The 288,358-nt window shown below is 39.4% G+C and overlaps 7 protein-coding genes and 1 long non-coding RNA gene across 16 annotated transcripts; 4 read left to right on the plus strand and 4 right to left on the minus strand.

Moving 5' to 3' along the window:
* Positions 1–16,104: 16,104 nt before the first annotated feature.
* On the plus strand, positions 16,105–89,711 carry st3gal3b (ST3 beta-galactoside alpha-2,3-sialyltransferase 3b). 7 transcript variants are annotated; one of them, XM_041804338.1, is made up of 14 exons: positions 33,259–33,444; positions 33,717–33,738; positions 35,635–35,782; positions 46,005–46,067; positions 46,541–46,582; positions 47,731–47,773; positions 50,822–50,914; positions 55,991–56,085; positions 62,382–62,445; positions 62,536–62,631; positions 63,572–63,758; positions 78,051–78,197; positions 80,746–80,892; positions 85,330–89,711. In XM_041804338.1, exons 3-14 carry the CDS (start codon positions 35,674–35,676, stop codon positions 85,417–85,419), a joined length of 1,176 nt encoding a protein of 391 aa, XP_041660272.1. In that variant the 5' UTR covers positions 33,259–33,444; positions 33,717–33,738; positions 35,635–35,673; the 3' UTR covers positions 85,420–89,711. The 7 variants fall into 7 exon arrangements, with proteins under 7 accessions (XP_041660271.1, XP_041660273.1, XP_041660274.1 ...); XM_041804337.1 differs by lacking the exons at positions 33,259–33,444; positions 33,717–33,738 and adding an exon at positions 16,105–16,222; XM_041804334.1 differs by lacking the exons at positions 33,259–33,444; positions 33,717–33,738 and adding an exon at positions 32,547–32,953.
* A 15,789-nt stretch (positions 89,712–105,500) lies between these two features.
* Positions 105,501–137,837, plus strand: LOC121520174 (artemin). Its single transcript, XM_041803523.1, has 4 exons — positions 105,501–105,778; positions 134,509–134,579; positions 135,937–136,153; positions 136,727–137,837. Exons 1-4 carry the CDS (start codon positions 105,664–105,666, stop codon positions 137,236–137,238), a joined length of 915 nt encoding a protein of 304 aa, XP_041659457.1. The 5' UTR covers positions 105,501–105,663; the 3' UTR covers positions 137,239–137,837.
* A 6,274-nt stretch (positions 137,838–144,111) lies between these two features.
* On the minus strand, positions 144,112–145,676 carry ptger4c (prostaglandin E receptor 4 (subtype EP4) c). The gene is made up of 2 exons (XM_041803587.1): positions 144,819–145,676; positions 144,112–144,708 (listed from the first exon to the last, which is right to left on the minus strand). Exons 1-2 carry the CDS (start codon positions 145,674–145,676, stop codon positions 144,112–144,114), a joined length of 1,455 nt encoding a protein of 484 aa, XP_041659521.1.
* A 14,324-nt stretch (positions 145,677–160,000) lies between these two features.
* On the minus strand, positions 160,001–178,664 carry LOC121520175. Its single transcript, XR_005992768.1, has 3 exons — positions 178,430–178,664; positions 176,132–176,229; positions 160,001–160,369 (listed from the first exon to the last, which is right to left on the minus strand). It is a non-coding gene; the product is annotated as an uncharacterized LOC121520175 (long non-coding RNA).
* Positions 178,665–178,819: 155 nt separating this feature from the next.
* Positions 178,820–192,953, plus strand: pif1 (PIF1 5'-to-3' DNA helicase homolog (S. cerevisiae)). 2 transcript variants are annotated; one of them, XM_041802580.1, is made up of 13 exons: positions 178,820–178,928; positions 179,197–179,751; positions 180,090–180,213; positions 182,679–182,804; positions 183,812–183,965; positions 185,450–185,564; positions 187,204–187,310; positions 187,554–187,693; positions 188,946–189,052; positions 189,205–189,292; positions 189,560–189,705; positions 192,314–192,505; positions 192,634–192,953. In XM_041802580.1, the coding sequence occupies exons 2-13, from the start codon at positions 179,209–179,211 to the stop codon at positions 192,676–192,678; spliced, it is 1,887 nt and encodes a 628-aa protein (XP_041658514.1). In that variant the 5' UTR covers positions 178,820–178,928; positions 179,197–179,208; the 3' UTR covers positions 192,679–192,953. The 2 variants fall into 2 exon arrangements, with proteins under 2 accessions (XP_041658514.1, XP_041658515.1); XM_041802581.1 differs by having other exon boundaries at positions 178,824–178,928; positions 179,201–179,751.
* Positions 192,954–196,638: 3,685 nt separating this feature from the next.
* On the minus strand, positions 196,639–199,483 carry LOC121520309 (cytochrome b-c1 complex subunit 6, mitochondrial-like). Its single transcript, XM_041803685.1, has 4 exons — positions 199,343–199,483; positions 198,746–198,826; positions 197,173–197,334; positions 196,639–197,064 (listed from the first exon to the last, which is right to left on the minus strand). The coding sequence occupies exons 1-4, from the start codon at positions 199,388–199,390 to the stop codon at positions 197,032–197,034; spliced, it is 324 nt and encodes a 107-aa protein (XP_041659619.1). The 5' UTR covers positions 199,391–199,483; the 3' UTR covers positions 196,639–197,031.
* A 168-nt stretch (positions 199,484–199,651) lies between these two features.
* On the plus strand, positions 199,652–206,587 carry nsun4 (NOP2/Sun RNA methyltransferase 4). Its single transcript, XM_041802623.1, has 8 exons — positions 199,652–199,769; positions 200,360–200,579; positions 201,173–201,344; positions 201,553–201,707; positions 201,818–201,978; positions 202,070–202,194; positions 202,311–202,443; positions 202,617–206,587. The coding sequence occupies exons 1-8, from the start codon at positions 199,677–199,679 to the stop codon at positions 202,758–202,760; spliced, it is 1,203 nt and encodes a 400-aa protein (XP_041658557.1). The 5' UTR covers positions 199,652–199,676; the 3' UTR covers positions 202,761–206,587.
* Positions 206,588–216,384: 9,797 nt separating this feature from the next.
* dmbx1a (diencephalon/mesencephalon homeobox 1a) lies at positions 216,385–225,978 on the minus strand. 2 transcript variants are annotated; one of them, XM_041803841.1, is made up of 5 exons: positions 225,780–225,978; positions 221,723–221,892; positions 221,407–221,585; positions 220,369–220,771; positions 216,385–218,802 (listed from the first exon to the last, which is right to left on the minus strand). In XM_041803841.1, exons 2-5 carry the CDS (start codon positions 221,874–221,876, stop codon positions 218,357–218,359), a joined length of 1,182 nt encoding a protein of 393 aa, XP_041659775.1. In that variant the 5' UTR covers positions 221,877–221,892; positions 225,780–225,978; the 3' UTR covers positions 216,385–218,356. The 2 variants fall into 2 exon arrangements, with proteins under 2 accessions (XP_041659775.1, XP_041659774.1); XM_041803840.1 differs by having other exon boundaries at positions 221,723–221,895.
* Between the last annotated feature and the right edge of the window lie 62,380 nt (positions 225,979–288,358).

Below are 288,358 nucleotides of genomic sequence, written 5' to 3' on the forward strand. Positions count from 1 at the left end.
TGGCGACATTTGTAATATATGCAGAGCAGACTGAAAAGCTGGTTTGCTTTTTTTGGCAGCCAGCAATGTTCCTGTTTCAGAGAAACAAGTTTTCATATTTTCAAAGAAGATCTTTGTTAACATATTCAAACAGTGCCTCATCAGTTACCTGAACAAATGCCGTACAACCAATGTGTAAAATGTGCCTTTACACAGAGCATTCAGAAAGTATTCAGACCCCCTTCAATTTTTCATTTTCCTTATGATGCAGCCTGGTGCTACAGTAAACAAAACAAAACAAAACAAAATCGCTTCTATTCTTAATCTTCACACAGTACCCCGTCATGACGAAGTGTGAACAGAGTTTTAGAAATTTTTGCGAATTAATAGAAAATAAAAAAACCTGAAACATCACATTGACATAAGTATACAGAGCCTTTTCAAGACACTTCAAATTTTGCTTTGGTGTCTCCCATTTCTCTCAGTCTTTGCTGAAATGTTTCCACATCTTGACTGGAGTCCACCTATGGTAAAATAAACTGAGTGGACATGATAATTCCTCAAGACAATTGGCCCAACCAGGACTCTTCCAAAAGCTGGTCACCTGGCCAAAGTGAGCAATTAGGGAGAAGTATGAGAGGTGACCAAGAACCTGATGGTCACTCTGACTGAGCTCCAGAGATCCTGTGTGGAGATGGGACAAAGTTCCTGAAGGACAACCATCCCTGCAGCCCTCCAACCTGATCTGGGCTTATAGCAGAACGTAAGTCATTGGGGGTTTGCCAAAAAAAAAAAACCTCCTCGTGAAAGCCGAGCTGGCTTTCGTGGTTTTTTCACTTAGCCACTCTGCATAAAGAGTAAAATGACTTAAGCTACATAATTAACTTTACTACATAAGCCAATGTAGCTAAGTTAGCTTTGGCAAACATAGCTAAAGCTAACACAGCTACACTATATTGACAAAAGTATTCGCTCATCTGCCTTGACTCGCATATGAACTCAAGTGACGTCCCATTTTTAATCCATAGGGTTTAAAATGACGTCGGTCCCCCCTTTGCAGCCATAACAGCTTCAACTCTTCTGGAAGAGCTTTCCACAAGGTTTAGGAGTGTGTTTATTGGAATTTTTGACCATTCCTCCAGAAGCGCATTTGTGAGGTCACACACTGATGTTGGACGAGAAGGCCAGGCTCTCAGTCTCCGCTCTAATTCGTGCCAAAGGTGCTCTATCAGGCTGAGGTCAGGAAATCCACACCAAACTCTCTCATCCATGTCTTTGGACCTTGCTTTGTGCACTGGTGCACAGTCGTGTTGGAACAGGAGGGGGCCATCCCCAAACTGTTCCCACCAATTTGGAAGCATGGAATTGTCCAAAATCTCTTGGTATGCTGAAGCATTCAGAGTTCCTTTCACTTGAACTAAGGGGCCAAGCCCAGCTCCTGATAAACAACCCCGCACCATAACCCCTCCTCCACCAAACTTTACACTTGGCACAATGCAGTCAGACAAGTACTGTTCTCCTGGCAACCGCCAAACCCAGACTTGTCCATCAGATTGCCAGATGGAGAAGTGTGATTGGTCAATCCAGAGAACGTGTTTCCACTGCTCTAGAGTCCAGTGGTGGCATACACTGTCAAGTTTTGATGATAATCATTAAACATCTGTCTGCAATTTACCATTAAAAAGAAGTAGAAGAAAAAAAAGAAGAAAAGTGTGCTCCAGTAAATTTCACCCTGTATTTTATCTAAATGTAAGTAGATTTTGGTAAAAAAAAAAAAAAAAAAGCCTCAATATTTAAGCTGTTCTGTGTTTTTGTGATCTATCCTCTGACTCATATAAGAGCAGTCAGACATCACATGCTGCTTGTTTAAACTTTAAACAACACATGAACATAAATATTGCTGATATAGTGACCACTGGTTGAATAAGTGCACCAAATAGGGAATAACAATAGTCACTCAGAATTGGGACATTACTACAAAATGGTGTACTCACTGAATAGGACGTTATGTAATAAGTAGAGTGTGATTACAGACACAGCCCTGGTTACTGGCTATTCACACACATGCTACCTCTGATAATAGTGCATTCCAGTTAAGTTTCAGAAACTGAAAATCTCTGACATGCAAGTTGGGCATGTCATCCAAAATAACCCCTGAAGTTGAAATTCTGACTCAGGAACTCAGAGGAACTTCTGTACTTGAGTAACCGACTTGTAGTGGGCTAGCTTGAATGAGATCAAATCGAGAGTGTTGTCATTCCAAGCTCTCACTGCAATTTTGAGTTCAGTGGAACGCTGCATTATTCATTTGATTCAGACTTTTACATTTTCATAACCATCTGAGACCAACGTTGTCATAATCGACAAGTGACACAAGTTATCAAGAGTTGGAAAACTTTCTTTTATCCCTCATGAAGCAGGCCATTGTGTTGTTCTAATCACGCTATCAAGGTCTCAAGCTTTTCTAGGGGGCAAATCGTGCACTCCCGGTGGAGACACCCTTAGGAGCTCATAATGGAGAGAGGTGGTGAGCCTGTGACGTGCCCCTCTGTGTCTCTGCAGACAGGAACACCTTTGAATAATGGCACAAATAGAACCAATACAAAGACGCTAAAGGAGTCTTTTTTGTAAATATTTGTAGATTTGTTTTTTTTGTCACAGAATGATCATTTTTAGAGTGTAAAAACAAGTCATTGTCATAATTGTTTACTTTGTGGCACACATTAATGTTCCTTTTAGTTTTTTTCTTTTGTCTTTATAGTCCCATAACTTTTTTTTTTTTAATTCAAGTGACATTACTGCAGCACACATAGTGTTAGAGCCCATGTTGTCCTGAAAAAGATGTTTAGAGCTTGACTGTACAACACAGGGTTGATGTTTTACAAGCTTTTTAAGGCAATAAGTCCAGGCAAGATGAAGGGTTAAAAACAAACTACAGTGGAGGCTGCTGGTGGACACAGATCAAACAAGTTTATCTAATGGACAATTTCAGTAAAATGTCAGTGGCACATTGAGATCAAAATGTGTTATTTAAACCAAAATATGAATGAAATAAACAGCAGACATACAGTAGCTTTCATCAGCTTAAAGCAGCTGCTCTGTGGTAGATTTGGATCAGCCTTGTTGACATGGTAGCATGTTTCTCTTTCATACCTGGAGAGGAGATATGAATGCAACATTCAGGTTTGATTATAGGCATCCTCTCTTGACTCCACCTGGCATACTATTCTAACATATCTAGGCTTGATATCTGTGCTTCCTGCATCACAGAGAAATTGTTTTCTCTTTTGAGCCCTACAACCAGGTAAAACCATCCGTCTCAGGTTATCTGAGGTAAACCAGATGCATTGTTGGACAATTTAGCGCTTTGCGTGCCATGAGGAAGTGAAAAGCTCTTTAGAAATGCATTGACTTATCAAGTTTCCTTCCCATTTGAAAATCAAACCTTTTGAGCTTTCATTGTACAGTAAATACACCTCTGGGGAATTTCTAGTCTTGCCTTCAATTCAGCAGAATGCCCCCTTAGTGCCATTTCAAGGCTCGTGACGTAAACTCAGTCAGCGCGATCTGAAAATATCAATGAAAGCGTGGACAGCCTGCCATCTTCTCTGTTGTACAGCACTTTACCCTCAGTCCCACTTCCTCCTGTGTGATGAGAAAATGAGGCTGTGATGTTTTACTGATGTTATTCCCCTGTTTCACTTTAAGGTCCCTGCTGGCTGGCATTTCCTGCTTTTGTGGTGCAGCATGGATTTTGCTGGTAATATAGATTTTATCTTAGTTCACAGCACCACACTCACTACCACGCTATCAAGAATAACTTTAAAAAACCCAGAGCAGTGTGTGTTTCCCAGCCAATGTAAGGCACAATCATGGTTCACCTCTATGGAGGTTTATTGTTGCAGCTTGATGCAAGTCATTTCAATTCCTGGTTGAATGGGTACCATCGATGGACAGCATTTTCAGGTCTCTCCAGTGATGTTCATAAGGTTCAAGTCAGAGCTCTGGCTGGGCCACTCTAGGACGTTCACAGAATAATCCTTGAGCCAACCCTGTGTTGTCTTGGCTGTTCGCTTAGGGTCATTGTCATACTCGTAGATGTAGCTTCGGCCCAGTCTGAGGTCCTGAGTGCTGTGGAACAGGTTTTCATTGAAGATATCTCTGTGCTTTGCTCCATTCAGCTTTCCCTCAATCCTGATCAGTCCCCCAGTCCCTGCTGCTGAGAAACACCCCCACAGCATGATGCTGCCACCACCATGCTTCACTGTCAAGATGGTATTGGGCAGGCGATGAGCAGGGCCTGGTTACCTTGAGACATAAGGTCCTTCTGTCCTTCTGAAACTTTGTCCCGTCTCCACACAACATCTCTGGAGCTATGTCAGAGTGACCATTGGGTTCTTTGTCACCCTTGTCCCCTGATTGCTCACTTTGGCCGGGTGACCAGCTCTTGGAAAAAGTCCTGGTTGTGTAAAACTTCTTCAATATGAGAATTATGGAGGGCACTTTAATCTTGAGAACTTCCAGAGCAGCAGTTTTTTTTGCTTTCCTCAGCCTTACAACAATCCTGTCGCAGTTTGACCTCATGGCTTGGCTTTTGCTTTGATATGCATTGCCAGCTGTGAGACCTTCGATAGAAAGGTGTGTACCATCCCATATCATGCCCAATCAGTTTAATTTACCACAGGTGGACTCCAATCAATGTGTAGAAACATCTCAGCAATGATCAAGAGAAATGTAAGGACAAATTACAATGCTGCTGGTCCCTGACTTTTCCTTAAAGTGTTTGTATTTAAGTTTAAAATGTTATTTTCCTTTTTTAAAATTGCACCAAATGCAAACGCTGCCATTTTAACTATACAGAAATACCAGAGTTTCTGTAATGATCCAAAAACATCAAAAAAAAAAAAAAAGCTTGTCAAAATTTTGGTGTTCTTTCCATGAAACCAAATCCTAACACAAAATAAAATTTCTGTTTGTATGTGGTATCACTGACAATAGCAGAGTTTGTAATCTAATCGTTTAAAAGCATTTCACAGTTTTTATAATGAGGCTTAGCAAAAGTTCAAGCAGGAAGAGTGCTTCTCACTCACTCACTCACTAACTAGGGTCTCCCTTTTTCCGCTCTGTTTCCTGCTCTGGTAATCTGGGCGCTTAATCACTAAAATTCTGAGCCAACCCCTTTCTTCCATGACCTCTCTTGATCCACTGATCTGGCTGCTGTCATATTTTAAAATGTCCTCTACTCCACTGTCAGTCTATTGTTTCAGTGCAACCGCCGAACCTTCCTCCACCCCAGCCACCTCCATTAGATCTCATCAGTGTCCAGGTCCATGTGTGCATCCTGCATTCCATCATTGTTGTCTCATCAGTACCTAGATCAAGCTCCTCAGAAGTCCATTCCTCATCTTTACCTACTCCTTCCATCACCAACACCGGTGTCTGGATTAGGGGGTATCCTATCCTGCTGTTGGCCTTTTACCCCTTAAAGTTCATAAGGACATCACACTGGAGTCTATTCACCAAAGACATTTCACAATATTCTTGAAAAAAAAGATATCATTGTTAAACACAAAAAAGTCTCTCCTGACTGAAGTAGGGTTAGAGGTCTGGCACCTCTAGTGTTCAACTAATACTGTAAATAAACAGTTATCCATGAAAATAGGCAGTAGCTGCATTTAAATTATTAAAATGTGCATACAGACATTTATAAAGGCCAGTTTTTTTTTTTGCTGTTGTTTATTGGCATAAAAAAGACAAACTGGTTCCAAATGAAGAGTCATTTGGGAGCCAAACGGCTGGCCCTTATCACAGGGCTGAGCCTGATCTCTTAAAAGAGCTGAAATTCCACTCCCTATGAGTAAGGGTTGAATGAATGTGAATAAACCATTTGCTTTTTCCTTCTATTTCTTTAGAGGCAAATTTTCCAGTAATGTCAAAGTTTCGTATGGCTGCAAGTGTCACTGAAAGCTTTAACATTTTTGTAAAAATAATTTTTAAGTGATTCAAAGAGAGTGCAGTGGTTTCTCATCTGAAAACAAATAGATGATTCAAAGCTTCTCTCAACAAAATACTTTGCTGTGTAATTATTATCCGTCCCCAATGGCTGTTTTCTAGCTCATGTGAGCAAACCTTAGAGGAAGTTCATGAAGAAAGAGCCAGTGTGTGGTTGTGAACTGCTCTACACATCTGATGCAATGAAGTGAACCATCACAATGAACAAAGGGATTTTTTTTGACCTGTAATAGACATGGGCATGTCATGATGGCATACACCAGGGAAATGTGAACTTATATGAGGGATGTACCCGTTTCTTCATCCAGCCAGTTCAATTTCACTCCTCAGCTCAGATGGCAGTGCCCTCATTCGCTGAACAAACAGGAAACAAACTCCAGCAAGACCAGAAAACATCTTAACTGTAAGTGTTCACAAAGATTTATTTCTATCTTTTCTAGCACTTTTAAAAATCAATCATGAACAATATTATTTGTCATTTAAAAAAATGTTAATGTGAAAACAGAGTAAATTAAATGAAAGCATTGTAAAATAAGTGACTGTATAAATATTTATCCCCTTCAAGTCAGTTTTTAGTAGATGCACCTTTGGCTGCAATCACAGCACTGAGTCTGTGTGGACAGGCCTCAGTCAGGCTTACAGATCTGGACACTGCAATTTTACTCCATTCTTCTTTGCAAAACTGCTCAAGCTCCGTCAGGCTGCACAGGCATCATGCACGAACAGCCTTTTTCAAGTTCAGACACAAATTCTCAATTGGATTGAGGTCTGGGCTTTGACTCAGCCACTCAAGAACATTCACCTTGTTGCCTTTAAATAATTTCTGTGTATTTTTGGCTGTATGCTTCGGGTCATTGTCTTGCGCCCTTGCAGACAGAATAAGATTGTACTACAGGACTTTCCTATATTTTGCCACATTCATTTTACCCTCTACCTTTACCAGCCTTCCAGGGCCGGCTGCCAAAAAGCATCCCCACAGCATGATGCTGCCACCACTGTGCTTCACAATGGGGATGGTGTGTTTATGGTGATGTGCAGTGTCTTGTGTTTGTCAAACAAATCATGTTGTGTGTTAAAGTCAAAGAACACCGTATTGGTCTCATCAGATCAAAGAACTTTCTTTAACTTGACCATGGAGTCTCCCACATGCCTTTTCTCCTTCAACAAGCCATTGTCCTGTAGAGCCATATTCCCTCTATTTCTTGATGATGGATATAACTGAACACCAGGGGATTTCAGTGCCTTGGATTTTTTTTTTTTTTGTATTCGTCCTCTAATTTAGACTTTGCCTTAACCTTTTCTCTGAATTGCTTAGAGTGTTTTATCTTCATGATGTAATTGTAGCCAGGAATACTGATTGACCAGTGGCTGGACCTTCCTGACACAGGTATTTGTTACAGCCTAAACAGTATTTCCTACTGCACACCTGTATGTGATGTAGACAGGCAAACAGCAGCATAGAGAGAGGAGATGAAGTGGAGGTTTCATCCATAGGTGAACAGTAGGCTACCACAATATTCTGTATTAACACTGACAGCAGGTGTAAGGAGTGTGTTTTGATGAATAAAGAAGTCATGATAATGATTATATCAGTTTCATTAAGGATAGAAATAAATAATCACTTGCTGAAAATAGCACTCATAGATAAAAATATGTACACAGTTGTTTCTATTGTAGTTCTAAATCCATAAATGTATCAAAATGAAAATTCTGAAAATGCAAAGTAAGAATAAAATCACTACTAAGTGAAAAGTTATCAGTGTGATAACAAATCTCAGTGGATGGCCACATACCTTTGCCCAACAGTTATGTCAATATATAAAGACTTAGGCTAACTGACTATATCACTGTCACTGGAAGGTTCAAATGTGTTTTGTGGCTCTTTAAAGATTTTCTAGGGGGGTTCTTGCAAAAATGGCTCTTTCAACCAAAAAGGTTGACCCCTGGCCTAGTAGGTTCTGAGACAATCAGAGGCAAGCAGCAACACTGTGAGAAAAAGGATGAACCAGATACTAACAGAACTGGTTATACCAAACTCCACACCAAAACATGAGGAAGCAGGTCAAAGAACTTGACCTTGAATATGTGTTGGCGTACAACGTACATGTCGCTTTTATACAAACATACAACTCTGTAATCAGCATCTAGTGATAAAGAACACGTCTTAACTGTTCTGGTCATTATTTACAGTCAGATAGCAACTTCAAAGCTATAATGGAGTTGGAGTTAAGAAATCTAAGAGCTGTCTTTTAGCAGATTTTTTAAAAATTAATTTAAAGATCATTGTACTCAGATTACAGCCAGTGGGAGGCAGAGATGCACGACAGATTTCCAGCATACAGAAAAAGTCATATGTAACACTATTCACATCATAAAATTGTAAATAATGTCTCAGTGTTTGTTCAGCAGACTTGAAAACAGCAGAATCTCACCAGAAAATACATAACTTATTTTCTATGCCCAGGCTTTGTGCCTCAGTATAATTCCACACCCTCTTGCCATCTTTCACCTTGTGACCCGGCAGCTGCAGCTCTCCTGGGTCCCTCCGTTTGTCCGGTTTTATTGTCTGCAGCCACCTCAGACTGGTCACATGGTAGTCAAGTGACAGAGCTCAGGTTACTTGTTGCTCTTGATGTCTGATGTCTGCAGACACTGGTGTTTAACTGAGAGTTCACTGAGCTCACTTCCCCAGAGCAGCAGGACTGAAATTAGTGGTTGCAAAAAAAAAAAAAAAAAAGACATTGTTGTCTACCACAGAGAGTGTTGAAGGTGTTTCTGCTTTAGCTGTCGGTGTGCAGCATTCCCTTAAAGAACACAAAGCTAGTGTATAAGCTGAAGGAGGACGGGTGTTTCGGATGTGTAAATGTACATAAAACAACTACAATCTTTAGACACACTAAACACAGTTTCAAATCTCATGATTACCTTTATCAGCTATGACTACATAAAAACAGAGTAGGTAAGGAGCTGAAGAGAGATTATTGGTGACTTTCCCAAAAGAAAGAGCTTCAGAAAATAAAAACCCACATAACCCATTACACTTGGGACTGTAATCAGGAGTTCATCCAGATATGTAAACACTGGCAATAAATAGGACCCCTGTTTTATTTGAAGGAAGGAAGTATTCATTTGTTCAACTCTTGATGGTCGTTAGACAGTTGTGCAAATTAGTAAATATATTAATGTAATGAGGCTTGAATGAGTTGAATATTATCAGCATAGAATGTAAACAATGAAATGAAATGCAAAAAATAAAATTGTGAACATATGAAACAAATAACATAATTCAGTCAACTACTTTACATGTACATGTACATCTCAAAAGGTCATAAAAAAGTTCAATATTTTTTGTCAGTTGTTTCAGAAAGTGAAACCCATATATTATATAGACTCATTACACATAGAGTGAAATATTTCAAGCCTTTATTTCTTGAAATGTTGATGATTATGGCTTACAGATAATGAAAACCCAAAATTCAGGGTCTCAGAAAATTAGATTACATAAGATCAATAAAAAAGAATAGTTTAAAAACAGAAATGTCAGGTTTCTGAAAAGTATGTTCATTTCTATGCCTTCAATACTTGGTTGGACCTCCTTTTACATGAATTACTGCATCAATGCGGCGTGGCATGGAGGCGATCAGCCTGTGGCACTGCTCAGGTGTAATGGTGTAATGAAACCCAGGTTGCTTTGATAGCAGCCTTCAGGTCATATGCATTGTTGGGTCTGGTGTCTCTCATCTTCCTCTTGACAATACCCCATAGATTCTCTATGGGGTTCAGGTCAGGTGAGTTTGCTTGCCAATGAAGCACAGTAACACCATGGTCATTGAAACAGCTGGAGGGTGTCAGTGACTGTCTTCTGCACATCTGTCAAGTCTGCAGTCCTCCCCATGATTGTGTAGCCTACTGACCCAGACTGAGAGACCATTTAAAGGCTCAGGAAACCTTTGCAGGTGTTTTGAGTTAATTAGCTGATTAGGGTGTGACACCATGACTTTCCAAAATTGAACTTTATCACAATATTCTAATTTTTTGAGAACCTGAATTTTGGTTTTTCATTATCTGTAACTTTTTCAGGATACTCTATTTTTGAGATGTACCAGTATAGGGCAGTTTTCAAGTGCACAGCCTTTGCAGATTCAGTATTACATTTGCAGCACATAGTACATGTCTTACAGTCCTTCTTTGGTGGAAGGAGAGTTTCATTGAGAGTTTTGGGGCAGTTTGAATTTTTGATTTATTTATTTTCATGGAAATTGGAAAATTTGTCTGGTTGTTTTGGATAATTTTTTGGAAAAAAATAAAGGCATTTTCATATATTAATTTGAAACTGTAGGTGTTTTTTTCACAGAAACCTCAGTAATTTCTTCGTTAATTTTTGAGAATTTACTTGAATATTTGAGGTGGGGGTGAGCGTTGAAATTTTCATGGAAATGATACAAGTTGTTCAGATGTTTGGGAGAATTTATGCTGTTTTCTTGGAACTTTGGGATTTTTTTTTTAATTTGACAAGATATTTAAGGGGGTATCTGCTTGAAATGTTGGAGAATATGCTTGATTTTTTTTTCTGGAATTCACATGGAATTTTTGGAGGAGAATTTTATTGGGCTGTTTATGCTTTATTCTCAAGTCTCAATTAAAAATTTTGGGAATATTTGAACTCTGGGGGGAAAAAAATTAAAGATGTTTCACAGAAATTTTAGAAAATTTCTTTGAAATTGAAGGGAAATTATATGGATTTTGGAGAGGACCTACTAATCCTAAATAAATGGAATAAACTTAGAATGCATTTCAGACAAATGCTCACATCTCAGGAGGCTAACAGAGGGGCCCGGGTAGCGCCTTAAACCACTCGACCATCTGCACTCCCATGTTAGATCAAATATTCACCCTTTTCATGCCAACATACTAACAGTTTGTGAGATTATTTTATCTTCACCCCAGTCCATTTCTATGATGGAAAAATATGGGCTTCCCTGGCAAAAAAAAAAAATTTTTAAACCATTATTTCCATGTTTTGTTTTGTAAAATCAAAACGCATAATAAATTTTAATAATTGTTTAATCAAAAAAATTTTACTCTTTACATGCAGTCGTATATGACTTTGTTTTTTGTGGTATGGCTAAAATAATGACCCCTGTTTTCTCCTATGACCAAAAAAGGGTCATCTAAATTCACTTGTTAAATTTTGTTATCAGTCCTCTTTTTTTTTGTTAAATTCTTTACATCAAAATGTGTTTAATAGATTTTAAAATCCAAACTTTGATCTAAACTACAGATCCTGAACTTGGTTTGAAGGCTGATGAATAAACAGAGCCAGAGTAAGAGCAGAAACTAAAACTCAAGTGACCAAAAAAAAAGGGGGGTGAAGGAGCTTCACTGTTGATTTAAAAAATTTCAAGGATTCAAAATCTGTTTTCAAAGGTGTTAAAATTGATTTTCACTTTAATGCCTCTATATTCTCATGCTAGAGAGGTGCAAACCTCTAAAGAGCAGAAGAGCTAAATGGGGCTCCTGCCTTTTAAAAATGTGTTCCTGTTTTCTATATGACACCAGTGTCATCTAGATCAGAACCACCCACATGGTGTGATATCTCATCTACACCACACTTAAAATTAGCACAATTATAGGAGTGCCTCCACAAAAGCTCCAATTATACATGATCCACTCCTGCTGGTTTGTACATATTTCATATCACAGATTTATAAACAGAAAGCACTACCTATAAAAACATGACACATCCTATAGTAGATTGGTGCAGTAAATAAAGACCTGAAAATATGAAGAGGATGTGAAGCATCCAGTTAAAAAATAAAAAGGGATGGCTCAGCAAGAATGGGGAAGTGAGCAGCTTCATGCTTTAGTTTGTAGCAGTCAGGAGTGACTCAGTGAGTTGCGTATTTGTGGTAGGGTTTGTGTATAGAGGTGTGTCAACACTGCAGAATAATTCTTAGGTAAAAATCTCACTTTGACCCTCCTACATTACTCAGCCTTGTTTTTATGTCACTTATCTGACTTTCTCTTTAAATGAGACTATTGCAATAATTATGCTGATTACACTGTTTGTCTCTGTGATTGTGGTGTATCGCAAGGTTCTATTTTAGGTCCACTTTTATTCTCTGTTTATATGCTTCCTTTAGGTTTTATCATAAAACGTCTTAACCTGTCTTTCCATTTTTATGCTGATGACACACAGATCTATCTCCCACTGAGACCTGGTGATTTTACTAGCCTAGCTGCTGTTTTTAACTGTCTTAAAGATATCAGATGTTGGATGGCGCAAAGTTTTTTTACAATTAAATGACTGAAAATCAGAAGTAATTTTATTCAACTAACCAAACTCCCAAACTCCTCAAATCCAAAGTTCCCTTGGTCTACTTATCATTCACTAGTAATGGCCGACAGGTGGATTTCTGTAAAATGGAACAAACACTAAACCAATCCAGACAATTTCTTTTAATAATTTTTCATATTTTTCTAGTTGTATGTCTTCTCACTCTATTCTTATTTACACATTTCAATTCTGATCAGAGGTGTCAAAAGTATTCACATTCATTACTCAGGTAGAAGTATAGATACTAGGGTTTAACAAGACTTCTGTAGAAGCTGAAGTATCAACTCAAGCTTTTTACTCAAGTAAAAGTGTAAAAGTACTGGTTTCAAAACTACTTAAAGTATGAAAGTTAAAGTAATGTAAGAGGGAAAAAAATGCCATTAAGGACAAAAGCTTAGGCTGCGCCACAGGGGTCTATAGTGCACTACCCCACCTCCCCAAAAAAACATTTTTCTAAAGGCCATAATGACTATAATGTTATATTAAAATGTTAACGCTGAAAAATTTGGGATGCACCTGCTTCAGCTGCATTCATGCCCATTGAAAATGAACGCATTTTAGTACAATGCAAATACATTCAAGAACCATATATGTGTACTACCAACCTCCTCGCTGGTGCTTGGTTGGGACATTTCACTCGAGTTCTCTGGAGTCTCTGCCACGGACATCTTCATACTAGGCTACATACGTTTGATATTTTCTTGCTGGAGTGTGACGTGATTTGTGTTGTGCGCAGGTGTGATGGATCGCGTACAAACCAATAGGGTGTCGCAATGGTATTAAATTTATACTTCTCATCCAACCACAATCAAATTCACTCCATCCAGCAATTTATCTGGATAGTTTTTTTTCGTTTTTTTATTTGTGTTTTTTTGAACTATGACAAGCCGAAATGAAAACAAGCTGAAATGAAATAGGAGTGACGAGGCTATCTTTAAAATGTAAGGAGTAGAAGTAAAAAGTAGGCTGAAAAATAATTACTCCAGTAAAGTATAGATACCAAAAATCTCTCCTTAAGTAAGGTAACGAAGTATTTGTACTTCGTTACTTGACACCTCTGATTCTGATACAACATTAAAAGTGCAGAGCAAGTCTGATCTGAACACAGAGATAGACAGAAAGGATCTACCCTCCAGACTACGTTTTTAGACTCCATTATTGAGCATTAAAGGAGGCAGAAAGGCATTTTTTCACTTTGGCTACCAGAGTGATATTCCCATGTTGCGTTAGGGACCATTTGTTTATCATCTATTTCTTGTTGTGTTTACCAATCATGAAACTCACTTGAGATGTACTTTTACCTAACAGGGCTTTTGAGCTAATATTCAGGGCTTTAGCCCCTTGATCCCCTAAGCTTTTACAGCAGAAATTATTTCCAGTCTGGTTCAAAGTCAGTTTTGATGTGAATATTTCATTACTTTGTTAGTATATGCTGTGAGGGTAAATGTTTTAGAGGTCACCTGCTATGATTATCTTAAAGCTAAGAGCTACTTCTGTGTTAGCATAATTAGGAGGAGGTTGTGTTTATTGACAGGTGGCTATGTTGTCACTGTTTGTTGAGATGCTTAAAGCGTCCTCAGCTCCACCTCTTTGCTGCTTTTAGGCTAACTGAAAGTAAATCTGAGATGACGTCTCTCATACGGTGATCACCATCGCTGGGCTTCAAAACAGCCCTTCAGAAACAAATGGGTGAGATGACTGAGACAACTTGGTTCACAGTTTACAGTCTATGAAGCTTCTTTGGTACCTTTGATGCCAGTTCACCTGAATTAACAAAGTAAAATCATATCATATACAATTTTAATCAGAATGGTTAAGGGATGGAAGATAGGGTTTTCATTACAGTTCAAGCAACTGCACGATGTTTCATATAAAGGTGCCAGGCTGTCAGTGTGAATGCTTTATAACTGTTACAGCTCCTCCTATACACTCAGTAGAAAGACAAACATTTCATATTGATATCTTTTTATATATTACATGTTTACCTGAAGCTCATAGCAGTCTGGATAGAAAGTATTCCCATGTGGTCGATTTGGGTTTGGGGTTTCCTGTAATGAATGTGCAGAAAGCTGCATTAGGAAGACTGACCAATATGGAAAGCACAGATCTGCTCTTAACTTACCTTACAGAAATATCTCAGTATTTTTGAAGTTAGGTTGTTTAAGGTATTTGGCAATAGTAGTGCCATTAGCCTCCAGAGATTTCAGTTTGCATTGCTCCTTTAAGGAGAGCACATGTGGGAAAGCTAGGCTATATAGTGATGCAGACGGGTTAGGTTTCTCTGCATAATTTAGCGCGTTTAAGTTACGTAATAGGCAAAAAAAAACCCACCAACAACAACAACAAAAAACCCAATGTTGGCTCAAGTGTACAGAATATCCAAACATTTTAAAGCATTTCATTTTTCACCCAGAATGCCTCTGTTTGGTACTATTTTGCGATTCAGCCTTTAGCTATGTAGTCTTCTGCCACAGCATACTGCCATCTCCTGATCAGCTGTTTGTGTCTGTGGGCTTCAACAGAGACAACAACTTCAGCTCTATTTTCAATTTCAACAGCTGAGACATAGTTTTCATAAAATTAACATACGCCGACTGTAGCTAGTCTAGTTATCAGCCATTAGAAGAAAAAAAGAGACAGCGATAAACTTGCTTGAATGACAAAAATGTTACAAATATGTATATCTGTTTCAATGTTTATTTCTACTATGATTTCCCTATATTAATGAGCAAGATTTTTGTTTCCGTCCTTGCTGTTCAGTGCACTTTTCGATGCTTTGACACCTCATTAGTGGACAGAAAGCATGGGATGCAGAACAGCACCTCTGCACTCTCACTAGAAATAAGCCAATCTCTTCTTGTTTTCTCAAGCCAATTGGCTGGCTTTGAGTATGGAATCTGAAAATGGCTTGCCTTCAATATTTTTGGGTGCCATTTTTGGTATGGCTGCATCTTTATAGGCCAGTCTGCAAACAACTGTCTATCTCTATCAGCGAGCTTCTTTGGCCATAACCCTGGGTCAACCGGCAAATATTCATCTGCATTGCCCTCACTTTCTTCACCTCTATCTTCTGTCCTCTCCTCCTCTTCACAGCCCACAGAAAAACCTTCATTCCCCCTGCTTTCCTCTCCTCCGTCATCCTCATCTTGCTCTCTATTCCTGCTTTCTTCTCCTCCCTCCACAATCCTCATCTTGCTCCTTTTTCCTGCTTTCTTCTCCTCCCTCATTATTCTCATCTTGCTCTCTATTCCTACTTTCTCGTCCATGAGCTAGTACTGTAGATGAACTGCTGGGTGTTATCTTTGCCAGAGTTCTGTAACATGATGCATACTCAGATAAAATAAAGAGTGTGAAAACTCTCTCATTGGGTATTTTCAAACAGGAAACACAGTTTTTCATCGCTGAAACTAGTTTGATTTATGGTTTCTAAACAGTTTTTAAAAATCCAAAAGGTTTAATCAATGATTTTGAAAGTTTCTATAGCAACTCCCAATGACTGTGGAGGAGTATATCACCTGCAAACTCATCAAAAAAAGGGTTGGCAACCTCCTGTCTAATGCAAACTTGTTTCCTGTTAGATTTATTTCCATTAGGACCGTTTTCTCTCTCTCTTCCTCCTCTGTCTGTTATCATTCCTTTTTCCTAAATTTAGTTTTATCTCTTGGATTTGGCGCTGCTCTAAAAACCTATTTGCTCTCCAATCAATCATTACCATAGACGGTGGACTTCTACCCAAAGCACCTCATGAGGCAAAAGCTAGACATGAGCCATTTGTCCTTTAACAGGACCACACTGTGTTCACGTCTCCATTAAAGGACAGAGGAGCTTGATTCAGGGCTGTGAGACAAAAGACTGGACTACAAGGCCCACACTCTGCACAAAAGTGAACTTCAGGTCAGTGAAAGTAGGGATGAGTCAATGCTTTACCTTGTGTGCTCCTGCTCCTCCTCTTTGACTTGTTTATAAAAGAGTATGATCAAAAGTCAACAACCTACGACTCATACGAAGGTCAGTAAACAGAGGTTGAAATTTAAACTTATGTCACATTTTCCAGTCTTACTCAATTCCAAACACCCTACACCTTCTATGAAAGAAGCTTTGGCAGTCTCCAGTTTTCACTGGAAGCTACTGACCACATTGTTCACAAGACTGGCTGTCATATTTTGAAATCTTTATCAAGTTGGAATCCTTGACTCCAGAAATAATGTCTGCTGTTTTCATTGTCCAAAAGTCATAACATGGGATCAACTTTGATCATTTCTAAGCTTCAGGACAGAAAATAGAGGGATTTGGGTAATACTTGAAGCTGAAACATCAGATTTTTACAGCCCATTAGCAACAGTTAGCCAACAACTACATCAGCATCAAGATACTACCATACTAATGTTAGTTAGAGAAATGTTTAATGCTAGTATTTTAGTTTCGTATTGTTATATCAAAGGACATGTGACAGGTGTTATTTCATAACATAATGGCAGCTTGGGGTTGGTGTAATGCTAATGTTAACTGTCACCTTTGGTAACTGGTAGGTTATCAAATTAGTTATTTTGACTTAAAGACACACTATATTGCCAAAAGTATTCTCTCACCCACCCAAACAACTGAAATCAGGTGTTCCAATCACTTCCATGGCCACAGGTGTATAAAATCAAGCACCTAGGCACCTAGACTGTTTCTACAAACATTTGTGAAAGAATGGGTCGCTCTCAGGAGCTCAGTGAATTCCAGCGTGGGACTGTGATAGGATGCCACCTGTGCAGTCATGAAATTTCCTCACCCTTAATTATTCGACAGTCAACAGTCAGTGGAATTATAACAAAGTGGAAGCGATTGGGAAGAACAGCAACTCAGCCATGAAGTGGTAGGTCACGAAAAATGACGGAGCGGGGTCAGCGGATGCTGAGGCGCATAGTGCACAGAGGTCGCCAACTTTCTGCAGAGTCAATCGCTACAGACCTCCAAACTTCACGTGGCCTTCAGGTTAGCTCAAGAACAGTGTGTAGAGAGCTTCATGAAATGGGTTTCAATGGCCGAGCAGCTGCATCCAAGCCATACATCATCAAGTGCAATGCAAGGCACTGGATGCAGTGGTGTAAAGCACACCGCCACTGGACTCTAGAGCAGTCAAGACGGGTTCTCTGGAGTGACAAATCACGCTCTATCTGGCAATCTGATGGACGAGTCTGGGTTTGGCGGTTGCCAGGAGAACAGTACTTGTCTGACTGCATTGTGCCAAGTGTAAAGTTTGTTGGAGGGGGGATTATGGTGTGGGGTTGTTTTTCAGGAGCTGGGCTTGGCCCCTTAGTTCAAGTGAAAGGAACTCTGAATGCTTCAGCACCAAGAGATTTTGGACAATTCCATGCTCCCAACTTTGTGAGAACAGTTTGGGGATGGCCCCTTCCTGTTCCAACATGACTGTGCACCAGTGCACAAAGCAAAGTCCATAAAGACATGGATGAGAGAGTTTGGTGTGGATTTCCTGACCTCAACCCGATAGAACACCCTTGGGATGAATTAGAACGGAGACTGAGAGCCAGGCCTTCTCATCCAACATCAGTGTGTGACCATAGCAAACTCCTCAAATATCCATAGGAATTCGAGTCAGTTACAAATCAAATTCTCCCAACACTACAAGCAAACATTAAAGTCCCTGTAAAATGAACTCCAAAATGTGTGTCTCAGCACTAGAGCTATGTTGGAATATGATTGCTGCAAACATGTGAAAACACTGAGAGCTATGTGTGACTGAATTTTGGATGTAGACCGTTAGAAAGTTGTTTACCTCTGTCCTGGCTTGGTTTAATTTAGGCAGGACACATATAGGGACCCACCACGTTACCGGCCCCTATTGGGAATTACCTCGCCCCTGAGAAGTTCATCTCAGTACAGTCTCTTGTTAGCTGACGTTACTTCCTTCATTGAAAGTTAACAGCCAGCTACATGCTGTGTTTTTGTTCAAACTGAGGTAATTTCCCCAAATCTATCAGCCACAGTAGCCCACAGGTCATCAAAAGTATCATAACAGAGAGATTTGTGCCAGAAAACAGTAAAGTTTATAACCAACTTCTATCTCTCTGCTCTGGCACAGAGCCAGGCAGCTGCTCTGACCAGAGTTCACTGTAAGGTCAGGGGGAAGGCTAATTGCTGGAGTGCTTGTCTATTTTTCACTTGAACCAGATGCAGCAGGAACAAATGTCTTACCTGCTGAAGAGGTTTTTTTTTTTTAATTTAAGATTTATTTTTGGCATTTTTGTGGCATTATCAGAGGAAGACAGTGGATAGATTCGGAAACAGGGGTGAGAGTGGGGAGAGACATGTGGCAAAGAACCACAGGCCGGATTCAAGCGCGGGCCACCCGCATACATGGTGCATGCCTTAAATCACTCAACCATCTGCACGCCCCTGAAGGTGTGTTTTAATTCACATTTGACCTGCCCTTAATCCTGGATGATTACAAGAAGCAGGTTGTGGCTGTCTCTTTCCAAGCAGCCATAGTTCAAACCCTGTTGTCAGTTAGTGTTGCAATGCTTAAGTTTAGTAAGGTATCAGATGATAGACACGGTCTATTCCTGCCAAGTCTGACACTACAATAAAAGCCTCCAACATTTAACATCACTGAAGACTTTTATTTTAAACAGTACCATCAGGAGTGTTTCTAGTAGTTCAACAACAAACAGGTGTCATAAACAGGAGATAGAAACTAAACACCACATTACTCAGAAAAAGAGATATAAGTAATACCTTAAGTTTTAAATGCAGGATGAGAAAATTAAACTGAGACTTTTAAAAAAATCTCTTAACTGTCTGTCATGACATAATGTGATTGTTTCTCTGGTGGCTTGAAAAAGAAAGTTTTAACATAGCATAGTAGACAGGTGAGTCGTCTATTCAGCTTGTAGCATTTTTTTTTAAATTTGAGAGGATTTTATTTCTCGTGAGTGGGTGTGGCTTCAGCTTATTCAACCGACACAGCCACACCATTCTAGAGCAGATTTTACTGCCTCATTTTCCTGATTTCAAAGCTTAATTTGTTAAATTTAGAGATGTTTTTCATGACTGAAGTTTGCCCTGGTGCTTTATAACACAGTGACTTGTCATACAACAAATCTAAATTAATTTAAAAATTCCAGCAGCATAAATTAAATGTTATGTCCTCAGACGTACATGTAGGGTCTTAGGAGGTTAAAGGCAGTAGTGGACACAATGCTCTATAGAAAATTGGGGCTGAGAAATAGAACTAACTAATGTAACATGGTGAATGGGATGATGTGGGTGCTAAATGTCGTCAGGCAGACACTTTAACCCAAGGCTAATCACCTGTCTTTTCCTGACAATGTCTGCACGTCACAGCCTGCCTGCTGCTTTTACAATTCCTCCGACTTGCAAGCCCCCTCTAACCCATAAAAGCTCTGCAGATGCTCCAGCGGCCCTATACAGCAGCCCAGCATGTGTTTAAGCATCAAGTACGAGCATGAAGACACACGCAAAGATGTAAAAGAGGATGTGTGTGTTTGCATTTCCTGGCCAGAGACAGAGACAGAGAGTCTATATCAGTGTGTCAAAGTTTATGTATGGCTTTATACAACCACAGGAGACTTGTTGGCGACCGATTTTTCTTTGATTCTAAATATGACGTTTTAACTCCCTTTTTGCATACTACACACTTTAAAATCTGCTACACTGTTACAGCATTTTGTGATTACTTATCATTATATTCTCCTTGCTCTGCCAATGACCTAAAAAGAAAAGACCACATGAATCCTATCATTCTCATTATTTCCAATTCTTCCTCTTTAATCCACATGTACTTTGCTGCCACTGAATTCATGTACAGCACTATTTCTGTTTCATTGTAATGGGACATCCTGTTGTTGCTACCTCATTAAGCAGCAGACGGCAGCAATCTAAGCTCATAGGTTTCCCTGAGGCTCTACTTTATCACATGATGAATCGAGCTCATAATCATCTGAGTGATCCTGTGTCTGCATGCACGCAATCTCCTGCTTGTCCCAAGGCCACTAGCTCTTTATGGAAATAAAACGTGTTACAGCGGTCCTGCAGAAGCACAAATGAAGCAAGAAATAGCCAAATTTTCAATATCACGGTGGCTTGAGAAAAAGAGGCTGTTAAAGGAGGTTTTAGTCAGCTTCATGGCTAACAATGTGGTCAGCATGACCCACATCTTTGATGTGATGCTTGATGTAGAGTTAAGGCTGCGAGGGAGGATTTACACCTTACTGTGCAAATGTCATGATAATTATTGGCTTTATTTTCTGCAACAAACTTGATGCCCTTCTGCCTAAAGCTAAGTTTAATGAGGGAATGAGTGGTGAGCATCATGAGAGATTTGACTTCCCAACAGAATTTTAAGATGACTTCACTTTCAGTAGCTCCAAAAAGGCCCATTGAAGGCCTATCAGTCGACCCAAAGTTCAACACATGCAAAATACATTGACACATATGAAGTATGTAAATTCCTCAAACTGCAGCGTCAACACGGGAATAAAAGAACTGTTTGATCCAAGATGTGATGCAATGGCAATTTGAGCATCAGGCAAGGTAGGCAGTCATTTTTGTACTTTCACTGTAGTAGTGTTATATGTTGACCTTACAACGTGAGCTTTTGAGAGAAGCCTAAAGTGAGTTTCTACCTCACCTGCACAGATTATTTACTTTTATTCACATTTTTCTGTCTGTGCCTTTAGACTAAAAGTTGGCTTTATATAGTCAATATATAGGTGTGCCTCCAATATGAGCTGCTACACATCTAAATGTAAGGGAGATGTAAATGATTTTACACAATTAAGAGGGGTATTTTGAATGTAGATAAGCCGCCAAAGCAAACAAAATAGGGCCAAGATAGTTCGAGAAGAAGACCTCCAACAGCAAAGTCCAAAAGCCGCAAATATCTTCCTATCAATTAGAGTTAGGTTGAGCACTACTGATAGACTAAAACGATGAATAAGTGGAGTACTGTAAGGTAAAATGGTGTGCAATAAAGAAAAATCTATGATTTGTGCCAAAATAACAAATATTGCCTGATGATATGCCTATACTTTTATTTTTAGAAGTTGCGTGTGGCCCAGATACACATTAAACTACTTGGATAAAGTGAGATCTAGTTCTGATGCTCTTCTAAGAGTTGATGAGGTACTGCTGGGTATTTAGGTAAATTCATAGTTAAGATTAGATATATCCTGTGGTTGTGGCTTTGTTAACTGAAAAGAAATGCTTCAAAACATTTTGTTCACTTCCTGTGATTGCTTGTAGCAAAATGGGGAAAGGCGTCTGAGGCCTCCAAATTACTAAAACCATTACTGATGTAATGTATATTAACTTACATAGAGCAGCCTTTTATATTTAGTTCCTCAGAATCACATGCTGTTGTTTGGACAGGTAGACCAAGTATTTGCAAAGGACCAAAATGGAATGATATAGTGTCTATAAAAACTATTCACCCCTCTTTTATTGATCAGTCAAAGTCTATATAATTTGACTTTTTTAGCAAAAAAAAGTAAACTCATGAAAATAATTGCATAAATACCCCCAAAGTGACTGACCTCTCTCAACAGAAATCCAGCCAATTGGTGCTAGTAGTCTCACAGTTAGTGAAATAGGGATCACCTAAGTGCTGTGAATGTGTCTCAAGTGACTGTAGTATAAAGACACTTGTGTCTGGAAGGTCCCGTCACTGATATCAGTATTTATGGTTATTATTATTGAAAAGTTTAAGTCACGGGATTGATACAAAGGAATTCCAAGGCACTGAACATCCCCGTACTTCATTTAAATCCATCATCAAAAATGGAGAGAATATGGCACATGTGTAAATCTGCCTAGATCAGGTCGTTCTTGTAAACTGAGAGATCGTGCAAGAAGGAGATTAGTGGGAGAATCCACCAATACACCTATGACAACTTTGAAGGTGTTACAAGCTTCAGCATCTGAGATGGGAGAGAATCTGTCAAAACTTTATAGGAGAGTGGCAAAGAGAAAGCCACTGTTGAAGAAAACTTATATTAAGTCTCAACTAGAGTTCACCAAAGGCATGTGGGAGAGTCCATGGTCAAGTGGAAGAAAGCTGAGCCCAAAATGGTGCTTTTTGGCCACCAGACAGAATGCTATGTTTGGTGGAGACCAAAAACTCACGTCACCACAAACACACCATCCCCGCTATGAAGCACGTTGGTGACAGCATCATGCTGTGGGGATGCTTCTTGGCAGCCAGCCCTGGAAGGCTTGTAGAGGGTAAAACAGATGTGGCAAAATATAGGAAACTCCTGGAGGGTAATCTTATTCAGTCTTGATCTCAGCAAAGATCAAAAAACATTGGAGGCACCAGAGATGAATTTTAATTAGTGTTGCAAAAAGGGCTGACAACTTAATATGGTACAATATGACATTTCAGTTTTTTCTTTATAATAAATTTCCAAAAAAAAAAAAAAAAAAAATCAAAAATTTTGTTTTCACTTTGTCAATATGGGGGACTGGGTGTAGATTCCTGAGAGAAAAATGAATTGCACTGTAATGCACTGTAAAATCCGTTAACCCCTCCTCCCCACCTTGTAGTTTTGGGGTTTTTATTTTTCCTGCTGTTTTTGCATGAACCTAATGAAATTTCAGGCAACTATTGTACGTTTCCACCTAGCAGTCCAGTTTGGTTCAGTAGAATTCAGTAGACTTTGAAGGCTTGGGTGTAACAGCCTTAAAATGACTCTTGAGAATTTCACAGATTTTTAAACATTGCTCAATTTATCTTTGTCTATTTTTACAGTTGCCTCATGACATGACAGTTCTTTAGACTGATTAACACACTGCAGTGAGTCAAGCTCTTCTTGCTAGAGTCTTATAAATAACGCTTAGTGCTCCAACAAAAGGATGCCAAAAAAAGTAGGAAAAATTGACAGGAAAAAAAATCAGTTCTATTAGTCTGGTGGAAAAGTCATGGTATGCATTCATACAAACTCGAAAGCATCAAACTTCCCCTCTCTCTGGTGATGGGTTAACGTGACAACAGAAAAAAATTCAGTCAGTTTTCTCTGTCACTGAAATTGGAAACAAGAGAATTACATTAGTCTGAATAATTTTGCAGTGACATAAAAGTAAAGGGATATTTTGTTGGGGGGGTGGTCACATTTTCCTCCCAGAGCAACACATCTTAAGCTGAAATTGAATTTTATTAAGTTATTAACGATCAAAATGAAAAAGCAGGGAAAATCTTCGCAGCAGAAATGATGCACATTTTATCGTAGAATGTATTAAGGCATTGTGTTTGTTTCTCTTTTGGTGTGGGAATGTTTTGTCATATAATCTTGTTCCCTAAGATAAAGTATCTGCAAGATAGAGAAACAAAAACAGGAATTATATGTGGGCCAAGGATGACTTTTTGACCTTGGCCAATAGAGCTAAAATTAAAATCTCTAGTGCACTGTGGAGAGGTTGAAAGTGACTTTATAAGCAGAACAGTCTATACAAATGCCATTTATACTTTTAATTCCTGGCAATTTACCATTCAACAATCTTTTTTTAACCTTATGCACAAACAGCCTTGCTCCTTTCCCTTTTTCTGTTTTATTAAGCTAAGTTAACCATCTCCTTAATGCAGTTTCATGTCTTCTCATTTAGCTCTTGACAGGATAACTAGAAATTAGATTACTCCAAATGTCACCTTTTTGCAGTTTCTTATAAAGGATGCAGTGACTGCCAACACTGCAGAGAGTGTATTAAAGCTCGACATTGCTTCTCTGAACAGACTTGATTAGATAATCCTGTTCTGAACAACCACTGCTATGGGCGTCCTATTCCTGACTAAAACACATACATTACTTGTTTAATGAATGCACACATGGGAGATGGATATAGCTTGTATGACTAAATGGGAGGAGGACTTTTAAATATAAGTAAGACATAGTAAGCAAGGACACATTTTCAAAGAGAACTCTGGCCTTTCCTAAGCCTTACAATGCCGATAAAAAGTATTCCCCTACTTGGATGTTTATCCTTTAATTGAGTTTATAAATCAATCAGGGTCAATATAATTTGGCTTGTAATGTAAAATAAATGACTGCATACATTTTCACCCCCTTTAAAGTGACTGACCTAATTCAACAGAGGTCCAGCCAACTGGTGCTTGTAGTCTCATAATTAGTGAAATGAACTGATTGAAGTAAATGTGTCTCAAGTGATTGTAGTTTAAAGACACTTGTTAATCAGTTAATTAGTATCCCTGGCTACCATTACACCATGAAGACAAAAGAACACCAAGCAACTCAGAGAAAAGGTTATTGAAAAGTATAAGTCAGGGGATGAATACAGTAAGATTTCTGTTTATGTTAGTCGGCAGTCGAGTACGTCTGTCATGTGTTAAGTCAAGTCGTGTTAATAAAGTTGACAAAAGATAGTTTACATGACAATATGACAAATGTTATCAACAGGAACAAGCTACAACACTACTAAAAAGTAAGTGCTCGTATGAGGACACTAGGACTTGGTTATTGTTTTATGGTTAAATATAGCTTGGGAAGATTTCAGAATAGAAACCAACAGTTTTCAAGTAAAGAAAGTGAGCATAAATGTCTTTGCACCTATTAGGTAGAATGGCACATATTTTTTACACAATGGAGTCTTAACTATGTTTGACAGTAAAATACAATGTTGCTTTGCACAGTGGTTAGTGCCGTTACTTCACAACAAGAAGGTCCCCCGTAATGGCTTTTCTGTACGTACTTTGCATGTTCTCCCTGTGCTTGTGCGGGTTCTCTCCTGGTACTCCGACTTCCCCCCACCACCACAGACATGCTCGTTAGGTTAATTGGTGACTCTAAATTTGCTGTAGGTGTGAGAGCGAGTGTGCCTAGTTGCATGTGTCTGTATTTCACCCCTGCAAGTGACTGGCGACCAGTCCAGGGTGTACCTTGCCTCTCAACCAATAACAGCTAAGATAGGCTCCAGACCCCTGTGACTCCAAATGGGATAAGTGGTGTAGAAAATGGATAGATAGATGGAAAATACAATGTTTAGTTTTTACAAATCAGCTCCTTCTGATCCCAAATAAGTTTGAGAAAACAAAAATGGACACCAAATGCTAACTTTGTACCTAATTACATTCAACACTGTTTATAAGAAATACTTTTTTGTCAAACCAGGGTTTTGTCTTGACAGTTTTTATTCACACGTTAATTTATGTCGAGTTTGTATTTTTTATAATGGTTTTGTTCTAGGAATTTTCTGATGCATAACACTAACGTTATGATTGACAGCTCTTCTGACAAATGCATCTCTTTGTAGCTTGCTTGACCAGGGTAGCAGAGAAGAGGAGAAAAGGTAGGAGAAAGATGAAAACTAGCAATGCATTCATTAAACTTGACATACACATGAGTGTCTGCTAGGCCTGGGCGATATGGCCTAAAAATCATATCACGGTACTTTTCTTGCCTTTAATGATAACGGTATTATATCAGGGTATTACAAAATTAAAAGAGATAATGCTTTTTAATCCAAATTCAAGTATTATTAACTCCCTTCTCCCCTTAAAACAAGCCTTTGATGGCATACTCAATTTATCTCTAAGTACAAGAACACAGAAAACATGTTTTATTTTTTTAAGTCTCTCTAGGTTTACTGCTGTCTATCTGCAATCCAAGTTTCGCATTTCATCTCTAACCTGATGAGTTGTGTTAAGCTGCTAATGACTTGAATACAATTCCTAGTGAAGGCGTTCACAATAAAAGTGTTTCAGAAAAATAATAGCCGCGAACTTTTAATTTGAAGGGCTTGGCGGAAGTATTGTGTTTAGCATTGAGTTAGCTTAGCTTTTGCAGCCATACTGGAGAATACGCTATGGCTAGTTTACAGCAGCTTTTCTGACCTCAATTAACATCGCAGCCTGGATCTTTGACTCACTGTGGACTTAGAAAAGAAAGCCATAAGTTAAAATAGACTTTTAAACGGTTGTTTACAAGAGGAAGAGCTGCAGCGCTGGCCTCTGCGACCAGCCAAAGCAGCACTTAGCTTGTGTTACAGCCCCAGGCAGGCTGATAGAGACAGCACACTAACTTAGTTGCGGTACAGTTGTCAGACTTTGAGAGAAAAAAACACGTTTTGCCTGCTAACTCACACTGAGGCAGATACGATGACATCATTAACAAGTGTTATCGCGATTGGTCGGTAGAGTCCAAATTTCTATCGCAGGCCAAATTTATATCATTTATACCGTCTACCACATATACTGCGCACCCCTAGTGTCTGCCTCAAATGGATACAAGAATCTGGGATAGGAATCAAGTTAAATGCATACTTGCTGTTGTTAGGGAAAGAGGCATGGCATTAACTGTGTGGCTACAACAGCCAGCTCACTTCTGCACGCCCCCTGGCTCCAAATAATGTAACTTTGTGTGGGTGCTTTGGCTTCACTTATGTACAATGCTAGGAGACAGACTCGCCTTCCATATTAATATGCATACAGTTAGTTGCAGGAGTCTCTTGACAAGAAGTTCAGTGAGTTCAGAGTAGGTGACTGTGGTGATAGAAATGTTGGACACTCATTCATTTTCTATCTAGGCCTTCATTATTGCACCACTAAAAGGGTATTTGTTTCATCTCATGTTCATTTCAGAAAAACAACAGAAAAATAGGATAATTTTTTCTCCTGTTAGAATTGCTGAATAAGGGATTGTGGTCAAGATGAAGCCGAGCATGTTGAATACATCACCTAATGGGGAGTACAAATGATTTTTCATGCTGATATAGTCACTGCTCTCTGCCACTGTTTTTGTGGGACTATTAGTATCCCATTAGCAATAGCCTATTTCCTGCCGCCTGCAAGCTACAGAGCAAAAGCCACACCACTGAGCAGATACTTCATCCATGATTTAGATGATACGACAATCAATTATTCATTTAGCCACAGAAAAGTCTGGCTGTATCCTTGTAATGGAGATTATGAGATCAAACACAGGACAGATGTTAATAGTTTGTACAGGATAAAGTAGGTGTTTATGTACCAAACTTTGGATTAAAATATGCTCATAAACACTTTGGTTAAGTAGATTTTCTTGCATCTAAAGTGATGTGATATGCTGTAATGTATCCTTTAGCTTACAACAGTGGTGAAAGACAAGAATCCAGCTTAGATTCCTTTAAGGTGGGATTTATTACAGCCTGTTGGGAGAACTGAAGTTTCAGGCACAGGTTTTATTCAGTGCTTTACAATCTCTGGTTGGCCTCTTCTCTGGAATAGAGCTTGTTTCACTGCTGTTATCCTCCAGCGTTATATAAACTCTGTGGTATTATTTCACGCTGAGGGTTAAAAAATGTGTAAACTATGTCAGTAAATCAGTCATGAAAAAGTATTTTCCTCTTCCTGATTTTTCGTTTTTTTACACATTTGTCACAGGTAAATTTTGCAGTTCATAAACTAATTCTAATATTAGACAAGGACAACCTGAGTGAATACAAAATACAGTTCAGTCAGGGCCACTTTGTCAAGAAACACATGATTTGTGGCTATAAATATTTCTTCATTAGCAATTATTAATCAGCACTTAAGGTCTTTACACACTTGGTCCATTATATTTGGATGTGTTTTTTTGGGTCCATGATCCAAAAAATCGTCACACACTCGAACCTTGCAAACTGAGTCCGTGGCGCTTTTCTATGCCTTTACTGCGAAAATTTGTGGACCTGTGGCTCTGCCAGTCCTTTAAAATCAATCTGGATCCATTCATCCTGACAGAGATCTTCATACAGCACCCTCTCATGTGTCATAGTGCTGTGCCAAAGCGTATTTTTTATTCAGTCTCTATTGTGACCTGTGAGTAGGCTACAAACGTATGCCTTTATCTATTATATTTCCATGGTTGATATCCACATAAAACACGGACAAATCACGGTGCTTTAAGTGAATGTTCAGTGCGAGAGAGGGAAAGAGGGAGGGGGGCGAGCAAGCAAGAAGGAAGTGGCAGTGCTGATCTTCATTAATTACCCACCTAAATGACTTAGACTGATGTGAAAATAGTTCTTGTTTATTTCTATGACTACATAAATTCAATGCTAACAAGCACCTCAAACATTTGCTTTTTGAGTCCAGGAAGCAGTTTTTTTCCTCAGTTTTAAAAATATATTTTAATGCATTGCTTTTATTTAGGATTAAAAAGCTTATTACTGGCTTTCATGGGCCCCCTTCCCCAATTATGGGCAACCCTGATTGTGCAAAAAAGCATTAAGCCAAAACTGGAACAGTTTGAGAAACAAGCCATTCTACTTATAAATACAGACATTTTTTTCTTTTGAAGACCATCTTTATCTATCTTTTGAAGGCAATATTGACTCTCAGGTCAATACTGCATTTCTTTTCATTAAATAAACTGGAGTGGTTAAATAATTCACAAAATTGGGTAATGATTTTGCTCTTCAGCTCAGAATTATTTAGAGCATCAGAGGGAATGGGGTGTGACGAAGAAAAGCAGTAAACTAACAATACCCAGAAGATTCAGCCACATTTCCAGCCCCAAAGGATCAAATTAATTTTCATGTGGCTTCATTTTGGCAGCTGTACAGTGACGAGATCACATGTTTCACACAAATACTGCTGTCAACCTTCATGAGCAGCTCCTCACTGGAAATAAAACAAAAAAACAGTTCTTCTTCCCAGACATGGTTAGAGAATGGAAATATTTCAGCTCCTTGCATTGTTTCTGCAGTCATTGATCATTCCTTCTTGTAAGTGTGATGTAAACAAACTTTCCGTGTAACAAAGGCCGTGAATTACTGCCAACTCACCAGGAGTCTCTTATAGCTTTGAAAGAAGGTGCCTATAATCCTGGGACACTTCAGTAGGTCTGTGTTTGCGTGTGTTTACTTGTGTATGTATTTCATTCTCCTGGCTCCTGCTAATCTCCTGACCCCAGATGGAGAACAGTGGGTGAGCAGATTGTATTTCCTGCTTGATTCAATATTAATAGATCGGTATGCTGCTCTGTCACACTTTTCACAGGGCAAAAATGGACAACTGCTCCCCCACCATTTCCAAACTCTCCTTCTTCTCTGCCTATGTAGGATACAAGGTCTTGTTAAAGTCAGGGCACAAATAGGACACAAGATCAGAGAGGAAAACTGTAACCTGAGCAGGTGTTAAGGCTGGTACAACAGATCTGTTTCTGTGTAACAATTTACAGCTACATGATATGGCAAAGAAGATGACTCAAGGTCTGCAAAGCATCTTAGCTTTGTATTTAATTATTCATCTCACCCCAACTATTCTTAGAGGATTAATAAACATAGTATCTGGGAACAGCAGTGGGCAAATCTCATACCTCCTCTTTCCACAGCTCTTATTCTAGTGCTTCTGTTTCCAATGAGATTGACAGCTAGTAGTGAGAACTCCTTTGGTGTAAACGTCCAGATTTGTTTAGTGAGCAATTGTTATATACATATTTATATGTATGCATATATGTATGCTGTTTAAATCTTGATGGTTACGGCTTACATCTCATAAAAAAGAATAAAAAAATCCACGATCTTAAAATATTAGAATATTGTGGACAAGTCCAATTTGCAAAGGTTTCCTGATCTATTATTCTCTAACTCTGGTTCAACTGCAATCATGGGGAAGACTGCTGACTTGATAAGTGTCTGGAAGACGATCACTGACACCCACCACAAGGAGGGTAAGCCACAGAAGGAGGTCACTGCTGAAAAGCCTGGCTATTCTCAGAGGCAGAATCAAAACATAGTCATGGGAAGTTGATTGGAAGGGAAAAATGTGGTAAGTTATTTCCTATTCTGTGGCTGGAGGAGCTCTGAACCAAAAGGTCTGTACATCCATTTTCTATACCCCTTATTCTGTTCCGGGTCCGGGGGGGGGCTGGAGCCTATCCCATTGGGCAAGAGGCGGGGTACACCCTGGACTGGTCGCCAGTCAATCACAGGAGAGACAGACAACCAGGCACGCTCACACGGCCAATTTAGAGTGATAAATTAACCTAATGAGCATGTTTTTGGTGGTGGGAGGAAGCCGGGGTACCCAGAGAGAACCCACACGTGCATAGGGAGAACATGCAAACTCTGTACAGAAAAGCCCTGACCGAACCAGCAACCTTCTTGCTGTGAGACAACAGCACTAACCACTGCGCCGCCAAATCAGCAGTCTTCCCCATGGTTATGGTTGTGTGTACTGAACAGGAGTGAGAGAATAAAGGATCAGGAAACCTTTGCAAATTGGACTTTTCCACAGTATTATGATATTTTGAGATAGTGTATTTTTGATTTTCATAAGCTATAACCATCAAGATAAAAACAAATAAAGACTTGAAATGTCTCGCTTTGTTTGAGTGCAATTTAGTACAAAAGGAGACTATATTTTCTGAAGTAAATCGCAGGAAACAAATTAGCTTTTACATGATATGCAATTTTTTCAATGCTTTCATTGAGTATTTTAATGTCTTTTTCTATTGCTGCTGGGCTGTTTGCTGCCTTCAAAACTTTGTTGTATTGTACACAATCACAAGTATTTTATCTTATTGTATTTTAAATCTTATGATTTAGGATGATGAGGATGATTTAAAAAGAACTGGATTGTAAAGAATGCTCTAAATGATTTTATTAGTAATATTATCATTATTATTATTATTATTATTATTATTATTACCTCCGCCAAGGAGGTTATGTGATCATGTGGGTTTGTTTGTTTGTTAGCAACATAACTCAAAAAGTCATGGACGGATTTTCAGGAAATTTTCAGGAAATGTCAGAAATGGCATAAGGAAGAACTGATTAGATTTTGGGACTGATCCGGATCACCGTCTGGATCCAGGAATTTTTTTAAGGTTTCTTTGCTATTGGGAGATAGGGCCAATGGCGGAGGTCTGCGCTGTTACCACTTTACACCAGGAGATGGCGGACATGAGTAACTTCAATCTCAGCAGCATTTGGGTGTGCTTCTATTCAAAGTTTTGGAGTTTTTAGAGTTTGAAAGACGCATGCCTGGTCGGAGATGAGTCGGAGCGTAACAGAGAGAAAGACAGTGAATTGTAGCGAGAATACTTACAATGCTGGGAGGAATAGAGGAATATTCACCCTCTGCCATGACTTCCAGTCGTGACAGAGGGTGAGACTGTCAGTGCATCTGTTGGCACCGGCAGGCAGTGCTTCCACCACAAGAGTCCCCACGTAGCAAAACCGATGCTTTGCCTCACCATGTCTCCACCCCATCGGGGAGGGAGTGATCTGGATCACTGTTTGGATCCAGGAATGTTTTTAAAGGATTCTTCACTGTTGGAAGATAGGTCTACTGGTGGAGGTCTGCCCTTTCTGAGTGTTTTTCTAGTTATTACATATGAAACAGCATCATTTTTTCCCAAATGAAGTACAGAAATGCTACTTTAAAAATCTGATTTATCGTCAACATCACTTGAAAATGTCCCTGATTTTATGGAACATTTTCATCCCGTACAGTCAGAATAGTTGACAGGATTGTATTTAAAGTTATATGTTTCAGCTATTACTGACTAACAATCCATAGGATACCATAGTCATTAGAGTAAAGGAGGATTGTCAGGAGAAAGGGCATAGATATACAAATGCTACTGCTGTCTAGGAAACAAGTCTGGATTTGTTTGACAATCAACTACTTTTGTATCGCTACAATCATTATCAGGCATTTATATCTTTAATAGTGTATAACAATAACTACAGATATTCAGCATATTTATACTGTTGTGACAGGTATTGACTTGTAGGTCTGTATTTTCTATTGTTATTTTGTCCCAGCATACATGCCTTCCCACCTGTCTCCTTCTTTCTGTCTTTCACTATCTTACTTTGTTCATTTAAGTCTGGGCTGTCCACCAACAGGTCTATTTCTGTTTAAGGTTTCTGCCTGTTGAAAGGAAGATTTTTCCTACCTCCTGTTGTCTTGTTTTGGTGGATTTGTTGGGTCTCTGTGATAAAGAGAATGGTATGGACTTGCTTTTAATGTGAAATGCCATTTGGGATTTCAGCAACTTCAGCCATGACTGTGTGATATAAACGTACCAGTCAACCTATACAGCTCATGAGAAAATATTGCTGAGCAAGCACATAGCATTTCAATGCAGGGCAGCCAGCTCAACAAGCTCTGGGCTGTACATTATTGCATTGCTGCTGAGCACGGACTGTTATTACAAAGGGTGGGGGTTGATGTATATGCCTTAAGTGCTATGCAACCCTAGATATGATGCCATGTTAACAGATGACGTGAAGAGGAGAGCTCTATGTGAGGAAGCAGATAAAAGGGAGCTTTCATTTTATCTCGGAAGAAACAGGAGGGGGCATCATAATTCGGAGATACCTCATGTGACTGTCTTGGGCAAACTGTGCGGCTGTAGACCCGTAAGCTGCTGCTGTTGCCTCTGCTGCTGCTGTTGATGGAGGGGGTGCTTTTTTTTCTCATTGTGCCAGTTTTGACGTGAAGTCGAGCTGCTGAGACAGTAAAGGGAAACACAGTCAGAGTGGTCGCAGGCTACTTTCACGGATTTCATCAATATGGCTTGGAGAGGGGGGAGAACACGGTCGTTTTATCGACCTATCCGTTATTTAAACTGAGACTGCTCTTGTTTGTAACCCGCGGACTCAGAGGAAAAAGATAAGGTAATGTCTACAGTTATTTTTGATTAACTGCAAATGTCAATATAACGTTGCTACGCCGTGTTTTCCACGACATCGATGGTGGTGGTTAATTTTGGCAAACCGTTAGTCCAGTGTTCTCAAGCATAAGCGCTGTCTTTGATACACTCGTTTTCTAATGCTACTATGTATCCTCCATGTGTGGGCTTTTTCTAGCACTGACTGCGCCCGCTGCTTTAACATATGAGCCCATGTCTGACCACAGAATTTCTCAACCAGTGCTGCTGTGTTGTTACGCTGCAGGCCTGCCGACTGGATCAAGGCGAATTTCCCACTATGCCAACGTAGCGTTGTTAGCATAGCGGTGGGCTAGCGTGAGCTAACTGTAACGGTTAGCTGCTTGATATTTTCTTTCTCTTCTGCTCCGCTAACTTTTTTCTTCTGTAAACGTCCGGTAATTGTTACCTGTGTCCGTTCTTTCTTCTAGTAAATTGAGCGTGGACGGAGTATTTACGGTAGGGTGACTCCTCAGGTAGTCTTAAGGTACACACTGTATCTGTAGGGACTTAAACAGTAAAGTTATAGCGTTAAAGTACGCCAGTAAAAAAAGTTTCGTCAACGTTATTTTGCCTCGTTAGCCCTTGAACAGAGTTACCAGCAACTTCTAACGTGATAATAAGGCAAACTACATGTAAAATAACGGACATGCCTTATTTATAAGCTGAAATACAATGATTTAACCAAAATAAATGACTGTGTTTTGAAGTGAAAGCCTCTTCTACTCCAGGAACTTGTTACACAGTGATGTGGTGAGTTAAAACAGTATTGTGGGGCTAGAGGGGCTTGTGGTTTAACTTTTTTTTAATCTGTGTCAAACGACCATGTTATTTTTTCCTCTAAACCTGACTGATCTGACCTGATAGCCTGACTGTTTCCATGTATTTGGATAGCGCTGGACAAGGTTCAGCAAAAAGTTTAAACATTGATGTCCTTTAGTGGGAAATTAACTCAGTATTTTGGATGTTGTAGCTGCATGCTGTTTCATACATTGACCTGTAAGTCACAGTAAATTCTTTTGAATGTCTTCTACAGGTGACTTTTTTTTTGTTAATTTGAGACACTGTTTTCAAATTTAAGGTTATAAAATACCAACCTTAACTAGTGGGAGAGTATCTGAAATGTAAAATGTGCTATGTAGTACACATGGGTTGCATTGTATAGTGTATTAGGGAAAGAATCGAGTGTTTACAGGTTGCATATTAAACTGGTGAATAGCATTGGTTGCTTCATGTGGATTAAGACCTGCTCTTTTGAAATGCATGGTTTTGCAAAGGTATTACGGTCTTATCTGAGCTCAACTCTGCTCAGACACCATCCTGTGCCAAAGCTTTCTAGTCCTTCATTTGCACTTGCCTCCAGCAGTTCTCAAGATGAAACGTCTAAATCCTGGGTGGAATTTGTTATTTTTTTAACATGTCATGCCTTATAAATTCAGAACAGAGAGTTCTGTTGAAGAAGACTGTTTTTAAAGGAATTGTTAAGGGTTAAAAGGAATTGTTTTCAGAGGTTGGTTGCATTATCACATAGAACTGTGGACTTAAGGTGGTCAGAAAGGTTTGACCCGATGCAAAGATGACTAATGGGTTGTCTTGTCTGCTGTCAGGCGTCGTGTTGACTGGACACGATTTACTGCTAATACTGTGGCATGTTTGCTTCTTAATGTATGTACAAAGTAGGCTGTCCAAGTTCAGATACTGTGTGTCTAAGGCAGGTTAAAAAAAGTAAACTGACAGGAGATGCATTAAAAACAGTAGTATTTTTCACCACTGTTGACTGGGTTGCCTTTAAACTATTATAGTCAGCACACAAACCTCTTGTAGTCATATAGCTGTCATTTTCTGCAGCAGCGAGGGTGTGGTTTCCTGTTAACATCTAAGTAGCAGAGATGAGTGTTTAGCGGATGCTTTCACAGTGTGTGATAAGCAGTCTCTTGTCATCGTCATCAACACTCCCAAGTTGACTGTTTATACCTAAACAGAAACAGCAAAAAAGTGACTTTCTGCTTCTGCTTTGTGCTCTTCTTTCTGTAAGTTCCACCAGGGGAAGTTTTCAAGGTTTTCCACATTTATAGAAAAAACAGCTTTGGCATCAAGTATTTTCTTAATTTGTGTGTATTTTTTGCCTTTGGAGACTATGTTTCAGACCAGTGAGGGGATTTGTTTGTAGTCAACATTGGTGGAGTTGGACCAAAAGTCATCATGCTATGTTTTTCTTCTTCACCAAACCCATCTCAAATGCCCTTTAAAGATCTTTTGACCTGTGTTTCTGTGGTATGCTGATAAACATCTGGTCTGACGCCTACTCTGTGGTATCCGTTTCTGAAATAAAAAAAAAATCTATTTTGAAATAATCTTCTTGCTGATGTGTCTTTTGCCTTTTTCAGATCCTAACTAGGCATGTGTATTGAATTCATTCTGTTTGGTGGCCAGTTGAAAATTCTATAGGAGCTTTAATCCCCTCCTTACCTACACACTGTTGTTGGTTTTGACTCCATCTTTGTCCCTCCCTTCCTCTGTCTGTGTGTTCCCACTATAGGTTTAACTTCGTTGGTTTAGTCAGGGTATTTTCCTTGCTTCTGCTGAAACATGGATAATGTTTCTTGGATTATTTAATGCTATGTACCCTATGCCTTGTTGTCCTTCCAGGTGATGCCGTGGATGGTGCCATGTGAATGACCGAAGACCATGAAGCCCACACACAAGCTGCTGTTCGTCCTGTGCCCCATGCTGGTCCTGGGCTTTATTTACTACTCCTCCGGGAAGCTCCATCTACACGTGTGGGGCCAGAAGTCTCGTAAGTGACCTCTCCAGTCTGTCTGTAACATTTCTCCATCACCTCATCATCCATCTGCCATTCCTTTTTGAAACCTACACATATTTGTATCTGTGTCACTGAGAAAATCTGTTGGACACCTGTGTCTGTTATGCTGTGTGCCTCTCTGTGCTCACTGCCTGTCAACAGTTTGTCTGTTTCATCTATGTTTTTGTTTTTTTTAGATTGTATCTGTTAAACTGTAAATGAGTCAAGCTGTGTATCTGGCTTTATAAATTCTTTCTTTGATATTTTTATCCACTTTTTTAGAGCACTGGATGTCATAGCGTGAATTGAATTACATTTTGTTTTATATTTGGTGTTAGTTGCCCATTCTGTACCCCTAAAACTTAAATGTGCATTGTTTTGGCTTTCTTAACTATTTTGCTGTAAAACATACCCTTGTGTTGACCTACAAGATGAAAGTCTTTTCTGCATTAAAAATGGGAACCCATTTGCTTATTTGATCTTGATGATAGAAGATTTTTTCAAAAGATTTCAACACTTTGATGATGAAACATTTCCTCTCCAAACTGAAAACTCCCTTTACAACACACTGAGACACACATCTTCCACTTTCCTCTTAAATAACCCTTGTATGGGTGTTGGTCCTGACTCAGTGTGACTTCCTTGTACCGCTGAGTAGCCTCAAGTTTGTGTCTATAGTTAGAAAATAATGATGCCAGTCATTGGTGTTTTTCTGCTGTTGGTGTTGCTTGGAAAATAAGTGTTCAGTCTCTTTATGTGATCACACTGATGATGTAGGAGGGCAGGGAATTATGTCACCCTTCTGTGGGTGCCCTGAAAGAGCTAGTCAAATCCAGCAGAGGGGGCTGAAAGATTTCTCTAACAGTCCTGCAAATTTCTTGCCTGTGCCCCCTGCAGAGTAGAAAAACATTCCCATGAAGCAGCTTTGGGCAGAGAAAATACAGATATCTGCATTTGAAACTAACTGAGGGCCAAGCTGGAATGAAAACACGCTCCCTAAAGTGTAAAACTTGGAGATGTTCCCAAGTTTTGTGTCCTCGATGACCTCCCCGGGCTGTATTGTAAAGTTTCAGGATGAATCTGGAGTGTTTGTTATGTAATCATGGAGTTTAAAACAAGTTTGGATTAGCCAGAGTTGGACAGATTAGTCTGTCTTTTCCTGTCAGGTCCATAACACTGGCACTGATGTGATTAAAAGAAGGATTATGTTTCTGGTCCTCTGTGTGGTTTTTCAGCTTAACTGATACTCTGTTGTGGATTGATCAGAACTTATGACTCTTTCCTCAGGTAAGATTGTTAACCACTAATGGGTGTGAAAAGAGCAATGTTTTGCAGTGCAGTCCTGAAAAATTAGCTGGCATTCTTAAAAGTCTCCCTGGTCCGTCAGAAATTTAAGTATTGTTCATTTGTTTTTGTAGTTGTTGGAGATTATGTGGTGTCATATCATCTTCAGTACCAATGAGTAATGTGCAGTATGCTGTGTTGTTTATTAGGGGCTCGGGGCAACGACACGAGCCACGAGCCACTATTGTTCTTCCGTTTTCATCTTACGGACAAAAATTTGCCGCGCTACTCCTCCTAGGGCTTTGAGAAAACCCCTGCAAATTATACATCAAAACGTGTGGTTTGTTCCCGATCGGTGTGCTATGACTTTTCTAAGAGATTCGCCAGTTTTTCGCAAAGTTATTTGCAAAAAACTGCGAAAAATGTCCCATCTGAAATGAATGGGGAGAGAGACAATGAAACCCCAAAAATAGGGTTTTTTACCACCCCTACTGCTTCGCCATACTTTCACCTACAGAGATCATTCAAACTTTAAAACGCAGGTATTTTTGTCCTGTCTTCAGGAATGTCTTTGTTATGATGATGGGGTTTACGGTTTTCGATAGGCAAGTCTTCAAATCTCCTGTGCGTTGAGTGAAAATCATGAAAAATCACCTTGCTAGAGTGGGTGATGTCATCACCCCAGAGTGTGAGAGAGCCAACACATCGACTGAGACTTTTGCGAACAACTTGTGACTACGGCCACAAATCTAACACCACACACATATATACATATATACATATATACATACACAAAAATATATCAAAATGGAGGAAATCTTGTCCCGCTACTGTGGAACCAAGAACCAAAGCCATATCATGTGCAGTTTTGGCGTGAGAGGACCAACTGTCCCAAGAAAATGGACATCTCGGCCATCTGCTGCAATGTTACGGAATCGAATCCATTTCATTTCAAAGTCAAAAAGATGCCCGTTTTTAGATCGCCCTCCTGGCCTCATTTCTTGCACAATCAACACCAAAATTACATCACAGCTAGTTCCAAGCCTGCAGATGCTCACGCCAAAATCTGTTTGAAGATACCATTTACGGTTTTCACACACGGAGAGGAGAAAGAGACTGTGTTCACAAGCAAAAATCACCCAAAACTACTCTCTGCTGCCTCAGGTGTAACTGATCTGTAATCAGTGATGCGTAACCGTGCAGGCATTAATTACCATGGCAACAGCAGCTCTGGTGCTTTGATGATGTCATCCTTGATTGACACACAGATACAGCCCTCAATGGGCTCTGATCACGCACACACATGGAGCTGTTCCAATAAAGCAGCCCATTTAAACAATGCTTTAACAGGATGGTGGGTGGCTTCTCATCCACATACAGTCCCCCATAAAGTCTTTGGCGACGTCAGTCGCCAAAGACAGCCACACATATATCCCATATGAAGTGAATGGGAGAGATTGTTCATTTGTATGTGTGTTAGCGCGTGAAGCACGCATTGGTGTGTATTTTTGTGTTCTCTTGACTTTGGTGACGTCAGTCAAAATAGCAACACACAGTCCTTTCTCAATAAAAGTTTTTAATGTGTTCAAATGGAGCTGGAAATAACAAAGTTCATCTCTTCTGCACCTGCTCTCATCAAGACCTTGACAGGAACTGCATGTCTGTATAAAATTCAAATAAGGGACTCTATTTCATAGGGAGGGTCAACACCACCAGGTATGTCAAGAAAACAGCTGAGGCTCAGTTGCCAGGTGATCAGCATCAGCTAATCAGGCCACATGACTAAAACACATGAATGAAGTCTCCTGTCATGTACAGTGTTTCTCAACCATTTCACCGTGTCATTGTCCAGCTACATGCTGCTTCAGCTTGGACATGACCTTGTGATGACAAGTTGGCTATTGTCATAAATGGCCTTGCGATGAAACCGGCACCGCCCCCCGAGCCCCTCTCGCGATTTCCGCTTGAGGAAATTGTCTAGTGCTTCTTGTTGCTGTGCTGTTCTCTGTTTACATGTTGATTGTTGTGTGCATTTATTTATTTTTGTTTATTAAAACACAAATTAAGCCAAGGGGTCAAGATATAGTGTTGTATCGTATCATTTGTTTTTTTATTGCATTCCATTGCAATGTATGGTATGATATCATATCATTTGTATTGTATCACATTGTATTGTGCTATATTGTATTGTATTGTATCATTGGGGTTCTAGTTTACCAAACATCATAGGAGATAGTAAAACAGTGAAGCTGCTCAAGATAAATATTACGCTGCTAAACTATGGGATTAAAATCCTATCTTTATTTGAGAGCATGCTTTAATCTTTGAGAGCAAAGCCTTTTAGTTTTGAGAGCATTTTTCATATTTGAGAGCAGATTTACGTTTTCAGAGCAAAACTTTGTCATTTTATGCTCAGATTTTTCCTTCAAAACCTTGTTTGTGCGCTCGCATCTCTTTTCTCCTCGGATTTCTTCTGCTTGCATACAAAACAAAACTGCTCTCAGCCAATAGGAAGTGAGTATCGGTTCGACCAATCACGTTAATGCTGCATAGTTGCTAGGGGGTTCGCTAGATTGAGTCAAGCGTCCAGTACTGGTGGCTCCTCTCTCGTGTATCTCCCATCATTCCACGTGCTAACAACAACAACAATACCAACAAGTACATTAATATTAAAATAAAAGTGGTGATAATTCTCATCAGCTTACTTCATGTTTTTGATTCTGGTCACCGTCCATTTGGCCAATGAGTCGTCTTGAAGTATGCTTTGATGTGGAAGAAGCTAGCTCCAGAGCAGGAACAGATGGGAGATACATGGGAGAGGAGCCATCCGTACGGGATGCTGGGCTTAATCTAGCCACCACAATGACATCACATCTGCAATATGGGCAAAAATAGTTACCTTATTCTATCTAAAACTGATGAAGCCTAGCGTTACTTCACAAAAGTCATACCCCAGCTGTGATCAGCTGGTAGCCAACCTCACCTCCCCCACCCCAGCTGCCTCCTGTATAGCTTAAAGCTTGTTGCACCCCCATATTCAGATTCATGCTACTATGATTAATTGCTTCGGAAACAATTTAATTGTTTTCAATACACATGGTCGTAGTTATGGAATTATTCATTGCTTGAATTTGCCGAAAAATGCATAAGATTAACCCGAGAATAATCAGGAAAATATTTGGGGAAAAAATTGCAGTTAGATTATTTTTGCAAATCTTTCAACCCTAATTGGAGCTGGATTTTAATGTTTAAAAGTAATTAAGGAGAAGTGTACATTCATGAGTTGCTGCTGATTATGTTTTATTGATTTCATAACTTCCCCCCTATAGCTGAGTTTGCAAATGTATGCCTCTTTAACTTCCTCTTTTTTGCATCCCTGAAAGTGTACCTAATAAACTGTTGGCCCTGTCTTTCAGTGAAAGCCTTGTGTCTTGTGTCGATGGACTAAGCTAAATGTTGGAGGAGCTTTGATTGCAGAAAAAAATACTGCTGTTTTACATTACTGCTTTGCCAGATGTTTGGCTTTGCACAGGTCAGAGGGGAAAGATGAGCATGTGGATGGTCTCTCTTGCCCTCCGCTCTGGTCAGTTAAGCTATGCTGTTTCACTGAGAGGATCAAATGTGGATAATCTCCCCTCTTCATTCTTGATTTATAGTGTTAAACGCTCAGTCACTGCTCCAGGGACAGAAGCTGAACTAGAGGCTTATGCCCCACTCATCGCATGTATCATTAAGAGCATCTCGCCAGTTATCCTGTGTCCTGTTCATTCATTTTTTTGTAGCGTTGTTTTGGAACAATTTATAGAGATTTTTTTGTCTTTGCTTCTGCAAAAGAAGTCACGCGATTAAGAGTGCGATATGAGAAGCCCTTGTTTTCTGATTTAGGAAATGAGGCTTTGGAGACTGAGTCTGTTTTTTTGTCTGAAATTCTGCACGTTTAAAAAAAAAAAAGTACAATCTCATATGTCAATCATGTTTGCAGTGGTCTTGAAACTTTTGTCCTCCTTTATTTTTCAGAACATGTCCAAGTTTTTTAGAGGGTTGTTTGTTATTTTAGACAGCATGTTGCCCATTCCATGCTGTTCAATTAAAATGATATTTATTTGCCTGTTTATATGCAAAGTTTTTTTAAGCCACTTAACAAAAGGGAAAGTCTATACCGTTCTCTCTGTTATATTGATATAAAGACCCAACATTAATCAGGCATGAGCTCAGAACTAAAGCAGCAGTTGGCATAGTTTCAGTGGCAAGAGAAAACTTCCCTTTAATAGGCAGAAACCTCGAGAAGTAACAGACTTATTTTGAAGAACCATCTGCTGAAGCTGTGTTAGGGCTGAAAAGGTATAGAAGAAAATGCAGAGAAAGAAAGAAGAGGAAAACGGAGAAAAAGAGATAGCAAGATAAGGGAAGAGAGAAGAGGGAGATGGAGAAATAGAAAAGGGTAGAGTACAGAAAAAGAAGAGAAAGATGCAAAAAGACGGGGGACAGATACAGAAAGAGAGAGATGCAGAAGGGTAGAGGAAGGAAATGCATAACGAGAAGAGGAAGAGGAAGGTGCAGAAAAAAAGCTGTAGAAAAGCAGAAAAAAAGCAGAACAACAACAGTGAATAAGATGAATTAATGGCTGTTCTGGCCATAAATCCATCCTTCGGTTCAAACATGTAACATTATTGACTGAGGCCACAATTTGTCAAAATGTCACAACCAGATAAAAATGGAAACTGAGCTAAAAGGATTCATTCTGTTCTCTCCCATGGGATTGGCACAGTGCCATGACGCACAAGTGGGCCTTGTGCAAATAAGTATATGAAGGTTTCTGTCACAAGTGGGTGGTCCCAATGTTTTCTTTGTCTTCATTCTCTTTACAACAAGGACTGAAAGAGTCACAAAATCACCCTCACTGTTCGATGACTCCGTTTCATCTCAAACTGTGAATTGTAATAAATAGTAAAACACATCAGTGTCTGTGTGCAAGGCTTCAATACATATTGTATTTTATCTGATTAAAGATCAGAATAATGCACCCAGACAGGCAAATATAGTAAAGAGCTTTTGTCATGTTGTAATGCCATCAGTATTTTTTTCCAAATATGGGCTGTGTTCTGATTCTGTTTTGATATTTTTCTGTCTTTCTTGTCCAGTTTTCTGTTGACATTTTACTCTATTTTGTGGTCTTGTTTGCTGGTTTGAATTAATTTAACAGTAAATTAATGTGTCTGTTGTCAGTCCTCTGTCTGTTGGAGTGGGTTTGGGCTCTAGGAGGGCTTAATTTATGACCTATGCCCACCATGTTTTAACACTGGAGACTTCCTGTTTTGCACTTACACAACTTAGCTGAATTCTACTCACTGTCCCTGTTTCTGTGGTGCTTTCTGTTAACTGGTCAGGACTTTCTATTATCACTGGAAATACTTTTTTGAATTGGTGTCCCACTGTGTTGTGTTTGATTCTGAAACCTCTATAAAATTATATGAAGCCTTTTCAAGTGCTGTCAGAAACAAATGAAAAAAAACATTAAGTGTGTCCTGATGCAGACATAACTGGGTGCTCATGGTGGAGGCAAACTTTCCATCACCTCCAGCTTGTTTTGACTGTCAATATAGCCATTTACTTTACAACTGTTGTCATTGATCTGTGTTGATGTTGTGAGCCAACTTTGGGAGATGACACTCATCATCTGATAGAGTCCCTGTGTGAGTGCAGTAGGGTGCATGTTGAAAAAAGTTAATAGAAATATAATAGCTTGTATTGATAGGGTGAAATGAAGTCACTGATTCAGCACAGAATGGTTTTTTTTTTAAGTTTTTAAAATGTTGTTTATATTTATTCTATTCAGTAAAGTAATAGAGAGTTACACAGGAAAAGGATTGAAAACTGCAGAATAGAAGAAATGTGCTTATCAAATGCAGGCAGTATTGATCAAAGCCAAGGGCACATGGAGTTTGCACCTTTGTACTAAACATGGTTCAACACCGGAATGCAGAACTTAAACGTCAGAGTGCCTTGATTTGAACTCTTTGTGTTTTTGACAAATATTGACATACAGGAGACTGGTAGTACAGTGATAGATACCGTAGACAGAAGTTTGGTAGGTAAAGCATTCTACTGACAGCAAGATTTATAGTAAGATTAGCAAGTTTAATAACAGACAACTTCTTGAGAACAAGAAAAACTTTTAGTGAGGTTAAAGACAGGGTCTAAAATTAACATCTGCAAAGTGCCAAATGCAGGGAGGTTTTCTGTTTTGTCACTAAATCTCAGAGGGCTGTCCTACACATGCGGGCATTAAATGTTTGTCTGAAATAGACATAATTCGTCTGCTATCTGCAGATTGGAGCTTTGTTGAAGAGCTGCAGACACAGGAATGCCAGCCGCTGCACACCACTGTTAACAAAGTCAGTGTGTGTCCCAAGTCACATACTTCAGTACTAATACTACTTATTCAGTGTGCAAAGTGCATTAACACTGAGAAGTATAGTCAAAAGCAGTATTCTACTGAAACACTCAAAATGGTCCAAGAATAAGTGTGCAACCTTGACCACGTCAAAAATCACTTCAATGAATGCCATATTGCTGATGTAGCAGATATGGTACTGTTGGCATGCTAGCTGACATTAGCATCTGCTTGCTAGCTAACATGTTAATAGCAACAGCTGCAGATTTCAATGAAGAAAAGGGCATTTAAGGCTAAAAAAGTTCATTTTCTTTAAGAGAGTAATTTTACGATAAAGTATGAGTTACTTGAATCTAACTGAGGGAAAATAGCCATCAAATTTCAATCAAAATCACCTACCACCTGTTTAAAATTGCTTTTAAAAAAAGAAGTAGCAGAAGAAAACGGGAGGTTTAACCATCATACCTTCCTGTTAGTGCAAACAGCAGTGCGGGATTCAGGATGATACAAGCCTGCTGTGATTAAGTGCTCTGCACTGAATTTAAGTATACTGTAAAACAATACACTAGCAGTATGTGATTTGAGACACAGTGAGTATCAGACTATAGCTAGTATGTGCTTAGCTGGTGGCTTTTTTTGTCCTCTTGCCTAGATGGCTTGTAAAGAAAAAGGTTAAAGGTACAGTGTGTAAAGTTGGGGATATTAGCAATATCTAACAGTCAGATTTTAGATGGCAGCGTCCCCTTGTGGTGGTAACTGTGTCAACAAGGGGAATTTTAAAAACACGTATCTGTTATTTCGTCCCTTTTGTGGTACTGCAGAAACATACAAGGTGCAAAAATCCAAAATGGCGGAGCCCATGAGGGGAAGCCTCCTTGTGTAAGAATAAAAGGCTTACTCTAAGTTAATGAAAATAAAACAATTTTATATGTCAGGTGATTAGTTACTAATTTATACATAGGCCTGCTTATACATATTCTGTTTTATTTTAACCAAATTTGATCATCTGAATGCTGATTTGCATTGTTCACCAATGCAAATCAAATGAAAAAGAAACAGTTTTTGGTTGTTTTCTTCTTTCAATAGATCTTTAAGGGGATTTCATATGTGAATGGTGATTTTGTTTTTTTTTTTAATTTGTTTTGGGAAGTAGGTACGTGGCCCAGCATTTTTACACATGAAACACACAACATCACCTTACTGATACAACACAGCCTTTTAAAAATGGATCAGCCAATGCCTGTGTAAGGCTTATCATGTTCATCTTGTGTCTAAAGCTGTGGTGTATGTTGCAGTTCAGGCCAACCATCTTACAAATTCAGAGCTCAGACTACGTTATCTCTTGCGAGGGTCTGCTCTGCTGCTAGTAACAAGAACACCACCTCAGGGTGTTAGATCACACTTCAGATTAACACCTGTGGGGTGAGAAATGAATTAGTTCCACCAGCCAGGCTGCCAACAGCCGCAGCAAATCACACAATTTGAACCCAGTTGATTTCAGGCTTTTCTAAAAATAGACTACCGAAATGGATGAAGGAATGTTTATGTGAGATGAATTAGGTTATCAGCTGATGTTTCAGAATTTGGGAGAATGTCTGTGTACTGTATTTACCGATCTTCAAAGTTAACCTTTTTGTGTTGAGATCTGCCTCCCTCTTGTGTTTATAATGGTTTAATTAGCAGTAAGGTGAGCATTTACTGAGGGATCTTGCTCTGAGTATTCCTGACCCTGGGTTGGTTTCAGCATCAGGATTGTCTTCTCATTTCTTAGAGCCGAGGTATTAAATCACCATCACACTGATAGAATTTCAGCTGCTGCAGAGTTTTGCATGAACTAACTGGAGCATTTGATACATAATGAAGGCTGTATTTTGCTTGCAGCCTTTTATCAATGAACACAATATTTTACAATCATTTACATTTGCTCAAATTTATGCTGTGCTCTTGTCACAAAAGCACTTGTTATGGTGTGAAGAGGGCTTTTTTGTTTTTGCTAAATGGACAGTTGTCCTCTTACTATTATGATGGAAACAGGAGAGAGTGTTTTCACTTTTTTGTTTTCTAAAACCTGCGTTGGCTTCTCTTGAAGCAATTTTTGTGCTTAATTGAAGGTTCAGGCTTTATTTATCTGCTAAAAAATAAAATTTTGAGTTTAAGAGATGTGCTGCAGATGTCAGAATCATACCCATAAAAACAGCATTTAACTCATTTAGTTAAAGTAAGTCAGTTACTTTGAGTCCATCACAGCTGTTTGTAATTCCTTTATAAATCCTTTATAATAGCTACAATTCTGTATGGTACTACTGTGATGGTAGAACTTGCCTATAGGATCAGCATTAAACCTTTTGATGTGTTGTTTCTCTCTGTCTGTGCCATCCTTTTGTGTGCATCTGTTTTTGTGCAAAGCCACGGTCTGTGTTTCGCTGATGCTGAAATGATCCTTTTTAATATTCTGTGGACTTTGGTCTGTAGTTTTGTGGTTACTGGTTGTTTCCACAGCTGTCAGTGATGAGTGTCTTAACCCCCTTTTGTTTTCAGAGAGGGATGCAGAAGTGACAGCTGTAGCCCTGACTAAAGGGGCTGAAGTGAAAAGAACTCCAGGTAGAGGCACTGAGACTCTGCCCATTGGGTGACTGTCAAATTACTGTGTTGCGGATTTTTTCAAGCTGATTTTTTTTTCCCCTGCAATATAAACCTCTGCTAATGCAGTAATAAAAGCTTCACATTTTTACCGCTTTCATTGACCTATCATCTGTTTCGTTTTACCGGTGTGTGTGCTCATTCACTCATTCAGTCTTCATGGGTAACTTTGGATCTACCACAGCCATAATATTCACACAGTGGGGCTTTCTGCACTTAATTTTCCACCTCATTGGACTTTCTGTCTGTGTATAAAGATGGGGATTCAGAATTATAATTCAGCCTTCTGGGAATAAAGCTATTAACCTTTCCTTCTTCTCCTTTCTGCCCTTTTGCTCTTTCATATTTGATTATTTGCAGTTGGCTTTGTTTTCAAGTCCAATGCAATAACAGACTGACCTCCAACTTTGCTAACTGACCATTTTGTGTTTCAGAGTTGGAAACGGAAATCCCCGCGGGACGAATAGTAGGCTCAGGTACATCTGCAGCCCCACCTGCTGTTCCCTTACGCATACTTGTTGTCCTCCACTGTTAAAGACAAACTTAACAGCACCTTTTTTAAAAAAATCCTGCAGTAGCTTCAGCCAGCACATTTGGGTCTGTAAACATTTTAATTTTTAGTTTTTTCAAAGTCACTTCCAGTTTTTTGTAGTTGTGAAATATAAAATGTGATACCCCTGACAACAAGTGAGGACAGAGCAGCCTCTCTGTGAAGCTGCAGTATGATACAACACTGCCCTCTGTTGTTGTGGCTGGGAAAAAAATTGGCTGGCTTGTGAAGCAGACTGCAGGAGTTTTGGTGCATAACACTGTAAGGTTTTCACAGCCCAACATTTGTGTTTCTGGTGCGGCCCTGCCTCTTTATTTTCTCCAAAGCTGCTGGCTAAACTCGGCCCCTCTGGCCGCTTTATGCTTCTCTACAGAAACATAATGCGCTCACACACACACACTCACCCATCTTGGCTGCTTTGGCAAAGTCTACCATCCTCCGGGGCAGTGCTTGGATCCTTCCCTAACCAGCCATCACGCATGCCCATTGTCCTTTTGTTCTTTATCTTTCTCCCCCAGCTGCTCTGTGAAGACAAGATCTGCAACCACAGGAGTAATACCACACTCTTCCTACTTTAACTAATGCTAAATATTGCAGATAGATATTAACAGTATATGTTTAATAGAGCCTTTAAGCTTCATTATGAAAATAAGACTGCAGAATAACATTCTTAAACCACACCTTTCTGAATAAACTGCTCATTTTTCCATATCCTGGTTTATGTGCTTCTTCTGTCTTCTGCCTCAATGCTTCACCAGGCACCTATTGGTTGTCCATAGGTGATCTCGAACGTCTTTTCTAACTTTATTTGAAACTCAACAGATTGTTTTGGCTTTCATCTCTAACAATGCTTGTTTTATCGCAGTCTTTAATTCTAATGCTTATTTATCTTTTACATTGGCTGAATTGTCTTCCCATAAAAGATGCACAGGTTGCTCACAACTACAGCTAATAAGCTGAAGGTTGAAAATGTGTATATTGACTAACCATAGTTTGTAAAGAACCTACAAAGATGCCATGCTTTCCATATGTGCACTAGTGGTAACACATTTTTTGTTTTGTCTTTTTTTCCAGTGTATGATAAGCAGGGCTTCCTGCTGCAGTTGGACACTAAACTGTGAGTGAATTTCTGTCTATTAAACATTGCTTTACTGTTCATCATGATCTGCATGGGGCTCTTACAACTTGATATATTCATAACAACTAGTGTAACTAATCACTAGTTACACTTTGACTCCTTTTGTTAAGAAACATTTCATAGCTCTTTCTACTAAATACTTTACACAGAGATTCTAGTGGATCAATTCAGCACCATTAAAATGCAAATCTAAATCTATGGCCAACTAATTGGACTTTGGGGGACCTAACCAAAACTCTGTGTCAGATTACTTTAATGGCCAGATTGTAAGATGTTTTTCTTCCAGGAATACACCTCAAAATATAGGGTTGTCCTGTATTTAAGGTCTTGGCTTTTAAGTGCCAGTATACATTAACAATCGACAGGGCTGTTTATCTGCATAGCAGGGGAATCTCTTGTGACTAAGGTCAGCTGTCAGTGCCAGAGGGGGACACTAGGGGGAGACACGGTAAAGGAACAGAGAGGCTCAAATGAAGGGGATAGTTAACCCTCAAGTGAGGCAGTTATGACCAAGTAGCGACCATGGTTGAAAAATAAAGCCAATGCAGAAGTGAAAAGAAAACCTGCAGTTCTTAGAGTGTCAACTTGAGGCTGGCTGTAAAGTACAGGGAATAATGTAGACATCCCATGTTAAAATGCATATTTTTTCAGTGGAAATAAACAAAAAGTATGGGCTTAAATCAGTGCTTCTCAACAGGTCTAGATTCAGGGCCACCACCACGTTCTTAATGACAAATCTAGTCTCTTATTTCTTAAAATCCTCCAACATAACCAGTTGTTTTTAATGCAAAACAGGATTTGCCATGGAACAAAAAATGTGATTGAACAAAGACATGGAGACATAACCTTCAAAATGAAAGCACATAATAGACTTTTCCCCAATTATTATTTCAAGATACACATCCATGACCTGCTGAACATAGCTTAGTGAACCACCAGTTGAGAGTAGAGCTGGGCGATATGGCCTAAAATTGATATCCGGAGTTAGCTATCTCTAGCTATCGATCTATCGATCTACCTATCGATCTTTATTTATGTATGTATGAATGACAGGGTTGGAATTGAACTTCATTGCCTTCCTGCCACATCAGGAGTAACTTTAGGACTGTATCAGACCAATATTAAGTGTGTAAAGTTTACCTGTGCTGTCAAAAAGGCCTCACCACATGCAAATGGGCCTGAGATCTGAAAAATGTAACAAATAAATAACCAAAAAGCTATTTAGGAAACCGTTTATTTAACATATAACATATTTATAATAGGTAAGATTATGTATTTTGGTAAATGTTCTTTAACATGATTGAGTAGCCCAGCCAGTGGGGGACAATCACTTTCACTCTCTTCACTATTATTATCCACACACATGCATGTCTCAGTGTCCTTCTGTTGTCTCTATGCCTGTGTGAATTAAGTGCATTAAGAAATTAAGTACATTCATCTAAACAAGATAAATAACATAAGGCTATTTATTTTGTTTAATAAAGGGACCAGGTATAGACCTGCTCTGTAGGAAAGATATCCTTAAATATCTTCTGTTGTGGTTTGGCGCTGTATAGAAAATACAATTAAAAAAAATTGACTCGACATTCAAGAGGGGCGGGGGGTGCTGTTGGGGGGGCGGGGAGCCCCAATAGAATGGTAGGGGAAACACTGTGATCAATAGATGGTTATCTGCAACCACTGCCTGTCCTGCAAACACATCCACTATTTATTTTCTACTTAATTGCATTGAATTAGACATAAAGAATTGCAAGTAAAACTTTTAAAGTTTCATTCTGTGGGAAATACCATAATTTGACAATTTGATGAAAAAGACACTGAAAACATGAGTTTTATTGGACTAGTGTTTAAAACATTGACAATACGCTGTTTTATTAAATGTGTACGCATTATCAATATCCCTCAATAAAATTTTCTTCATGGAAAAAGATGTACGCTATTAAAGTCATTTTTTCTAAAAAAAAAAAGTTGTCCTTAAAAAGTAGGAATCATTGTATTGGTCACTGCAGTAAATCCATGGTCTGAGTAATACATAATGAAATGTGTGAGAATTGAGGTGTAGTAGGTTTCTCTTGTTTGTTCCAGGACTGCTGTGTTTTGTCACAGTGAGAACATGATACTGGAGTCATCACATAGCTGTCTTTGTGTCAGCCTGTCTGATGATCTGTATACAGTTCCCTCAGTGGTTTGACACTTCTGCTCTAAACTGCCATGATAGCGCCCTTTTTCTGGCCTTCCCATTACCAAGCAGGCAATAATGATATGCTGCCATCACCACCCTCCCACCCACCTCGCAGAGCATGTCTGTCTACACTCTGCTCACGCACTGTAAGCACTGTGTCATCATGCATTTTAAGTTTTCTCCTGGGTTTAGTTTATCTAATACAGCTCCTTACATTATATCTACAGTATCATTAATTATTCCTTTAGAGCACATGAATACAGTAGTGGAATTTATCCATGAGGGAGTAATTACCTTTGTGATTTGGGTAATTTATTTCTAGCAGGTGGTCTATTTGATGAGAAAGTGGTTCCTAGTTTTTACTTCAACTCAGTAACTTGTCATCTTGAGGCCAGATAAGGTCAAGCTGAAAGTAAACAGCTTTCAAGCCTTCTTAACTTTGTAATATTTGCATAAAATATGTTTGAATTATTCTTAAATGCGTGGTTTTAGGCCACAAATAGCACTGAGGTGTAGGCCTCTCTCCTTTCTTACTGTTTATTTAAACTAGATCCACAGAATTCATCAGGTTATAAATGATCATTCTAGTAATTGGTAGGTTTGAGTTTGAGCTCTGCTTAGTGATTATTTGAACAAGGCCCCTCTGCTTTGTCATGCCACACACAGGTGTTTTGCTGTGCAGCAGCTGAGTTCTCCAACTTTCAAGGCAACCTGATTTTTCTTATCTCTCAGACGGTTTGTTTGACAAGCTCTGCGTTTGAGGCTCGGAATTGTGTCAGTATAATTGATAATCAGTTATCACGATGTGTCTGATAAATCACTCCCTCTGTTCTTTTCATGTGCAGGCCACCGGAGTTAGCATACAAGTACGGCAACCTCAGTGAAGGAGTGTGCAAGCCAGGATACACAACAGCCAAGATGACCAGCATCTATCCCAAGTGAGAAGGATTGCTCTTTCTTCTACACTCTTGAGTTAGTAGATGCATATGGATTAGTAGAGGAAAAGCTGAAACTGTTATCAAGCATACCAACTTGCATGATGTCACTCCTCAAGCCAGCTTGGCCTTAAGGGTTTTGAGTATGAAACAGAGAAGACCCCACATTCCTGCCCAACGTTCCCCTGTTTCCATCAGCTTCTCCCCAACCACAAAACGCCGCCTCTGTCCTTGTGATCCCCCTGTTACACAAAAGAACCTTTGTCAGTTGAGTACAAGGTCTCCCATCTTTTTCTCCTATCGTATCCCAGAGGCTTAGAGGCTTTCTCTATGTCTGACACCAACCAACTTCCTGTCCTCACTCATCATGGGCTTCCTGCTACCCAGCCCACACAGTCCACACAATCCTCCAAGGACCTCTCTCTAATGCCATTGGCTTTTTTGATTTTCCTCTTTGCCTCTGTTTGCCACCCATCTCGGCTTGATCTATAGGGCATTGTCCCATCTGCATTCTTGGAGCTAAGCTAATCGAGGGGTAATTTACTGCACTACTGAACAATAGCCATAGGCACTTAATTACAGTATCTGACCTAGTTATGGGACAAACTTGCCCCCCGTTTTCAAGCGTTCATACTGAATCAGATTCATCTATTGCCTGAAGATGCATTCTGTATAAAGTTTCAAATTCTAAAGTTCCAATTTATATTCACACATCTTATCCAAGTAGGAACCTTTGATGTTGGAATAAAATGCAAATGTCAGAATAAAAAAAAAAAGTTCACTTGAGGCTGAGTCCATAAACCAAGGAATTCACACTTCATTTGCATGCTTGTTGGGAGGGTCTGCTGCATCTTGTGCCATCCAAAGCCTTTGAGTGAGAGTGAGTTGTTGAACCCACAAACAGCAGGTCTGTAACAATGCTGGCTTATATCAGGGTCAGACTACACAGTTTCAGCACAATTATAGCCTGACCTGACAGTCATAGGGATTCGGGACCCGCCAGACTCAAAAATCTGTTGTTTCATCTCATGTAGTGTGTCATAGTGAGCAACAATCAGGAGCACCTAAGTTTTGTTTTTTTCTCATGTCCAATACATCAATGGCTGTACCAACCATCAATGATAGTTCTAAATAACACTTTTTGTTCAACACATATTTAGAAAGTGTTTTCTCATATGTTGGAGTGATTTTACTGAGTCTCTGCCTAATGATATAACAAATCAAATGGAGTTCACTTTGTGGTGCAGTGTAAGTGTGGAGGGACCAGTTTGAGAAAGGCATGTTGAGTCAGCAACTGCTTTTGTCAGCCTTCTTAATTTGTGACATCACATTTTTATACAGTGTAAAATGATTTTACCACAATCCTTATTCCAGTCATTCTTTCAAAGAACAGTATGAAAATAACAGATTCTAGTGAGGCCTTCCATATTGCCCTCAGTAGGTGATAGCATGTAAATTTCAGCACCACTTAATATGATGGATGAAGCTATTTGTAGAACGTCCCTGTATGTATCTGAGAGGCATTGTGTTAACAATTGTCCTCGCTAGTAATGACTTCCTCTAATCAACTGCACGTGTCGGACCAAAGTTCTGTAAAACACAAAACCCCCACCGGGAGCCCACTGATTACTGCCACCCTCACCCCAGTCACACGCAGGTCAATGAGCCCAATTAATGCTGCACTTTGTGTAATGTTCATTGCTGGAGTGTGTTTGTGACAGCCTATACAGTCTTGCTGTATCTGTGTTTGTAGGTGATTTATTGTGTTGTGTGTAGAAGGAAGTCAACCAATTAACATCTTGTTTGTTCACTTGTGTTTTCTTTCTTAATCCCAGTCTGCTTTGTGAGTTTACCAGACAAAACACATCAATTAGGTCCCTGTTTATTTAAGCCCTTGTTAGCATTTTGTTTAAATAGGAGTGGCCTACAGTTCAGCTGTTAGAGAAAACCTACTTAACCTTGTACTGTGGGGTCCTGTGGATGTCCTTCTAATCATCTCCTTCTTCCCTGTTTGTCTTCTCTGAAGCCTCTGCCCTGCAGAATCCAATTTATTTTCCACACCTCCCCTCCCTGCAGCTTTACCCAAATCTGTTTGTACTGGAGCACTAAATCAAGTGGTGGCAGTGAACTTGAAGCAGCACGGTTATGAAAATATTTCCTGTGAGAGATGGTCCTAGTGAAGGAAATGAGTACAATGCGTCCCTGCTCATTGTCTGTTTTGGGAGCCCTCACTTTTTATTTAACAACAAGCAGCTCCACTGTCTCTCTGCTTTGTCAGGATGTCAGTGACTGACTGTCGGTCAGGGCTCAGTGACTTGCAATGGTCCTCTGTTATTTATAGCGCCCTCTGGCCTCAGAAGTCTTTGGTTTAATGAATCTCCATTTGTTTTGGCAGGACAGAAGGCTCTGAGTGTGTGAGTCCTCATCAGGTGATTCAAGAGAGAGTCAGGCATAAAAAAAACCTCTCCTTTATATTTTCATGCTTTAAGACTGAGGGATAATGAGGGTATCAAAGAGCGATTACAGTGCTTGGAGGAGGTTTAAGCTAACCGGAAGGCGTTCCAAAAATGTCAGCCATGTTTGGTCATTGTGCCTCTGCTCTGCATACTTCTTGCTCATGGCAGTGTTATGGTAACAACTGAACTGAAATTCCTGCAGAGAAACAAAAGTACTTTGATGGTTCTCATGTGTCCTTTTGATTCCAGTTTAAAATGCCTTTGCTAGTGAATGTGGTCTGTCTTCTGTGGCAGTCGTTATTTATGTTTAGCAAGAAAGAACAATCATTTATGTGTGTTTGTGTGTGAGAGCAATCATCAGCCTCTCAGCAAGATGCAATAGTTTGTCGCTGGTGGTCTGGTTTCTGCTAATGAGACTGAGCAACAATTTCTGTAACTGTCCTCTGTCATAAACAAAACAGCCACACCAACTTAAAAGATCTCTTTAAGGCGCCTAGCGTTGTTGTAGGGGGGCTGTGTGCATTTTGATGGATCATTTAGGTCTAAAATGGACACGCATGAAGCTCCCAGCATGCTTTTGTGAAAAAACTGTCCCCCTCTCTAGTGTCTCTCCCTGCCGAGCTTGACAGCAGGTCATAAAAACACACATCCATCTTTAAGCCACACGGGTCACAGGCGTGACTAAGAGGAAATTACTCTCTTTTGATTTCAGAGCAGCAGTTAATCAAAGCTCGTCTCACATACACACACTCACACTAATACAGACATACAGGATAAGGAAGGGGTGATGATGGAAGTAGCAGTTCACAGAGCATTGAAAACATTGGTCACAGACACGTCTATGAATATGAGACTCTGTTGCTGCATGCTCAAGGACTATTTGCTTCTCTCAGTAGATATTTATTTCATATTTGTTCATTTCTTTGGCAAAATTCCCTGGTGTTTTTTTTAATTTGATGGAATTGTGAAAGATTTTCACCAGTTATAATAAGTTTGTAGTATTGACTAAATACAAAGATGGATGATGCATCTCCACCTCCTTTCACTGTACAGAACTGGAGACAGAATACCTCAAGCAGTGGGTGCTGAAATATTGCACAGGTGATGCATTGTGATGGAGCCAGTGTTTGCTGTAGTTTAATTGTCCCTCCCTAAGTGCAAACCAAAACTACCAACAGGGATGCACTATATTGGACTTTTGCTGACATTTACAAATTTATTTTAGCTGCTACCGATAGCAATACCACTTAAGAAATGTAATTCAGGCCCATACTTCACTTCATAGGAAGCTTATAAAACATTAGAGACTACTTCAGTGCCTAAAATAACCAATTAGCACCGATTTACTTAATCTATTTAACATAAAAAGCAGTAAAAATAAGTGTGAACATTTTTAAAACCCTTCAATGGTTTAAATTGTGCCTGGCATGGCTGCTGCTGCAGGATGCAGCGCGTCGTTATTAAAAGACTTCATAATTTTTACTATTGATCTACATTCAGAAAGAAGAATTAAAGTACTTTTAAACCCATGTTGTCATGGCTCACAGTACAGCCAGTGGTGCACGTTTAATAGTTTGCCTTTAAAGGAGACCATACCACAGTGCCATGCTGCGCTGAGCCAACACTTGTGCCAGGCTATGGCGCACGTGTTTCTATGTGGCAGTATGTATGCGCCTTTTCTTCTTTTGCTAAATTGCTATGAAACAATCATGGAACATTACGAGACGGAGATGTTTTAAAGTTAAATGCAAAGCCGGAACTACACTCCAGACATGGCTGCTGCACTGTCACTCCACCCAGTGGTTTACTCAAGAAATAGTCCTGAGTATTTGCTTCATGTGTTGTAATGTTACATAGTTATACGTTATTATTTCATAGCGTGGTAAATGTGCAGGTCACAACTTGTCCACGAGAGCGTTTTGGGGTTGTTGGATTGTGTATTTGATGAGTTTGATGAGGGAAAGCAAAAAATAACGTCTGCTAACATAGCGTTAGCTGTGCAGCTGGTATATCGTCCCCCCCAGAGCTAGAAACAGCTTGCACTGACAACTAAAGGAAACAAACCTATTACTAAGACTATTGGAATTATGGCAATGGGCGAATTTGCCAAAATGTTGAAGTATCCCTTTAATCCATGTCTCATCTGTTAACATGAAGGAGGCAAAGTTTGTAATCTAAACTGTAGCCTGGAGTACCAAATGTTTTGGCTCTACTTTTTGGGTACAATCATCTTGTCCATCCTTTTATAAAGTCTGTGGTTTTACAAGAGCATAAATGCCACAGATCATTTAAAGACAAGCTTTCTGGCATGAGCATGTGGTCTCAGCAGATTTAGTACACTGCCATGTTGGCTGTGATTTAGGCCTAGGTGGAGAGGTTATGTTGATGGGTTATGCACTGCAGCTGCCTCCACTGTCCTCTCTGCCTCTTAAGTTTTATTACCCCCTTGGTCTTGTGCTACCTCGCTAATGTGTGTGCAGGCTTTGCTTGTTTAGGCTTTAGCAGGGTCATCATTGAAGGTTGGTTTAAATATGACCGTACAAGCGTTCTGCATAGCATGTTTTCTGTTAAACCTCATGCACACTGAATTGTTTTTCATGTTCTTTCCTGCATCTCGTTTCAGGTTTATACAGCCAGCACCCTTGTTTCTTGATCGGAACTTCAAACGTTTAGCAAAAGTCAGCAATTATTTACCTCCATTTGGATTCAAAACACAAGGTAAGTTTCTTCGTATCAATAATCTTCCACTGGTGACATCCTCTGTTTATTTTTTTAATAATATGTTTATGATCATCAAGATAATAGAAACATTTTTATTCTGAAGCTAAGCAAGCACTGTGATATGTTCTTGGTGCCACTGGTAACGTATTAACTTTAGAAAAAAATCAATCGGATTGGACGTGTTTTTAATATCATAAAGGTAATTTCAATTTTTGTATCTAATTTTCCAATAAGTGATTGTATATGAGTGCTTCATACTATTACTTTCCTCTTTTCCTCTGTTTTTTTTTTCTGTTTTTGTCCATTGATGAAACTTGCTGAACTGAACAACTGAGCCAAAATCTCGTCTGTCAGTAAAACTAAATATGTTCCAAACCAGCTTTATTTAAGCTCTCTTCATCATCAAGGTTTAACTCTGAATCACTTAGGTTCAGCTATAAAGAATGTCAATGTTCTGCCTCGTTGCACTTTTCCTCATCTATCATTTTTGTAAGGCTGCTGTTTTTGGCACGGTGTATTCTTCCTCGGGATTATTACTCTGCTTTGTCCTGAGTTGAGACAAAGTGAGAATGATAATTCAGCACAGTGCTCACTTAGTCACCTTCATCGTCTCTTCGTCAAAGTTATTCCATCATAATTAGTCATGTAACAATGGACCATTTAGGTAAAAACTCCTGTTTCTTTGATCAAGTATAGTTTAAATTTTGAGATTTCAAAAGTACTTACATGACAGGAAAGGGCTTACTGAGTCTCCTGGCTGTCATTAGCTTACTTCAGGTGAAGAAACTTGCAGTGAAAATGAGATTTAATATCATATCAGCAGTTAAATTGCATCAGTTATATGACTTTATCAGGAACTTCAGTGTTTGGAATAAGGAGCACACAGCTGACTGCATCTGTTATCTAGTGCTTCAGAGGCATTAAATTAATTTCAAACTATATCTTCTGCTACTTGTCTTTTCTTTAAGTTACAGATGACTTTTAGAATATCAGCCAATAAAAGGGGTTCAGACATCCTACAGTTTTACAGTTTTATTCTACCAGTTGTTATTGTGGATTTGAAAGGATTTGGTTCTGTTAGATGGATTTGGATTAATTTGATATCCAATACCTTTCTCTTAGTTTGATTTTCATACTGTCAAGTCTTGCGTGAGATCATATTTGATGGGTGACTTTCAAGCATCAATTTTGGAGTGTCCATTGGCACACACTTCCACAGCAGACTTTGGAGATGGAGGATGTTTCAGCAAAGCAGGATTAGAGATTTTCCAACCCAAAATTGTCCTTTAATTTTAACTGCAAACATGAAACATTAAAAACTGATTCTCCTCTGTGTGCATAAATGTGGCAAAACGCTCTAAAACCTACCTGCCATAATGCACATTCATGGACATAAGTAATTAATACTGTACAACATTGTTTGCTAGACTTTATTAATTTTTAAGCCTTATTTACAATCCAAACTCCAATAATGCCTAATTCAAGATGTGCATTTATTTATTTGAATAATTCTATCTTGTGAGCAGGGGATCTATGTCTCCCAACACTCTACAATAATGCCATACACAATCACAGTGCTTACTCGTTTCCTGATGTGAACACACTCCAACACTTCAGATAACAGAGCAGTACACAGTGCTATGGGAACTGAAATGATAACATTAACCTCCCTCTGTGATATGCACAGTAAAATATTTTCCAGTGCTTAACATCAGGAGGTAAAGTCAGTGTTACCTTTGTGCTCTGGAAGGTTATCCACTGTTTCGTAAACACACACATACACTCACACTGAGGAAGTCTGTATCAAAAGAGTGTTCCCTGTGCAAGTGTCACACCTGGTTTGTGTTTTCTCCATGGACTGCCCATCAGTGGGGTTTCCCTTTTAGTGGTACTCATGTGGAGAGATGATACGTGTGGATCTTGAATAGAACGCCACAAAGGATTCCAAATTGGGAACATGAAGTGGTAATGTGTGGGGGCGAGAGTTTTATTTTTACTTTTCAGTCTGTGGAGAGCTATCTTTGACACACATCAACTCTGACCTGAGAACAGTAAAGCTGTGTTTATCAAGTCTCCAAACCTGTGAGCTCTGTGTGATCAATTAGACTAATAGGCTTTATTATGCCATGATTGTTTTTCTTAAAGTAAATCTTTTACTTTTTGAATGATATTTCTGCAGTCCAAGGATTTCATAAAGCTGAAGAGATTTAGCTGAGTAAAAGAGGCCTTCGTACAGTAATTCCTACTAGCGTAGTTGACGGCAGACATTCACAGGAATCAACTTCTCTAACTGAATGAAAAGCAATTTACACTAATGTTTTATTTATTTAGATTATGAAGCTTACTGCATTGGAATAACTACATTGTAATATTTACAAAGGCTCTCCTTGAGTCACATGATAAGCTCTTGGATGTTGGCGTCAATTCACTGCTTGTTTCGTAACATCAGACCAAGGAAGGCCTTGCTAATATATGCAAAGACATTGTCTGGAGCATACGTTGCCCTAAAACATCTATATACTTTTCAGCATTAATAGTGCCTCTCCATATGTGTAAGCTGCCCACACCATAGGCACTTATGCAACCCTGTACCATCAGAGATGCAGGCTTTTGAACTGTACAACTTTATAACAAGCTGGGTGGTCCCTCTCCTCTTTAGTCTGCAGAACACTTGAAGAATTTCAAACTTTGATTCAACTGACCACAGAACAGTTTTTCATTTTGCCTCAGTTCATTTTAAATGAGCTTTGGCCCAGAGAAGACAGTGGTGTTTCTGAATCATGTTAACATATGGCTTCTTCTCTACATGATACAGCTTTAGTTTTTATTTGTGGATGTCAAAGCTGACTGTGTTGACAGATGATGATTTTAAAAAGTGCCCATGTTTACAACAAATCCCTCAAAACTGTGTGGCTGTTTCCAGCAGCATCACTGCCTGTGTTTTTTAAGATGTTATAAAAGTGATGATACAACTCATGTTAAACATGTTGTACACCTAGTTTGTCAAGCACAGAACCTGTCATAAAAGGGCACACTCTTTAGATGAGCTCATCCTTTTGCGTCACGTGATGACATCACACTATTAGGGCCCTGTGATTTCTGCGTTAACGGAATTGGCAAATAAAAACGGAATCTACAATTTAACGTGGATTGAATGAATTTGACTGAAATTCTTTTTTTTTTTTTTTTTTTTTTTTAGAAAGAGGAATTTTTATTCAGGGAATATGTTTTCCCAAGCAAGAAAAGCATGCCAGAGCAGCTGCACAAAACATCGGCAAACATCACGTAGCTCAACACGGGGCAGTACAGTGTGACGTAATGTTGCACCTACAAGAAAACTCATTCGTGCTAGGAGTTATTTCACCTCACCACACCAGAGTCATGGATAGAGGGACGTGTGTCTGTGCGTGAGGCACACAGCTGTGACTTGATGCTTAACTGAACTACTCACCCCTCAAGGGCTTCAAACTCGAGTCGGACGGACTCAAACTTTTATGAAGTCCCATAGTCTACACGATGTTACAATCGAGTAGCAGTTAGCTTAATAATTCCTCCCGTAGATACTGTAGTTCTCTTTGGTTGCTTAACGAGCCAAGACGTATCTGCATTTACCAGTTCAATATGAGGCAGACGGACAGAGAGCGATGTATGGAGAGAGATGAGGAGAGAACCGTTATAGTCAGAAATAAACACAATGCAGCATCAAACTACATGCACTGTTACATATTATGAGTGTAAAGAAAAGTTAAGGTAAAAGGTTGACTTTTAACCGTTAAACTTTAATGTTACCTTCTTATTAAGTCATTATCACTCTGTATTAGAGGGAACAGAAGGATTTCTTCATTTACATTATCAGCATTAGTTTGGAGCTAGTGTGGTTATACACTAGGATGTGTCTTAAAATGTTGGAAATATTTGACTGTTACACTGGTTGTAGTTATTTTATATCAGGGTTATCCAAACTGCAGCTCCTGGGCAAACTGTGGCCCTTTTTCAATTAATTTAGGGTTATTTCTGTTTAATTAGTGAACATTTTATTCACTTACTTAAACAGGACACTCTTTGTTATGTTAAAATTAGTGTAAAGATAAAAAAAAAAAACAGAATTCCAAAAAATTAAAACGGAAAAAAACGGAATTTGGAAAAAATAAAGCGAAATTTAGCAAAAACCAAAACGTATTTCATAGGGCCCTATACTATACTTTAACCTGAAGTCACACTGTATGAGGCCCTTTCCGTTGTGAAGTAATCTGTGATAATGCGTGGTATAAAACACCTAGATTCTTCTTTCTGTAGGTAAAACAACAATCCACACCAGTTTTGCAATATGAGTCAAAATCATCTAAATTCAATCATTTCCAGAACCATTCAGCCCAAATTAAAAAAATGTTACATTTTATTTAAAGCCTTTTCTTGTGATACATAATTTGTTGAGAGATTCTTGTCAACACACAGCTGTGGGCAAAGGGAAACATTCAGTCAGAGAGATGAGGCAAACTGGTGAAACCGCTTTAAACACATTTCTAATTTGTTCTCATCCATCTATAAAGCTATTTCTTTTCAGATGTTTGACTATCATTATGCTTGATAAATTAACTTCACACTACAATCAAATTATCATTTGTCTTTCTTCCATTTCGGTCAAAAGCATCCAAAGTACAAACCCCTCTCTCATGATTCTTTCTACTGTTTAGGCTACACTCATCCCAACAAGGTGTCTGTGTTTATGCTGCATGCGATGTGTCCGACCTTCCTCTATGTTCTCAGATTTTTGTCATTTTTAAAGTTCCACATCTGAACTTACAGCCATTTGTCTCAGGTTTGTCCAACAGACATACTTAGCTGAAATGTTTACCCGGGTACTTATAACAATTAGCTTCCATGTCGTCCTCTGGACGAGAGTCGTGCCCATTGGGGATTTTTCACTTTGCACCCTCTTGGATCCAGGTGTGGTCCTCGGTCTTGTGTTTATGCCACTCAGGGTGATGCTTGACGCCAGACATCGACACCATATCCAAACAATGGGCTGTTGCTGTGCTCGCCTCTCCTCAGTAGGTTAATCATTAGGATCGTTAGGCTGGGTGAGCAGGGTGGTGATGCATCTTCTCCGAGGCCCCAGTCTAAACCCTCTTGTTCTTACTCTTTACTCACACTTCTGCTGTTTCTCTTGGCTTGCCTTTGAAATATGTGGTAAAAGGATTAAGTAAGTAAGAGAGTGCAATGAAAAGACCTTTCATTTTTAACAATCTAACACCCAGATGCTAGACTTTCTCTACATGGGATGCAAATGAATGAGCAATGATTAACAGCCATTGTAGTTGATCCAGTAGGTTCTCCAGTTTGCTCTCTCTTTGCTAGAAATGTAATGTGAAGCAATGGAAGAAACAGCTGTAATGGAATCTGCACGATGTCATGAAAGGTGCATTTTAGAGTGGAAGCCTAAAAATGGTCAAGCGCACTCAGAAATATATGACACATCTAAAGCTAGAAGCATGACTGCAGCAGAATACCATGTAGAACATGGCAGGAATGTGTGCTATGGCTAAACATCCCTGTTTTTCACCCAGACCATTTCAGGGGTGCCAGCCACACAGGGAGACGAGCCCAGCATCGCCCACTTTACTTTGCTATAGGAGAATGCGCTTGTTTGAAAACAGCATTCCTCTCTGAGTGCTTTTATGGGAGAGTTTCTACATAGACACGCATACCATCTTACACCCTTGTATGTCTGTCTGTTACACCAATTCACTCCCCTCTGGATCACAACGGTTTATTTCTTCCATAATCCAGTCACTGTACTATATGAGGGCTCATTGGTTACTCCTTATCTATGGCTGAATAAACGTAGAGAGGTGTTCTGCCCTCCAACAATCTCAAGACCACCTAGATTGCCACATCTACGTTTAGCTGTATGCTGAAGCCTATGGCAAGTTTGTTAATCTTTCAAGGGTGTATTTGCCACATTTCTGTCTTTTTGAATATCTCATTTTCATTTTCAGAAAGCTTTACCCTCTCAGTGAAACTGAAGCATTGCTTCATAAAGAGTGAAATCCAAGTTTTTTCTTGTCTTAATTACAAGATTAATACTCTGTGGTGAAGAGCATTGATACTAGTGATACTATTTGTCTCTCTTTCAATGCCAAAAAAGCAATTCTCAGCCAGTTAGTTTACATAAACTAATCTGGGCCATAAAATTGCCTGCAGTCATTTACAATATATGCGCTCATTTAAAAAGACATATAGTATTAAAAGTGCACTTGACCTTTTCTCTCTTTCTTTCTTTTACTCTCCAGAGAGAATCATTGACAGCATTTTAACTGCCACCAAAAATTATGGATTGGGTGAGGAGCTGGACAGGTAATTATTACTGCTCAGCCTCATCAAAATGTCCTTTTGTGGGTGTCTGTCAGTTATTAAGTGTACTTTCTGTGACCTCCTGTTGTGCAGTCTAAGCTGTAAAAGATGCGTCATTGTGGGAAATGGAGGCATCCTGTTCAACAAGTCACTTGGCTCCCGAATAGATGAATACGATGTTGTTGTAAGGTAAGCAGGGCTCCAGACATTTCCAGGGACATATATTGTCAAACAGATGACAAAAGACTATAAAATTGACAATGGGTTTCGAGATTGCTTGTTTCACAAATTGAAATCAAGAATTAACCAATAAGGGGTGCCCAGGATTTCTATTTTTTGCCATCATACTGAAACTGATAACACTATAGCTTGTTTTTTGCTCAGAGGATCAAAATCCACTATTGTGAAGAGTATAATTTCATACAATTCAAATTTTTATGATTCTATTTTTTTTATTATTTTTTTTTAGGGCTGTTAAAAGAGTAAAATTGTTAATCGCGATTAATCCCAGGTTTCTGTAGTTAATCGCAATTATTTGCACCTTTTCTATCCCATTCTAAAATTCCTCTATTTCTTTTAAGTCAGTTTTTCTTTCATTTTAAATTTTTATACCTTCTTAAACTAAGGGTTACTGATTCCTGTTTGGATACAGACCTGCTTTTATAGGTAATTTGAAGATTTTAACATAGACTCAACCATGGAAAAAGTTTGGCTAAAGGGAGACTCTATAGTGACTTCACCAAAGTTTTTTGAAGGAAAAAATTAAACATGCAATTGATCGTGATTAAAAAGTATTAGTCCAAATACTTGTGGATTCTAGTTACTTAAGATTAATGTTATTAATCTCGACAGCCCTAGATTTATATGGTAAGTTCTTGGCTTCTTATAATGTGTCTCCTGGGTTCTTATGATGCTTGGAACAATGCTGGCTGAATTTTGAGCATTATTATCAAAGCACTTTGTAAACGCCTGATTTTAAAAGTGCTCTACAAAAAAAGTTTTTATTCTGTTTTGTTTTAAAAATATAATTGCATCCTCACCAAAGACCAGACACAGTAGACACAACAAAAGATGCCAAATCCAAATTCCACAAACTAAGCCTTTTGTTTTATTTTGCTTTGTTGTGCAGGTTGAATGAAGCTCCAGTAAATGGTTACAGCAAAGATGTAGGGACCAAAACCACGTTAAGGATCACGTATCCAGAGGGAGCCATCCAGAAGCCTGAAAACTATGAAAAAGACTCACTTTTTGTTTTTTCTGCTTTTAAACCACTGGACTTCAAGTGGCTCAAACACATGGTCTTCAAGGAGAAACTGGTAAGGCTGTATATTTTTTAAATCTTTTTAAAATGTCAGTGATAATCTTGCAGGGTATAAACACATAGTTATGATTTATGTTTTGTATCTGCAGATAAAGTGAAAAAGGTTACAGTGGGTGTTTCACCTCCATTTTCTGCAGCTGCTGAATTGTCCATAAGAGAAATTCTACTTGTCAGGGTATCTGTATTTGTCAAGATGTGTTTATTATGTGTTTTTTTTAGCAGTCTGATCACATTCTGTACATTCCTTCCTGTGGAAATGCAAACTGTTTTGTTTAAGAGGACAGCATGAATCTCTGTTTTAAAATAGAGATGTTTTACATGCTTTGAATGCTTAATGTGGAAAGGATGCCAAGAGAAAGCAATACCAAGCACACTACTTATTTTTTCTTCTTTCAGTGGCACCAGAGTTGTCCTGTTGCTTTATTAACATTTTACTTGAATTATGTTGAGTTAATTTCATGGCAAAACTCATGGATGTGTTTTAGTAGTTTTTTAATGGCTGCTGTTTTAGGACGAACTGTGAATTGGCTTCTTAATCAAAAAGACCAACTGAAAAAGTGAACTGGATGTCTCTTATCATTTTTAAGTCACAAAAGACATTTACTTTTAATAAACCCTGTCCTTTATATTCATTGTGACTGAAATAGCTCTCATAAGCCCTTACATTTTGTTCTCCACTATCTCTGTGGATTTATTATAAGCCTATTCATCTCCTGGAACGTGGGAGTGCTTTAGTAAAGCTCCTTATGGAGTCATTAAAGCAAAGGATAACATATTTTATAGGACCGCTCAAGTGTTTTTACATGTTAATGCTCATGTATCACAAATACTTTTTACTCTTTCATGCTGACATTATTTTTGTTTTTATTTATTTACCCTTATTTAGCCAGATTAGTCCCATTGAGATCTCTTTTTCAAGTGAGACCTGACAAAGAGTGGCAGCATCACACAATTTCAACAACCAGTACACTTGAACCCTTATAGTACACAATAGGTGGCAATAGATGTTGCCAGTGTTTTTAGAGCAGTGGAGTTTTGTGGATATGGCAGTAGTGTTTCAGTATGTTTTCAAGACATTATACACTGCTACAGTTTATTGTAAAATAACACAAAGGTTAGAAATTGCAAATTCAGTTAATAATATAAAAGAAACTCTGTTAGGTCTCCACAATAATGCCAATTTCTATTGTTATCGCCACGCTGTGGCACTTTATGCTTCTACTCTATTCCTGACGCCGCCGGTTGATTTACACACAGAAACACAATTATTTTACTAAAACCAAAAACTACTAGGGTCAAAATTATAAGCCCCCTTTAGAACTGACCTTTTAGTTGAGCCATAGCAAAAACAACTGTTGGTCAATGATGTGCCTTAACTTTGCAATGCTCAAAGCATGTTAAATCAAGTTAAAACCAAGGCTTATTTCCCAGTTTACACACTGTATAAAACCTCAGAAAGGGTTTGACCTGCCACTTGAGAAGGCATCATGCCAAAACAACTGCAGGCTGTTATCCAGCAAAAAGGAGACACTTGACTATTAGCACCAGGGGGGCTAATAGTCAGGAGTGTGGTAGTTAATGGTTTTTGTGGAATATTTTCATTTCTGTATGCAAAGTAAAATAATTTCAGAGTGACTGACAATTGTGTTGAGTAGACTAATTATATTGTCTTACTTTTGTGGCTCCCACATATACCTTGATACTAGTTGTCCACTAAAATATCTAATAACTTAGTAACAGCACGGCACTTCACTGTAGAAAGTGACATTACATAGTCACACATCAGCAAAAGGTCTAAATATTTCACCCATTGGTGGAGGCTGGGATATTACAGCAGTGCTTTTACATTATTCTTATGCTGTCAGATAAAGCTCATGCCAGCTTTCAGCTATCCTCAGATTAACTGGTGAAAATTGAGTGGTGGTGAAAAAAACAACAGATACAATGAGAAGGACCAAGTTTTTGCTAATATGTATTCTTTACAATTTGTTTACTGCACTAATATCACAACGACAATATCAAACGGTAATATTGCACTATGCATAATGTTCACATCTTGTGCAGGCCCCCTGTGAGAATGTTTTAGCGTACTGTCTACCCCATGCATTAGTGTTCTTTCAGTGGCTATGTTGTGTACTCGGCCCCCTTTCAGCCCCTTCTTATGAGGGATACCTTGTCCTAAAAAGAAGGAAACCTGCATTTTACAGAGGACAGCTGTGTGACTTTGAGAAAGCAGCTGCCAGCTGGATTTTACAAGGTGACATTTGTCAAAATAATTCAGTATTATGGGGGGAAAGGGAAAGATAAAGTAAGACTAGAGCACAATAGTTTTATAATAAGGGATGAAAAGGGCATTTAGTGGTAAGCTGAAACTTAACTGCAGTGTGAATGTGGATTAAAGCAAAGAGGAAAGAGAGCATTGGAAAAGGTAAAGGGATAATAGCTGGGGAAAAGAAAATGAGCAGTGGAAGCATCAGTAAAGTCAAATGGGGGAAAATAGCTTGGTTGGCTGGCTGATGGCCTCCTTAACCTTTGATAGGGCCCAGATTTTTCTGGTGTGTCAGAGATAGAGGACAGTGGAAATGGCTGCCTGGGATAATTGATCTGGCCTCCAGCGTCCGGCTCGGCTTTGATCTACTGAAGAAGGAAGAATGTTTCTCATTGGTTTCAATCAGGGAACAATAGAAAATGGAGTCTTTTGGGGGGAAACCTTGATGATTATGTGGAAGGGAAGAACAGGCAGATGTGCGTTGCCTGGGTTCATTGGAATTCTATTTCAGTACAGCATTATTAAGATAAGATCAGTGTGTTATCAAAATTAGAGGTGCACCAATTGTGAAAATTAGGGCTCATGCCCATACCAGTGATTTTTCATCACTTCTCTTGATATAAAATTCAAAGTATGCAAACATTTCCACTCACTTTTGACCATGAAAACAGATCAGACTTTGTCTTAAGGACAGCTCAGACTACTCGCATTCAGCCAGATTTTGGTCTGACTGTATTGCTACAGATCATAGTCAAACATCAAGCTTGATTTTGAGTATCTGGAATGACAAACGGTCTTGTAGTGTAACATAATTAACATTGCATCCAAGACGCCTCACAACCACGATTCACCTAGGCTAGCATGTCAGAATTTTTCTTGTATCAACTAGTCAACTGCGTGAGTCCTGACACCTACTTATAGGAGAGCATAGGAGAGAGAGAGATAGGATGACACTTGTGCAACAAGTCCAGTCATGAAATTTCCTCATCCCTAAATATTCCAAAGTCAACAGTCAGTGGAATTATAACAAAGTGGAAGTGACTGGGAACGACAGCAACTCAGCCACGAAGTGGTAGGCCATGTAAAATGACGGAGCAGGGTCAGCGGATGCTGAGGTGCATAGTGCGCAGAGGTCGCCAACTTTCTGCAGAGTCAATTGCTACAGACCTCCAAACTTTATGTGGCCTTCAGATTAGCTCAAGAACAGTGCGTAGAGAGCTTCATGGAATGGGTTTCCATGGCCGAGCAGCTGCATCCAAGCCATACATCACCAAGTGCAATGCAAAGCGACGGATGCAGTGGTGTAAAGCATGCCGCCACTGGACTCTGGAGCAGTGGAGACACGTTCTCTGGAGTGACGACTCGCGCCTCTCAATCTGGCAATCTGACGGATGAGTCTGGGTTTGGCGGTTGCCAGGAGAACGGTACTTGTCTGACTGCATTGTGCCAAGTGTAAAGTTTGGTGGAGGAGGGGCTATGGTGTGGGGTTGTTTTTAAGAAGCTGAGCTTGGCCCCTTAGCTCAAGTGAAAGGAACTCTGAATGCTTCAGCATACCAAGAGATTTTGGACAATTCCATGCTACCAACTTTGTGGGAACAGTTTGGGGATGAAATGTTTTGTAAGAGCTACAAATGCATGGAGAACATGATTAGAAAGGCACAACGGAGAGCTTTCAGATAAAAGAAAAACAACTGTCTGTGATCTACGGTTCAAACATTACCAAGTGATTAATAAAGGGCTGTGCCTGCTGCATGGATCCATGCCTCGTGAGCTTTAAGGGTTAAGGGAGAACTGGTCCATATTGTTCTCCTTTAATAGTACATTGGGAACAGTCCATAATTGTTATCCATAATCCAATCCTTAATTGTTTTTTTTCTTTCTTCTTGTCAGAGCAAAAGAATGCTAGCATCACATAGAGCACTTCTGTCGTAGCTATGAGTCACTGTCTTTGACCTCGCCCCCCGATGACCTGTAAACTTGCCCACAGTTGCAGGGACCGTGGTGACATCAGTTTATGAGCAGATGGGATCACACTTGTAGTGTGGCCAGCCTGTCAACAAAGACAGGGCAAGAGTTTTTTTTTGTTTGTTTGTTTACATTTGCCAGGGTGGCTGTTCTGGGATCCCCTGCCCTCCAACAAGCCTTAAGCATCAAGCAGGAAAAGCACACATTCCTGCTCTTCCTGTGCCGACAAAGGAGGTCTGAGGCAGGGAGAGAAACAGCAACACACCCAGAGTAAAGCAGGCATCAGTGACAACAGAATGACACTCAGTAAGTCAGATAAAGCATAGTGGAAAAGCTGGGGTGGAGGAGGGTTACAAAAAGCTGCTTGCAGAGGGAGAAGCAAAGCACAACCAGGCTAGAGCAGTTTAAATATCGCAGCATGAGTAAATTTAGCCAGTAGCGTGTGTAGAGCATATAGCTGGCCTTCAGATGAGGGCTTGCGTGAGATCAGCTGATCTCAAATATATGGCATTGCTCAACTCTGTGGCCTGCCTGAACTAACGCCATACACTCAATTCCTACAACTAACAGTTTTATTTTATATTTCAGTGAATTTACCCATTCTCTCAGATTTCTCAAAAATTAGTTTGATCGAACAAATGCCAGGAAATATTGGGAACATGTCCACCAAGCTTTCTCAGTCAGAAACCCGTGGGTAATTTTATGCAAAACAGGAAGTTGGAAATCTTTATAACTGGAAATCTTGATATTTGCAAAGACTAAAACAACAGTCAGGATTTCTCCATAAAAAATTGCTAAATGTTCATTCACTAATCATAATTTGCATTTTTTTGTTAGTGAACATCAGCAATTAAAGTAAACTGATCCAAAATGGCTGTTTGTTGCTCAGCCAGCCAATTAAAGTAGCATTCTTGAAATGCAGGGAATATAGATGTGACGTTGTTTAACTGTCCTGACTTGGGTAGGTATAACATACAAAGGTTAGAAACCAATATAAAACACATGTAAAAGCTCATTGAATTAACAGACTGACAATGCATACACAAACACAAAGGGTTTCATTATTATCATAACTAAGAATAAATAAATCAGGACATGTGAATACATACAATTAAAAGATGTGGAAAAATTGGATACATAACAATTAAAAAAATGAATGAAAAAATTCTCATCAAGACATTTCATCCAAAATACCTGAACATTAGTCATTAGATTGGAACCAGTTGATGGGTTATCACACGTCTAAGCTTGTTAGAGGTAACATTTTCATGTCATCAGTATATGGTTTCCAGACCTTGCGAATACATCAGGTTTGTTGTTAGCACCATTTTTATTTTTTTTTCTAATGGTATACAGCTAGCTGTGTCAAAGCTTCACACATATTATACCAAAAAGTTGAGTTTTGTACATTGGCATGTGGTGTAAAACATAGTTCCTGCGGTAAAACCACATTCAGAGCACAGGTTTGAGATTTTAGAATGTTTTTAGTGTAATTCCTGATAGGTAAGGTAAAGCTGATGAATTTTTACACGCAAGTATTATAAACGTATTGACAGATGTGGCTGTTAACGGGGCAACAGTATCTGTTTTCTGTGGAAAGTGGATTTTAAGTGTTAACAACTTGAAAGGCACTGAGGCTCCATTAAAAGACTGTTATGCTAGGCTCATTGTATCTGACTCACGCTCAGTGTACACTAATGCAGTGGAAATATAAACATATAAAGCCGTTCCTGTGTTTGTATATGTACATGTGTCTTCTGTGAACTCAAGGACACATTTCCTAAAATAGTGACTCATAAAAGTCACATTTTTGTTTTTATTTGTTTTCACTGATGAATCGACAGTATTAATTTATATCTGTTAGAAAGTAAACCCTGGTTCAGAGAGCTTAGGTACCCAGCACATGTAGCAGAAAATCTTTAAATAGTTTGCTTAAATTCTGCTTTATGAATTTATTCCTGCCCATTGGCAGCCGTAATGTTATTTAAGACAGTCGCCCTACGGGAGCTAAGGCTTTCTTTGTGTGACCTGCACGCTCACAGCTTCAAGGGATGCAAAGCCTTTTCACTTTCCCTCTGTGGTTATGAAAGCAAGTGTATGTCTCCTTCTGCTTATTCTTTGAAAGGTTAGTGGGTGGTACACGCACAGTTGTTATGCAGCCGCAAGTGACTCATCCAGCCAGTTGTCCGTGTGCTCTACTATCCTCTCGCTATTGTGGCTTTTCAGATGCCTACAGCGGTCTTGGATGGCTGAACAGAATACCAATTAGCGAGGCAATTTCCCAATCTGTTATTTAGTGTTTTGTACCCTCATAAAACACACAAAAAAGCACTCCCACTCACTCAAACAAGCATAGACTCATAAACTTTAGAACCATACTGTTAAAGGGCCAGTGCTGGGTTACACCAGTTATACTTAGTCAAAGTTATGCCTAAATGTAGCCTAGTAGAATGTAAGTTCTTAATTAAGAATTTATGCTCTACCAACATGGGAGGTTTTGAATCAGCTGAAATGCTATCAACATAGGCTAAAGTTACAACTTAATCGAGCCGACAGAGAGAGAGTAAGGTGGTTCCTACAGTACCTATCCTGGGGGGAAAAAAAAACACAGTGCACTACTGAATTATGTCCATCAAAGGGGATTTGTAGGTTTGAATATGAGACTGAAAACACCATATACCTGTGTCTACCTTATACTACACCTCTGATTACAGCAATGCTGCATCACAAGGCCTCCAGCTTGCCTAATCCCTCGTTACAACAGCTCTCCATGATTACCACTGTCACTACACTTTAAGTCCGACCCCACATGTTCAGCCGCTTGGTTGATTGCCCAGTTACTTTGTGTTTACAAGTGTGCTCAAACATGATTTTCACGAACGCTTATATTCTCTATTTTTCTTTTTTTTTTTTTCTTGTATCTATCTAGTTTCAATTCTGCCTGGTACATGCACACAGCCACGGTTGTTTGTATATTGAGGGATATTTTCAAACCAAGCCAGTGAAGGATATACAGCTGGTGGTAAACATGGGGTCTGAAGGTGGAGTGTCAGTGTTCTATCTCCAGTGTTTGTTTACAGGAGCTATCTGTGCTCTCTGCAGGCTGGAGAGAGAAATGATGGATGGAGAAATTTTAAGGAAGTCAGCACTTCTCCTTTAATAGAAATACATCCACTGGTTCTCAATGGGAAGCTAAATTTGACATCTCTAAGGCCAGAAATTGCGAGAAGTAACCAAATAGCAGACATATTTCCGAAATAGCTCCTTCCCGTTAGAATATTATTACAAGACATTTCCAATTGTTTATCTCCCTGTAGCACCCAGGTTTTCCAGTTTATAGACATGCCATTCTAGCCAAAAAAGGTTTATTGTAACTCTATGACTGAAGATGCAATCAGGGACAAAAATAACAGCTATACAGCTCTTTTTAAAAGCCCAAACATCTGCGCAGAAGCCCAAAGTAGCATGGATAGATGCATTCATAAACATTTACATACCTGTAAACATGGATTTTGAGCATGATCCAAGTGACTAAGATACGGTCCGGATGTCACTGATTACCAGGAGTGTTATGTTTCAAATGTGAGTCACCTACCTCGCCTGCTGCGATTAACACTACGGCCTGTACTTTGGGTATTTTGGTTTATAGAAGGGGTGTTGCGTAATTAACTATTTATGGAAGTTCAAAAGTGACTGATATGTTTTGTAGTTAAATTCCGGCGTGTTCTGGTGGCAGCCCCTGCTGCTACGTAGAGTCCTTGTCGCACAGTTTTCTCGATCACAGAGTCGTTTATTGTTGGCACTGTTTTCCCATTCACCGTCATGGGAGTGTGCATACAAAGGTTTCACACACCGGATAACCTTAAAGAGGCCAGGAAAAGAGAAACCACCGTGACCTAAATGAGGGCAGAGGTCTTGGTATGTGTCAAGGAAAGAGAGGTCAAATTGGTGAATGCCTTAAATTCCAAGCTAATAAAGGAAATACAATAACCAGAATTTTACCTTGGTGGATTCTAGAAACAAGTCATGCCCTTCTGTGAATGTCAGCGTCAACCATGCTCCTCTCCTTCCAAACATTCCTTCTGAGAACGTTCCTCTTCAGTGGAGCACTTATGTGGTGAGACACTGCAACTTGTAAACTTAAAGGTCCTCCATGTACACAGTGCTAATGACCTCCAGACAACCTTAATTGTGATTGTTAGCAGTTCGGGGCTGCTGCCGTTTTGTTTTTAAATTGCTCAGTCTACCTTCCGGAATCCACTCACCCCACCTCATTTGAGTCGTCCTCGACATAAACATCAAACACAACCACATCCTCAGACATTTACAACACAGGAGAGCTCAGATAGAGCTAAATTGTATGAAAGGATGCCTATCAAGGAAGTTAGGACATCTGTGCAATTCTAGCCATATTATGAGATCAGACTTAAAAATCATATGCATAGCGTTTGTGGTTACTGGTGGTTGAGAGAAAACTGAAGTTTGTTTGCGTTTGTTTACACTGAAATGCTTTAAACCACTCTTAGTAATCCAGCAGATGTGAAACTTTCCCCTCATATTACAGCTCGGTTCAGTGCTCGACATTTCTACTCCGCCTCAGGAACTATAAACTGAGCTATCTGCCTCAGTCAATACAGAGAAACATTTGAGTTTAAAGGTGAGTTAGAGTTTCATTGGCCACACTGAAACCAAACCATGTTGAAAACCGTAAACACAACGTCCAGGCTCAAAACCAAGCTGTTTCTTATTTGGGGGTTTTACATTTGCAGTGCATTTCTTCAACAGGAAGAAGATGCATGTCATGTTAAAGCCCTCTCTAATTCAAGGCTTCACTAAAAACAGCCTATAGTTACTTTATGGTGGTAGTTTTGTATATGATGTAACATTTTGAGTAACACTACTGAAATCTGAAGTGGTTCTCTTCAATTATTTTTTTTTTTTAAGTATTATTTCTGGGTTTTTTTCTGCCTTTATTCGGATAGTATAGCTGAAGAGAAAGAGGAAACATGGGGAGAGAAGGTGGGGGGAAGACATGCACCAAACAGTGCAGAGAAAGGGAATCGATCCCACAACCAGTGTGTGGCCTCTGTATGTGGGCACCTGCTTTTAACTGGTGCCCCTATTTGTATTTCTTGGAATGTACATTTTCCACTTACACTCTAATCTTTGTTCTCATCCTTCTATATCTGTCAGTCTGCATCACTTTTTCCATTAGTCTGATGCCTCGCTTGTCACATTTGCTAGAATTGTCTTGCTTAAATCCTGTGATTTAAGCATCTTTGGTGGTGATGGTTTAGACAACAGTGGTTTTTCTACATCTTTGAAATAACAGAATGAATACACAGCTTTTGTGAAATTCTGTAGTTGACAGCAAAGACAAAGAGAGGCTATACCTAGCAAAGAAATAAAGGAATTAACTAGAAGTATATTCCCTGCTCAGTTTAATATAATTCAATGATATTACGGGTATATTATTTTTTTCAAAATCATCAATGGAATCAAACAGTGGTTTACTTTTTAGTAAATGAACCTAATAGACTGCAGTTTATATTGAGTAGAGAAAAAGAAGTAAGCATGGTAGGTGAGCAGAAATGAGTAGTAAGTTTTACTTAACATCTTTGGTTGTTTTGATTAACAGTCTCCTGGTGGCAGAATTTGCACAGCCTACCAGTGTTTCCACAACCATTTACTTTGGGTGGCAGACTGAACCGCTTACAATGCAAGACCATTGCACACATTTTTTATTTTTTTTTTTAACTTGGCTGCCCAACTAGGGCTGTGACTTAAGCAGGGGTGGCATTCACACAAATGATTATCAATTATTTATCCCCACTGATCAATTCCGTTTTTGATAATTAGTGTACAAAATAAAGTATGCCATCACTAAGTTTATAAGGTAATGTATTTAAGAAACATATGAATAAAAATCTGTGTTTGTTGTGGTCATATAAATACCAAACACCCTACCCCAGACAAACCTAGGAGAAACACTGCCTACGATGTGTTTTATGTGTATTAAATGTGTCTCTTATCATAACAAGTGCAATTAACTACAATTTTACCTCCCTCTGTGTGAGTCAGCCTCCTTCCAGCCTTATCTCTGCTTATCTCTCTGCAGTTCAAATAATTGACTCTTTCAGTTCATGGTTGTTTTAGCAGGTGCTTTATTGGTGTACTTGGTCTTGTGTACATACTTGTATCTACTGATCCATACTGATTTAACCATAAAGCTGTCACAAGAGAAGAGAAACAGTCATTTCTCCTGTGACCACAGCCCAGTGACAGCCCAAGCACCACAGGTACACACTTCTGTTCACCTTTGAGCGTGTATGTGTCAGGTTTAGTGATACGTGATGTAGGACAGCTCAGCAGCTTTATGTTCTGGGCTGTTTCTCTGATAAACTAAAACACAGTTACATTGCAGTTCACACTGGTAAAATCTAGATTGATTTTATACTAATACAAATATTAACATATGTAACCTTTAAAGTTGTATTGGTTAATACAAATTAGCAAAGAAAATAAAACCCCAATTCCAAAAAAGTTTGGGCACTGTGTAAAATGTGAATAAAAACAAAATGCAGTGATTTGAAAATATCATAAATGCATAATCATTTGCAATAACACCTAAATAGTGTTCAGTTATGTTGAATTTGATGGCAGCAACACATCCCAAAAAGCAGGAACTGCACCACATTTACCATTGTGTAGCATCCCTTCTTCTTTTAGCAACAGTCGGTAAATCTCTCAGAAGTGAGAAGACCAGTTGCTGAAGGTTTTGGAGAGGAATGTTGTCCCATTCTTGTCTGATGTAGGGTTCTTAATGCTCAACAGTCCTGGGTTGTCTTTACCAGATTTATCATTTTATGATGCGCTTAATGTTTTCTATTGGTGAAAGGTCTGGCTGCATTTAGGCCAGTTCAGCACACATACTCTTGTACTGTGAAGCCATGCTGTTGGGATGCAGTATTGTCTTGCTGAAATATGCAAGACCTTCTCTGAAAGAAACATTATCTGGATAGAGGCATTTGTTGCTCTTAAACCTCCATATGCTTTTCAAAATTGATAGTGCCATCCAGATGTGTAAGGTGCCCACACCATAGGTACTAATGCAACCTTATTCCATCAGAAATAGAGGCTATCGATCTGTGTGCTGATAACAAGCTGGCTGGCCCTTCTCCTCTTTAGTCTGAAGGGCATGGTGTCTGTGGTTTTCAAAATGAATTTCAGATTTTGATTCAGCTGACCACAGAACAGTTTTCCATTTTGGCTCAGTCAAATTTAAATGAGCTTACGCCCAGAGAAGGCGGCAGCATTTCTTGATAGTGTTCCCACCTCAGCCTCATTTGTTGCCTCCATCCAACAGTGAATACTTAATGCTGTGAGGAACATGGGTGGCTAAAAACTTTTGTAAACTTCAAGGGCAAACTGTTCTGAAATTTTCTAGAAATTTTAGGAGTTCATGTATGAAAACAGCAAACGTCTTCATTCATCCTCACATCCTCTGAAGTAGTTTTAGAGCACTCAAAGATGGATTGCTATCATTAACTTTTACTGTGATCCTTACTAGTGGAGGTGTTTGTTTGAGAACTTTTTAATGTGAGCAGCTTCCCTCATTCCTACACTCATAACATTACCCACACTCCCTCCTTCCTGACAGACTTGAACCCTTCACACTAATTGCTCTAACTTTGCTCAAAGCCACCTGTACTTTGCCTGCAGTCTGAATATCTTCAAAGAGATCCCCACCCTGTGACGTTTGTCTCTATGTACATGTCAGGTCACTACAGTTTAAAGTGAAGGGTGTGTGTGTGTGTGTGTGTGTGTTGTGTGTCATTAACTTCTCTCTTTCCTAGAATAAAGAGTAAAAAATGCATCACTCTCTTTATTCAGCGTACACAGACGCGCACACATCCAAACATCGCCGTTAAATAGATTCCTGGCAAACACAAGCTGTGTTGACAGGAGAGATGAGTGGCTGTTCCTGTCGCAGCTTGCCGAAGGCACTGAGCTGGGCCTGCGTTCAAAAAGCACCGCCACTGTTAAAGCCACAAAGCCAGCAGACTTGTTGCTACTGCTTGTGCCAATACACACAAACACTACCAACCACACATACAGTCATGCACTGTGGTATCAAAGGCGGCCGGGCGGGTGCTTGATTATTTGAACAGGTGATTCCCATTTACATCTGCTGCTGACCCTGTTGGCTTCATGCCTTTTAGGAAGTCGCTCTGTCCCGCAAGTCAATCATGCACTGCTGGTTTGATGTTATAAAGACAGCTGACTTGAGTTAATCTTGTCACTAACTTTTTGGTTAGAAGTCAAAATCAGGCAGATTAATGTGTTAGTTTATGTCTTGTCTTCCTTCAAAATTGGTGCCTTTTCTTTTATGAACAAGTGCAGTCAATCAGTTGCACTATATTATTAAGGTGGTTCTGCAGGTCTGTCAGACAGGTTGCCCCAGTGACTATTGATAATTGCTGTGTAAAACAGAGCTGAAGTTGCACAGAACAAGTTGTAATTAGAGCCATTTCCTCTCAATGTGCCATTCTTAAAACTCCTGTGAGGAGTTTTTAGGTGGTAGACAGAAATTGACATAGATTCCTCCATACAAACTATGAAGCAAACCAGACAATAAATGAAAATATTGTATATTGAAAATATTTTTGTATAGTTATTTGTTAAGCTTGCAACTAGTGCTGCACACAATATTGCAATTTGAAATACCATTTTAGTACATTAGTGGTAAGGTGCAACAGTGGTACTATTGTAAACTATTTAATACAAACTGTAATTGTACAGCCTGACGTTGCAATTGTTATTGCGATTAGATTAATTGTGCAGCACCAGGCCTGACCACAGAAGCTGCAGGGTACCTGAAAACTCAGTAAAGAGACCCGCCCTAGTAGTGGTTTATTTATAATGTAATATGTTTTAGATCAGTAAAAGAGATGCAGGCATCTTTTCTAATAGCCATTTTCAAGCTGAAAAGGGTGGAAAGCTTTTTTTGGATTCCAATGTTGAAAATATTTATTCATGCCAACTTTTGGTCATTCTGTTTTCAGAAATGAGGTTTTTATTTGAAAAAAGCTTATATTGTACTACAGCATAAATTAATTTAAAAAACATAATTTTAGTAGTTATTCTGGTTAAAAATAAAATATGGTTATCACAGCTTAACTTTGCAATGGACCCTTATTTTTCTGACTTTCATGGGCCCCATTGACTGGGCCCCAGATACCTCTCCCCTTAATCCCCCTTATGCAACCCTATTTGCATCTGTTGCTGTAGGAAAGTGGCAGACAAGACAATTAGCAGCATACTGCCAACCTCCCCCCTTTTTTTTTTTTTTTTTACATTTTCCAGGTTTGATACATTTGAATCTTTTAGAAAGCAGAATGAGCCCTTTCATTAGAAATCACTGCATTCATGTACAGGACAAAATCAATGAAGAGATAAAAGGTAAGGTAAGGTATGTCTACAGGGGTCTCCCAAATCAAATTGAGAAGTTCCCTGCAGGAGCTTTAACCTAGGATGTTTTGTAAATTACTGGGTTAGTGATCCCAAAGTTGGACTTTTACCAATATATAAAAAGATTATATCTATTTTTATAGTTACTTTTTAAAATAAAGAAAACTCATGCAGACATTCATTAAGCCTTGCTTGGGATGCTAACTCAGTACTGCTTCAGGGCAGCTGCACCCCTCACCCACTCCCCTATTCTGTTCCTCCAGAGCTCATAATTACTGATGTCCTGTGAGCCCTTCACCCTGACTTCATCCATTAAAAGCCCAAAAGCCATTTCCCTAATCAGAGCTGGTATGAGGTCTGGCTTCTTGTTGGCTTCTGTGTTTAATGTCAGGGTTACGGAGGATAATCTGACTTTGGTGTTATATTGGTAAACTGCTGTTGGCTGTACCCTGTTTGAGTCTCATAATATGAATGTCAGTTCTGTGTTGGTATACACGTGCTTTTGTGGAAACAACAACCCAGTGTTAATGATGACAAACACATGAAATCTTTTCTCCTTTTGTCTTTTTCTATCCTCCTCAGAGGGGCGTTGAGGGTTTCTGGAAGTCGGTGGCTCACTATGTGCCTCGGGAGCCGACAGAGATCAGAATCCTCAACCCTTACTTCATCCAGGAGGCCGCCTTCCAGTTCATAGGCCTGCCCTTCAACAACGGCCTCATGGGCAAAGGGGTAAGAGACACACAGGCACACATTACACTCATAGCGTCATGATTTCCCTTTTGACATTTCCTTTAATTAGAACTTTACACTTTCTCATGGAAACATGAAATCAGTAATAGGGACAGAAATGATGCTGATTGAGAGTGGAAAGACAATGTAATTAAATAATGGAAATACAGCTCATTCAATGGCTGGATTCAGTTGTTTTTCAGAGGAACAAACCAACTAAGAAACGTGGATATCAAATGACTCTGTCTGAACAACTCACTTAACATGCTTTTTTTTGTTCATTACACAGCTACTACATCAAAATCCAGTATATAAGATGCACTTTCTATATCATGTTTTATTGAATCATGTTTTATTGAACTAAAAAAAAAAAAACATATGACAGCAAGTACTGGAATGAACAAGATACAAACCAAATGTGATCTTTAAAAGATATGGGGTCTTTAAAGAATAAATCCATGCCAGTTGATATTGATCAACTGATATTAAATGTCTTTCTTATCCATTTTTAATCAATTCAGACCAATGGCAGGCTGCCCTGTGATCCCGTCATGCTTTGCCAAGCTCTGCATGTCATGCAAGAGACGACCTGAATAACTCACAATGGTCACTGCAGATAAGAACTGCTTTTATCAATTCTGAAGACCTTTTGTCACAGAATTATTTTTTCACATTTCGTCTCAGAGACATGGGAGAACAAGTGCAAAAAGTCACAGCAATTATTTTTTACCGTGTGGCACACATAAAGTCTTTGTGTTTTAATTTCCATTGAGTTTTTTTTTTTCTTTTGACTTTATATTCCCATAACTTTTTAAAAATTTAATTAACATTACTGCAGCACACATATTCTTAAAGCCCAGGTTGTCCTGAAAAAAAGGATGTTTCATCTTGACAGTGCACCCAATTACAAGCCTCTTAAGACAGCAAGTCCAAGCAAGACAAAATGGTTAAAAGAATAGCTCAGGGCTAATAATCATTATTTCAACAGTAGCCAAGTCCTTAGCAACAATCTGCTCTTCATGGTGGTTATTTGCTGTTTTTTAAAGTGGTTAATTGTAAAAACCCACTCTTGCTAAGCTTAATTAGCCAGTCAGAATTAAGCCGCTAACACAGTCATGTAAGAGATGGTCCATGATCTGCTGCTTCTTGAAGGCTGCTTGCTGAACATTAAAGATCTTTGTTTTTTACTGACCTAACAGGATCTCTTATAACAAACCAGAAACACAAAGATCATATTATGTGGACATTTTTGGGTTGTTTTTTTCATCTCCGGCATATTTCAAAATGGAAAGAAAAATAAAGGATTTGTATTTGGAAGAAATACCAGAACGATTTGTCATTGTTTGCATTTTCATAATGTTGAATACATGTTGCAGCCTCTGCTCTGAAGTCTACGGTTTTTTGATTTGATGTGTTGAGCTGATTTATGGATGTTTCTCATGACTCATGTTTGTCTTGACTTGAGGTATCAGGTCTTAATCAGAGCTCAAAAAACATTTTTGGAGATGGAAATTTCTTGGTCATTTGTAGGTAACTAAACACAAAAGTTTGATGCTGAAAAGAAACCCATGCTCTGCAGTGAATGCTCACATGGTTGCTTATAAACAGCACTATTGATTAATCTGTCACTGAGCCGTGTACGTGTGTGTTCCTGCTAAGTAGAGCAGAATATTGTTGGAGAATCAGAGGACATGAAGTGTGTATCAGTGTACCTCTGCCCTCTGGGGCCACCAGAGCACCCCAGCATGAACTCCGCTCTGCAACATGTGTTCAACATGTGGGCATCTGGCCTGTGTGTGTCTGCGTGGTGGTCATTTGTGCAGGGCTGTCTCATTGCATACAGGCTGCAGAGTTGTATGATTTGGCACATTCTTTACTCTGAACACTTTCCTGTCTCCTCTGAGCATCATAGTTTATGTTTATGTATGTGGGAATTAATGAAGAGGTCTATTTGTTAGGCTCATGTTTATGTTGAGTGTAGATGTGTGTAAATTAATCTGTATTAGAACACGCAGTAGGGGGCTGGACAGCTGCTGGTTCAGGTCCACCTACCCTGAGGGCTGCAAATCAGGGTAATGATTTAAATGGGGCCTCCCTCCACTCTTTCTTCTGCACCCACTTTTTTCCCCCTCTCCCTTGTTCTCCTGTGTCCACACGAACACATGTACAGACCCTGTACCCCCCAGATCTATGGCAGCCCAGGGCGGTTAGGAAGCACAGTTCAACCCTGTAGATCAATGTGTCGTAGCAGGGGTCTGCAGGGGTCGCGTCTTAAAGGTAATAGTTAATCACTGAGTGCTCAAAGTCGGTTAGCAGCAGTGGAGCAGAACAAAGACAGAGGCGCACAGGGGGGAGGAGGAGGAGGAGGAGGGGGAGAGACATGAGAGGAAGTGGACATGTGTCTGTTTAGCCACCATCAGTTTTACATTTGGTCAAAATGAAAATACCACACGTTCTGTTCCTCCTTATTTATCCAAGTGTTAGAATGTGATAAAGGGTGTGTACGCTGCAATGTTCTGACATTTTGTGTGTTTGTTTCTCACTACAGAACATTCCAACTTTGGGAACAGTTGCCATAACAATGGCACTGCACAACTGTGACGAGGTGGCAGTGGCTGGTTTTGGCTATGACATGAACATGCCACACGCTCCTCTGCACTACTATGAGGCTGTAAAAATGTCCGCCATCAAAGAGGTCAGTTTTTAAACTGTGTTGTGCAAAGTTCTACATTTGTAAATCATCTGAGCATTATACATGAGCAGGTTTCTTTTTTTTCCAGCAATTTTTTGTTGATTTAAATTCGAAAGTACATATCTAGACAAGAAATTGTTAGTAATTCGAACAGTATTTAAAAGACTTCATTTTAATTGTAAACATGGAAAATTGGGGGTGGGTGGGGGGTGTTTCTGTATGCTCTGAGGTTGTCAAAATTCGATTTTAGAATTACAGTTGACACTCCCTTGTTGAACATGCTACACACACATAGGCTGAATTACATGCAAATAATTTATGCAAATGTCTTTAGGTATGATAAAATATATACACCTATATTCGTAGGGTTTTGTCCATGTAACAATTAAAATTGATGTTCATTTTTGACAGCAATTTATCACTTTTACTTTATATTGGTCTCGGTTGTTCTTAGATGCAAGTACAAGGTAGGTGAAGGCTGACACATGGTACATTTTACACATTAAATACTTCCACATTAAATACTTACAATGAGTGAAACATTTGAAAGAGAGCCAGGATATCACTTTTTTTTGTTCTTTTGTAAAGAATGATTTTTATTATAAAAAAATACTGAACATTACCCTGTTAGTAACGATATCCTGGATTTCCATGTTGTAGGCTAGCCCTAACCTCACAGATAATGACAACCCAAAAGCAATAAATACTACTCTGTGCAGTTAGTGTCCTACAAAAAAGAAAAATGAAACTTAAATATAGCTAATAATCATTAAAAACACTTGTTGTAATTTCTCTTACTAAGTTGCTTTGTCATTGTATCAACATGCTAAGTGTTACAGCTTTTTTAGAACAACCATTTTCTGAATGCCCCCTCCATCGGTCAAGTTTTCCTCTCCATGTTTACACTGAAGCCCAGTGGAATTAAAGATGTCACCCACATGATGACATCTGTAAAACATGAGCTCAGTGTGGTGATAACCTTTGTCTAAACTCCAAGTGAACCTTTGGTATTTATAATCAGCATCATCATCATCATCAACACTGTCGGACAGACACGGCTAATGAGGGTTACGTATTTGGCTTTTTTTTTGTTTAGATCCCCAACCCCACGCTGCTCTGCAGGAACACAAAGATACTGAGCTGTGACATTATCCCATCTGAATTTCCTCTCTGGAAGAATAATTAAAATCACATCGGAAATCACCTAACTAGACAAAAACTAACCATGAAATGTCACACAGTGAGGTAGCTTAGTGCGTCTGAGGTCACTGGCATTTGATGTTAGACTGTTATCCTAAACTTCGTTTTCTGAGAGAGAAAATTATGCATTAACAAATTAAGTAAAAATATTCAAATGGCTGTACATTTTTTCCTTGTATGAATGTACCACATGAACGATTACAGAGGCACAGTCATAATTATTATTTGCAGAGTGGTGCAAAATGGGACAAAATATTACTTAAAGGTTTATCCGAATGATTGGTAAGCAATGTTTGGTTCCTTAAAAAACCTTTGATAACTGACACCTGATGATGTCAGTTATTAAAAGGCAACTATATTAGAAATGAATGGCTTTAACAGGAAAACAGATACATATTTGAATAAACTTGACATTTAGGCTCTCTGTTTGTCTATTTTCTACTTTTTTATAGCTAGCTAGCAAGGATGCTAAGAAAACCCTGTTTGCTTATTGTTCCTTGCGGTCCCACTGTGAGCCATCTCATAGTAATAGGAGGTCCTTTAGGCAGAGTCTGTCAGACTGATGGGCCTGAAGGACAAACTACAGCAGCTGCAGGGCTGAACCTCCTGAAGCTCCCCAAATCTCTTCATCCTTTCTATTCCCTCCTGCATGTTTCCTCCTCCACCCTAAACCTCCATCATCTGCTCTCTTAGTTTCTGCATCCCAGAGCACCGCACAGGAACTGATGGATTAAATTACATGTCAGGCTGATGGACAAGACCCTCACTGCACAGCAGGGAGTAGAGCTGACCTGAGGTGGCTATGCACACATTTTTATGCTAATGTGAACACCCACATATCATCGCCGTTGGGCGCGAACATCTTGTCTCCAAATTCACCACTTTTCAGAAATGAAAAAAAAAAAAGAACCTGTCTCTTTTTAAAAATCAAACGGTGCCTAATCAATGTCGGCTTATGCATATCTATTTAGTCAGTTACCAGTATGTGTCATTAAATTATCAATATGTGACCAAAATCAAGCTAAAACATAGTTACAATATAGTTTTGTTCCATTTTAATAGACATACTGAGGGATTTCTTAAATTACATCTGATCTCAAAGGGTTTACGGGGTTTAGCTGAGCTCTTTTTAATACTTTTCATGGCTTCAAAAGATGTAGAGGATGACTAATAAAAGAAAAAAAGGAAAGTTTCTTCCCAATAGTGAGAAAATATTGATGTAAAGAATATAAAAGTAAAATCTTTTTTTTTTTTGATAAATGTGTTTGAATCCTAATGTTAATACAGTCTGATAATGTTCTGGGTTGTTTGTGAGCAGTGCAGGCCAACAATGGCAGTCAGATGTCCTGTCAGGACACTGGTAACCCAGTAGATAAGTTGGGCCCCGTATGCTGCCGGCCCGGGTTCAGGTCTGGCCTGTGGCTCTTTCATGTCGATCCCAACTCTCTCGTCCTGGTTTTCAGCTCTATCCACTGTCCTCTCTTGCTAATAAAGGCAAAAGAGCCCAAAAATTAGTCAAAAAAAGTTGTGTCATGCAGCTTACTGCCTCTAGCTGAATATGTAGCTACAGCTAATGTTAACTGCCTTTCTCCGTTAATGCTCTTCTACCCCAGTGTAAATAAGCACAGTGTCATCTCAAAATAAGATTTAAGTTTTTTAAGTTATAAATTGGCTGGGTCACATTAAAATAACGTAGAACCAGTGCAAAACCACATTCAGTATAAGCATGTGGATATTAAAGCCCCTGTAAAGTGAAATCCAAAACTGGCCCCTTTTCACACTAGATATTTTAGGTTAAGGTAGGGTGACTGAGTTTTGGACCATTAGGAAGTTGTTGACCTCTTTCCTGGCTTGGTTTAATTTGGGAAGGGCAAATATAGGAGCCCACAACGTCTGGGTACTGAGCGCTTTGGGAATGATCTCTTCCCCCTAATGCTACAACGATATAAAATCACCAAGAAGTTCATCTCAATACAGTCTGTTGTCAGCTGATGTCACCGCCTTCACTGAAAGTTAACAGTCAGTTAAATTGATGGGTCATCAAAAGTGTCATAACAGAGAGATTTGTGCCAGAAAACAGTAAATTTAATCCCCATCTTCTGTCTCTCTGCTCTGGCACAGAGCCATTTAGCTGCACTTTGGCCAGAGTCCACTGTAAGGCCAGAGGGGAGGCTAATTGCTAGAGTGCTTGTCTATTTTTCACTTGAACCAGATGCAGCAATAACAAACACCTTACCTGCTGAAGGTGTGTTTTAACCCATATTTCACTCAACGTTAGTCCTGGATTATTTTAAAAAAGCCGCCTGTGACTGTCTCTCTACAAGCAACCACAGTTCAATCCCTCCAGGCTGTTAGTGTTGCGATGCTAAAGTTTACTAAAGTATCCGATGATAGACATGTTCTTTTCCTGCCATGTCTGTCACAATTAAAGCCTCCAATATTAATCATCAATGATATGGATGATTGGATAGTAACATCAGTAAATTGAGGGTTTCCAGCAGCAACTTAACAGCAAAGAAGTCTCATATACGGGAGAGAAACATTTCCTCACATAACTCAGAAAATTAAGTATAGGGAATACCTGAAGGGTTAAATACAGGATGAGAAAATGAAACTTCAACTTTATAGTTCTAAACTGTATTTCATGGCATCAATCTGATTGTTCCTCTGGTGGCGTAAAAAAAGAAAGTTATAACATGGCGGCATAACAGACTCCATTCAGGTTGTAGCATTTTTTTTATTTTTTTATTTTTTTATTTTTTTAATTTGAGAGGATCTTATTTTTCATGAGTGGGTTTGGCTTCAGTGCATTCAAATGACAAACCCCCACCATTCTTGAGCAGATATTACTGCCACATTTTTAATGATTTTGAAGCTTAATTTTATAAACTTAGAGATATTTAATTTTACTTAAATTTGGCTTGGTGGTTCATGACACAGTGCCATCTCATACAACAAACCTAAAAATCAGATTTATTTTTTTCAGATTTTTCATTTACAAGGACTTTGACCTGCAAGAAGAACCAAAGACTAGTGTTGCTAGTGTTGCTAATGTTAGCCACACATGACATATTTTCCCTGCAGTCACTGTAATCCAGTGTTTAGCTTTATTGAATAAATCATACTTCTTTCCTTTACACTTGTCTAAATTCAAAGCCATTTTTAAGGGACTTAACTTGGAGCTTAGAGCATCCCTACTTTTTATGTATTTGAATTTGTTTGTTTTTGTTTTCTTCACAGTCATGGACACACAACATATCCAAGGAGAAAGAGTTCCTCCGCAAGCTGGTAAAGGCCAACGTCATCACAGACCTGACACACGGTATCTGAGTTTACACCCACACCACAGCCTCCTTCAGCCTCCCCCCAAAGGACTACAGAGCAGGAAGTGGGAGGAAACAGATCAACTCTGGTAGAGAGAACTCTCAGACTCTGGGTGGCCTGCTCACTGTTGGGGTTCTCTCATATTGAAGAAGATTATTTTAAAATGAGACACACAAGAGTGTTTTTGCAGAGAGATGCACACATGTGCCTTCTGAACCAAAGACTCCTGCTAACTGAAGCAGGTGAGGGAGAGGATGGGAGGGGGCTGGATCTGCCTGGTTCCTGTCTTTATCAAGGGACAGACACAGGAGAGCTCTGCCAGCCCTGTACTTCAACGTTTACCACTTCCACCCCCCTCAAATATCACATGAATGAATGGTGAGAGCAGAGGTGACGTGTCAGGATTTAGCTGGACTCACTGGCTACAGTGATAAAGGGACAGAAAAGCAGAGTGGGATGGAGAGAGCGCATGGGGATGGGTGGAGTATCAGCAGTGCCAAACGTACCTCGTACAGAGGAGAGGGGCTCATCCTCTCCTTTTGCTGCCTGAATGTATTCACTTTCCTCAGTGTAAATATCAAAGATTTTTACTGTGCTTTTAAACAAGATGCAGCGAAACTCCCTACGCCCAGTCCAACATCCCTTACCTGTCTTTGTCAATTCAGTCATTCATCCATCCATTTATTCATTCTATCTTTCCAGGGTCCAAATGAACTCTTATGCCGGATGACACATCACAGAGATGAGTCTAGACATCCAAGTGTTTAAGCAATTAGGTGTTTTTGCAGATTTCTCTTTGAAGGGATTTTAACATTGACTCTATGGAGTGGAGCAGCTTCTGTCTGCTGGTTATGCTGGATCTACACACACTGATAGCATGTGTGTGTGGAGAGGTCACCAAAAAGAGAAAAAATTAAGCTAATAATGAATACGGATAATTATCTAAAAGTGTTGTCAATAAAACCTTGAATCTGCTTTTTAAAGATTATTTTAGCTCAGCTAATCTACACTAAAAGGACAGATGTGTATTGATTATTTAGGTGATTGTAAATTATCCAGGGATTTTTGGGGATGATGTTTGTATTCTTCAGCAACTCTGACTGATAAACTCCACCTCTCTGTGTCTTTTCTGCCTCCTTGTCTCTTTGTAAATCCTTTTCCTCTCATTCGTCCTGTCATGGTACCTCCATCATCACTTCATCTGCATAACAGATTCTGTACGCCACATCTCTTGTTCAAACTCCTCCTGTCGCTGCAGATTTTCTTGTTCTCCAGTAGAGTGAAATCTGGGATTGTAGAAAATGAATATATATATATTTTTGTTTTGAAGGTAACTTTAATTATTTATTTTGTTACAAATTTCCCGACGTGTGGTCACAGGCAGGCCTGCTTCCATTGGTTTCTGTTTAGATAAAGACAAGACAGAACTTGTTTTGCTGGAATTCACCGTCACGTGCTTCCTCAGAGACTGCATCATGTTAAAGTTCGTGGCAGAAGAAATGTTGAATTCATGGATGATTTTGTGTTTCATTTGCTCAGTGTTGAATGTTGGTCAGCAGAACTTTTATTTCTGTGCTTTATGGAGATTATGTTAACACAACACGTGTGCTTTTCTCTTTACATATTTTTAAACTGAGAGCATCCCAGGGGTGATCATTTCTGTGCTTAAATGATACATTTAAGCTCCTGTGAGGAATTTTCCAGTTATGTCACTTTGACAAAGTGAATATTTTATGTCTGCCAATCTCTCCCTCAGTTTGTCCAGATAGTGTTTCAAATAAATCCCACCCTTCCTTATTTTAAACAGCAAAGCCTGCCTCTGCAGCTTGTTATCAATCCCATATGACACCTACCCCACGGTTGGGGTGACAGGCATACAAGATAACCAAACAGAAATGAGTCAGTCTTCCAATTGACAGTCTGATTTACTTATAAAGGTCATACAGAGCCATTAATATTAATCTCAGTGTGTCTCATAACCAATTAAAAAAATCCTCTCAGGAGCTTTAACATAACTTGTGCTGATCCTACCCCAGCACTTTAAAGATGAAGGTATTGCCCCATACTTTTTCTAGTCTCAACACATTAACATGCTCTCAGTATTACACAAATTAACCCTTTACTGCCACCTTCTTAGAAACAGAGAATGTCACATCAGTGTTGATTTTTCATTTTTCTTGAAATGAATGAGATAATCAGCTTTATAGTCATGGTGCATTTAAAGACTGCTTACCAAAGCAGGGTCGGGTTGTAATGGTTTATTTAATTCTTTGTCAGATGACTTTTTTTTTTGGGGGGGGGGTTACCTCTTATCTGCCTCTGTCTTCAATGGAAGTGATGATTACTGTATGCACGCACACATGAAGAGGTCCGCTCTCATTGCTTTTGCCCAGTAAGCTGCTCTTGGTGCGTGTTACATCACTCCATCGTGTCTTCTTTTTTCACTACAGCGTATCACCTGGTTTAGTTTTTAGTCTTTCCTCTGGGTTTGAAAGACATGAATGGATCACTGTTTTGGAAACTCTTTGTTTCTTTGTTTATTTTTCTTTTTTTGTGTCTTTCTTTAATTTTTCTGAGAACAAAGGTTCAGGGAACAGCTGACCACTGCACTCGCATGAGGCGCTTTCAGTGCCTTACATCTCATCACCTGGAAACTGTAGTGAGGAGTGACTAGTTAACATGATGGCAGATGAGCCTGTATTAAGATCAGCTGTTGGTCAAGACTGTCACTCCTCGTGTGATTTAAAACCAGCCAATTCTATCCCATGTTATTTAAATTGAATGACCATTTCAAACTCCTTACTGGTGGTTTTGTATGTTTAATCACATAAACTACAAATTAGCATTACCATGTTGTCAGATTTTAAACCTTGGATAAATCATTAGTAAATATTAAACAATGCTGATGTCTGTTACAATACAGCAGTTACATAAACAGAGGCCCAAGGCAGCTAGGAATGAGAAATTTCTTGTTTTTAATGTCCAAAGATGCAAATAAACTCCTGCATACTTTCTTAATTTCTTAAATATGCTGGACTTTCCCTTGATGGTCCCAGTGCATTGTGGAGCTGTAAGAAATGTGATTGGCTCATAGCATTGTGGAGGGTGGAGCTTAGGGATAGGTGAATTGTCTGCTTTTGGCACTGTATCTAAAACAACATCAGTTTCTGCAGAGGACACTTATGAACTAGGCATAAGTTATTTTTGTGATTTTATAAAAGTTAGAAATGTTTTTTTTTTTTTAAATCCTGAGAATTATCCTGAACCTGCCATGATTCTTATTGTATCATCAGTGTGTTGTTACATCTGTATTATTGACTATTATAATAGCAAAGATTGTATCATGTTCTTGAAAGTATCAAAGTATCATACATTTTCACAACCTTGCTCTCAAGTGTTTTTAAAGTAAGCTGCTGAACACTGGCTGTTACAATGACTTTTTTCTGCTGTCTGTAACTGCTTTTCAACTCCCTGATTTTGGCAGCTTTCTCTCACAGAAGCGTTTTTTTTTTTTACGTTCAAAAAGTTTGGTTTGCCCGCCATAAAGAGTGCTACACGCTGTGTAGCACTCTTTATGGCGAGCAAGAAAAAGTAGAATCTGATGATATTGGAGTCTGAATCATACCTGTGGACTGAAAGTCAGGATATATTGCTCTCTGCTGCTACAGATCTTTTCCCTTTACATGCCTGTCTTTTTGGAGGTTCAGTGCCAAATCACTGGAGTACCTCATGAATGCTTCAATATTGGAATATCCTTGAATGCAAAACGGGAGTTTAAAGTCATCCTATGTTCCTGCAGCAAAGCCAAACGTGATAGAAGGTTGGAATAACATATCCTTAACAAGCAGCTGCCTAAGGGGAAAAAAAATCCGTCTTATTGTCTGTTTCGGATATTGATCATTAAATGTTGAACAAGTTCAATTTGTAGTTGAAAAGGTTTGAGATAAAACATGCCAAACCACCAGTCCGGTCTTTAAAGCTTTGATCCTGAACAGTCCCTGAGCTGGAGGGAACCTTTTGTCCTTTGTCTTTTATTTTTTATTCTTGGTTTTGAATTTTTACGAATGCTGGAGGACTTAAAATGAGTGGAACCCAAATCGCCTCTAAAGGTTTCCTGTTCATGAAAAACAGAATGTATTTGCTTTAATCATTTCATCGTGTTTCTACACTTTTCTTATTTTCATTTCTGCATCTTCATCATCAGCGGGAAGTCAAAGTGATCAAGTGTTACTGTTTATTTTTTTATATACAGTTCTAAATGGCTTTCTGGGACACAATAAAAGAGTTTGTAATGGATATTAGCCTGTGCATGTTTGCATCTTTTGACTGCTTCTGTGGAGCAAATTGATGTTTTTTCACAGCTCCACTGTGTGTTCTTTTTTGTTTGTATTTGTCTTTTTGTACATACATATCTGTACACTGTGAATTTTCAGTATATATAGTAAATATTTTTGATGTATTTTTTAGTCTACTTTCTGTTTCATCTCAGTTAACCGTCTTTGTCGGTTGCTTTCAAAGTAGGGATGCACGATATTGGATTTTTTTGATATGCCGATTTTACTAATTTCTTTTAGCAGATACTGATACTGATATAGATACCGATATTTAAATGTAGATCAGATCTGAAACTTCAGTTTAAAGTTTAAAGAATGATGATGAATAAAGAAAAACACTTAGGCTGACGTTGGTCTGTTGGTCCAGCATAAAACTCCACTAACTTATTTGTTCTTATTGCCAATATTTACAGCTGATATAGACAGATTTTTATAGCAAACATATCTGTTAAGATCGACAGAAACTTTCTTATCTGTTGATATGATGTTTCACTTTTTAAGCTAATATCTGCAGATACTAATATGCTGATAATATTGTGCATCCCTATTTAAAAGCTTATATGTTCATAATTAAGAAACCTGCAGTCTATACTTGGTATTTTACAGTCTCATGTTTTAACTCATACAAAAAACAACTAAAACTTTACAAAAAATTGGGGCAAGTTGTTTGTGTGAACACAGACATTTTTTAGCCCTAACTTTAGCCCTATCTGCACAGGATTCATATTACCTGGCAACCTAAATCTTTGTAATAATCACAGATGATACCAGTGTTTTTAAATCCTGCGTGGATCAACCATGTCCGTAATTTGTAAAGTAAAAATACTCCAGGACAAAATACCTACCATATTTCAGCACACATGTAAGTCTAGACATGGGGGAATGTTTTTTTGATAGTCCATGTCTCTTTTTCTTCCTCAGCTCAAACCAAGCCATCTACTGAAGCTGCCTGTCATTTAGTAAAAAAGAAAAAAAAACTTAAGTATCCCCTGAGGAAAATTTGCTTTGCAGGCAGGTAAAAACATAAATCATAGGAAACACAATCACACAAGTTTAGATACAACACTGAAATGGATAAGTACACAAAAACCCAGAAGGACAACTGAAGGCAGAACCATCATTACATTGTTGAGAAAATAGAATGCATCATAACTGTTCATTTTAAAAATGAACAGCGCCTGATTTCAAGCAGACATAATGGAAGTCTTGTTTTTAAAGGCTATAAACACCAACAAATATTCTTTTGAAGTAAAATATTTTGTCATGTAAATCATGCTGTAATATTAAATGATTACAATCAGAGTATATAACAGAATTTGCTTATCCTTTGTGAATGTGAAGCACCAAACACTGACGTCAGGGGGAAGTCACAAATAACAAAGGTCGTGATGTAATACTAATCCTGTGCAAGTAGTACTTATCCCGGGAACTTTTCCTATCAGTGCTCTGAAGCCCTATGCATAGCCCTGGACCTACACAGAAGCCTACGCACTTCCTCAAAAACATAAATATGAGTTGAAATAACTCTGACTGTAAGCCCAACAATGATTGACTACCATTCTGAGTATGATCTGCAAGCATGTGATGTGCACTCTAGTGTGAGATAAATGGTTATATTAGCCAAATCTTGCCAAAATCCAAAAATATCAGTAGTGCATTTCCTCATCTGGGTCTCTCTATGGCTGGGCAAGTGAGAAAAGTTCCCCTGTCCCATTTAACTGATTCAGACGCCGTATGGTTCATCACCTCTGATTTTTCTTCTGTTCTTTCCAAAATCTGTTGCTGCCTAGTATTTATCAGCTTTTTATCAGATTTATTAAATCAGTAGTAGGATAAAACATCCAAGGGGGGAATACTTTTTATAAAACAAGCATAGAAATGAAGGTGCAGACTAGCATTTTGGTGCATTGCAGGGTGCACAAGATTGAGTAGCTACAGCATAAATTAGAAGTATAAACCAGGCTCCAAGTTTTCGCATGAAGTTGTGAACAGATGTGTGAATGCAGCAAGAAATACTATGCAGAATTCATCTTGAGCCAGATAGTGGAGCTGCTTTATACTCTCTTGCTGGCCTGCATGTTCTAATAACTTTCTCGGTGATACTGCAAATATAACCAATGACATGCAGCACTGATATAAAGCTAGAAATTATTATATTGCTGCTCTCTATGGTTTTTCTCCCTATTATATTGCTATGCTTTTTATTTGGTTTCCTGTCTCCTGAACCCCTCCCTCTCCAGGCTGGCTGTTGGGGTGCATGTAATAACAGGATAGTCAGGAAGATTTCAGAGGAGTGCTGGTCACTTGTGGTAAAGATGGAGGTAGCATGGAACCAGAAGAAATCATTATTCCTGATCCTGGATCCTCAAACATCCTGGTTTTCCAGTGTCATCTACTCCAGACTCTCCCTTTCTCCCTCATCCTCTTATTTCCACTTCCCCTATTCCTATGTTTATGTCTATTCTCATCTCTTCTCCGTGTATTTCTCTCTTCACCTGCCCAGCCCATAGAGATCTGGTTTCATTGCTGCTGCCTTGAGGGAAACATTGCCGACCTGTTGCACATGCACAATAAACACACAGTATTCAGCTTCAGCTGTGAAACTCTCACTAGCTTTCACACGCCTCAACATCCTCATAAACTAGAGGAGATACACTGGAGCAGCAGTGAGAGCAGGCTGCCCAGCTGTGCTCATGTTGGTGTGAGGTTAGAGAGCATGAGACGCTGAGGGCCCTTAAAGCGCCGCTGGAGCGTCCCATCCTGCTGTTAATGGGGTGCCAGAAACTTTCAGTCACGCCTTGCTGCTCACCAAAACCCCTCCTCTCTGTCCACTCTGACTCGACAGATTTCCTGACCTCCTCAGGGCGTGGATCGAGGATATGCGCCACCTGGGATCTCCCTGAGGCAGCTGGCTGGCCGGCCGGCTGGAGGCGGTCCTTCCTGTCCGTCTTGCAGACAGGAGTAGGAGCAGGCCTGCACCTCCTCAGCCGGCGGGCCTTTTATTCTCTGCGACAGGTCCCCCCTGCCCCTCCTCCTCTCCGAAGGGTTGGAACGGAGGGGCCATGACCCCCGGGCCTGAAATTTAAACTCCTCATAAAAAAGATTTGGAACGAGGAGAGAAAACACCCATTGAGACTCTTTTTTTTTTTTTTCCCCTCTGTTTACTCAACGTCGGGTCAGCTGAGCCTAGGGAAAACAACATTCCCTCTCCACACTGTGGCCCACATTCTGTCAGCTCACCTTTGTCTCTGGATGGGACACACCTACAGGCCGTCATGCACCTGTGTCATTGAAGGGAGTGTTTCTTCTACTGACAGCAAGCTAGTGATTATTTCCTGTGGATATCATTGATAGTTCCAGGATACATCAAAATATATTAGAGATGATACTGAATTGATACCGGCTGTCAAGTTTAAATGTTTCTGATGGTCTCTCTGCTCTGCTGCCATGGAAACAGGATACACAAAAAAGTGAAAGACACGTCAATAACATCTGCATGTTAAGATGAGTTCAGGCTGATTCAGACGGCATGAATTTGGCCAGATTTTGACCCAATTGCTTCATGGCCGCGTCATCAAGCATGAATGACAAACAATACGACCACATGGTTCAATAAGACTGACGTGACACTTTTTTGCATTTTTTGTATGTTTTGACACCCTGACGTGATGTAAACATGTACCCTTACCCTGATATAGGATTGCAAAACACACGTAACAGTATTAAGGTTTTCCTCAAGTTTCCCCATGCGCACTTAAAAGTTCTATTCAAGGATAGCCAGTTTGTACTGTTCTCTTACTGATACATAAGGACTAGTCCTCAGTTTTTTCTTCCTTGTTGTTTTCTTCTTTTCAGAGGCTAACATCATGTTGTAGCTTTGATTGGCTCTCTTTGACCTGCTACCCCAACAACCTATAGACTCACGCACAGTCACAGAGATGGTCATCTGATTTCTTGGTTAGGATCACACTTGTAGTTTTGCCAGTCTTTCAGCTAAGGTTTTTTTTTTTTCCAAAGTCTGACATGGTGCCATCGAAAACAACAAAAAGAGAAGAAAAAAACATGTTCTGCCCCCATTAAAGAGTCCCCTTCCTTAACTAGACAGACGGATAACTCCCTCAACACACTGTGGTCAATAAACGATGCTTCCTGAAGTTTCAGATACTGAGCAAAGGTATGCGTAAAACAACGAGGTAACATACATGGCGTACAACATGGTACACCTTATGTTGCTGAATTTAACTAAAAGCTGTTAACTTGAGACAAGTCACAAAAAAGGCAATACACATGTCTATTAATACAAATACAGGCATAGATATGAACATAATGTATAGGTTATCTCACTTACAGACAATGCTCCCTCAGTGATTATTTATGAAGGATGGTTATAGATTCTGCAAAGCACTTCACCATGTAGTGCTGCCAGTGACTAAAAGCTAAACAAAATGGCCGCTTACGGAAAGTCGTAAGTCTTCAAGGTGTAAAGAAAGAACAGGTGCCACCTAGTGGCTGCAAAAGGGAAATGTACCTTTTTCTCAGGTCAGCACAGTGGTCCTACCTGGCCTTGAGATACAGTGCTGTGGTAAGCATTTGCCCCCTTTGGTTTTTCTATTCCATTTTTTTTTTTTTTTTTTTTTTTTTGCATATTTAGCCCACTAAATGTTTCATATTATCTTACAAATTTAATTCTTGACAAAGATAACTCAACCTAAATAAATAAACAATGTAATGTTTTTAGGGAAAAAGGCAACCCAAACCTACCTGGACCTGTGCGAAGAAAGTACTTCCTTCCTCCCCCCTTTGTTAATCATGAATTATTAACTTTTCAAACTACACCCAGGCCTGATTACTGCCAAACCTGTTGAATCAAGAAATCACTTAAATAGAACCTGTCTAAGTGAAGTAGGCTTTACGATCTCAAAAAGCAATACATCATGCTGTAATTTAAAGTAATTCAAGAGATAAGAAACAAAGTCACTGATATCCATCAGTCTGAAAAGGTCACAAAGCCATTTCTAAGGCTTTGGGACTCAAGCAAACTACACTGAGAACCATTATCCACAAATGGAGAAAACTCTGAATAGTGGTGAAACTTCCCAGGAGTGTCTGGTCTACCAGAATTACTGAGAAACCCTCCAATGTGGCTGGAGTAAAACAATTATGCAAAAAAGTGGGCAAAAGTTTCTCAACAGTGATGTGAAAGCATTATTGCAAGTTATCACTAACTCTTGCTTGCAGTTGTTGCTGCCAAAGGCGGCACGACTAGTTATTAGGTCTGGGGGCAATCACTTTTTCACATAGGGCCAGTAGGGGTGGATGGCTTTTTTCCTCCTAAATATATGAAATCATCATTTAAAAACTGGTTATTTTCGTCTGAGGTAAAATTTGTTTGATGATGTGAAATATTTAAGTGTGACAAATATGAGAAAAAAGAAAGCAGAAAGAGGCAAATGCTTTTTCACAGCACTATATACTTCATTCAGGTAGCCATTGCATTTTGGGATGACAGATAAGGAAAATACAAAATGAAAATTCCTTTTGTGCAGCTTCTAAATACACTGTACGTTTTCAGACCCTTTGCAACAACAAATTTAGTTCAAATGCCTCCCATTTCTTCCAATCTTTGTTGAGATGTTTCTACATCTTGTTTTACCCGTGGTAAATGAAACTGATTGGACATGATTTGGAAAGGCAAACACATCTGTATAGAAGGCCTCACAGTTGACGATGCATATCAGAGTAAAAACCAAACCCTGAGGTCAAAGGAACTGCAGAGCTCAGAGACAGGATTGTTGCAAGCCACAGATCTGAGAAAAGCTACGAAAAACTGAAGGTTCCCAAGATCACAATGGCCTCCATAACTCTCAAGTGGAAGAGGTTTGGCACAACCAGGACTCTTCCAAGATCTGGTCGCATGGCCCAACTGAGCAATCAGGGGAGAAGGGCCCTAGTAAGAGGGGTGACCATGAACCCAGTGGTCACTCTGACTGAGCTCCAGAGATCCTGTGTTTTAAGGTAAGAAACTGATGTTTGTGTTCATGGTTTTGTGGACATTAACCAATCGCCCTGTAGTCCACGCAGCTCTAACTTCTATGACGAAAGGAGTGATGTTTTTATCCTTGTAAATTTTCTTAAAAGCTCCCCGTGAAAGCTGAGAAGTTTCAGTCATTTCAGTCAGGAATTAAGCGCAAGTGCAAACTTTTTCAAGACTGAGGTAGCTAAAATGAGATAATGATAAAAAGTGACTATTTAGATACGAGATTACCACTTCTATGTTCACTTCACAAACATTTTAATCGCTTAATATTTTAATTTGCATGCATATTTTTTGCATAATATGTCAAATCACATACATTTTTAATCACCTTAATTTTTTTCATCAATTTTTGTGTCTTTCACTCTTGAGGTCTCTTTCCTTAAACAATCAATGAAAATGTTTGCACAGTTAATGACAAATTAAAAACCATCAAATTGATAAAAAACTTGCCACTATTTTCATCCAATTGCAACAATTTTCATCAACTCAACCTCAAATTAATTAAATCATTTCAAAATGGATCACTCCTGTTTTAAATTAAAATGCATTTTAATCACTTCATTATTCAATTCCCAGGTTTTAATCACTTAACTTTCACTTTTATCTTTTTTTTTTTGTTACTTTAACCCTTTACACACTATTATCTTCATTCGTCAATGTAAGCATGCTAACACTTAAATATTACGGTTATGCATCAAATCCTAAGTATTATCAATCAGTGGACCTGATGGGAGAGAGTACTGCTGATTTAAGTGTGAAATGCTAGTGCGCTAACTAAAGTTAGCATCCACTTGCTAGCATTATATTTTAATCAAGAAAAAGGGATTTTAAAGCCAAATGAGTTTGTTTTATTGAAGTCAATAATATTAACATAAAATAGAAATGTAATGCACTTTTGTGCATCAAATATTTTGTACTGACTTTTGTATTCAGTGATAGCATGCTAATTCGTTAATGCTAACAAGGTCAAATTGTGCTATTACACATTAATAGAGAAATACATGCTGATATTAGCATTTAGCTCAACTCACCGTAGCTGTGCTTTGTAAATGAGGCTATTTAAATTTAGTTGATTTTTAGGCGTTATTACTGTTCATTTTAGATTGTATGGTTCAGCGTCTCAGCATCATTCTCATCGGTCATAATCCAAGGCCAAAGTGACCAACTGAAGTTTGAGCAGTCTCTCTGTTTCAGCTTCACACTCTGCAGTCTGCACATTATAAAGCCTCTAATCAGCCACATGCTGATGCTTTACTTTATGATTTGTTTATACGAGCGGGGATACAACAATCTGCAGGACGCCCGCAGTAATGCAGCTTTGAAATGCTCTGCTGAAATGTAAATGACTGTAGATTTATTGATGTTGTAGTCACTCATTTGGCCTAATGTGGAAACACGTTGTTATGGACTTCACTGTTCTCTCTCCAGATGAAGTCTGACTTTGTCCCACAGATTTGTTTTACAGATTTTGGCCTGGGGGCTTTGGACAGTGTGTTGGATGAGAGGGGGGAGCTCACTCCTGAAAAGTGAAAACAAACGTTGAAAGCTGGAAACCATCCAAGAAAAGACAGGCACCTTTGGATAGAGACAAGGTCATTTTTTGAGATCAGCCTTAAGAAGAAGAAGCCAGAGAGATCATGGAGGAAATTTAATCTTACTCCAAAATGGTTCCCCCCATCTGGAAAATTCAGTCTCATATCTGTCTGTCTCTGCCTTCTCCCTTTTGTATCACCACCCAAATCTAAATCACCCATACTCTCCCCCATCAGGTCCTGAACTCCGATGAGGTCAGCTGCTGTGACAGCATCGTATTCCAATGAAAATGAGCCGTGCACATCCTCATGAGCAACTGTGCTCTCAGGAGAAAAGAAAGTTGACTTTCAGCAGCAACAAAGACGTGATAAAAATCAAAGACGCTCGTAAAATGTGATTGGAAAAAAATCTCATAAATTCAGTTTCATTTTCTGACAAAGAAATTAAAAAATTCCATAACAGCTGTCATGTTTTTGCAGCTTCCCAAGGATTTAAACCCTCATTTGAGAGTGTGTGTGTGGAGGGAGATATATACGTGTTGTGCTTGCTTGGGAATTAACTGTGGGTGTATAAACAGTGTCATGCTGCAAATCCCTCACACAATGCAGAACAAGTTCATCACCATAGCTTACAGTGATGGATGATGTAGACACACTTTAAATGTGCAGTCCTGTTTGCACTGTGGTGCTCTCTGATGAAACTCTAACACCTGCTTGATGGTTATGTTTACACACTTGTTCATTTTCTAGAGTACCGAAGCCTTAAGAGGACATGCATCCAAACACATATCCATGCGTACATTTTAATTTACTTAGCAGTTTATTTTAATGTAGTAAACCAACCAACTTCACACTGCTGCTATGTGACGCTGATGTTGTATGCAGTCGTGACTTTTTGGTCATATTTTGACTCCTTTCTGCCCAGCTGGGTTTCCATTACAGTTTTTCGCAAAATAAAAGCAATATTTCTAAAATTTCGACAAGTACAATGTGGCTTTGAATGTGTTTCCATTGACGAGCGTTTCAGGCATGAGCCTTGTAATTCTCATAAAATCTCATCTTGCGAGTATCCACTGCAACGATAACCTGGCACGCCAGATGGATTTGTTTTGAGAAACCACACGGAAGCGGGTGTATCCATCTGCTTTGCAAGGTTACTACAAGGACGCTGGATGCTCAAACCCTGTTGCGTGTTGATACAGTTATGATTACATCTACAGCAGTTGTCTTGATAATTTTTTAACAAAAGATGAAGGCAACGGATGATAGTTTCGAGGCAAAGTCCGTATGTATGGCAAAAGCCACAAATAAGGGTATAAGTATGATGTTAAGTCCACACAGGTACACACGTGCTGTGCCATGTTGTTTCGGAGTGAACTGGTCATGTGACATCGTACATAACGTCCTGAGACCTGTAATTATGGAAAAAGTGTTTCCATTGCACTTTTGCAATAAACTTTTTAGCGATATTCTAGAGGTTTTTTGAAATTCAGGGGTTTCCATTACCAGTTTTTCATTGCGCTATTTCGGTTTTGCGCATTTTTCTAAAGGTAACGGAAACGCAGCTATTGCCATGGTTCCCTGCTACTCAAAATCTCGTGGTCATGGACCTGTCGCCTAATTTAAGTAAAAAAATCAGTGATCATGGAAACAACTCAAAATTTGGCCACAAGTTATGACTGTGGGCCAGTTGCCAACTTTGTGTGAAAAATTGACAGTTGTGAAAATCATTAAAAACGTAGCTTTAAACTTGTTCAAATTAGATTGTTATTGAAAGTTAAAAAGACAAATTAAGATCCAGAGATAACCATCTAAATGTATCTGTCACCATGGAAAATCCCAGTAATATATAAAACGATACTTTCAACGATAACACTGGCTGTGTTTCCACTGCCCTTAGAAATGCACAAAATCTAAATAGCGCAATAAATGACTGGCCATGAAAACACCTGAGTTTCAAAAAACCTTCAAATACCGCTAAAAAGTTTTTACACTCTCATGAGGAGGTTTTCAGACATTTTGGTACAGAAATATATGGCAAAAGTGCAATAGAAACTTCTACCGCATTTATAAGTGACAGAACGTAATGTACGGTGTCACATGATGAGTTCACGCCGAGACACATGGTGCAGTATGTGTGGACAGTAGAGGAGACGAGACTTTCTTAACATCGTACTTACATGTGGCTTTTGCCATAAATATGGACTTCGCCTCTGAATATCATCCGTTGCCCTCATCTATTGTTCAAAATTATAAAGGCAACTGCTGTAGATGAAATCATAACTGTACCAACACACAACAGGCTTTGAATGTTCAGCTTCCTTGCAACGGAGTCTCATTAGATGAGATTTTACAAGAATTGTGAGGCACATGCCCAAAACTCCCTTCAATGGAAACATATTCAAGGAGCAATTGTAGTTACAGATTTAAGAAATATAGCTTTTATTTAGCGAAAAAACTGTAATGGAAACCCAGCTTATGACAACTTTAGCAGAAAAATAACTAAATAACTTCAAAATGACACGACAAGTAGCTAAAATAGGTTATAAGTGCTTTAAAAAGTGGCAAAACTTGGTTTAAAGTGGCAAAAGACTTGAGAAAATTGGTTGCAACAAAAGAGTCAAACAAGGAAAAGTGTCAAAAATGGGCTAAAAAATGGCAGAAAGTGGCAAAAATTGGTTAAAAGGGGGAATAAGTGGCAGGATCGGTTAAAATGGCAAAAAATGAGTTAAAAAAAGAGGTTAAATGTGGCAAAAGAAAGTGGTAAAAATTGGTTGAAAGCAGCCAAAAAAAGTGGTGTAGATGGGTTAAAAGTGGTGAAATGGTGTTAAAAAGTAGCAGGCTTAAACAATTTCAACATCAAATCACAAGTAGGGAGAGCCCATTCACTGGGTTTTAAGGGGCCCAGCTATATCTGTGGGCAGGCCCGAAAGCAAGCATAAGTAAACATTCTAACGTGATCTCAACAGGCTGGCACAGTTTAGCCAGTTGGTAAATAAAACTCTTGCCAAAGCTAGTTGGAGGAAAAAACCTCCTTTCTGCAAGAACCACTATCAGTGAGGTTCTTTGCTCTTCTTTCAATAAAGAAATGTTGACCACTTCTGATAAAAACTGCCGCTGTGGCTACATTTGAACTATTCCCTTCACTGTCGGCAGCTATTATTGGAGCTTTGCAAGATGGATTTGCCTGGTGACAGACATGGAATCTGGCCAATCGATCATCTTTGCAAGGTTACCCTGATGAATGAAGACAAAGGGATTATTGCAGTGAAAAGCAGCAGGCTGGAGCTCCTCTGCTCCGTTGTCTGCTTTGTCTCAAGGTCCAATTTCAAAAATATATTGCACTTATCATCTGTAAGCACCAACACTCCCATAAAGTTTGACAGATTCCTGCAGTATGCTCTTGTTTTGTGTCTGAATATGGAGATGAACTAGCATCTTGCCTATCTGTGTCGTTCAATGGAAGTTTTAACACACTGAAGGTGGTGTATATCAAAGCAGCCCCTTCATCCTTGTGCTGTCTTTTGTAATTATTTAATATTATCTGTGAAAAGTATATCACCCTGTCCCAGCAGACTGTTTTATTTCTCCTGCTTTAATCGTTGTCATCCTCATTATCTGACGGTACATTCCTTCATGTCATACACCTCAGCTGTGTGCATTGTTGCCCTGTTGGTCGCTTCTATAAATAGAGCCATGGCAGAGACCGGGGATCCTCCCTGCATTCGTCTCTGCCTCTGTACAGAGAGCGTGGGCCCTGAGAGCAGAGCTGAGGAGCTGTTTACCTAGCCTTTGTGCTTGGCGGGCCTCACTGTTTGCCCTGCAGGGAGTGCCTCAGCTGGAGGGCCTTTCCGTGTGTCCCAGGGTGGGTTGGGTGGATTGAAGTGGCAGGACAGAATGGGACAAATTTAAGGGGCTCCATCAGTGATTTTTTTGAAGAGAGCAGAGGTCTGTGGTTTATCAGAAAAGCCCAGGGACTCACTTTGCTCTTTCTTCAGGTTTGACAGGTGACATGGGGAGGGCTGACAAGGCAAATGTAAAAGACAGGGTGGTAAACAAGCATGTGTGAGTCTGTGTACAGAATGAAGCCTTTAGGTGTGCAGTTCAATAATGAAAGTGCGTTCCTAACAGGCCTACCAGGCACAGGTTGGCGCCTAAACATTGCTGGGATTCCCCGGGCCACACAGTGTTTAGAGTAACTGTTAGTGTATACTGCAAGGTCAATCAAACTACAAAGTGACTTAAAACGATCCAAAAGAGAGAAAGTCTTTACAGTTTTTGTTTTCTACAACACAACTTTATTCATAAAATAAAGTCTTGGACTAACATTCATGAAATAAACAAATTGCAAAGACTAAGTGACATTTCATTTAAAAAACAGAGACAAAGGTCAGAGGTCAGTTTGGAATTTGATTATATATACCCATTTTAGAAGTAGTTAAATGAAGCGTGGCTCACTTTAACTTTGTTGCATCCTTGACAACCCAAAGTGCTGGCTCCTTGTTTCCTATTGGTCTGTACAGTTGACTTGTTGGGGCCAATATTAAGAGCTTTACTGGGGTTAGGGAGCTCTAAAATGAGTGATTGTTCTTCCAGAAAGGCACAAGTATCTTATATTTACAACCCCAATTCCCCCAAAAATTGGGACACTGTGTAAAATATAAATAAAACAGAATCCAATGATTTGGAAATCACATAAACTCACATTTTATTCACAATAATAAACGCATATTAGATGTTGAAAGTGAGACATTTCACATTTCATTAAAAATATGAGCTGATTTTGAATTTGATGGCAACAACACATCTCAAAAAAGTAGAGACAGGGCAACAAATGGTAAGAAAAGTAAGTGGTGCTAATGAGAAACATCTGGAGCAGCATTTTGCAAAAAAATTAGTTTACTGGCAACAGGTCAGTAACATGACCGGGGACAAAAGGAGCATTTTAGGCCCTGTCTACATGGAGACGAATTCAGGAGTATAGGCAAAAGTTTTTTGTCATATCGGCGTTTCATCCGCAAGGAAATGTCGTTTCAGGAGGCCGTAAATACTACTTTTTGAAACCAGGTCCCAGAGTGAACAAATCTGTTAATGCTTACTGTTTCGTCTCTGTGTGGACAGCCAACCTCATCTTTCTTGAAACGATTACGTCACACATAGCGTTGCCCAATTACTCCACATGCGCGTGTCAAACCAAAACAACAATGGCGGATTACAGAGATGTGTTTGTGCTGCAAAAGCTGCTGAGCTTATCATGGCTTTTACAGCAAAATCTGATGCTCCTTTACCACCACTGAGAACAGTACACACCAGATGTTCTTAAATCCACCACGAAGAACAACCAGAAGGGCAACTAGGAGAAAGTCTGTGGCCGTTTTCTGTAATCTTCTTCTCTCTTTTAGTGCATTTCCGTGGCAGCGTTACAGTGCCACGTACAGGCTTAGCATATATACTACCGCGTTTTCAGTGGTTCCATGCTTATGCAGACATTTCTTGAAACAATCCCGTATTTACAGCAAACTTATTCGAAACAAAACAGAAATATATCATTTTCGTCTCTGTGTGGACAAGGCCTTAGAGGCAGAGTTTCACAGAAGTAAAGATAGGTAGAGGTTTACCAATCTGTCAAAAACTGCATCTAAAAATTGTGGAGCAATTTCAGAAAAGTGCTCCTCAATGTAAAATTGTGAAGTCTTTGAATATTTCATTATCTATAGTACATTATATCATAAAAAGGTTCAGAGAATCTGGAGAAATCTCTGTGTGCAAGGGACAAGGCTGGATGTCAAAAGTGGACGCTCATGATATTTGGGCCCTTAGGTGTCACTCATTAAAAACAGACATGATTCTGTACTGGAAATCACTGCATGGGCTCAGGAACACTTCTGTCAACACTGTTGGCTGTGCCATCTGTAAATGCAAGTTAAAGCTGTATGATGCAAAGAAGAAGCCACATGTGAACATGATCCAGAAATGTAGCTGTCTTCTCTGGGCCAAAGCTCATTCAAAATGGACTGAGGCAAAATGGAAAACTGTTCTGTGGTCAAATTAATCAAAATTTTAAATTCTTTTTTGAAACCACAGACGCTGTGTCCTGCAGACTCCACCTCCAGCTAGTTGCCAGCACACAGGTCAAAAGCCTGCATCTTCTGTTTGATATGGAGTTGCGTTTGGGCCTATGGTGTGGGCAGCTTAAACATTTGAAAAGGCACTTTCAATGCTGAAAAGTAGGTTTTATAGCAACAAATACTCCCATCCAGATATCTCTTTCAGGTAAAGGCCTAAACCTCGTACTGCATCTGTCACAACAACATGGCTTCACGGTAGAACAGACCAGCTGCTTTAAGTTAACATTTAATTCAGATGGATTTTAATTTGCAATTCTTACATGAATTACATTTTTCTAGCACCTCTGATGAATGGACTTCTGTAACAAAGACATTTAAACTGACCACAGCAACATTTAATTAACCATAAATGAAGACAAAATACAACAAGGACGAAAATCACTAAAGGGAAGTGCAAAAAAGACAAAGGTCTTCTGTGGCTCTATGAATACAAATAGCCACAAAAGACCAGAAAAGACACAGAACAGCTTTAAAGACTCACATATCAACTGCCAAGAGGCACACATTCAGTGAAAAGAGAAACAAATTTACTGTAAAGACACCCAAAGTAGCACAAATAGGTTACAAATAGACATAGCTGCATCTATTGTTGTCTTGCTGTAATACTCCTGTATAGGTGGGGTGGGGGAGCTTTGCATGTCTGTGCCCAGGGGCTGACTGTCTCATACTCCCGTCCATGGTTGTGCGCCTGTACATACTCTCAGTGCCAATGTGGAAAGCTACAAGTGGAATATAACGAAGTCCTCAACATTTCTAAGCATGTGAGGAAGGATGTGTCACTGGATGGACTATTCCAGAGGAACCCTTCAGAAACTGTCACTGACAGCCCTCTGTGAAAATCTCTCCCCTCCTTCTCTCCCTCCCTTCTCTCAGCGCACGAACAAAAAGACATCTGAGCTATGTGGATGGGGAGGAAAAATCACAGCACTTTGTACGGCGGCGCTCCAGTTTCACGAAGTCTGTGACAGGCGGAGCGGCGCGCTGTTTTACGCATAGCCTCCAGTCCTGCGGGGCATTGTAGACATTGTTCAGTAGCTGTGTAGTAGACTCCTGAGAAGACACCAGAGCGGCACAGTCTCTGATAACTGGATACCTGAGTTCAAAGATTTAAAAATAAAAGGCGCTTGTTGGAGACGCGGATTATCGCTGCGTAAAGGCGTGACGCACCGACTTTTCACTTTTAACGCATGAATCTTAAGCGTCATTTTTTGACTGAACTTGATGTTCAGATCCGCTCCAAACACGCTGGCACATTAAAGAAGAAGAAAACCAGGTCTCCCCTTGATTTTGAACTTCTTAAGCTCCCCTCCTGGACGTTGTGGTTCTGTTCCAGCCCAGAGAGACGCGGAACATGTGAGAAATTTCCCGCGGAGTTATTTACTCATTAACGATACAAGCTGTTTGGAGGCAAGACCGAACAGGTTACAGGAGGTAAGAAGAGGGGAGTCGTGCCTGAAAAACTGGCTTCATTTCATTAAACGCTGATTGGACGTGAGTCAGCAGGGAGACGGCACGAGTAGCAGATTGAGGACAAACATTTTTTACACTTCAGAGTGTTTGAGTGCGTGTCCGTGTGTGCAGTCCACCCTGTTGGAGCGTTTATGTCACCGCAAACAAACTTCTACCTAATTAGGTTTTATATAGGCTGCAGGCTGCATGCGCCAGTCAGCTGTAAAGTTTATTTTCCCTGACCTGAAAAGCTTTCTGTCTGCAGAAAGTCTCAATTTAAAGGCTCATTTGGTCTCGTATTCCTTCTTAAAATACGCACCTTCAAAAACTTAACTTAGGTTTGAGATAACGTCATTTTTTTTCTGCATATGTGGACATATTTTCTTAGGACAGATGTCCTTAAACGTTACAGATGATGAGCATGAGCCGTGATTTATTTTAACACAGAATGAAAATGATAGAAATACAACAAGATTTCTTCAGTTTTACCCAAACTACAAACTGTATGTTTCACATGAGTCGACCCCTTACTTTGACATCCATTCATGTTCCCATCTCCTTTCTCATCCAGTGTGCTGAGGCTCTGACAGGACGCCAGCCCGAGTGCAAAAAAAGGATTTTGGCCGCGTAAAAACGGACAGGAGGAGGAGGAGGCGCCTCCTCTCGCATCGAGTCAGAGCCGCTTTAGATGGATTCTTCATGTTTGCTTCAGCCTCAGTGGAGACAGCTTTCTCTGAACACTTACACGCCGTTACAGTGAGCTGTAAAACATGCCACATCGCTGCGTATGGATAACCGAAAACATGAGCTGCACCCGGCGAGAAAGAAGCACCTCTTTTATCCTCTCCGGTGCGCACTTGGAGCAGAGTGCGCACAGGACAGCTGGTAAGAAAATTTAAAGTTTAGCCAACGTGGATTTGAAGTAATATCAAAGTGATTTAAAGGAATATTTGCCTTTCATGCGTGATGTTGCAGTGAAAGCAGCCCTGGCCTCTTGTGTTTGTGTTTGCTGTGACAACACAGAGAAAGCTGTTTGATGTTTGATTTCTTTTCACATCAGCGGCTCTTTTCTGATCTTCAAACCTCCTCTCACGCACCTGCCAGCTGTTTGAGACTCCTCTGACTGCTGAGGGTCACTGAGACCTGGATCCACTTTGAGGTTTAATTTAGTGTTTATTGGGGGTGTTGGTGAAACCCTGTCTGAGAGGAGGTGTTTGTTCTTGTGTTTTTATGAAGTGAAGTTTTCTGATTTATCGGCTGAAGTCTTTACAAGGTGCTGGAAGGTGACTGTGAATGTTGGGGAAATGTAAATCAAAGTGACAGGGGTATGTGTGTTCTTATGGATGAGGAGGAAGCTGTGGCGGTCAGGAAGTCTTCCAGAGTGACCCTCTGCTGTGGTGGTGGGCTGCAAATCTCAATATCAAAGTCAGGGACACACACAGCTGCATCAATTCTCCCTCCTCTCCAGTGGGGATCAGAGGTAAATGATATCTGTCTGTCCCTCTATTTGGCCCATTCAGCTGAGCAGATGAGTTTCCTTCAATGAGGATGGTCCTTATCAAAGTTTGAACCTTTTTAGAGGAAGTTTTCCCTGAGCAAAGCTTACAAGGTCTTGGTCACTGGCAGAATAATGTTGGTTCTCTGAACAGCAGTGCTGGGATTATTCAAGCTTCAATTTGATTATGATTTTGGCTTTAAGTGATCATGAAAACAAGATTACCTTTGCCTGAGCCGTCCACCTTGTTTATACAAGCAGTAATTTCATATGTGGACGTTGTATTTGTTTCTATTTTGTTTAGATAATGTACTTCAAGCAACAATGTGTAGATTTTTTTTGCATTGAAATATTCATTTTAATCACCAAAATACTACTTCTCTTTTATATTTTGGCTGAGTCTTACATTATGTGAAGTTTTTCAAAGCCAGTTATCTTAATTTTCATAGATGTACTATCTGTTATGGTGGATTTCATCAATTTAGCAGACACAACTAGTTTATCTCTGCCATAGAAATGCTGTATTTTATATCAAAGACTGCTACATAATGCACTGTAAGACCACACAATTGACCATTGTTAAAAATAAGAGTGGTGTTAACTTAAAAAAATCCAAAATAGCTATTTCAGCTCTACTTTCTAAGTTGATAGAACACACTTGTTGTTTAAAGCAAACAGTACTCAATTATTCTTGGTATTTTTTTGTCATTATACTCAATTTACTTGACAATCATCCATTAATCTGCAGTTTTCCACACTCGCACCTTGAATGAAGTTATTGACTCAGTTAGACAAGTCCCGTCTGTGTAGAATAACCACAATATACAAAAGATGACCATGCTGGAAGAGGATTTCCTGGATCAGAGTGTGATTTCAGTTGTCACTTGCACATCTTGAGTAGTATAAATGTTCAAGTATGAGATAGAAATGAGGGACAAATGCAAGGAACACATAGCTTTACAAAAAAAAAAAAAAAAAACTTTAAAATATTGTTTTGCACTGGATTTAAACAGAATTGCTAAGTGTAGGAAAGTCTGAGTAAAGATTACCCAAAAATTGTATAATGACTTAATCAGCTTCAACAAAAATTTTGAGTGTTTTCAACTAGTTCAATTTTACAGTGCAGAGAGGTAACTGCCACTGGAAGCTCTTTCTGTTGCAGTTTCTCATTCAAGTTTTGTGCTGCTTACTTATGATGATCACATCTATTCTCTGCCATCAGTTTTCCATTCTCATCATGTTGTGGCCTGACTAGGCTTTTCTGCTGTTCAGCGCCCTGACCTCTGCGGCACATTTCTTGCTTTGAATTGAGAACTTTTCTTATTAAAACCAGGAGGAGGAGTGTTTACTAAACAGTAAACAAATGTTTTGGTTTCATTGATGAATTTCACATAATCCGTGTGAAAAGCTGTTAAAACGTGGGCTTCCTGGTTCACACACAAATGATTCAAGAATACTCTGCAAGTAGCGCACAGCTTGAACAGCTCTGAACCTGGTCAGTGACTCGCAAAAGCTTTCAGCTTGAATATAATTATATCATTCACGGGTACAGGCATGAGTAAAAAAAAGCAGGCGGGTGGCAGGTGACAACAATGAAATAGGAAAAAATCATTATTCTTACTTCTAAATAAACTAATACTGTCAAGTATGATCAGAGTTAGTTCCTTGAAGCTTTGGGCACATTGTTACCTCTTTATTAGCTCATATGCAAACTTGTTCTTTGGTAAATGTGTTGGAGGAGCCTGAGGAAGTCACTCTTAAAGTATAAAATTGGGTTTTACTGTTCACAGGTCTGGATGGATCTGGGTTTATCAGGGATTATTGCAGGTAATGGTTCAGATTCTGGTTTTGAGCTCTACGTGTGCAGGTGGATGCAGGTTTGCAAAACATGACCTGTACCGGACTCTGGTGCAAACCAGAGAGGCCACTATAAAAGTTTTCACCCTGAATATGTGAAATTCATCAGTGAAACCAAAACATTGATTTACAGCAGTAAATACACCTCATGTATATGGATGCACAATACTACTGTTGTGATATTGGTATCAGGAGATATCTTTAAAAAAATCAAACATTAGTATCTGCAGATATGAACATTTCTGCTGGCATTTACAACAGATATGTCTACCATGTCGGCCTTAGATATTGGTGAAATATACAAGTGTAAAATCAAGTATACTTTCCTTTCCTGCTCCTCTCTCAGCTTTGCTTGACTCAGCCTCTCTTTGCACAGGAGTCACATGGTGATCTTTACAATAAAAAGGTGCTTTTGTGTCTGTATCAGTACTGGCTTAAATTAGTTTGGAAATATAAGCTTATGGGATAATGGAAAATTCAGAATTATGCATCCCTACTTGGTGAACAGAGTCCTCCATCCAAAACAAGAAGTCGACCGCAGAGATGTGCAGATCATGGCATATTTGGTCTCTACTCATCACATGCTGCCATTGCTCTGATTGAGAGCCTCCCGGCAGCCCCTATAATGGGTTGTGATTGGTGCTTAGAAAAAGAACATTACGGCAAATATCTAAGACAGTGGTTCGCAACTGGTGGGTCGGGACCCAAATGTGGGTCATGGAGCAGTTTTTTAGCGTGTCTGTATAAAAAGAGGGTTGCAAAAGTCCTGTAGTCCTTATTGGACATGCATCAATAACTTTTATTTTACCCTGTTTTACTGTGAAATTTGGTAAATTTACATGTTTGATCGATATTTAAACTGATTTATCTCATTTTCTTGCAGTGAAAAAGCTACTTTCCCCATGATAATAATGTAATTTCTCAAAATCTCTGGAAAATGATGCTTTAAACAGCAACATACTCAATTAACTAAACATGCGCTAATGAACCTTTTTTTTTTTTTTTAACTTGGTGGGTCCTGATGCTGGACCAGTTGAGAACCACTGATCTAGGAAACTTATGTAAGCCTTTGGCAGATATGGATCTTTCAATTTTATTTTTCTCTATTTTGTAGCAAAGAGTAAAAAATGGCTATTTTCTTGAGATGCTGACGTATTGATCCTGTTATCTTGGAAAGAAGTATTTTAAAAAAGGTTGTTTCTATGGCTGGACCAGTTGAAAACCACTGATAGAGTGTTATTATTAAGAATATCTGAGTATTTATCAGTGCTCTTATTTGGCTCCAGGGGAGCTCTATATTGCATTATGGGTAGGTAAGATGTGATGGGCAGGCATCATGGAGGCTGAATGTTTTTTTAATAGGAAGGCCTAAGCCAGGAACACACCACTAGAACATTAAATCTGTTATAAAGAATCATGAAATAAACAGAAAGAAATGGCTTTTTTTTTTTTGCTGAAACATTGGTATTTTTTGTTCCTGCACATCTCTGTGCCACAGTGGTTGATTTGATTTTGAGTTCATCACAGCCACAGTCAAGATTAAAGGATTTCTGTGTTGCCTGCCTTGTTACGCTTGCCTCTCTCACCAAAACAGCTCTCACTTTAATTTGAGTGAGAGCAGAGGGAGCCATGATGAACTTAGTTTGAAAAGAAAGAGAGCTGAGGAAGGTTAGAGAAAGGCCGTTGGTTAGTAAAAAATAACCCCAGTCATAGGGAACTCCTCTGATTTGAAGATGAGACCTGAAACGATGCAAAATAACTCCCAGAATTGTTTACATGGTTAGGGCTGCTCAGGCCAAAAAGTGGCCTAAAACAACTCTTTGAATTACATTATGTTATATAGATGAAAACAGTAACCTGACATGCCAGATGGATGTGTTTCACACAACCATCTGGGAAAGCTTCAATAGGAAAAGTTTGAGAAAAGGCAGAGGCTTTGAAAAATCCTCGAGTATGATTGGGTGAACGTTCTGTTTGTCTCTACGGGCCAATCAGAGCAACGAAGCACATGACTATAGACATGTAAGTACTCGACTTTTGTCCTTTTTGAAAAGAAAACAACTCACTGTTGTTCTTTGTTCTTCTTTAAACGAGGAAATGTCATCAAGTTCTGATAAAACTGGTGCTTCAGCAGCATCCACGCTGATCTCTTCCTCCATAACTGCACCAGCTCTTGCTGCTGCTTGTTTACGTCACGACTCTGCTGCACCTGAAAGTACTGCCCCTCGTTGCTGATTGCTCCTGTCACTTTCTAACCGGGCCCAAATGATTCAGATGGGAGCTTTGCAAGATGGATTCGCCAGTGGAAAAACAAGGAAACGGACGTATCCATCTGTTTTACAAGGTTATAAAAAACAGACCAAATGGCTATAAGTTGAGTGTTGTACTGACATCCTAAAAGTTAAACACTTCTGTTTTTGGTTTAACATCTATTGGTAATCCTATCTAATGGTTCAAGTTTGTGGTATTTTCCATCCCCGTACCCCACACTTCGTCAGGATTCATCCACTCAGAGATGTACAACAAATAACATGGTGTGTCATCCTGATGAGTGGATGAACTTTGATTCTTGCTCTCTGACTCAGCGGCCCACTGACTCACTGGGTCATGTGCATACAGCGACAAAAGCAGGCCTTTGATGTGAAGAGTCAGGATCTATTTTCTCATCTTTTTTTAATATACAAAGCTGTTGTACTCCAGATGAAGCCGTGTCTCATAGAAAGCTTTAGATTCACCTGAGACATGTCACACATCCCCAGCAGCCTTCCCCTCCTAAATGCCTGTAAAAAGTGTGAAAACATGTCGTGAAACAGCCCTTGTTTTTCTTAAGCTGTGTCGTTCAAAATCGCCAGTTTGTTCTCAGGTTCAAACATGAGAGCTTCACCTCTGCTTCAGGCATCTCACACTCCCCCGTCACGCCGCCACAGCTTTCACTTCCTCTGGTCAAAGGTCCCGGGGTCAGCGGCCCTGCTGAGGGTCAGGTACAGCAGGCGGGTGGGTTCTCTTTAGCAGTGGCCTGCTGATGTGTGGTCTGGTTTGTTTTAACTGGCATGTGGCTTTACAAGGGCTAGCATGCTGTTTGTTGGTGTTATGGCTTTAACTCTTTCTTCTTCTCATGCTGCTCTGTGTCCTCAGACTTGTTGAAGGCCAGTTTAAACCTGTCTTAAAAAATAACAGATTGATCCTCAGTAGTACCTTAATATTTATAGAAGAAGTCTCATAAATATTTATGGAGACATGGATGCTACAAACAGGCACAGTCACTGTTTGCCTTTCTTGACAAGTTTCCTTTGTGAGCAGTCGATTTAAAAACTTATACTTGGGTTATTTCTCTTGGGTGTTATAGTTCTGTATTATACTTAATGATGAAAACCCCAATATTAGGAAAATATTACTCAGCAGGACTGCATCTTATTCATCAAATTAGACAAGAAATGTAACATCCAAGGGGGCTCAGATTTTAAGTGTAGATACCCGAAAAACAGTAATGGGCCCAAGGGAACAACATACAACAAAAGTGATAAACAAGGGCCAGTCTTAGCTCAGGGAGCGGGTACTCAAACACAGAGAGATTACAGTCATCTCTTCCTCCCCATATTTCCTCTCTCTTCAGTGGCCCTGTCCAATGGGCCAATAAAGGTAGAAGCAAAAAAAGAAAAAAAAAAGAAGAACAGAAAGTACCGGCTTAGTAACCTGTAGACAAATTCCTTAAAACCCTTCAATTCGATTGTGTTGAAATGAATCATTTGAATCGGTGTGTTCACTTATATTAAACCAGAGGATGAAAGAGGTCTTGCTGTAGACCATAGCTCTCAGACGCCCCCTCCTGCACACTGCAACTGTGAGGCACCACATCTGTCAGAATGGAAATAAACACCAAAACTTTCAAAATATATAAAGACTAAACTTTTAGTTTGGGTAAAAAGGAACATATTTTACCTTTTAAAGACAAGTTTATATTGGTCTCAAAGGCACTCAAAACATGCCTGTGAAGTTTGTTGCTGAAAAACCCTCCAGTAAAGGATTTTTGCATGGCTAGAAACCCCTCTGTTTCAGCCCTGCTCAGAACGAGCTGTTTCTGTGGCTTTAAATGTTACTGATCTGTCTGACTCCGCCCCTGACCACACCCCTCTAAGGAGATGGATACTACCATGTCATTTAGCAGACGCTTTTATCCAAAGTAAAGGACCTTGCCCAAGGGCCCAAACTGGACCAAAGTCAGCAGGGTAACCCACTGAGCTACCCAGCATCTAGGCTGCTAGCTGAGAGGAAGATCAAGAGAGGAGGGTGAGACTTTCCTCCAAGCGGGGAGGCCAACTGAAGCTGGTTGCGGTGCTAATTCCCCACATGAGGTAATGGGGGGAAAATCTGAGAACGGTTTGTTTTAGCACACATTTTCTGAAAGGTTGAGAAAGAGAGGGGGGAGGGGGATTTTACTGAGTCTTGGTGGGATTAAGAACAGGCCAGGGCCACATATTTTTGTCAGAAAAACCTGAAAAAATGATTTTTGCATAACATGTCCTCTTTAAGGTAAGGGTTAGGGTACCAGAAGTTAAAATTTTAAAACCTGACCAGCAAAACCTGATTAAAAAGTTTAATTAAGTGGATTAAACAGGCTGCTCAGAGGAAAAAAGCTCATCCTCTATGAGCTGCATAAGCTCAGGGATAATGGAGTGACATCGCTAACGTAGCTTAAGCTCATGGATATTTGTACCAACGAAGTAAAAAGCTAACATTTGTTGTGTATGCTACATAGCTTATGCAGCTTTGTTAGCTTTACCACGTTTGCTAAAGCTCAAGTTTCTAAAGCTCATGTTGCTAAAGCTGACTTTGCTACATTGGATTACATTGTAACATTAACTATGTAATAAGCATAGCTATGTTAGCAAAGCTAAAGCGAGCTGCTATCTGCATACTTCTAAACTGGGTCTATAGCATCATTTACCCCTCTGACCTTTTCCCCTGTTTTATTTATGAAAATGATGCTTAGTCTATAATGTTTGCTCTTTCATGAATGTAACCGCCAGACTTTGTTGATGAATAAAGTTGAATTTAAAAAAAATCTAGAACTGGAAATACATTTTACTGGTGAATTACAGCGCTTATGTCCTGACAAAGGCTCCGTCTCACATTCACAGTCTGCAACACGGGGCATTTGAGGAGTATGGTCTGCAGTCAGGCTGTCTTGCAGAGGTTCCCAAACCTTTCCTGCTTTGATCTGTCATTTGACCTGACTGAGACAACAAAAACAAACATAACAACAACAACAACATCTCAGTCTGACAGGACATGGCAACAGGGAGAATCAGGCACTTTTCATTACCCAGCTTTGTGCAGGTTAGGGTGAGAAAGGACTCTTCATATTTTCTTTTCTTTGTTTTCGTCATTGAAATGTTTGGTATGGATTTATTGTTAGCCATACTTTCATTGGAAGACCCCTCAAAAATGTGCCATGCTTTAGTAGCATTGCTAAACGCAATGTATTGACTTTATTTAGCCTTGGCCCCGCTGGTTATAGCTTAAGCTAAGATTGCAGTAATTTAACTTTAAAATATATGTAGAGACATAAAAAACATGTAGAGTTTCAGAGATGCGTCTCCTAAAAATCATTGATAATATCTGTCCCCTTTTTGCCTTTTTAAATCTTAAGTCAGTGAATAATACTGAACCAGTACTGACAAAAAATATAATACCTCCCTTTTTGAGAAGCCTAAACTACTTTATTTATATGGATATTAATTCATGTTGTAAATTACCTGTTGGTTTTAAAATACACCTACCTCGTATTTAGTGTGCTAGCTAATGCTAGCTATCTTGCTAGCCTGAGAAAACTGGCAACCTCATTTTCATTTTGGTAGTACTGCTATGCTGAATTTTTACAGAATAACCATGTATAAAGGAATTTATTTCCAATCTGTAGTAACTGTTGTAAATATTTACCATTTTTATTGTTGTTCCTATTTGAGAGATAAACCAGCTTAATTTGAATTTGGATGAGTTAATTCAAAATGCATATTTTAAGTTTAGTAAGCACCAAGGCCACCCGTTAGGGAGGATTAAGGGGAGAGCTTTTTAGGGCCCAGCCAAGCTGGGGCCCATGGAGGTCAGTAAAATCATGGTCCATTGTGAAGTTAAGCTGTGATAACCATATTTTATTTAATGTGAATAATAGCCACTCCTATCAAAGCAACACAAAATGAATTTTATCTATCTGTGCTGTAGTACAATAAAGCCTTTATTAAAAATGTAAAACCCCTTCCTAGAAACAGAATTACCTGTTTTTAGTGATGTTAACACTGTAGATAGATGGGCACACTGAACTAAACCATTTATCAAGGAAAGTCAGATTTAATAGCTAAGCTATAATGTGCACAAACGTCAGAATTCCAGGAATCAAAGTAAAAGAAACTAAGCTTTAGTGGAAAAATGATTAAATAATTGAAAAATAATGGCAAATGTGGGCAAAGTGGGTTTAAAGTGGCAAAAATTGTCAGAATTTAGTGGTGAAAAGTGTTTTAAAGGTGGCAAAATTGGGTAACACGTGGCAAAGATGGGATAAAAGAAGCAAATATGGGTTAAGAAATGGAAAAGGGGAAAATGGGCAGAAACTTGTGAATAGCAGTTAAAAAGTGGAAAAAAGGGGCTAAAATGGTTAAAGGTGTGGCTTTAATAGTGAAAAGGGGTATAGCAAAAAGAGGGAGGAAAACATTGTGAAAATGGGTTTAAAAATGGCTGAAATGGGCAGAAAAACTGGAGAAAAGAGGCTAAAAGCAGATAAATTGGTTGAACGTGGCAAAAAACATTAGGTTAAAAGAGGCAAAAATGAATGAAAATTGGTTAGAAGTGGCTAAAGGAGGTTAAAAGAGGCAATAATGGAATAAAAGAAGAATAAATGGGTGGGAAGAAATAGTTAGAATGGGTTATAAGAGGTGAATATGGGCAGAAGGGTCAGAAAGTGACAAAAATGCATAAGAAGAGGGAAAAATGGTTAATTGTGACATAAATAAGTTCAAAGTGGCACAAAAAGGGTGAAAAGTGGCCAAAAAGTGTCAACAGAGGCTGGAAACTGTGATGAACTAGGGCTAGAAAGTGGCGATAAGAGGTTTTAAGTCAGCACAAATAAATATTTTCATCGTAAGAACTTTATAATAGCTGGACTCACTTTTCAGTTCCAAAATGAGGGAACTGTCAGAAAGGATGGCAACACCAGCCGTCAAACACCAGTAACATTAGCAGCGAAGTGACCAGTAAAGTGGGTCACAGTGTTTTCAGGTTGGTGGGAATCTGTCAGGTAAAGATGGATGTGAGGCTGCTCAGGGAGCCTTGTCTTCAGCTGTGACTCTAGCTGGCTGTGTAACGTTACTCTGGTTGTTTTGTCCGCTCACTAATGGAGAGACTGCAGGGAGAGGGAGAGAGATTGATTATGCAACCTGAAAGTGCCACAGGGCAACTCCAGTCTGGAAGTGCTTAGAGTACGCAGAGAACCACAGTGATCCCTTTAGGGCAAATTGAAGCAGGCATGATCTGACAACAAGGAATTTCAATTTGTTAGATGTATTCTTTCAGACAAATGCTTCCCATGCTACTTCTGTTTTTTAGCCACTCTCTGGTGTAGCGTGGCACAAATCTCGTGTAAGCACACTGGGGGAATAATTTCTGCCTCTGATGTTGAATAGTTTTTCTGTTGTGTAGTGCTTTGACTTCTTGGAGTTCAAACAGCTTAAATCATTTAGAACAAAGGCACAGTTAATACTTCAGAGCCGCTGATGAAACATAAAGCAAACTCCTGTCCTTATCGCAAAATCTCCCTTCTTAAAACAACTTTTTCTCAAAATGCAGAAGAATGTTAACTAGCCAAGCGCATGTTTGTGTCTGTGAGTGAAGTTTTTGATACAATAAGCTGTATTCTTTTGAAATTAGCGGGTCAGATTCATTAATCACAGCGTCTGAGGGGCTGCTTTGAACTATCAGGCCAGGTCATTAAACCCAGCCAGTCTGGGGCACGAGCGGGCGACACGGAAACACTTTAGAGAGAGCTGGTTCACCCACAAGACACACTCATAATGACCAATGTGTGTGTGTCACAGATGGCCACTTCTCTGAGTGCTGCTCTTGGGCTCAGTGTGGGCTTAATTTGAAGAAATAACAACATGAGATGGGAGCAAGAAAAGGTCACAGGGTGGGTGACTGGTGGGAGAGGGGGTTTCTGCAGGTGAGTGTAGATGTGTTAAAAAGTGAGGAGTTCATGAGCCAGTGTTCAAATCTTCTTTATGGTTACAATACAACAACAAAAACTAGAGGCCAATATTACCCAATACCCAATACTGGGTAATTTCTCTTTTTTAATCATAAAAAAATGCAAGCCAGCTTCTGTACAGTGTCTAAAGTGTTAGTGGTGATACGAAGAAATGTTTGTTTGATCAGCAGAAATGGTGCAAGCATCCTGGCTAACACTTACAGATATTCATTTTGGAGTTGATAATAGGGGTCGCGCTATAATTGGATCAGGTGCTGAAAATGACTGATCATGCCAGTTTTTACCTCTTTAACCATTTTTTTCCACACATTTTTGCCACACGTTACCCAATTACAAAACCTCTCTGTCACTCAAACCTATTTTTGCCAATTTTTGCCTATTTTTTTTAACCACTGTTCTGCATCTTTTAACACATTTTTGCCACTTTCCACTCATATAAACTACTACTTGTTTGCCTTTTTAAAACTTTTAACTTATTCTTTGCCACTTTTAACCCATTTTTTGCCATTATTTACAACTTTTTGCCACTTCTAGACTAATTTTGGGGTTTTTCCCATTTTGCCACTTCTTTCTGTCACTTTTAACCAATTTTTTAAATTTTTGCCAATATCAACCACTTTTTGCCCATGCAGCTTAATGCACATATTTGCAACCTTTTTTCCACTTTTTCCACTTGTAATCCATTTTTCCTTTTTTCCCATTTTTTCCACCTCCTACTTATATTTATCACTTCTTTTGTCACTTTTTTGCCCATTTTTGCCACTTCTTTCTGTCACTTTTAACCCATTTTTGCCACTTTTTGCCCATGCAATTTCATGTGCATATTTGCAACTTTTTTCCACTTTTTTCCGCTTGTAGCCCATTTTTTCCTTTTTCCCCTATTTTTGCCACTTCCCACTCATATTTGTCACTTCTTTTGCCAGTTTTGACCATTTTTGCCATTTTTTACCTCCTTTTTGTTACTTTTAACCCTTTCTGCCTCTTTGTGACACTTTTAACCAATTTCTGCCATTTTTGACTCTGTTTTAGTTACTTATAACCCATTCTAGCCTCTTTTTGCCACTTCTTGTGTTGACATTACTCACGTACCCTTTCACCTTTTACTGCATAAAAGTGCTATTACATTATAAAACATCAATGAGTATCTATGTAAGGTTTAACATTGTATGTTTTACTGGCATTTAAGTTCAAGAACTTTGTTGACATGGACTTATGCAAAAACAATACTAGCATAACTAGTTACACTTAGCTGTGAGGTTTTTGTTAAGCTGCTACTCTTCGGATTATTGACCGTTAAAAATCAGAGCTTGAATTGAAAAAATATTGAACATTTTAGTCACCTTACCTTCCTACAATCTTTTGTCACAGAAACATTAAAGGTGTATTTGTGCATCTAGAGAGTGTGCTGCTGGCTGTCACCAGGCCTGCCCACAGAAATGTCTGGGTCCTTAACAAACCCAGAGAATGGGCCAGCTGTGATTTATTGATGACATCAATACATGTATGTTGGATTAGCAGAAATTGTGCTAGCTTCTTTGCTGACAATTACTTCATTTTGAAGCTGAAAAATATTTGGAAATATTATTGGGTTTTAATGTTAAAATTGTTATTTTTTTGTGCACTTTTAAACTGCTTTTCACCACTTTAACCATCCATTTTTTGCCACCTCTTTTGCCATTTTCAACTTCTCGACCCTTCTAATCATATTTGCCGCTTTTTGCCTTTTTATATTTTTAACGCACTTTAGCCTCTTCTTTTTGCCCATTTGTAACCGTTTTTGCAACTTTTCACCAGTTTTTGTATCTTTTCACAATTACTTGATTACCTTTCATTAAAGATCTCTCATTTTTTTCTAATATACTTTCTGTCATCCTGACATTTGTGCACATCATTGCTTAGCTATGCAGTCTGACATGACTTTCTAAATGGTTAAGTTCAGTGGGCCCATCCCCACTGTTAACAATACCACAAAGGATGATCCTGTTTTATGAAAAGGGGTTTACATTTTTAAAAAGGCTATATTTCTTCTACAGCAAAAAACAATAAAATATAATAAATGTGATCTAAATAAATGTGTTTAACAGACAGAAACAAGAAGAAGGAGATAGAAACTGGAGATTGTTGTGTGTCTTTTACATCATCCTCTTCACCCATCACCATTTTTTCCGTCCATCCTCTTTTCGGCCTCTTAAGCGCAGCCGTCCTCACAAACACCGGAAAGTGAAACCCTACTCTCTGATCATCGCTCCAATGCAGCTAAAATGTGTTCCCATTTAAGGTGAGGCTCACCCAAGCGCTCTCTGTGTGGCTTCCTTTTAAAACCAACTTAATCAGGCAGGAATTTGGGTTATTAGGGTCAGGGACACGAGGAAACCGCCTCTGTGAGAGACGGAGTGAAGAAGAGCGAGACGGTGAGGACACACAGATGTGTCGCGTCAGGAGGCCGTCTTTATCTCATGGGAAAACGCACGCTGTGAAGGAGGATGTTGTCCTGTTTAATTTAGCCGATTGGGTCACAAGACACATATACGTCTGTTACATTGTGGATTTCCGTATGGCTAATTGGTGCTAACTGCACATTAGCTAAACTTTCCAGTGACCCTGCACTCTTAATCTTGCAGAGTCTGTGGTACATCGCTGTACAGCTGATGTGGAAAATCTTACAGCAGGTTCATTACATTCCCCTGTTTTCCCTAAAAATACTTTTAAGTCACAGCTGATGCAGGTCTGTGCATAGAGAATAAAAGATAATTGTGGTTTAACTGTGTTTTTTTAAGAGCTGCAGTTATTGTTTTCTTTTTTTTGGCTAACAAAGAACAAGCTGTAAATACATCTGTAACTGAGCTGGAGTAGCAAATATGTTATGAATCAACCTTTACACTTTTTTAGCGCAAGTACCAGATCTGTTTGGGGTCCAGCTAGTAATGTTACACAGTTTGATTGGCTGTATATTGGTATGTACTGGTGTGATTGACTTAAGTTTTTTGGCCAGCTATGCCTTAATATACAAGGCGTTTGATTGGGTGTGATGAGATCTCATGCCACAAGATTGAGAAAAATGTCTTGCAAGATTAACAGGCTGCATAGATGCAGAGCAGCATCTGCCATGTAAAGGTCCAGTCGAAGTGGAAAGTGCCCTGTTACTGCTCCTGACACTTTTAAATCTTTGTATGGCAGTTTACAAAGGAACAGCACAGCTGATCCTGGATTCACCACTGACAAGTGCATGAATATTTTGATAAATGCATGCTGAGTCACAGCTACCCAAGGCTTTCTCAACCAGGGGCACCTTCAAAATGCTTTAAAATCGACCAAAAATCCCTGTGAATATGCAGATCATTCAGCTATTCCTGGCATAAAGAACCAAAACTGTCTTGTCTACCTTTTCCCATCAGGGTCAGCAAATAATTACCTCAGCAGGTGGGCCAAAATGCATCAGTGTGTTTTTATTATCTACACAACCATTCTGTGAAAATTACGACATTTAAATTGTTTTAAGAGATTGCTTTAGAGATTTATCTCAGTCCTATTATAACATGAGTCTCTCAGCAGTCATAGGAATGTAGAATGTTAATATTTTTATCAGTACATTTGGACTGGGATGACTTGAGGTTTTTTACATTTTTAAAGGGTGCCTTGACAGAAAAAATGTTAAGAAACCCTGGGTTAGACAAGACAAACTATATGTAAGCAGAGATTTTTAGTGCAAGAGGATTGATAGTTAAAAATTTTCAGAATTGGCCCGCAATCTTTTTACTTTTGAATTTTTAAAAGACAGATTTGCCGGATGTTGAGTGTTTTTTGTCGTATCGTCACGCGTCTTTTTATGCATAACGCATATCCTTCTTCAAACCAAAAAGGACAAGTTAAAAAATAAATCAACCCATGTAAGTGTGTGCCCCTAAAGGTTTTAACTATTCTGACCAAAATCATTTTTTGAAACAGGCTGTGAATTTGTTTATTTCCGGTGTAAAAATTGACATTTTAACCATTCGTGTGTATGTGACTTCTGGTGCTCCTGCAGCTAGCCTCTAGTGGACACTAGAGGAACTGCAGGTTTTTTTTGCACTTCCACATTGTCATTGGTTTTGTGTACAAAATGAGTCCTGTAAATAAACACCAACAAAAACACCATCAATAGACACAGATACTAACTAATTCTTTGCTTGCATGTTATTAAAAGCTGATCTCGATTTTAGCTTTATTTTGAAAAGAAAGAGCAGTTTAAAATGTAGTTTTTATCTCTAAATGATCTTATTGGAACAGTATATGTAATAAGATTTTTGTTTGCTTAAATTCATTTTCTCATCTGAAATGTTATTTTAGCATTTTTAGCTAGGTGTTAGTCCTACAACAAGACAACTACAGATATTATGTATTCCTTTCATTGCAGGGATGACACTCTGGTATTTTTGTTTCCCTCCCACTGTGGAGATGGGGACTAACTGAACCAATAACTGTCTAATGAACTTTTACTGACAGATTGATTTACAATCATACGCTGAGAAGAAGCTTTAACTGAGGGCCTGACAGTAATGACGTAAATGCTCAATTTAACGAACAAGTAGTGATTAGCCAGGCATGCAGCAGAGCAGCGATGTGTCTACATGACAGGAGATTGTTCTGCATATCTGAAACCAGTTTAAGGGACTGTTAAAGATACGTGAGCTGTTAAATCAACATACTTGTTAAAGACTGCTGTTATATGTTGTGCTTGTGACTCCATTTCTGGGGTAATACATCAATACAGCAGAGAAAATGCTTCAGAGGGAGAATGTGTTTGGTTTAACAGAGCCTGGCGTCTTTAGTAGCTGAGATAATGACATCAGTTCTTTCTCACTCCATCTGTGTTGAAATAGAGACTTCAGAGTTGCAGTTTGGGGTTTAACTGCTGGTCACAGATGACACTTTTATGCCCCATGAAAATGCATGAGTTTATTGTGAACCACTGATCTTGCTTCTTTAATAGCCTGCTGTAACCCTTTGCAGCACCTTTGGCATCCTGAACCTGCATGTGCACGGGTGTTAATCCAGAACTGGTACACTTTAAACACTTACTAAAGTGGCTAATTTATCCCACTGAAGAACCATTAGACACGTTTCTCAGGAGCGTCTCTCTTTGGTGTGTAAAAAACACTGCAGGGTCAGTAAAGTAAATCACTAATCACTTAGATTTATCACAAGGCAATCAATGAGTTTTCCCCTAATAGGTTGTTTAATGAGGTCCAGGCTGTGCTGTTTAACCCTACAGCCAAGTTTAAAATAGGTGCTTGTCTGTTCAGTGTGCCGGCCCTTAAAAACAGGAAAAGCACCAAGGGATGCTACTTCTGGCTACATCCTTTTCATCTTTTATTTCACTTTCTCAGTTTTTGCCAATTGAGGGGCCTTGATTTATAAGCACATCACGGAAATGCTATAATGTTAAAACTATAACAATCTAAAGATGCCTGCTAGTAGAGATTTTACACCATCAGTACCAAAGTGGAGCCTTGTTTTTCGTGAGTGTGAAGCTGGAGATCTACTTGATGTCAGGCCTTCTTGCAGAGTTGGCTGGGCCCCTGAAAAACCCAGAGAATGGGCCACTTTTTCCTTTTTTTAGCCCATTTTCCCTCCACTTTTAACTCTTTATGCCACTTTATAACCTGTTCTTACTACTCTATCTGGCCATTTGTGCAACTTTTTTTGTCACTTTTAACCAATTTTTCAAAAGTTTTTTCAGTTTTTTCCTCTTTCACCTATTTTTTTCCAATATTTGCCCATTTTTGCCACTGTTAAACAAATTTTCACCAATTTGTAACCACTTTTCATCATATAACACCCATTTTTGTCACACATTTTTGCTCCTTTTAACCCCTTTTCACTACTTAATCACTTTTAACCCCTTTTTACTAATCTATCTGGCTATTTTTGCAACTTTTTTTAGATGTACTTTTGGGGGCTTTTGTGCCTTTATTGATAGAGGAGGATCGTGGCTAGAGTCAGAAACAGGAACAAGAGAGCGCAGAGAGACATGCAGGAAAGGGCCACAGGCCGGATTTGAACCCAGGCCGCCCATGTACATGGGGCGTGTCTTGAACCACTAGCCATCTACACACCAATTTTTTGGTCATTCTTAACCAATTTCTTCAAAATTTCCCCCTATTTTTGCCAGACTTTGCCCATTTTTGCCTATGTTAAACTAAATTTTAGGCATTTTTAAACGCCTTTAAGCATTTTAGACCCATTTTTGTAACCCATTTTTGCCCGTTTTTAAGCTCTTTTACTACTTTATCAGTTTTAACCCCTTTTTACTGTTCTTGTTTTGCATATTTGTCTGTTTAACCCATTTTTGCCACTCTACCCATTTTTGCAGCTGTTCAAAAAATTGTTTTTGCCATGTTTTAAACACTTTTCACTTTTTTTTAATCCATTTTTTTTCCACCTTTAACCCCACTTTTCTACTTTATCACTTTTTAACCCTTTCTACTAACTTATCTAGCCTTTTTTGCCACTTTTAACCTGGAGACGGACACATTTAAACATGTTTATGCAGCACTGGCAACCACATCCAACAAATAACAGCAAACAAACCATGAACTCCAACACCAACGTGTGACACATCTCCTGTGTTATCTTGATAAATATGAGCATGGAGAAATACTTTAAAGAGAGCTTACTTGAATCAGAGATTGTGGAGCAGGTGTATCATCACATCCAGGCATGTCTAATATGTTTCCTTGTGAGTGTGTTTCAACACTTTTTCACTTTTTCTTGCACTTACAAAGAAAAAACAGTCATGAGCCTGAGTCTTTTAGCGTGTGTGTTTGAGAGCAAACACCGTCTCCTCTTCAGCGTTGTGGCAGAGTGAGGGTATGTGTTACACAGAAGAAGTGATGTAATGGGGGATGTGGATGACGGGGGCAGCCTGAAGCAAAAGGCGCAACAATTTGAATTTGATTCGAAATCTGAACATAATTATGATTTTTTTCATGGTTCAGTTTGAAAACCATTACACCCAGAAAGTCTTCTGAGAGGCATCAGGATAATTGGAGCAACAGTGTAGCATGTAAATCAACACAGACATGCAGACACACCGCTAGTTATAGTAATAAGATACACCAGGAGAGTTACATCTGTGCACAGAGGAAAATGTTGGACAAATCAGTGCAGATGGTACTGATCTGACCACCAGTCATCAGTCTGAGCTACTCTGTTGTTTATAATTGTTTATAATTGTTTTTATAAAGACTTTGGAGCTCAGAATTTTTACAATATTTACCATTTCCATGTTTATAGTTTACATCCCACACATCAGGTTGCTGGGTTCATCTTTAGTTCTCCCTTGTGCCCTCTTGTGGATTTCTCCAGTAACATACATTGCATAAAGGCAAGTATATCTCTGGTCTGGGTCCAGTGTTGGCTATGAATTCAGTTTTATTTTGGTGGTGAATAAAGAAAAGCAAAGTGTTAACCAAAGAGACCAAAGAGTTCATAAAGTCTGTGCAAGATTATAAAGTGATGTGTCTGTTTTCTGCATCGGTCTGCTTGTTTTGGATAGTTGAATCAAACCCAGCTCACCCTGTCGATGTTCTCTGTCAGCCAGAGTTTCCCTCCCTGCACGTTGCTCTCTCTTGAGATTTTCTGTCTCTTTTGGGCCTGGAAGAATCTCAGACACCTCCAGGCTTAGATGTTGTCAGCCGTTTAATAAAACCTCCTGGTGGGAGAAACACACAGAGAGGTGAGGTCATACAGATTCACTCCTCTCTTCACCATCCTCCTCCAAGCTGTGTAGTGTCCACACCTCTGATTACTCCAGCTCCCCGTGTGTGTCCTGAAACTGTGTGGGAAATTAATGAACATCGGCTTCATCACGGCTGTTTTTGTGGCAGTGAGGGGATTATCAGAAAAGTAGCGACAGTCAGAACAGCCTGTGTCAGCGTGAGCACATGTGTGTGTGTTTTGTGTTGGGGGGCCTCTCCACCTATCTGAACCCAAGCATGGGACCTGCTATCTGTTTCTCATTTCGCCGGCGCTTTGCGGTTTTCCAGCAGTGACAGGCCTCAGAGTGGAAACTGGCACTAACGAGCAATTACATCCTGCCTGCCTGCCAGGGATTATGGGATTACAGAGTGATCGGGCTTCAGTCTGCGCTCTTTCTTCACTTTTTTTGCATTCCCTCGCTTCCCCGAGTTCACCTTATCTTTTCTTTTCTCCCATTCAGAAGTTCAATTAGGTTTATCTCATTTTCTTTCACCTGGGCCGTTACCCATTCTCTGTTTTTAAATCACCTTACTTTCATCATAGGCATTTCTTTTGTCTCTTTGGCACGCACACTTAAGACATAACTGCTGAAGAGTGAAATTGTTTCAGTTGGAGAGGGGAAGAGAGCACTTTTAAGACAAGAAGAAGATATTTAACATGTAAGAACTTTTGGATGAATCATGAAGGAACAGGAGGAAAGGGTAATAAGCAGAAACACAACTCCTGGCCATCATGCTAATGTTCATAAATGTTGCATTAAAGCTCCTATGAGGATTTATCTTTATACTTAAAAAACAGTCTAAAGTTAGCACTGATGTCTATGTATGACCCAGAAAAGAAAACCAGACCACAAACAACAAAAATGATTGTTTCTACACTATAATATCTTTTAGGTCTTAAACTGCTGCCAGGGGTAGGTGTCAAAAATTTAATTAATGTCATGCTGCAAACTGCGTGATGTTCTCTTTTTTAAATTTTCAATGACACTGATTTAGATTAGGCATACATTTGACTGATTTTTGCCTAAAACACAACATATACAGTACTATGCAGAAGTTTTAGGCATGTTTGGGCCAAACACTGAGACTGAATTAAGGTGCAGAAGTGGCAAATAAGCTGGCACCATCATGCTCAGGATGTCCTTGCATATTACCAGGGGCATTGGAAAATAATCTGTTAAAAAAAAAAATTCAATGTCTGCACCTTTAGGGCAGAGTAAGGGGTGGATGTGGCGAGTAAGCATGGCCTATAGGTACCATCTAACAGGCAGCCTGTCTATTTTATTTTTAGAATAAATCAATAGCCAAAAGAAAAGCTTGTTCATCAAAGATAAGAAAGAACAAGGAAATCAGCTGAAAGCTTGCTGTGCTAAACATCAATTAAAAAACAATGTTGCTCATGTGGATTGTCAAGGCTTTGATTTAATGTTAAATACAAGGTCAGATCTGATTGGACACATCCAGATTTAAGCTGCAAAGCGATTCCACACTGAGTTGAAACTTGCATACACAAGCTCAGACCTGGCGTGGGATTCGACTCTTTCATACATCTTACTCTAAAATTTTTGGTGTACGTACATTTGATAAATGAGGGCCAGTGACTCTGGGTGGGTAGTTGGGCTGCCACAAGCCCCTGGTCGTACAGTGCATGTCTCAAGGGCCTGAAAATCACAGGCAGTCTCTGGGTGTATTACCAAGGTTGAAAAGGCCAGGACAAAGAGATGCTGTCGAGCTTGACCTTGGCTGCCCATACTGCCCCTCCCCAGATCGGGGTTTAGGCACATAGGGCCCCGTGAATAATCTTTAGCTCCTTAAAACGCATGCCTCATCTGGGGCTTACGTGCCTTTTTAAGGTATTCAGTTTTCAGACAGCACAGTTATTGGTTATGAAGAAGGGCTGGGGTAGTTTCTGTGGTAGTGTGACAGGTAGAAATCTTAAAAGCAAGAAAAGGTCCAGTGACTTTCACCTTTGACATCCATAATTTAATCTTTTTTTTTTTTTCTTAAGGTTTATTTTGGGCATTTTTGGGCCTTTAAATGATAGAGGAGCATAGTGGATAGAGTTGGAAACAGGGACGAGAGTGGGGGAGAGACATGCAGCAAGGGGCCTCAGGCTGGACTCGAACCTGGGCCATCCGCGAACATGGGGCGCGCCTTAACCACTCGGCCACCTGCACCCCTCAATAATTTAATCTTGAGTGGAAGAAAACATTTATGTCAGTGTAAAGAAGTATCCTCTAAGCATTCTTGTAATATTGTATCAAAAACAAGGGATAAACATAAGGCTTAATGGTTTTGACTTTGAATGTCTCATCTGTTCATCCTTGAATCAGCAAAGATATCCTCATATCCTTCAAATCCTCCTTCAGATATCATGTTCCTAAGCCAGGGATGAACATGAAGCTCAGTGATCTTAAACTTTAACTTATGACCCCCAAACTCAGTTCATCCTCAAGTTTGACAAAAGTCCCTCAAAGTGTTCTTGGCAGAAGGTGTCTTCAAGCAAGGGATGAACATGAGGCCGAATGACTTTGACCTCCAAAATCTTTTCAGTTCATCCTTGAATAGGTGAAGATAATTTTGCTAAGTTTGAAGAAAATCCCTCAAAAAATTCTTGAGATACTGTGTTCACAAACAAGAGATGAACATGAAGCCCAATGACCTTGACCTTTGACCTAAATCTACCAACATCTTAAATGTTCATGCTTCAGAGTGGACATTTGTGCAAAGTTTGAAGGAAATTCTTCAAAGTGTTCTCGATACTGTGTTTATAAGAATGGCCTGGATGGACTGACTTGATGATCTGAAAACATTATGACTCCAGCCTTGGCTGTCGCCTGCACTGAAGAATAAAAAGTCAGAGTTTTGACTTTACATCACCACCAGAAGCCTCTTGTTTGAGATATTTCTGAACAGATCTTAACTCCATCCACAGAGCCTGTGATTCAGGATTAAAGCACTGATACAAAACAAGGTTTCACACTGCATATATGCAGAGCTCTTTGGGGCACATGTGAACAGAGCAGATATCATCATGCTACGTTTTGCAGGACCTCCGCAGATTTCTCAGTGTCTGGTAGTGATCAGACGGCTCTCCTGGTGTTCTGCCTCTCCCTCCTGCATCTCCTCTTACACTGCAGGTGTCTTTTATTGAGCCAGCAGTGATTTACTGTACTCTTGTTTTCCTCCTCGCTCCTGCAATCAGGCACAGCGGTAGTGACAGGTTAAAGCTGGAGGTCAGAACATTTCTCGTACAAGCGCATGAGCGTGCACAGCAGAGAGCAGTGTGTCTCTAATAGGAGGTCATTATCAGAGAGGGTTGGCTTTTTAGAGCGAGGTAACACAGGAGAGCTTTGAGATTTCTTTTTTTACAGGGTGAGAGGTTTATGGAGGCTCTGTGGGCAGAGCTCGCGTCTGAGGGTGTAATAGAATACAGTAGGAACCAAGACCACTAATCAGAAACACATTAATGCTGCAGCTTTTCTGAAGAAAAATAGGACCAAATCAGAAATTAGGGAAGAAGGACTGAAATCTTTAGAAGTAATAGATGTGGAATTAAAGCATTACTCCATACAGCCTCACAGAGAAGCTGAGAAACAAGTGTTTGAACTATGAATGCACCCAGAATAAATGTAACAGGAGTGTTGTAAAACTCAGATTTAAAGCTCTTTGGCTGAGCCCTGATTCAAGTTTGGAGAAAGAAAACATCTCATTTCTTCTTCTGCATTATTGTAGTCTACGTTAAAAATAAGTGAATTTAACAGATAAAACACATTTAGATATGATTTTGGTCATCAAATCTATGGACATTCCACTCATTTCCAGCATTTATTTCCCCTTTGCTGTCAGCTAGGTTAGTTAGCCTCCAGCAGGTAAAAACTACTGCATCTAGGATTTTTTTCTCCATGAATATATGATAAGATGTAATTTCATAACTTAACTGATACCTCAAACATGTTTTTATTTACCCTAAAGAATATAATGTAGGTGTGTTTGCTGAAGCTAACGATAACCAACAAACTAGCTTATATATCTAAAAAGTCAGCAGTTTTCTGCCCCCCAGGCCATGTTTTAAGAAATGTGACTGACATTAGACCAAGATGTAGCCAACAGGTTTGGATAAGTGGTTCTCAATCCGCCATTTTCAGTGGGCCACTTTACTTTTCCATGCCTGGGAAAACCAATGCTAACATTACAAAGCAGATGGATGTGCTAGACCCCATGTCTGTAGGGTGGCTGTTTCCACAGCAACAAAAAGGAGGACATTTTGCAGCCCTTAGTGAAGCAAGAATAATCGCACCAAATAGGACTCTTGTATATTCCCCACTACACTCACTTAACAATACTTTAAAGTATCTTAAAATAACTAAAGGATATATTACTACAATAATAAGAAATACAAAGTCTTTGCAATTTAGCCTGAGTTAGTCGCATATAAAAGGCACAGTTCTTGGTTAGTAAAATTATCATTGATTTTAATGATCAGATTGCTTGTTGCAATAATAAGGTTTTTATTTTAATTTCCATTTGTTTAAAAAAGTGATCACTATGGGTTAATTATTTTCATCATAACATTAATCCTACTTTATTAGCTATCTGTTTTATTGGGGTCTTCTCCTCAAATAAAACTAATATAAACCAGTTGATCTTGCCCCCTTACACCCCCTCACACACACCCCTGCACCCCTCCCCTTCCCTCACACACAGCAGCTCATCCGTTTTGCTTCTTTCTCTTCCTCTCTCTGTTTCTGCTTCAGGGAAATCGTCTCTAGTTGAATCATTTTAAAATATACATTGTCTTTATTTGTTTTCACCTGCGATCTGGTTTTTAAAACAGCTGATCTGCGGGAGGAAGTGTGACAATGTCAATTAATTCCTGATCAGAACCAGCGCGGGAACTTCACGGAATCCTATCATAAATTCACAAAGTAAACGATGGAAGAAGTTGACGTTTGACAAGAGAGGTTGCAGAATAATGGGTGAATTTATGGGACAGACGTGATGAAAGTTTCTGTGCAGCTATCAGGAGAGGAAGAGAGAGAGCCAATCAGACCAATCAGTGTCATTTGAAGAAGACGAGGTGGTAGCTACAGGGTTAAGCTGTACAAGAAACTGACAGCAATGGCTGCCACTGGTGTAGCAACTAGCTTGGGTGTAGCTCTAGTACAGTGGCAGTTTATCTTCTCCTGACCTACTTTGGCATGAATTTTCGGTCATTACAGGTGGCGTTAAGCTGTACAGTTTACAATGGCTCCTACCACTGTAGCTATTAGCTCGGATGTAGCCGTTAAAAACGGCAGTTTAATCTGACCTTGACCACATTTTTTTTATTAGAACAAGATCACAAAGCCACTCTGAAAGCTTCTCATGGCAGGGAAGATGTCTTTGTACGTCTCTGATAGGCCTTTACATGAGTTTTAGCCACCAACAAGCTCCACTTTTTAGAAACTACAGCAGCGCTTGCCTTTATAGCTCATTGGAGTTGCACATGTCTAGTACCTGATTTTTTCTTGTTGCTCTGATTGGCCCATCATGAATGTGACAGAACATTTGTCTAATCACCTTTCAAAGAATTTTTGAAAAGTCCTGCCCTTCTCAAACACTTATTATTTCTCAATAATAATAAGAACCCAATAACAGCACTTTTTTCACACACTTTAGCTCCAAATTGAGGTAACTGTTAGCCAGGATGCTAGCACCATTTCTATGGGTCCAACCCACAAATATCAACATCATCAATAAATCAGAGCTGAGGAGGGCCCACTCTCTGGGTTTGTCATGGGCCCGGCTAATTCAGTCAGCAGGCTGGGACCTTCTTGGTAAGCTGATGTTTCTTGCCCTGGTCTCTGTTCAAAAACTGATTCTCTCTTCCTCATAAAAACCCCCCTAACAAAAATCCACATCCAGCCCCTGAAAGCACTCGCCTGGTATTTGTATTAGCAGTTCACAACAGCAGAAGAAGCCCCATAGATAGTGGCTGACTCTGGTTTCATGGGCTGTACTTGCTTGAGGAAAGCTACTCCACTAAAATAACTGTGAACAACAAAATGAGCACAAAGGCACAACAGTGCAAATGAAAGGTGACAGAAGTGGGCTCTCACTGCTGCAAACATGCAGCCTGATGGACAAACCAAATGCTTTAATCAGCCAAACAAGGAAGGAACACATGCCCCGCCTTTCTGAACACACACAGAGATCAGGGGATGGTGGATCTGAAAGCGAACGCACACACAACATCAGTGGGCTTGTGTCAGTCTGGAGTACTTCAAGGACCTGTGTCCTGCTCCTTCTCCTCCTCCTGGACTCCCCCACCCACCTCATCCCTGAAAAAGGCTGCAGGCGCTGCGCTGTAAACAGCTCCGGAGCACTGGGATGAAATGAACCAGCAGACAGGCCTGTGTGGACTCCCTGATCTTAAAGAGGCTAAACACTCCCAGCTGTGGCATTAAGGACTCAGAGTGGCACCTCTCCTGCTGATAGGTTTTTAAATCAGCTCAGAGGGCCGAGGAGTCCGCGCTTTGGTTTTATGTTGCAGCTTGAGTGTGTTCTCTAGAAGAGTGAATTATGCTCTCAGTCTCTCCCACACCTCTGTACTGGTACCTTTGCTTCCCCTTCTACAGTTGAATCACGCAGGATTACATGAATGCAGCAACAGGTCTTATCCTGGCCTGCAATCTGTAACCTTTTGTCAGTCTTCCATCTCACTGCACAGACAGAAGTGCTGAGATTTTTTTTTTTGATGGCTAAATAAACATTGTGTGCTGTAAACGATGAGATCACACGCTCAGATACATTACTATGGGTGTTCAGTGTTGGTTTAGTTCAGAGCCGAGGTTAAACAAAGCATCCTAGAGATCACAGATGTGGTCTCAGAGATGGACGAGATATGGGGGCCGACTCAGAAGATTAAAGTTAAAGATTGGTGCTGAAGAGAGGAGCACGTAAGATGGATAAGTTTGTTTGTAAAAGCTGTTTAATGTACTATAGAAAAATCAAAGTATGGTATTGTGAGTTTTTAAAAGAAGACAAAGAAGAGTTGAGTTTATGAAAGATAGTTTTGGTTTCTGAACCACAGAAATACCAGCTATGGGTTGCACCAGCTATGCTAGCCAAGTTTGAACATAAATTCTAACTTATCATGGAGTTTACAATAAACTGACATCTGAGGTGTTTCACAAGCTGAGACAGTTTCAATGCTAGGCTAAAGTTACAACTTCAATGTTAAACCTGAACCTGTATTATTTTTACAGGTGGCATAACTCAGAGGATGAGGGGGGATTTGGCATTGTACATTTGTTTCCCTTAATAAAATAGTTGTGACGTTTTGAGCTCTACTGCTCTTCACCAGACTGTCTGATGAGATCATTTCTGTCCATCAATAAAGTAGCCTACTGTTGCTTTACCTCATGTTATTGAGGATTTCATCACTTGATGTCTCTGTTGTATTTTATTCTGGCTGTAGAGTACAGGCCAGGGGTCATCAACCACATTTGTACAGTGCCTATAAAAAGTATTCACCCCTTGGATATTTTACCCTTATATTGATGTCATAAATCAAAAATGGTCAGTATTTTGCTTTATTAACAAAAAAAACCCTCTGTAATGTCAAAGTGAAAACAGATTTCTACAAAGTTATGTAAATTAAATAAAAAACATTAAAATAAAAGTGACTGCATAAGTATTCACCGTCTTCAAGTCAGGATGTAGTAGATGTGTCTTTGGCTGAAATCACAGCACTGAGTTGGTGTGGATAGGTCTCAATCATCTTGCACACCAGGATGCTGCAATTTTACTCCATTCTTCTTGCAAAAGTGCTCGAGCTCTGTCAGGTTGTGAAGGGGTAAGGTGTGAAAAGCCCTTTTCAAGTCCAGCCATAAAATCTCTATTGGATTGAGGCTTGGGCTTTGACTGGGCCACTCCAGAACACCACCTTTAAACCACTTTTGTATATTCTTTGGGTCATTGTCTTGCTGGAAAATAAATCTTCTCTCAAACCATAGTCTCCCCTAGTGTTGCTACCTTGCCAAAGTGGGGTTGCTTGCATGCCTCCGTGACTCTGAAGGCTATACCAGAGGGGGTTTATACCCTCAGTGGGTCTAACCAAGCTGGGCAGGTTTCTAGGGTAGAGGCCAGACGAAAAGCAGCACCTGGTCCTCCAGGTTGGTTGTTGGGAGTGGGGCTAACAACTCCACCCCCGTAAAACATCTTACAGTTATAGAAACGCCGACACAGAAACCAAAAGAGAACTTTGTCCTGGTAGAGAAAGGTTCTACAGTCCGAAGAGGAATGACGTCATGTGGTGAAAGCCAGGAGCTGTATTTTTCCGCATTCACGTTACCTTCTACCTTTACAAGCCATCCTGGGTCAGCTGCTGAGAAGCATCCACACCAGTGCTGCCACCAGTGTACTTCACAGTAGGGATGGTGTGTTTGTGCTGATGTGCAGCGTTTGGTGTCTGCTAAACATAGCATCTTGTCCGATGACCAAAAAAAGCACCATTTTGGTCTCATCAGACCAAAGAACTTTCTTCCACTTGACTATAAAGCCTCCCACGTCTTTTGGCAAACTCCAGTCAAGATTTAATGAGTTTTCTTCGGCAGTGGTTTTCTCTTTGCCACTCTCCCATAAAGCTTTGACTGCTGATGAACCCGGACAAACGTTGTATGCAGAGTCTCTCCCATCTCAGCTGTTGAAACTTGAAACTCCTTCAGAGTATCAGAAGTGTCTTGGTGGCCTCACTCACTAGTCCCTTTCTTGCACAGTCATTCAGTTTGTGAGATTTATACATGTGCCATATTTTTTCCATTTCTTGAGGATTTAACTGAACTTCAGGGGATGTGCAGTGCCTTGGAATCTTTTTTCCTCCATCCCCTGACATATACTTTTCAGTGAATTGCTTGGAGTGTTATTTTGTCTTCATGGTGTAATGGTAGCCAGGAATACTCATTTACTAGTGACTGGACCTTCCAGACACAAGTGTCTTTATACTACAATCACTTGAGACACATTCACTGCACTCAGGTGATCCCCATGTCCCTAATTATGAGACTACTAGCACCAGTTGGCCGATCCTCTGTTGAGTTAGGTCAGTAATGTTGAAAGGGGTGAAAATTTATGCAATCACTTATTTTACCTTACATATCTTTATTTAGTTGACATTACTTTGTAGAAATCTGTTTTCACTTTCACATTAAAGAGATTTTTGTTCATCAAAAAAAGCCAAATTACATTGACCATGATTGATTCATGAAATCAATAAAGGGTAAAACATCTAAGGGGGTGAATACTTTTTATAGGCACTGTAAATGGTGTTGCAGCTCCTAGAGTATTAATTCCACAACAATATCAAGGACATAAGCTGAAAAATATGTATCATCATCTTTAAAAACAGCTACCAACTATTTTTTTTCAGCTATGTTTTAAAAATTTAATAACAATTTAACTTTGAATGTCTTGGAACAATCAGAAAAGTAAAATTATATTCAAGTGTTTTTTTTCTTGATAAATTAATATAATGTATGATTGATAGAAATGACAGACTATTATGACCCCACAACTTTTCTTTCAACAATACATTTTTTAATTGATGAAATAGCTGCTGAACATCTAATCTCCTCTCCCACCACTGATGTACGTGATGCTTTGACCTCCTCTGACATTCACATTTGGGTCCCAACAAAAGAGCCTGATGACCTCATGTTCAGAGCTGTGTGACGCTCCATGTCGCAGCTAGCAGTATCCTCCACCCTGCACGTACTATATATAAACATCTGCATCCGTAACACCTCTTATCACCTGTCCTGCATCTCTGTGGTTTTTGTCTGGGACCTCCGCGAAGTGCTCCCACCCTTGCCTGGTCCCCCCGCTTGTACCTCTGCCACAGTTATAACCCCGAAGAATGCCTTTGACAAGTGTATCGCAGATGCTGCCTTTTGTTTCCATGCTGGAGCGGTTTGCATGGATGTATGAACCGACAAGCCAACACTGGCCGCAAGAGCTGGCAGCAAACACTGAAGCAACAACAAACACGGCGTCCTGGTGCATTGAGGACGTGATTTATGTGACATGCCAGCTCACTCAGGGGCCCACGGTGCTGTGTTTTTTCTTACAGTATCTGTACAATTGTGAATGTATAGACATCATATCGCCCGCATGTTGTGCCTTTAGTTTATGTTACCCTTTTCAAAGGGGGTTCTGGGAGGAAGAAAGTTGACAGAGTGAAGCCTTGATCTCATCCTTACATTCCTGTCTTTCTCTTTCTCTCCAGGTGGGACCAGATGGAGAGTTTGGAGGAAGGATAGACACGAGATTGCTTCTGTAATGTCAGCGAAGGCCAAGGTTTGTCAGAAAGAAGGCAGGTTGCCAAAAGAGCACCCTGAAAATGACTCTCCTTCTTCTCTTTCCTTCCCTCCTGTTCCATCTTCTCTTCATTTCCCTATTTTAACTTCTGTGAAATCACCGTCTCTCCAAATAACCCTGCCTTATCATTTTTCATTTGTACTCTAAAGACGGCCATAAACTAGAGGATGAGTTATGTGTGTGTATAAATTGTTAATGTAATCCATCCCACAAGGCTCAGAAATGAGCTTTCCATAAACCGTGTCAGCAGCAAGGCTTTCTTTGCTGAATCATGAGCCGATAGAGGAAGCTTGATCCTGAGCAGCAAAAGGAAAGCAGAGCTATTTGATTGAAGAATTACTGAAGAGTAAGTGAGATCACTTTTGATGAAACAGGCTCAAGACAAAGTGCTGCTGTAGATCGTTTAAAGAGCTCCTAAAGAGCTGCTTTATCTGCTCTCATTTCAACTTTCTCATATTTTCAATCGGTTTTACTTCAGCATGGCAGTTTGTTAAATGAGTTTTGTGAAAAGGGACAAGGCAACCATGAGAGCAAAAGAATATTTTGTTTTACCTTACAGAAAAATTGGAATGTCTAACCAAAAGTGTTTGTGCTGCTAGGGGGACTGACGTATCGATCTCACGTCTGTATGCTTATCAAGAGGCCAGATCAGTGACTGTATACCAGGCGGACAGTGCATCGCCATCTCCTTCAGTTGTACAAAACTGAAGCCAAAAACACCCCTGTGATGGGTTCTAACATATTGTGCCAACATATTGTTTTATGACTGTTTTGTTTGTTTTCTTTCCATTTTCTCTATAATCTGCCCAGCCAGATAGGCTGTTTAATATCTATCTATATATTCCACATTCATCAGGGGAACCTCCAATGCTAACGGTTAGGTAAAAGAAGGACTTTAAAAAAAATCTCAGAAGGTGATTGGACGAACGTATTCAGAACAAGCCAATCAGAGCAACAAGACTAAATGAAGTAGATATCTGCAGCTTCATTACTAACCTGGCCCCTACAGACTACCTTCATTTATGAACAGTAGGGCTAATGGGTTGCTAAAATTCATGCTAGAGCCTAATGGGAGACATGCAAAAACATCTTCAATGCCAAGAGGAGCTTTTTATGTGGCTCTTTGCTCTTGTTTTAAAAAAGAAATGTGGCCGAGGTCAGCAGTTATATAAGCCAAAATACAAAGTTACACAAATCTTGTTATACTTTTAATATATAGTAGCTGTCTTTTTGGATCCCAGTTTACATTTAGTTGACAAGTTTTAGCACACAGCAAAATCAGTCAAATACATTCTTTGTATTTTATCTGGCTAACTTCTCCATCTGCACCCTATAGGTGCTGCTTTGGGTGTTGCTCTCTTTGCTGCCTCTTGTGGAAGGAGCTCACATGAAAGCTGGTGCTGCTGCTGGTGTGGGATCAGTCTCAGGCCGGGCTGTGGGCCTGCTGGGAGGCCAGGAGGAGCGTGAGCTTCCAGTGACGCTGCCTGAAGTGGTGGAGGACGAGGAGCAGGAAGACGACAGTGACCCCTACTCCACTTGGCACGCTCTTTACGGTACTGAAGCTCTTATGAAAGTGTAATTTACAGCACATCTGCTTCAGCACACAGTATTAAAGGGAGAGAGGGTGTGGGCCTGGGGATCTGCTTTGTGTCTCGGTCACAATATGGCTTACAACAAGTTATTTTAGGTTAAAGGTAGAGGGGGGTCATATTTTTTTTTTAGAAAGGAATCAACTCTACTGGAATTAACCAGAGATGGTTCCAGATTATTTTTCTGGTGGATTCAAATAAACCACCATAAGATAAACAAAAGGTGTTCCACAAGGGTCATTTCTGGGCCCAGTCTAATTAACAATTGTATTAATGATAGTGTCTCTCTTACTATAAAGATATCAATATCTATTTCTATGATCTCTATGCGGATGATATTATTATGTTTTTTCTGCTGACTCTGTAATGTTAATTTCTCAGGGACAATAACCTCTGACCTCTTAATGTTATTGGGAAATTGTTTTTGTTGTTTTTACTGACTATTGTACTTTTTAAAAAATGCAGTTTAAAGTTATAGGGCTATTCTGAACAACTTTCATTTTGACTCTGTGCCCTCCTCTGTCCTCTCTATTTTAGACCCCTTTGTGATAGACGAGGTGGATGACCATCCAAGCAGTCGCTGGGCGGGACGCTCTCCCCGCTCCTCTGACCCCTCAGAACCTCAACCCAAGGGGTCACCGAAGAAAAAGAAGAAGAGGAAGAAGAAAGAAAAAGAGGAAGAGGAAGACACAGGAAGAGGGGACAGAAAGGGTAAAGGTAAAAACAGACAGCCGAAGCAGAGCAGCAGAGACTGCCGTGTGGAGAAGAGAGAGATGAGGGTTCGAGACCTGGGTTTGGGCTTTGACTCGGACGAGATTGTTCTCTTTAAGTTCTGTGTCGGCTCATGTCAGTCCTCTAGAACAAACTATGACCTCGCTCTGAGGGCGTTGCTGGAGAATGGGTCACTACCGAGGCGCACCGCCCGCAAAGTCAGCAACCACCCCTGCTGCCGGCCAGACCGGTACGAGCCAGTTTCCTTCATGGATGCTCAGACCACGTGGAGGACTATCCAGTCATTATCAGCTGCCAGCTGCATGTGTATGGGCTGAGGAAGGTGAAGAGGAGGAGGGATGCCCTCTGTCCCCAATGGAGAAGAGAAGAAAGCCTCAAAACGAGGACGGCCAGGAGGGGGTGCTGTTACAAACAGCAGAGGAAGTGATGGAGAACACTTGTTCACCTCTTTTGGGTTGTTTTTGGGCCTGTTGGAAGCCGATGAAGGAGGAGCCTGCTGGGGAAGCATCAGGATTAAAGTCTGGAGTTACTGTTGCATCTTTTATTATTTGACTTTATAACTGGTTATTATCTGAGAACCAGTTTTCCTGCATAAAAGAGACCGTTTCTGTGGACCTGTTTGAGTTGAAAAGGGCACAACCTGAAGACTGAAGGTCAAAGATTTAAAAGGACTGACACTGTGTTCATAAGACTTAAAAAAAAGACCAAAAAGACGTTCACTTTTACTCACAGCGAAGCCAAAACCTCCTGAAGCAATACCATTTATATTCCATGAAAACAGGCATGACACTGTTTCTCTGTTCAGGTGAACTCAGCCAAATAGATGCCATGCATCTTCATGTATTACTGTGTCAAAGTAAAAATATATTTATTTCTGATAAATTATTTATTTATTCTAGCTTGATATGAGAGCTCTTTTTTATTAACTCTATATTGTGGATAAATATCTATTTATTGCCAAGATTAAGACTCCATGTTGAAAGTTACTTCTGCTTACATGCAGTATGTACATTTCTTTTATTCTATTGATGCTGTTTTCATTTATGCAGTGCCTCGTAGACTCCACAAATTCAGGTCAGAATGAGATTTGAAGCAATAAACATCGAAGTAATGGGAGTGGTTTTATAAGGCAAAATAGAAGAAATAAGGTTCTCTTGAACGTGTCATTTAAGAAAGAACTCATCATTGAAGCTCCTGTGAGGAACAAAGCAGAACCTCTGACCTCTATGCTGTTTTCTATGTGAGTTTTACATCAAAAATCCTCCGTAACAGTGAACCATATCTCTTAATGAGTACATTTTTTGTGGAAAATGTAAAAATAAATGTTTTTGGAGAATGCAATAAATCCCGTCGTCTGACACATACACTGTAAATTACTATTTAAAGAAACAGTTGGCCTTTATGCTGATAATCTAGCTTGACTTGGTAGGCATTAATATCATCATCAGGATATTTCATAACCGGATAAAAACTCCTCACAGGAGCTTTAAATACAAACTAGCCTTTATTAAAACAATGTAGGGATTTAGTCAATGCTTTTGGTTCTTAATGTAATTACACATAGAGTTTGACAGTTGAGCTCTAGTTTTGTTTTGCATTGTGGGTAATTATATCAGCTTTTCCAGAGCAAAACTCATAAATCAAAGTATCCCAAATGTGTGGACATTAAAAACTTTTTTTTTTTTTTTTTTTAACTACAGGACCTCATTTGTTCTCAGCTTAATGTGGTTGAAAACCTCCACTCATTTACACCCCCAGTATGTCACAGTAATGTTGATATTATTTTATAAAGTGTACTTTATTTTTGTATGGCATTATCCTTTAAGGGAATAAAGTTTTTTAATATACATCCTGTCCTGTCTGATTCCTAATTCTACCACCTTTTCTTAAATGTGGCCTATGTAATAATTTTGACCTCTAACAGGGTCAACACATCAGTCTTCTCCCAGTACAGTTCAAACAGGACTTTTTATGTTGTAGCGCCACCTGCTGGTACAAATGAAACACTACTATGTGAATCTGTTGGCCCATGTTTGAAGTGGACTGGTGATGCTCTGCTGCCATCTGTCTGTTCAAGTCAGAACATCATTTATTCTTCTTACACTTGTTCAGAATTGCTAAAACACAATTTGCAACACTCAACTTAAACTTGACCTCTTTTCCAAACTCTAGACACAATGTCACCCTCTAAAACACTTTTGCATGGCAATGAATGTGTGATGCAGAATGGTAAACACTAATGGCAAAAGTTGGACACAGCAGCAGTCACTGCTTAAACACAGCCAGTCAAAAGTGAAAACACCTCTCTCAGTGATGTGGAACCAGTTTAAACCAGTTCAAAGAGCAAAAGTTAAAGTTGTAAAAAATGGAAGGGGATTATCTGAGAGTCTGAGGAGGAGGGGTAGTTTGGCAAACTTTGAACAGGAGGAAGTTGGGAAGATACAGAGGAAGACCAACACAAACACACCAGCTATCAACACAAAAAACATCATTTACAAATATATTTAAGTCATTTAATACAGTTAAATACATGTCGATACCTAGCTCGGTGTCAGTGTGACCATGGCAACACATCATAGTCTCTCGTTCTCGTTCTCGGCTCACATCTTCAGTTCTCTTTCATTCTTCCCATGTAAAGAACAAACAGCTGGACAGCTCACTGCCTCACTTGCTGCTCATAATCACTGAAGCAAAAGCAGAAATCCAAAGACCGAATACATTTGGTGTATTGTTTCATTGTTTCAACATTACAAATTTAAACTCTATGACGTTACCCAGTAACCTTGCAAAGCAGCTGGATTCGCTCATTTTCGGGTTTCTCACTGGCGAATCCATCTTGTGAAGCTCCCATCTGAACCGTTTGGGCCTGATTAAAAAGTGTCAGGTCCAATCAGCGTCGAGGGACAGTACTTTCGGGCGGCGGAGTCGTGACATAAGCAAGCAGCAACAAGAGGCCGGTGCAATAATGGCAGAAGACATTAGCGTGGATGCTGCTAAAGCTCCACTTCTATCAGCACTTGACAACATTTCTTCATTAAAAGAAGAAAAAAGAACAGCATTGAGTTATTTTCTTTTCAAAAAATGGCAAAATTCTTGTACTGACATGTCTACAGTCGCCATGGTTTGGGGCGTTCTGCAGTTCTCTATGGGGTTCACTCCTTCGGTAGGGACGCAGCTTGGTAGCGCCTATGTCACATGTTTTGTTGCTCTGATTGGCCCGTAAAGATGTGACCAACAGAATGTTCGCCCAATCATTATCGTTAGTTACCCAGATAATTTGATCCATTTGATCAAGTGCAGTGTGAATGCAAACATAACCACTGGAAAGAGCAACAATGTTGCAATTTGAGCCCCAAACTGAAGTGAATCCCCCAGACTGATCATCAGGTGTGAAAATCACCCAAGTCAGTGAAGTTTTCATCTGGACCAGCAGACCTACGTATGTCAGCTGAAGTCTTTTTCTTTGTTCATCCTTCTTTACACTTTATAAAGTGTGTTTTAAGGACTAAAATGTGTTAATTTGTTCATCCTCAAACTATAAATTGTGTGTTTGAACGTCTGAGTTTATAGGTTTGATCTAAGTATGGGTAGAGATATTGGTATTGGCTAAAACTACTTTGTAAATATTGTCAAAATTCCAACATCCTTAAATTTCACGTAACTGTGATAAATGAAGTTTTTTTTTTTCATCGAAAGCCAGTGAAGTACACTGGATGAAAAATCACCCACTGCTATGAAATGTTAACTTTGACTGGAGAATGTTGGCCCATTCCAACCTTATCCCAACATTTCTGTACTCAGACCTTCATCTGGTTATTTGCTTTAATGAATTAATCTCATGAAGATCTGTGTAAGCAGGGTTTTGAAACAACGCTGTAAATCTTGGAAATGTGCAGAAGTGTACTGAAGTGTTTTGATCACTGATTTCTCTCCAGGTGTACAATAGGTTTGATTCTGAGTGCAGTTAAGACTGTTTTAATCTGTCTGATTTTGACCGTAGTATCAAAGGTTTTGTGGAAAAAAAGCTTAAAAACTGTTTAAAAACTTTGAGAAATGTGTCTTAGCAGTTATGAAAAACTGTGAACCGTTAGACCAGATGAGACTAAGCAGTGTGATATTTTCTTTGCTGCATTTTATTTCTCTGCACGTCCAATAAATGCAACAAGTCACAAAGCTCATAAAGCAACAACGATATTTTATTTTCTGTTTTTTAAAGGCAACATGTTCATATTGGCTTTTAAATGTGGAAGCCGTAAGAGGGCATGCACCTGAACGTCTGATTTCATCCATTTTATGGGATAAGAAGAAAGTTTGGGTTGTTTCCTCAAAATCTTAAGTTATTTACGCTGTTATGTTTTGATAACAATGCAAATTTTCCACACATAACAAGTAAGTTTCAGTGGTTTTCTAAATATATCAAGATATTAACTTATCTAAAAACAACATAAATAAGAACAATTTAAAAAACAAGAGATTACTCTTCTCACAGGAAAAAAGATTAATCTTAGGCCGTATTCACACTTGCACTGAACACCTGAAACTTTCCTTAATTGACCTCAGTAAGCTGCATGTGTGAATGCAAACATCAGAGTTTTTCTTCTGACTCAAAACATTTTCTGGGTAGTTCAGGAAAATTTCAGGGTTGCATGTGTGAATATGGTGTCATGGATGCATGTCCACTTAGGACTGCTGTTGTTTACAACAACTATTATAAAAATAATTTATACAAATTTGAACTGTACAACAAAAATCAACAAGCGTTATAAGGTCTACATTCAGTTTTCTAAGCGTCATGCAACACAGAGTAAAGCAGCAGCATGTAAAAGTATGAAATAGTGTCACAAAGCAAGCTAACATGTTTTGTAAATGGCACATTTGATCTTCACTGTGTATCAAACTCTGATTATATCAGAAATGCATTTGTACCCATGGGGTATAGATATATTAAGGAAAGATTTCAGTATTTGAAAAGTGTGCTCACAGACTGTATCAGAACTTTTAGTACAGAGAAAATGATGTCTGACGTTCCCCCAAACACCAAATTTAGACAGTTAAGGCAGCCAACAATCATTTAATCACCTGATGATTTAAGGTAAACACAAAGTACTTGTGCCCTACAGTGAGGATAAGTGCTCAGTGAAGAAATCCCTATACCCATTTGAGCCCTAACTATTGGCCTACAAAAGTTAACTGATGGTTAGCAAAAAGCTAGCACTTCATCCTCCTTCCTCTGCGTTTCATTCAGTTAATCCCATGACATCTCCAGAGGGCTGAACAGTGATCTCCAGCATCTCAGAGCCATCCCCTCCATGCTAGCTCTCACAACCCTCCATACCAACACAGACATTCTTTATATTACCTACACTACCACAACCATCACAGCATCGCCACCTTTAACAGACCTAGGCCAGGTAGGTACGAGCTCCAGGTAGGGGCAATGCTGACACTAATATGACTTGTGACTTCCTGGTGCTGGCATCACTCATGAAACTGCACAAAGAAGACAAGAAGATAGGAAGACAGAGGGAAGTGTGAAGAGAGTGCCTAACTGGGCTTGATACTCTACCTCCCTCTACTCTCTCATTATCATGAGAGAAAAGGACAGAGCATGAGAACAGAGAAGAGTAGAGGAGTTGAAGGGTTTCTGCCAAACTTCATTTTGGCCCTCAGCTTTATTCCTCCTCACTCCTCATTCTCAAAGACTGGTTGGAAATGCTTCATCTGACATCTCCTTAACTGTTTTTGCAATCTCTATCCCTGCACAGTCAGTGTATTTTATGGGAAATGTACTTTTAATTTCAAATGGGAAGTTTAAAATTGGAAACAAGCCATTTCCCAGACACTGTTTTGAAATAGCAACATGGAAAAACCTGCCCTTTGACCTTTCAGGCACTTTATATTAAATTGGGAATCAAAAAATGCAAAATGAAAAACAAAATGTTACTCATTTTCACATAAATAAAGGTTTTTCTTTTTTTTATCTTACTGTTTTTTATGTTCAGCTTAAAAAGGAAGATCAAAAAACAGAACACTGGCGATACAACATTTCCTTTTTCCTTCATTTTTGATGTGTTGCAGGTAAAAAAAAAAAAAAAAAAAAGATTGTCGCATCACCAGCCTTCTGCTCTTTGATTTTCAAATTGACATACATTAATTTTAGGGCTGTCAAAATTAACACGTTAATGCGGATTGATCCATCATCATGATTAATCTGATTAAAAATTTTAACGCAATTAACTCATCTACAGCGCAGCTTGACTCAAATTTTTAATAGTTTGACAGCACTAATTTATCTATTTAAAAAAATTTGAGAAACAGAAAATGAAGAACCATTTTTTTTGGTTTTCTGTTTTTTGATTCCCAGTTCAATATGAATTACCTAAAATAACAGGTTTAAAAATAGGAAAAAACATGGAAAAATCTGCCCTTGTTGCTTTCAGTTCTTATTAAATTGGGAATCTAAAAAAGGAACAACAAAAATGGAATGGTTCTTCATTCCTCATTTTTGTTTTCCAAAAAGAAAAGGAGCAATAAAAACATTTTTTTACACAACATTTATTGTTTCCTATATTTTTGGCCTGTTCCAGGTGTTGTGAAAAAACTATGTTGCATCAATGTTGTTTAATTTTTTAAAATCAGAACACAAAACAGTAAGATAAAAATCTGTTAATAATTTTTGGAAATGAAAAACTAGAAACAGGACATAAAGAACCATTAGTGTTTTGTTTTTTTATTTCTAGATTCCCATTTTAATTTGAACTGCCTAAAGGGGTCAAAAGTATTATTTTCCTTGATTTGTTTTTCTCTTTTTAAACAGTTTCTTGATTTTCACTTGAACTTAAAAATTAATTTGCCATAAACTACACTGACCCTGCTACCACTCCTTTTTAGTCTCCTACACTTTTTTTAATCACTTTTTGTCATCAAAGATCTATTTTCTAGCTCGTCTTAGTCTTGTCCTTCTCATGTGGGGGAAAAAGCACATTTCAGTCTTTAGTCGACAAAAACTGCATTATTATAAAGGAGGTGAAATCCCAGGAGAGTGTTGTGATGTAGTGCTAATGCTGAGAGATTTTTGTTGCGTGTTTTTCTGAAGTGCTGTGTCAGAGTTCATTCATTTAAGCCACCTGAAGTGAAATAACAAATGAGGAGGTAGTCACCGGCAGCTTTGCGTCAATAACTGAACACTATCAGAGGCATTTCACTGACTGGCACGAGCTCGGTGTGCTGAACGTGCACGTAACAATGTCCACTTTCCTCACGTGCGCAGAGATAGCTGGTGTAGCGCTGCGTCCTGGAGTAGGCTTGGCTTCCCCCACCTGTTTGGACCCCGCTGTCCCCTCCTCCTCACAGGCCAGGATGGCGGTCGACTCCACGCTGAACGGGTGAAAGTTGTCCCGCGCTGTGTCGTACTCCCACGCCTGTCTCAAAGCAAAGTCAGTAAAAGTCTGTTGCTGGATGGTAACGCGGTGCTCCACGTCGTTCCTGTAGCTGGCTGTGCGTAATGACGCGTAACTGGTGTCATTGCTGTTTGAAGACGGAGGGGAGTGTTGCTCTCCCACCCAGCCAATGTCGTCTCTGCCGCCGCTCTTAACTCGGGCCACCGTCCTCTTTATCTTCTCGCAGCCCTTCACCACCAGGTTCTTCCTGCACAAAATGTACACCCAAGGGTCCAGTATGGGGTTAAATGAGGCGAAGCGGATCGCCAACATGTCGCCTCGGTAGTCTGGCTTTCCTCCAGCGGAGATCACAGCAGGGTCATACAGCTGGTTGACGAAGATCCGCACCTAAAACAAACAAATGCAACCAGTGCCACCTTTAAACAACAGTTTTCAGTGTTAGCGCGCAGCACGTGCGCACACCGGAATAGATTGAATGAAAAGTGTATGGCTCTTACCACTAAAGGGATGGAGCAGACCAAGAAAACGATGGTCATGAAGATCAGCAGCCAGAACATCTGGATCTCCGCCGCTGAGGTGACAGAGGGTAGCCGGGGGAAGCGGCGCCGTGACCCCCCTTGCTCACACACGTCTGCTCTGACAATCCCCGTCCTCTGGTTCATGCCTACCAGCGACCTACACACCGCCACATTACACAGAACCGTCACAGCAATCAGCAGCAGCATTACGCCTCCATACAGGAAAGAGTAGCAGGCACCGAGCGGGTCCATCGCCCTCCAGTTCAAAAAGCACCAAGTCCCCGGGTAGTGTCTCACGTGCTGCCCAAAGCCAAAACTTGGCATGATGCACAACACGATGTTGGCCAAGTAGGTGACCAGGAGCGCAAAGCGCGCCATCGTCCTGTCTATATGCTGAGAGTAGAAATACGCATGGTTTATGGCTAAGTATCGCTCCACAGCCATGGCGCACAGGATGGACATCCCTGCTGAGCCGAAGAAGAGCATGGAGAAGGAGAAGAAGTGGCAGAGCAGCGCTCCACCCGGCCAGCGGTTGGCTACGTAAGTGGCGATCACCACCGGACTGGTGAAGCATGTTCCCAGCAGATCCGTGATGGCCATCCCGCACACCAAAGTGTAGAAAGTGGTTTCCTTTTGTTCCCTCTTGGAGATGCACAATACAACTATGGCGATGAGGTTTCCCAGGACTCCCACTGCGAACATAGTGGCTGAGGTGACCAAAGACTTGGACTCGAGTTGGAGCGCAGGGAACACGCTGTGGTTCCTGCTAAGAGAGAGAGGCAGCTGCTCAGAAACATTCACGTCCAGCTCCCCGAACGAAAGTGTGTCGTTGATCATTATTAAAGGCGGCAGTGCACGAGGGTGCAAGTGGGGGAACTTTCTGTGAGGTTTAGAAATGTTGCTCTGGACAACAGTGCGCTCAGTTACAAGGTGCCATTCTGAGATAACCTGTTCTCAACCTGTTCAGTGTTTGTCTCCTGATGCTCCCACATGAAGGTGTGCCTGCTCGTGTTGACACTGCTCGCTGCTGCGGGTATTTAAGCTGAGTGCTGATGTCAACGGGGTGACGTGCGGGCTGTAGGCGCACTGATGCGGGTTTCCCAGGATCTCATTTCAGCTAGAATCAATAATCAACTGTTTATTGCTCCTGTCAGTCCAGAGGGGAGATAACGTCACAGCACTCAACCCAGAAGTCAAATGCCAGCATCTCACGTCTGGGATAATTCATGAATAAATAAACAGTGGATGGTCAGACACAAAGTTTCTATTTCAGAATAACTATTTTAGATAAATATATTTATACTCAAATCAGTAGCTATGGTTTTATGGGATCAGATGTTATTTTGAAAAAGTATCAATATTAAAGATCCCATGAGGTGTTTTAACTGGTGGACTAAGCAGACAAAAATGACATCTTATGCATATTAACAACCAATATATGCAAAATATGTCCATCAGTAGAAACACTGATTATTTCATTGACGTTTTCATGGCAGGAACTTCTGCCATGGGGTAGGTGTCAGACAATGCTTGATAGTCTTTGTTTATCTTTTCCACAGCAACAATTTTTTTAATTTTCAAAAGAACTGTTCTCCATTCGTCCAGACACAAACCAAAATTACCTTACAGGATCTTTAAATGTCTTGTTCATCATGCATTAATCCACTGAATCTTTCTGTAATCTATTACCATATAGCAGGGGTGTCCAAACTATGGCCCGGGGGCCAAATGTGGCCCGCGGTTCAATTTTGATTGGCCCACAGCAAATTCTAAAAATAGAATTAAATATGACCAACATTTGCTTGACTGTACTGTACTTCATAGTTTCAGCCCAATATAGTGCTACCATGCTAATTCTGTAAACAAACATCTTGACAAAAACAATTAATTGATGTTTTTTGTGACTAAATTAAGACAAAGCTCTACAAGGTAAACATATTGGCAACCAAATTAATAATAATATCTTGTTTTCTAACTTCCTTATAGGTCACGGCAGGAAATAGAAGTACCAATGATATCACAGGGGGCGGAGCCAGTGTTAGCTAGGGCTAAAAAGGGCCCCCTGAAATTTTATTGGCATCCCCAAAAACCTGGAAATTATTGACTATTTGCATTGTTAGAATTAAATTCTTCACCCCAGCTCCTCCTTTATTCTGCTTCTGACTTAAACGATATCATATACCTCGCCTTGCGGATAAAAAAGCTGCCCCAACATCATTATGTATTTCTGTGTGTGGCCCGCGGTGGAAAAAGTTTGGACACCCCTGCTGTAGACATTTGAAACACGACATCAACCACAGGAAAAAACTTCCAAATTGTAAACCTCCTTATGTAGGAGGATCTCTGTATATAATAATAAAAAATAATAATAATAATCAATAATTAATAATAATAATAATGATATTGTCTGGGTACGTTGCAAATGCAGTGTGAAGCTACTGTGGGGAGCTAGCAACCCCTGTAGTGTGTTGCAATGGTTGTTAAATCAAAAATAATGAGCTTATCATACTTTGTATATAAGGTGGTACCAGCTGTCAACAGTAGGTGGCAGTATGACAAGGCAGGATGCAAATACTAGAAGTAATCAGGGCAGGAGTGATATAAATGGCGAGATATCAAAATGCTTACCATCAGCACCAAAACCTCCATCGATGAGACATGTCAGTGTGAGGAAAAGATATTCTAGCTGTTGCAGAGAAATGGGTTTTGTATACATTTTTTAACTCTATTTCTGCGACAATGTTTTGTTTTGAGATGTATGCAGCTATCCACAGTAGCAGTCAGATGCAAAGAAGATGTTCGTTTCTGGAGGATTTTGGACGACAGAAGGATTGTAACAACTCCTAAATTTCTGGTACGAAGGTGCATACTGTGTTTTTTGTTTACATGGACATTCTGTTATGGTTTATTTTGTATACCTGTTTCTTATGTGTGTATTGTTTACTTTAGTTTTTCACAGTGCTTGATGGTGTATGGAAGAGTTTGCTGTGGCAAGAAAAAACTAAACACCTGTCAAACATCAGTTGGAGCGTGGCTTATCTGTACTGGAAGAAAATCTTTGGGAGCATTTATAGATATAATGATGCTAGTGAGGCCTTTGTTTCATTATATAACATGATCGCTTTAACAGAGGGGGAGAAGTACAGAAATGCCATAATTGTGGGGGCATTTTAATGTGATGTTTGCATGTAGGTATGTTCAGTGTCATACTGACATACATACCAAAAATATTAAGGAAAAGCTACAGCAGGTTTACACCATTAAGCACCATAAAAAAGCCTTATTTTGATTTAAAAATGACACTGATTGACTCCCTGGTAGGTTTGTGGCAATGCTCCAAGAGGCTTTTTTGTAGGTCTGGTCATGAAGCATTTGCAGACCTGGGATCATCTGCCTAACACAAATGGAGACTGAATGTTTAAAAATATTTATGAGGAAAAAGTCACAAAGAAAACGTCTTTTGAAAAAAGGAGGTGCTGTGACAAAATGGTTTAATTTTTTTTTTTTAAACAAGTTGCTCAACATTTGCCCCTGGTAACAGCCCTGCCATATGTTGAAACCTCAAGATTTTGATAACTTTTGATTTTCAAAATGTCTAGAATGATAGAAAAAATTTGAAGTCCAGTCATAACAAATATGTGTACCCAGTCCCCTGAGTGATCTGTGGGATGGAATTGCACAAAACCAGTAGAATAAAATAAATTTCAACAGGGAAAATAATCTGAAGATTTTGTTGAGTTTTAAGGCATGCCAAGGTCCTCAAATTAGCAATTCATTTGCCACAAAAATAGTAATTCCTTCAGTTTGAATAGGGTTCTGGCGCCAAGGTTGGTGCTCGGGCCCTAGTAACAATAAAACAGACAGAAAACCACATCCACTTCAATAGGCAATACACAGCTTAAATGTAAGTGATTGGTGTGATAATGAAGGCATTGGAGATAAAAGAATAGAGACAGAAAAGCAGCAAATGGCATCATAAATCCAAACTTCAGCACCACGGTCAGCGCCTTCAACTCAATCAGCAGCACAAGCAGAGACATCCTCAGCTGTTCAAACCCACAAACCAAGCCTTTAATAGGTTATTGATATCTGTGGGCCAGGTTAGGCTGCAGTCAACAGCTCAAAACAGACCGCAATTTGGAGATGCATGAAAAAATTCATCTACATTAACAAATAACCCATAAAAGCAGACCTCTACATGCTTTCAGAATTGTCATTAAAGCCTTCAAATGTTCCCAAAGCACTTAAAATAAATAAGAGCCCATATACCGCAGTAGACAGGTGATCCCCAGCAGCTCATCCCATCGACCATTCAGCTCCACATGCTTCCTGAAAGAGTACACTCATGGGGACAGACTGTCTATGGTACTGATCTTATGTATTTATGGCTCTGCAGCCTCCCCTGTTTATCTGCTGTGGACTTTTGGATATGTGTCACAGGAAACTGTCTTTAGAACGCAGAAAAAATAGTCTGACAGCACCCACAGTTTGACAGACAAGAAATATGACTGTATGGAGGAGGAACTAATACCAAAACTATCAACAATGAATGCTGTCAGCTGCTGTTCCGTTTAATTGTCATTGTAATACAAATGAATCAAACTATGGATCAGTTTAAAAGCTGCATTGAGAGTCTCATTCAGGGACCCTCTGGAGGCTTCTACACTTCTTTATAAAACTACATCCATTCAACAAACTATGCCCATCTTGCACAGGTCAGTCAAACAGAAAAAACACAACAACTTTACAGTGTCAGGCAACACTGACTCTCACAAACAGCAGCTGTATTTCCTGCAGCCATGCGTAATTATCAAACAGCTGCAACAGTCCCCTGGAACTAGAAGTGTGATTTACTGGTCTGCTTCTAATGGCTGCTTTTATGTGGAAAAGTCTGCAAGAGAGATTCAAAAAAAGAGGTTGTGCTTGAGAAGAGAGGCTTCAAGTTATTTAAATATATTCCACAAATATCTCATATCAAATAGGAGAATAAACGCAGGAAAAAAACACAGGTAGCTGCAGTGAATTATTCAACATGCGAAAGGAACATTCTCTGTGAGTTTCTTATTATATCTTCTCTCTTCTCAATTCCACTGGAGTTCGTTTAATATAAACTGCATGATAAATATCCCTAAGGCTCATGATCTATACTATAATTCCACAAGTAATCACTGTTAATAATTCAGCAGCCTATTTCTGTGATGAAATTGAATTGCGCAGATTTGCCCGCTGGTGGATTTGACTTCCATATCTGAAAAGTCAGACAGAGTGTCTCCTGGTCAGAGCTTATGCCTCATACTAGCCTGCAGGGTTTGTCCCGGTTACCTGGCTAAAACTGTGTGCTGATTGAAAATGCTAATTAAATGTAAAACAAGTGATGTGTTAGTTCTGTGATAATCACGCCCTGGGTGTATTGAGAGCTGTGCATTATCCTCCGTCATACTCAGAAGAAGTGAGTCACTGAACCAGTTGAAATACTTGACTGTTGAATTTACAGTCAATCTGAAGGTTGATCTGCACAATTCCACTCAGCAAGATTTAAAAGAAATAAAACCTTGTTTACAGGATTCTGTCAGTGGTTGGATTTTTTCCATGAGTGCATGATGAAAGACTCAAACTACCTGTTGTTTTTTCAAAACTAACGGTGGCATTAGTGCAACAAGCCATTGTTTACATGCCACCATAAAACACCACAAACAAATATTTTTTTCAGAAGAAGTTGTTTGAAATCTTCCTGTCTTATTCTGAACGACTGTGTTGAGGTTGGCCAGGACAGTGCTTCTGTAACATGCACAACACATGCCTGATTATGCTCTCTTTCTTTGTGTAGTCTCAATCAAGAAAAAGGTAACAAGCTTTACATCAGCTATAAATCAGCTTTGTTACACCAGCACGGACATGCAGTTTTTAGCATGGAGTTGGTCCCCCCTCTGCAGCTTCAACTGCCTCCACTCTTCTTGGCTTTCCACGAGATTTTGGAGTGTTTCTATGGGACTTTGTGTCCATTCATTCGATAGAGCAACTATAAGGTCAGACACTCATGTTGGCTCAGAATCTCCGATCCAGTTCATCCCAAAGGTGCTTGATGGGGTTGAAGCAAGGGCTCCTTGTAGACAGTCATGTTCTTCCACACCAAACTCATCAAACTATTTCTTTATAGTCCTTGCTTTGGAATAGAAAAGGCCCTTTCCCAAACTGTTGCCACAAAGTTAGAAGCATCTCATTGTCCAAGATGTCTTGGTATGCTGAAGCATAAAGATTACCCTTCAATGAAGATAAGGGGCCTAGCCCAAACCATAAAAAACAGCCCCATACCATTTTTCCTCCTCTACCAAACCTCACAGTTGGCACAATGTAGTCAGGCTGGTAACGTTCTCCCCGTATCCAACAAACCCAGCCTCGTCCATCTGACCAGCACACAGAGAAGTGTGATTACTCACTGAACAGATCATGTTTCCATTATTCGACAGGTCAGTTTCGGTGTGTTTTACTCCACTCCATCCAACACTTGCCATTGAACTCGGTGATGCGAGGCTTGCATGCAGCTCCTCGGCAGCGCTGCCCACAGAGTTGGCTGGACACCTGAAAAATCTAGAAAATGGGATTTACTGATTATAATAACGCATATGTGTTGGATCAGTAGCAATGCTGCAAGAGTGTTGGCTAACAGTTACTACTTTTCACCACTGTTTTTGCACATTTTGCACACAGTTCCATTTTGAAAAAGTCTATCTTGTTCTACAGAGTAAATAAATAAGATTCATTTTTTGTTTCTTTGATAATATGGTTATTATTCGGGTTGATAAAAAAAATCTGATTATCACAGCTTAACAACGGATGACGATTTTGCTGATCTCCATGGGCCCCCCAATTTGACTGGGCCCCAGAAAGCTCTCCCTTTTATCCCCGTTAGCAGCACTGCTCCTAGACCATAGAAACCCATTCCATGAAGCTCCCACTGCACAGTTTTTGCATACCAAGGTTTGGTAGTGCAGGGATAATGGTATAGGGTTGTTTTTTCAGGGTTTGGGCTGTGCCCTTTATCTCTAGTGGGCAATCTTAATGCTTCAGCATACCAAGACATTTTGGATAATGCCGTGCTTACAACTTTGTGGCAACAGTTTAAGGAAGGCCTTTCCTGTTCCAACATGAATTGCACAAAGCAAGGACTATAAAGGCATGGTTAGATGAGTTTGATGTGGAAGAACTTGAACAACTCCATATTAAAGTACAAGTATTTGAATACATCATTAAGCAGCCAAATACTTTTGTCAATATAGAATATATTAATATGGGTGATCTTGATAAATAATTGTAATCTGAATTTATTAGTTTGCAGTTTATAACATATTATGATTATGTATCATGTTTGAGTTTTTGCAAAACTTTGATAACTGTGCTGCAGCCTAAAGGTTGTATCAAATCTTGAAGGTGGTTGGAAATAGTGCTAGTCTCACATTGTCTGAAAATCTTTCCAGTGTGAGCAGCAACATGCATCAGCATGCTTTACACACACTCTTATTACAGTAGAGCTATCGTGCCCTCATGCATTGGCCTTATGCATGTCTTATAGGCGACCTCAACCTTATGTAGCTCCTTTAGGTTAGCAGCCTTAAACACAGACACACACACACACACACAAACACACACAGCAGAGGCAGCAGGGTAATCTAATCAGTGCAAATGAAAGAATTCATCATACACAGCAGAGGACAGGTGTGTAAGGTTAGACTGTAGTGGAGGATGGAGCGCTCCGTCTCTGTCTGTGTAAGTGGATTCCTCTCCTCCACTCATGACACCTCCTGGGTATGTGTGTGTGTGCCCCCTCTGTTTTAATATCCAGAAGCTTTCAACGTCAGAGTCTCTGATGCCCACACATGAAAAAAACACAAACTCTCAATAAACACGTACACACAACCTGAGGGTCTCCCAGCCACCCCCGCACCGATCACTGAGCCGGTTTAATGAGGATGTCTCAGTTGTGTGTGGTTATAAATACAGTGGGAGTGCGTGCGTTGTCATTCACATGTGCTCCGGAGGGATTCTCCATTCACATTACAGGACTTTAATGTCTTTCAAAGCCACTAATAAAGAGTCCGCGGAGGCTTTGTGCAGTCTGACACGTCTGTACGCACACATTCATTAGCCTGGCAGTGACAGGTGGAGGCTGGTAGAAGTGGAAACCACACAGGCTGTTTGATAGGGTTAATGGTTTGGAGTGCTCCCTTCTCACTGGATAATAAAACCAAGAAGCCTTGGAAGAAGGTCCGTCTTATACTGAACAAAGTCTACAACCGAGTCTCTGTCAGAAAAACAATCAACATGCAAATTAGGTATTGATCAGTCCATGAGGCCCTTACCACCGAGGATTTAAACCCCCATGAGAGGAAAATCACAGCAATTATCACGGCTGTGACCTCATTTCAAATTAAAAACACAAATCAAACTGTTGTGGCTTTATGATTTCACGCGTACCTCAAGGCTAATTTTAGGTGTAGCACGTGCAGTCAGTATAATGGCATTGTGCCGTTTGGATTAAGTTTGTTTATTATGTACAAAATAACTGTGCAACCCCTAATTCCAAAAACCTTGGGACAAATTACACTGATTTGCAATTCCCTTTGAACATATATTGAATTGAATATAGACCAGAGACAAGTTATTCAATGTTTAAATAGCAAAAATTAATATACACACTTTCTGAAGTTGATGACTACAGATGTTTAAAAAAAAGTTGGGACATAAGCAAGAAAAGACTGGAAAAGTTTTGGAATGCTCAAAAAACACATTCCACAGGTAGGTAGGATAAACAGTAACGTGATCGTACCATGATTGGGTAATAAAGGAGCACCCCTGAAAGGCTCAGTCATTGACAGTTAACAATGGTGGGATGCCCCTCAGCAAGGCTGCATTAAAACCAGCATCATCAACAAATCGCTTGCGATGAGCCTAAACTTCCTATCTCTAAAATCACCACTTTGGGGGAATGAAAAAAACACACTGTACTTTTTAAATATTTTAACACTGAATGGTCATAGTCAGCAACTTTGTCACATTTTTATTAATTTATTTCTAAAATTTATTAAAACCCACTGACAGATGTAAAGGGTAGTTACACGGTTTTAGCCCAATGCCGCCAAAAGTTAAGACTCTTCCATGTAAAGCAAAAGCCGTTTATTAAAAACATCCAGAAGAGCTGTCTAGTTCTCTGGGCCCATGGTCATCTAAGACAGACTGACAGAGTGGAAAAGTGTGTTGTGGACTGAAAAGTCTACAGCACACAAGTGTTAAGAAGACACTATTTTTAACTCCAATTATGACAATTAGTGTTAATGTAGCAACTCTCCAAACAGGGTCAAATCAGCACTCTGTGGTGTGGACCCATATAGATGCTGTAAAAGTGTCCGTATTAATGCTGACAGTGTTGATTTGAGTATGCACATTTTTCTGTGTACATACAAGTTTTGGAGCAATGCATGCTTCCATCCAGAAAATGTCTTTTTGGGACATCCCTGCTTGTTTTAGCAAGACTATGCCAAGACACATGCTGCACAAGCATGACTTAGCATTAAAAGACTGTGAGTAAATCTAAGAGGAGCTATTATAAGACCAAACCATGATTACAAATGTCAAAAACTGTTAAAAAAAAAAAAAAAGATACGGTAAGCTTAGCTAAGCTACAGATTTCACAATGGCATATAGAGGGTGCTTTTGTTCAGAGCAACATACATCTGGGACAGGTGTTCCTGGCCCAAGGGCCCACACTGTATGCTCAATGTGCCCTGACTGGGATTTAAACCTCTAACCACCTGTGACAGAGCCAGGGATGCAGCTATCTGTCATCTTCTTCCATGTGATGGTGACATCACTGTCTAATCTTTACTGCCTGCAAAGGCTTTGCTGCTGCTGAATGTACAAACAAGCATGAATCCACCTGCAGCCTGCAGGCTAACATGATAAATACCAAAAAATTAACCATCAGAAAACACCCTGACTGTTTTCTTGTTGTTCTTTAGTCAAGTTCTTCTGCACCTATTTTTAATGAATATTCAATAGAATTTTTTCTTCACTTATCCACAGGGAGAAACCCAAGACAATCTTCTTTCTTGTTGATTGTAATGGGACAGAAAATAAAAGCTGAATTCATTCCAAACAGACAGATAACAGAAAAGTTGGTTCTCCAAATGTCAAACTATTTTGTCAAATAAAAACATTAGAACACCTGTTCTCTTTCTCGTCATATCCCATTATATGAGCAAAACAAAGTATCTGCAAAATTGTCCTTCAACAATGTAATTCCAAGGTCCTCTGGTCTAAAGCCAGCAATCCTTCCCATCAGCACAGGTGAGGAGATAAAGAATGATTCACAATGAAGTACTCAGCAGACATTTAGATTTGAATGAATATGTCAAAATCTGGCAATGAAAAATCTGTGGATACAAACAAAAAAGCCTACATTTTTTGTTTTATCTAGTGAAAATGTGTTGCTTTTCCTTTGTGCATGACGGCCTTTGGAGAAATAATGATTTCTAAGGATGCCTGTTTAATTCTGTTCAAATTGAATATTTGCAATGCCCAAAACTAATTAGGAGGGATCCAAAAGTGTCTTCACTTTTTCAGCAGCCAGGAAAACAGATTAAATGATGTTAAGTGTCTTTGTTTTAGTCTATCACTGCCTGATAGCTTCTGGAGTCTTCATGCTGACGGTGTTTTCTGTCTGAGAAAGAGTAAACTGTCAGTGACATCTTCTCTCTGCTCTAACTCAATAGTGATGCTTCACTGTCTCTACATGGCGTCACACTGCCAACAGTAGACTCACACCGCTGTGATGTCATCTGCAAGTCTGATCTGATTTTCCCTCTTCCTCCACACTGACGTCCAATCACACCGCTGCCTCTGCTGCAGCCTGCCAGGCTCATTACACCCGGGAGCCAAGGCCCATTTACTCTCTCTGCACATCTCTATTTTATTTCTTTTTCTGCTCTCTGGATGTCTCTTCTCTGTCCCTGTGCTCTAATTATGTTTTATTATTCCATTTGCAACCTCTTTTTTTATGGTAAAACATGCACGAGAAACAAGGGGGTATGTTTTTAATCTAGTGTCGTGTTATAGCTTTGTGTATCTCTTTGAAATAATCTGTTCATGCATATTGAAGAGTAAATTCTATGGTACTGTACACTTAGAGATCCACTTGTAAAGTCAGGGCTTTTACAGTTTTTTTAACAACAGCTTAGTTGATTGTCATTGTTATATTCATTACTCCATAAATTCTTAATGTCTGTTCTCACATGAGCTATGAGAGTTGATGTATTTACTGTAATCTGTTAGTCTTGATGATGCTGACCTTTGCTCACAGACGAGGCAAAGCTTTTACACCACTGACATTTTCTTTCAATTTATACCATGAAAACAAATCGAAGTTTAGTTCAACAGATGACTTCTTCTGCCTAATAAAAGCCTCTTCTCTGAATCAGCAGCTGGGTATGCTGGCTTTCCAGCATCAAATTGATGTGAAATAACAGATAAACATGGGCTTCTATTGGTACATGCCATGCTTTTGTCTAACGCGCTGACATCTGTCAAGAGGACCGATAGCTTACAGTGCTAGGGTTTCACAAATACATTTCTACACGATTAAATAATCATTCAGAAACTGCATTCTGTATTTACTTGAGTTGTCTTTGTGAGATATAAAAATTGATAATCCGAAACATTCAAGTGTGATAAATATGCAAAAAAATCAGGAATCGAACAGGGGGCAAATACTTTTTTACTCAATCTGCTTGTGTTTCTTAGCCTTTGATTAACAGGCAAAGAGTTGAACCTGAGGTGGGCTGTAAGCTTCCTGGCGAACTGCAACAACCCCAGTTTATGAAAATGTATGTGTAACTCTTAGACTTTTATTTTTTATTTATTTATTATTTTGTGCAGTTAGAAAAATACATAATATTACAGAAATAGGTAGATATACAGTGCAGGAAGAGGCAGAAAGCTCACAGAGCTTATTTGAAGCTTCCACCTAAATACTATTAAAAAATGAACACAATATTACAAAAAACAAAGAAACTCAATGTTGACCTACAAAAAGTAATAAAAACAATGATTAAATAATTCTGAACACAGTCACATTAAAAACATATCAAAAACATAAAAAAGTGATTGTAAGGGGTTTATGAATACCTGTATGTCTGATAATGGCTGAGTACAAGATCTGACCTGACCTCACCTGTATTTTCACCAGAATATTAATCCAACAACAAAAAACTTGAATTGCACAGAAATAAGCTTCACAGGTAAAACAACACAACAGAAGTTAGTTAACTGCAGCCAAAAGTTCCTTAAGACATATTTTGTAACATTTCAGAGTCTGACAATATTTTTTGCGAGGTGGGAATAATCGTTTCATAATTTGGTGCCCCTATATTTTAATGCAAGTTGGCCCCTGCTTGTTAAACATTTAGGAGGATGAAGATCTAGAGCTTGACGTGTTGACGAATGAAAATGAACCTGTGAGTTTGTTTTAAAAATATTTTTAAAGTGCTCTGGGATTTTATTTTCACATAATATGGTAAAGATAAAAACGCATACTTGAGAAATATTTATGTCATCAATGTTCAGAATTTGCAGTTTTGAAACAAAGGAGCAAAGGAGGTATACGGGTCTGAGTGTGTTACTATCCTGAACAGCCGTTTCTGGAAATGCAGAATTTTTTGAAGTGCTGTAGGATAAGTGTAACCTGATGGATGTGTGAAACACATCCATCTGGGAAAGCTTCAATAGGAAATGTATGAGAAAAGGCAGAGGATTTGAAAAAAAACTCGGAGAGTGATTGGATGAATGTTCTGTCCATCACATCTCTACGGGCCAATAAGAGCAACAAAACACGTGACGTATCCGCTATTGAGGTGCGCAGCTGCTGAGGAATAACGCGAATCATGGCAACTATAGACATGTGAGTACTGGACTTTTGTCGTTTTTGAAAAGAAAACAACTCACTGCTGTTCTTTGCTCTTCTCTTAATGAAGAAATTTCATCAAGTTCTGATAAAACTGGCGCTTTAGCAGCATCCACGCTAATCTCTTCCTTCATAACTGCACCAGCTCTTGCTGCTGCTTGTTTACGTCACAACTCTGCTGCACCCGAAAGTACTGCCCCTCGTTGCTGATTGGCCCTGTCACTTTCTAACCAGGCCCAAACGGTTCAGATGGGAACTTTGCAAGATGGATTCACCAATGAGAAACATGGAAACAGGCGTATCCATCTGCTTTGCAAGGTTAGGAAAAGTTCTGGCCCAAAGTAAATTGCAGTAAGAAAGACAGATAAATTAGGCTGTAATAAAGAGTAAGGAGACGACTAGTGTTGACAAGATGGGCAATGTTTTTTATGATACCAAAAGATTTGTTAATCTTTGAGCTAACCCAGTCAATATGCTCTCTCCAACTCAAATTATCATCCACAAAAACTCCCAGGAATCTTGGATGATACTTGGGGCATTTCAGCAGAATCATTTATGATTTTTGACATATCCACAGGGTAGGATTTTTTGCCACTAAAAATTATAAAGTTTGATTTCTTTATAGTCAAGGGCAGTTTGATTAATTTAAACCATTTCACATAGTCACTTAAACCAGTATGAGCATTGTGCATCAATGAACAGAAATTTGAATGGGAGAGAACAAAAGTTGTGTCATCTGCAAACATAATAGGTGAAAGAACATTTGAGACATTTGACACGTCATTAATATAAATCAGAAATAACAGTGGTCCTAGAATGGACCCCTGTGGAACCCCACACAGCAGCCTAGCTTGGCTTGAATAGTGATCATTAACACAAACAAACTGGCTTCTAATGGAAAAGTAATTTTTTAACCATTTGTATGAAATATTGTGAAAACCATATCTATGCAGCTTATTAAGTAAAATAGAATGATTAACTGTATCAAAATCTTTGGAAAAATCTAAGAAAATACTACAACTAAACCAGTGTTTATCAAGTGCAGAGCTAATCTGGTCAGTAAGGTGAAGTAAAGCCATATAAGTGGAATGTTTTTTTCTGAATCCATACTGATGTTTAAAGATAACTGAATTTGAGTCTAGATGAAAGATCATTCTTATGTGTCTGAGTTTTCGACTATTTTTGAAAATCAGGGCAAGATAGATATTGGCCTATAATTATTAAATGGGCCTGGGTCATCAGCTTTAAATATTGAAATGATTTTAATGACTTTATGAAATCAAAAGAGTTGAGTTATTAAAAAATCGTCTCTGCACATTGAATACAAATAAAATGAAATAAAATGGAACCAAATAGGTTTCCCTTGGTTTCTCAGCCAGCCTCTAGTGGATACTCAATGAGCTGCAGTCTTCATGGCTGGCTTAGTTTTAAAGAATGTTTTAGAGTCAGCCTCCGGTGGCTGGTCATGGAACTACAGTATTTTGACTTCAGGGTTGCTTTGGAAAAAACCTCAGGCAGCTGCTCTTCCTACAAACCTTCAGACACATGTGCACCAGAAAATACTGTTTATCCATTCTCGTATCTTGAACACTAACATCCCACACATTTTCTGTCCATTCAGGTCGCCTTTGTGTAATAGTGTGTTTGTGTGAGTCCTACGCAGCTCCATCGCCCAGCCTGTCTGATATTAAAGAGCCTGGAGTTGGCAACAAACGTGATGAATTGTATGTCTCTCTGTTTACAGAGCTGTTTAAATCATTGATACGGCTCAACATTTAGTCAGAGATTATACTTCATTGTCAAACACATTCAGAGGCTGGTAGTTGAGGCAGTTCACAGTATTTTGTACAATGAATTTCAAAGATTGACAAATATGTAAAATATAATGTGCTTTGAGTCTGGGAGCTTCTCCTTTGGTATTTGTGACAAGAGAAATATCATCATTAGCACGTTAGAAGAAATCAAATCACCCTCTCTGTGTGTCTCACTGCAACAGCACTAATGCTCCACCATACTATGTTTTCACATCATGTGTCAGGTGGCTGCAGGATATTAAACAATTTTATCAAGGGAGCAACTGCTTCTAACACAGAGAGGAATACACAGACATCACAGAATTATAAACCAGCTCGCTACTTCCAATCCTGCCAAAGCTTTAAATAAAATATGATGTTTAATATGTTGAAGGAGTTTGAGAGGCTAACGTGTGTCTAAATTTCTGCTATGGGAGTACAACTCAATAACAGGGCAATAAAAACATTAACATGAGGTACAGATGAAAATGAGGGACTTGCTAAATCTGGTGCAACCATGTTTTTACTATGTATGAATGATCAATGCCATTGCACACTGTGCCTTGATGAACAAAGTAAACTAATTGTGAGCTTGAGGTATGACATTAGAAGAGTTTAAAAAGTGAAATCTTTTAGTTTTGCAGTCATTTCTTTGTTTGCTGTAAAGGATTAGTCATACAGTCTCTAGGCTATTTCAAAGGTGTGGGTGGTTGGACATGTACGTACATCTATGGTGGGCGGTACTTCTTTCAAAGACTGCATTTGACAGGTTCACTGACGATCACCTTGAAACACAGACAAGAAACAAAGCATGAAATAAGCTGCTGCAATGTTTGTTCGAGACTGCACATCTGCTGACAGGAAATAATAAACTTTATGTCATATAAAAATCACATTTTACATTAGGAAAGGGGCATTAAATAGGCCCCTACTCATTTTGTGCACATTGAGGTTTGTGGCACCTGTGGGGGGGGGGGGGTTTGCTGCAGGGTGTGGTGGGAAAAACTGGAACATTGATCAGACCAAATCAGACTGAAGTATTGAGGAAGTCTCAATTTTGTGTGGTTTTTGCTAGCTTGGATGTTTGACTAGCCTAATCTGCAAGACAAGTAGTTCAGCCCACAGATACTCTGAAGCTGTTTCCCATCTTGTATCTGCTAGCTTGTTAAAGGTAGCCACATTAGAGCATAGGTGCGTTAAAGGCAGCACTCAGGACATCAGTTTCAGAGTGTCTGACTTATATCCACTGATGTTGATTACAAAAGTTGGCTCATGGCTTCCACTTTTCTCAGTGGTGACCATTACGTCTGTTTCGACATGCTCCATATGCTTTATATTTACTTTTGTCACCAAGACAACACAAAAACAACATAAAGGAATCCCGTCTCGGCATTTGCAGCAGCTCCAGACATGGAGATTTTTAAAAAATGGAAATATCATAAACAAGCTGAAAAAGAAATTCTTGTGATACCACAAATCAACCAAATATAAAACTAATCTTAAGCCTTGTTTGCAAAGTTTCAGTCAGTCAGTTAATCACACTACAGAATGACAACATTGTTTTATTTTTTTGTACTTTAGTCATTTCCCAGAAACTTTTTTGATTTAATTTTTATGTGTATACTTTTTGTCTACAAAGAACAATACTCAATTATTTTCCTGAAAAATTGTTTTACCCCTGAAAATGTCTTAACAATACATGTCTGACATCGTCAATGTGAAACAAGGTTTACATCCGTCTCTGTCTTAGTTTAGATAATGAGTTCCTCTTTTAAACAAAAGTTTGGTAGACATTGCCTACTGCTCTCTTAGTAATAATATTCAGACAATAACAAGTGTTATTAGCTGTCATCTGACCTTCTCTCTCCAAACTGTTTTAACTAACAGTCTGCTGTGCAGCGCTCAGGCTTTAATCCCATTACTGTGTCTTACAGTATCACTTACACACCATAGAGACTGGTTTAATACAGAATGAGAGAAAAATCACATTATCTGCTGGATTATTGACATTCCAGGAAAAAGGGACTTAATAAGACTTTTTATTCAAACCTGTGACATGAAGAACGGGTGTCTGATTTCAAAGCTCTGTACCATAGCAGAGAAAAACACATCATTTTCCATTGTGTGAAATGAAAACAATACTCTAACAATATGCAGGCACTTTAGAAGTAATAACAGGAAGTATGTATGTAGAAATCAAAGACACAGTTACAAAAACACTGGGGGGGGGGGGGGGGGGGGGTTAAATACACAACAAATCACAGAGCAATGGGCAACAAACCATTAGAAAAAATCCATTGTAGGTGTGTGTGGTTTATATTTTCAAACCAGGGGATGTTTTAATTTGTGTATTGATTGACCTTGACCTCTCTGAACCATTAAACCCCTACAACTGTATTAAGGGTAGGGGTGTAATGGTTATGCTGTGTAAAGATGGAGTATAATTGCAATAGTGCAACTGAAGGAGAACTCGCAGAATCAGAGGAAAAGACAGATTACTGAAAAAATCTAATATTGTCATACATATTGTCATATTGTCATACATACAAATTAAGCAAAAATCACTTTTTCAGGCTTTTCTAACAAAAATATGGACCCCTGGCCTGTCTACAATCGCCTCAAGTACCCCCTCTCCACCTTTCAGAAAACGTGTGCTGAAACAAGCCATTCTCAGATTTTCCTCTCATGATGTCATGTGGGGAGTTAGCCTCACCCCCAGGTACGATTGGCCCTCCCTGCTTGGAAGAAAGTTCCACCCTCCTCTCCTGATCCTCAGGAGAGGGGAAACCACATCCATTTCCTGAGAGGGGCGTGGTCAGGGGTGGAGTCAGACAGCTCAGAAACATTTAAAGCCACAGACACAGAAACAGCTCGTTCTGAGCAGGGTTAAAACAGAGGGGTTTTTTTAGACATACAAAAATCCCACACTGGAGTGTTTAGGTTTATTTTAAATTGAAGTCATTCTAAGGATATTTTTACAATAACAAGTAAAAAATATTCTACTTAATGGCTACGCTTCTCGCCACCGCTTGTTGTTGCTACATTCCAAAAAAAAAATCCCGCTTTCCTCAGTAGAATCTGTAACATTTTGAAAGCAGTGCCCTTTTGGCTGTGATAATGAATGAAAAGAGATAATGCCTTTGCTCCTTGGTACACCGTTTATTTTGTCTGACATCTGTTTCTTTTTTAAATAAATGGCTAAATAGTTCATACTCCCTATTTGTTCTTTTTACAAAGGTGTAGCTAGAGTCATATAATAAAAAAGTTTAATCTTAAACAGGGTTTCTAACTGTTGCATTATAAACCTCTGATAACTTTTTTGTGTGCTGGTGCTGCTATGCATACAGCAGGTCAGGTGTGGGAGCATATACCTATTTGGTACTTTGACACATCAACCTAGGCCCTGTACTGTTCCAGCTTTCTGATGGTGATAGCTCATGCCCCATCCCTCCAGGCATCTTCCCAGCTAAGTATGCCACAGTTCTCCTGAAGAGAAGTCATGTGCCAGACATGGACTCTGACCAACTGCGTCAGGTTGAGCCAAAATTGCAGAGAAACAGTTGTTGACACTTCAGCACCATCAGCAGCGTTCAGCCTACGTTTACTGTGCAGAGATTTCTTCCTAGTTCCTGTCCAAGAGTCCCAGAGCATTTCTAAAAGCTGCAGCATCAGGAGAACTCCCTAAGGTAGGTCCTGAGCTTGCAAGGGACACTGCATACAGCAAGTACACCCACCCCCACCGCTGTATATATTTTTATGGAACCACCTAACAGCTTACAAGGTGTTAATAAATGACATTACAGAAGGCTGTGGATAGAACGTCTCTGTAGGACAAAGCTGGGCTAGTAGTATCCACATAAGCTACTAACAGGCAGCTGGCTCTGAATACATAATTATTATTTGGACAAGAAGTTAACTTAAAAAAAAATACATGGATGCCTTTATGACCTTATTTCTTTAAATCTCACAGTATCTAAAAAGTAGGTTATTCTAAAATACACAGGGCTTAATGTGAGTAAAATGAATGAGAATTTGTTTGATTTATTTTCATTTATTTCAGCCCTTCTAAACCTCCTTGACCCAGCAGCAGCAGCTGCAGGTTATTAACTAGAAATAATTATTTTAGCCTACTTTAACAATCACAGAGCAGTTTAAGACATAGATGCCTGAACATCATTAAAAAGATTTCCTAATTAAAAATGACTGAATCACTTCAAAGGCAATTAAAACTGCTGGGGAATGCTCTTCTAGACAGAGGGAGTTAATAACATCACAGAGACAGAGACGTGCTGTTAGTTGGTAGAAAATGATGTGTCAGCATTCCCATGTGTCATCAAAAACTACACCAACCAAGCCGCTGAAGAGCTACATAACTACATTCAGTGAAATATTTAGCTGTGGAAACATTAAAAGTACAAAGCAAAGAAAACACTAATGATGTACTCTCACTGGCCATTTTATTAGGTATACCGATTCAACTGCTTATTAACAAAAATATCTCAACAGCCAATCACAGCGTAGCAACCATGGCATTAAGACACGGAGACAAGGTCCAGATGATGTGCTAAAGTTTGCATTGAGCATTAAAATAAGGCAGGTGATATAAGTCACTTTAGATGTGCTATAATTGAATGCTGCAATAGAAACTGAGACTCATCAAGCCAGCCAACATTTTCTCAACCAAAATTTTAGAGTATCATTGACTATGTGCTTGTCAGAGGTAAAACTTATTGATTCTGGGAGCTGTCTTGCAGAGACTGCATGTAGCTGTCTTTGTCATGCCATTGTCATGCTGTTGTAAGTTGAAACTGTGTATCCTGACATCTTTAAAATTCATCAAAAATGAAGCTTTACAGTTTATGGTGTCTTTCTGTTGTGTTACTCTCAAAAGTTAAGAAAAATATATACAGTATACTCACATGAATAAAACACCCTCTAAGTGAAATCACACAGTGTAAACATGATTGCTTCTTGTATGTAAATGCTCAAACTTCAGGCTACCCCAGTCTAGCTATACCACTACTATTAGAGCCAGACAAACAAAATATCATGCTCCCATAAGAGGTATTAAAGGGGAAAATGTGCTGTCTTACAATTGTTCCTCAATAGTTTCTGGACTACAAAAGTCTTGACAGTGTATTTGTTTTCTGACTGCAGACAGTCAGCCGTGTGGCAGAACCTCTGAAAAGCTGTTCAACATGTTGCACCACCACAGTCTGTCCTTGCTAAGTGGAAAAAAAGGATCTGTCACAACACTCCATCATTTATCTTGTTTGGTACTTAAAAGGTCTACGATTCTAAATTGCTAAATGAAAAGAGCAGACCTTTATGACAGACAGCAGATGGTGTGTTTCCATGGCGATTGTATAATGGTTTAATCTATTGTTTTGGTTTTTTTTACAAATGTCCTGGTAGAGAAAGAAGCCAGATTTCATGTTGAAATAAATGACTGCATGGAAACCCCTAAGAAAACCTAAACAAACAATTAACTATGACTGTGACGTTTAGCATTTATGCAAATGCTAAAGTATTTACTGTACTATACTATACTACAGTAGACTATACTATACTATACTCTACTATACTATAGTGTGATATAGTATAGTAGAGTATACTATACTATACTCTACTATACTATATCACACTACACTACACTGTGCTATTCTAAACTATACTGAACTATACTAAACAATGCGATTCTATACTACAGTAGACTATACTATACTATACTATTCTACACTATACTATTCCACAGTATACCATACTGTACTATTCTATACTACACTATCCTATTCTATACTATACTATTCCAAACTATACTATACTATACTATACTATACTATACTATACTATACTATACTATTTTAAACTATACTATTATACTATACTATACTATACTATACTATACTATATAGTATAGTATAGTAGAGTATTGTATAGCATGGTATTGTATAGTATGGCATAGTATAATATAGTAAAGTATAGTATAGTATAGTATAGTATAGTATAGTATAGTGTAGTATAGTATAGTATAGAATAGTATAGTATAGTATAGTATAGTATAGTATGGTATGGCATGGAAAAGTATAGTGTAGTATAGTACAGTATTCTATTCTATACTATACTATACTATACTATACTGTACTATAGTTTACCATGCCATACTATACTATACTATACTATACTATTCTATAATATACTATTCTATACTATACTATACTATACTATACTATACTTTACTGTACTATACTACACTATACTTTTCCATGCCATACTAAACAACACTATACTATATTATACTATACTATAATATACTATACTATACTATACTATACTATACTATACTATACTATGCCATACTATACAATACCATACTATACTATACTATACTATACTTTACTACACTATACTATACTATACTATACTGTACTGTACTTTACCATACTATACTTTACTATACTACACTATACTTTACCACGCCATACTATACTATACTATACTATTATATACTATTATTGACAATATTATACTATACTATGCCATACTATACTATACTATACTATACTATACTACACTATACTTTACCATGCCACACTATACTATACTGTACTATACTATACTATACTATACTATGCCATACAATACAATACTATACTATACTTCACTGTACTACACTACACTATACTTTACCACGCCATACTATACTATACTATTATATACTATACTTGACAATATTATACTATACTATGCCATACTATACTATACTATACTATACTATACTACACTATACTTTACCATGCCACACTATACTATACAATACTATACTATACTATACTATACTATACTATACTATACCATGCCATACTATACAATACTATACTATACTTCACTGTACTACACTACACTATACTTTACCATGCCATACTATACTATACTATACTATACTATACTATACTATACCATACCATACTATACTATACTATACTATACTATACTATACTATACTATTTTAAACTATACTATTATACTTTACTATACTATACTACTCTATTCTAAACTATACTATACTATACTATTCTATACTATACCATGCCATACTATACAATACTTTGAGCTCTCTGCAGGGGAGTATATGTTGTCAGTGTGGCGGTATGAGAGGGAAGAAAATATGAGTCTCAGGAGGAGTTTTCACTTCTGACAATCAGTACAGAGTGATCAGTCAGTGATATGACAGGGGTGTTGATCTTATGTGAGAATTGACATGAATAAAAATCAGGGGAAAGCTCTGTGATCCACAAAAAATGTTAATGATGATCACAATGTTCTGCAGTAAATGGATGCAGGTTCACTCAGGAGAGAAAAATTAAAGAGCAAGCTGAGCTGGAGGTGAATGCCAAATGTGTGGGTGGAGTGTTTTTAATTTAAAATAAGAGTAGAGACATTTGCCAGAGTTAAATGAGGAAATCATTCTTTTCTCTTATCTGGATGATATCTTTATGTGTTAAATCACATCACCACTTGTTGATTCATGTTCCCCAGAAGATGAACCGTCACAGATTGAACAACTCATGTCCCATCCATTTACAGTCATTTAGTCACCAATTTTATACAGTGATATGCCTTTTCTCCTTGGTTTGGGGTAACGTGCTACAAATCTGTTAGAGAACTCAGATTACTTTTTTGTTATAACAAGTAACATTACACGTTAGTTTTGCAGATCAAGTTATCTGTTATTAGTTAACTTTTTCACAAAAGTAATCTGTTACTGAAAAAAACTCCCATTATATTTGTCTTTCGAGGCCACAAAAAAAAAACAAAAACAAAAACAAAAGAACAAAAAAAACTCCTTGAAGCATCTGCACTGTTTCTGTGTCTCTTCTTCCTGTTGGCATGCTGCTGCGTGCCAGCAGAGGGTGAACATACTGTATCAGTGCAAGTACATCACTAGCTTATTGAGCTAGTGAGATGGTAGAGAGGACAGCATTACACTGTGGAATTATCTCTTTGATATTGACATTTTGAGACATGAACAACAACATAGTGAAATGTAGTTTAGAACTCCTATTGTATTGTTTTTGTTTTGCACACAATTATTAAGCACAGCCTTTATGTAATACTGTTTGCCTATGGCCAGTTTGATGTCAGATTGTGAGTATATTTTAGAGCTGTAAAGGTTTTTAGCTTTGTCAGTGATATTTTCAGGCTACAGAGTTACAGATTATGGGCCATAAACTAGGCTGTAAAATTACAATGCAGTCCACACATTTCTGATATTTGAAACTGTATTGCTGCCATTCTTGGCCAGGTCTTCCTTGAAAAAAGAGATCTTTCATCCCAATGGGACTAACCTGGTTAAATAAAGATTAAATAAAATAAAAACTAGAAAAGCACACAGAGAGCGCAGACCTCCGTCATTAGCCCTATCTCCCAATTGCGAAGAATCCTTTAAAAAATTCCTGGATCTGTCCCCATGTGCCCCCCACCACGGCATTCGCCGATTACTCCCTCCCCAGTGGAGTGGAAACACAGTGAGGCAACGCATTGGCTTCGCTACGGGTGAACTGTTATGGCAAAAAGCACTGCCTGCTGATGCCAACAGATGCACTGACAGTCTCACCCATGGTCTCACTGGATGACTGGAAGTCATGGCAGAGGGTGAATATTCCTCTGTTCCATCCAGCATTGTGAGTATTCTCGCTACAATTTGCTGTCTTTCTCTCTCTTACGCTCCGACTCGTCTCCTTGACCGGGCGTGCATCTTTCAAACTCTATGAACTCCAAAACTCTGAATAGAAACACAACCAAAATGCTACCGGGATTGAAGTTACTCATGTCCGCCATCTCCTGGTGTAAAGTGGTAACAGCGCACACCTCGGCCATTAGCCCTATCTCCCAATAGTAAAGAATCTTTAAAAAAATTCCTGAATCCAGACGGTGATCCGAATCACTCCCAAAATCTGACCAGTTCTTCCTTATGCCATTTCTGACACTTCCTGAAAATTTCATAAAAATCCGTCTTCTTTTTGAGTTATGTTGCTAACAAACTAACAAACTAACGGACCCACCCGATAACATAACCTCCTTGGTGGAGGTAATTAAAAGGCAGACTCACTGCCGCACTGCCTCACTGCAGATACCAATATTTAAATGTAGTTAAGACTTAAAACTTCAGTCCTTAAAACACACAATATAAAGTTTGAGGATGAATAAAATTAACAAATTTCAGTCCCGAATAATGATGAATACAGAAAAAGATTTCAACTGACAAACTTAGCTGAATAGCTTTTACAATAATATTTTTTCTAAAAAAAAAGCGTATCCTTTTCTTCGTTAGTAGTCAGATCTAACACTGACTGTTGGGGAAAATGTAAAACAATGTTCATTTCATGTTGTAAATCCTTTGGACTGTCATGTTCTTCCAAGCTACAGTTAAAGCCGAGCTTATTTTGTCACTGGCGATCGGTGGTTTGCCGTTTTAAGGTCACATAGAGACTTCAGTGTTTATTTCAGTTTTCTTAATGACCAGCTAACAGCTCCTTACATGAGCTTTAAATGTGCCACTTGTGGCAGTTTTACAATTAACTCTTCTTTTCTCCATCCACCTCAAGTATCTGTCCATTTAAAAAAATATAAATCTGATTCAGAATGTCTGAATTCTTGGTCATTCAGGGTTTCACTGGATGTTTCTTAATGATCTCTGAATGAATTGAGTACACACACATCTGGAAGTAGACATATTCGATGTTAATGTACACTATATTGCCAAAAGTATGCGCTCACCTGCCTTGACTCGCATATGAACTTTAGTGACATCCCATTATTAATCCATAGGGTTTAATATGACATCAGTCCACCCTTTGCAGCTATAACAGCTTTGACTCTTCTGGGAAGGCTTTCCAAAAGGTTTAGGAGTGTGTTTATGGGAATTTTTGACCATTCTTCCAGAAGTGTATTTGTGAGGTCACACACTGATATTGGACGAGAAGACCCGGCTCTCAGTCTCCGCTATAATTCATCCCAAAAGTATTCTATTGGGTTGAGGTCAGGACTCTGTGCAGGCCAGTCAAGTTTATTCACACCAAACTCTCTCATCCATATCTTTATGGTAGTCATGTTGGAACAGGAAGGGGCCATCACCAAACTGGTCCCACAAAGTTGGGAGCATGGAATTGTCCAAAATCTCTTGGTGCTGAAGCATTCAGAGTTCCTACCACTGGAACTAAGGGGCCAAGCCCAGTTCCTGAAAAACAACCCCACACCATAATCCCCCCTCCACCAGACTTTACACTTGGCACAATGTAGTCAGACAAGTACCGTTCTCCAGGCAACTGCCAAACCCAGACTCATCCATCACATTGCCAGATGGAGAAGCGTGATTCATCACTCCAGAGAACGCGTCTCCACTGCTCTAGAGTCCAGTGGCGGTGTGCTTTACACCACTGCATCTGGCGCCTTGCATTGCACTTGATGATGTATGGCTTGGATGCAGCTGCCTGGCCATGGAAACTCATTCCATGAAGCTCTCTATGTATGGTTCTTGAGCTAATCTGAAGGCCACATGAAGGTTGGAGGTCTGTAGTGATTGACCCTGCAGAAAGTTGGCAACCTCTGTGCACTATACGCCTCAGAATCCGCTCCATCATTTTACATGGCCTACCACTTCGTGGCTGAGTTGCTGTCGTTCCCAATCGCTTCCACTTCGTTATAATACCACTGACAGTTGACTGTGGAATATTAAGGAGTGAGGAAGTTTCACGACTGGACTTGTTGCACAGGTGTCATCCTATCACAGTATTACACTGGAATTCTCTGAGCTCCTGAGAGCGATCCATTCTTTCACAAATGTTTGTAGAAACAGTCTAGGTGCCTAGGTGCCTGATTTTATACACCTGTGGCCATGAAGTGATCGGAACACCTGATTTCAATTATTTGGATGGGTAAGTGAATACTTCTGGCAATATAGTGTATGTTGTATTATCATAATTATTGTATAAACTAATTTTTTTCATTCTACAGAGCTACATGTTGTGTTTTTATGGCTAAATCTCTGTTCAGTGTGTCAGAGTGAAGACTTTCTTTAAAAAACTGTTTTAATTTCACTCCTGGATCGATAAAATAAAAACTACAGACTATTTGTTTTATCAGGTGAGAGAGCCATCTTTAGAACAGTGTGTGCTTGTGTCTATCTTTCTTCAGTCCTGGATGTGAAAAGTCCTGGTAATCTTCACACCGTATGAGCAGCAGGAAATATAACTACCTGTCTGGGCTCAAAGGATTCAACTACTCACCTCCAATTTCTTTATATCTGCCAGAGAGGAAAATTGAGTTTGAGTGTATTTCTACCGTCTATCTGTGGCTTTGTGGATTTTATCAGCATTTGCCATCATTACTGATTTTTACCTTTGGGAAAATATGAAGGCTTTAATCCCCAAAACAGTCTTATCTAAAACCGTACAGCTGTTTCACACTTAATGTTCACAGTACTGATGTTGATTTGAGTCTGTCATTTCTCCACTGATACATCACTTGTACTCTGCTCATTGGCTTGTTATTTTGTTCTTCTGATCCCTATTACCTCTGTCCATCTCTGGCCTATATAACAATGTACACACCTTTCATCCCATCCTTAGTCTTTTCTTCTTTCCTCAAAGGATCAAAGAGCCAGACAAAGATGTAGGTAAAGGACTGTGTTATCACGGTGCACGGCTCAGTGTCACGGCATGAGTCATAAGCCTTGTTGTTCCTCTGCTGAAGTAATGAGCCACTATTCCTTTAAAAAAGAATATCCTTTCTTCCTCTTTCAGCTGTGTGCAGTTTACCTGCTGATAGAAAAGCGTGCAGGCTTATGTGCAGAAATAACAACGTACAGAACCTCCTACATTAAATATGTAAAACCCAGAACGAATGTTCATCGTGAGGCACGTTGTTTGCCAATTTACAATGCTAATGCAAAATTCATCTCATGTTAAGTCATTTATCACTATAGAAATATCAAACAGTGCGCATGCAGTCAAATAATAAAGCACTTGTGTTTAGTTTTTATGAAAATAGTGCACTCAGAAAAGCAATGCTTAATATTTCATCTAATTCTAACTCATTAGGACAAGAGAGATATGAGGGAAAAGGCTTTTCTATGTAACTGAATATTTTCATGACTTGTTTCAGACTTTGTGCATTTTCAAGATTAACAGGAAGTGGTAGACGAGAGTTACTCAGATCATTGTACATTAAAGTAAAAAACTCCAAGTAGAAGAGGAGACTTGTTTATAAAATGTCCTTGGGAAACTAGAATTACTCCTCTAACATTTATTGTTTATGAGTCACATCATCTTGATACAGGATAACCTACATCGATAACAAATATCAGGAACATTTGCATATATTTTGCTCGTTGTTTCTTTCAAATAGTGTATTCTGTGCTGAACTTAAAACTGAATCAGTTGCAACCTCGGATTGATTAAGCCTTAATGGATTCTTTCTATCCCCTTTAGCCTCCCTGGCAGCTCTCATCATCAGATGAGACAAGGTTGGCTTCATTATTGTATGAATAAGAGTGTTTCTTAGGTAAGCTTTCAAATTATCTAGATTATTTGTAACAAGATTTCTAACCTTAACTTAAGTCTCTTCCCAGTGAACAAAGGCTTGATCACACTTTAAGTAAATTACAATTTATGATTAGGGCTATCAAGATTAATATTATCAATTACAATTAATTAAGGTTCACAATTAGTGCACCAATTCTTTTTAACTGTGATTAATCACATGCTCAATTATCCCTTTCAACACACTTTGGTAAAGACAGGCCAGTGTCTCCCTGCAGCCACAATGATATAAAATAAATCCACCACTGCTCCTAAATGTCTCACTTCACTTTAAAAACTCACAGACAGCTCAGTGGACAAGTCAGAAGTCATCTGAACCTTTTTAACACTATATTATTTCATCTTCAGTCCATATAGAGTTCCTTTTTCCGTGGTTAATTTCATGTTAAAATCTTTGATCTACCTCTCAAAGCAGGTCTGTATCAAAACAGGAAGGCAATTACCCTTAGTTTAAGACTGAAGAAAAATCCAAAAAGGCTATGAAATGCAAACTTTTCATATGTTTTTTATATTCTTTATATATATAGATATATATATATATATATATATATACATCTATAGATATATAGATCTATATATATAGATATATTTAAATATTTAACACTGGACTTTCACTGAGATAGTGGACACTGGGGAGAGAAAGAGATTGGGGGATGACATGCAGAAAGAAGCCATAGGCACAATAAAGTATAAAAAAAGAAAGAAGCCATAGGCTTTGGAAAAAATTCCAAATTTAAAAAAATCAGTGAAAATAACCTGAAAGACTTATTGGGATAAGTGCATAACTTTTTATCATTAAATCTATACCAGTGTGCACTGCCCATGAAAAATATTCACCCCTTTGGATGTTTTAACCTTTATTGATTTTGTAAATCAGTCATGGTCAGTTTGGGAAGGGAAAAGGAAGGAATATGGCACATGGGTAAATCTGTGTAGATCAGGCCGTCCTCACAAACTGAGTGGCTGTCCAAAAAAGAGACAGGTGAGAGAGGCCACCAAGACACCTATGATAACTATGATAGTGAAAAAGTTACAAGATTCAGCAGCTAAGATGGGAGAGACTCTGCATACAACTGTTGCCCAGGTTCTTCACCAGTCAAAGCTTTATGGGAGAGTGGCAAATAGAAAGCCACTGCTGAAGAAAACTCAGATTAAATCTCAAGAGTTTTCCAAAAGGCATGTGAGAGACTCCATGGACAAGTGGAAGAAAGTTCTTTGGCCTGATGAGACCAAAGTGGTGCGTTTTGGCCATCAGATAATACACTGTGTTTTGTGTACACCAAACACTGCACATCACTACAAACACACCATCCCCTTGTGAAGCACAGTGGTGGCAGCATCATGCTGCGTGGATTCTTCCCAACAGCCAGCCCTGGAAGCTTTCTAAAAGTAGAGGGTAAAATTAATGTGGCAAAATATAGGAAAATCCTGGACAACAATCTTATTCTGTCTGCAAGCGAACTACGGCTTGGGTGAAGATTTATTTTCCAGCAAGACAATGACCCAAAGCATACAGCGAATGCTACAAAGAAATGGTTTAAAGACAACAAGGGGAATGTTCTGGAGTGGCCGAGTCAGAGCCCAGACCTCAATCCAATAGAGAACTTGTGGCTGGACTTGAAAAGGGCTATTCATGCCAGATCCCTGTGTAACCTGACAGAACTTGAGCAGTTTTACAAAACAGAATAGAGTAAAATTGCAGTGTCCAGATGTGCAAGCCTTGAGAGCGATCCCCACAGACTCAGTGCTGTGGTTGTAGCCAGAGGTGCATCTACTAAATACTGACTTGAAGGGGGTGAATATTTAAGCAGTCACTTATTTTAAATTATATATTTCTATTTAATTGGCATTACTTCATAGAAATCTGTTTTCACTTTGACATTAAAGAGGTAAATGATATTGACCATGATTGATTCATTAAAAACAATAAAAGGGTAAATCATCCAACTGGGTGAATACTTTTTATAGGCACTGTATGAGTAACTCACAAAATTAATAAATGAATCAGAATTACACAAACCACAGGGAGAAAAGCTTTGGACTCAAACGGCCTGCTTTGTTGCTGCTCATCTCACCCCAGAGTGTTTGTTAAGAGCAAGACTCCATTATCTGCTGGACTACAATGAGGGTCTGCGTCTGCACTCTAAAGAGCTCTGCAGGCATTAATCAGAGTGTTAGGTGTTTGGGTGGGTGGATGGATAGGTTAATGGTTTGGTGGATGTGCCCTTTACTCTGACAGGATACAAGTAAGGTTTCTGTTACGGTCTGTAGCTTAATTACCCTACAGACGCACAAAAATGGGAAAGGCAATGTGAGAAGAGAAAAGCATAGTTAATAGAGAGATAAAGAGAAAGAAATGAATGAAATGATGAAAATTCATGTGTTAAGTTATAAAAATGATTGAATGAAATGATAAACTCTGGATCAATTAAGTCCTTTTCTTATGTTTCACCTCCAAATACAATGTTTGGTTAGACCCAGACACCCTCAGCATTGTATAAAGCTTTATCAAGATACTTCCTGCAGGTCAGCAGCAGGATCACAGGCACAAAAATGTCCAATTCATCCATTGAGTAATGAGTGTGTTAAAGGTCGAGGAAAACAGTGTCATCCTGTGTTGGCATTCCAACACAGAAAAGCAATCACAGCCTCAGAAATGTAATGAAATGCATATTACAATGTGAGCTCAAATTGGACCTAATGGACCACCATGTACTCTCTGCATTAAGCTTTTACATATCCCCTCCTGTAATTCACATTAGATGTATCTTTCCATTTTCTCATTATGCTGGGAAGTAGTGTTGCTGGAGGTTTTTTCTGTTTCTCTGGAACACAGAGTATTAAAAGTTGTTGTGGTTTTGGCAGAGCTTTATGTTGGCTTTGTGCTCATATCAGCTGTGGTATCTGCAGCAACATCAGAGGACAATGTTTACTATAAATGCACGTTCAGTTCAGATCATATGAGCACAGTAGACTTAAAACCCCCATGGTGGAGTCCGCCGCCCGCAGGGGAACAAACCACTTCAGGTTACAACTCAAATGTTAAACAACTGAACTGATGGGAAATGTGTTGGGTTTCATTACAGGAATATTTTAATATCAGGATGGAAATTTTTCAGTGCTTTGAAATATCATCTTCTACTGCTGAGGATATTAGCCGCAACTGGATATTTTATGGCCAAGGCTGAAGTTCTGCCACAGAGAGACGCTGATTAACATTCAGCCTGCAGGAAGGTCATGACAGCTGCATTTCAGTGGATTCCAACTGAGAAAAGACCCATCCTCACACTATCTTTAGCACTAAAAAACCCTTTTAGATACATGGACAGTGTTTACACTCTACTCACTTCTACCCAAGGCTATACAATGGTATTCCACACAGACCTGCATGCTGCAAGTCAAAAGAATGAAATTGAGCATCAATTATTGCATGAAGACAAATCTCCTCATTGAATATCAGTATATATGTGGTTATCATTATGTCACTAAATCACAGCTGTGTTAATATTCAGTGTAACAGCACTCTCTGGTGAGATACTGAGTATGTTTCTAAACCAAACTCTTAAAAAAACACAGTTTTCATGGTGTGTTTGAGTGTTTCAAGCACAAAGAGGATCAAAACTAGCAAATATCACAGACAGGGAAGGCTTTACTATCTTAATGACCATTGCAACATTGTAACATTTTTCTCTTCTCCACATGCTGCAGCAGCACTTACTAATTACAATGTGTGACCGACTCTAGATGTGGTGTCTAATGAAAAAATGACTCAAAAGGCCAAAACTGTTAAATCTAAAACAGCAGCAGGACTTTTGAAATTAAATTTAGCACCAAGATTTAAACTAAAGGATTTTTTTCTGTTACCTTTAAAATTATACGGAGGCAGTGACATTACCGTAAACCACGCAACGGCTGAAGTAGGTAATGATTTATAATTAGGCTCACCTCATTACATTCTTACTCATCGGCTTGTGGTTTCCAGAGATATCCACGGAAGATGATGAGTGTCCCCACCCTGCCCGGCACAGTTCATCGCCTCTCATCTGAAAGATCAGCATGTTAGTCACATAAAGATAAACTGTATTCAAATAACCTTGTCTAATGATAACTTCCCTGCTTTGAATCTACAGTAAGTCAAATCCTCTCATGTTCTGAGAAGCTTCAAAGGATTAGTAGAAAGTGCAGCAATGTGAAAAGTACTCAATTCAGACAATGCGTAGAATATATATTATTTAGGCTGTTCAGTAATCGTGAATGTTTTGTGTTGTTTGTGGTCTGCTGTATAAAACTAGTAAACTTAAACGTGGTTTTATTTATGTCCATCTAGTCTCACTCTGAGAGATAGAATAGCAACCCTTTTCATTTTGCTCAGCTCAGCAATCATATCTGGTCCTATCAGGATACCAGGGAATAAGGTAGATTAAAGTAGAGTCATGGAAAAATAATGGAATAATTATGGAATAAAGGCAAAACGTGGCAAAAAGGGTTAAAGGTGGCAAAACTGGTGGAAATAATTGGTAAAAAATGGTTAAGTGGTTAGTCACTAAAATTGGCAATAATAGCTTAAAAGATAAAAAAAAATTGATATAAACAGCATATAAGGGAAATAATGCAAAAATTAGCTAAAAATGGGTGGAAAATGGTGAAAAGCAGTTAAAAAGTGGCAAAATGGGTGGCAAAACTATGTTATAAATTGAAAATATGGGTGGCTAAAGTAGTAAAAGGGGTTAAAGGGCTATGAGCCATATGTCCCACAGTTTTTATAGAGGCTACCAGTCCAAAGTAGTTCAACAGGCTGTTGACAGAGCAATGTTTTTAGCACAAGAAAAATACAAGACGCAAGTCAGTCCCTCAGTCTCTGCCTTACCGTACACATGCCAAACAGACGGAACATATTGTCAAGAGTATCTGGGCCATCATACAGAATGAATCTCTGTTTTTTTTCTTTCAGATGTGCACCCTTTGGGACAGATTAATTCACTATGCATTGCCCTCACTGTGCCAATGTTGCACAAACTAAACGTTTACTGGACCTTCTTCCAAAAAAAAGAGAAAAAAAAGGGATTTCATCAGTTCACCAGTTTTGTCATGTTTGTTTTGTCCATGTAGTGAAGGTTTTTTCTACATAGGATGTACAAAAAGATGCCTGAGGGACTGCCTGGCTAGACATTTAAGAAACCCACAGTGCCACTGATATATAAAAATCAAATATCAAATCAAATATATAAATATCAAACCTTTGATCAAAAGAGGTGACAGAATCCAGAGGCTTAATCATGGGGAAGCTTTCTGGATGCATCGTCTAGATGTGTTAAAATATCCTGGTTTGAATGAGGATTTAGACCTATCATATTTTTTTGTAAATTTTCCATGTCTTTGTTGTGTTTTTGCTGTTTTTCCACAGACCTTTGAACTAGATGTTTTTGTGTATGTTTTATGTATTCAGGATATTCTTTTTTATTTCTATTTTTTGCTTTTTCTGAATTATTTTGGTGTATTTTGTGCCTTCATTTGTTGCCAGTTACTTTGCAACTGATTTCAGCTGCGTTTTCTTTCTCTGAGCCTCTTACTGGTTGTCACTGGTTTTGGGAGAAGCCACAACATGTAATGACTGATTAGTGAGCCCTGATTGAAGACTCTCTCCTGGCTTCTTGAGACTGCCTGCCATTGGCTGTAGTTTACGTAGAGGTGTGACCACTCTACAGATGTTTGTCTTTAAGCCCCAATGAAGACCTACTTGGTTGAAAGATGTTGGCTTTTTAAATGATTCGGCTACCATTATAAAGGCTTTTAAGTATTTCCATCCTCATTTTTACAGTTTTCATGTTTGGAGTGCCTGTTTTCCTTCTACTATAATGGTCATTTGCCCCTGTTCTCCAAGAGCATCCAACTTTGATTTACAATACTTACACTAAAGTCATAATAAGCGGTCAGTCATCCTCCTGTATTCCCCATAATATAGGGTAATTCTTTTTTTCAAGCATGTGCACTCCTGCACTGTAAAATTAAATTGTTTCTTCTCCTTCTCCTTGCCTATCTTATACAAACGTTTTTTAGCTTTGGTACTGTTTGATACCATCAATTGTAACCGGTAGCAATATCAAAAATTTTTTTTACAAATTTTATCTAAAAAATATTTCTAAGTGTACCTTTATCAACCTTCAACTTTTTCTCTCTATATGGACAAGCAGGATCTTATTCTGACTTGTATAAATAGTATAAAACAGCTGAACAATGACTTACATTCGCCATTTTTGAACGCTTCATTTCCACAGGTTGTACACGGGATTTGATGTTTGAACGACTCTGATAGAACCAAAAATATAATTTCACCATTATGGCTAGTATACAAATCAATATGACCCTATCAAGTCTTGGAAAAAGCGACATGTGAAAGAAAACGAAGCAGATCAACATTGACCTCAAAACTACTTTCACAGCATAGCAGAGCGAGAACGTTGCACTCTTCTTCCGTACAGCCATGCGTATTTCCCACAAAGATGACGTAGTCCATGTTGATTCAACCGATTGGTCAGATTTTCCACAGGGGGGCGTTCTTTGCTGTTTTATTGGATGCGCAGTTAAATATCCACCCTTTGATTGGCCAGGACTGTCGCTCAGCTATTGGCTGATTTCAAGAACTGACAATTTGAAATTTGTGGTCGCAGAGGCTGGACTGAGGAGCAGCTAGACGGAGAAGGAGAACAGACAAAGATCTGGACTATTTGGCTTGACAACAAAGGTAATGGTCTGATAAAGAAAAAATCTTTTGTCATGTTGAGTCATTTTGGTCACGCTGTTTGATTCAATTGTTGCAATATAATTTAGCGAGATCAGAAAGTTTGAGGTTGATTATATGAAGCTCAGCTGCGGTAAATTGTGTCATTCCGGTTGTTAGAAACAGTTGTGTTTGCTTTATTTGCATTGTCTCATAAAGCTCTCTTACTTTACATGAAGCTGATTGAAGAAGCTACTGATTTATAACAAATGTAAACACTTTCATGTCGTAGAAAGTTGTTGCAATGGAGGACGGAGCCCAGCTGCAGTGCTGTGTGACGGTGGAACAGCTTAACACCTCCGGACAGGCCACCCGGAGACAGGTCATCCGGAAAGCCTCTGTTATTCTGGGCCGAAATGAGTTCCAGGAGATCATCCTCCGACTCCACGATGGAAAAATCCCTCAAAGTTACCGTCTGAGAGAATTCAAGCTGTTCACAAAGTTTGCCAGAGAAGGGAAGTGCACTGTCAAACTTCTGCCGGAAAACATCCAGGTGCTCATGTCCAATTGTCCTCCAGACAAGCTGAACCTCTTCCTGAAAACCCTGAGCATCAAACACCAGGCCTGGCAGGCCAGCAAGCCTTTGAGTGACAGGGAGAAGCTCAAAGCTGGCCTGCCCCGCAGCTTCGAGACCATCAGTCCCCTGCAGCAGAAAGATATCCAGAAAGTGAATGAGCTGAGGAGTAAAGCTGCTCCTAAAGGCCTGAGTGACTGCACCAATAAGACAGCAGTGGCAGGGACAGGACAGCAGGTCAAGAGGCCGAGGAGTGACACAAACTTCAGCCCAGTGAGTGGAACACACATATACACAATGTAACATACACAACACACTTAAGCAAGTCATTTCTCATCCCATGTTGAGAAACATGCCAGAACACTTTTACCTTTTGCATTGCAAATATCATCAAAGAGAGAGATAGCTAAACTGGGAGAATTAAACAAGGGAAGGCCTTGTTAATTCAAAAATGCTGCCTACAACATGCAGGACACAATAGCAAAGAGAAAAGAGGTTCTACATTGTCCACAGGGTCCCAGAAATCAACACAAAGCTAAAGTTCCTCAAGGGAGCTTTAAAATGTTGCTTTACAGACTGATCCTCTTTTTTTTTTTTTTTTTTTTTTTTAGGTGAAGTCCAACCCAAGTAAAAAGCCCATCCTTTCTCTGCCAACACGAAAGCTGAATAAAGATCAGGCTGCTGTCTTGAGCGCAGTGCTGAGTGGGAAAAACGTTTTCTTCACTGGAAGCGCCGGTGAGTCTGTGACAATAGAATTCATTTACTATCCAAGGTTGATTACTAGATGGCATTAAAATAGTTAATATTGCATATGGCTATTGTCCTTTCTCAAAATAGAGTTATTTTTGAGGGCAGTTTCTGGTTCCCTAACCAAGGACGCTCGTCTAGTATTAACCTCTGGCAGGGACGCCCCTTTCCTTTTTTTCTAGAATTCCTTGTACATTATGATGGCAAGTATCAAATAACTCTTCTTTTTTTTCTGTTACCAAAAATAAGGCTGTAAGATCTGATAATTACCATCTTAATCCATAGATTATTAGGACTGCAGTGATCCATTCTTTTTGTAGTCGAGTACTCTATCAATTCTTCTTGCAATTAATTGAGTACTCTAATAAGAAATATTGCGTTTTTTTAATCAGTCACTTTTGCTTTTTTTCAAGAGAGGAAGTACTAGACAAATGAGAAAAGGAGATTGGTCCCTGAAATGAACTACTTCTATATTAAAAATTGGTATTAACAGGTTCTCAAAAGGAAAAAAAAAAAAAAAAAAAAAAAAAAGTGTATATATTTATATTTATATATATATATATATATATATATATATATATATATATATATATATATATATATATATATATATATATATATATATATATATATATATATATAATTTTTATTTTTATTATAGTACAGTGACGTTTTGATGACAATTTACATTTCTTAAAGTTACAGGGAAAGGAAGATAAATAATTGCATTAGATTATGCTTTATGCCATATTTGGGGTTTTAGGGATCCTCTCCCTGAAAATTTTTGGTGCCAACACTTATTACTATCATTGCAGTTTATATTTATTTTCCAGTTTGCCATTAAAGTAAAGGGACACTTAATCATTTTAAAATCCTCTACTTTATGCATGAATGTAATATTTCACATTCACATGCAATAGTGTTTCTATTTGATTGGTGTCAATTTATCATCAATATAAGTCTTAACTGTTCTTCATTCAAACATTCAATTATTATTTTTCTAATCAAATCACTCGGATGATTTGAGGAATCGTTTCAGCCCTATCGATTATTGACTCACCCTTCAGTGTCTCACAACCCCACTTTGGAAACCACTGGTTAAGTATTCAATAAGTGTTATATCATGATTTTAGTATATATGCGTAACGTTAGCCTCATAGCATAATTGCCTAATTTTTTGGCCAAATTTTGATATCTGCCCAACTCTACTCTCCTAACGCTGCTGATTTATTGTGCCTTATTTTTCTGAAAATCTTACAATGACTCAAGCAATTACACTATGAGACAACCAATAGTCTAATTTGGACAGCCTCAGAGCAGACAACGCCCCCCATGTGTCATTTGTGCCTCCCCAGGGGGTCCTGGATGCCAGGTTGGAAACTAAGGCTTTAGAATTCCTCTTTTTGAAAACATCAGCCATAGTAATGGTGAACATAGATTTTGGAACGTCCCTCTTATAAAATCATGCGTGACTTTCAATACATCTTTGAAGATTGTCATCAAAGAAGATCACACAGATTTTTAAATGTAATTGGTAATATATAAGAAGATGTATACAAAATGTCAGTGTCCCAAATAGTGTTTTAAATCAAGTTTAATTTTGTTCCACTTACCTTTATCTTCCTGTCTTTTTTTCATGCCTTCTGTGGGTGACTTCCTCATCCTACTGTATCTTGGTGGTATAATGCATTTATTTTATTGATGACATACTTTATTGTGCAGAACTTTTAGGCATTTTGCAGGAAAAAATGGAGCTGAAGTAAGGTGGTAATGGGGAGTAAGCCAGCCAGAGGGCAACATCAGGCAGAAAGGAGGATCACACAACCCAGGTCAAGCTCTGGGTGTCCTTCCATGTTACCAAGGGCATGGAAAAATAATCTGTTGAAAAATTTAAGTCCACACCCTGAGGGGGGAGTAACAGGTGAATGCACAGAGTGAGCAAGGCCTAGAGTACTGTCCAGTCTGGAGGTAGGGTTGCCACAAGCCCCTGGTTGTACTGTGGATGTCCCAAGGACCCACCAGCAGTTTTTTGTTACCAGGGAGGAAAAGGCCCAGACAAAAGAGATGCTGTCAAGCCTCACGTGTGTTGAGCTTGATTCTGCACCCGCCCCCTCCAGCCCTGGGTTGTGGCGCATAGGGCCCTGTGATATATTTTAAACACCCAACATGCCTAAAACGTATGCACATGACTGTATGTATACATTTCACCATTTGGTTTATTTTCTGTGTTCATTTGGTGCAGATTACTGTCCAAATATATTATCTATACATTTATAGAACTATTAGCCTCAATATTTTGCAAAACCATCTCTGTGTTTTTTGTGATATCTCTGTGGTTCTGTCATGTAATCACAAGACCTTTCAAAAATCTTCACTTATTGGATGGTGGTTTGTGTTTTCTCTTTTATTTAAGTTATTATCATAATCAATTGTATGTTGAATCTGTCCTCCAGGTACTGGAAAGTCCTTCTTACTTAAGAGGATCATGGGATCTCTCCCTCCAAAGAGCACCTTTGCCACAGCCAGCACAGGAGTGGCTGCTTGTCACATCGGGGGAACAACATTACACAACTTTGCTGGTTAGTTTTTGTATAATTCTGAGGAGATATAATGGATTTTACATAAGCCTGACTGAAATAGACCACAGGAAATGGCACATAATCAGAGGTGGGAAATAAAAAAATTATCCAAATAATTGGTCTATTTGCTGGTTGGAGCAAATGCATATCCTGAAATGAGGCTGTGCTGTGAAAAGTGTGGCCTCCTGCTGAAAAGCAGCTTGAGGCCAAGCCTTTATGATTTACAGTGTTTATATTTTAATGAACTCCTGCAGAATGTTTTTTTTAATCAAATCCTGATTTGGCCATGTGTTGTAAATAACTTGAAGATTAAAAATTCTTATAGAATTTAGCTGACATCAGAAGGTGTAGCTGTGGCAGAGGAATATGTTTTTGTTATATCACTTATTATAAAAGAGAAATGTTCTGTCTTCTTTAAATTGTAAATGTGTGGTTACAGTCTCAGAATAGTACCCTTTTATAGCAACAGGAAATTACTGCTGAGTTTTCCCTTACTGTTCCAATCAGGTTTACCATTTCCCTCCCTAAAAATTGGTTCACAACATCTAAAGACATTTTCCATACTACCATGCAAAGCTCAAAAGTCTGCATCTAACCATGGAGTCATGGCTTTGCAATGTTTGCAAGGGGCAATATAATAAAGAAGCTGTTTATCATTGATAAATATATGACTATTCACTTGATTCATCATCTTTGATGACAGTACTTGTTTTCATCAAAACACCAAATGTTGAGGCAATGCTGGTTAAAATGAGCGAGTGAACAGGTGGTATCTTCAAATCCTAAAGCTGTGAGTGAGATCATATAATGGTTAAAAATCTATAGAAAAAGGTTATGTATTTAGATGCTTCTTGAGACTTTAACTCTCCATAAGTGTCCGTGTGATGGTATATTTTAGACCGAAATTATAATCCGGATAGAGGCAGTGTTGAGTATTCCTTTTCATATTAGCCTTTTGTGTCCCCTCTGACTGACTGTCTTCCTCTTTTTCTGTTTGTCATCTTCAGGTATTGGTTCAGGTTCGGCCCCTCTGGAGCAGTGCATCGAGCTAGCTCAGAGACCCGGCGTGCTGCAGCACTGGACCAGCTGCAGACATCTGATCATTGATGAGGTCTCCATGGTGGAGGCTGAGTTCTTCGACAAACTTGAGTCTGTGGCCAGGTGAGATGAGAACAAAGCTGAGCAAAAAGTTAAAGGGAAATTTCAGTATTTTTGACGTTGGGTTGTATAAGGCAGGGGTTCTCAAACTTTTCAGCCTGCAACCCCCAAAATACAGATACCAGAGACCGGGGATCCCCACTGTACTTTAAGATGGTTAAGGTAAAGTCGGACACAGCCATGCACATACAAGAATAGTCATGTGTAGACTTTCATTTTAAGGATTTTGTAAACGTTACTTTGATTTAGGCATAAACCTCACCAAATGACCATGTTTTGGTTTTTACATTTAACTAATTTTCATTCTAGAAATATCCGTCCTTCTTTTGCAGAACTGTAGTATAAAGCGCACACATCAAAACAATATAGTATAATCCAGGCTATAATTGTTTTGTTTTCTTGCAGGACATGAGTCGCACTTATTATTGTTTCGACATGCTCTTCTGCAAACACATTCTCAAAAGTATCTGGCACACTTAGAGATCTGATTGTATTACTGTAAATAGTTTTTTTTTTTTTTTTAAAGATGCTGTCTTTTTGCAAATTGAGGAAAATTTCATTTTATTTTCATTTTGCCTCAGTGTTTCAACACTCTTGACTGGTGCTGTTCTCCATGTAACATTGCTTCCTGATTATAAAAGAAATTACTAAATAGACAGAATTGATTTTAATTTAACCATACTTTCTCTCCATGCCGATGGGTTCTTGAAAATTGAATGAGCATCATCATCATGCCCTAAATTCCATAGTTTACAGCTCTCAACAGTTTTCATCTTGTCCAAAAATAGATTCACTGTCATTCATTCCAGACGAGCTTTTTTAAAACATTTTAAAATAAGTACAGTGTTGGGTCAGGATGAAATATGGTACAAGGTCACTGCAACCTCTTAAAGTCACAGTGACCTTAGACCTTCAAAACTGTAATCACTTTAACCTCAGGTCCAAGGCTAGGTTGGTGCCAAATGAAGAGAAAAATCTCTAAACACAGTCCTGTATTAGTGTGTGACTTATAATCTCTAAAATGTAATCAGTTCATCATTGAGTCAGAGTGGACATTTGTGCAAAGTTTGAGGAAACCTAAGAGTCCGACACAGGGATAGCAAAGTGGGGAAGTGCGGCAAAGAGCTAACCACTAGGCCATCTGTGCCCCCTCGAAGTATTCTTGAGACATCACGTTCAAAAGAGCAGCTCAGACATACTTAAAGATAACTCAGGCCATCACTGCCAAGATGTGAGATAGTAACTAAAGAAATGGATCAAATCAACAAACATGACATACTCTGGCTTCAGGCACAAAGTTGAGACACCTCCCTTTAGAACATGACAGACAATCCTCTGTTAATCTTTTGGTCTCTAAATATATAAATGCGAAAATAACTAAAGATAGTTAATAATGACAAGGATTCTTAGTTGGATCTGTATTGACATCATAAACGCCCTGATCACCCTTCCTGACATAGAAAATAACATCACTTGTTCTCTTGCAGGTCTGTGAGGAGGTCTACAGAGCCATTTGGAGGCATCCAGCTGATCGTGTGTGGGGATTTCCTCCAGCTGCCTCCTGTGTCCAAAGGGAAAGAGAAGGCACGTTTCTGCTTCCAGGTCAGACTAAATGTGAATCCTTGGACTAACAGTTTACTAGGACTATTGCATAAGTGTAAAAATATAAGGTGATCACACCAAACAGCAGTCTCCTGCAGAGAAAAAATGAAGCCAGTGCAGAAGTGAAAAAACTAATTCCTCGGCTGTCCACCAGAGGTTTGCTTAAGAGCAGTAGAAGTCGCCTGCACACCTCATGTTAAAATGCCTTTTTGGCTGACTGCTGAGGTCAGCCCTGCAGATGGATCTGTCCGTATCTGACTAAGTGACTGACTGAGTGAGCGATGCTACTTTAAGAGTTATACCATACAGAGTTCAGGTTTAGTTGTACCGAAAGCCCTTGGTAATGGCTGCCTCCACTGCTGTAAATAGCACAGATATGGCTTTAGCATAACATCCGTTTTACTAGAACTGGGCCACATTTCTGTATGAAATAGGGAATAAAAACAACCCTTACATTTTTTCATGTTGGGAAAGATGTTTTTCACTCTTCTGCAGACCTGCTTCGGCATGAGTATGTAATGGGGAAAGGGTTTCTTGTTGTGTGAGTGCTTGTATACAATGGCTGTTAGTGGAGTGATTTGCATGGAATTAGCCACAGCTGCACTTTTTTCAGAATTGGACAACATTTCTTTAACAAGCGCAGAGAGCAACACAAAGCTTTCTGCTACAGAAAAGGTGTTTTCTCTCTTTTGCCAACCTGCTTCGGCATGAGTACAGTATGTGATAGGGAGGAAAGGGTTAGTTGTTGCGAGTGGTTGTGTACCAGGCCTGATAGTGGAGTGATAAGCTCAGAATTAGCCACGGTGGTGGGTTTTTTTCTGTCTGTTGCTAGCTGTTAGCTCGGATGTTGCTGTAACGAACGCAGCAGTTTAATCGAAACTGGACCACATTTCTTTTTTAAAACCAGAGCAAAGAGCCACATCAACAGCTTGTCTTGGCAGAGATGTTTTTGCACATCTCCTATAGTGATGTGTCCCCTCCCTGCATGGGATAAAGATGTATATTCTCCTCATCGTTCTGCATAGGGGCTGTTTGTGTCTCTGTGTGTTTCCTTTGTGTTTGTGTGTTTGTGTAACTTTTAACCAATCAGATGCAAGAAAATAAAAGCTGGAGGTGGGGGGGTTACGTTGCACAGTGCGCCATCTCAGAGCTCTGCTCTGATTGGCCTGTCATGAATGTGACAGAACGTTCCTCCAATCACCTTCTAAAGATTTTCTGAGAAGTCCTGCCCCTCCCAAACATTTTCTATGAGAGCTTTCCTGGATGAATGTCAGATATATACATCCAATGTATATGAGTTGATCCGGCATGTCAGGTTTGCTGTTTCCTGCCGACATGGCCTTATGATTTCAACTTTTGAGATCCTTCAGTTCTCAACCCACAGACATTAGGGACAGCACAATAACCCTAACCCAGAACACACATTTCAGTCAGGCTTTCCAACAGGTATCCCAGATAGTTGTGGTCAGCGAAGTCTTGTTTAGCCTTTTCCAGTCTCGTACCTGACCAATAACTAGCAAATTTTGTGTTTTATTTGTAGCCAGGTACTCTAATGTTGTGTGAACTCTTACGTAAACAGTTGTGTGAGTGGGGGCTGTTGTGAATCATTAACTCATACTCATGGTGGTCTTTGCTTCAGGCCAGGAGTTGGCGGAAGGTCATCCAGCTCAACATGGAGCTTACAGAGGTGCGAAGGCAGACAGACCAGACTTTTATCTCCCTCCTGCAGGCAGTGAGGGTGGGCAGGTAAGATGACGGGCTTTGTCCAACGTTTTTATAGTTTTATAACAAAAAGAAAAATGTACTGGTAATACATTTCTCAGTTATTAAGCATTTCACTAATTGAACCGTTTATCATGTTGTTGGTTTATTTTTTCATAGATTGTTTTAGAGCAGTAGAAACCTTTCACTTTGACGTTCTAATAGAACATTGAGCTCTGCTGCAGAAATAGTTTTCACTTCTTTTCTGCCCTAATAAACACTGTTCAGGGTGACAGAGGAAGTCACTGCTAAGCTGTTGAAGAGTGCCTATCATCAAATCGAGAGGGACGGCATCCTCGCCACGAGGCTGTGCACACACAAGGATGATGTCGAGCTCACAAACGAGAACAAACTTCAGCAGCTTCCAGGTCTGAACTCTCCTCTATGAGCTTTTCACTTCACTTCTCAGGGGTTGGTGATGTGGTTTCAGGTGAAAATTGGAAGAGCTGTTATTTGTTGGTTGAGTCATGTCAGGTTGTCTGTCTCAGACAAGTTTCCTCAAAGGAGATTGTCAGGGTGAGGCAGACTTCACTTGTTTAACTCCAGTCTGTGTATTCCAAATGTTTGAGTTACCTCTGAATAAATTTGATTCATAATCTGCAACTTTCAGTAGGTGGTTTTTTTTCCCCTGGAGGACCAAGTAGATCATGTGAAGATCCCATTAAGAGTACGTGTTGTCTTTTAAAGTCTGTTTTGTGGAAAGTTGATCCACTCCAGATTTTTTTTGCCCAGTTGTTCAAAAGTAATTCAGCAGGGTGAAAGCTGTCTGATAGGATCAAGTCTTGAAATTGTGTTGATAAGTAAATGGTTTGCAGGATTAGATAAAATCAGGTAACTCAGCGATTTTTTTTTTGTTTGTTTGTTTTTAATCAAAATAAGACACACATTTTTAAGAATATTTGTTGTTTATTAACAGGATTGTTTTGATCTAAAAGAACTAGGTCCAACCTGATTCCATAATGTGGATTATGGAGGTTTAAAGTACAGTAACGATTCAATTGGTCAAACAAAACACTTCCAGGTTGTTGAAATTTTGAGACATTTTTTCTGACTACATTTTGCAATAGAATGCAGTCTTACTGTATTGTCCATGTAGATAAAGTAGATATTGAGACTGTAAAACAATGATGGTTTGTTCTGATGAAATATATCACTAAATAGCATTGTTATCAAATCATAAATACCATAAAGGAGCAATGAGGGTCTTTTAGTGTGGAGACTTTGGCGTCCCCTGTGGATAAAGAGTGTTGTGTCAGTTCTTCTTTAAAACAATGGTAATCCCAGTTTGGTAATGCTTAAAAGCCGTTACTTGGATCAGGTTAATCCAGTACAGTTTTTCTTTAAACGGTTATTAAAGTGATCTGGATTATGTGATCTTTGGAAGAAAAGAGGATCACTGTGGAGCATTCTGATCACTTTAAAAGCTTTTAAAGAACCAACCCCTGGTCATAAGTATGTTGGGCCGCCTGATCCAGGGTGGCAAAAAGGTTTACTTCCAGGTCCAAGGTTTTTGCTAAGCTAAGCCTTCTTTCTTTGTTTGGCCGTTTTCCTTTTCCCATTATATTCTGTGCAAGAAACTGCCAGTCTTACTCTGTTTAACAACGCTCCTCTGTCCGACAGGCTCAGTGCGTGTGTTTGAGGCTCTGGACAGTGACCCGGCTCTGGTGAGGATGACTGACGCTCACACTCCTGTTAACAGGTTAATCCAACTCAAAGTGGGAGCACAGGTAGGCTTGCATGTACATACACTGTGAGTATTTATTTTGAAAACTTATTTAGCTGCTTCAAATATGCATGTAAAAAATCGCTTTTTACATGAACTAATCTTGGTTTGAGTAATAACAGCCTTTAAATCTTTGGTGATTCTGTTATTTTGAAGGTCATGCTGACCAAAAACCTGGATGTTGCTCGTGGTCTGGTGAATGGAGCACGAGGAGTCGTGGTTGGGTTTGAGCCTGGAAAACATGGTCAGTAAAGTTTATGACTATGTTTATGACCCTGCCAGCCAATCACAGCTGTCAGTTTAAATGTTAACCTCTTTAGCACCTTAAATTTAGAGTAACTCTGGCACCTCATTTACTCAATTCAATTCCAGTGTTATTAAAAACATCCGTGTTGGATATTTAATTTCAGAGGAACTGAAGGTCATTCATGTTTAATCAGAAGAAGTTCAGCTTCAGTGAAAATGTTGCCACTTTTCTTATTGTGTGCTGACTCATTCCCTGTTTTGTCAGGACTCCCACGGGTGCGTTTCCTGTGCGGCATCACAGAGGTGCTGAAGCCTGAGCGCTGGGTGTTTAAGTCCGGTGGGGGGATCAACCTCACTCGACAACAGCTGCCGCTCAAATTAGCCTGGGCCATCTCTATCCACAAGAGCCAGGTGAGCACAAGTCCACCACACAGAGTACAGCCCTTACAATTAACCCATAATAACTAGATAAAGCCTCTGTATGACTTTAGTGTCTCTGTCTGGAAGCCATGGTTCAGTTCAGAGCTGCCATGGGATTTTTCTTAGTTGTGTGGAACCCTCTCTAATATGTGACTCATTGCATTAATCGACATTTTAATTGAATTGAGACAAATAATAGTTTGTCTTTTATAAGGTTTGCTGAGCCCTCCAGGCAGACAGACACTGCAGCCGTGTTGATTGTTGTGTCTGAGTTGGCCCTGAAGCGCCGTCATTGTTCATATTATTGCCTCTAATCCAAGGTTAAGAGCCCTGAGAGAGAAGAGAGTGTCAGTTAAACAAACTGTGCTCATCTTAGAATCTATTTTTGAGCTTTGGTATGAGAAAATGTTCAAGGAATACGTTTTAAGTATAGTTAATTGCCTGAATTTACCTGTACACAAGTGAGGAAATTATATTGGTAAGCATCTGGTCCATCTGTCTGCTAGCCATTAAAATAAAATCATCAATATCTGAATATGACATGACATATTTATGAGTCAAGCAGAGGATAGAAATGTATGATTTTTGTATGTACCTTAACTTCTCTTCCAGCAGGCTAAACTTTTTCATAAAGTTTTAGCAACTACGGGAAAGATGAGAAATATGTAGTTCATACATTTATGGTCCCCAGATAATGAGTCTTAAAAGCTTTAATTGGAGGTGGTAATTAAGGGTTTTCAGTGGAATGAAGGGATAACTATTAGGCAGATTAGCCAAAAAATTGGGTGTTTAAAGTCCCCATAGAGTGAAAAAAAAACTTTGTTCTAGGTTTGTTGTTTGACAGGCCAAACCACCTGTTGTATGAACCACCTGGCCAAATTTCAGTCATGAGAGACATCTTTAAGTTTATGAAATTAAGCCTCAAAATAGCGTAGGTGTGGGGGGCATGTAAATTCGAATCTATAAAAGTTGGATAAGACCAGATGGAAAAAAAATCAAAATCGCTCAGAAGGAAAGCCAGATTGAAGAGATTTGTCTTATTTTTTTTATTATTTATTTATTTTCAAACTTAGAGCTCACAATTTTAATACCCAGAGGTAGTGAGTTTCAAAGTCTGGGGCCACAGAAATAGAAAACTCTCTTCCCAGTGCTTGTCGGTCCCATGAGGGATGTTTAAAGAGAAGGAAAGAGAAACGCTCAAGGACCCAAGGGACCTGGCTAGGTTAGTCTTTTAGCTTTACATATTGCTGTCGACGGTCCTTTGTCTTGGTGCAGCACTGACCTCTGGGTCATGTGCTGGCTCACAAGTTCTCAAACACCTGTTTTTTTTTTTGTGAGTGGTGTCAAACATTTGACAAATACGCTCTTTGGGAAATCTGAACAGGATCCGATATGAACTTTGTTTCAGCACTTGGCCTTTGTTAGTATTGTTGGTGATGAAGGTCTTTTGCAATGCATTGTGGTCTTTAGAATTAAATACCCTAAAAAGATTTTTTTTCATGTATCTGAATTTTTTTTTTTTGGGGAGTATGCTGCTTTACTCAATATTTTGAAAATCCTCATCTACTCAAATGGTGCTAAAGAACAGCAACTTTTCTCTTAGTTGCTTGGAGTGTTCTTTTGTCTTCATGGTGTAATAGTAGCCATGAATACTGGTTAACCAGTGACTGAAAATGTCTTCATACTATAATCCCTTGAGAAACATTCAGTGCACTCAGTTGATCTCCATTTCACTAATTTTGAGACTTGGCTAGACCTCTGTTGAATTAGGTCAATCAATATAAAGGGGGTGAATATTTATGCACTCTTTTTACATATTTTCATTTAAGCAACATTACTTCTAAGATCTAAGAGAAAGGTGCAACAATATACTGTTTCGAAATATGAATCTGAACAAGGCAAACAAGCCACAATAATACCCCTCAGAGAAATAAAGAGGAGAGGCAGTCTTCGTTTTGAGAGCACTGTGATTGGGTTAGTCAAACTGTTAGCGTCCATGTTAGACGAGGGTGTCAACTGATGTGAAATATGTTCTGGAGGCGTGCCTATGGCCTACAGAGGTTTAAGACGTGACCATGCAATCAAAACTTCCCTGAATCCAGCTTACCGGGGACTCCCTCTCTCCTCTCCACCTCCACTTCCTGTCATCCGTCTGTGTGCCAGTAACTGTCTTCACCAATCATTCAGCTGTCTCACCAGCAGCTCCCACTCTCCTCCCACAGCAGATTGTATATCTGCAAACTCTGAAACTGTTGGTGATAAAAAGGCGCCTCTAGGTAATTGAGTTCATCGGTCACAATCGGTGCGTCATCTGTTTGACCCACAGCAAAAGACTTACAGCACAGGAATAAAAACCAATACCTGCAACTGCTCTAGGAGACCGAGGGGACATGAGTGAGAGAAAAATGATATTTTAGATTAACTGGTTAGAAATATTGCCTATGTGGCCTTGGATAATGAAATAACTTCGATGTCAGTTAACTCGCAGCAAGTAACAATGATCCATATTTTTTGTCTTTTTTTTTTTTTTATTAATTAAAACAATTTTTAAAATTAGTGTATCATTCTGACAGATGTGAAATAATGTATTTCCTGTTAGGGGATGACCCTGGACTGTGTGGAGATCTCTCTGGCTCGCGTGTTTGAGAGCGGACAGGCATATGTCGCTTTGTCTCGGGCTCGGAGCCTCGAGGGTCTGAGGGTCATGGACTTTGATCCCCATGTGGTCAGAGCAGATCCAGATGTGCTCGTCTTTTACAAAAGACTGAGGAAGGAGAGGTTGCTCACACAGGTGAGAACAAAGCTCTTGTTCATCTCTTCCTTCAGATATTATTTAATACCCTGGTGATAAAGATCCTTCTTTTAAAAACATATTTTTGCACCATGCTGTGTTGTTGAGTATTTCCTCTCTTCTAACAGGCCTCCATGGACGATTTTGTTGACAAAGAGAACTACTGGCGATGAAGTGAATTCATCATCTTTTGGGATATTATGCACTGTGTGCATGACTTATCTGTATTTTATCAACCTTTTTTATTCCTGAATGACCTCAAACGCACATCAACAATCAGTGTCTACCTCAGTCTGCTTTAACTGGTGGGATAAAGAGTCACACTGCCACCCTGTGGTTCATACTGTATTTTTAAACTGTTTTTAAGAGCTTGTTTTTAAAGAACCATGATTTCTTATTTATTGTGATTTTAAACATGTTTGCAAATAAAGTTTTTAGTCAACCTTTACCTATGGTTGAGGCTTTGTTTTCTTAGTAACCACCAAACATTTTCACACCTCTAGTGTGAGGTGACACTTAAAGTGGTTTTGTGGATCTACATGTTTGTGGTTGGGTTTGTTTTGGTAAAATGAGTTCATAAACGTAGGATTCCCCTGACATTATTGATCACCTCCCAAAATCCCTTTGTCAGTTTTCATCCAAGTGTGCTGCAGTCACTATCTAGTATATTGTTTTGTTTTTTTTTAATCTGTGAGGGGTTTTAATCTGGGTATAGAGCAGTCGGAAATTATTCCTATGCCTTCTGTCAAATCTGTACTTTCCAATGTAATGAGACCCGAATCCTGATTATTAGAGCAATTCAGAGATAAAAATGTATTAACCCCATTATGTAATTATTCTTCTGCCGTCTACTACTGAAAATGAATCTAAAATACATAGAAATTACTTTAAACAACGTTGACAAGTACCGGTATATCTAAAAAAAAAAAATAGAATATAGTGTAAAAGTGTTTTTTCCCGTGATCTACTTCAGAAAGTTGAATTTCCATTTATTCTAGATTAATCTCATTCAAAGTGAAACATTTCCTGACTTTTTTGTTTTGACCACTATCTCAAAATTTGAGAATATTGTGGAAGTCCAATTTGCAAAGGTTTCCTGATCCTTCATTCTTTCACTCTGGTTCAGCACACACAACCACAAAAATGGGGAAGACTGCTGCTTTGACTATTTTCCAGAAGATAATCATCACCCCCACAAAGAGGGGAAGCTGCAGAAGGTCATTATCGACAGGTCATGCTGTCCTCAGAGGCTGTATCAAAACATATTCATGGACAATTGATTAGAGAAAGAGTGGTCAGAAAAACGCACCAGCAACAGGGATGTGCTCAGCCATCTGAGGATCGGACTGAGACTGGAATCTGTGGATCAAGAACTACCACACGGACAGGTCCAGGAAAGTGTACAAGTGTCGTGTACTTGGAGAGGAGCCACTCCTGAACCACAGACAACAAAACTAGAAAAGCACTCGGAGAGCGCAGATCTCCGCCATTAGCCCTATTTCCCAATTGACCTATGGCCAAGTCCCGCCCTCAAACGTGATGAGCGACGTCCATTGAAATAAATGGGAGAAAGTCCGTTTTCGTCTGGTTTTATGAGGTTTTTTGAGATTTTAAGTTTAAAAATGGTAAAACTGTGTTCATGGGGTACATGCAACCCCAACACAAGGTATCCTGAGAGGCTGGGCAACGGAGTGTATTTTTACCCTTTCCTAAGCCACATTTTAACCAAGAAAAGTGTCTTCTTTGGATATAATTGTGCAGTAGACCACAACATCAACTCAGTGTGAATACAGTTAACATGGATGTCTACATCTGTTCTAAGGTAAGCCAACATCATCTTTGAGGCTACATATTGTCACTTTGCTGGAAAGAAATATAAAGTTATCTTTAACATCTCTGGCGTTAGCTCCTAGCTGCGTTGTTCGTTGTGTCACATTGTTTGTTGGGAGTTCATTGGCATTTTTGTTCTAGTTTTTGTACTTTGGTGAGCGTACATCATTGTTAGCTGTTGTCCAAAGGGCTCTAGTTAAACTAATGTCAACTTCTGGAGCTTAGCTTCATGAACTTATTTGTAATAGCAGAGATGACAAAGGTTGGCAAACGTTATGCTGAATGATTCAATGTAAGTACTGTTGCACCAGACTAACAAAGAGACACTCTTGGTAAAGATGGTAAAAAGGTGTTATATTTTTCTCATACTCTGAGCCAAAAAACTTCACTTCAGTGGCACTTTGATGCTGATCCTCTGTCTTGTGGTCTGACAATGTGATGGCAACTAGATGCGGTTGATCACGTTTGCACTGGGACCTGTAAATTTTGGCTTGTAACTGAAGCTTTTTATCGACCTTCTTGACAATGAAATGATTAATACATTCCTCAAATGTGTAGTTTGGACCCTTTTGGTAACCTATAGATGATATGTGATCTTTCTGTCTCCAAAAATCATCAATGGCATGTGAAATGTGAAATGTCTCCTACTGTGACAACTGCCATAGCGCCTGTCACTCAATGTTCATTGTTTGTCCGAGTGAGTGGAGGGGGCATGGCTTAGCCATAAGTCAATTGTGAAGTACCCTTAAAAAAAATTCCTGGATTTGTCCCCACACACCCCACAACATGGCATTGATCAACTTCTCCCATCCCAGTGGGGTGGAAACATGGTGAGGCATAGCATTGGCTTTGCAGATGCACTGACAGTCTCACCCATGGTCTCACTGGACGACTGGAAGTCTTGGCAGAGGGTGAACATTCCTCTATTCCTCCCAGCATTGTGAGTATTCTTGCTACAATTCGCTGTCTTTCTCTCTGTTATCCTCCAACTCATCTCCTCAACCGGGCGTGCGTCTTTCAAACTGTATAAACTCTAAAACTTTGAATAGGAACACACCCACAAATGCTGCTGGGATTGAAGTTACTCATGTCTGCCATCTCCTGGTGTAAAGTGGTAACAGCGCAGACCTCCTCCATAAGCCCTAGCTCCCAATAGTAAAGAATCCATAAAAAATTCCTGGATCCAGAGGGTATGCCGGATCACTCCCAAAATCTAATCAGTTCTTCCTTATGCCATTTCTGACATTTCCTGATAATGTCATCAAAATCCGTCCATCACTCTTTGAGTTATGTTGCTAAAAAAAAAAACTAACGAACGCACCCAATCACATAACCTCCTTGGAGGAAGTAATAAGCGTTTAAGCGTCTAAGTCCTGTTTTCAGATAAAAGTGCATTTTGCTTTTCATTTGGAAATCAAGGTCCCAGAGTCTGGAGGAAGATCAGAGAGGTACAGAATCCATGATGGTTGAAGTTCATTGTTTTCAGTTTCCACAGTCAGTTTGGGGTACCATGTCATCTGCTGCTGTTGATCCACTGCTTATCAAGTCCAGAGTCAACGCTGTCAGCCGTCTACCAGGAGATTTGAGAGCACTTCATGCTTTCTTTTGCTGAGATGTTTTGAGACTGACTTTCTTCTCCAGCAGGACTTGGCACATGCCAGCAGTGCCAAAGCTGGTTAAATGACTGTGAAATGCCTGTGCTTGATTGGCCAGCAAACTCACTGAACCTGATCCCAATGTAGAATCTATGGGGTACTGTCAAGAGGAAGAGAAGTGACACCAGACCCAAAAACATGGAAGTGCTGAAGGCCGTCATCAAAGCAACATGGACTTCATAACACTCCAGCAGTGCCACAGGCTGATTGCCTCCATGCCATGGCACTGATGCAGTAATTCATGCAAAAGGAGGCCCAACAAGTGTTGAGTGCATAAAAATGAACACTTTTCAGAAAAGTATCCTTATTTATTGAGTTGCACCTGTAGATACTAACAGTGAGGCATAACTATGACTTTCAATGTATAGCATGGTTAGATTTGTCACAAAACATGTAAAGGACAATATGAAAAGACACCATTTTGTCCACAGGAGAATCAAAATAGACAGACTGCTTTACAGAAATGCTGACAGGTTTTTTACTTTACAGGAACTTTTGGTTTTGACACGGTTTAATCACGTGTCAGTAAAAAATAAGCACACATCACTGAATCAGTCATTTCCCCTTATGAGACCCACCAACAGGGACAGCTATGAAAGATCTACTGCTTATTACTCAGATTATTATAATGATGCAACTCAGACAAAGTGAGAACCGAAGAAAGATTTTATTTTTCTGGTGAGTACTGTGAATCCATGACTGAACCTGAGAAACTGTTACAGTTACCAGAGCAGCATAACTGTTTTTGCATATGAACAGACCACAGTGAGGGGTTATTTGTTTAGGCCCTTTGTTAGCCAACAACTTGGATGCTTCCATCACCTATGAGCAATTCTTATTTTACAAACTGCCTCTGACCCTGACTGCACAGGCATGCACTGCATACATAAAGGTTGAAATTAAACAGCATTCAGTTGAGGAAAGCAGGGAAATAATTTACATCAGAACACTGGAAAACAACAATAGAACTGCCCTGATTATTTTACAATTATAGAAGTTAAAGATTCTACAGCTGCAAGAGGTGGAGACGGGAGGAGCTGGTCATTTCACGTTGTGGAAAAGCTTGTGTGCTACCTGTAATGACAAAGGGGAACACAGTTAGCAACTCCAAAGATATAGTCACATACAGTCTGGCTTCTTTTGAAAAGAAGAGCTTTTTATATTTCTGTGCATCTAACTTACGCAGTGGTCCCTTGCATGCAAAAAGTCAAAGAGTTCTTCTGTGCAGTCCTCCTCAGTGTTGGACCTGGAGCCAACTCGGGCCTCACAGATCTCCAGACGCTCCTTAGTGTGAACACAGTGCTCAGTCTGCTCACACTTGGCTCGTATCGTTTCTATAGGGTCCTGAGAGGGACAAATAAAGAAATGTACAATGTCACAGGAAATATTGCCCCATAAACAATCAAACTGTTTGCAGTCTTTGAATAATATAGCGTTCAACTAGTTCTATAACTTGTGGTAAGATTAAATATGCTCTTTACCAACATCAAATGTCTCTACTATATATTTAAAAGCAGTAATACAGCCTAAAGGAAATTTTGGGAATAAAAATTAGTTTTTAGTTAAATATCAAATCCTTCACTAAGTACAGGGGGCTCTATACATTTCAAAATTTTTAACAAAATTTGATGCTTCAACACTTCTGTCTCCAAAGTACAACATTCCCACTTTGCAATTCCCTTACTGGCCTGCACTCATAGTGCTCCAGGCCCAGGTGGGTCTCCTCTGCATATGTCATGACATTGTAATACAACACAGCTGAGAACATAATTTGGGATTTTAAGGTAAGATAAAATCGTATGAGACTTTATTGATCCCCTGATGGGAAATTCTGGCATTCTGGCAACACAACAAAGGAGAAAAGTGGTAAAATACAATAGAATTGGAATAAGAATAAGCAACACAAACTGGATAAAATGATATAAAAAAGACAGGCAGTATAAAAAAATACATTCTGTCATTTCCCAGAGTCATTTTCCAAAAGACCTCAGAGTTCTTGTGGGTTTTATCAAGCTGGCTCTTAATATTTGCATCTGCCAAAATCCAAAAGTAAACATGCACCCTTTGCTATCATTCTTTAAGACTGAAGAAGGGAGAAAAAGTCAAATTTATTATGATATGTACCAAGCTGTGTACCTGTGCATGAGGCATCTCACCAGTCAAACAAACAGGATTTTTGGGGTCAAACATTCTTGGGCATGGTCTTGTGAGTGTGCCCTTTAAAGTTGTGACTGGTGAGAAACGGCTTAGTTGTTAGTCAAGTTCCCTAAGGTAACCAACAAAGTGTAGCACATCTATGTTTCCAAAGATGATACACTGTCTACTTTATATTAAATTTAAGTTTAAAATCTGCAGCATAACTTGTTAGAAAGATTATCATACAAGTAGAATTAGTAAAAACATAATTGAAAATGTATCTAATGTGCTGATAGACTTTTCATTTTTAATTGAAGACAACCACAGTGACAATATAATCAGAACAAAAAAGACTGAATACAGATTTTAAGGAGGTAATATAAAATCATCCCTTCATTTGAAATTATACCAATGCTACTATGTTGTTAATTTCTTATTTATTAAATCTGCATCATTATTATAGTACCTCTCTTTATGCAGGATGTCATTTATGTGTATGTTTCCCCAATCTTTCCCTAAGCTTTTTGTTTCTTTACTCTGAGAAAATTGTGTTCCTGTTGCTGATGAATTATTGCGCTATGTTTCAAAACATTATCAAATGTATGTAGAGGTCACTTACAACCATGTCTTCCTCCTCTTCTTCTTCCTCCTCCTCTTCCTCTGCTGCTTCTTCTTCTTCCTCCTCGGGAGCATCTTCCTCCTGTTAAGTGACAAAAATATAATGGTAATTTATTTAATTTTGTCTGAAATACAGCATTTGATTATAAAAGGAACACTAGCAGCACTGCACTAAATCAACAGAAATAAAGCTTTAATAAGATTCAAGTAATAATCACACAATTTATTTAGATCATTAAATACACCGTTTTATCACCTGAGTGATGACTATCAGTGTTCATTCATGGAATCCATGTGAATGCCCAGATAACTTGTGTTGCAACATATATGTACCGTGCAGGAACAGGCATCTTACAGATTTAACTACAGAATTTCTGGGTCACATACTGTCTTGTTTATTGTAAAAATTCCGCCGATGTTAAATTCAAGACTAAAGATAATGTTAAAACGTATACAAGACAGCTAAGACTTCAGTTGCCACTTGTGTTATATCACTGACGTTAGACTGACCAGTAGAGTCGCGCTATCTCGTATGGTTATATTATTTAACACACACTAAAATAGCCTTTAAAAGATACACATCAGTATTTATTCCTACCTCGTCGTCTGGGTCGCCGAATGTGATCATTTTCCTCTCGAAAACCATGATTGCGGCTTTTATTTCACCCCAAAATCCCGGGAGAGGACAGGCGTCCTAGCTTCTCACCAGCACCACTTTACGTTGAGGACGTGAGGTCGGTCACTCAAAGGAAACGAGTAGAAGAATAACCGGATAAAGCTTTCTATTGGTTAATTGGATTACTGAAGGGGCTTTGGTCCAATCATCAGTAACGCTTCCGCGTAAGGCCCGCCCATTGATTTCACCACAGCACATGGAACTGTTGTTTCGGCTGCTGGAGTAGAGACGGACAGTCGGTGAGACGCACAGAAACATGGCGCTGCTCTTTGATAGCAGGCTGATACTAAGAAAAATTAAAGATTTAAGAAGTTTGACGTCAAAGCGACACAGAGTGAAAGAAAAATGGGTATGTTATCAATTAACTAACTAATAATTAAGTGTATATTAATCTTTTTCTCTAAAATAGAGTGTAATTCAAGAGATTTAAAGGTCTTCTTATCTGTTAATATCAAAATATTCAGTTTACATCAATTTAGAGAAGAGAGATTATTTAATTTGAACCTTTCCTAGATATCATCGTATCACATGCCGTCTTCTAGAGCTTTAGATTTCTGATACAGATTGTGCTCTCTATATGTTTAACTGATATTTTCGTGTGAGCATCTGGGCTAAATGTTGTTCTTTACGTGTTTACGTGTTGATCAGCCTCACTGTATTGTTTTTATTTGTCTTTTTAAAATTTATTTTCTTGCTTTAACTGTTTTTCTTTGTTTTAATTGTAAAGCATTTTGTTAATTTTTTTTGAAAGGCCTGAAAAATTACTATTACTATCATATCTCTCATAAATCTGGTCCATTTTGTTCGTGTTTAACTGAACTTATTTAACACAAAAATAAAAAGAAATATAAACTAAGAAATGTTTAAGTTATGTGTTTTGTATTTTTTCTAATTTTTGTTGTTGTTGTTGTTGTTGTTGTTGTTGTTGTTTTTGGACAGGCTGCCACACGTCCCAAGTACCCTCCCACCATCTTGGCCCTGCGGTACTTTGATTCTACCTACAGTGTCCAGCTGGGGAAGCTGTGGCCATCAGTCCGAGTCGCTCTGCTGTCAGAGAGGAAATACGGAGCCCTGCTGAATAATTTCTCTAATGAAACAGTTCAGGCAGACCTTGAAGCTCAAGGATGTACAGATTTCATTAATGAAGCATATACAGAGGGTGGGTGTTCAGCTCCAGTGCCTCCCAAAGCCAACTTTCTATCAGCTTATCATTATGTACTATTGTGGCAAGTAGTGTATTTTGAAGCTTTCGATGGAGGAGCTCCCTTTAATTTGAATATTGTTTAATGATAGAATATGTTTGAATTGTGTTTTATGCAACTCAGAGGGAAAGGTATTATTAGGCATATAAGTACTCATACCATACATGACCCATACATGGCCACCAGGCAACCAGTGCCCCAAATGTAGAGCTTAGATAATTTGTATATATATGTAATGATTTTTACCCTAATTGATCAACATTACTACTAAATTAGATTTTGAATAGCTCCATTGTTAATACTTGAATTAACTTGCCTATGATTTAAGTCTTTTAATTACGATTGTTGTTTGTTAAGTTTTATGAATATTTTTCATCAAAAAACCCTCTTCTGTGACGTTTGAGTTTTTAAATTTTAGACAAATGACAAAGATGCATGAAACTACTGTTACTTCTCTTTAATAATCCATATATCTAACTTTATATTTAATATATGGGAAGGCATAATCTTTCTCCTAACATAACCAGTTCTTCACTCGTTATTTCTGCAGCTCAGCCATGCCATGATCGGGAATCGTGGGTTGTAGCGAAGGACGAATCCAACCATGTTTCTTCACAAATATCTAACTCGTACAGTCAGCAGCTGCCTTCTCTGCAGCTCAGTCCTAACATCAAGTGCCTTGTGTTTCCAAGAGGAGACATCACAAGATTCAATCCTGCTAAGTAAGCTCTTAAATTTGTTAATAAAAACATGTTCTGTTTGATCCTGTACATCTTAAATGTTTACCTCAGCTGTTAAATGTGTTTTTGACATTAGCCCGGTCATTCAAAGGCTTTGGTTTGTAACGTGACATGGTTATATTTTTGTGGTTATTTATCCAGGTCTAAACAGCCTTTTTACTCTGACTCTGTGTTCCCTTTGTTCCTAAAGACCTGACACAAACAGGTTGTTGGGTCACTACCTAATGGATGCAGCCTCTGTGCTGCCATGTCTAGCTCTGAATGTTCAACAAGGACACACTGTGCTTGACCTCTGTGCTGCTCCTGGAGGCAAAACTCTGGCTTTACTACAGACCCATTCAACAGGTAAGAAGGCTCCAGAATTATTCAATGCTAAATGTATCTTACTTTCCTGTCTGTGAAAGTTATCGCTGTCTGAAAAAGTTAACCCTCTGTTCTTTGCTTTTTCATCAAAGCTTTTTTGTGTGTGAATGATAACTCTGTGTCTCGGACGACGAGACTAAGAAGGGTCCTCCAAAGCTACATTCCCAAGGAGCTTTCGACTGATGATAAGCTACGAATCACCACTTTTGATGGTACCATGTGGGGTGAAATAGAGAGGAATACTTTTGATAGAGTAAGCTAGCATGAAGAATAACAGATTCCTGAAATTAAGGAGGAGTTAATCAAGAAACCAACACTTTTCGCCTCCTTTCTTGTATTTTCAGGTCCTTGTTGACGTCCCGTGCACCACAGATAGACACTCACTTATGGAAGATGACAACAACATATTCCATAAAAACAGGACGGGTGAAAGGAAAAGGCTGCCACAGCTACAGACAGAGCTACTGCTGTGAGTTGATGAAAGTTTAATGATAGCTTAAATGCTTGTGCAATCATATTCCATTTACGCGGTTAAATAGTCCTCTTATAAGTTATAACCACACAAACCTTCATTTCATCTTTCAGGGCAGGAATCCTGGCAGCCTGTCCAGGTGGAGAGATCCTTTACTCGACCTGCACGCTCTCCCAGATCCAGAACCAGAATGTGGTAGAGCAGGCCATCTATTTGGCAAAAGAGAACAACGGCATCCAACTGGAGGTGAGTCAGACAAGTGAAAACTTGATATCAGAGATTCAGTAATAACCACAAGAATAGAACATTTATCACTAAAAGCCTCCTAAAATGACCTCCTAAAAACCAGGACCTCCTTACAATAAATAATGGCATCAAAATGGCAACAAATAAGCTCCCCTTTGTTGTTCCACATTCAGGTTGTTGATCTTCGCCCCCTCACACAAATGTTTAAGAAAACCTTTCACTTCGCTCCCAACCTTCCCCTGGGTGAGATGGTCATCCCACACTTAGCCGCTAACTTTGGCCCCATCTACATGTGCAAACTACGGAGGCTCACATAGACCTGGACTGATGGACTCTGTTTCTTTGGAGTAACGACTCACTTGTACGTAAAAACTTTATCTGTCAGAGCACAGCTACAGATAACTTGTCATCATGGTTGGGGACTCTTTAACCACTGGACTAAGGTTGGTTACTTGTTACTGATTTTAAAAAGAATCCAGCTGACAGGACCCGGGAAGTGATATTGTATATGCTTTAACATAGTCTATAATACCTATAGACAGCAATCAGCCACAGATTTATGTATGGAAATGGAAATGCAAGTCCAAACTAGATTTATATGACACTTTATTGGGACATGAATGTAGTGGCATTTGATAATGACAAATAAAATCCAAACAAAGTCAAAACAAACCAACAACTGAGATTAATGGGAAGGGAATCGTACACTTGATGAAAAAAAATCTACCATCCAGGCAAGTAAAACACTCTTGATGTTAATTGAACACCCTTTCATGAGGGTGTCATGCTATTTGTCCTGGGGGGGGGGGGGCAGCAGCAGCTGCTAAAAGGACACCAGTGTTTGCATTGGCATTCCTTTTAGCACCACAACTGCTCAACCAGAAGGAGTGGCATAACATGGTTGTCTGTTCTTTGAGATGTGGGTGAAAACGGGAGAAAAATGGACAAATATTTGCTTAAATTAGGGACATTTGAACTCAACCAAGATCCATGCTGTCTTCTGGACTATGGATATTGATAATGTGCGTGGCCACAAATCAAGTTTCCTGACGTTTACGTGGACCTGATTTCAAGTACATGAAGCAGAGCCTGACATAAACAGGCACACATCAGCCTGGTCCATCAGTAATTGTTGTGAAACTGAATTAGTGTCAAAGTTTTTTTTACAAGGAAGCTTTAGATCAGCTGTTTCTTCATGTTTTAGTGATTCATTTACTTCTTTTTTCTTATGTGAAAATATTGCCCTGTCGTTAAATCTATTTGCAAAAATTCAGGGTGCATTTTAAAACAAGACCAATGTACCCCAGCTGTTTTACTTAATCTAATTTGATTTTAACACCTGTTAAACTTTTTTTTTAAGTGACAAATAAGCAAGGTACAGCTCTCGACTTTTACATTACCATCATAGCATAACATTCACTCTACGAGGCAATCACGGAAATTCTTGTAGTATTTAACCAAATAGAAATCTGGTTACAAAGGCTACTCGAGCTTACTCTTTCAGACACGCATATGGGTATTCAGGGGCGTGGTCAATTTCTAGAGGTGCAAAAAACAGAGCACCCCTGTTTACTTTGCTTAGCAGATATGAATTAAACAACCGTTTCTGTACACATTTGGTGAAGCACTGTCTTAGAGAGACCAACCACAGCTAACATTTTGTGGAATATTAAAACAGGAACATACTCCCCTCTCAAGTCCCTAAATCACAGAAAGAAGTCTGAAAGTTTGGACAGTCTACATACTGTACGTTCTGCCTGTTTTAAAGCAGGATAAAAATGAGACACACAGACATGAGAATACATGTGTATAAAAAGAACAGGCAATTCCCTGGAGAGCAATCAAGAGAGGTATAAGAATAAGTGCATTTAGAACCCAAATGTAAATGTATTGTTACATCTTAAAAGCCTGACCAGGGACAAGGACTGCAAATTAGCCATGGCTAGATGTCTTTTATACATTGCATCGGTTGCACTGTAATTAAATGCAGCAATGCTTATGTATTGTCCCTGAAAAATAAACGGATAAATAGAATAAAATAATCTGATGCTATTTTATGCAGGTTAACTTCTGGCTGTCTTCAAAACTTCTCTGCTCTAGCCTTAATCTTGCCCAACGTCTCAGTGAACTAGTATTGCCCTTAATGTTCGTCTCATATGTTCCTTTTCGTGGCTTGGGAATGTAGAAAACGAATATCTAGAGGTCCTGTCTTCATTTTTGTTAACTGGCAAAGTCCCAGGTGCCTGTATCACACTGAATTCCCCAGAATTGCATGACATTGCAGTTTGATCTGAATTTTCCAGCAAAGCGAATGGAGATGCTGTGGTTTGTTTGCACCTCCATCAGGACCTGCGTGTAGCATGCTACTTCACTATAGGTGAAAAATAGATACTGTAATTGCTCAATTTCATCTTGTGGCTTTTTAATGTACTGTTACAGCTCATAACATTTCTAGAAACTTATTTCATCAGCTGATGATCTGTACTGACAGTGCTTAACATAGTCAAGATGTCACTTTTAAAAGAAGTCAGTTTTCAGCTGAAATAACAGCTGTTAACTGCTTACTCCTTACTGATTTCTGTCACCAGTTCATGCGGAGACCCATGCTGCCTGTGACATCACATGCACAGGTGTCTGTGGAAACGTTGGGTTTACCATACGGTACCATACCAACTGTACTTAATCAAACTGGAACGCCTGGATGAAATGCGTCTTATGCCTATAGCAGCACAAGGACCCAGTCCATTCTTGATCAAGCTCCTAAAGGTAGAAAGGGTGTCTGTCCTCCCTGACCCTGACTGGTAGATAAATCCTAAGGGGCCTGAATACTGAAGGCTCTGCCTCCCATATTACTTTTAGAAACTGTAGGGACAACAGTTGGGGTAATACGGCACAGTGAGCTCTTTGAGATACAACTGTGCATCGCCATTAAGAGCTTTGTAGGCGAGATGAAGGATTTTAGATTCTACTTTAGTCTTTCAAGGGAACCAATGCAGAGAAGATAGTATAGTAGTAATCTGACCTCTTTTCCTGATTCTATTTTAGTATAAGTGCTGTTGCATTTCAGGCCAGCTGAAGAGTCCCGACAGACTTATTAGCTGTAGTATCACTTTTATCCTGTAGGTGGCAGCCTTAGTTAAAGAAGAACATATCCTGTACTCTACTACAGGGCATTGAGGATGTGTGTGATGGTTTTCAGGAGACAGTAGCTGCATGTTCTCCTGCTCAGTGTCAGATGATGAGGACTTCAGGCTGCAGAATCACATTACTGAAACACAAATTTCCACCATCATCTGCTTCCTTTAACTCTCCAGTGGAAATGTCTTCTGCTTGTTCTGTGGTTATTCATCAGGTTTGATGGCTTTGCCTAATAATGCAGTATATGGCTATGTTGAAGGAGGGAATAATGAAGAGGCAGGTAATGACTCCTCTGACCATCTGAATGTGTGCACCTTTCATTATAAAAGCTGGATCGCTCTGTGTTTTGCATTGATATCACTCAGAGGTGAAATGTTTCCTCTTATCATGAGCTAATGTGAGCGCAGAGGTGCCTCTTTTTTCCATCACACCGCCGATGACCCTTTATGTTGTCCTGCACAGGAAATGTAGCGTGAAAAAGGTGTGTGTGTCTCTATAAATGTGTGTGTTTCTAACGAGTCCACCATCCACATCCCACTGTCATTAAGCCGCTCCAAGCGCAGGAGCTGACTCCCATCCCCGCGCAGGGGCGGACGGCAGCCATGCGGCTCCCAAATGAACATTAAAGAGGCAGCAGAGAGCTAAAATGGGACGCCTCGCCCTGTTTTGCCCCTCCGCTTTTTTATTCCACAGATGAGTGCAGATAATTTCTTGTGCGATTGTGAGTGATTACTGTATTACTGCGGTAAAAGGGGGATGTATCTGGGAATGCAGAGGGAATTAATGACACATAAAAACTATTTTTGTATTGACTGCTTTCATCTCGGGGGCCTTGAATGCCTCCTCGCACATCGTGTGATTACCTAAACGTATTGTAAATATGTGTTTCCTATGGGCTCTTCCATAAATTTACATGTTTTAACACTCAGGAGACGGCACACTGTTAGAGATGACTTACTCTCTATTCTGCCTGTCTATTGACTCCACTCGCTGCTTTATTATTGAATTAGCCAATGAACCGCTGTGCGTTTGTGTCCCTGTGTGTAAGCCTGTGTTAGGAAGACGTATGCAGTGTATTAAAAAGATGAATATTATGGATTTAACCACACAACCATGCCTCTGTTGTCTGTTCAAATACAATTGAAATGTTTCTTTTTTGATCATAAACAGGCAAGACATGGTAATAGTCTTATGTTTCTGATCTCACAAGATACAACTCAGCAGTAATGAGCTCCATATGTTCAAACCAAGCATCTACAACAGGTTATGAAATGAAGCATGTATTACAAGTGTTACAGGCCTTGATGGACTTAGTTTTCTGTTTTCTGCAGGTGAACCTTAAAGCTCCTGTGAGAAACAAGGCTGCCCATAAAGGGGGAGAGCTCTCTGGGGCCAAGCCAAATTGGGGACCCATGGAGGTCAGCAGAATCATGATCTGTTGTAAAGTTAAGTTGTGATAGCCATATTTTATTTTAACCTAAATAATAACCATTCTTGTGAAAGCCTCAAAAAAGATTTTTATCTATTTATTTATGCCGTGGTACAATATGCTTTGAAAAAATGTCAACCCCCCTTTCTTAAAACAGAATTTATTAGCTTTGGTAACAATGTGGATGGGCACACTGAACTAAATGACTAGAAAAGTAATGTCAGACTTCAAAGCTAAGCCATGATGTGGACAAACATCAGGATGCTAGAAAATGAACTATAAGAAAAGCAACAAAAATGGATGAAAAAAGACAAAACAAGCAAAAATGAGCAAGTACAATAAAAAAAGAAGTGTCAAAAAGCTGCACAAAGCGGCACAAATGGGTCAACAGGGGAAAGTGGCAAAAAAGAGAGAGCCAAAAATGGTTAAAATGGCAAGAAATTGGCAAAAAACACACTAAATGGGTAAGAAGTGGAAAAAATAAGTAAAAAGCTGTAAAATGGGTTAAATGTGGGAAAAGAAGGGTAGAAAGTGGCACAAATGGAATGCAGCCTCAATGGGGTAAGAAGTGGCTAAAAGGTCACAGAAAATGAGCAAATAGTGGCAAAATGGGTTATAAGCTGCAAAAAGGCACAAATTGGATAAATGTGCAAAAAAAAGTGGGCCAGAAGTGGCATGATGGATTTGAAAGTCGAAAAAAAATTGTAAGAACGGGCAAAAAGTGATAAGAATTGGTTAAAAGTGTGAAAAAGCAATGGCAAAAGATGGTTAAAAGCTACAAAATGGGTTAAAAGTGGAAAATCAAGGGGGAAAAGTAGTAAATGGGGTAAATGTGCAAAAAAGTTGTAAAAATGGGCTTTAAAGTGGAAGAAAGAAGGGTAGAAAGCAGCATAAATGGGATGAAAGTGGCAAGTGTGGTAAAACGTTGCAAAACTGGAAAAGAAGTAACAAAGACTGGCAATAAGTTGCAAAAATTGATTAAAATTTGCAACAAGAAGTGGCAAAAATGGGTGGAAATTAGTGAAATGAGTTACAAAGTAGCATGAATAAATAATTTTTATCAGGGCCTAATAGTAGTTTGATGCACTTTACAGCTCTAAATTGAGTAAACTGTTAGCCAGGACTCCAGCGCCAGTGCTACACACACACTGATAGCAAATAAAACACACCTGGGGAGGGCCCAGCCTTTGGGTTTCTCAGGGGTCCAGCCAAGTCTGTGGGCAGACTGGTGAGGAACCTTTGGTTTGTGTCTATTTTGGCTCTCCTTGTGGAAAAAGTATTACTCTGATCTCTTTGCTGCTCTTGTTCTGTAAATATAGTATCACTTTAAATCACAAGAATGTTTCAGCATCTTTCACTGAATCAGTTTGTGTGCCACCCAGCACCAGTTTCAGACATTAATATGAACTATGACATGATTGGCTTGGTTTTGTTTGCCTTTGAAGGTCAGAAAAGGCATCAGTATGAGTTTGAGGATATTTCATGGACTGCTGAAAACTTCTCACAGGAGACTTCAGGTGTATAAGTGAGTAGAACATGCTGACATAGTTGTAGTTTGTGTTGTTATTGATGCTCCTGCTGTGGTGTTTTCCAGCCCAGAGGTGGAGATCAGACTCTGTGTCTGAGTTGAGGATTGGCAGTAGGGAATTTCACCAGTAGGATCACAGATGCACTGTGTAGTCTGAGCCCAGCAGGATTCAAACTCTACTGTCCTCAGCCACAGTGCAAAAAAGAATGCTGTATAATAGTGATACTTATGAGGCAAATAACAACAGGTTGTATCTTCTGTAAACTTTAATTTGGCTTTCTGGACCTAAAATTGTGCTTTGACACATTCATTTTTATGACGCTCTTGTTTCAGTTAGAAGAAAGACTGAGGAGATGGAGAGTAAGACAGCAGGCGATCTACACAAGTTTCTGTCACCTTTCCTTTTACATGTGATCATTTTCTTTTGTCTGTATTTTCATAAATGATTTTTTTTCATAAAATAGATTATTCAGCCTTTTGCAGATATGCCACACACATTTGAGTAAAAAGCAATATCAATAACTTACAGGGCGTTCAAAAAGTATTCAGTCCCCATTCACCTTTTTCAATTTTATGTTGCGGCCGGATTATTTAGTTGTTTAAATTCATTTTTTCTCTAATTAAATTACACTTGGTATTCCATCATGCCAAAGTGAAAACAGGATTTTAAAAAATTTTGCAAATTTACTTAAAAAACAAAACCCTGAAATATCACATTGACATACGTATTCAGATCCTTTACTCAGTACTTTAGTTGAAGCACCTTTAGCAGAAATCACAGCCTTGAGTCTTTTTGAATATGACTCAAAAGCAACAGGCTTTGCACACCTGGATTGGAGGATTTTCTGACATTCTTCTTTGCATTTTTTCTCAAACTCAGTCAGGTTGGATGGGGACTGTTGGTGCACAGCCATTTTCAGGTCTCTGGAAAATGGAAAAGGTTGTCATTGAGGGTATCTTTGTACTTTGCTCCATTCAGCTTTCCCTCGACCCTGAGCAGTCTTCCAGTCGCTGCTGCTGCTGCTGAAAAACACCCCCACAGCATGATGCTGTCACCACCATGCTTCACTGCTGGGATGGTACTGGTCAGATGATGAGCAGTGCCTGGTTTCTTCCAGATATAACATTTAGAATTGAGAACAAACAGTTCAATCTTGGCTTCATCAGACCAGAGACTCTTGTGTCTCACAGTGGGGAACAGGATCTCAAGGAGCTCAGTCAGAGTAGTGATTGGGTTCTTGGTCACCTCTCTTACTAAGGCCCTGTTCCCTGATTGCTCAGTTTGGCTGGGCTATCAGCTCTTGGAGGAGACCTGGTTGTGCAAGACTTCTTCCAGTGGAGAATTATGGGGGCAACTGTGCTCTTGGGAACCTTCAGTGCAGCAGAATTTTTTTTGTAGCCTTCCTCAGATCTGTGCCTTGCAACAATTCTGTCTCTGAGCTCTGTGGGCAGTCCCTTTGACCTCATGGTTTGGTTTTTGCTCTGATATGCATTGTCAGCTGTGAGGCCTTCTTTAGAGAGGTGTGTGCCTTTCCAAATCATGTCCAAACTATTCAATTTTCCTAAAGGTGGACTCCAATCAAGGTGTGGAAACATCTCAGCAAAGATCCAGAGAAATGGGAGGAACCTGAGCGAAATTTCAGGCGTTTTTGCAAATGATCTGAATGTCAGTTGGATCTTTGATTTTTTGTTTTTAACAAATTAGCAAAAATTTGTAAAATATCTTTTCCTGTCTGGCTCAGCGTTTTCTGTCTTTCCTTGCCATAGGCTTCCAGTATTTGTATGAGAATACATGCAATAGAAGACTTTTCATACCACTCATAGTTTCTGTTTTCTAATATAGCAAATGTGATCTACAGATTACAGGCAGTGTTGTCTGCAGATGTCACTATACTCTTAGTTACTCTTAGAGGCTGAGTAGGACAAGCGATGCCTTCCCTATAGGAGAAAAAAATAAAGAATATCACTGACTGATGTGCACCAGAGAAGACTGAGAAGTGGAAATACTCTATGGAGACTAAATAATAAGTTGGTATACTCTGTCTATACCTGCATATCCCCTGCACTACACCACTGCTCACAGGCCTGTGCAGACACAATTACAGTATGCTGGTGGTGGTGCATTACATCTTTATGCTTTTTGGAGCTTATAATTTAAAGTTTTTTCAAATAAAATAACAAAATCGGCCTTTATATCTTATAACACACCCCCTATATCAGCCATCTACTCAGTAACTGATCTAAGTGATCTCAGACAGACTCAGAGCTCCATGAACTGGCTGAGAGCCTTATGAACAGTTCAGCCAGGCCCGCATTGGAAATGCATCCGCAGGTTTAGGCTGCAGCCAGATTAAGAAGAGAGAGAATGGGGGTTTTCTTCTCTCTAAGAAGATTACCCGGGGAGGGGTGAGATGGCAGTCAGAGTGTTTAAGAAAAAAAGGACAAGAAGAAAATGGAAGATGAAGTGGAACTAAAGGAGGGTGGCCCAGGATACACAGTTTAGCCACCTGTTGTCTGCCTCTTGATATCACAACTTTCTTTGTTTCTATATCTCTGTTACATCTGTCTTTGCTCTCTCTCTCTTGCCTGAGTCATTTTTAGGCTTATTAAGATAAAGATATGCATTACTTAGGGTGAAACGAAAGGATTCCTGCTTTCTTACATGCTTTTGAAGAAGTTTGACATCCTGAAGAATCTTGACTGAGTAGCTTTTTCATTTTCCTCTTGTGTGCATCTGTGCAGCTGTGATCCTGATTGTACTCATGCGTCCCTCTCCTTTACGTTCCTGCTGCTGGTTTCCAGGAGGGCTTTGATGTGTATCTGAGCAATGCACTATTAGAGGGATTTTCCCCGGACCCTGACAGCTCAGAGAATATGCTGCGAAATGGCGATGCCAGTGGGCTAAAAGAATGCTGGAAACAGGATTAGGATCATATTCTGGCAGACCCTGTCACCTCCTCAATGGGCCGAGCTCTCTAACGCTGGCACTTTTCATTCTCGCCATGGTTAAAACCTTTAAGAGAACCATGGAGAGGAGGGAGAAAAAGCACTGACTGAATGGTACACTGTGATTTTTGTGTGGGGGGCTTGCTCCGGGGGGCTGAGAGTGAGTGTGTGTGGGAACAGGAGTGAGTTAAAACTTCTAAAAGGAGGTTTTAGCAGGTTTTAAAACAGAGAAATTATTCCTGATGCCTTTTTTATGAGCTCAGGATAAAGATTGATTTTTATCTATACATGTAGTTGTTTTTAATACCTGAAGTGGCTGCCAAGGGGTAGGTGTCGGATGAAATGAGTTACAGCACACTGCAGAAACAGCTCTTTTTAAAACACGTTTCATAAAGAGGGATACTTCTGACTGCTAAGGATAGGAGGATAAGATGTTTGATCCAATACACATGTACAGGCCATAACCAGCAAAGAGAGAAGAGATACAGCTTTGTCCACTGGGGGGACCAAAATCAACACAAACAGAAAGTTCCTCAGAGAAGCTTTAACCTCCTGAGACCCTGCATGCACATATGAGGACATCTCAGCTTTCCTACAACATAGTAAATTCTGCTATCAGAACTGTTGAGGTAATTGTCCAGAATGGCTACTGAAGATGAAGTTATTGGCTTGAAATTTTGTGAGAATTTGCTGTGAAATTTTCAGAAATTATCATGGAAATGGGGAATTTGCTTGAAAACTTTAAAGTGTTGTCATGGAAAAGTAGGGTAATATGTTGGTATATTTTGGAGAGTTTCATTGGAAGTTTTGGGGGAAATTTTCTTTAATTTTTCTAGGTATTTTCATGGAAACATATTTGTTTCATATTTTTAATTTGATTTTGGGGGAGATTTTTTTTTCTGTGTTTTTCAAAGAAACTTTGTTAATTTCTTAGTACATTTTTGGGAATGTGATCAGCTTCTGGGGAATGTTTTCGCAAAATTTGGGGAAAACTTTGTTTAATAAAAAACATTGTGAGGGGACTTTGCCTGAAGATTTCCCCAGAAAATGTATTTTCATGTTTAGTACTGATGATGAAGTTTCATATGGGGAATATTTGACTTACCCCATTTCAAACTGATTGAAGATCCCCAACAACTGAACAACTGGAATGTGGCACATGACTAAATCTGCCTGGATCAGGCCATCCTCACAAACTGAGTGACTGTGCAAGAAGGAGACCAGTGAGAGAGGTCATCAAGACACCTACGACTACTCTGGAGTTACAAGCTTCAGCAGCTGAGATAGGAGAGACTCTGCATACAACAACTATTGCAGAGGTTCTTCATCAGTCAAAGCTTTATGGGAGAGAGGCAAAGAGAAAGCAACTGTTGAAGAAAACAGATGAAATCTCATCTAGAATTCACCAAAAGGCATGTGGAAGACTCCATAGTCTAGTGAAAGTAAAGGTAGAGGGTAAAGTAATTTTGTAACAATAAAGGAAAATCCTGGAGGACGATCATATTCAGTCTGCAAGAGAGCTACAACAAGACAGTGACCAGAAGCATGCAGAGAAATGGTTTAAAGACAACAAAATAAATGTTCTTGAGTGGCTGAGTCAAAGCTCAGACCTTAATCTAGTAGAGAATTTGTGGTTGGACTTGAAAAAGTCTGTTCACTCCCAATCCATGTGCAACCTGACAGAGCTTGAGCAGTTATGCAAATAGAGTGAAATTGCAGTGCTGAGATGTGCAAGCCTGATTGAGACCTGTGCACAAAGACTCAGTGCTGTGAAAATACTAACTTAAAGGGGTTGAACATTTATGTAGTCACATATTTTACCTTACATATTTTGATTGAATTGACATTACTTTACTGAAATGTGTTTTCACTTTGACACTAAAGAGGTTTATTGGATTTTTTTGTCAACAAAGCCAAGTTATGTTGACCATGACTGATTTACAAAATCAATTAAAGGGTAAAATATCCAAGGGGGTAAATATGTTTTATAGGCACTTTAAATTTGAATTGTAATTGTAAAATGTTAATACCTTCTACCATCCTTTTTTAAATAAATTAAAACTGTAAATCTTTATACCTATCCATTTCATAAGATATTTGGTTTGTATATTAGCACTGCTGGCACAATTTTTAAGTGTGTTTTCACTGCACACCCCACACAGATACAGACATCATGACTTGCTTAAAGAAAAGCAGACAGAACCCAGTGTAGTCCTACAAATAGAAGATCCCAGCTGTAAAATGTTGAATATACAGCCCAAAGTGTGGAAGTGGAAGCACCTGATCCAGCATCAAGGGCTCAACACACTTGACCCTGCAGCACTACAATCTAGCAATCCCTTTTCAACCCCTGAGGCTGTGGGTGTTTGTGAGTGTTTGGGGGTTGGTGTTAAGAAAAGAGAGAACATTTGGAACAAGAGTAGTGTGCTATGTTCTCCGCTGCAGAGCCCCATGGGAGGAATGGTGCCGTGTAGCCGGACAGATTCCTCCCCTGGATAACAAGGACATTCACTCCTGCTGAATATCCACAGCCCAATCTTATCAGTCACACAATCACGGTGCCCTTGGCTGAGGACACACAGAGATGAACATGGTGTAATAAAACACAACAAGGTGAGGGTGAGGTGTTACACCCACATTAACGCTGCTAATCTGCTGAGGTCATTATCCAATTTTTGGATGGTGGTCATCCATAACAGCCTGGAAAAAAACCTGCTTAATTTATCAGGCTGAGTGTGTTTGTTATTTACACACATAAAAACACACACTCTGAGGGGAGATGTATGTTGAAGGCCAAATCGATTAAAAGCCGAGCAATGTCATGATGCATGTATGTGAATGTTGGAAAAGCAAGGGCACGTTAAAGGGGAGGTTGTAGAGATGCTCAGGTGCCCTGCATGTTTAGTGTGTGAAGGGGCAGGGTTTGGGGGTGTGGGGATCTGTGCGTTTTGACAAACCATGCTGTTAAAGATATAATAGCAGCATAATCACCGCCCCGGGCCGTCATTCTTCAGGATAATGGCCTGCTTATTCATTGGGGATGGCTTATGTCTCCTCACTGATGTTTTTGTTTTATTTGAGATTTTATTCAGATTCTGTTGTGTTGTTGTTTTTGTCTCTTCTGTAAATTCTCCTACATTTAATTTAGTTATTTTTCCTTCATCCCTCCTTAGTCTTAATGCTGTTTTTCACCTTGTTGTTTGCTTGACCTCAAACACATTTGATTTAAAGAAGTATAATCTTTAATGTTTAATTTACATGTTGCTTACTTTTTTATGTTACTCTAGCAAAAATAAGAATTAATACCAATTTTGCCCCTTCAGTTCTCCTTTTTTTCAGGACCTTTTACATTTTGCATACTTGCCAACTAAAAAGAAAACAACCTGAGCTGTCAAGATGAATTGCATTAATTGTGATCAATTAATGTCCACAATTTGTGCCCTAATTATTTTAAAAATTGCGATTAATCCCATGCTTTAGTGTCCCTTTCAACACACTCCTGTTAAGTTACTGCAGTGTCTCTCTGCAGCCACAGTGATGTAAAATAATCAACCACTGCTCCTTAATGTCTCATTTGACTTTCAAAACAACAACCTCACAGACTGCTCAGTGGACAATTTAAAAGTCGTCCTTTTGTTCTAAAACTTTTTTTCTTTTTCTGTGGTTAAGTTCATGTTGAAATATTCACTCTGTCTATAAAAACACCAGTATCCAAACAAGAAGTCAGTTACCCTTAATTTAAAATGAAAAAAAAAAAAAAAACATTTTTGAGTGCAAAATAGTTAAATTTTCATGGAATTAAAAGGATGTGATTAATCGCTATTAACAACAGAACATTTGAGAGTAAATTTTTAATCTTTTGGCAACCCTAAAAGCAACATAAATGATAAGATTCTTCGTACATCTGTATGTGGTTTGATTATTACTACCTCATGAATATTTGTTTCTTAATTATGCAACATAATATTTAAGATAGAGTTTGCATTGTATCAGCCTTATCTCAAAATCACAAAAGTTGTGAATGACACCAGTTTTGCTCTTTCAGAGTTCATATTTTTTTTTATTCCAAGCTTTTTAGGATTAATGATTTTAAAGTAAAGTTAAAGCAGTTAAGATCCTGCTATACTCACTTGTTTTTCTAAGTTAGTGCATTTCCTAATGCAAATCTGAACAACATCCTTGTCAAGATTAAGTTTATGTCCATATCAAAAACAGTCCTTCCAGGATTTCAGGATTAATCACATTAATAGCAATTTATTACTGACCAAAATTTGTGCACTAATTTTTTAAATTGCTCTAATGTCCCTTTGAACACACGTTGGTTAAGCTACTGCAGCCACAGTGATATAAAATAATCAACCACTTGATGTCTCATTTTACTTTAAAAACAGTTCATTGGACAAGTCAGAGGTCATCTGCACCTTGTGTTATCAAACATTCGGCTATTTTCTGTTCCCTTATTTCCTTTAAGATCAAACTCCAGGGCCTTTTTGTGGTTGAGTTCATATTAAAATGTTTGATCTACCTGTTAAAGCAATCCAGTATCCAAACAGAAAGTCAATTACCCTTAAGACTAGAAAAATACAAAATGAAACAAAAATAATTTTGAATATAAAATAGTGAATTTAAAGGATGTGATTACTTGCTGTTAACCACAGAAATTCTGAGATTAATCATGACTGAAATGTTTAATCTTTTGACAGTCCTAAAAACAACATAAATTATGAGGTAATTTTATATTTTTATGTAGTGTTTCTTTATTACTACCTCATTATCAGTTGTATTTCATTTTTTAATTGTGCAGCGTTATATTCAAGACATAGTTTGCACTGAATTGGCTTTAGCTCAAGATCACAAAAGTGGGTAATTACACCAGTTTTTCCCCCTTGGAGTTCTGACTTTTTGATTCCAAGCTTTTTAGGATTGTTGATCAAAAGCAATGTTAAAGCAGTTAAGGTCCTGTTTTTATGTACTTGTTTTCCTAAATTAATGCTTTAAAAAATGCTTATTTTGGCAACTTTCTAAAAAGTTTTTGCAAAAGGCTTTAATTTTTAATGACACCACAGGAGCAAGTGGATTTGAAAAAATAATTGCAACTGTTTTTAGTTATTTTTTATGTAGCCTTACCCAAAAGGGTATAGATTACAACAATTCTAACAAATAGGCCTGATTTGCAAAGTCCCTATGGTTCAAAGTGCAAAGAGAATTGATGAATTTAAATTGCAAAAGTATATTAAGCACAGATAGAGAGGTTGTCATTATAAAGATCTTCAAGCATTGTTTTTATTTGTGATTATTTTACAACAACACTAGTTCAAGTCTACATTGTTAGGGAGGAAACAACACTGCTAATGGACGCTCACTCTCCTCCATCAAACATCTATCTACCACGGGACCGAGGAGTCTGACAGAGACAGTGAGGGGAACAGCATCAAGGTAACAGCAACAACAGAACTCAGAGTCAGGAAACAGAGGACGAGGGTTAATTGACACCTGAAACGTTTTCACTCTCCGATTCATCAGTTTGGGCTGCAAAAGTACAGAAAGTAGCAATCCAACATTTTTCATTGCATCTCTCCAGATAAGAAAATGAAAACATTTAATATCAATTGATCCTTGTATTATTACACAGACAAACAAGGAGAGGAGGGCAGACAGGGCTGTCGATGAGCTCAGCAAATACAATCTTTACAATCTGACAGCAAAAGGAATTTTATCAGTTATACAACATAATAGGAACTTTACAATTACCTTACAAGTAAACATTAATAGATAGACTTTTTTGTATTTTACATAACTAAAATAATGTGCATTTATTTCATTTAAGCTCTCAGATCACATGAACAGAAAATATCAGAGAGGTGATTCTCATCAAGTGCTTACAATCAGCCAGACTTTTAATAAAATGCTGCATGTTTCCTCAGGAGAATATCAATGCTTGAAAATATGGGACATGAAGCTGTTTATCCCATTTATTGTCTAAAACTTTTAACTAAATTTACAGTGATTCCAATCATGATCATCCTTGTTGAGCATTTTAATGCACAGACCTTTAGGGGTTTATAAATTTAGTCTTAAATGGTATTCATGTTCATAATTGCGTCTGCCCTGGCTCCCTCAGCCTGGGGCAAAATGTAATTAAAAGCTTGAGAATTTACTCACTGAAATCATTTTCTCATTATCAAGCCAGCCTTTTGTACAAAGCAGCATAATACTGGCCATTAAACTGGCAAATTAGTCACTTTTAATTATGCTACTGAGGACAACATGGCTTGAAGTTTATTTTCATTTATGTGCTGTTGTGTAGTACATGTTATGTACATGACTGCTGCTTAATTGAAATGGCGATGGTCCTGTGACAGAGATGGGACCTTATTTTCCTCCTGGCTGACGAGCCTAAAGCCTTCAAAAGTGCCTCATTTATTCACATTATTCTTGTAAACATTATCTGCATTGTCTTTAAACAGAATGCGTCCATCATCAGCTGATTTAAAATCATTTTTTATAGTTGTTGTAGATGTTAAAAAGCTGCTCTAATTTTAAGGAAACAGTCAGGAACATGTTCAGCTGTCGCATTATGTTTCATATCTCATGGGTTTCCTGGTTCCAGAGGTTAGAGTCATGGGAGTTGAGCTACTACAGAAGCTAAGAGGAGTCAGAAGAGTGTGTTGTGAAGAGCTGGAGTTCTGCAGGTCCAGTGCATGTAGGCATGTGTTATTTTCAGACATATACTAACATCCTGCACCGTCATGCTTATGTAGAGTTCAGTCCGTGGTTCCTACAGATTTATGACAGTCACACAGACATGCTGTAAAATGGGATGATCTGTTGGCCAAATCTCTAAACTTCCTTAAATTGTCCTTCATCTTGTCTCAGTTAGACATGGTGTCTAGTCCCAACGAGGCAGCATGCTGTTTGGCCCTCAGACGCAGGTTCTCAATGCTGGTTGTCTTGTTGGTGTGGCTGCTTAGGCCACCTGCAGCAGATGCTTGCAGCAGCGGGCTGTTCCACACCTGCTGAGCATGATGGGAAAGGGACTGGTAGTAGGACTGGCAAGGCAGAGAGCCCAGTGGTGCAGGGGGCATGTTGACGTTCATGCCCAGGTAAGGGAGGGAAGAGGGGGCGGCGAGGTCGAATGTGGGGTAGTGCACAAGGTTGTTGGTGGCGGCCATGTGCTGACGGAACTGCTCCTGCAGACGGAAGAGGCTGAGGGGGGAGGAGGAGTACGAGTGGCTCTGAGAGAGAGGAGCGCTGCTGGCCAGGCCGCCACTGGAGGAGGAGGAGGAGGGCGTCACTGAGGGGGAGACCAATGGGGAGTCTGGAGAGAGACAAGGAAATATAACATTATTAATATGACGAGAAAGTTTGCTAGATATTAAAATGTCATTAATCGGGTTAATAATAAACAAGGGTCAACTATCCTCTGTTGAATGTAAGGCCTTTATTTAAGTGGCTTTATCATTTGGAGTCATTTAGTAATTTAATAAGGTTGTTTTAAAAGATATAATCTTTGTTATTCTGTTTATTTTTCAATTATAGTATTGAATGGTTCTGAAACTTTAGAAAAATTAAATCTATTTCATAAGAAAGGTGTGTAGGAGAGAAGTGAATCTGTTAAAAAACTGCAAATAATTTTGCACACTATCAAAGTTCCACAAATGCTTTAGCAATTCTTTGGTACCGAAAATGAAAACAAGAAATTACCCAACACTTGGTGCTTTGGATATGAACTTAAGTCAGAAAAACCACTGGCACAGAAACAGGTGTCGATTTACAAGAATCACATTAAAAATCAACATTCTGGTGTGGTGACGATCCAAGCAATGTCATAACCCGGGTTAGAGTTTTTGTCATGTTTTTTCTGCATCTTGTACATATGCACAGGTTATTACATTTTGAGACAATATTGCTATTATCATTTAGAATAAAGATTAAGCAGCTGATCCATTGTCTTCTCTTTACTTCTTTGTAATTCTTCAAATCTGTTTTTCAAATGATTGTGATTAAACCTGTTTAAATCATTGTTTGTAGTGCCTGCTCTTGAAACATCACCATTCCCCCAATGACCTGATATCTGTCATCCAACCGATCCATCAGTGCATCCATATTGTTTTGATCATAATATAAGATATGATAAACTTTAGAGAACAATGAGGAAGGATAAAGTCTAAAGGCCGTCATAATAATGGCTAAACCAACATGTTTTGACTATCGTGGTCTTCACCTCTTCTTAGATGAGGAGGACCACAGTGGTAGAAACATTCTGGCTTTTTAAATTATTAAGCCATTATAATGTAGGACTATATTTGTTATGTTGGCAGTATCTGCTTCCCTGTGTTTGTATGTACATAATTGATCAACTTTGTGACCCGCAAAAAGAACTTAAGTTGTGACAGCTGCTCCAAAAAAAAGACAAAAATAAACACAGTAAAAAGCTGATATTTTATTTTTTTGATAATAAATCTGTATAAATATAAAACTACACACTCTATTCTTACATTTCCCCTGGGAGATGTGGTTACTTGAGGTTATGTAGTTACACATTAATATTATTTTTTGACTTGCAGGTTGTGATTCCAAAACCTAGACCTGAGTGTTGTCTGATATTAAGCAAAAATAAATGAAAAAAAAAACAAAAACACTTGACTCAGATGTAATGCAAGCTTTAACTGTTTCAAACTTTCTGCTCACAGCACACTGTCCTTTATTCATATTGTCAGCTGATAATTTAGCTGAAAACAGTTGATATTCAGGGTCTGATTGACTGTGCGGTTGGGCTGGTACCACAACAGTTCTAATACTGGGCCTGTGTTCCTATGTAAAGCACTTAGAGCTGCATCTTTGCTTTATAAGTGCAGCAGAAAAAGCTGGACTGGGTTCCTACCTGGTTTAGGACTGAGTCTTTTGCAAACAGGAGAGACGTCCCCAGGTGTTACCGCCCTCTCACACTTCATTTCCTCCCTCTGACATTTGCTCTCGTCCTCCTTATCCGTGGCATTGTCTTCTGTTGCCGACTCGCTGCCGGAGTGTTCTGCCGATGTGACGTTCAGCTCCATATCCAGAGGTACGGGGCGGACAACGGGGCCTTCTATCTCCAGAGAGGAGGAGGAGGAAGACGAAGGAGGGAGCTGGGTGTCAGGGAGAATAGTCGTGGAGGCTGGTGCGTCCTCCTTCTCACTCCCTCCTCCTCCTCCTTCCCCTGACGCCTCCTTCTGCTTCTGGAGCTGCTCCTTCTGCAGGCTGCGCTGCTTCTTACGAAACTTTGCTCTGCGGTTTTTGAACCAAACCTGAAGGAAGAGGAAGAGTTCAGGGCGATGAAAAGCTGAAGAGACAATTAGCAATGAAAGAAAAGTTGTGGAGGCTCTAACAGTGTCTACATGGGAGTTTTAAGTAAGTTTCAAGTAATTTTGTTCTATTTGAAAATATCAAACTGCCCCTGTGTCCTAGAAATAGTCTGTCCACAACACTGTATAACAAAATGAATATGTTATTATTACCTTTGATTCACACAGTTCACTTTTTATTTTGCTAGAAAAAAAATAGTAAAAAGCAAAAAAAGTAACCCCTAAAAAAATCACCAATTTTTTTGTACTCAAAAAAAGAAAAAATGCACAGCAACTTTTGTTCTGGATTTTAAGCCTGAATGTCCTTTATTCTGGAGTTAATTCATATTAATAGCTCCCTAAATGTGACAAAAAATGTGTTCCTATGAGAATAAACCAGCCCAGCTTGATAAAAGCAGACTAGCACATTATGAAGCAAAACTAGCTCTAAAAAACAGGAGCAACACAACTATTCATTAAAGCACTGAATAAATCCTAAGTCACTCTTCTAAGTCTCTTTTACTACAAATGAACGGATCCATCACTTGACTTTTTCAGCACACGTCACAGTTTCTACTACTCATGGACAACGGTGGTACCTGCACGCGTGCCTCGGGCAGGTTGGTGCACATGGCCAGCCGCTCCCTCATCACCACGTCCGGGTAGTGAGTCTTCTGGAAAGTCTTCTCCAGGGCTTCCAGCTGCTGTGCGGTAAATGCTGTGCGGCTGCGGCGTTGTTTCCGGTGTTGAGAGCCGTAACGAGCCTCCAGGATGATGTCTTGAAATGCGCAGCCGTTTGGAGAGGAAAAAACACACGGAGGGGGGGTTTATTTCACTGCGCATGCTTCCGCCACAACAACTTACTGCAGGACATTGCTTGCGTCTGAGAGTTTGTGCGAGCGTGCACTCAATTACCAGCGAGTCTCTCTGCCAGAGTGAGCGCGTGCACGGACGGCCGGTAGTCGGGCGCGTGCTGCGCCTGTTGCGCGGCCTGCTGGTGCAGATTGTACATGGCGCTGAGGGAGTTCATGGCGTGCAGAGAGTAGCCGTTCACCCCGTAGTGCTGCATGGTGAGAGGTCAGTACCTGCTGACCGGAAGAGAGGAGGAGGATGGTCAGAAACAGGTGTGAACACGTTTTATACAGGCGCGTGCTGCTTCGAACATCTATTTCTAGTTGCTTTAGACACACTGACAGGCTGAGCGCGCACGAGCTTTCTACATGTCAGCAGATCCTCGCGCTCAGGGGCCAATAGATTTAAATGTGCGCACTCAGATAAAAGTGTTATCCATTAACATCCAATTATCAGCCTGTTCAATCCATTAATTATATAAAAGACTTTTAATTGGGGTAATTATGACTCGTTCCCATAATGAACCGTGACGGATGCTTTATTCATGAATTTATTCTCGACGTTTCTGAAGCCAAATCTCTGAAAACGCCGCAGAGACAGATCAGAGCGGGGATCATGTGTTAGAAAATGAAATAAGGAGATTTGTTCCGGGTGTCGATGGCAAAACCTGCAACTGGATATCAGGATTATATTTGAATAGATTTAATTCTCAGTGCTGCTCAATTTTACAGGCCGAGAAATCATTTTAACACAAGCTTTTACTTTATCTAGGATCAATCTGTGTTATCAAAAATTAAACTAAAAAAAAATCTGGGCAGAACTCTATTTTAGTAGTTCTCCCTCACGAACAAGATCGTTGTTAGATGAAGAGCTGGAGGACACGATTAGATCTGTATTAGCAGGGAGGAGGCCCCAACACTGAGAGACCACAGGGAGATCTGAATCCTTCTGCTCTATGACAGCTACAGAAACCAGGGACTGGTCTGCTACTGTTGTTTTTGACTGGCTGTGACTCTTAGGTTTGCATTTGACTTGATCCTTCATTGTTTTAGGCTTGACAGAATTTTATGATTTGCTAAGATTTCGTCCAAATTTCTAAAAGGCATAGTTTGATTCATTTTAATAGTGCTTTAAAATCATACATTTTACATTTGCTGATGCTCCAAACTGACATGCCAAGATAAAAACAGTCTAAACAGCTGACTGAGATTTTTCAGCTTTGAGTTTATATTACATATTATATTTCTGCAGTTAGAACGGTGTGCAGGATTTTTTTTTTTTTTTTTTTTTTTTTTTTTCAGTATTTATTAATTAAATATTTTTGTTGCTGTGGTAACAGGTTTTGATACAATCTGATAAAATAAGAAATTCTGACAGGCAAAAAAAAAAAAAAAAACAATAAATGAAGTAAAACAAATCAGCATTTGCTCTTAATCTTTAAACACTCTAGTATTTTTAATATTGTAATTTGCTCAGTTTGTGCTTTAAATGACTTAAAATGGAATTAAAATGCATTTAAAGTAACAACATGGTTGACACCTGAAGACTCTTGGGATGATGAACTGAAACTGGACTTAATGAAGCTATACAGTTTTTATTTGTCCTTTTTCGTATGCCCTGCTCTGACTTATGTTTAATATCTCTTTTTGTTTGTATATTTATGTTTGAGCATTTGTCTGTTTTGTTGTAAAAAGTATTCAATAAAACTTCTATTCAAAAAAAAAAAAAAAATTAAATGGAATTTTGTCAATCATATTGATCAGTGTCATTTTAAAAATGTGTATTACAGTTAGGTTAGTGAAGATATTTCACCTTGAAGATGATTCTTGTCACAAATAACTGACGTGTAGAGCTGACGTCAGTGAGGCCTGTTCAGTGAAAACGTTTATAATAAATAATAATAATAACCTGGTATCAAAGACTGGGTGGTCGTTTTGTACAAACGCCTGTGATCCTGCGCGTGCACGCTGGTGCGTGTGTGTGTGTGTGTGTGATGCCCGCAGTGCCCAGTCCCAGCCTATTAAGAGTCCGTGCTGGCTGATGAATGTGATCAGAGGTCGGTGGGGAATAGTTTAATTCGCCGGGACAGAAGGTGCTTCGCTAAACATTTACTTTACTCCCCCAAGTATTTGAGTTGAATGGTCCCCCCCCCTCCTGCCTGCCTGCCTGCCTGCCTCGCCCCCCACCCCCCCTCCTCCCCTCATGCACCTCTCTGGCGGCCTCTTATCCCATCGCCCCGGGGCAACGTTTTGGCTGAGATGTATGGCTGCTCCGCGGGTAAAAATATGCATGTTGATCCCCATTTGGCTCCCCGTCTAATGGAAGTGCAAATAGGTTTCGACTGCGAGGCCCTCCATTTATCATCACCGCTGACACGGACGGACGGACGGTGGGAGCGCGCGGCTGGTTAGCCCTGGGTTGGAGTTCCCGCGTGTGAGTGCGTGCGCGTGGGCAGGTGTGGATGCGTGTACCAGTAAAGACCTACATTTTTATAATCCGCCTTTTTCTAAGTTTTCTTCAAATAAAACAATGCGATACTTGTATAATAACACCTAAAATAATACATAAGGTGGCCTACTAGAGAATGAAATAAAACATGAAAGAGTCTAAGGCCAAATGAAGGTTGTCTCATTCAGTTTTCATAATAACTGTACGAACAGGTTTGCTTTAAAACACATTTTATAGGATATATGTGATAAAAAGTTCTAACTGTATTTAACTTTACAACCAGGATTATAAAAAAATCACTGAGATTAAAAATCAGTTTTTTAAGTGTCCTGGCGAAGATAGGCAGCAGGAAGGATTGTATAAATTCACACAGGCTATTTGTGCAATTTAGACTGTGTGTTTGGTTGCTTTAAAGTTATGATAATAGAAAAATACCTGGGACTACTCGGACCTATCTAAACACGCCTATCTTGTTTGTTACTCATCAACGTCACGTCCAGATTTGTTTTCGCATCTGCCTGAATGCACTACACTCATCCATTTTTGCCACTATTCTAATTTTTTCTCTTCATGTACGCTTCCAGACATGTTTAACCCCCTTTTTTTTATGTGTACAGGTAAACTTTTTAGCCCCGAGCCTGCCTCTCCGTGATTACCAGCTTTAGCCACACATCTCTGGTTCTCGCCTGTATCCTCCGTCCCGTATCAAATGCAGCACAATAGCTCATCACAGTGAGCCTGTCAGCGCACTTATTGTCATTCATAAGCCTCCGTGTGCTCCAGGCTCTGGGCCCTCCTGGCTGCCCTGCTCAATGCTTCGATTATCAAACCGTCATTATGTAAATTGGCATGTACAGTGCAGCGCTTTGATCCGGCTAAATGAGGAAAAATGTTATTTGCTAACAGCCCCCAGGGGCACGAGTCAGGCTGACAGTCTGCTCTCTGCTGTGTCAGAGTAAACGGAGGGCGAGGGACGAGTTAACCCATGCTTTTATGGTGACATATATTTACACTTTTAATAGCTGATATCTTTTACTCACGCTGTTTCAGTATTTTAATAACTTGTCTCCGCAAAAAATACGACATAATTGTAATAATAATGCAAACAAAACAGGGTAAACATATCATTTAGGAGAAGTACGTTATAACAATTTTATATCGTATGAAAATTTCGTTTTTAAAGAGCTCAACTTAAAAAAAAAGACTAAAGTAGAGACGAGACTTCTAATCTTTAAAACAAAGAGCCACTTCTAACGTTTACTCGGCTACTTTATTTTGGTCTCGCGCGTTAATAAAAATTACGTGCTTACGTTCGCTTAAAGTTACGTTTTAAATTAACGTACTTGGTTATGACCTTTTTAATTAGCTGTAAGGCTTAAAGAATTTAGTTCTAAAGCCCGGTTACATCTTTTGCTGCACAGTTAAACTTTAAAACAGCCGCATGTTTTAAAAACAGCTTTTATCGTAAGATAGCTTGTCTTGTTTATTTTGTTAAATTAGTAAAAACGTTCGTTACAGCTGCTAGTTCCTTCAAAAACACCGTCAACTTTGCTTGTTTGACTGCTTGAAAATATGGAGCACTTTTAACAACACTTAAGCATAAAAACACCACTCCTAAAGTCTGCAAGTGACGGAAAGGTTCGTTTTTTTTATCGAATAAAGACATGTTTACCTCTTGTAGACAGTCGCGCTGTCCGTCACTTCCACTGATAACACAAACGACTCCGAGTTGCTAAACTTCTCTTGGTTTTGGTTTTTTGTCGTTTTTTTCTCCTCAGCCCACCATGAGCTGGTTTTCTAATCGCCCAGTTTCTCCTCCTTTTTTTCCGTCAGGGAGGTAACAAGTCAGGGCGAGGTGAAAGTCATCCAGTCTGTTGCTTCACTTGCAGTCCGTCTGTCCTGTTGCTCGCGCTCCACCTGCTCTCCTCTCCTCTCGTGCTCAGTCCTCCGCGTCTCGCGCACGAGTGGGAAACCGCCATCTGCTGGTGCGCGAAAGCCCGGTGGAGGGATTTTAAGGAGAGCTCCGAGGCGGTCATGGTGGCTTTCTATTGGCTACGCGTGCTGTCAATCAAGTTAATAAGATAACAGATCGTCCAGCGGTGGACTCAGGCTCTCAGACTTCTGGAGTTATTTTCAAATATGATCAATTTAAGCACATTATGTCCGCTTAATCCCTCCGTGTCTGTCTACACATTTTCCATTTAGTTATCTTTTAAATGATAAGTATCACAAAGATGGGCCATTTTTAAATGACTCGAGTGTCGTTAAATGAGTACATATAAATGCAAAAGATATAATTTATTTATTAAAAAATGAAGCTGAATATTTCTAGGATATTCCTGCAAATAGTTACACTGCATTTACAATACAGGGCTACAATTAAATCAAAATTGTAAACTTCGTTCATTTATATAGACTTTCAATCTTTCTTTAATGGTGAAAATCAAACGTGTCCATTCCTCCAGATAACCCAGTGCACTGGCGTTTAAAACGCATTTTGAGTTTGGAGTGTTCTCTCTTTAGTGTCTGGAGGAAAAGGAACCAACCTTTAGTTTGTTTGCTTTTCGGCTTTCCCCTTCATGCCATGGAGCAGAGAGACTTTGGAGAGATGGCTAATAGATGCCAGGGTGCTGCCTTTAGACTCTCTCCCGGCCTGGAAGGATTTGGGATGGGATAGGGAAGACAAGACGCCATCTCAGCCTCCAAAAACCCCTGTCTTAAAATGACTGCGGGTAAGAGGATTAGGGCAATAATGCCCTTCTCTTCTTGAAGGGTTTTTAGAGCAGATTTCTTCTCCCGGAGCAAAACCGTTTAGGTGGGGAATTAAGGGCAGCGCAAAGTAGCCTTTTAATGTAAAGCTTGCATATTTTGTTGGGAGATTCTTTGGGAAAGTGTTTGGCCTGTGACGCAGTTTTATCTCTGACCATGGTTCACACATTTCAGCAGCAGACAAAAGATCGAGAACGTATGGAACATTTATGTCCATGCGTTTTGACGCGCAGCCGCAGCCAAATACGCAATTTGTAGGAAGTGAGTGTGTAGAGGACAGCCATGGTGAAGTTAGAATTTTTAGAATGTGTTTGTGTGAGTAAGAAAAGAGGAGGCAGGTGTGGAGACAGTGTGAGAGGGTTTTTTTTTTTCAAACAAAAACGCCAAATTTATACACTAAATTTTATACGATTTATGTAACTGCCTTTTTTTTATTTGTTTAAGGCTCTTAACGCTGGTCATGGATTTAAAAAATAAAACTATAAATGGAAGTTAAAAGGTGGATGATGAGGCTTTTGCTAAAATCTACGGTAACGCCTAAATGTTCGATGTTAATTTGTAAAACGTCATGCGTAATAATGTTCTCGCGATTTTACGCACAGTCTAAATGGATTAAACATCCATAAAACGAATATTATTATTATTAGTTTTATTATTATTATTATTATTATTATTATTATTATAATTATCTGGGGTTATTGACGTTTTAAATGTTTCTTCGTGGTGCGTCATCCCTTCTTAATCTCTCTCTTTTCCAAGCACCTTAAACTTTTCCATGCGTTCTTCAAAGTGTCTCTTTCTCTCGCCTGGAAAAAAGAAAAAAAAAAACTCGTGTGCCTCTCTGCTTTCTGCTCCTATCACTCGCTTTTTTCCTCTCCGAGGTCTGAGAAAGAAAGAGGATTAACTTGTGAACCAATGGAAATAAGAACTTAAACGGGAGGTAAATCTGGCCACTGTCTCTTTGTGAGGACCGTCTCTAAAGCAATTAAAGCGAGAAAGAGTTTCTTCTCAGCGCCTCTCCACCTAAAGCTCCTTAGAGAGACTAGAGCTGTCCAGCGCGTCTGAGGGGCTTAAACGCCAAAAAAGTGCTCCCCTTACCTCTGTTCCCGGCCAGGCATGATGAATACAAGGTGCAGGAACAGTGACCTCCACATGATAAACAATCTAACATTTAAAAATGTTCATGTGGCCTTTACTCCACCTTCTACTGTTTCCTTATTGATTTCCTGTCACCATTTTTGCATTATTTTCCCTCCACATTCAGATATTTAAAAGAACTTTCCTTATCCTGGATTTGAAAGAAACAAAACAAGAAGATCTTTAATGCTGTGATTTCTGCTCTCTCTAATAGCTAATTAATACTCTTAATGATGTTTCTGCAACTTCATGAATACATTAGGTCTGCAATCCAGCAGGCCTCAGCCTCCCTGCCTCCATTCAAGGGTATTTCAGCATCTGTTCATCCCACAGCAATTAATCATTTTGATGTGTAGTTTAAAATCGACTTCTTGCAGGAGACCCCTTTTTGACAAGAATAACAAAGCAATTTGCCAGGAGCCACCTTCTTAGACACGTTATTAGCAGCACTTTCACAGCAAGACCTGCTCGTATTTATTTATTTATTTTAAAAGAGGCTGTGTTAGATAAATGAGTTTAAAAGGAAGGCGATAATTTTGCGGTTTTATTGTCAGCACCACGCCTCTGAATCCTCCTGAAATCCCTTTTATTGGTGACACGATCTCAGGATCTCCTCTGCAAATCCCTCCTCTCAAAGTTTCAACCTGTCAGTTTCCTCTAAAAAGCTGTATAATTCCCCTTCTTTCTCTCTCTCTCCCTCCTCTCTTTCTTCTTACCCTCTTTTCTCCCTTGTCTCAGTCCTTCTGTCTCATTTCTTTTCCTTGCCTTCTCTCCTCTCTCTCTCTCTGGCCCGGATCCTTCTGCACAAGGGGCCCCATTGTGTAGTCCTAATCCAGAGGCAACACAGCTTTAGGGACATGCAGGGATAAAAGGCCCATTAAGCCCACAACTTTATGGGGGCAAATCTCTCCCTAATCCTTCGCTTTATCTAAACAAAAGCCCCTCTGCCTTAATCCACCTATGTGTTGAAAAAAGTGAGGAAAAACTGGAGAGAGTGGCAGAGAAGGAGAACAAGAAAGAAAAGAAGAGAGAAAAAAATCTCACACACTGTAGGATTGAACTTTAGCAGAGATCATACAGAGAGGGTCAAAGTTTCCTCCAAGAGCTGAGTTATACTGACAAGCTTTCACCTGCAGGGAGGAAAACCCTCACATGTGTTAACTAACTGCTGCATGAAACATGATCTTCTGCCTCTTAAGATCGCCATTATAATCACCTATAATTGAAGAAACATCATCAAAGTGTCAAACAGAGCTCTGTAATGTGAGTGAAAGGAGAGAGATCAGAGTAACATGTAAAGAAGTTACAGCTGTATTCTCTTACATGAGAGTACATGCCCATTCATAGTCAACTAACATAATAAGCATGGGTGCGTTTTCTGTCTTTATAGCTTAAAACTGAAAGTGATATTACTAATTTTCACACTCTGTAGCTCTATTCACCCATGCAGTTAATTTTGAACCCTGACTTTAAATATTTTATAACCCTGACAGGGATGATGATGCCTATATCCTGTGCATGAGTGAGTGGCATAATCTTCATACACGTAGTAAGGCTGCATCATATTTATTTTGCCTGCTAGTTGCTCTTTTGCCCTTTAGCCAAATCACATTAAATGTAGCAGTAAAATAAAGGCAAAAAATGTTGTCATAGTATTGGACTCTACTGCCTCACCCATCATGGAAATGCTGTTAACATGTTCAGTGACTTCTACAGCATCATTTCCCCATCATGTCTCTCATAGAACAAAACTTCGAAGGCTTTTTATTAATGTATTTCCTTGATTTTTTTTTCCATTTTCCCCAAGGGCAATACAGTTTTTCATGAATTAATTCAACAAAACTTAGTGTGATAAGCAGGTCTGCTCACAGAAAAAGCTGGGCCTCCGAAACACCCAGAGAATGGGACCTCCCCAGTTATGATTGATTTACCATGTCGACACATGCGTTGGGCCAGTAGCATTGGTGCTAACATCCTGGCAAGCAGTTACCTCATTTCTGAGCTGAAAAGTGTGTCAAAATAATATTTGGTCTGATATGGAAATTGTTTAAACGTGACACTTTTTAACCCCCTTTCACCACTTTTTTCCACCCACTTTGCCATTTTAACCCATTTTTGCAATTCTGCCACTTTCAATCCATTCTATCCATCTTTAACCTTTTTTGCCATTTAAACCCATGTCCTCATTGTTTCTGCCTCTTCTGACTCGTTTTGCCACTTTTGACCCATTTTGCTGTTTTTTCCACTTTAGCCTATTTGCCACAGCTTCTTTGCCACTTTCAGCTATTTTTTTTGCCCATTGAATTTTTTAACCCATTGTCCCCCCTTTCTTTTAATCAATTTTTCCACTATTAACCAATTTTAGACACCCTTTTGCCACTTTTAACCACTTTTTGCCTCTTTAACCCATTTCCACAATTTCTTTGCCACTTTTACCCCATTTTTTGCTACATGTTTTAACCCATTTCACTTTCTGCCATTCTAATCAATTTATATCACTATTAACCCACTTTAGCCACCTTTTTGCAACTTTTTTTTCAACCTTAAACCCATTTCCTCCACCTTTTGCATTTTTAACCAATATCCAAAACTAATTTTGCCACTTTAAACCAACTTTTGCCTTTTTGCTTAACCCATTTTTGCCATTTTTCACCCATTTCTGCATCATTTGGCAATTATTCTATTTTCACTGAGTTTTCATCATCTCTTCTACTTTTTTTTTTACTTGATATGCAACAGAACTTTCCAAATGATTGAGTTAGACATGCTTTCTTCAATGTTGTTATTAATTTGTTGCCTTAAAAAGGTCATTCTGTCCTAAGAAATAAAGGTTTACATATCAAAAAAGGCTATATTGCGCTACAGCGTTAATAAATCAAATACATTTTTTGGTCTGATAAAGTATTATTCAGGTTAAAAATAAAATACGGTAAATTTTATGATGGATCATGATTTTGCTGACCTCCATGGGCCCCACATTTGGCAGGGCCCCAGCAAGCTGTCCCCCTTTGGGTGGCATTGGCTATGATGGACTTGTTTGAAAGACTAACTCAGGAAGCTTTAAGGAGTTGCTCAAATTTGTCTTGAAATTTTTAGGAGTGCATGTGTAAAAAGCGCCTATAAAACACTGTAAGAGTAACCTTTGTTTTACTTGTCAGGGGGTCATCTGAGGATTAGTCAGCTGCCCAGTCAAATATGACAAAGTAAATCCTTAGTCAGGGGGCAACCCTAGTGTTCAAAGACTCCCCGAGGTCTAAAGTAGTCGCACATCTGTCTGTGCAGAAGGGTTCAGTTTAAACTGCTGTCTGTTTAGGTAGAGAGCTAAATGAAAAGAATCCCTTGTCTACTAATGTACGTACTTTTGTTAGGTGTCTCTGAACATTTCTTGTAAATTGTCATTTAGTTTATGTCAGTGTGAGAGTGCTGCACTCAAAAGTTCCCCCAGCAGCCTCTGAACAAGCAGCTGATATAAGAGGAGGGGTCCTCATACTCTCTGATAATATTGCCACAGGCCTACTTTGCCAGGTTCAAATTAAAGAAAGTGAGTTCATAAGGCCGAGTCTTAACAGCGCTGATAAAGCTAAAGCTCCTGTGTGGAGTCGGAATCCCTTCCCTTCCTCTAAAACATCTGTCTTTACCACACAAAATCCTGCTCTATCTTCCCCACAGCGGACCATCAGACTCTAATCTGGAGCCGGTTTAACAGACTGAGAGGTTCAGCCTGATGGTTTTAGTCTGAGCTCTCAGGGATAGGTGCTAGGGGAAACCTGATGCATCATGGGTAAATATTGACACTTACAATGCAGGATTAGACTGTTTAATGGGGCACATTATCCTGTGAGATTGATTATGCAAGGAATTTATCTTTTAAACTTTTATTCCCCTTTAAAATTAAACTTGTTTGTTACCTGTAAAAATGAAATGTCACACCACCTTTTTGTTTACTTTTACATTCAGAACAGCACTAATGTTGCCTTCACTAACACCCTAAATGATTGAGGGTTTATGTTTAGGCTCCAAAGGTAAGGGGCTGATATTAGACTATCTAAAATATGGACGCAGACTCGTTGATGTCATTCACTGGTTTCTTAAAAGACTTTAAAGCCAAACAGTGGCAGCCACCAAAATGGAGATGTTATCTCCGGCTCACTTTGATCAAGCTAGTGAGCAACGACTCGGGATGAGACAGGCCTTAAGCCTGTTGAACAACTAAAATGCACCTATAAGTCAAATCTGCCACCCCTCTAATTCTGTAAAACCATTAGCTGTGATAAATTCAAAGTGGGCGAGTACTAAAAATCCACTCCTTACAGTGTGTATTATTGAAGAAATGAGCTATTGACACCAAATTTATTTTTGAACCAGGTTTTAAACATTTTTATTTTTTCGTTTTGCAGATTTTCAACTGGGTCCTAATGGGGATTCCTTGAGTTTTGGACCCAGCTTCAAGTGGTCACCAGAGGAACTGCAGTTTTTTCAAGTCTGGAGGTTGCTGCTTGGTACTGACAAGGTGTTCCCTAATTCATTATAGGTAAATACTGATACTAAGATTTACATTTCAAACTTAATATGTGCACTACACCCCATGATTTTGATATCAAAAAAATATTTTTTTTTCCTGTTAAACTTTTCATGTTCTTTAAAATGCTACTTATCTTTGGCTTTCTGTCAATAAGATACCCCACCACCGTCTGTCTGTTTACTTTCTCTTGCTGAATTGCACTCATCATGTTGCCTTCATTAACACTCTCAATTATCACCTCCTCCTCGGCTCCGTTCCTCCCTAATAGAGCTAACGGGGAGTTAATGAAGCAAATAGTTGGGACAATTTTGTCATTAGAGGCAATTAAGGCAATCCAACTCAGACTAGGAGACGAGAAAGGGAGAAATCCAACAACCAGCCACCCAACCAAGCACACTCTTCTGCTGAGAGTAAAGAAAGCTTTAAACTGGATTGAAGGAATTTCCCCTCTGGTGGTATCACTGGTAATACTTGAACCATTATAAGGCTGATCAGCAGCAGGCTGAAGGCATCTCTTCCTCCATGCAGGGATTACACCTGGCCTCAGGAGGAGGAAAATGTTTCCTAAAGAGGCAGGCAGACAGCGAGGCAGACACAAGGAAGGCAGCCTGGATGCATTCCACTACAATAAAGTATAAATCCTCCCCTTCACAGCGTATTACAGGAATGAACATAAGGGATTGTGTCATTGTTGCCCTATAATCTGGCTTTAAACTCCTTGTTTTACAAATGGTCCTCTTTAAAAAGCTCTTTTCTTTTTGTCTCGGTCTTTTCCCCCTCTTTTCATCCTGTATTAACCTGCTGTTTCCTCATCAGCATTCTTATTTTTTGTTTGCATGCATGTTAGATTTGGTTTGGGGTATTGTTTCTATCTATTTTTGTTGAATTCCTTGTTAATGTGAAAAAATGCTGTTTAATTGCACACAAGGGAAGTGGGTCGTTACCTGCAGGGCACAACAAATTTCCTGTTAGCAGCAGTGATAGCATGTTCCTATTTGAACTGTCACTTAGTAGACCATTCAGACTGCGACACACATGCTAGGATATTATAATTTTCCAAATGTCTTTCCATGTGTCCTTGCCCTCCTAAGCTAAGGGTAATATCCTCACCTGCTTTGGAAGTGGAGATGGAGGCACTTTTTTCTGTTCGTTGAACATCCAGCATGCATGAAATAACTCCTGATAGAAACATTCAAGCAGACTCCTCTATCTCCTCTTATATCTGCTGACAGAATGGATGGTTTATGTGAAATGGAAAAAATAGCAGACCCCTAGCCTGATGGTTGATGTTTGAAACTCATCACAAAACATCTTCTTCCTGAGGAGAAGTAGAAGTAGCTTTCACTTTTCTTAAGACGACAGTGTTTGCAATATTTAATATGATATCTACAAAAGGTTTAAGTAATCTTTTTATAGTGTTTTGTTTTAAGTGGAAATAATGGATTCAACTCTTTAAAGTGATACTAAAGGCCTTGTGAATTAGCAGATTGTGTAAACATGACTGGAGACTTAAAGACTGAACAAATTCTTTGAATGAATAATGCAAACATAAAAATCAAGTAACAATAGATGGAAAAATGTCCATTACAATTGTCTAATGTCTATTCATAACTTGCTGTTAAAAAACAAGTAGAAGAATCAAACAGAGTTGACAAAATCACTGACTTGTGTTAAGTAGTTTTATCCTATTATGCTAATTTCATGGCTCAGAAATACAACTTTAATGTAATAATCAAGTAAAATCCATAGTAGCCTACTGTCAACACCAGTACTTCTGCCGTCCGCTGTATTAACATCATAGTAGTCATACATCTTCAAGTGGCCAGAGATGTAAGGGGGAGGACTAAATATGATGTGATTATTTTAAGTCTTAAAACCCTGGAATAATACGGTACTATCTGTCTAACCCGCAATTTCCTCATAGGACAACAGCCCCGCATACCGAAGCGCCGTGGATCTGCTCCAACCGAAGGCGAGCGACCTCACCTCACTGAAAGTGTGTCTAGAGCGTCGCGCCACAGTGCACAGCCCTGATCAGCGGGCAGAGATAATAGGAGAGCTGCAAGTTCACTCAGGAATATATGTCAACAGCGAAAGATTTTACCTTTTGGGGTTGATTTATCATCCATTCCAGTATAAGTCCATGATATTATTGCTTCTGCCATTGGGTGAGTGCATTAGGAAGTAAAAAGGTTCATTTTTGCTTAAAGGTTGTGTGGTTTTATGTAAAATTGTTTGGCTAAATGTCCTCAAAAGTTAACTTTTCCTCGTCAATGGCGCTGTTGTAGCTCTGTGACCCACTGACCTCTCGGTGACCCTTTGCTTTCACTGCAGGATGAGACTTAATGTTGACATAGTGATGATTTGCGACTGGGAGTCCATTCATTGTGTTGTATTTTGAAAGAACCGGTTATTCTACGCATGTGACTTCCTGTTTGGATCTTTCTGATCATAGTACAAAGAAGTGGATATAACCACACTGATATTTGTTTTCTAGAAATGTTAAGACCAGTTTGACACCAGAAACAATTCTACATAAATTCAAGCCTGAATAATTTAAAAAGTTTAGTAATACAAATGTACAGTTGTCATGAAGTTGAAAATTTTAACATGGAAGTCATTTGGAATTTACTCGCATTTGGAGCTGCCTCAAGTGGCCAGTCATGAAACTGCAGGTTTTAAAACTTCTGTATTCACTTAAATTTTTCACTCAAAAGGTTGCCCTGAATGTTGTTTATTATTATGCATATGACCAAAAATACTTGATTTCTGATGTATTTGGTCTTCTCTGTTATAGTTAGCGGTCAAGACCAACTTAAGAGAGGAATAAGAAGAAAATGTGACAGGTGATTTAGATGACAGACTGTCAGGTAATTAATTTATCTTGACAGGCTTTTAAACAAAAGAAGCTCTTCATCAGTCTCTTATTAGGATGTTTTAGTTGTGGAGATTGAGCATTTAGAGAATCAAACCACTGTGACTGATAAAAGACGTGGATGAGTGTGTGCAGACTGAAATGACTTATAAAATAATCAATGTTTTGGTTTGCTCCAGGTTCAATTCCCCTTTTTAAAAAGAAATTAACTTTGATTACTTTGCTCACTGAGAGGGAAACATGATTATGGTATCAAGAACAATTTTAGTAGCTAATCAAGCTATTTAATGGTGACATTAGTTAAATCACTGCTGAAGTCGACTTGGTTATTTGTGGTACTTTTCACCCACATCCTCTCATAGGCTTCCCTCACTCCTACTGCTTTCTCCTCTTCTGCTCCTTGTTTGAGTATCACAGGCCCTGTTGCTCCCTCCCTCTCCTCCTTCTCCTCTTCTCCCTTCATCGCCTCTGAAAGGAACCTGCTGGGCCCAACTGTCTGTGTAACGAGCTGGGCAGGACTGTCCCAGTGGGGTGTACCATTGTGCGTGTCAGTATGTTTACACTTGTGCATGTGTGTATAAAGAAGGCATTTAGCACTTTTTTAAGGTCTCTGTATGAAAACATACTTTACACCTTATTTGCTGTCCCCCACTTAGCTTACCACACGTGCGATATACAGTACACACATCCACACACACAAACATGCCACATCTCGATGATCCTCCAGCACTCCTCCCCAGCAGGGAGCAGAGGCAGGAGGTGGAGCAGGAGGCTAATGGATACGTTTGTTTACCTATTTGTCCTTGACATGATCAGTTGATCAGCTGGCTAATTCACTGCCACCATGGGCTCATTACATTTCCATTTAAATTGCAAATGGATTTCTACAAGGCTTCATCTTCCGTTCCCATTTCCACTGTGCGTGTGTGGCATGGATGTACAGTAGAGGTGTGTCTCTGCATGCTGCTTGAGTACCAACAGTACACAACATCATTCCCTCGCCTGCATTCATTTGTTTATCCGACTCCGTGTATCATTAATTTAAATTCAGAGGTGAAAACCAGCCTGTCGTTGACTGCTTTGCTTTATACAGACTACAGGTATGTGAAGATGTCTTTATCATAAGTTTTGCGTCAGTCATCAAATAGCTGTCATCAAACACACGCATAGTCCCCTGAGAGCAATGTGAGCTAATTCCTGGCAGCAAAAGCCTGTGATTATGTGTTGCTGGGAAGATTACAGTGAACGATTACTTATGTGGAGTTTAAACAGCAGGGAATGAATGGCCAAATCAAGCAGCCGCAGGAGATCGACATTATCAAAAATGAGCGTCTGGTTAGGCTGTTAGCACTAAAGAGCTGTACTCTGCATATGTTAAACAGCTCTTTAGGACGTTTACACTACTGAATGACAAGTGCTACTTAAATTTCTTTCTGATCACTGATTCTCTTTTAAATATATGTAAATAAATAGTTTATTTTCAAGAAATACACTAGATAAATTTCCTAGTGAGAGAAAAATGGAAAGTTGGATATCTTATTTGTCTTTTTAACATGAAGCAGAACTGAGACAGTAAGAGACAGCCTAGCTTAGCATGTAGACAACTTTGCTGTACAGATTTTGGGGTTGCTCTGCTCTTTTTCAATACAATGGTAGTACATTTTCATCCGCTTGGGTACCATCAGAGAAGCTCATTTCCCTCATTTTCATAAGAGACAACCCAAAAAAAGCAGTGTCAGGGTGGGTGTGCACTGAATTTATGACATTTCTTCACATTACTTTAGTATCAGTGTGCCACTTTTGTACTATTTTGTGACACACAGGCCTACTGTGTGCGCCTCTATGGTGTACCATCGCTGTCAAAAGTCTGTATGCATAACTTTGACACTTTGTATCTGTTTTTGAAAACTTTGTGCGTAAATTAATGCTTTGTACCCTAAAAAATAGTTTTGTATATATGAGTCAGCAAATTACAAGTGTTTTTATGTATGACTCTAAAAGCTACAACTTAAGGAGTCACGAATATTATCTGATTTCTACGCATACGAACTCGAGTCCTTGGGTATGAGGCGAAAAGCATTATGAACCTCCTGCTTTCACACTGAGGGCTTGACGGCTCGTTTTACATATGAGAAAACTTTAGCTTGTGACCTAGTGGGCTGATGCTACAACTTGTATGTGTTTAAAAACATCTATATTATTATTTAGTGTTATCGAAATAATACTGAAAATGCTGATAAAATATCACGTTATTTACTTTGCCTGTGATGCCGAGTCGGAGCTAGCAGCAGCAGCGTCCCCGTTGTCAGTCATCATTGCGCATGTGCGATCGGCGGAATTGGGGCTCGATTAGTCTCCCTGCGACCTGCCTGTGACCCCGCTGACGTCATTTGAACGCTTTTCTCCTCGTACACAAGGACTCGAGTTCGTATGCGTAGAAATTAGATTTGTATTCGTGACTGCTTGAAGTCATAGCTGTTAGATTGATACATAAAAACACTCGTAATTTGCGGACTCATATATACAAAACCTTTTTTTTTTTTTCGATACAAAGCATTTACTTATGCACAAAGTTTTCAAACAAGGATACAAATGCATACAGACTTTTGACAGCGATGGTACACCATACTCCTCAATCTCTATGTCAGTCTCAGCTAACCCATTGGCTCTGTTTTCTTATATTTCATAAACTTGGTTGTTTTGTAGACAAACAAACAAATATATTGTGTCAATGTGTTCATGTTTGTACTTGGTTTTCACACAAGTCAATGCCAAATGTTGCACCTAGCTCTCAGTGTCTTTGCTAACCTCGACTTAACAGTGGCTAGCTTTTTCCTTTAAGACAGTCTGACTGCGGACCATTTATCTGAGACCACCATATATCTATATAAAAGTTAAAAACCTGACTCGCAAAACCTAATACAAAAACATTTAATAAAGACGACTAAACAATCTGCTTAGAGGAAAAAATCGACCCCCATGAAAACATTCTAATGTCGCAAGTGTAGCTTACATGGCTGCATAAGCTACATAAATAACTGAGCTACGTAGCTGACACAGCTAAAGCTAAGCTCACAAAGCAGCTATGTAAGCTACATTACATTGTTTATGTAGCCAAGTTAGCTTTAGCTATGTTTGCAAAAGCTTATATTGTTAAAGCTAACTAAGTTATAGATAACAAGCCACGTAGCAAATGTATCCAAAGCTAAGGTCACAAAGCAGCTATGTAAGCTATGTAGATACGTTATCACCATAGATACAATATTTTTTAGCTACATTTGCTATAACTAACTTAGTTACATTGGCTTATATAGTAATGATATTTACGTATCTAGCATAGCTATGTTAGCTTAGCTAACCTAGCTAGTGTGTAAAGCGAACAGCCGTTCGTGTAACTCTTTCTAGAACAGGATTATACATAATTTAATCCTGGATTAGACCTCTGGTCTACCCTCTGTTTTATTTATGAAATGTTGCTTAGTCTGTCATTTTCACAATGTGGTGAATGTAAAACTGGAAATATGTTGTACTGGCAAATAACAGCACTTCCTTTCTGATATATGCAGCGCCTCACTTGAAAGGTCTGTGAAAGTGGCTGTCAGAAATGTACGGTTGAAAATTAACTTGACAATAAAAAAAAAAAAAAAAACGTGCATTTTTTTTCAAAAGTTGTTGAACAATGCCTTTATGTTTGGGGGGATTCGAGTAAGCACTAGAGTGATTTTCAGTTTTAAGGTTTTTTTCTGCAAATAATAAGACAAAAGAATGGATGGACTTACAGAGGAGTATGTGAATGGCAGGGTCTTCACTCCAACATCTCATGGGATTCATTTGTTTCATTGCTTGTTTGGCCATAATGGGCTTTATATGATGACTCCTCACCCCTGTCAGATTCCAGCATGATCCAAACAAACACACACATAGAAAACACACACAGCTACGATCAATGGCCATAAATTTGATCCCTGACAAGCCTGACACTTGCACCCACGAGGCCTTTGGTCACTCTGTTTCTCTTGACCACTCCTTACACAACGCACACTTTCCCCCTCTCTCACTTCTTCCTTCCCCTGACACACTCGTCAAGGACCTCGTTGACCCGTGACCCCGCCCCACTTGGCTCAGTTATTGATTTTTACCTCCGACCCTCTCAATCTGGGATGAAGAGGGGTGAGAACGGGAGAATTAGTCGCCATAGTCAGGTATAACGGAGGGGACGTAGAGGATGAAGGAGAGCAATCAATGCGCACTGATGGCTGAGCTTACAGCAGCAGAAACAACGGTCAGCCGTGGAGAAAATCAAAAGAGCTGCAGGCAAAAAGTGGGACAAACACTGATGGGGAGAGAAGGGGAAGGCTTTATTCTTACTTTTGAAACACAACATACTTTCAGGTAGTCACTTTGTCATCTGTTCTAGTATTCAGGTCTTATTATATCTGCATAAAAAAATCTGGAGTCTTCTGTCAGTTTGTGGTGCATTTTAGTCTGAGTAGTAGTGACTAAAATTAGGCTTTGGTGAGTAACCTTACAAGCAGATGGATTGTCCAGATTCAATGTCTGTCATCGGGCCTATCCATCATGCAAAGCTGCAATCTGAAACAACTGTGCCAAATCTGAAAACAGACCAGACCAATCAGGATCATTTAAGGAGAGCTGTGGCTGTAGCTACAGGAGGGGTTTAGTTGTACTGGAAGCTGGCAGCAATGGCTGCCGCCGGTATAGCACTTAGCCGGGGTGAAGCTACAGTATAGCCTCAGTTTTATCAGAACTGTGCCACGTTTCTTTATTAAAACAAGAGCAAAGAGACACTTAAAGGTTCTCTTGGTGGAGAAGATGTTTTCCTAACTAGCCTCAGTATGAGTTTAATCCACCAACAAGCACCACCATTCATAAACTGCACCTGAACTTCTCAGGTTACTGCCAGAGCTGCACATGCCGACCACTCATTTTGCCTTGTCGCCCTGGGACTGAAACTAGACTCAAACTAACAAGAGTGAAACTGACTAAATGTGGCTAAAACTAAAGAGAATTTCATTTAAAGACAAAAACTAACATTCAATTTAAAAGAGTGCCAAAAGCTACACTCCTTGATAAGAATGTGACAGCATCAGAATCACACAGTATGATAATAACTCAGTAACAAGTCCACAGTATGGTATTTATTGCTGTATCAAAAAAATCCAATACAACAAATAAGACTTGAAAAAAAAGTGATGTCTGCATTTATTAAACAACAATTTCCCTTTAAATAATACAACAGGTGCAAAAAAGTGCTGTAGGTGTGCGTAAGGTTTAGAAATATAAACATATGCTTTGGCTCCAGCGTGTTTATTACCTTCTAAAACCATTGAAAATGGCTGTAGGTCTTTGACGATATATTCATTGATACACATTGTGATCTGTTCAGCCCTGATGCTGTTGTGGGGAAATGGGATTGTGAGTGCTTCCTTTAAAGTCTTTTGGCCAGATTCTGCTCCTTGCATCTTTGCCAATCTTTTCATGGTGATGTTTTGGCAAGAGGCTCCTTATTCCACATCAAGTGTGTCACCACAGTCTGGCAGTGTCTGCATATTCATTTTATTTGTCCATCAACTTTTCTCCTTTCTGACACCGGGAAACAAAAATGCTTTAACACACTTGAAAGTCACTGGAGTCCCACAGTCTGTAAAACTTTCTCACTCAGTTCTCCATTGCCACTAGTAGCATCTACCATTTTCGCCAGCTGGTGGAGTGCAAAGGATGATGGGTATGCAGGGGCGGATTGTAAATGTAGTTCCCACTTCCTCTCTGCTCCATCAGAAAACTACGCTTTGGCCCTGAAGACCTATCGTTTGAAAGCATCGCATGTCAATGATGGTATTTAGACGTTTCTTTCAACGCAATACAGCAAAGTTAACAATACCATTATAGCTTTACTGGGCAAGTTTATTGGACAAGTTTTATCAACATCTGCGGTCATTCATCTCACTCTGGAGAACACATAATATGCCTGTAGACATTGCTCAGAGACTCACAGCCAGCAGATGCTACCCAGCAGATCACTCATAGGGCTTGTGGTTTGTGTCATTTCAATGCGTGGTTACATTTTTGAGGAGGTGCACGTTTGCTGTGTGCATAGGCCTCTGGGTAGGGGGGCTCAGGGCAATGTGGACCTCTTTGCGTGGTATTATCCCAGGGCTCACACACTGCAACTAAACTATGTAGCATTGTAGAGGGTAAGGAGTAGGTGCTACATAGAATGCTGAGCTACATTTTAGTTTATGTACATTTCATTCTTTGGACAGTTTAAATAAATGATTGCTTATCCCAAGGGGAATGTGTGAAAATACCCAAACTATGTTGTTTTAAATGTAGGACTTTTGTAGTTTAAGCTACTTTCATGTTTCTTTTCACCCCGTCTGCATCAGTTCATAGTTTAGTTTTGCTGTTGGAGTTTCTTCTGGCTTCTCCTAACAGGAACCATGCTGATGGTTATTTAATGTACGCAATAAACTTAAAAGTGATATTACTTCAGTTTCAAATCCCTAACTATCCATTAAAGTGTAATTGGTCAATTTGTGTTTCAAATTTGATCATATCACACAAAACCATCTGTGGTTACAGGAGTCACGGTTTTACATTTTTACATTTTCAGAGCCTGATCTCTGCCTATATTCATGAATATAATATAAAATCCTTGATTTCATGGTTACATCTATCAGGACCTTAAAGAACAACTCGGTGTTTAACCCTTTACCTACTGAGCCAGCGCTGTGTTTTATATGTCTGGAGTATTATCACAGTAACTCTGTCAAAGTTTGTCTGATCAGAAAAATTCCAATGGTGTTGGAGAGCTGAGAATTGTGGGCATTCGCACATATATGGTTCGTTACAGTACTCACAACCATATGACGTGGGCATTCATAGCAAAACACCAGAAGTATCGTGAGACCGCTACATGGATTCTCAACACTGTAACTCCTCAAAAGTTTGCTCAATCCAAAAAATTCCCACGCTGACAGAGAGCTGAGAATCTGTGCTTTCCGGCAATATATGATGTGTGGTATATATATTACAGTAATATCGAACAGCACCGTGAAAACGGTGAGTGAGAGTGAGAAAGGAGAGTGAAGGAAGAGAGTAAAAAGAGAGCGAGTGAGAGTGGTGTTTTGTTTTCAAAAAACAGTGTTCGATTGTGGCATTTGTGTGTGTCTGTCATGTGCAATAACAATATGTTACTTGAGAGTGTTGAGAATGCATTTTTCCACCTTTATTTGCACTAATTTTCGCCTATCTATAGAGTTATCTTTTGCACTGTGTTTTGCACACCCAGAGTCCTAGACTCAAAAAATGACTGGTGATTGTTCTAAACATGTATAGGTTCACATTTCAAATGTCAAATCAAAACTTCATGAGCAATAACAAAATTTCTTCTCATAAAAGCCATGAAAAACAAATCTGTTTTTGTTTTTCTCTTCTTTTAAACTGCTGACAATTCCATATAATGTTCAATAATCATTAACCAGATGTTGAAAAGTCTAGTTCAAGTACTCCTGGGAGAAGGGACCAAAGCTCTCAGACTTAGGGCATTTCCTGACTATTTTACAGCCATAATAACAAAATATGTCCAAATCACCATTTTTAGACACAGTAGGTAAAGGGTTAACATGTTTAGATTCTGTTTATCTGACAGATTCATATCAAGATGACATAAACCTGCGTTTGTCTTTGTGTGTTTCAGTGAGTTACACACTGATAAATCACACAGATGTTGCTTTGATAGGTGTGTGCTCTTTTTAACGGTAAGCAAAGCTTTTAAGCAACCATGAGTTCTTTTTTAACGCTTCTTGCAATAATCCATTCCCGCTCCTCCACTCCACCACCACCTCCTCATGGATCAGGTTAGAGATTTCACAGCAGTGTTCGGAGGTGACACACTTAGACATAATCTTTTTTTTCTTATTTAATTTCCCACCATCCTCTCAGCTGATTCTCCCGCTGTCACTTTAGACGCAGCTGAGAGACTGATTTGGCTTCCATAATCTCTTCTTGCATTCCCCCCTCCTCTACTTGAGGAAACCTCGGAATATCATAAGGAGATTATTTCATTCGTAATTGATTGAGTGGCTCCTCACCACAGACCAAGATACTTCAAAGTGTCTGAATTAAGACTTGGGGTTGGGTGGCTGCTGGAAGGAGGGGTGCGTAGAGGCATCGTGGCTCCATGAGGCTACGGCCGGGGTCGAGCAGCTGAGCCTCTTTGGCTGGCAAATAAGAGCTGAGTCTGATCCTGTGATGGCAGCTAATTGGCTAAAGCAAAGTCAGGGGAACATTTAGATGAGACTCCTCAGCTCCTACAGACTGGTTTTCAGGCTACAGCTCGGCCCACTGAGACTCAGACTTATGAGGAAAAAGTTTGTTAACTTTTGCAACATTTTTTCTGTTCCTGACTAGTTTTGATGCAGTTCTCAGTCCTGTTTTAAACATTTTCTGAAATAAATGAGTGGTTAGACATTTTTCAGAATGTTCTATGTCAATTTCTTTAGTATAGAGTCAAAGCAAAACAAAGTTAGTACAGCTTAACAAAAAAGCTAGGTGCAATTCCACCAGGCAGTCTGGTTTGGTTCTGTACAGTTTAACCCTGATCTTGCTTGCATTGATGGGAATTCTGGCTCTTTTCATGTATCCAGATAGTTAAGCTCAGCTCCCATCACTCACGTAACTGAACCCCATCTTAAAACCAGGTGGGTGACAAATGACAAATCACTACAACTTGTGATTTACTTCAGTGAGCTGTCATTTTAATGTATCCCCCACAGGGTTTATTTGCTATATAGTATATCCCCATTTCTTTACAAACATGTTCATGAAAAAATGAAGGTGAGAGTTGCTGGGGCCTGTTCACAACCTGGACTCTTCTACTCTTCTACTGCCATGCTGTTGTGATGGATGCAGTCTGTGGTTTAGCAGTGACTTATTGAAATATGCAAGGCCTTCTCTGATATAGACATCAGGATCAGAGCATGTGTTGCTCTAAAACATCTGTATACTGTCCAGCACTGATGGTGCCTTTCCAGATGTGTTAGCTGCCGATGCCATGGGTACTAATGTAACCCCATACCATCAGTGATGCAGGCAATTAACCGAACACTGATAACACATGGATGATCCCTCTCCTCTTAAGTCTGCAGGACACAGCATCCATGGTTACATTTTGATCCATCTGACCACAGAACAGTTTTCCATTTTGCCTCAGTCCATTTTAAATGAGCTTTGGCCCGGAGAAGACGGCACCGTTTCTGGATTGTGTTCACAAATGACCTCTTCTTTGCATGATACAGCTTTGACTTTAATTTGAAGATGGCACAGATGATTTCTGGAAGAGTTCCTGAGCCCATGCAGTGATTACCAATACAGAATCATCTGTTTTTAATGCAGTGCTGCCTGATGGCCCATAGATCACAAGCATCCAACTCTCTGCCTTGATCCCTTGTGCACAGAGATTTTTTCAGATTCTCTGAAACTTTTGATGAAATTATGCACTGTAGATCAGTGGTTCGCAACTGGTTTTGCCTCAGGACTCACCATCACCTCCCTATTTAGCAATCACGACCCAATTTAAATTTCTTGAACAATAAATATTAAAGGTTGTATCATACTAGATACAATATTGCGATTTTTTTAAATTGCGATTACAAACAAACTCATAAATGGTATCACAAGCCTTCGTTCTTGGTTATCTATGAAAATGCAAAGAATAATAATAGTTCTAAAGTGTGTATTTCTCAGCTCAAAATATAAAAAATATTAAGAAGCGTAAAAAATGAAGTTTTTACAGTAGTGCTTTAAAATAATATTTTGTTGAAAATAAGTTTATCCTTATTGAAAATAAAGGTACTTCTACAAAATGTAATGGTGGCACTATTTTAAACTTAAAGGCCTTTCAGCGTGCATTTTTTTGCAAACATTTGACGTTCTACTTAATGCAAATATTTTGCTGCCTTTTATGCGGTCATGTTATTGCACAGCCTGGCATTGCAATTGCAATTAGATTAATTGTGCAGCACTAGCATGCAAGCATACATGTTTTCTTCCATGATAAGGTGTACATTTTTTTTTTTTGAGATTTATTTTTTGGGCATTTTTGTGCCTTTATTAGATAGAGGAGGACAGTGGATAGAGTTGGAAAGAGGGTCAAGAGTGGGGGAGAGACATGCGGCAAAGGGCCTTAGGCCGGATTTGAACCCAGGCCGCCCGCGCATACGGGGAGCGCCCCCAACCACCAGGCCACCTGCTCCCCAAGGTGTACATTTTTGATGTTTTCTTTTTGAGATACTAAATATTTCTGAAGAGAAAACTTTTTTTCAACCCAAGTTAAACAGGTTTAGATCTCAAGAAAAAGACTAAAATGAACTTGCTATGGTGGAAAACCGGTGTATTATAAAGTGGGCAGATGTATTTCACGAACACCGTCCAAACATCAGACTTTTTACAAAAGCCTTTTTACCTTCAGGACCCACTGAAAACAGCTCTGGGACCAAAATTTGGTCCTGTTTTCCCACCAGTTGAGAGCCACTGCTGTAGATGCTGAGATATTCAAAGTCGTTACACTTTTATGAAATTGTTCCTCAACTTTTAGACACAGTTTTTTTTTCAGATTAGTGAACCTCTACCCATCTTTACTTCACAGAGTTTCTGCCTCTCTAAAATGCTCCTTTGATACCCAGTCATGTTACTAACATGCTGCCAAATAACCCAATTTGTTGCAAAATGCTCCTCCAGCTGTTTTCCATTAGTACCACTCGCTCTCTTGAGCCAGTGGTTTTTTTATGTATTGCTGCCATCAAATTCAAAATGAGTGACCATTTTCATGAAAATGTCAAATGCATTATATCTGAATGCAAAATTATGTCACAAAATACAAGAGTAGCTACTCAAAAGTAGCGCTTACAGCCTCCCTCCTTGTTGTTATCTCAGAATTTTTGCAGTGAATCAGCTGCATGCAGTGCAAATAAGTGGCAACAAACAGCAAACAAATTGTTTAAAATAAAATTGTGGGAAGTCAGACAGAGGATCTAGCGTTTACCTCTCTTCTGGCTCAGCGGTCAATCTTCCTCAGGATCCTCAAACCTTGTACATTTGACATTATCACAACTTACCAATCCACTCCTCATGTAATATTGTGATGTCAGGCAGATGCTGATGTCCAAAAGCTCACAGGCAGTGACTGGGGATTATTTTGGTTTTTTGTATACTTCATTTATTTTGTTTTTCTTTTTAATATTACTTTTCATCCTGAGTTAATATGCTTGATGTTGACATTTGTCTTTCCATATATCTTGTCTATAACAACTGAATGCATATGCAGTACACCCTGGAAAAAGCAAATAAAGAATATTTTGATTTAAAAAAAAACTCTAAGGGACATTTATTGTTAGGGCACCAGGAATTTATGATCTCTCCTTTTTTTTAATCCTCTTTTTTTGTTGCTGTTGTTTAGTATTGAATAGAGAGTACTTGTGTTTGAAAGGGGCTGTTTGGCAAAGAATCTGAAGGTATATTGACCATTGGGATGTTAGTTAGTATGTCTCTGGATATCAAGTAATTGGTGAATGTTATATATCAGTCTTCACTTTTCCATGTCAAGCCCCTCATCCTCCTCGTTCACCTTTAAATGCTCGATCCTGCAGATTTCCAGCTTCCCGAGCACTCCCAGCCTGCTCATACCTTCCTCCAAGCTCTTCCACTGGCAGTGAAATACCATCAACCCCCTGCTGCCTGCACAGACAATCCAAGTATCAGGTTAAGCATTATCCTGCCGCTCCCTATCAAAGGGATTCACAGATCCTATATGATCACGTGTGGTTCTGGAGCAAAGTGTTTCCCACCTGAAAGAGAGTAAAACACTTTCTTTAGTCTCCATTTGATATCTTTCAGCCCAAATCACCCATCTCTGTTAAATTCCTCCTTTTTCCTTTTCCCTCCTTTTTCTTTACTCTTCTACTCATCCCTTTGTCCCTCCATCAGCCCTCTCCTGACTATCAGTCCTGACCCAATGCTGATCTTAATCCTCTTACCTCACGGCTCCATTACCCACTTCAGCCATTTTTGCATACCCACCAAAGGAGGAGGGCCCCCTCCCCTCTTTCTCAAACCCCCAAAGCTCAGACCCTCCAATCCCCCAAATATAGATCTCCCAAACCTCTGGCACATATACCACCTCTGAATGCATTTGATTTCATTTTCAATCAAATGTGGATGTTTCTTAATCTGAGGGGACCCCTTCTATGAGGGGGCAACGAGGCAGGGGATAAATTATTCGCACCCCTTTTCTTCTTCCGAGCCCTCATCCAAATTGAAAATGGCGTAACTCAGTTCCCAGGCGGGTGTGGCCAAGTAGTGGGATTATCTCCTGTTATGTGTTGTTTTTAACCCCTAAATGCCACCTCTAGTCCCAGTGCTGCTGATAGGGAAATGCAAATGAAGAGCTACACAGCTGGTTTAATGCATCGTCATTTATGTCGTTTTAACTTAAGTGAACAAGAGTCAACCTTCAGGGAATTCCTTTATTTCATTTGAGCATGTTTTCCATGCTCTGTAATTCATCATGTCAACCATTTTCTTTCCAAAGCAGCCGTTTGTGATATCCTCTTTTCTCCCTTTTTTCCTTTCTAATTTACTGTTTCTCTCTCTCAGGGGACAGATTAACCCCTAATTCCCTGATGTCCCATGGTTAATTGATATGATTTAACTATTACAAGGCCATGGGTGGTTCCAAGCTGTCTCCTCTGAGAGAGCGCACCCTCCACAAAGAACCCCGACCCCCCCTCATTTCCTAATCTGACCCACCATGCCCCCACCCTCCTAACACCCTTTTTCAGCGTTATTTCTCCCTTATCTCTCCTTCATCTGCCATCTCGTTGTGCCTCTTTCTCTACAACTCTCTTGTGTTCCCAAGGTTCACCATTCAGAGGCAGTTTGCAGAGCATGCTGGGAGTTTGGCTGCACCTTGACACCAAAAGTTCAGTTATCAAACCCAAAGTGCCCTGGGATATTGCATTTAAGTGAGATTATGTTAAGAGTATGACACTTTAAAGAACCCAGGAAATGTTTGCATTTCATCCATTCTTTCAACCAACTTTTAAAAAACGTTTTAATATAAGAAATAAGAAAGTAGAAGTCAGTGTGAAGGTGAGATGATGTCTTTAACACACAATTGGTTAACAACCAGTTCAGTATTAAAGCTGCTTCATACTTCATTTCTGCTTGCCAGTATATTTTTCCGTTCTGTTATTCTTACTGTAAATGCCCACTTCCATGCAACACGAAGCCAATAAAGTTCAAAAATTGCCCACTTTGTGTCAGACTCTTTTGCTTCCTCCACCATCTTTAAGAAGTTGTGCCTGACAGAGTGCAAAGAGTGTGGAAGGAGCTTTTGACAGATCCATGTTGCAGCTTTACAAAATGAGCTCTCAGGCTGTTATTTTCTTAAAATCTTCATAAATGGTATAACCACAAGATGGTAAAGGTCATGGGGGTAAAAAGTAAAGCAGTTTTGCATTCCCAGAGTGGATTAAAACTAAAGCACTGAGTAAAATCCCAGGATTTTCAAGCTTTTCCCACTATAAATCCAGCGATTAGTGTGCATCTCTGTTGCTCCTAATCTTCAAATCTTGTTTGTGCTGTAGAGATGTGAAAATCCAATAACAGGAGACACTGAAGGGTTTTTATGCCTTTTATGTTTATTTAAGTAAGTAAAAAATTAAAGTAAATTGACTAAATCATTTTTTATCAATGACTTCCTCCCTTTAGCTCCTTCCCAGTACTTGCTCATGTGGAAAATCAAGAACTAAAGGGACACATTGTTTGCCTGCTGAGAAATAAACACTTGTGTCTGTATTATTATAAATGCAGTTATAGCCAGTAGGACTTTAGCTTAGCTTAGCATAAACCAGGGGTGGAAAAAGCACCAGACTATTGTAGTAAAAATACAATTACTCTGGTTAAAACTGACTTGAGTAGAAATAAAAGTACTGTTCTATAGATCTACTCAAGTAAAAGTAAAAAGTAAGACATTTAAAATGGACTCAAAGTACTGAGTAGATACTTTTGATACCCAAGAGGCCTCCACAGTGAAAGGTGTGCAGGGGCAGAACGTTTAAAGGGTGTTTTAAAGGACAAAATTGAAATTCAGAGAGGAGGAAATGATCAGTTAGCAGAAGTGTGTGCTGTGACATGGTGATCGAACTGATGAATAAATGTATTCAGAGTCAAAGTGTGATCACCCCTGTTAAGTTTGGTGATGACTGACAGAAGCACTGTAGAGTTATATAGAATCAAAATAGTTGGCACACTTCAAACATATGGACAAAAGGGTTTCAAACTTTGGACCCTGTTCACAGCCCCACCCTATGGAGAAAACTCACAGTTTGCGCAACTTTAGATCTCCATGTTGTCTGGAATAAACACAAAACATGTGGAGACAATCTGATGAACTCTGTAGGTGGAGATCCTTCAGATGTGACAACAGTGATGCTGCCTAAACAGCCAAAATATGACCTTTAACTGTTTGTAGTGTGTTTCCTGTACATATAAGAGGATGGCCCAAAGTGACTTTTTATTCGGTCTACATCTGATACATATGTGTACCATTTTCATGCATGTTTCTCTTACCCAGTCCCCTACATCACACTTGGGGCCCCTGTGGGGCCCATGTGCAATGGACTTGCATGATTCCACCAAAACACACAAATTTCCCCTTGGGAGCAATTTTCTGAAAGGTTGTTGGGACTTTTTAGGCACGTCAAGGCCCAAAAACAAGCCACAAAGTCTTGGAAAAACAATATCTCAGAATGCCCATAGATAGGGTCTTTGCTTCGAGGCCAGTGCTCGGGCCCTAAATATGAACCTCCTACCAGGTTATTTGTTATAAGGTGTGATCTAACCTAAAGTACAATGCAACAGCTGTTTTGGGAGGAAATATGAAATCATTCTCTCGCTATGTGCATGTACTGACTGTCATGTGTCGTGAAAGCCAAGTGATTGGTTGTTTTCATGTTGCTTGCAGAAAGCTTGGACCTCTTTGTTGTGGATTTTAATGTTTATTTTTTTTTACTCAGTACTTGATGCTTTTTAAAATGAAATTAAGCACAATACTTCATCCAAAATATACTTTAATAAAAGTAGGCATTTTAAAAACTACTCAAAAAAGTACAAGTACACAAAAAAGCTACTCATTTACAGTAATTTGAGCAAATGTAATTAGTTACTTTCCACCCCTGGCATAAACATACAGTTTGAAGATTGAATAATTGAACAAAATCCACCACCAGACACCCTTAGAGCTAAATGGCCTCTACTGTTTGTCTTATAATCAACCAGTTTGTGTGGAGAAAAAAACAGGAAGAACAAAAATGTGTTTTCTGTTGAAGGGGTGGGATGTTATCATCCTTTTACCACATGGTTTCATATTCGTCATGTTATACACTCTAAATGTGGCTGCACATTAAACTTGTTTGCTCTGAATTTGTCATATGCAATGTTGTGTTTGTGAGAAATGCCAGAATGTAAAGGCTGACGTTTAACTAGTAATGGCATAAGGACCCATGTCTCAGTGTGTTTTGTGGTTACGCCTTTAAACGCTGAGGGAGGATGTTTTGATCTGAGGCAACGATAAAAGGACACAGGGAGGTTGCTGGTTTCAGAATGATCACTTTACAAATGCATGCTAAATCTGAGAGCAGACAGTGCGGCCCTCTATTTATTATGTTTTCAGACCTGAGCAGAATGTTCCAGTAGCCTGAGAAATATGACAGTGATTTCACCGACACACTCTCAGGTTAACGCAGGTAGACGTGTAGGGATGTGTACGTGGACATATGTGAGTCATGTGTGTCTGTATGAGTGCCAGAGAGAGGGAGGCAGAAGACGGAGTAAAGATGTGAGGAGAAGAGGGAGAGATGTGGTGAAAGGAAGTTCATGTTGCGTATTTGCAGTCAGGGTGTAACATTTCAGCACTGAACTGATAATAGAGTCAACACACTCTGTGCAGGTTTAGAGGCAGAAGGATGTATATGAGGAATGTAAGGGTGTCACATAAAAGCTCCTTTTTACCACAAGTCAGCCACATACTAATGTTGGATTCACTGTCTAAAATGTTGTTTGTGTTAATTTCAAGAAAGGCAAGAAACAATTAACAGTGCCTACAAAAAGTATTCACCCCTTTTAATTTGTTACCGTTTTACTGATTTTAAAAATCAATCATGGTCAATATAATTTGTCTTTTTTGACAAAAAAAATTACAAAACACCTCTTTAATGTCAAAGTGAAAACAGATATCTACAAAGTAATGCCAGTTAAGCAAAACATGTAAGATAAAATAAGTGACTGCATAAATAATCACACTCTCTAAAGTGACTGACCTCATTAACAGAAGTCCTGCCAATTGGTGCTGGTGGTGCAGTGAATGTATCTCAAGTGATTGCAGTAAAAAGACACCTGTGTCTGTAAGGTCCAGCCACTGGTTGAGTAGTGTTCCTGGCTACCATTACACCATTAATACAAAAGAACACTCCGAGCAACTCAGAGAAAAGGTTATTGAAAAGAACAAGTCGGGGAATGGATACAAAAAAATGTCCAAGGCATTGAACATCCCTCGGAGTTCATTTAAATCCATCATCAAGAAACAGAAGGAATATGGCTCTACAGGAGAGTGGCATGTTGAAGTTCACCAAAAGGCATGTGGGAGACTCCATGGACAAGTTGAAGAAAGTTCTTTGGTCTGATGAGACCAAAATGGAGCTTTTTGGCAATCAGACAAGACACCAAACACTGCACATCACCACGAACACACCATCCACACTGTGAAGCATGATGGTGGCAGCATCACGCTGTGGGGATGCATCTCGACAGCCGGCCCTGGAAGGCTTGTAAAGGTAGAGGGTCAAAATGAATGTGGCAAAATATTGTAAAATCCTGGAGGACAATCTTATTCAGTCTGCAAGAGAGCTACTGCTTGGGAGAAGATTTATTTTCAATCAAGACAATGACCCAAAGCATACAGAGAAAGCAAATGAGAAATGGTTTAGAAAAAACAAGGTGAATGTTCTGGAGAGGCCAAGTCAAAGCCCAGACCTCTATCCAATAGAGAATTTGTGGATAGACTTGAAAAGGGCTATTCATATCCGATCCCTGTGGAACCTGACAGAGCTTGAGCAGTTTTTCAAAGAAGAATGGATTAAAATTGCAATGCCCAGATGTGCAAGTCTGATTGAGACCTATCCACACAGACTCAGTGCTGTGGTTGCAGTCAAAGGGGACTCCACTAAATACTGTCTTAAAGGGGGTGAGTATTTACATAGTCACTTAATTTACGTCACATATTTTTATGAAATTGACATTACTGTGTAGAAACCTCTGTTCACTTTGACCATAAAGAGGATTTTTATAACCTTTTTGTAAGAAAAAAAAATCTCAACGTGAGTGGAGACAAAGCCCTGAGCAACAGCCAGAAAGTTAGTATACATTGTATTGGTATCAGTATCAGCTAAGATGAGTTTGGAAATATCAGCATGTCAGATATGGGCAAAAATTCAATGTCATGCTTCCTTAATATAAACGTAGGTAATGTAAAGGCTCTCGTATTTTGTATTTTGTGTACGTGTGGTTGTTGTGTCAGCTGAAGGCTTGGCCGTTCTCTCCTCTCTGAGCTGTGTGGGTGTTGAGCAAACATGTCATCAGAGGGATTCAGAGGCATGGAGGTGTTTGAGGTTTGGAGCTTTAATGGAGGAAGGCTAAGAGGGTATCAGTGTGTGTATTTCTGTGTGGATTGCCCTGCCGTTTACCTTTGAGCTCACCTCTATGTCTGTGTCCACTCGTCTTTCTTCTCCTCCCACTCATCCTTGTAGCCCCTGTAAGTCACTGAGGTATTTCCACAGCAGTGTGTCAGTGTTAATATTTACTCTGATCTCATGGTTGGACTCACGAGCTGCACACCTCTTATAACCTGTCGGCCATGTTTACAGGTCTGAATGCCAAAACGACTAAATAGAACAGGCTTAAATAAAACTCCTTTATATCTTTGTTGTTGTGTTTTTTTATTTAAATAAAGAGCAATTTTACCTTTTAACTTTTTTATTACTATGAGAAACTTATCAGGTAAGTTAAAAAGTACCTTTCATAACACGATCGTTACTTAATTAAATCTGGTTTTTTGACATTGGAGTAGAAAATATGAAATTAAACTCTGATATTAAACATAATTACTCTTTCATTTAGACATTTCCACTGAAACAAAACAGTGGGAAAGCATGTAAGGAGATAGCACTGTTCATGCAGTGATTGTAGGATATAGACGTCATCAGCCCTGCTTGCTCACTTGTGCTGAATTTTCTATATTTCCTCTTTGTGCTCTCACATCACTTGATCTCAGCTCTTTTGTTCTGTGGGTCCCAAAACTAAACTCCATGTTTTTATTGACTAACTTGTTTACAAACCTGATAATGAAACATAAGTTTCTTCAGCAGAGACAGATACAACAAGGGGAAAATGCTTTTAGAAAAATGTGTTTCACTCTTGTTTTTCTGTAAATCTATCTAATTTAGCTACATCTCTATGTTCTATGAGCTTTCTGTGCAGCATGTGTGAGTCAGTGTTTATCTTTTCAAAGCAGCGTCTCCATGGTGTTGAGTCGTCCTGGTCAAACCTGCAGGTCATGGGGTTGTGAACCCTTTGGTAAACTTCAAGCTGCTGCCTCTCAGCAGGAGACTGAGGCCCAGGCTAGCGGTTCAGATCAGCTGCAGACAGGCTGGGTCCCTACAGACACAGAGAATGGGCCCTCTCCAGTTGTTCGTTTTAATAGTATCACTGGAATTGTGATGGATAAGAAGATCATTGGTGCTGGCGTCCCGGATAACAGTTACTTCATTTTGGTGCTAAAAGCATCGAGTTATCATGAGGTTCTGATGTTAAATTATTCATTTGTGCCATTTTTTTTTTTTTTTTGTTAACTCTTTAAACCACTTCATTTCTGACCATTTGAGTTACTTTTATTTGCCGCTTTACATCAATTTTTGCCTACTTTTGCCCTTTTTTTTTGTCATTTTCCTCCTTTTTTTGCCTCCATGTACCCATTTTGCCACTTTTTATCTATTTTTGCCATTTTTTCTATTTTTACCACTTAAAACAAACTTTTGCCACTTTAAATAAATTTTTTCTTGAAACCCATTTTTGCTATATAAAACCTTTTCTGTGACTTTTGACCCTTTTTGACCACCTATTTTGCCCATTTTTCCACTTTCTTCCTGTTGTTATTCATTCTACAACTTTTAAACTATATTTACCACTGAAACCCACTTTTGCCCCTTTTAACCCATTTTTGGACATTTTTAAAATTTAATTTCACCACTTTTCTTTCTATCTGAATGGCTTAACCTGTATTTGCTACCCCAAACTAATCTTTTCTGCAATTTTTAGCCACTTTTAACCAATTTTACCACTTTTCACATATTTTCCCCTGGAAACCCATTTGGCCACATTTAACCCATTTTTTGATTATTAAAGCCCATTTTAGTCATTTTATAATGTCATTTCACCACCTTCTCTGCCCATTTCTGTCACTTTGAGACCAGTTTGTGTGATGTTTCAACCCCTTTTAATTATTTTTCTGCCCATTTTGCCACTTTTGACCAATTTTTTCCCTCTTTCCTTATATTTTTGTCTCTGTGTACTCATTTTGCCACTTTAATTTGGCATTTTTTCATAATTTTTTGACACTTTTATGCTTTTCAACTTAAAGGTGCAGTGTGTAATATTTAGCCCAGTAGCATTTAGCTAAACAAACTTGGTAAAATAAAGCAAAACATTTCTAAGACAGTCTATCTAAATAAGTGTTTAGTTATCTAAATTCAAAAATAGCTAATTAATACATAGGGAGGGTCCCCTCCATGGATGCCGCCATCTTGGATTTTTACATGTTTCCATGGTAACATAGAGGAAAAAAGGAAAAAAGGATAAACAAAGTTATTGTATTGTATTGTTTTGTAATCACATTACAGATACACATTAAATTCAACTGGTTGCCACAGTTTCCAGCAGAGAAATGCAATCTAGAACCCACTTTTAGATGTTGATATTCAGTTTTACACACTGCACCTTTAAAAACAATTTTTACTGTAAACTATTTTTTATGTGCTAAAACCCATTTTTACAATTTGAGAATCGACGTTGACCACCTTCGCCACCATTTCTTGCCAATCTGAGGCAAATTTCCACCACTTTTAACCCCTTTTCACCACCTTTTCTGCCCGTTTTGCCACTTTTAACACATTTTGCCATTTTCTTCTTTTTTTTTTTTTTACTATGTTAAACTAAATTTTGTTGCTTTTGTTGCCACTCTTAACCCAGTTTAGCCCTTTTTTGCCGTTTTTGCCTTTTTAATGTACCAAAAAAATTTACCAAAAAAGTACCTGCCTCAAACATTCTGGGACAAAGTTTTATGGACTGATGAGACAAAGATGAACCTTTACCAAAGTGATGGAAAGCTGCTTATGATCCTAAACATACAAGCTCATCTGTGAAACACAGGTAATGTCATAGCTTGGGGTTACATGGCTTCTTCTGGGATGGGCTCATTACTCTTCATTGATGATGTAATACATGATGGCAGCAGCAAAATGAACTCAGAAGTCTACAGAAACATTTTGTCTGTCAATTTAAAGAAAGATGCAACCAGACTGATTGTGAGATCCTTCATCATGCAGCAAGATAACAACCCAAAACACACTGCTAGAACAACAAAGGAGTTCATCAGGGGCAAACAACAAGAAGCTGTGGTGAAAGCCTAGAAAAGCATCACTGAAGAAGAATGCAAAAGTTTGATGATGTCAGTGGGTCTCGGGCTTGATACAGTTATTGCAGGCAAAGGATTTGCAACTAAATATTAAGTCTTATCCACTTTAATCGATTTAAAGTCTGTCTCTTCCAATACTTTTGCTCACCTAAAAGTTTGGTTTTCTGTTACAAATAAAACTATCTCCTAAGATTTGTATCAGATCCAGATGTAAACACCTGGAAATAAAAGTTGAAAAGTTGATCTCTAGCCTCATATTCATCTTTTGATATCAAACCCAAATATTTTCAGTCTACAGAAAAACAACAGAATTGGGCCCATTGCTGGTTTGTTGTCATATTGTGCTATTGTTCTAATTCTCCTCAGATTAAATTTATAACTTTATTATCAGTCTGTTGTTTCTGTCTGCGTTCTGATTCAGTGTTTCTCTGCTATCACAGCTGACTATCAGACTTTTAATTGGCCCCTGGCAACAATTTGACAGTCGATAGAGCAACGACCCTCATTAAACACCTATTTCACTTCCATTTGGTATCAAGAGAGAAAAAAAAACAACCATCAGCGTCTGACTGTTGATGGGGAACAATGATGATTTAGTTAAAGTGAGAATCCGATGGCTGCCTCCCTCAGCCTGCGATCAGCACTTAGAAACACCTCATCCAGTCGATCCTACAGAGAGGGAGAAAAAGAAAAGCTGGCTCCTTTTTCTTTATCCCCAAAGCAGGATAACAGCCCGCGTTAGGGGAATATCCACGCCTGCCAATTGCAGTAATGGCCCCTAATTCCAAATTAATTCAGTCTAAATGAAGTGTCAGAGGGAGATTGATTTGTTGGAGCTGCTGTCTTGATGAGTGCTGTCGTGGGAGGGGGGTGATTAGGCGCTGAGGCCTGCGTTGGCCTCACACCGCCTCAGGATATGAGGCTAGATTTTTTTTTTTTAGCAGAGCTGGACCTCAGCAGGGGCAACGCTGGCTGTTTCTGGGATGACAGGTACGGGGATGTGTGGCCACTTGGGGATGAAGTCCATAGAGCGGGAAGGGGAAGTGGGGTCTAAGTGATCTGAGGGTCTCTTTTGACGTTGGAACTGAGGAGAAGCTTTAATGCTGAAAAGGAGTTTGAGGAGGTTTCTGAACTGTGTGAGGCTTAAATAGTCCAGGCAAAAGCTATAATTATGTAATTCTTTACATATATGTCACAAAACAGCACGAATAAAAGTTTTTCTTTTAGCTCTTAAGAATAAATATCTTACCCAAACACAATGATATCATGTTCTCATAAAGGCAATATAAAAGGTTTACTTTTTTGTCTGTTTTGATGAAATGAAACCTTTTTTCATTTGGTCTTTGTTATAAAGGGCTGAGAGCATCTTTTATAAATGAAATGCTTGCTCAAAATCCTAAAGTTTGGTGCTGCACTGTTTTCAATGTTATTATCATCATCATTTATCTCTTAAGCTGGGGACAACTGCTCAGAGATGGATGTGGATCTTAGTTCACTGTTGCTAACACCTACAGAACTTATAAAAAGTATTTACCTCATTGGATGTTTTACCCTTTCACATATGTTATAAATCAATCATGGTCAAAAGAATTTTTGACAAAAAAATACCAAACAAAATCTTTAATGTCAAAGTGAAAACAGACTTCTACAAATTAATGTCAATTAAATACAAATATTTGATGTAAAATAAGTGTCTGTATAAATATTCCCCCCTTCAAGTCAGTATTTAGTCGATGCATCTTTGGCTGCAATTACAGCACTGAGTCTGTGTGGATTGGTGTCAATCAGACTTGCACATCTGGACACTGAAATTTTACTCCATCCTTCTTTGCAAAACTGCTCAAGCTCTGTCAGGCTGCACGGGGATCGGGCGTGAGCACCCCTTTCAAGTCCAGCCACACATCTTCTGCTTCGGATCATTGTCTTGCTGGGAAATAAATATTCTCCTAAGATTGTCCATCAGGATTTTCCTATGTTGACTCAATAATTTCACCCTCTACCCCTTAACAAGCCTTCAAGGGCTACCAAGAAGCATCCCCACAGCATGATGCTGCCACCACCATGCTTCACAGTGGGGATGGTGTGTTTGTGGGGATGTGCAGTCTAGCATCTTGGCTGATGGTCAAAAAGCCCCATTTTGATCTCCCCAGACCAAAGAACTTTCTTCCACTTGACCGTGGGGTCTCCCACACGCCTTTTTGTGATCTCTAGTCAAGATTTTATCTGAGTTTCTTCAACAGTGCTTCTCTCTTTGCCACTCTCCCATAAAGCTTTGACTGATGAAAAACCTCTTCAACAGTTGTTGTAGAGTCTCTCATCTCAGCTGCTGAATCTTGTAACCTCTTCAGAGTAGTCATAGGTGTCTCGGTGGTTTCTCTCACTCATCTCCTTTTTGCACAGCCTGATCTAGCATTTTTTGATGATGGATTTAACTTGACAGCCTTAACTGTTCTTATTATTATTAGATTTGGTTGCTACTCCAGGGTTCACAAATGTTCATAATTTGCCCGTGTATATAAGCCGTGTCTGTCAGTTGAAAATGTTTCTACAGCATCAAACAAAACGATGTTTTATTCTGAAATCTGTGTACTCTGTTTTTCAATATATTGATGATGTCTTGTCATCTTTTTATGGCTTCAGATGTTATTAATCAACAATACAATAATAAAATCAGATCAAACAATCGTTCATGTAAAGAAAACCACCCTAGAAGACCTCCTCTCTTTCAATTACCCCTTCAGTTTGCTTTCTTTGTGTTTCCCATCCATAAATTGAATTCCACAGTAAAAAAGTTCCTCCTGCGTGTCGTTCCAGGCTTCTTCTATGAAGACAGCCTTATTAATAGGCTCTCTTCAAAGTTAATTAGCTGTGGAAACGAGGCCAGGGGCAGCTGCAATTTTTTTTTTACCCCAGAGGACTTTGCTATCCCTGCTGATTCCCAGGCTAGGCTAATTATTTCCCAATAACCTTACTTACTGGCCATGCTGCCTCCTCTGGGCCTGAGCCTAACAAGCGTCACCCTGCGAGTCGATGAGGCTGTTCTGCTTGGAAGTTTTTCAGCCACCTGCCTCCCTGCATGCAATGCGATGCCCCGCTGAACCCCGGAGATGATTTCCTCCTCTTTCCTCCCGGTTCAGAAGCTCCAGAGCTCCAAAACATGCAGAGGCGAGCGGGTTGGCGGCTGTTTGATGTTGAAAATTAAATTCCTTCAAATTCGCCATTAACGCTATTACTTAAAGTATTGGACACAGTCCTAAGTATCCCAATGGCATTATGTCTGCTGTCATTAACTTTGCTCCTCTGCTGCAAATATCGATATCGGAGAAATATTTAACCTTATTACTCTGCCTGTTTATTTTGACTGTTTATTTACTTTATTTATTTATTATTTATTTCCTCTCAGCTATGTGAATAAATATGGGCCACATACATATTCTGAGGGCTGAAAAGCTGTTTATCATGCAAAGAGGGAACATCAGAGGCTAAGAGGGGAGGTGGCTAAAAAACGGCTGAGCTATTAGAATGGATTTTAGAATATATCAGAATATTGAAAAATTAAATGTGAACTTATGATCCTTTGACATACTTGGAGATGAAAGGAGACAAACTTACTCTTTAAAGACCAAAATTTTTGATAACAGTGCAACTAACCGTGTAATAACGCATTTTCAGGTAGAAACAGTCCTGATAATTATGAAAAAACATGACATTTTTATCTCTATTTTCCCAACACTCTCTCTTTTATGTGTTATTAATTACTGCACATGTTTGCTTCAGGAGTGTTTTTCACATTCGCCCTCAGGGCATTAATCCCCGTCTAAATCTGCCCCATCACAATCCTCACTAAGCACACACACAGTCACACACTCTCACTAATGTGCAGAGAAACATGTTTTTGCTCCTCATTGACACCGATCATAACAGATTAAAGGGCAGGTTTCTTCATAATAAGTGAAGGATGCATGGCATGTGTCTTTGGTAAGTTGGTTGTTTTGGTTGCACTCGTGTCATGCATCCCAGCTTTAAGTGCTGCTAATTCCCCTCAGAACAACACGGCTGTAAAGATGTTTGCCACAGAAGAAAACTACATCATCCTCACATGTTTTTCTTCTAATCTTCTGTCATTACAAATATTTTTGTGAGCTCAGGCACGGCAAAGTGAGCAAAGAGTCGTGTCGCTTCTTAAGGTTTTGGAAAAACACATTAAAGATCATGTTTAGCTTTCAGTATCAGCAGACATAATCGTATGCAAACAGAAAAGGATCCTTACCCTGGACAAAATATCAAACATTAGATCCCCTTATACAGCAGAAAGACATTTCTGCTCCCCAGGATCCATTGTTCATATAGATTTGTATGAATTTGATGGGCTCTCAAGAACTCAAGTTTTGTCTCTGCCTATCAGTTATAATCATTTAATCAGGGAGTTCTTAATATTGTCTGAAATGACAAATTCACGTATAAAAGCAGTTTGATCCTGATGAGCAATGAACCCCAATGAGAATGACAATTAGGACACTTTTCCCTGTCATTGTTTTGAGCTTGATCATTAAATCTGAACTCTTTTGACACTTTGCAGATTAAATCTAAATCTGAGTCTTTAGAGAAGTGCAGAGATTAAAACTGCAAAACCACCAGAGAAGATGCAACAACAGCAAACATCATTAACAGAATATTAAACCACAACAGCAGACATACACAGTCTGCAAAAGAAGAGATAACTTGTTTGCATGGGCAGAGCTAAGGGGTGGGTAGAGGGCTGAAGCCCCAAATGTTTTCTTAAAAGCCCTGAATCTCCAGGTAAACCAGGAAACTAGAAAATAAGATGATGACAATTGAATCAACCTCGCTGGTGCACCACATGACATTGATCCCCGCCCCCGAAATTGACGTTTTATTATTTGTTTTATCTAACATTTTTAGAGTGGATCATGCATAAAGAGCATCACCATAATCCATTACAGACAAAAATGTTGCTTGAGTAAGTTTCTTTCTGGTATGAAAAGAAAAAAAAAGCATTTGTTTCAGTAGAAGAAACCCATTTTCACCCTCAGGTTCTTTTTAAGACAATATGATGATTAAAGGACAGTTACACTTTAATATAGAATTGATTATATTTGGTCATAAATATAAATAAGAGCACTGTAACTGTGACAGAAAAGAAAAAGACCATTTTTGAGAGACAGTAGTGAAAATCCTTGATATTCAACATGTTATATTTTTAGGCTGATAAATACAGTTTAGGCACGATTGGATATTAGAAATAATATTAAATAATAAAATAAAGAGGAGCTATAATTTTTCCCTGATCTATGTACAGATTTTCAAGGCATTAAAAATGTTATTTTTATATCTTGAATGGTTTGAAAATGGTGACTTAAACTGCCTTATGGGAATAAAAATTTACATTTAACCCATGAACCCTACTGACCTTAGGTTAGCCCTGGATGTTATCATTTTTAGCCCTGCCTCTGCTTCAATGAAAACCAAGCCAGAATCTAAAAACCCATTTTAAGGTGTAATAATAATTTAGGTCAACCTCTATGTCAGGTTCTGTTCAATAGGAATCATAAATCTAAACTATAGCTTTATGATGTATATATGCTGTATCTGGTTGGTTGGACAGGAGCCTTTCTGTGTGGAGTTTACATGTTCTCAGGTTCTTTGTGGGTTCTCTGAATTCCTCCACAGACCAAAGAGATGCTTGTTAGTAAAATGAGTGACTCTAAAATTACCTGTAGGTGTGATCATGTTTGTCTTTATATGTCAGCCCTGGGACAGACTGGTGACTGGGATGTTCCCCACCTCCCCCCTGGTGACAGTCAGGATCTGCTCAAGCCCTCGTGTGACCCCACACAGGATCAGCTGTAATGGATAGATGGATGGGTTTTATGAGTTAAGTTCTCATGCAGAAATGGTTAAGTTTGATCATAACACGCAGAAGTATCTAAACCAGTGAGAACGCCTGGCTTTTGAGCCACATGTGGCTCTTTTAAGTACTGCTTGGAAAAATAACACCCCAGAAAACCTTAATAAAGGGAAATTTTGACCTCAGAAATGATCCAGTCACTTTCCGTCCCGTTTACACAGTAACAGGCTGTAATTGTCAAATTGTGTGATGTGTGAAAGAGAGAACGTGTAAGCTTAGTATAACTGAGTCTTGAGGAAAAGGGTTCCAAGTCTGATTTTGAGCTGTTGATTTACTAAAACGATGTGATGTGAAGATCTGTGAAGGTTGATGTCTCAACTAATAATTTTGTTTAGGAACAGGTTTGTAATTCAGAATTTCTTTTTGTTTTGTTTTGTTTTTTTTTTTTTCAAAAATATGACTTTTTTGACAGTCATGTCTGGACTTTTTGTCTACTCTGTCAGATACAAAAAATCTGTCAATCTTTATTTGATAAATTCAAGATGAATGTCAAGTTTTCAGTTGTCAAAATCTGGTATTAAGTAATGATATTTAGTGATAAAATGCATTTTAGTATTTCATTACTGAATTTCATGATTTTTTAAAATGTACTATTTTACACCAACATAATAAAGTAATCCTTTTAAATAAATTAGTCATTATTACATATAGATTAGCTGCTATTTTAACAAATGACCATAATAAAATGAACAGAGGGTAATAGATTTTTTCTTAAATGAACAAAACCATCAATTAATGAAGATGACAAACATCTGATGGAGCTGACAATGGGGATCAAAAAGTAGCAGCTTAAACTAGCTGGTACTCACCTTAGAATCTTCTTATGCTCTCTTCTGTTCCTTTAACTCTTAAAGATCTCAGCTATTTTTTTTTTTTTTTTTTTTTTAAGATTTAATTTTGGCCTTTTTGCCTTTATTGGATAGGACAGTGGATAGAGTTGGAAACGGGGAAGAGAGCGGGGAGAGACATGCAGGAAATAGTGCCACGGGCCGGACTCGAACCCGGGTCGCCTGCGTATATGGCATGCACCTTAACCACTCGACCACCAGCGCGCCAGCTATTTTTTAACCATTGTGTCTCGTCTGGACTTTTTGTCTCATAAAGCTTGTTAAACATGAACCCTGTGGTGCACAGTCAAATTCTAAAGATCCTTTTTTTTTAGGACAAGGTGGGCTTTAAGAATATGTGTGTTGTAGCAATGTCACTTGAATTTTTAAAAAAGTTATGGGACTATAAAGACAAAAGAAAAAATGAAAGTGAAACTAAAACATTTTTTACAAAAAAGTCCTTGCACTTCTGCAGATTTGAGTCATTATTTCAAATGCAGTGACTCTGAGGGACAAATAGCAGCCTCCCTGTGTCTATTTCCCTCTATTATGAGTCACTCAGGCTCTCTTCTTCAGTTTCGATGTCTGTGCACATGCGCCATTCAGCAAAGCCTGATGTGATGACAGAACAGCCTTCCATTGGGTGTCACAGCCTAGTCGCAACGCATTCTGGGATAGAAACAGACAATATGGTGGCAGGGTAACTGGCTGACTGCAGGAATGATTGAAAAATGAATTATAAATGGATAAAAAGACACTCAGTATTGGAGTTGCTGGTTTGGATTTAATCTATAAAGACTCCAGAAAATCAGCCAAGGTCCAGGTTCACTAGAAAACATTGTGTTAGAGCTACAAAGGCGTGAATGGCGGCATTTGAACGTCAAAATGGAGGGCTTCACAACAGAAGTACCTATGATTTATAGTTCAAAAGTTATTCAACTTTGAATAACACGCATCTGTTCTTGTCGTATATGTAAAAGTATACAATATAAAATTAATCATAGCTTGACTCAATAACACACAAGAGGATAAAAATACACATTTTGTAAAGCCTGAAGATGTGACCTATAAACACACACCCCCAGCATGTCCATGTAAGAGTTGCGTATTATTCCCACAGCAATTTACAGAGACTGTGCTAGAGGAATGGATCAGTGCCGCGTGAGCTCTAAAGGTTAAATGTTTATTGCATTTTTTATAAATCAGTTCTTCAGTGGATAAGTTAAAATTTATCTTATAGCAAGTCCCTTTTCCCATGGTTGAGCTAATGTTACCTACAATTATCACCTTATTTTTGGTCAAGCTAAAAATAGCTCAAGACAGTGAAATGTAGAAAAGCTGTTCTTTACTTGGTGATCATTGGACTCCCTTCATTGCATATTTCTGTGTTTAACACTGTTTCATAATAAGCATAGTGGTTTTAAATGCATTTAAACCCAAACTCATGGTATTTTCTAACATTTAATTATAGACTGAGATAAAGGTTGCCAGTCTAGCACCCATGTAGAGAGTCCACAGGCCTTCACACACTAGTCACAGGTTTAATTCCTGGCACTGACTGGTACATGTCTTCTCCTCCTCTTTGTTCCTATATGTTTAGCTGTCCTGTCTAATAATGGCAATCTCCCCCAAAAATGGAAGAAAAAAAACCCCTGTGATTTATCACAGTGAACCATTTAAATTCAGCGATTAATGGTGCTTAGTAAACCTAATCATTTGACAGCCTGGTTTTACTGAATTTAAAGAAAACAAAAGTATTAGGACTGAAATACAAGGATCCTCCTGTGCTGTTCAGATTGTATGTAATCTATTTCCACAAAAAGTTTGTCCTCCCATGATGCACCTGGGGCCATAATAGAGCCTGGGTGTCTCATTTCCCTGATGGACCTGCGCTCTGCCCCGACACCACTGTCCACACTCGGTAACAACTTTACTCCTCCTGCCGCCTGCGGGCTGAGAGACTCTGGATGGATGGACGTCTGTGGCGTCTCCTCACTCTGTTTCTCTTCCTTCTGCATCTCCTCTCGTTCCTTTTTTTTTTTTTCTCGTTTCCTTTGGAATTATTCTGCTTTAAGCCCCATTTTTAGAAATCAATACAGAGTGGAGCTTTTCTGACTGCATACATCCTCCACTGTGGCAGCTTAGCCCATCAATACTCTTTAAATTCTCCTTATGGCCCCAAACAAGCCGCTGCATTATTTAGCAGGCAAACGGTCAATCGCACATTAACAGGTAAATGGTGTTTGTGTGGCATCCGTCTAACTGTAGTCACTAAGTGATGTCGCTGCTGGCATCTTTATCACACCTTAAAGTCAATACTGAGGGTTTAGTCTCTGAATCCAACGTGTAGATCTTCTTATCTGTCTCTAACTTCTATGACATTTTCTTCATTCAGTGTAAGACTGAGGAATGTGGCTGTCTTTTAGTAGACTAACTAGGAACAAACTCACAGCTATTAGAGAGAAAAACAGCCACAACATGCTGTTACAAACTGCAGGAACACACTCGTTTTTATAGCCTCCGTTTTCTTTGTTGCTCCTTTACAAAATGTAACAACTGAGTTCAATCCAAAGCAGCAACACCACCATAAGTGTAATGTATTTCTGCATGTAGGAAAGAATAGACCACAATAAAAGCCAGGTCTCATTTAGGGCTGAAATGTTTTCCCATCTCCTGAGTTGAAAGGGGAAATATTCATTAAGGAATAAATCAAATGAGGCATGACGGCGACAAGGTTGCAGAGAAAATTCAATTTGTATTCATAAACAGCCACGAGCGAGGAGGAGGTGATAATTCAGAGAAGTTGTGTTACCAGAGCTGTTAGCTGCATGTTATTTAACAGACCTGTGTGTGTGTATGTGTGTATACAGTAGGTACAAATGTGCGTTAGATGCAGCCGATCCCCTCATAAAATAATGAATTCTTCTGGATCTATTAGTGATGATCATTTTGTGAGTATTGTTTAAACTCTAAACTCAATCAGCAGCGAGCTAATGTTCATCAGTGATGAAACAGGCAGTGAATTCATTATAAGACTTCATTATTTAAACTTTTCTAACGCAGCTTTAAATGAAAGTCCTCAGTACATGAAGTTAATAGGTTTTCTTCGTACAATTTGATAAGATAATAGCAGAGAATATTGATGTGAAACTAGCAAAGAAGCATGTTGGCTGAGCTCAGGTAGAAGAGCCGGAAAGTTCTGAGCAGGGTTGTGATTCAGTTTGTGACTCCTTTTGTCTACAGGTTAACAGGTTTTTGAGCAGTTCCTTCCATGTGACACCAGAATATTTAACCTGGATATGTCAGTAGTCTAAATTGTACAAATAAATTAGTAATGATCCGGTACCAAATGTTGCCAGGATATGACTTTAGATTTCTTAAAACTTTTAAAGATATTTGGAAAATCTCAATCCGTTGTACCAAAGTGAAGCCAAAATATTCCAGTGACTGGTATACTGTAGGGCTGGGTATTTCCCACTGTCTCATACAGTATGTATCACAATGCATGTTGATTTTGGGTGATAAATATGTCCTACACTGAATTCACTGCAGCAGCTTAAATTTATTGTAGAGGATAACAGAAAATGTTTTGCCTTATACTTTTGAACACCTAAATGCATTTCCTTAGAGATCCAGATAAATTACAGTAGTCTATTTATAATCACTGTGCTATTAATAAACGTAAATACAGTAATATATAACTTTTTCAACTTAGAATGCCCCTCTGTGTTGTCTCTTTTGCCATCGTTTTCATACTCTTCATATAAAAATCTGGTTTCTATCTACTGTAAGCCCATTTGCAATGCAAGAATGACATTTGTACTTAAGAATAAGCTTTATTCAAGACCCAGCAGGGAATCTGACTCAGGTCAGCTTCTGTACTTCAGTAAAAAAAAAGTTTGGCACTGCTGTTTCTGTAATGAACCGATGAGTGGGGATTAATTAACTTGACTAACTTAATAAGCAGCTGCCTGAAGCCTCTGTTATCAGCTACGCTGTACAGACCAACTTTTTACAAATAAATTAGATGGGCAGTGGTATCCCATGGATGCCATTTTTTGGAGAAGGGTCTGGCTGCAGACCATCTCTGATGGCACTTTCATAGACTCACCAAATATCTCAGAAAATGCCAAAAATTTGCCAGTACTACCTAGCTATAGTTTTAGATTTTTTTCATTCAGCTTTATTCATACACGAAGTCAGACATTAACATTCATAATATTCGTAAATTAATTCATTCATGACATTTCATAGATAAATAAAAGATCGAAGGTCAAATCCAGGATGAAATTATGTACGGACCCATTTTAGAAGTAGTTACATGAATGGAGGCTTCCTTTAGCTTTGTTAGCTTAAGCTAAAGTTAACATAGCTATGTTTGCTAATCAATTAAAGCTATTACATAAGACAATGTAGCTAAGTTAGCTTTGGCAACATGAGCCATAGCTAAAGCTAACGTAGCTATGAAGACAACGTGCCTACGTAGTTTACACAGCTGCTTGATAAGCTTAGCTTTAGCTACTATAGCTACGTCAGCTACATAGCTCCTTTACCTATAGTTAAGTTAGATTTAGCAACGTGAGCTCTAGCAATGTGTTTTTTAGCAACATGAGCTTTAGCAAACTGAACTTAAACAAAGTGAGCTTTAGCAATTTAAACTTTAGCAACGCAAACTTTAGCAACATGAGCTTTGGCAACATGAGCTTTAGCAAAATGAGATTTAGCAACATGAGCTTTGGCAACATGAGCTTTAGCAAAATGAGATTTAGCAACATGAGCTTTAGCAACATGAGCTTTAGCAAAATGAGATTCAGCAACATGAGCTTTAGCAACATAAGCTTTAGCAACATGAGCTTTAGCAACATGAGCTTTAGCAACATAAGCTTTAGCAACATGAGCTTTAGCAACATGAGCTTTAGCAACATGAGCTTTAGCAACGTGAACTTTAGCAATGTGAGCTTTAGCAATGTGAGCTTTGGCAAACGTAGCTAAAGCTTACATAACTAAACAAATAATGTAGATATGTAGCTTACAGAGCCCCTTAGTGAGCTTAGCTTTAGCTTCATTATCTATGTAGCTTTCGCAGCTTTTGTTGCTATGTAAGCTACACTTGCTGTGTTGGACTGTTTTCATGGGGGAAGAGCATTTTTCTTGCAAACAGACTGTTAACAACCTTACTAAATGCTTTATCCTGCCCTGACCTTAACCTTTGCCCTAACCCTAAACGGAAGTTTAATCTGATTTTATTTTGAAAGTTTAGTATGTACTTCTGTTCTGAGATATATTGCATCAGATGAACGGTCGGAGAATGGCCATCAGAAGTTAACCGGCTGCAGCCAGACTGTTTTGCATTTTTGCCCAGTCTCTTTTCTTACTGTAGGATCATGACATTGACCTTCACTGGGTCAAGTGAGGCCTGCTGGTAACTAGATGTTGTTCTGGGTTTTTTGTGGCCTTCTGGATGAGTTGTCAATGCACTCTGAGTAATTTTGGTTGGCCAACCACTCCTGGGAAGGTTCACTGTTGTTCTGAGTTTTCACTCCATTTGTGGACAATGGCTCTCCCTGCGGTTTACTGGGGTCCCAAAGCCTTAGAAATGGCTTTACAACCCTTTCCAGACTGATAGATGTCAATGATTTTGTGTCTCATCTGTAGTTGAATTTCTTTTGATGACAGCATGATGCGTTGCTACTTCCCTTTGTCAGACAGGTTCTATTTAAGTGAGTTCTTGATTCAACAGGTCTGGCAGTGGTCAGGCCTGAAATTGAACTCAGTTCAACTCTTTTTAAGAATTCAATATATATTGTGTACATTTATGCGTATAAGATGGTCTTTCATGGGCCAGATTATATATGCAAATTACATGTGAGGGGACTAAAAAGGAAAAAGAAGAAAGTGCCGCTACTAAAGGTGACTGAAATGTGCAGGGTGCCCACTGTCCTGACAGAAAAGTAGTTTTAGAACACATTTGCAAATGTAACATTTGAATTTACTGGATATCCAGCTAAGATAAGATTGAAAAAGGGAAAAACAGAGTTTAATTTCAAATTTTCCAAAGTAAAAGGCGCCTCTTTGATCCACAAAGCAAACATTTATTAGTATTTAAGCCTGAAACCCCACTAATAGAGCAGACAGCACCCACATAGTTACCTTATGTACTTTAATGAGAGAGTTTAAAAAAAACTTGAGAGGCCACGGTATGGCTGGCTCAAACTCCTTTGTTTATTTCAGCTAACCTCATCATCCTCATAAATATCTACAGTCTTTCTCTTCAGAAAGTGAAAAAAGAACAACAAACATATTTAGAGTGAAGAGAAAGGAGGAGAGATGAGAGATGGAAAGAGGATGAGTTCTCTGCTGTGTTGCCAGAATCCATTACCTAAGTGTTCTTTATCTTTCCCATATGCTTTTGTTGTCTAATCTATCTCTGCAAATCCTGGATTCTGAAAACAAACAAATGGATCAGTCCCACCGCTCCCTGAAAACACAGAGATGCACTGCTGCAGCGCTGCCCAGAGGCTGAGGGCAGAAGTGCAGGAAGAGACCATGTGTCTGCAGAGAGTGATGGATGGATGGATAAAGAACGCATAAGTGAGAGGGTGTTTGAGATAATCAGAGGCAGCTGGAGGAAATCGAGGACAGGACACAGAGTAGCTAACTCTCTTTCCTGCTCTGTCGGATCCTCTGCTTTGGCCCTCGCATCCATGATCCTCTCGGCTTTTACTCCCCCCCTTCTCCCCCTCCTCCTCCTCCCGTTCCTGCTCTCTTCTCTTAAGGAGGATTGCAGTTTATTCCAGACAATCCAGCCCAGTTCAGGAAGTGGAACGAGAGGGACTCAGGGAAATGCAGGATCATGGACGGACTTGCGAGGGGGAAAATCGTATCACAATAGTGCTGCGACTTTTATCAGATTTAAGTGAAGGGGTTGGGGGTTTATAAAGCCAAGAGCTTGGGCTCAGTGGTAAACTTTTAGATCTGATTACTGAAATGTGTTTGAGCCTGAAGGAAGAGGGAGCCTTAAAGGCCTATAAGTTTCTCAACTGGACTAAAAACACAGAAGAGAATCACGCATCACTGCAGCAGCACCACGATTAGCTCTTAGCTAACACTGAAACAAGACTGTGCTCCGCTACAGAAACAACAGAAAAGGCAGGTTGTCATGATTCCCACTGAGGTTACTGTTCAAGGAGAAAAGCCCTTATAGAAAATCCAGCCCTGATCCAGGCCTTCAAAGACATTTCAAATCAGTAGTTTGTGCCGTTAGCATGATGCTAACGGCTGTGTTTACCTGTTGTCAACAGCTATAGATGCAAAGATACGTTCATTGTATTACAGCTTTCTACTGGTTAAATAAGATGAACTTATTTCCAGGATGTCAAAGAATTAATAACTGTCACTTGTTAAGCATGGCACAGTGTAGGCGATAAGTTCTTGTCTACAATGAACTCAAGTGTAGAAGAACATTTATGGTTTGAAAGCTCAGAAAACAATCCTCAACAACGAACGAAATTAATCACAATGGATTGTGATACATGCTGTAGTTCCTTTATCCTCATGAAATATGTACACAGTCTTGTACCTTTGCCTTTTACTTCAATTTTACTCATAGCTGTTAGCCTGGTAAAGGATGAGTAAGGGTTTTACCAAAAGTCTAAGGGGGATTTGAACAAGACAGTCTGGCTGCAGGCCTGGCATTTCTGAAAGTCACTCTCATAGACTATTCATCTGAGATGCTGTATATCTCAAAACTAAAATACAAGCTGAAACCTTTGAAATGAAAAAGATTCAACTTCCATTTAGGGTAAAGTTTAGGATACCAAAAGTTAAATGTCAAAAACCTGAACTGCAAAACCTAATTACTAAACATTTAATAAAGTCAAATAAACAGTCTGCTTCAAAGAAAAAAGCCTGTCCTCCAAGAAAACATTCTAGCGCAGTAAGTGTAGCTTATGTAGCTGTGATAGCTGAGTAAGCTATGTAGCTAACATAGCTACTAAGCTAACATAGCTATATAGCTAATGTAGCTAAAGTTAAGCTACAAAGCAGCTACGTAAGCAATGTATCTATGTTACGTCGTAAAGCTAGCTTTAGCTACATTTGCTAAAGCTCACATTGCTAAAGCTTACTTGGCTATGATAATGGCACTATGTAGCTAATGTATCTAAGTAGCTTGTTTAGCTAAAGCTAAGCTCACAAAGCAGTTATGTAAGCTAATATCTACATTATGTAGTTAAGTTAGCTTTGCCTACATTTGCTAAAGCTCATGTGCAAAGGTTTACTAAGATAAGCTAGGTAATGGAGCTACATAGATAAATGGCTACATAGCTAAAATAGCAAAATAAAACTCATAAAGCAGCTTTGTAAGCAACTATCTACATTATGCTAGCTTTACCTACATTTGATAAAGCTCGAATTGCTAAAGCTTACTTAGCTATAGATAATGGAGCTACATAGCTAACTGGCTATGTAGCTAACATAGCAAAATAAAACTCACAAAGCAGCTATGTAAGCTATGTAGATATCTATGTAGCTACATGAACTTTAGCTATGCTTGCTAAAGCTCATGTTGCTAGAGCTAACTTAGCTACACTGGCTTATGTAGTTATTTTGATTACATAGCCACCATTCATGTTACTACTTCTAAAACAGGTCTTTGAATAACTTCACCCCTGGTTAGTACGCTGGACTTTTCATCTATTATATTCATGAAATGTTTTTAGTCTGTAATGTTTGCAATGTGGTTGATTCATGAATGTAACGGTCAGACCTTTTTTATGAATAAAGCTGAATTTAGAAAAAAATCAAAAATTGGAAATACAATGTACGGGCAAATTACAGCACTTCCTACGGTGTCTGAAATGAACGGTCTGTGAGAGAGGCTGTCAGAGATGTATGGTCTGCTGCCAGATCTCTCTTTATCTGAATGAAACCAGAGCTCCGTAAAAGTGGCCATGCACTGTAGAGCTCTATAGTACCCCAACTTTAACCCGGCTTTACCAGATGGATGTGTTTCACACATCCATCTGGGAAAGCTTCAATAGGAAACATTTGAGAAAACGCAGAGGCTTTGAAAAATCCTCTGCTGTGATTGGGTGAACATTCTGTCACATCTCTATGGGCCAATCAGAGCAAAAAAACACTAGCAAGCTGTGCGTGTGCAGCTACTGAGGAATAATGCGAAACATGGCGACTATAGACCTGTAAGTACTTGACTTTTGCAGTTTCTGAAAAGAAAACAACTCACTGCTGTTCTTTTTCTTCTTTTAACGAAGAAATGTTGTCAAGTTCTGATAAAAATGGTGCTTTAGCAGCATCCACGCTGATCTCTTCCTCCATAACTGCACCAGCTGCTTGTTTACGTCACGACTCTGCTGCGCCTGAATTTGCTGCCCCTCGTCACTGATTGGTCCTGTCACTTTCTAACCGGGCCTAAACGGTTCTGATGGGAGCTTTGCAAGATGGATTTGACAGTGAAAAACAAGGAAATGGGCATATCCATCTGCTTTGCAAGGTTAACCCAACTTTTCATTCTCGAAATAACAGGTCAATGTGGGAAATTTCTAAACAAGCATGATATAACTTAGTCTATCTTAGCTTTTCTTAACAGAAATAGCTAGCCATGGGCATCAGTTGGCTCAGTAGGTAGAGCAGGTGACCATGGGCTGAGACAACAGCCCTCAATGCAGTGGTCGTGGGATCAATTCCCAGTCCCGGTGCATGTCCTCCCCCACTCTCTCTCCGTAATTCCTGTCTCTCCTCAGATGCCCTATCAAAACAAAGGCAAAAAGCCCCAAAATCTTCTAAAAAAAGAAATAGCCAGCCTGGGATTTTCATAAGCAAACAGGTTTTTATTCATCTTGTGTAATATTCTAACTTTCTGAGACACTAAATTTTGGGTTTTCATTATCTGTAAGCCAAAATCATCAACATTTCAAGAAATAAAGGCTTGATATATTTCACTCCATGTGTAATAAGTCACTTCACTTTCTGAATTGAGTGACAAAAATCTTGAACTTTTTCATGATATTCTATTTTTTTGAGATGTACCTGTAAATGGAGAACAGTTTACCATACAACTGTCTCAAAACACCTTCAAACTTAAATCTTAATGACACATACCTAATTTGACATCTTGTCCTGATGTGCTGGGTCAGCACCAATAGGACTTGTGATTTTTTGCATATTACCTAAATGTCAGAGGTAAATGACTTCAAAAAGCTCAGATTTTTTTTTTTTTGTTTGTTTTCCTGTGTTTAACATCAGTTAACTGCAGAAAAATGACCTGCTGAAGCACATCCAAACAGCTACACACCTCTTTATGCTTCAGCCCCCCCCCGTCACGCTGTAGGCTAAACTAGCTGGCGATCAGTCGCAGTCATTAGGCCCAGCAGCAGCAGCATGCTGTGTGAACAAACATCCCTAATCACAGCCTCTTAAAGACTCCTAATGAGTCTGTGCTAATTAGGCCTCAGTCTCTGAGTCAATCTTTTCTCTCTCTGTCAGCACAGCCTCATTTATCTCCTATAGATTACTCTGTGTGTGTGCTGAGGCACAATCAGGCTATTGAAAATCATCAGTAGTTAAAGTAAGGGTTTAGGACGAAAAGTCATAAATGATTAAAGGAAAGGGGGTTTTGTGCCTTTTTTTAAGTAAATTGTCCAGTCAAAAGTTTCCCAGGTATGATCACATAAAATATATTTCTGCCAACTTCCATCAACAAATATTAAAATTAAACCATCATTCTTTCTAAACATATAACTTTGATTACATCTATTTAGTTTAATTGTACTGCATTTGACGCTGAAAATCAGTTCCAAGTCCTGTCATAAGACCAATGACTATGTATATCAATATGGACAACCTTTCCTAACACTGTGTAAAATGAAGCCAAAATGTTCCAGGAGGTGCTGACATGTTCTGCTGCTGATGTAATTTGGAGCCAAAACTCACACAGACTGGAGCTGTCTAAACTCACTCCTTCTGATAAAGCATAAATGTAACTTTCCAATAAAGCATCAAAGAGTCCTCAATTCATGGAAGCCAGGCCATTCTGAGCTCTAAATGTTATCAGGACAATCTTAAAACCAAGTATAAAACATACTGGGCACCAGCAAGGCTTATTATGTGTTTATACCAGGCTAACCTGACAAGACCCTGATAACCATGTGAAGCAGTGTTTTTCATGTACTTCTGTTCATTTTCAGAAAACTTAACTAGGTCATCATCCGCTCATCCTCCACAGAGTAAACGCTCCCAGCATCGGCAGCAGCAGCGATCACTCCAAACGCCTCAGATTCACATTCAGACCGAACAATACCAATCCTGACCAGGAGTCACTGGAACAGAGACCTCATCCTCAGCACACCTATGAACCGTGTCTGTGTGTGTAAGAAAGAGAGAGGTCTCAGAGGATAAGTTTGAGATGAGGATGGTTTGCTTGAGGCTCTTGCTGACCACATATTCAACTGTTTCTTGTCTATTATTTCTATTCCCTCATTTCTCTTTGTCTCAAATCTGTGCCTTAACTCTGTATTTTAATTTTATATCAGTAGAGCAACAAATACTTTGTTTTGTCTATTGTCTACTCCCTAAAAAGAGTGAAGTCAAACCCCCACTGAGTTTGTTGTTGTCAGCTCTGTGCTTCCTTCAGATTGTTGACGTACAGTGCCTATAAAGTAATTTTAATTAAATAAAAATATATAATGTAAAATGAATGACTCCATAAATATTCACCACCTTCAAGTCAGTATTTAGTAGATGCACCTTTGACTGCAATCACAGCACTGGATAGGTCTCAATCAGGCTTGCACATCTGGATACTGGGAGTTTACTCCAGTCATCCTTGCAGAACTGCTCAAGCTCTGTCAGGTTGCACAGGGATCAGGCGTGAACAGCCCTTTTTAAATTCTCTATTGATCTGGGCTTTGACACAGCCGCTACAGAACATTCACCATTCTGTCTTTGAACCATTTCTGTGTAGCTTTGGCTCTATGCTTCAAGTCATTGTCCTCCAGGATTTTCCTACAGTATATTTTGCCACATTCATTTTTTCTTCTACTTTTATGGTTTTCCAGGGCCAGTTGCTAAGAAGCATCCCAACAGTGTGATGCTGCTATCACCATGCTTCACAGTGAGGCTGGTGTGTTTGCCGTGATGTGCAGTGTTTGATGTCTGTCAATCATGACATTTTGTCTGATGACCAGGAAGCACCATTTAGGACTCACTGGACCAAAGAACTTCCATTCGACCATGGAGTGTCCCACATGCCCTTTAGCAAACTCTAGATGAGATTTAATCTGAGTTTTCGTCAACAGTGACTTTCTTTTTGCCACTCTCCCACAAAGCTTTGAGTGATGAAGAACCCAAGCAACACTTGTATGCAGAGTCTCTCCCATCTCAGCTGCTGAAGCTTGTAACTCCTTCAGAGTAGTCATAGGTGTTTTGGTGGTCTCTCTCACTAGTCTCCTTCTTGCACAGACAGTTTGTGAGGACTGCCTGATTCAGGCAGGTTTACACATGTGCCATATGCCTTCCAATTCTCGATGATGGATTTAACTGAACTCCAATGGATGTTCAGTGCCTTGAAAATTTTTCATCTCCATCTCCTGACTTACTCTTTTCAATAATCTTTTCTTTGAGTTGCTTGGAGTGTTCTTTTGTCTTTATGGTGTAATGGTAGCCAGGAATACTGATTAACCCTACTAGTGGCTATTTGCTCTGTTGAATTAGATCAGTCACTTTGAATTTTAGGATCCAACATTCTTTATATTTTTTCATTTTAAAGATTAAAGTCTAATATCTCATCCTCTACATCAGTTTTAAGCAGAAGTTTTGAATAAGGTTGATTTTAACATGTGAAGAACCAAATCTAACTGCTTTCCAACTGGCACCTTTAAAAACACACACATTATCACACACACAATATCCCCAGCTATGCCCTGCCCTGTAAGGGAAGCTGCTAATGGCTTGTTGAGCTGCTATAAGGCCAGGCCCCGGGGCTGGTAACAGCCATATATCACACAGTATCGATCAGCTCAGAGCTAAGTGTGGCCCTCAGCCCTTCATCCCTTCCTCCTCATCTCCTTCTCCCCCTGTTCTGATCCTGTAAAGTTATAACTGTACTCGTGTCAGCCGGGTAATTATCATTGATCTGCTGCTGCACAAAGTGACAAATTCCACTCCCGCTCTGCCCGCTGATCTGTGATCAGTCACTGACCGCTGAACTGAGGACTTGAGGCACTTGTTGCCTTGAGAGGTCAACACAGCTGACAGATACTGTATATGTGATAACCCTGCATCATTTGTGCACTTTTTACAATTCATTTAATCCTGTTGTTATACTCAGGCCTAAGTGAGGCTTTGTAGGTGACTGCTTTTATAATACCCGACCATTGCAATCTTTGTGAGTGAACATTAGGGGCTCTGTATACTTTTTTGTGTTTGCCAATGTGTTCTTGTCAACTCTTTTGTTACCATTACTTTCTACTTTGGATACTCAACACCACAAGTACTCTTTCTTGTCACTCTTGATGAAGACCCCATGTGGTCAAAACAGATTTTCAGACAAGAACAATCTCGTCATACATTAAACCATTTAATGCAAAATGGATACACAGTTTTACTTAATGAAGGCTCAGCTCAAAAGATGCTCCCTTGATTAGTCGAGGAGCATGATTTGATTTTCCAGGGAGCGCATGGCTAGAAACCCTCTTATAAACTCAGAACAAAAAGTAAGGAAATTTGTGTTTGGTAGATTATTTCTTTGTTGTAACAATGCTTCTTAGCAATAAATCTTATACCATTGGAAAGCCTGTTTATCTCCCTTTTAAATGATGCCACATTTGTAAGGAACATGCATTTGTGGGATGAGCAGCAGAGTTGAGTATGTGGGCTGCATCCATAAAATATTTGCCAAATCTCTGCCGGTGCTAAACAGCTTATTCTGCCATTGACTCTTGTTTGGTGTTTGGTGGATTGGATGATTGAAGTTTGAAGAAACAAGACATATTGACAATTTAACAATTTATTCATTTAAGAAACAGGAGTTTCAGTAGCGTGTGGAAGAACCATACACAGCCAAAATAGCCTGGCACCTCCTCCTCATGCTGGTCACCAGCCTGGTCACACACTGCTGCGGGATGTCATCTCATTCTTCAACCAGCATTTGTGGCAAGGCAGCCAACATGGTTGTGTTGGTCACTCTGGCACAAACAGCACGCCCAAGCTGATCACACAAGTGTTCAATGGGGTTGAGGTCAGGACTGCTGGCAGGCTATTCCATCCTCTCCACTCCCAAATTCTGGAGGTAGTCTCTGACATGTTACTCTATCAGTGCAGCAATCAGCATAGCTTTCTCTCCACACTTTGACCCTATGATCCAACTGCCGTAGGCAGAATATGGACTCATTGCTGAACATAACCAGTGCATGTGTTGCCTACACCAGCGCTAACAAAAGATGCTGCCATTCAGGCACCTGATTGGCAGCACCTGGGGGTACCAGAGGCGCAAAACAAGAGTCAATAGCAACAGCAAAATAAGCTGTTTGGTATTGGCAGAGAAGATTTGGCAAATTTTTCATGTGTGCAACCCACATACTCAGCTCTGCTGCTCATCCCACAAATGCATGTTCCTTACAAATGTGGCACCATTTAAAAGGGAATTAAACAGTCTTTCCAAAGGTAGAAGATCTATTGCCAAGAAGCGTTGTTACAGCAAAGAGATAATCTACCAAACACAAATTTCCTTACTTTTTGTACTAAGTTAGATACCGTAGATACATTTAAGACAATGCATACTGAATGCAATGAAATTATTTCTGAGGCCATCAATCCACATGCAATGAAACTGAATACAAGGGTGCAACAAGCTTCGTGCTATAAAGGAGGAGGCTCGGCTGGAGGAGGTGAAGCGTTGCCAGCAGCAGTAGTGCGGTGCTTTAGCATTGATATATGAAGGGATTAGTGGCATCACCTTCAAATGGACCGCCATGGTAAGAGATAGAGCTGTGATTGGCTTTAGGAGCTGGGAGTCCATAATTGGAATCTGCTGGCCATCAGCTGATCATAACTGGGCTGATGAGATCTGTATCCTGCATGAACTAATGCTAAGCTTAATTTTCCCTATTCATTTGTTCACAATTTTACCATAAAATTATCATAAAATAACTAAAAAAAAAATTCCATAAGCATATGTGGCTGTGGCAAGGTTACCTTCTGCTCTTCCAGAAAGAAGAAAATGTTTCTTTCAGTTCTCCTTGAGTGTTTGTTTCTAGTTATTAAAATTACAATACAAAAGTCAATATAAAACCGGCATGTTATTTCTTCTACTTCACTCTGAGTATAGGCTATGATGATTCAGGATGGTTACAGCAGCATTAAGTCTCAGTCATCTAAAGTTAATAAGGTCATTAACTTTTACCTCCTTAACATCTTAACCTCTAAACTGGATCTTCAGAAAACACAACTCTGTGTCCTAAAGGTGTAAAAAGTGCTTTGTGGTGCCTCCCTGTCAGACAGATTGTTTATGGCATCATTTTGGTATCAAGTGCTTTCTCAGGCGTCGTAGAGCATGCTGACGTTTTCATCCCACTTACCTGCAGCAGCAGGTTCATCATCATAGAAACACAGTCTATAGATGGTGTCACATCATAACAAATTAGGCGGACAGGGCAACAGGGCAGCAGATTGCTACATTCATCACGGAAGAAATAGATCATGTCACTGACGTCTGTTCTTTGGAGGCCTCTCTGCTGCTGCTGCTGAGGGCCCACAGACCGAGGTGCTACATCAAACACAAGTGTAGGAAATGAGGCCTTCATGACAAGTAATAGGTTTTATTGAGTCGATGATGAGTGTGTTTGGGATAAATCGGGCCACTTTCAGAGCAGCAAACTTTGTACTTTTACTCAAAATAACTTTTTCCACCATACAGCTGTGGATCATTGGTTAAGCCAGTCAGCTGATCTATGGTCACCTGACAATGTGGGTTAGACTATGAACTCCAGATTGCTCCCACTACTGCATCAGTGGCATGTCAGTGTGTGTGAATAGATTGCTGATGGGCATTTTAAACAGCAGCCTCTGTTATCAGTTTGTGAGTTTGATGTGAATAAGGAAGTCTTGCCTGCAGTGTAAAAAACACTATGAACAGCCAGAAGACTAGAACAAACAAGCTCAAGTTCCAAAAGGAAAGATTTGGGTTTAAGTGTGTTTATACATGTTAAAAAAAAAAAAAGGATTTTTTATACAAATTTCTTTGACCATGCAAACTATTTCAATTTTTGTACATCTCTAAGTCATATACTCTTATTTTGAAAGGGTATTTCCATTGATAGAAAAGTTGTGACCATAGACTGTGTAAGACAAGGAGTGAAAGAACACCTTCCTCTAACAAGGCCAAAATATTTAGGGCTCCCCCTATTGACTGTCTGCAGTATAGGTCATAAGCCCTGCTTTCTCTATGTTATCTGATGAGACATGGGTCAAACTTTAAAACTAAATTACACCTCAAACAAACTTTTCCCAACCCTGCTTTGTTTCATGTGAGTTAGTTATTTTTACCTCCACCAAGGAGCTTATGGAATTAGGTGGGTTTGTTAGTTAGTTAGTTTGTTAGCAACATAACTCAAAAAGTTATGGACAGATTTTGATGAAATTTTCAGGAAATGTCACAAATGGCAAAAGGAAGAACTGATTAGATTTTGGGACTGATCCGGCTAACTGTCTGGATCCAGGAATTTTTTTAAAGGATTCTTTACTATTGGGAGATAGGGCTAATGGCAGAGTTCTCCGTTGTTACCACTTCACACCAGGAGATGGTGGACATGAGTAACTTCAGTCCCAGCAGCATTCGTGGGTGTGTTTCTATTTGGAGTTTATACAGTTTGAAAGACAAATGCCCGGTCAAGGAGATGAGTCGGAGCGTTACAGAGAGAAAGACAGCGAATTGTAGCGAGAATACTCACAATGCTGGGAGGAATAGAGGAATATTCACCCTCTGCCATGACTTCCAGACGTCCAGTGAGACCATGGGTGAGACTGTCAGTGCATCTGTTGGCACCAGCAGGCAATGCTTCTGCCATGACAGTCCACCCATAGTGACGCCAATGCTTTGCCTCACCATGTTTCCATCCTACCAGGGTGGGAGTTATTGGGGAATGCCGTGGTGGGGGGCACATGGGGACGAATCCAGGAGTTTTTTTTAAAGGATTCTTCACTATTGGGAGATAGGACTAATGGTGGAGGTCTACTCTCTCCGAGTGCTTTTCTAGTTGGAGTTTGTATTGGAGTCCTCTTTATTGGGAAGTTTTTTCTTAATCAGTTATTTGATGCTATAAAAAGGTGTAGTATGCTGTCATCAACAGTTTTTTTGACAAATGCAGTTCCAACAATGTTAGATTCTGGATTAGCAAAGTATTGGAGGATCAACAAAAGAAAAGCAAGGCAGGCGTAAATACGAGAGACACTGAAATCCCCATGGCTGCAAAAGTCTATGCAAGAATCTGTTGAGAATTTGACTGTACTGACCTCAGGAAAATTCACAGTTTCATCTGAAAGTCTGAAAGAGGATGAGGATGGAAGGTAGATAGTAGGTAGGTAGGTAGGTTGGCTACAGACCTGCTTCAGATCGAAGGTTTTAGCATGGGCTTAACCACAGAAAAGGATTTTTTGTGGTTAATGTGTGGTAAAGGTAAATGTTTCCTAGCACAGGGTTCAGATGACTTTTGATTTGCCCAAAATAAAGGTGTTAGCGACAAGAAACCCCCACTGCACCTGAAGATGGTTGAAGCATGGTTGAGCACAGCTGTGTACATTTAAGAAGAGTCAAGCGCAGACTTATATTTTAAGGAGATTTTTGAAACACTACTTTGATTTTTTAGCATTGATATCATGACCTGATCATGTGTTAATTTTACATTTAACTAGTTTAATGTTTAGCTATATTTTATCAAAATGGGTGAAATATGCAATTTGTATTCATTTAAAAAAAAATTCTTGTTTTTTGTAAGTCATCTGATGACCCCCCTCTCAGTGTCTCATGACCCCCAAGGGGGTCCTGACCTCCATGTTGAGAACCACTGATTTAAGGTGAAATACCTACTGTAAAGGACTCATTTTTGGTATTTGGTAGGTTAAGTGTCAAGTTATTTTCAAAATTAAGTCGATGAAATGCACAGTTTTCATCAAAACTGTGCTAGATACAATTAAACTTTCAGGGGCTATAGAAATAAATATTCAAGGATATAAAAGGATGGGGATTTACAGCGGGTTTAGCGTCTGTCAATAACATTTTTGTGAACCATCAGTTGAAAACATACACCATCACTCAGGTGAGGCAGCTGTAATGTAAGTAATCTAATTAGTCTGTTCTGCTATTGGTTACTTGTTTCTGTCATTTTTTGTGTCAGCACTAAAGCTAAACAAACCTATCAGCGTCTCAGATCAAACACCATTATATGTCCTTCTATCCTTTTGTAAAACACGACTGATAAATGCTCTGTTTGTAACCTCTGCAGGGTTCAGTGGCCACGTTCAGCGACTGTGTGAGAGGAAGAGACAGGCAGAGGAAGAGCGACAGGCAATCATTTCTGTGTGCGAGCGGCAGAGCGGGCAGGCGAGCACATGAAAGCCCATTTTCCTCTGATTAAGTCCTCTGAAAATATTCCATTTGTCAGTGCCAGCACGGCTGAGACAGGCCGGGGCCCCGCACAGCCAGCCGACTGTATCTGTTGACTATGTAGCTGCTCACTGACAACATCATCATTTCCTCCTCTAATGTCCTCTCTCACTTCTGTCTCCCATCCCTCTATCCGCTCCACCTTCGCCATTCACGGTTCTCTCCCCTCCTCCTCCCTCTAACAGCCTATTTTTGTTTGATCTGCCCTCATTGCAAGGTTGACTGCCACCAAAGAGGAGAAGGCAAAGCGAGACCTGGCTCTGTCTCCGTCATACTCATTTTCAATGTCATAAATTTCAATTTCCAATCTTTCTTCTCCACCTCTCCTTCTCCTCCTCCTCCCTCTCTCATGGCATCCCCATCATGGGAATTTGTCAATTCTGTTCCTCTCTGTCTTTCCCTTCGTCTCATTCATTCTGACTCCGTCTCTCCAAACACCTATTGGCTATTATCCTGTCTCACGTCTTCCCCACACTCCTGCCTCCCAGAATACAATTTTCCCCCGGCTGCATCTGTGATGAGATCCAAATGAAAGATCGTTAATATTTGGTTCAAAGAGAAATGGAGTTCTGTGTCTCCTATTTTAAATATTGTCATTTTCTCTGCCATTCAGATGCTCTTTCTCCACAAACATCAGGGGGATGCAGATGATCACTTTTTTCTGTGACTGTCCTCTCCCCCCAGCTCTGATGAATGTCTGTGCATGAGTTTATGTATGTGAAAGCTGAGGGAAACCCGACAGGCGTACAAAAAGATGTTTGCTTTGTCTTCTCAGAAGGTCTTTAAGTTTGAGACGCTGACCGGAGATGAAGCAGCTGCGAGTGCTGTTGTGTCAAAGAAGACAGAGTGAAGACATTAATGGAGTATTAAAAAAGATCAGTTGCTGTTGAGCAACCCATGATTTATCAGTTGTGATAGTTTGAGATCAAAATTGAATAAACTTTGTACTGTACTTTTTCTCTGTCATTGGTTTCCAATAGGGTCCACACCCCCGATCTCAGATAAGAGTGAATCTCTGTCTGCTCTTAGGCCATGCTTTAGATCTGAGGTGAAATCTTTACATGAATCAAAATGTGTAACTTAACTATCATAAAACTGAGCTAGTTCAGATTTTAATAGGGATTCAGGGCCTTTCTTAAACACTCTAGAAATGTCTGTCCATAAAGCTACATTTTTTTTTACTGCAAATGGCCTTTAAAGGGCTTATAGTTTATGCTGTACAACTCTAATAAGCCATTAAGGACAAAAATGTCCACTCTGAAAATCATCAGTTAAATAAATTCAGTTAGGACCACTTCATCAAGAAACACCTGTAATTTGCCTAGAAGGAAAGCCTCAGACAGGGAGAGAAGCAGCAAAAATCCAGAGCAGAGCAGGCACCAATGAGAACAGAATGGCCTTGATCAAGTCATCTATAGCATAAAGGAGGAGCTGGGGTGGAGGAGGGTTGTAAGAGCAGCTTACAGCTTGGCTCTGTATGTCTGTTTAGCTGATTATCTTTAAACTGAACCAAAGTCGTGTTGATTTTTAGTACAGTATCACTGACCAACCAGTCCACACACAATCAGACTATGGCTGTCAGCCACTGTCAAAGATTTTAGCTGTGGTTTAATTTGAGGCAGGGGGACAAAGACACAGTTTTTAAGCACAGCAAACAGTTTGACTCTAAAGGCTGCTTTAGTCAGCAGTGCAGCTCAGGTTAACGGGTCTTTACAAAAGACACATTTACATGACATGAAGCGATACAGGAGACCAAACAATGGCTTTAATGGAGACTGTGCTTCATAGGGGAAAGTTTTGAAATGTAAACTGAGTATTAATCAGTATTCATTAGCCTGCAGGCTCTTTTTCTCTCTCTGTCTCTCTGTCGCTTAATGTTCCCTCGCTCATCTCAGCATCACGGGGAGCTTGCTCACTGCTCACCCAAGCGGCGCCCATTCGCCCGCTGTCTCGCAGGCTCGCTCTCTAACCAAACTTTACCTCCTACCTGACATCCCCCTCCCTCCTCCTCCTGCTCATTAGCATCACATTAGCATGTCATTTGCATGGCTCCAATCTGACTCAGTTCAGTCTGAGCGGTCTCTCCATCCTTTTGTTTTTTTCTTCAATCTCCTCTAAACAATCTGCAAAACTTCATCCTGAAAAATGTCTGAGACTATCCACTTTAGAAATTTGAATAAATGTAGAGGGAAAAACTTCTGTTTTCCTTAATTCACATAGTTTGGAGGAATGTACATGTTTTTTTTAAACTGACACTTAATCGGTTTGTTTAAAACTTGTTCTTTTAAGGACTTTTTAGACATGAATGCGGATCAGCTTATCACTTTGGCATCACACATATTTTGTCATCAGTGTTTGTTAGCCAGACAACACTAAAATTCTGGTGTTGAACCCTCAGTGAAGGACAAACCTGCTCTCCTGTATTATGACAATGTCACTAACCTCACTTTTCATGCCGATGAAGCTTGAATGGAGGCATTTTCATTTCAATCTCTTGGCTGGACAGACGCAGTAATTAGCCAGGTGAGCAGAGCGGGGCGGGGTCACGCTCAAGCAATTAACAAAGTGACAGCCCATCCAGTAAAGTGACAGGCCGAGGCCTCGCTAAACCACACGCACACATGAACACACATGTATGCACTCACAAAAATACAAATGTATGCACATGAGCAAAATCTGTGAAATCACCGGCTTTTATAAAGTCTAGTATGGAGAGCTGCTCTAATGAACAGAAACTCACTGGATCTCTGTCGTCTCAGTCTCTAAGTCAGGACAAGAAGCTTAGTTTGAATATTTCACTCATTATTTTAAGTCAGTGAGTATTAGTTTAGTTGTTACAAATATTATAAAGGGCAGAGGTAGATCATAACCGTCTCTGTCAGCTGTAGAAGATGGATGATTGACTTAATCTTAAGTGTTTTATGGGGCTTTTACACCTATGTCGTTTGATCCGGACTTTTGGACTTTTCTGTTTGGTCCGAACCAAAATGATAGGTGTGAAACCTCCCCTGGACCATGGTCCGGACCAAACAGCCAGATTTTGGTCCGACCAACAGAGGTGATCTCAGTCCGGACCAAACAGAACCACAGTCCGGTTCGTGCCCAGTGTAAAAGTGTTTCAATGGCAGGAAATTACAACATGACTACCAGCAAAGGAAATCCATCACCATAACAAAATGAGCCGCGGAAGAGCCCACAACAATCTCACGGTCTGACATTAACCAGCAGCCTGGACAGGGTGGGTTAACGATAGCTGCTTTGTGTTACACGAGGAGTAGAAGTGTCCGTAATTATGTTAAATGGAGATTGTCCAAGCACGGAAAATTTCATAAAATTGTACATGAAGTTATACCTCACTATTGACAGCTCATTTTTTCAAGAGTTTACAACACATACCGTGTCTCCCAAGTCAGTGTTGCAGTGGCTCACAGGATTTCATTCTTCTCCTTTCCTGTCGACGACGATAAAGTTGTCGTCCAATGATAAAATTCATAAGATGAACCTCGGACCGGCCCTATTTACAGCTCTTCAAGTTGTCGCTTTTGGTAGTAGGAAATCAACAATAATCTGATGGTAGGAATGTTGATTCCATTCATTGTTTACAACATATAAGACTCGCGTTATTCAACGTGTTGATGTCAGACGCCCACCGACCAAATGGCCAATCAATGTAAACTACAGAGACAAGCAAATCTCGTAGTTGATAACGATATCACGTAGGTACGTCATGTAAAGTCTGTTAGTCCGGTTGTAATAGTGACAGTGTGAAACCCAAACAAACCGAACCAAATGTATATAATGTAACAACAACACAGACCTTGTCCAGACTATCAGGTGTGAAAACTACCTTAGTGAAATGTGCTGTTTTCTTGCTATAGATTAAAATGTCTGATCTAAAAATGGTGTAGAGCAGTTTGTTCACATTGGAAATGTAGAGAAAATTACAGCTGAGTCAAGAACTACATGCTGAATATTTAGAAACAATTATGACCACAGGAGTATAACAGTTGGATCATTGTAAAAAGCTCTACAAGTGCAGACACTTAAAATGTTGCCATAAAGAGAACAAAGCAGCAAATACCAGATGGTTCATGTTCAAAAACGCAAGCAAATCCCAAACCAAAAACACTCAACATGTTAACATGCATCATTAAATCGAGCTACAATTACAGCAGGATTAGGCAGTTTAAAGAGACTACTGTCCTCATTCCAGTATTCATGCACAACAGAAGAATTGATTTCTTATGGACCCTCTTCCTGCTGGCAATGCCAACAAGTTAGCAAGCAGCTTACAAGTTGTATGACAAACTGAAAAAAGTATTATCCAAAAATAGAGAACAATGTTGACCTGGCACACCAGATAGACTGTTTGATATCTACATGGCATGGGTATATGCCACATTCATCTGGGAAAGCTCCCATAGAGTGCGAATGGGAAGGGCAGGACTTATCGAAAAATTCTCAGAAGCTGATTGGACAAACAATCTGTCTGTCACATTCATGATGGGCCAATCAGAGTGGCAAGACAAAATGAGGTGTTAAGCATGTGCAGCTCTGCAAGAAACTGACAACTTTTGTTTTATTTTGTAGTTGCTGCACATTATGTATCATTTTTATTTACTTCCGTGCCTTTCCTTTAATCCTGATTGTGTGCCCTGCTCTTTTTGAGCTCACCTTTGTCCTTTCTGTCAGACCTGTCTTGATAACCCCAGCATGTATTTAGGGTCATTTCTCATACAAGCATTGCCCCCTACCACTTAGCCCTAGCCTAGGTTTTGTGCATTAAAATCTCTCATGGTAAAAATGTTGTGTATTGTCATTGCATCTGTTTACCTAATACTGTTGCTGACTATTAATTATATATCAGGGGCTTGAAAGGTTGTCGCATTTTATAGAGGCAGATTTCATCACGACCCCTTTTAACTCTTCAAGGGACAAGAGGGCAGTCAAAAATGAGGGGAAGGGTATAGAGGGTAGAAATGGGACTGAGCCTCGTCTATGTATTGCTTCCTGTCTATATCTTAAACTTTCACCCTATTCTTTTGTTAACAGGTGTTGATTTGTCAACACAGGGAAAGATGGGTTGAGAGAAGCACAGTAAGAAAAAGTGAGACTTTTGTGGTCTTTGTTTAAAACATTTGCTCTTTATCTACACTTGGGTCCACTTATAGACTTTGGTAATGAACATCAGGCCTGGTTTTTGTCTCCCATCTCTATGTCGCCACTTAACTCTCGATGTGTGTGTTTGTGTGGTGGGACGCGGCGTCAGGCAGTTATAAATGGCCGTCATTTCCCAAACCACTCTGTTCTCCATTGTGGAGCGCGTGTCGCCGCGGGGCGGGAGAGAGCTGATGTGTGTGTGTGTGAGTGTGTGTAGGAGGATGTAAGGGTGTGTGAGGGGGGTAATAGAGGAAGTGAAGGGGCTGATGGTCTCAGAGGAAAACTGTGACGGCAGAGAGAAACACAGGCGGGACTGTGGAGAGCTGATCTGAAATCAGTGGTTGTCCAGAGAAAGACAATCAACGAAATATGAGAAGCAGAATATGAAAACATCTTGTTGAAAAACGTTGACGTTATCAGGACTGCTCCAGCAGCATATTAGAAAACAACTACTCCAACCAAGAACCAACTCACCAACAAAACCTACACATTATTTGACTTTTATTGAGGGCACTGAAGAAATTAATCTATTTTAACTAAGATCAGACTGAAAATGTAGACTGTTAGGAATACCGGTATTAGCTTTGTGCAGTAACACACTGTCAACACCTTCTCTTAAAGCCATAACTTCAGAATATCCTGAAATGACACTTAGAAAATGACCTGGCTTTCCTCCTTTTGGTCATATTGAGCTTCTTATGTTCATAGATTTGACCAGTTTTCATTGACAGATAGCCAAACTGGAACTAGCTTGTCTCATTTTTCTTCTCTTTATTTTCCTTGAGAGATCATACCCACCACTTTTTTGGTATTATCTCTGGAGAGTTTCCTAGTGAGCTGGTGTCATAGCTGTTTTGCATAGTCACTCTATAACCTAGTCAGCCTAGGGGACTATTTCTGACACAGAGATGATCCCGCTCTGTCTATAAATAGGTCTGTGTGTCAATAGCCAGCTTTATGTGCACCGGCAGTGCTCAGAACTTCAATTCCAGAGCACTTCTCACCAGCGTTCCCTTTCACTAAATTACAGTTAATTCCTCTTTCCTTAGTAGAACCTGTAACATTGTTTTATTTCCACAATTCAAGGAAATATCACACAGAAGACATGCAGACAATGTAAAGTAATCCTGTCCTCAAAAAGGCAGCAGCTGCAGACCTGAAAACTACCCTCGAAAAAAGACCAAGAAGGTATGAGTGAGACCGGTTTCTCTTCTGCTATTATCAGAAGTCCCGCCCCTTCTTAAATTTTATTTGGCAAGTGAGGGTGAAGTGACATTGACAGGGCATTGCTGTTCTAAAAGTTGAATAGTTTTCAACTGCAAACGCTTTAAGCTTGGCAACAAGAACAGCTTATGTTGAGGGTGCTTTGACCGCCAGGGGTGCTGAGCACTCGGGATGCTGGACTACATCATGTTTCAATTGAACACAAGCGCAAGTAGTTCGGATCAGGGTCCCTGAAAAGACTTGATCTGATCACCTATCCCTGAGGGGTGATTTTTGTCTTACTGCGCATCTTTGCTCCACAGACG

The sequence above is a fragment of the Cheilinus undulatus genome, linkage group 13 (assembly GCF_018320785.1).
Source record: "Cheilinus undulatus linkage group 13, ASM1832078v1, whole genome shotgun sequence".
Taxonomy (NCBI): domain Eukaryota; kingdom Metazoa; phylum Chordata; class Actinopteri; order Labriformes; family Labridae; genus Cheilinus; species Cheilinus undulatus.

Bases quoted from the DNA above. Each gene is read 5' to 3' on its own strand.
- st3gal3b (XM_041804337.1), top strand. From the start codon at position 35,674: ATGAAGCCCACACACAAGCTGCTGTTCGTCCTGTGCCCCATGCTGGTC. The intron at 46,583-47,730 runs GTACATCTGCAG...CTTTTTTTCCAG, and splicing joins GGGACGAATAGTAGGCTCAG to TGTATGATAAGCAGGGCTTC. The intron at 50,915-55,990 runs GTGAGAAGGATT...ATCTCGTTTCAG, and splicing joins ATGACCAGCATCTATCCCAA to GTTTATACAGCCAGCACCCT.
- LOC121520174 (XM_041803523.1), top strand. From the start codon at position 105,664: ATGCCACATCGCTGCGTATGGATAACCGAAAACATGAGCTGCACCCGG. The intron at 105,779-134,508 runs GTAAGAAAATTT...CTTTCTCTCCAG, and splicing joins GAGTGCGCACAGGACAGCTG to GTGGGACCAGATGGAGAGTT. The intron at 136,154-136,726 runs GTACTGAAGCTC...TCTCTATTTTAG, and splicing joins CACTTGGCACGCTCTTTACG to ACCCCTTTGTGATAGACGAG.
- ptger4c (XM_041803587.1), bottom strand. From the start codon at position 145,676: ATGATCAACGACACACTTTCGTTCGGGGAGCTGGACGTGAATGTTTCT. The intron at 144,709-144,818 runs GTAAGAGCCATA...TGTTTGTTTTAG, and splicing joins TCTGCTCCATCCCTTTAGTG to GTGCGGATCTTCGTCAACCA.
- pif1 (XM_041802580.1), top strand. From the start codon at position 179,209: ATGGAGGACGGAGCCCAGCTGCAGTGCTGTGTGACGGTGGAACAGCTT. The intron at 182,805-183,811 runs GTTAGTTTTTGT...TGTCATCTTCAG, and splicing joins AACATTACACAACTTTGCTG to GTATTGGTTCAGGTTCGGCC. The intron at 189,706-192,313 runs GTGAGCACAAGT...ATTTCCTGTTAG, and splicing joins TCTCTATCCACAAGAGCCAG to GGGATGACCCTGGACTGTGT.
- LOC121520309 (XM_041803685.1), bottom strand. From the start codon at position 199,390: ATGGTTTTCGAGAGGAAAATGATCACATTCGGCGACCCAGACGACGAG. The intron at 198,827-199,342 runs GTAGGAATAAAT...GTCACTTAACAG, and splicing joins TCGGCGACCCAGACGACGAG to GAGGAAGATGCTCCCGAGGA. The intron at 197,335-198,745 runs GTAAGTGACCTC...TGTCCCTCTCAG, and splicing joins AAGAGGAGGAAGACATGGTT to GACCCTATAGAAACGATACG.
- nsun4 (XM_041802623.1), top strand. From the start codon at position 199,677: ATGGCGCTGCTCTTTGATAGCAGGCTGATACTAAGAAAAATTAAAGAT. The intron at 201,708-201,817 runs GTAAGAAGGCTC...TTTTCATCAAAG, and splicing joins ACTACAGACCCATTCAACAG to CTTTTTTGTGTGTGAATGAT. The intron at 202,444-202,616 runs GTGAGTCAGACA...TTCCACATTCAG, and splicing joins ACAACGGCATCCAACTGGAG to GTTGTTGATCTTCGCCCCCT.
- dmbx1a (XM_041803841.1), bottom strand. From the start codon at position 221,876: ATGCAGCACTACGGGGTGAACGGCTACTCTCTGCACGCCATGAACTCC. The intron at 220,772-221,406 runs GTACCACCGTTG...CTCTTCCTTCAG, and splicing joins TGCCCGAGGCACGCGTGCAG to GTTTGGTTCAAAAACCGCAG. The intron at 218,803-220,368 runs GTAGGAACCCAG...GTCTCTCTCCAG, and splicing joins AAGACTCAGTCCTAAACCAG to ACTCCCCATTGGTCTCCCCC.